This window comes from Podarcis gaigeae (assembly GCF_964106915.1).
Source record: "Podarcis gaigeae genome assembly, chromosome: 4".
NCBI classification, from domain to species: Eukaryota; Metazoa; Chordata; class Lepidosauria; order Squamata; family Lacertidae; genus Podarcis; species Podarcis gaigeae.
The window spans coordinates 97901244-98126425 of NC_139677.1; the positions used below are offsets into that span (position 1 = coordinate 97901244).

At 45.6% G+C, this 225182-nt stretch overlaps 8 protein-coding genes, 1 long non-coding RNA gene and 2 pseudogenes across 20 annotated transcripts; 7 read left to right on the forward strand and 4 right to left on the reverse strand.

Moving 5' to 3' along the window:
* The first annotated feature begins 405 nt into the window (after positions 1 to 405).
* Positions 406 to 6186, forward strand: NDUFC2 (NADH:ubiquinone oxidoreductase subunit C2). The gene is made up of 3 exons (XM_083737580.1): positions 406 to 755; positions 1736 to 1879; positions 5977 to 6186. Exons 1-3 carry the CDS (start codon positions 602 to 604, stop codon positions 6024 to 6026), a joined length of 348 nt encoding a protein of 115 aa, XP_083593706.1. The 5' UTR covers positions 406 to 601; the 3' UTR covers positions 6027 to 6186.
* A 7257-nt stretch (positions 6187 to 13443) lies between these two features.
* On the reverse strand, positions 13444 to 15082 carry LOC310842686 (mid1-interacting protein 1-B pseudogene; annotated as a pseudogene). The gene is made up of 2 exons (XR_014568688.1): positions 14562 to 15082; positions 13444 to 13808 (listed from the first exon to the last, which is right to left on the reverse strand). The product of XR_014568688.1 is annotated as a mid1-interacting protein 1-B pseudogene (transcript).
* A 12257-nt stretch (positions 15083 to 27339) lies between these two features.
* On the forward strand, positions 27340 to 29933 carry LOC310843800 (mid1-interacting protein 1-B pseudogene; annotated as a pseudogene). The gene is made up of 2 exons (XR_014568689.1): positions 27340 to 27854; positions 29607 to 29933. The product of XR_014568689.1 is annotated as a mid1-interacting protein 1-B pseudogene (transcript).
* Positions 29934 to 34856: 4923 nt separating this feature from the next.
* On the forward strand, positions 34857 to 37493 carry LOC310843801 (thyroid hormone-inducible hepatic protein-like). Its single transcript, XM_083737558.1, has one exon. It carries the CDS (start codon positions 35029 to 35031, stop codon positions 35416 to 35418), a length of 390 nt encoding a protein of 129 aa, XP_083593684.1. The 5' UTR covers positions 34857 to 35028; the 3' UTR covers positions 35419 to 37493.
* A 4358-nt stretch (positions 37494 to 41851) lies between these two features.
* On the forward strand, positions 41852 to 47448 carry KCTD14 (potassium channel tetramerization domain containing 14). Of its 2 annotated transcripts, none has more exons than XM_083737412.1 (2): positions 41852 to 42341; positions 45395 to 47448. In XM_083737412.1, exons 1-2 carry the CDS (start codon positions 42282 to 42284, stop codon positions 46067 to 46069), a joined length of 735 nt encoding a protein of 244 aa, XP_083593538.1. In that variant the 5' UTR covers positions 41852 to 42281; the 3' UTR covers positions 46070 to 47448. The 2 variants fall into 2 exon arrangements, with proteins under 2 accessions (XP_083593538.1, XP_083593539.1); XM_083737413.1 differs by having other exon boundaries at positions 45398 to 47448.
* Positions 47449 to 55487: 8039 nt separating this feature from the next.
* On the forward strand, positions 55488 to 93618 carry INTS4 (integrator complex subunit 4). The gene is made up of 23 exons (XM_083736315.1): positions 55488 to 55639; positions 57546 to 57743; positions 58313 to 58430; positions 59451 to 59557; positions 60998 to 61183; positions 63701 to 63751; positions 66892 to 66980; positions 67783 to 67903; positions 69429 to 69500; positions 71302 to 71476; positions 71677 to 71882; positions 73896 to 74038; positions 75139 to 75254; positions 78631 to 78764; positions 80936 to 81093; positions 82841 to 82934; positions 85065 to 85145; positions 85675 to 85805; positions 86725 to 86784; positions 87443 to 87602; positions 89394 to 89537; positions 91192 to 91312; positions 92872 to 93618. Exons 1-23 carry the CDS (start codon positions 55583 to 55585, stop codon positions 93063 to 93065), a joined length of 2916 nt encoding a protein of 971 aa, XP_083592441.1. The 5' UTR covers positions 55488 to 55582; the 3' UTR covers positions 93066 to 93618.
* Positions 93619 to 95750: 2132 nt separating this feature from the next.
* Positions 95751 to 112760, reverse strand: AAMDC (adipogenesis associated Mth938 domain containing). 4 transcript variants are annotated; one of them, XM_083737570.1, is made up of 4 exons: positions 112679 to 112760; positions 102711 to 102863; positions 98552 to 98647; positions 95751 to 96044 (listed from the first exon to the last, which is right to left on the reverse strand). In XM_083737570.1, the coding sequence occupies exons 2-4, from the start codon at positions 102840 to 102842 to the stop codon at positions 95904 to 95906; spliced, it is 369 nt and encodes a 122-aa protein (XP_083593696.1). In that variant the 5' UTR covers positions 102843 to 102863; positions 112679 to 112760; the 3' UTR covers positions 95751 to 95903. The 4 variants fall into 4 exon arrangements, with proteins under 4 accessions (XP_083593696.1, XP_083593695.1, XP_083593694.1 ...); XM_083737569.1 differs by lacking the exon at positions 112679 to 112760 and adding an exon at positions 112499 to 112627; XM_083737568.1 differs by lacking the exon at positions 112679 to 112760 and adding an exon at positions 112455 to 112578.
* AQP11 (aquaporin 11) lies at positions 106609 to 198235 on the reverse strand. 3 transcript variants are annotated; one of them, XM_083737111.1, is made up of 3 exons: positions 196217 to 197985; positions 183898 to 184020; positions 179985 to 181935 (listed from the first exon to the last, which is right to left on the reverse strand). In XM_083737111.1, exons 1-3 carry the CDS (start codon positions 196806 to 196808, stop codon positions 181874 to 181876), a joined length of 777 nt encoding a protein of 258 aa, XP_083593237.1. In that variant the 5' UTR covers positions 196809 to 197985; the 3' UTR covers positions 179985 to 181873. The 3 variants fall into 3 exon arrangements, with proteins under 3 accessions (XP_083593236.1, XP_083593237.1, XP_083593238.1); XM_083737112.1 differs by lacking the exon at positions 196217 to 197985 and adding an exon at positions 187145 to 188038; XM_083737110.1 differs by lacking the exons at positions 179985 to 181935; positions 183898 to 184020 and adding an exon at positions 106609 to 107169 and having other exon boundaries at positions 196149 to 198235.
* Positions 113004 to 165535, forward strand: RSF1 (remodeling and spacing factor 1). Of its 2 annotated transcripts, XM_083736056.1 has the most exons (16): positions 113004 to 113256; positions 129642 to 129733; positions 130657 to 130749; positions 133472 to 133677; positions 135314 to 135465; positions 136157 to 137853; positions 140394 to 140591; positions 141954 to 142058; positions 143543 to 143622; positions 144002 to 144056; positions 144738 to 144847; positions 147698 to 147765; positions 148313 to 148520; positions 149513 to 149742; positions 153707 to 153898; positions 154830 to 165535. In XM_083736056.1, the coding sequence occupies exons 1-16, from the start codon at positions 113037 to 113039 to the stop codon at positions 155393 to 155395; spliced, it is 4272 nt and encodes a 1423-aa protein (XP_083592182.1). In that variant the 5' UTR covers positions 113004 to 113036; the 3' UTR covers positions 155396 to 165535. The 2 variants fall into 2 exon arrangements, with proteins under 2 accessions (XP_083592182.1, XP_083592183.1); XM_083736057.1 differs by lacking the exons at positions 153707 to 153898; positions 154830 to 165535 and adding an exon at positions 149890 to 151730.
* LOC310844005 lies at positions 140164 to 144356 on the reverse strand. Its single transcript, XR_014563873.1, has 2 exons — positions 142574 to 144356; positions 140164 to 142448 (listed from the first exon to the last, which is right to left on the reverse strand). It is a non-coding gene; the product is annotated as an uncharacterized lncRNA (long non-coding RNA).
* On the forward strand, positions 166751 to 176497 carry CLNS1A (chloride nucleotide-sensitive channel 1A). 3 transcript variants are annotated; one of them, XM_083737410.1, is made up of 7 exons: positions 166751 to 166992; positions 169201 to 169337; positions 170819 to 170944; positions 171981 to 172091; positions 172481 to 172654; positions 174248 to 174331; positions 175897 to 176497. In XM_083737410.1, exons 1-6 carry the CDS (start codon positions 166874 to 166876, stop codon positions 174313 to 174315), a joined length of 735 nt encoding a protein of 244 aa, XP_083593536.1. In that variant the 5' UTR covers positions 166751 to 166873; the 3' UTR covers positions 174316 to 174331; positions 175897 to 176497. The 3 variants fall into 3 exon arrangements, with proteins under 3 accessions (XP_083593536.1, XP_083593535.1, XP_083593537.1); XM_083737409.1 differs by having other exon boundaries at positions 166753 to 166992; positions 174248 to 174336; XM_083737411.1 differs by having other exon boundaries at positions 166775 to 166992; positions 170822 to 170944; positions 174248 to 174336.
* Positions 198236 to 225182: the final 26947 nt, after the last annotated feature.

The window sequence follows — 225182 nt, forward strand, 5'->3', positions numbered from 1 at the left end:
ACGGGGATTTGAACCCCCAACCTTCTGATCGGCAAGTCCTAGGCTTTGTGGTTTAACCCACAGCGCCACCCACGTCCTCACTACAATATACTTCTTAATTGTGTTTTGCTGTTAATATACTTCTTAACTGTATTTCAGTCCAGCAATTACTTTGATAAAATACATATTTTGTTATGTGCAAATTGCTTGAGATACCTATGAGGTCCATAAATTACCATAGAGCATATGTTCCGACACAAAAAACAGCGACCATTTGTTACTGACAAAGGACAGCTGGACATATGACGGGCCCTATTACCTTCAGTAGCTTAGGGCCTCATCAAACCGAAATCCGGCCCTGGGAGGGCGGCTAGGAAGCTGGGAACCAAAGAGCTGCGGAACCTCGCGTCGCTGGCCGCGTGCAATGCGGAGCGGGGGAAGACGTCGCTGGCTCCGCGTCGAGGGGCGAGGGAACCAAAGAGCAGCGGAACCTTGGCGTCGCGGGCCGGGAGTCGCGGCGGACGGTGTTGCGGGGCGGACCTCCCCCTGCCCTTGAAGCCAGGCCCTCCTCCAGCGGCGCTGGGTCTGCTGGGTCTGCGCGCCCTTGTCCCCGGCCTGCGCCATGCCGTCGCCGCTGTACCTCCGGCTGCCAGACGAGGCTCGGTCGATCCCGCCCCCGCGGCTCTTCAACAGGGGCTCGGTCTACCTGGGCTTCCTGGGCTGGATCAGCGTCTTGCTGGAGAACGCCATCAGACAGAGGCCCGTCCTGGGAACGGGTGGGTCGAGGCCGGCGGGAAGGAAGGAGGGTTCCTGAGGAAATGCACTCTGTGCATGCTCAGGGGAGGGGTGGTTGGTGCTGGGGAAACCGCTCTGCGCATGCCCGGGTTTGAGGGGATTCTCCCCAGGGGAAGAACTGTCTCCCTGGCCTGTGCAAAAGGGCACTCTGTGCATGGTCAGAGTCAGCGGGACCACCTGCACTAAATATTGGGGCGGGTGCGGGAAGCCCAGGGCCAGATTTAGGTTTGATGAGGCCTTAAACTCCTGAAGGTAACGGGGCCCTTTATATGTGCAGCTGTCCTTTGTCAACAACAAAATGGTCGCTGTTTTTTTTTGTGTTGTATATATGCCAAATGGCAATTTATAGGTATCTCACGGCATTTGCACATGTTGCCATGGAACCCCTCCATGCAGAATGTAGGCACCCTATATATAGAAAGGAGCAAACCAGTGATAATTTAGGAAGCAGGCTAGCTGGCGGGGCCCATTCCTTACATCCTAGGAGCCTACACAACACAAAACACTGTTGCTGTATGTAGGTTTTATTTTATTTGTTTTTTATCTTATATTTTGGAAATGTAAATCCAGTTTTTTTTCCCTTTAAATTTTTGGGGGGTCCCCAAGAGAGTGAGGCCCTAAACTACAGCTTGTTTAGCATATACGTAAATCCGGCACTGGGGGAGCCACACACATACACCCCATTTGAATGGCAGTGACCGTTAACTTTGGCGGCCCCCAGCCCCCCTTAAATATTTAATCATGGGGGGGGGGATGGACAAAGACACCTCAGCCCCTATGGTTCCTATGGTCCGAGTGGAGGTGGGTGCACAGGGGGGGTCTCTGCCCTGCCTTTCGCTCACATCTCAGGGTTTGGTGTGAGGGAAATCGCAACTCTGCGCATGCTTCATGGAGGTTTCCGTTCAGCCTGTTAAACTGCTCTCCCTTATTTCCCCCCTCTTTTTTCTTTGTCCTGTTCCAGGAGTCCATCGCCAAGTCCTGGTCACATCTCTTGGCTTCTATCTAGGTTATTACCTCTGTAAGCGAGCCAATTATGAATATGCTTTAAAGGATCGACAACTTTCAGAATACATAAGGCACCATCCTGAGGACTTTAAGGGAAAAGGTACATTTGTGATAAGCTGTTGGGTATGCTCCTCCGTTGCTCCCATGGATATATGATGTGATGTCAGAACAACGGTAGCAGAGATTTAAACTTCCTTGCCCCCACACAGTTGTAAGACTTTTTTCAGGTCCACTACCAGCAAGTCTTGCTTGCTGTTCAACGATTAAGCAAGTGGATTTTAACATCACCGTTCTACTGCACAAAAACGCCACAAGGGGGTGTAGGAAAGCAGTACTTGCACACATACTGTATATGTTGCATGCGCACCCCTACCCGTGGTTCTCAAAGTGTAGGAAAGGCCTCTCCAGGGAAGTAAAGACAGCCATGCTAGAGTGTTCAAAGCTGATCCACCTCTCCCTGGAAAGTAACCAAACACCCCTCTGGGTGAACCATATATCAGAGTTCAAGCCCTTTTCACTGGTTTGTATGGAGTAAAATGTACCTCCCTATGTTTTCTGTATGGGAATGTGGCAGTGGAAGACCCCAAATCTCAGAGAGAATGTGTTCTGTGAGGCTGCTGTTCAGATATATGTGAAATAAGGCAGCTTTGGTGAAAGAGAGAGAGAGTTCTCTGCTGTCCATCTTCCCAAAAAACCAAGGATGAGTTCATACAACATACGTGTTGAGGGCTGTATTATTTATGCTAAATAAGTTATACTCTGCTTTTCTTCTCCACAATGGTGTAGTAGTAGTAGTAGTAGTAGTAGTAGTAGTAGTAGTACAGTAGTAACAACAGCAACAACAATTATTTATTTATTTATTTATTTATTTTTATAATATTTATTAAGAATTTTTTAATACAATGAATAAAGCCAAACAATAAAACATATTTCTTAACATGATTTCAGCACTTCTTTGGACTTCCTCACATCCCCCGCTCCTACTTCCATTCCAATAAATTTTTTTTAGCAATTTATCAACTTAATTAACCAAATCTTAATGCTTTAAATATTATCTAATAGTTGTTCAAAAAAAAATTTTTAATTCTCCTTAAATAGCTTATCCTCATTACTCCATCTAATTTAGTGGTGCCAAATTCTTTATAGTGATCTAGCATCCTTCTTAACATTCAACCAAATTACAATACTTTTGCAAATAAGTCTTAAATTTCTTCCAGTCTTCTTCCATCCTTTCCTGTCCCAGGTCTCGGATTCTGCCGGTCATCTCAGCCAGTTCCATGTAGCCTATCAGTTGCATCTGCCATTCTTCCAGTGTGGGTAAATCTTGGGTCTTCCAGTATTTAGCAATGAGTATCCTTGCTGCCGTTGTTGCATACAGAAAAAAAGTTCGGTCTTTCTTTGTCACCCTCTGACCGACAATGCCCAAGAGGAATGCCTCTGGTTTCTTAAGAAAGGTATACTTGAATACCTTTTTCAGCTCATTATATATCATTTCCCAGAAGGCCTTCACTTTAGGACAGGTCCACCAGAGGTGAAAGAATGTTCCTTCATTCTCTTTACATTTCCAACATTTATTATCAGACAAATGGTATATTTTTGCAAGTTTGACTGGGGTCATGTACCATCTATATATCATTTTCATAACATTTTCTTTCAAAGCATTACATGCAGTGAAATTCAACCCAGTGGTCCACAACCTTTCCCAGTCCTCAAACATAACATTATGCCCAATATCCTGTGCCCATTTTATCATAGCCGATTTGACCGTTTCATCTTGTGTGTTCCATTTTAACAGCAAGTTATACATTCTTGAAAGTACCTTGGACCTAGGTTCTAACAGTTCTGTTTCCAATTTCGATTTCTCCACCTGGAATCCTATCTTTTTATCATTTTTAAAAACTTCTTTAATCTGAGCGTAGTGTAACCAGTCTCGCACTTTATCCTTCATTTTCTCCAAACTCTGCAGTTTCCAATTGTCTCCGTCTTTTTCTAATATCTCCCAATATTTTGGCCATTTGGCCTCCATATTGAGTCTTTTTTGGGCCTTAGCTTCCAAAGGTGAAAGCCACCTTGGAGTTTTATTTTCCAGTAAGTCTTTATATCTTGTCCAGACATTAAACACTGCTTTTCTGACAATATGGTTCTTAAAGGCCTTATTGATCTTAACCTTGTCATACCATAAATATGCATGCCAACCAAAAGCATTGTTAAAACCTTCTAAATCCAGTACGTCAGTGTCTTCAACAATTTATTATTTATACCCAGCCACTCGGTGTGGCTCCCAACAGAATAATAATAAAAATAAAAATAAACCGACAAAACATCAAGCATTAAAAACTTCCCTAAACAGGGCTGCCTTCAGATGTCTTTTAAAAGTCAGATAGTTGCTTATATCCTTGACATCTGACGGGAGGGCGTTCCACAGGGCAGGCGCCACTACCGAGAAGGTCCTCTGCCTGGTTCCCTGCAGCCTCACATCTCGCAGGGAGGGAACCACCAGAAGTTCCTCGGAGCTGGACCTCAGTGTCCGGGCAGAACAATGGGGGTGGAGATGCTCCTTCAGGTGTTGCTCATAGCGGCTTAAAAATATAAAAAGCAAGCATTGAAACAACAATGATTACCGAACAAAATGACAAATTGATTGACAACAAATTATCAAACAAAAAGGAGCAAGAAACTAGACCCAGCACTCACAATATAGACATTAAGAGCAACATAATGAAAAGCTTTCTATCAAAAATGAATGTTTTTGAGTTGCCTGCAGAACACAAAACGTAGAGAAAGATAACCAAACTCCTTGTCGGCAGGGTGTGGGTGGGTGGGTGACACCGCAGAGAAGGCATGTTGTTTCCCGCTTTGTCCCCAAGTGCAACAGATCTTCCCGGGTACTTCTGCTGCCACTATTGTGACATGCCGTTATTTGATTTTAAAGGATGGGGGGAGGCAGAATAGAGTGACACAGTGACAGCTGCAAGCACAGGCCACAGTTCCACGCAGAGTAAAGTATACTTACTCAGTGAAATCGATGGATTTAAACACATATGTCTGTGTCAGGGTTTTCATAGCTGTGACACCTCATCTTAGAAGGCCAGGAGAGGATAATGCACACTCCATCAGTTCTGTGATATGTGAATGTTTGATGTCATGCAGCCTTAGCGCTGCTGAATACCGCAGAGCCATCTCCTTTGCTGGTTTGGAGCTCAGAGCATCGAGTCAGGCTGTGTGGAATCCTTTCCTTCTTTAAGAAGCGGAGAGAGCGGCTGAGGAATGGGTGGGCTGGAGGAGAAGGAGCAAGAACAAATTTCAATTTGATGGCTTGCCTCGGGGCTCTAACTGTGTGCCCTCTATGTTATGCGTCCCAACTGCATCCCTGACTTCTAGACTTGCATTTGGTTGTGTAGAAGCTGTCCTGAATCTCCTGCTAAGTAATCACATCAGTGGTCAGCAAACTTTTTCAGCTATGGACCTGTCCACCGTCCCTCAGACCCTGTGGTGGGCTGGACTATTTTTTGGGGGGGGGGGTGTGAAATGAACGAATTCCTATGCCCCACAAATAACCCAGAGATGCATTTTAAATAAAAGGGCACATTCTACTCATGTAAAAACACCAGGCAGGCCCCACAAATAACCCAGAGATGCATTTTAAATAAAAGGACACATTCTGCTCATGTAAAAACAAGCTGATTCCCAGACCGTCCACAGGTCGGCTTGAGAAGGCGATTGGGCCGCATCAGGCCCCCTGGCCTTAGTTTGCCTACCCTTGAGTCGCATGATCACTTCAGACCATTGCTTTGGTCAGAGGCGGTGGCCCAGTGGGACCTCCCTGTTCAGAGAGAATATGCCATTAAATGCTAGTTGCTAGAGAGGAAGCAACAATAAGGGAGAGCTGCTGCCTTCATGCCCTGCCTATCCTATGAACTTCTTCCCAGAGGCATTTGATTGGTCTCCAAAAAGAGGGCCAGACAAGATGAACCTTAGGTCTGCTCTAGCAACGCTCTCCCTGTGTAGATCCTGATTGCAGAATTTTGGTTCCTAGCACAGAATTCCTGGTCCGTTTTGCCATTCTGCATGATTTTTGAGGTTTGCATTTGCTTGGGGGAGGATAGTTCTTGCCTTATTTTCACGGAAATATTTTTCTCGTTAATTGTAATGTGAACTGGCTTTTTAAAACAGTGTTTCTTCTTCTTCTTTTTATAGAAAAGAAACGCATGGCAGAAGTTCTGGAGAATTTCCATCCAATTCGCTGAAGACCTTGCAAGCAGTTGGTGTCTCACTCGTTGCTTTGTTATCCCACGAGTAATCTGTCGAGCGTGGGATATGTGCATAACCTATGTCAGTAGTTGAGATGAAATACTTGTTTCAGACACTTGGACCTTTAATCTTATCATTAAAGCTATGACTAAGTAATGTGTGTTTTTATTGTCACAAGGTAGTTTGGAATCAGGTTTAATTAACGAATGGGATTGAATGATATGGCTGCTTTGGGGCCAAGCTAAGATGTGACACTATATTATTTCTAACAATGGCTACGATTCATGAGGGGTATTCCCAGGCTCAGAGGCAGTACTATATATTATTTATTAATACCTTTATATCCCATCTTTCCTCTTAAGAAACTCAATTTGGTGTACATGGTTCTCCCTCTTCCCGTTTTTGTGGGTAGGCTGCCCTGCCCTGCTAGCTTTCAGTGGCATTAAAAAAAAGTTTTTTCATTTTCATTTTCTTCTTCTTCTTTGGCGATCACTCATAGCTGAGTAAGATTGTCTTCCATAAACATAAAAAATTCCTTCCAGTAGCACCTTAAAGACCAACTAAGTCAGTTCTTGGTATGAGCTTTCGTGTGCATGCACACTTCTTCAGATACACTGCATGCACACGAAAGCTCATACCAAGAACTGACTTAGTTGGTCTTTAAGGTGCTACTGGAAGGAATTTTTTTTGTTTTGACTATGGCAGACCAACACGGCTACCTATCTGTTCCATAAACATGTGAGTCTACAAGTGACTGTGGAGACCAGTTCTGGATCCACTCGTCCGTCCACAGTGGGGACATTGATTTCCAGGCAGGAGTCGAGCACGGTGTGGATTTGCCAAGTATGCTTTCCTCTTAGCACATTTCTCCCTTGCGTCCTGAGTTCGAGTGTCTTCAAAGCCTATGACACCTTTGGTAAAGGCTGTTCTCCAACTGGAGCACTCGCAGGCCAGTGTTTCCCAATTGTTGGTGCTTATACTACATTTTTTTAAAAATTGCCTTGAGACAGTCTAAACCTTTTTTGTTGACCACCAACATTACACTCTCCATTTTTAAGCTAGGAATAGAGTAGCTGCTTTGGGAGACGATAACCAGGCATCCACACACAACATGACCAGTCCAACAGAGTTGATGTTGAAGAATCATCGCTTCAACACTGGTGATCTTTGCTTCTTCCAGTACACTGGCATTAGTTCGTCTGTCTTCCCAAGTGCTATGTAAAATTTTTCATATAACCTCAAGAACAGATACCCTACCTGAAGAACTGGACTCTTAAGTTGGGTAGAAATAAAAAATGGTAACATACTTGAGAATACTATAGGGAAATAAAGTGCATCTTTAATCCAATGAGCATATATAATTGTTGAGTTTTTCTCAGTTTTGCCCAAAGTTGTTGAGCTGATTTTCCAAGACATTTTCCCACCTGGACACCACTGCCAAGTGCATTATTCCAAAAATGTCTGGGAAAAGCCAGACATATGGTAACCCTAATATATAATGTTCATTGCACCTGTTCAATCTTGCACTTGTTGTTTAGATTTGGGTGCCATTCCCCCACCCCTGTGCATTTTACACAATGTTCTTGCTGTTTAGTCGTGTCCGACTCTTCGTGACCCCCTGGACCAGAGCACGCCAGGCACTCCTGTCTTCCACTGCCTCCTGCAGTTTGGTCAAACTCATGCTGGTAGCTTCGAGAACACTATCCAACAATCTTGTCCTCTTGTCGTCCCCTTCTCCTTGTTTCCCAACATCAGGGTCTTTTCCAGGGAGTCTTCTCTTCTCATGAGGTGGCCAAAATATTGGAGCCTCAGCTTCACGATCTGTCCTTCCAGTGAGCACTCAGGGCTGATTTCCTTCAGAATGGATAGGTTTGATCTTCTTGCAGTCCATGGGACTCTCAAGAGTCTCCTCCAGCACCATAATTCAAAAGCATCAATTCTTCGGTGATCAGCCTTCTTTATGGCCCAGCTTTCACTTCCATACATCACTACTGGGAAAACCATAGCTTTTACTATACGGACCTTTGTTGGCAAGGTGATGTCTCTGCTTTTTAAGATGCTGTCTAGGTTTGTCATTGCTTTTCTCCCAAGAAGCAGGCATCTTTTAATTTCGTGGCTGCTGTCACCATCTGCAGTGATCATGGAGCCCAAGAAGGTAAAATATCACACTGCCTCCATTTCTTCCCCTTCTATTTGCCAGGAGGTGATGGGACCAGTGGCCATGATCTTCGTTTTTTTGATGTTGAGCTTCAGACCATATTTTGCACTCTCCTCTTTCACCCTCATTAAAAGGTTCTTTAATTCCTCCTCACTTTCTGCCATCAAGGTTGGGCAATATTACGGTATAAATACACAAAAAAGCATACCACAACGACAAACAATATCCCCCTCCATGCCCTAGGTAAAGGTAAAGGTACCCCTGCCCGTACGGGCCAGTCTTGACAGACTCTGGGGTTGTGCACCCATCTCACTTAAGAGGCCAGGGGCCAGCGCTGTCCGGAGACACTTCCGGGTCACGTGGCCAGCGTGACATCGCTGCTCTGGCGAGCCAGAGCCGCACACGGAAACACCGTTTACCTTCCCGCTGGTAAGCGGTCCCTATTTATCTACTTGCACCCGGAGGTGCTTTCGAACTGCTAGGTTGGCAGGCGCTGGGACCGAGCAGCGGGAGCGCACCCCGCCGCAGGGATTCGAACCGCCGACCTTTCGATCGGCAAGTCCTAGGCGCTGAGGCTTTAACCCACAGCGCCACCTGCGTCCCATGCCTCCATGCCCTAGATGGTTTAATTAACCAAAGACCTGGGGAAAGAGGAAGTTTGCATGTCGCACCCAAAGAGATGTAATGAAGGTGTATTATAAGGTCTGAGGTTAAATTCCCCGCAGGTCCAGCTAAAGGCAATGTGTGTGTCTGCTTCACAGACCCAGGTATAGTTGCCCAGTACAGTTAAAAGACCTGAGCTGGAGATGCATATTCACATTTCTGTCCGCGATGAAACTTCAAATTCCATTGTACAACCTGCAGAGCATCATGCCCGTCAGATGTTTTGCACTACAATTCCCATCATCCTTGATCATGAACCGTGTGGGCACCAAGTTGCGGAAGACTCCTCTGGAGCAACTGGGGAGCATATTAGTTGCCTGAACATTGCAGCGTGATATGCATTTGGATATATAGCCAACACAACCAGTCTACACAGACAGTTCATGATGTTTCAGGGGAATCCATATCCTGAAAGCTCCTTATTCAGCCCCCTGTCTTTGCTAGAATAGACGAACCTCTTAAAACATTTCAAAACGGACTAGATTTTATTTACTTAAGGGATTTTGTACCAGCCTTTCACCCCAAGGTCTGGGGGAAAAAATCACTCAATTTTTAGGTGGCCCACAAGCCCTACTCCAACTTTATGGTCTTATGCAATGTTGACCCAGCATTGCATACCACACATCTGCTGAAGCTGCCTATTCAAACAGACCTCCCATATTTGCAGATTTTGACTGCTCTTTGTTTTAGGTGCCACAAGCCTTTTCAAGAAGCAGAGCGGAGTGACCTGGAAGCCTGTTTGTTTAGCTTTTTCAGCAGCCTGTCCTACCTGCTTTCTGTGAGATTATGAAGGTTAAAAAATAAAAAAAAGTTCATACAATCTATTTTATCTTCTAAGGTTAGAAGATGTCAGCAAGGTGATGTCTCTTAAAAAGCAGAGGCATCACCTTGCCAACAAAGTGATGTATAGTTAAAGCTATGGTTTTCCCAGTAGTGATGTATGGAAGTGAAAGCTGGACCATCAAGAAGGCTGATCGCCGAAGAATTGATGCTTTTGAATTCTGGTGCTGGAGGAGTCTCTTGAGAGTTCCATAGACTGCAAGAAGATCAAACCTCTCCAATCTGAAGGAAGTCAGCCCTGAGTGCTCACTGGAAGGACAGATCCTGAAGCTGAGGCTCCAAGACTTTGGCCACCTCGTGAGAAGAGAAGACTCCCTGGAAAAGACCCTGATGTTGGGAAAGATGGAGGGCACAAGGAGAAGGGGGCGCCAGAGGACGAGATGGTGGGACAGTGTTCTCGAAGCTACCAGCATGAGTTTGACCAAACTGCGGGAGGCAGTGGAAGACAGGAGTGCCTGGCGTGTTCTGGTCCATGGGGTCACAAAGAGTCGGACACGACTAAATGACTAAACAACAACAAGGTTAGTACAAAAACAAAACCAGCAGACTAAGAAGCTTTAGGATCCCAGGAATGTGCCGTATGCAGAGTCGAACCATTGATGCACCTGGCTCAGCTGCATGGCTCCAGAATACTGCATTTTTCCTCTCTCCCCCTCTAATGCTGTTCCTTGTTCAGGCAAACAAGGGGGTCCCATATTCCAGACCTGCTGGATTTACAGTGGTACCTCGGGTTACAGACACTTCAGGTTACAGACGCTTCAGGTTACAGACTGTGCTAACCCAGAAATAGTACCTCGGGTTAAGAACTTTGCTTCAGGATGAGAACAGAAATCATGCCCCCGCGGCGCAGCGGGAGGCCCCATTAGTTAAAGTGGTACCTCAGGTAAAGAACAGTTTCAGGTTAAGAACGGACCTCCAGAACCAATTAAGTTCTTAACCCGAGGTACCACTGTACATATAAGCTGAACAAGCTATAGCTTAGGGTCCCACTCTCTTGGGGGCCCACAAAAAACGTAAAGGGGGAAAAACTGCATGTGAATTTCTAAAATATAAGATAAAAAAAACAAATAAAATAAAACCTACATACAGCAAGAGTGTTTTGTTTTGTGTTGTGTAGAATCCTATGATGTAAGTCATGGGCCCCGCCTGCTAGCCTGCTCCCTAAAATATCACTGGTTTGCTCATTTCTATATATAGGGTGCCTACATTCTGCACTGACTGGTTGCAATGCAACATGGGCAAAAGGCCTGAGATACCTGTTAGGTCCATAAATTACCATATAGCATATATTCAGCACAAAAAAACTGGACAATTTGTTGTTGACAAAGGACAGCTGGACATATAAAGGGCCCCATTACTTTCAGTAGCTTAGGGTCTCCTCAAACCTAAATCCAGCCCTGAGACCTGCTGCTAGTTTTGGTAGCTATTTCCTGGCTACAGGACAAGTTTGAGGAAGCATGCGCTCCTTTCAAAGCAAACAAACATATTTTTGTACCATCAGTTCTTGTTTCGGGACATGAGTTGGTGTCACCTGCCCTGGGAGCTCCTGACTGCGTCCAAGCATGTGACTGAAGGTTGATCATTTCTCAGCCAGTGCAGATTTATTAAAAACCAAGGGGGACATAAGGTTGGAGCAGTTTGCTGCAGGATAACAGCAGAATTTGACATCGCTGGATGGAGCTGTTTGGCAGCAGATTCAAGGAGGCAACAGGGAATAATGTTATTTCCCAGAATATGTAACTGATGTATGGGATTTGCTGCCACAAGGCATGGCTATTAAAATTTTTTTCCTGCCGTTTAGGCCCATGGGTGTCTTTGGCAACTAAGGCGAGCATCCATGTTCAAGCAAAGTGTACCTCTGTATACCAGCAATTAACTTATTAATTATGTTTATATCCCACGGATAAGACATACATAGAACAACTCCCCATTTTATCCTCACAGCAATGCAGCAAAGGAGGTTTGGCTGAGTGTGAGTTACTGGACAAATAGGGTGCATCATTTCAGAGTGGGTAAAACTTAATTTTTCCAAATTTATTCAGTGAGGGATCTTCAAAATACATTTTTGGGTGTGCAGAATTCAAATCTGCTGTTACTCTTGTGATTGGACAACATTTAGCTTAGTTTGGTGAAGAAGCACATAAACTGCTTTTGGGGGAGAACCCCCCAAAGAATTTTAATTTTCCTTCTGAAAATGTCAGGTCATGCTAAATAATAATAATGCTAATAGATGAAAAGAATATTAATATGTAACATAACTGGAAATACTTGTCAATCGTTTTTAACCATTTCTATGGAACCTTACACATGTTTCACTTACTGTGCAAAATAAAATTACATTAACTTAACAAAAATGTCTTTTGCATTGAAAAGGTAGTTTGAATTCCACCCCTCATTTTGGGAATTTGAAAGCTGAAAATTGTTAACACACCCTATTGGGCCAAGGTCAACCAGTGAGCTTTGTGGCCAAGCGGGGATTCGAACCCTGGTCTCTCAGGTTCTAGTGTGACACTTTTAACTTCTGTGCCACACTGGTCCTTGGGTTTCTTTGGCTTAGCCACGATATTGTCCATAACTGTATAACATTGACTTTTGCTGGTTTCGCATCATGCTCCGGAGTCCCATGAATTCTTGTGTCTCCTGGAAGGAGCCCAGGTGGCTCAACCTGGAACGTGTTTCAGAGTGCTGGTCACCTTTTTTTTAAAATACTTCCATTATTCTTAAAGGCACACATATCTAAATATATGAAACACGTGTCTGAAATAGTACAGGAGAGCAATCCTGAAGCCATTTTGACTCTCCCAATGAGCTCAAATATTCCTCTGCAGTAAGGGAGGCAAATGGGATTGTCTTTTTGCTTGCAAATCTTGTCTTAAGGGTGTATTTGTGTATGAATAGGGTGAGCCTGTGACCTGGATTCAGGAACTAAAGTATTAACCATCACCAAAGAATGGCCAGGCTGCCCAGGTAATGCAATCAGGGACCATTGTCAGGTATCCTGGCAGACAGGATTTCTGCTGTAGACTCGCCTCCTTCTGTGTTGTATGTATGATGTTTTGGGGAGTGGTCTTGGGCTACAGGGTGGGCAATTTCAAGAGTCTATATAAGGGCTTGCACACCATTGTTCAGGGTTCTCCTCCCTCCTGCGTGTGGTGAGTGGGGACCCTGTTGCAGCAGTTCCTTGAATAAAGACCAGGCTTACTAGCCACTTTGCTTCTCAATATACTCTGGTTGGCCTCTGTTGTTTTCTCCTACCGATAGGGAACCCACTTAAGGACTGTATATGGGCTCTGGAATACTCCGTTAGGGAAAGGGAGAAGTTTTTCTTATAACAAGAGCTTTGGATGATGTGGCGGAAATCCTGGCCAGTTCCAGGTTGGAAGAATCCCTTAGCAAAATACTATAGTGGGGGGTGGGGCCTCCTAGCAGGGACAGCCAATAGCAGCTCTCGCTTGCAGCTGCCATTCTAATGTATGCCCCTATGATGACATCACTCAATGGAAAAGGCAGCCCCTAGACTCAGTAAACCAACACAGAGGGAGAGAGAGAAAGAGAGAAAGTTGAATTGTGGGTCCTGCCAGGGCACTGATGCCCTTCATTTCCTCACAGGTGCCATGTGGTGGCACAGAGCTTATCTCCAGTGAAAATGATTTCACATAGCAAGCATAATAGGCAAAGACTCTGGATAAGAGCCATTACCTGTCAGGGTAGTTGACAACTACAGGACTAGATGAAACAGCGGTCTAGACAGCTTCAAACGATGCAAAGTGCTTTATTAGTCTGAACTAAAAGCAATATTTAAACACCAGAAAGCAATGGAAACCCAAGGCATACATTTGCTCTGGAGTTTATAGATATCCATAAATACTGTATAGATAGCTGTTTTGGTCACAAATATAATATAGATAGCAATTATGTTCACAAATATAATATAGATAGCAATTACGTTCACAAATATCAGTGCTTGGCTTATTCAAGTAAAGTCCATGCTACACAACGTTGTGGGGTAGATGCTGCAGTCAAGGTCTCTAGATTGTCCGTTAAGAGCCTTCTTTGCACAGGCTCAGATAGAGGACCCAAGTTGTACACATGTGCAGGTTCAGAAATTCAGGTTGTCCTGTAAAATGGAAAACGGAAAAGGTGTTAACAAGGTGGGTTGTGTCTTAATTTAAACCAAGGGTCCCTGTGACTCAGCTCCAGAACTTTACTGATAGCCAACTTGGGGCTCTCCTGATGTTCTTGGGGTACTACAACTCCCATATTCCCGGTCAACAGGACCAATGGTCAAGGATGATGGGAGTTCTAGTTCAGCAATATTGGAAAGACATCACATTGGGTACCTGGAGCCTAAAGAAAGATATGTGAGCCCTCAGTGCTAAAACATTGTTAACAGTGTCTCGATAGAACCCCACTGAGAGCCCTACTCTAAGCTTTCTGTAGAATAGTCTGTGTTCCAAAGTTAAGCCATGTAAGATGAGTGAAGCAATAGAAGAGTACCTCTGAGAATATGCAGAGGTCCCAACCCTCACCACTGGGCCTGCCAAATCAAAAATGCCATTCCATCGGCCAGCCTATCCTAACCTGGTGGCCGCCAAATGTTCAGGACTACAACTCCCATCAGTTACAGTCAAGCTGGCTAAGAAATCTCTTCTGTGCAAATGAACCAGGAAGGAAGGAAGAGTTTGCAAGCATATTTTTAAAAGCTCTCTGACTCTGTTAACAGGCAGTGCAGCAACAGGAGACTACAACAGGAGACTACAAACACAGAGGGAAAGGAGAATGTTTGATGTAGAAAACCAAGCTGTTCCCACCAGATCTTATGGACCATGGCTCCCATAGTCATGGTGGCTGGGCTGAGTCAATAACTCACCTTTGGTGTCCTTGGCGTGTGTCTCACCAGCGGAGAGAGATTTCGTTCTGGTTGATCTGCCCCATGATTTCATTATATTTCGAAGTCACGGCGTTGGCCCTCCTCGTCAGCTGGGTGAGGACGCGGTGCAAGCCAGACACGTGGTAATGGAAGAGATCTTCCAGATCAACCTTCTCTTTGGTCTCCTCTTCCTTGAGGCTGGGATTCTGGAAGTCAAGAGGTGCTAAGCCACCCTCTGCCCTCCCCTTGATGGCTTTTAGCAGAGTGTAGTCTTCATACAGGTCTCTCTCGCTGGAGTCTCCGTCGCTCGAGGTGGTCTCGAATGTTTCAGCCTGGTCTTCCAAGGAGACTCCGAGGAGGAGGCTGGGAAACATCACCGTTTGCTCCATCTTGCGGACGGCAGAGACGTATCTTTCCATGGCGATGGGTCGAGAGGGATTCTCCGGATCTGAATTTGACTTCTTTTTCAGGGTCCCAATCCGCGCTGTGCAGGAAAGGTGAGCTGTGTTAGGTTTCAGCCTTGCTGGTGGCAATTTATATAGCAATCTTGGTCACTTCCAGAGAGCCTGAGTGGGGTAGTTCCATGCCAGTTCCAGACCCTCCTTTCCCAGGGAGCCAATCCCAGCTTCCCGTGAATTGCAAGAATTTGGCAGTGACTCGTCTGTGGGTTGCAATGTGATTTTATTTACAGTTTGGATCCTTTCCCAGATTCTTTCCCAAACCCTTTTGCCTCTATCAGCTACTTGCCACCAGGGTCCTTGAACAGATAGTTAAACAGTCAGTCTGTGCACACTTCAAAATGGATGCTGTGAATGCCAAGACCCAGCACGGGTTTTTCAAAAAAAAAAGTCATGTCAGACAAATCTCACTTTTTTCTTTGACAGAGTTACAAACTTGGTGGATCAGGGGGACGCAGTAGACATAATGTACAGTGGTACCTTGGGTTACATACACTTCAGGTTACATATGCTTCAGGTTACAGACTCTACTAACCCAGAAATATTACCTCAGGTTAAGAAATTTGCTTCAGGATGAGAACAGAAATCGTGCAGCGGCGGCGCAGCGTCAGCGGGAGGCCCCATTAGCTAAAGTAGTGCTTCAGGTTAAGAACAGTTTCAGGTTAAGAACAGACCTCCAGAACAAATTAACGTATTTTTTGCACCATAACACTCACTTTTTTCCTCCTAGAAAGTAAGGGGAAATGTCTGTGCGTGTTATGGAGCGAATGCCTACGGATGGCGGGGGGGATCTGCTGCAGTCGTCCATGGTTCCCCTTCCTTCCCTCCTCCATGGTTACAAAGCATGGATCCACATGGATCCTCAGGATTTTTGCATTGGGCTACTCCAAACTCACTGTCAGATCACATGTCTGTGGCCACAGCATGAACCACAAAAATCATATATCCACTATTTCGTTTAGAATTTTTTTTTCTTGTTTTCCTCCTCTAAAAACTACGTGCGTGTTATGGTCTGGTGTGTGTTATAGAGCGAAAAATATGGTAAGTACTTAACCCGAGGCACCACAGTATCTTGATTTCAGTAAGGTCCCCCATGATAACCCAGAGAAGTGGGTAAATTGTGGGCTGGATGAGGTAACTTTTAGGTGGATTTGTAGCTTGTTGACTGACCAAACCCAAAGAGTACTCATTAATGGTTCCTTATCATCCTGGACAGATCGTGAAGCTGAGGCTCCAATACTTTGGCCACCTCATGAGAAGAGAAGACTCCCTGGAAAAGACCCTGATGTTGGGAAAGATGGAGGGCACAAGGAGAAGGGGGCGACAGAGGATGAGATGGTTGGAAGTGTCTTATAAGCTACAAACATGAGTCTGACCAAACTGCGGGAGGCAGTGGAAGACAGAAGTGCCTGGCGTGCTCTGGTCCATGGGGTCACGAAGAGTCGGACACGACTAAACGACTAAACAACAACAACAACAACATCATCCTGGAAATAAGTGACGAGTGTTGTGCCGTGACGAGTGGTTGTTCAACCTCTTTTTAAATGACTTGGACAAAGGAACTGAGGGGATGCTCATCAAATTTGCAGATGATACCAAAATGGGAGGGGTAGCTAATGCTGCAGAAGACTGAATCAGGGTTCAAGATGACCTTAACAGATTGGAGAACTGAGCCAAAACTAACAAAATGAATTTCTACAGGGCCACATGTAAGGCAGGAATAATCAACTGCAGAAATTTATGATGGGGAACATCTGCCTCACAAGCAATACATGTGAAAAGGATCTAGGGGTCTTGGTGGACCACAAGCTTAGCATGAGTCAACAGTGTGATGCAACATCAAAAAGAGCTAATGCTATTCTAGGCTGCATCAAGAGGTCTAGTGTTCCGATCAAGGGAAGTAATAGTCCCACTCTATTCTGCCTTGGTCAGACCACACATGGAGTACTGTGTCCAATTATGGGCACCACAATTTAAGAAGGATGTTGACAAGTTGGAACGGGGGTAGAGGAGGGCAACCAAGATGATCAAGGATCTGGAAACCAAGCTTTATGAGGAACGGTTGAAGGAGCTGTGTATGCTTAGCCTGGAAAAAGAGGAGACTGAGGGGAGATATGACAGCCTTCTTCAAATATCCGAAAGGCTGTCACATGGAAGTTGGAGCAAGCTGGTTTTCTCCTGCTCTGGATGGTGGGACTTGAACCAATGAATTCAGGTTACAAGAACGGAGAGTCCGCTAAACATCAGGAGGAACTTTCTGGTGGTAAGAGCTTGACTAGAAGGTTCCTAAGACAGTGGCGCAGCGTGGGTTGTCAGCACCCGGGGCAAGGCAAGTAATTTGCGCCCCCTAACCCGTGGATTTGATCCCTCTAACCCATGGATTGGCGCCCCCTAACCCTAACCCCCAGATGTTGCACCCGGTGCGGCCGGCCCCCCCTGCACCCCCCACGCTACGCCACTGTCTTAAGGTGCCTTCCAGCTCCACAATTCTGTGATTCTATTAGGGCTTTTGAGAGCTCAGGTGGTCTTTTGACTGACCAATAATCAGAGAGAGGCAGAGAAATCTAAATCAAGCTATCATCTGGGCTTGCACTGAATGGAAATTTCCTAACAACCTTTGGCAAGGCACTTTCCTGGCCTTCAGCAAGCACAGGGAGGGTGCCAGCAGAATGACTGCGTAATTTGGGCTCCGTTTGTGATAGCTGGTTCATACTACCATTTGGCGGGGGTCATGAGAAGCAGAGATTTTGTGGGCAAAGATGTTTGGCAATGGCTTCAGTCTGGAAATCCACCTCCCCTCTGAACACTGATACATGGTCAGGGTCAGGGCAAGGGTTGGAAGATGCAATGGAAGATGCCTTAGCCCCAGATCAAGCAACGTGTTCATCTACCCCAGTTCCATCTATTCTGACTGGCATGTCCATGACCTCTTCAGGGCCTGGGGCAGAGATCACCTGCAACATCTTACCCCTCCCCGAAGATGCCATGGAAACCAGCAGAAGAAAGAAACAGCTATATGCAACCTGAGTATAAGATGGAGGACCTCACAGCAGCACAAAATAGCTTCCTGGTTTTTGAACCCCTCGTGAATGTCTTCTGCTGACTGCTTCGTGGATTTCACCTGCGTGTAATATTCATACAGCTGTTGGCCACTATCAGTAAAGGGACCCCTGACCATTAGGTACAGTCGTGACCGACTCTGAGGTTGCACACTAATCTCGCTCTATAGGCTGAGGGAGCTGGCGTTTGTCCACAGACAGCTTCCAGGTCATGTGGCCAGCATGACTAAGCCGCTTCTGGTGAACCAAAGCAGCACACGGAAACGCCATTTACCTTCCCGCTGGAGCGGTACCTATTTATCTACTTGCACTTTGACATGCTTTTGAACTGCTAGGTTGGCATGAGCAGGGACCGAGCAACGGGAGTTCACCCGCCAACCTTCTGATCGGCAAGTCCTAGGCTCTGTGGTTTAGTCCACAGCGCCACCCACGTCCCTTTTGGCCACCATCAGAATCAGTGTCAAATGTGCCGTCTGGCTCTTCTGAAGGTACTCCATCCTCTGCACAGCAGAGTCGGAACCTCCCATAGCTAGGTGGTGAGATTTTCCCTGGGTCTACAGCAAGGGCATGGGCCAGATCACTCCCGCGGAGATCCTCTGTGGGCCGGGCTGGCACAGTGTGATGCCGGAAATCACGTCTGCGCATACCCAGATGCCGAAAATTGTGCCTGCACAGAAGCGATTTTCGGTGTCTGGCCATAGCGCAGAAGCGATTTCTGGCACCACGGACATGTGCAGATGCAATTTCTGGCGTCTGGGCATGCGCAGAAGCAATTTCCGGAGCCACAGAAGAGAGTCCCCACGCTGCGCTGTGCTGGTTTAGCGCATTGCGCGGGGACTTGCCGAGCATGAGGCTCAGTTTGGGGGTGGCTCGGGGGCCGGTTACACAGCCTCCATGGGCCGCTTCCAGCCCGTGGGCCTTAGGTTGCTAACCCCTGGTCTACAGCTTACAGGTATCTTAAGGTGCCAAATGCAATTCAAGGTGGACTGTAAGTGGTGAGAGTAGTTAAATCTTCCAGTCTTATTGAGGACAATGTACGCAGCAAGACTGGATAGAAGATAGATTTTGAAATGGCACACAAAGGTTGAAAAGGTTAAATCTGTAATGATACACTGGGTGAGGGATTTGGGACATAATATCCAACTCTCATCTTGGGAGAGGTTAAAGAATGCAGATTTGACCTTCTCGGCATGCTGTACGTTGAAAGAAAATTACATGAAAATGATGTACTGTTGGTATTTATGGGACACGGGTGGCGCTGTGGTCTAAACCACTGAGCCTCTTGGGCTTGCCAATCAGTAGGTTGGCGGTTCGAATCCCCACGACGGGGTGAGCTCCCGTTGCTCCTGCCAACATAGCAGTTTGAAAGCACGCCAAAATGTGCAAGTAGATAAATAGGTACCACTCCGGCAGGAAGGTAAACGGCGTTTCCGTGCACTGCTCTGGTTTTGCCAGAAGCAGCTTAGCCATGTTAGCCACATGACCTGGAAAAACAGCCTGCAGACAAACGCTGGCTCCCTCTGCCTGTAAAGCGAGATGAGTGCCGCAACCCCAGAGTCGTTCGCGACTGGACTTAACTGTCAGGGGTCCTTTACTTTTTAAGTTAGCAAAAATGTACAAGACAGGTACAAATATCTGCTGGAAATGTAAAGAGAAAGAAGGCACCTTTTATCCTGTGTGGTGGACGTGTAAGGTAATAAAAACATTCTGGGAAATGATATATTATGAATTGGAAAAAAATAACTTAAAAATTAACTTAAATTAACTTAAAAATAACTTAAAATAACTTTTATTTTAAAAAAACCCAGAGGCTTTTCTATTAGGAATTGTAGGTGCTGAAATTCAAAGGGAGCAGAAAAGACTTCTTATGTATGCGACGACAGCTGCATGCATGCTGTTAGCCCAGAGATGGAAAGAAAATAAAAGTCCCTACCAGAGAAGAATGGCAGATCATGTTGATGGATTATGACAAAATTGATTGGGAAGCTCAGAAACCAGGAAGGCCAAAACTTTAATAAGGAATGGGGGGAAATTATAATTTACTTGGAAGACCACTGTAAGCAGCTGAAAACACTAGCAGGACCGCAATAACACTTGTCATGTACAGTGGTACCTTGGGTTAAGAACTTAATTTGTTCTGGAGGTCTGCTCTTAACCTGAAACTGCTCTTAACCTGAAGACCACTTTAGCTAATGGGGCCTCCCGCCGCTGAGCAATTTCTGTTCACATCCTGAGGTAAAGTTCTTAACCCGAGGCACTATTTCTGTAACCTGAAGTGTCTGTAACCTGAAGCATCTGTAACCCGAGGTACCACTGTAATGAAAACTACGGATATAACACAGTTACTAAAACTTGGTTTATGAGGAAAAGAGGCAGCAGAAAAGGTGTAACAACAGAACCCAAGGAGTGGAAGGTGGGAAATCCAGAGATTCGGAGGAATCTTTTAACTGTGGATTTGATGTGGTATGATTATAATCTTAAATCTGTAGAACCAAATACAGTGGTGCCCCGCAAGACAAATGCCTCGCAAAACGAAAAACGCGCAAGACGAAAGGGTTTTTCGGTTTTTGCATCGCTTCGCTAGACGAATTTCCCTATGGGCTTGCTTCGCAAGACGAAATGTCTTGCGAGTTCTTGCGAGTTTTTTTCCTTATTCTTAAAGCTGCTAAGCCGTTAATAGCCGCTAAGCCGCTAAGCCGTTAATAGCCGCTAAGCCGCTAATAGCCGCTAAACCGCTAATAGCCGCTAAGCCGCTAATAGCCGTGCTTCGCAAGACGAAAAAACCGCAAGACGAAGAGACTCACGGAACGGATTAATTTCGTCTTGCGAGGCACCACTGTAAAAATTATTTTCAAAAAGAAAAAAAGACTGGATGGAGCTCAGTCACCCAACGAGTGATCAGGACGGGTTCAATGCCAAGAAAAAGACACTACTCTAGCACCGTTTTAGGCAATCGCAACCTTTATCCTTGAACATATGAGGCAACTGTTTCCTTTCTTGGCAGCTAACAATGTGGCTTTATTTACAGATCTCCCCAAAATAGAACTGAACTGTGCCTACTGCTTTGACCCTTTCACTGGGACTCAGCAAGGCCACACAATTTTGCAAATGCTGGATAATAGAGAAGAGCTGGGCTGGGCGTTGGGATGAGTGCTGGCAAAATCGTCTGCCACTTTGGAGCAAGAGCCCTCTCCAGAGATGGGGAAATTTGTCTCGACGAGTGAAAAGTTGCTTGGCGCCCATTTCCTTTTGACCCATTCGTTTTGGCCCAAGCAGCGCTCAGCATTGCATGGGCCAAACACTTTGGAAACCCTTCTGCCAGAACATGAAGTGTTCAGCTGTGTCTGCAGTTCTTCATTGCCAACAGACCATAGGGCACTGGAAGAAGGCTGATGCAAGGCGTGGAAACTAAGATGAAGGGAGATTTCATCCCTGCAGGGTTTTTGTTCCTTTTTTAAAACCATTTTTTATTTATTAGAGTTCTTATGTTACCTCGGTAAACATTCTCATATTACATCACAAGGCTTATTATACAATAATTTTCAACATGTATACAAAGTTTATATAAAAACAAGGGCAAACAACTATTCCAAAATCATTTTTGTACCAACACTTTGGACTTCCTGCCTATCCCATTGTATATTCATTTTTTACAAATGAATGTACAGTGGTACCTCGGGTTACATACACTTCAGGTTACATACACTTCAGGTTACATACTCCGCTAACCCAGAAATAGTATCTCGGGTTAAGAACTTTGCTTCAGGATGAGAACAGAAATCGTGCGGCGGCGGCAGCGGGAGGCCCCATTAGCTAAAGTGGTGCTTCAGGTTAAGAACAGTTTCAGGTTAAGAACGGACCTCCAGAATGAATTAAGTACTTAACCCGAGGTACCACTGTACTCTTATTATTGTATATTTCTTTACATTTTATCTAATACATTCCTATATCAATATGTACCCTTGGTCTTATTTCTCGACTCAGTCTCTCTCCAACATCAATCGAATGCTAGCATAGATAGCGAACCTTTACTGTATTTTTTGAACATATATCTTATATCTATCCCACTTTTCCATAAATTTTTGCTTTGAATTGCCTCTCAGGCTATTTGTCAACTGCGCCATTTCAGCAAATTCTTGCAGCTTGTTATGCCAGTCCGTTATTGTTGGGACTTCTTCTTCCTTCCACCCCTTTGCTACCCAAATCAGCTGCAGCTGTTGTATATAAAAATACCTCCCTAAAGGCATTTGGGATGTCCCTCTGCAGGATTTCTGAAGCAAGTCCTGCGTTCATAATGGGAAAATTAGAGGGCTCCTTCTTCCTGTAGATAATATTATTATTATTACTAATATTGTATTATTTTAATTTATATTTAATTTATATCCCACCCTTCCTCCTGAAGGAAACAAGGCGGCAAACATTTCAATAATAAGGATCAATTTAAGAAGGATATTGACAAGCTGGAACGTGTGCAGAGGAAGGCAAATTAGATGATCAAGGGTCTAGAAACCAGGTCTGATGAGGAACGGTTGAAGGAGCTGGGCAGGTGTAGTCTGGAAAATGGAGAGTTAGAGGACGTCCGCTCACCTTCTGCGGTGGGCAGTGTCACGTAATAATAGTAATAGTAATAATAATAATAATAATAATAATAATAATAATAATAATAATAATTTATTTGTATACCACCCATCTGGCTGGGTTTCCCCAGCCACTCTGGGTGGCTTCCAGAGTGGCTAGGATTAAAAATACATCAAAATGTCACACATTAAAAACTTCCCTGAACAGGGCTGCCTTCAGATGTCTTCTGAATGTCAGGTCGTTGTTTATCTCTTTGACATCTGGTGGGAGGGCGTTCCACAGGGCGGGCGCCACTACCAAGAAGGCCCTCTGCCTGGTTCCCTGTAGCTTTGCTTCTCGCAGTGAGGGGACCACCAGAAGGCCCTCGGAGATGGACCTCAGCGTCCAGGCAGAATGATGGGGGTTGAGACGCTCCTTCAGGTATACAGGACCGTGGCCATTTAGGGCTTTAAAGGTCAACACCAAGTATCGTCCCACTGGTCATTACAGGCAAGGTTCTCTTTGGCCTGGTAGCTATTGACTACATGAATTTCTCTAACTCCCTAATAAAACCAGTAAGGCTGTGTAGTCCTTAATTACGCCGGTTCCCTCAGCCTGAAAGTGAGATGAGCGTCGCAACCCCATAGTCGCCTTTGACTGGACTTAACCGTCCAGGGGTCCTTTACCTATCAAGTCTATATTTGATGCCTGAATCTGCTGTTATCCATTCACTAGACAACCCTGAATTCCAGTTCCCAAAAGGCTGGTGTTTGTCTGGTGTAAGAAATGCAACAAAGAACCCTGAACTTTTCCGAAACCTTGTGCTTTCCCTTTGACAATTGGTGTCTGGTTGGGTGATGATCATCCAGCAAACACATGCTCACTCAGTCTGGGGCAAGTGGCACAAACCCTTTGCCCAAGTTATCACCCCACTTGTCAGCCCAGGCTGTTTGGCTAGACAGCCATGTGTGTACCTGGCCTGCCATGAACTGCTCAGGAGACACATCCCAAAACAGAGGACATCCCTTTCTCGCTCTCTCATTCGTCCGTTGAAAGACAACATCAGTGCTCAAAGACTGTTTTGATGGGGTCAAGCATCCAAAAGTATTTACATTATATTCTGGGTCTATGCTAGTCTGCTTGTTGTTTGCTGCTGACCATTAAGAGGCAGCTGGCTAGAACTGATCAGGCATGCATTGTAAATAAACCCACAAAAGTTGAAATACTCAGCAGCAGACCATCTGCTATACGTGCAGAAGATCTCATGTTCAGTCCTCACCACCTCCAGGTAGGGAGGAAAGAGTTTCCCTGCTTGAAACTCTTTCTTAAAAAGAAATTACCATATTTAGTTTTTTAGTCTAAAGTTTTACAGTCAGTTATCAACAACCAACATCAAAACAAGGTTCCAAAGAATCTCCTGACCTTCCCTCTTCCCCTTTGTGGGTCCTTTTGTTGAATATTTCCTCCTGCATCGGCGCTGTGGGTTAAAACACAGACTTGCCGATCAGAAGGTCAGCGGTTCGAATCCCCGTGATGGGGTGAGCTCCCGTTGCTCGGTCCCTGCTCCTGCCCACCTAGCAGTTTGAAAGCATGTCAAAGTACAAGTAGATAAATAGGTAGTGCTCCGGCGGGAAGGTAAACGGCGCTTCTGTGCGCTGCTCTGGTTTGCCAGAAGCGGATTAGTCATGCTGGCCACATGACCCGGAAGCTGTATGCTGGCTCCATTGGCCAGTAAAGCGAGATGAGCGCCGCAACCCCAGAGTCGGTCACGACTGGACCTAATGGTCAGGGGTCCCTTTACCTTACTAATTCTTTTTCATCTCTGTTATATCCAAACTTCAACATTAAACTACCAGTGTTATTCCAAGCCTACTAATGATTTTTAGCCGTTTACAAAGGTTTTTAAGATAAATTATAAATTTCCCCCATTCCTTGCTAAAATTTTGGTCTTCCTGATTTCTGATTCTTCCGGTCAATTTTGCCATTTCAGCATAGTCCATCAAATTAATCTGCCATTCTTCTCTGGCCAGGACTTTGTCTTATTTCCATCTCTGGACCATTAATATCCGAGCAGCTGTGGTCACATACATAAAAAGTCTTTTCTGCTCCATTGGGATTTTGGCACCTAGAATTCCTAAAATAAAGGCTTTGGTTTTTTTTAAAACATTCCCCCCCCAATTCATTATGTATCATTCCCCCCTTTTTTTACTTCCTTACATTCCACCACATATGATAAAAGGTGCCTTCTTTTTCCTTCCATTTCCAGCATATATTTGACCCTGTTTTATACATTTTTTGCTAATTTACTAGGAGTTAAATACCAACATCATTTTCATATAGTTTTCTTTCAAAGTGTAACATGCTGTGAATTTCAAATCCCAGTTCCATAACTTCTCCGATGCTGTAAGTTGTACAGTGGTACCTCGGTTCTCAAACGCCTTGGTTCTCAAACGCTTTGGTTCCCAAACACCAAAAACTCAGAAGTAAGCATTCCGGTTTTTGAACATTTTTCGGAAGCTAAATGTCCGATGTAGCTGTCAGTTATTGTTTCAGGGGCACCTGCACCAATCAGAAGCCGCGCCTTGGTTTTTGAACATTTTGGAAGTCTTACGGACTTCCGTAATGGATTAAGTTTGGCACTTTTGTTTTTGCTATTTATTTTGTTTTTGAGGCTTTTTCAGTTAATTTGTTTTTGTGACTGTGTGGAACCCAGTTCAGCTACCGATTGATTGATTATGTGACTGCGTAAATGGATAAAATACCCCCATCCAAACAATGACTATCATCAGTGCAGGTACGAATTTTTTTTAAAATTTTTTTTATCATTTACAATACTGACTTATTTATTTTATAGTACAGTACGTGGATTACTGCTTTCATTTTATGGATCAATTGTCTCGTTAGAGAGTAAAATTCATGTTAAATTGCTGTTTTAGCCGTTGTTTTTAAAAGTCTGGACTGGATTAATCTGTTTTGCATTACTTTCTATGGGAAAGCGTGCCTTTTGTAACACTTTGGTTTTGGAACGGACTTCTGGAACGGATTAAGTTTGAGAACCAAGGTACCACTGTATATTATACCCAAGGTCTCTCGCCCAGTGACCCTACTTGAAACTCCTGATACCCCTTGCCGATCAGCTTGAGAGCACTTGCCGTGGGAGCTAGATGGACCAATTCAATTACTCTCTATAAGTTAGCTTCCTACATTCCTAAGCAGTTTGTTGGTGTTGACCTTTAAAGCCCTAAACAGCCTCAGTCCAGCATACCTGAAGCAGCGTCTCCACGCCTATCATTCTGCTCGGATGTTGAGGTCCAGTGCCGAGGGCCTTCTGGCAGTTCCCTCACTGCGAGAAGCCAAGTTACAGGGAACCAGGCAGAGGGCCTTCTCGGTAGTGGCACCTACCCTGTGGAACACCCTCCCACCAGATGTCAAAGAGAACAACAACTACATGACATTTAGAAGACATCTGAAGGCAGCCCTGTTCAGGGAAGTTTTTAATGTGTGACATGTTGATGTATTTTTAATCTTTGTTGGAAACTGCCCAGAGTGTCTGGGGAAACCCAGCCAGATGGGCGGGGTACAAATAATAAATTATTGTTGTTGTTTTGTCGTTTAGTCGTGTCTGACTCTTTGTGACCCCCTGGACCAGAACACGCCAGGCACTCCTGTCTTCCACTGCCTCCCGCAGTTTGGTCAGACTCATGCTGGTAGCTTCGAGAACACTGTCCCACCATCTCGTCCTCTGTTGTCCCCTTCTCCTTGTGCCCTCCATCTTTCCCAACATCAGGGTCTTTTCCAGGGAGTCTTCTCTTCTCATGAGGTGGCCAAAGTACTAGAGCCTCAGCTTCAGGATCTGTCCTTCCAGTGAGCACTCAGGGCTGATTTCCTTCAGAATGGATAGCTTTGATCTTCTTGCAGTCCATGGGACTCTCAAGAATCTCCTCCAGCACCATACTTCAAAAGCATCAATTATTCGGCGATCAGCCTTCTTTATGGTCCAGCTCTCACTTCCATACATCACTACTTGGATTAGCCAGTACAGTAAATATTACTTCCAGCTGGCATCTTCATGTTGCGGATGGCAAGACAGACCTCTGCCCAAGAAGTTTAAACAGAGAGGAGACTGGGCTAAAGACTCGTGCCCAGCCCTTGACCCTATATAGACGTTCAGACGGGATGTGGATTCCCAGACTTAGGTCGCTTGCCAAATGTCTTTTTGGCAAGTGACCTAAGTCTGGGAAACAGTCTGTAAGATCTCTGCTTCACGTGCCCCGCAACAAGATGGTGGCATGAACCAGCTATCACAAACTGAGTGCAAATTATGCAATGCCAACCAAGGCAGTCTTTCTGTGGTTTTCCAGCAGTGTGGCTTGCCAAAAGCTGTTTAATTTAGTACCAGTCTTGCTTAATTTAGGTCTCTCTCTCTCTTTCATTATGGGGGGGGGGGGAGAAAAAAGACAACCTGAACACGCAAGTGTCCAACTTTATGCCAAGTCGCTGATATGGGCAAAAGAGTTTGGGATAGAATCCAGATTGTAAATTTAATCACATTGCAACCCACAGACGAGTCACTGCCAAATTCTTGCAATTCACGGGAAGCAGGGATTGGCTCCCTGGGAAAGGAGGGTCTGGAACTGGCATGGAACTGTCCCACTCAGGCTCTCTGGAAGTGACCAAGATTGCTATATAAATTGCCACCAGCAAGGCTGAAACCTAACACACCTTTCCTGCACAGCGCAGATTGGGGCCCTGAAAAAGAAGTCAAATTCAGATCCGGAGACTCCCTCTCGACCCATCGCCATGGAAAGATACGTCTCTGCCGTCCGCAAGATGGAGCAAACGGTGATGTTTCCCAGCCTCCTCCTCGGAGTCTCCTTGGAAGACCAGGCTGAAACATTCGAGACCAACTTGAGCAACGGAGACTCCAGCGAGAGAGACCTGTATGAAGACTACACTCTGCTAAAAGCCATCAAGGGGAGGGCAGAGGGTGGCTTAGCACCTCTTGACTTCCAGAATCCCAGCCTCAAGGAAGAGGAGAGCAAGGAGAAGGCTGATCTGGAAGATCTCTTCCATTACCACATGTCTGGCTTGCACCGTGTCCTCACCCAGCTGACGAGGAGGGCCAACGCCGTGACTTCGAAATATAATGAAATCATGGGGCAGATCAACCAGAACGAAATCTCTCTCCGCTGGTGAGACACACGCCAAGGACACCAAAGGTGAGTTATTGGCTCACTCGGCCTTCTCCCACCTATTGTTCTCCCCTAAGCCCAGCCAATGGGACGCGGGTGGTAGAATCATAGAATCATAGAGTTGGAAGAGACCACAAGGGCCATCGAGTCCAACCCCCTGCCAAGCAGGAAACACCATCAGAGCACTCCTGGCATATGGTTGTCAAGCCTCTGCTTAAAGACCTCCAAAGAAGGAGACTCCACCACACTCCTTGGCAGCAAATTCCACTGTCGAACAGCTCTTACTGTCAGGAAGTTCTTCCTAATGTTTAGGTGGAATCTTCTTTCTTGTAGTTTGGATCCATTGCTCCGTGTCCGCTTCTCTGGAGCAGCAGAAAACAACCTTTCTCCCTCCTCTATGTGACATCCTTTTATATATTTGAACATGGCTATCATATCACCCCTTAACCTCCTCTTCTCCAGGCTAAACATGCCCAGCTCCCTTAGCCGTTCCTCATAAGGCATCGTTTCCAGGCCTTTGACCATTTTGGTTGCCCTCCTCTGGACACGTTCCAGTTTGTCAGTGCCCTTCTTGAACTGTGGCGCCCAGAACTGGACACAGTACTCCAGGTGAAGTCTGACCAGAGCAGAATACAGTGGCACTATTACTTCCCTTGATCTAGATGCTATACTCTTATTGATGCAACCCAGAATTGCATTGGCTTTTTTAGCTGCCGCGTCACACTGTTGGCTCATGTCAAGTTTGTGGTCAACCAAGACTCCTAGATCCTTTTCTAGGATCTAGGAGGTTAAACCACAGAGCCTAGGGCTTGCTGATCAGAAGGTTGGTGGTTCGAATCCCCACGACGGGGTGAGCTCCCATTGCTCGGTCCCTGCTCCTGCCAACCTAGCAGTTCGAAAGCACGTAAAAATGAAAGTAGATAAATAGGTACCGCTCCGGTGGAAAGGTAAACGGCGTTTCCGTGCGATGCTCTGGTTCGCCAGAAGCGGCTTAGTCATGCTGGCCACATGACCCGGAAGCTGTACGCCGGCTCCCTTGGCCAATAAAGCAAGATGAGCGCCGCAACCCCTGAGTCGGCCTTTTTAAAGCCCAGCCAACATGACTATGGGAGCCATGGTTCAAAAGATCTGGCAGGCATAGCTTGTGGAAGGTTCTATCAGCTGGTTTCCTGCATCAAACATTCTGCTTTCTTTCCATGCTTGTATGCATCCATGCTTTTAAACTTTCCACATTGCGACCATCGGCCAACAGAAGTGGATGTGATAAAATGTGATTTTGCACCACTGAACTGTAGTCTCCTGTTGCTGCACTGCCTGTGAACAGAGTCAAAGAGCTTTTAAAAATAGGCTTGCAAACTCTTCCTACCTTCCTGGTTAATTTGGTGGCCATTGTTGGCTGTGGAAGTTGTAGTCACCAGGTCAACACAGGCTGGGCTACAGAATGCCATTTTCTGACTTGGCAGGTCCATCTTTCGGTGGTGAGGGTAATCTTATATTACTTCATTCATATTGCAGGCCTTAGTTTTGAGATCCAGGCTATTTATTCAATGGAAAGCTAAGCCAACATGACGCCTTTCCAATGTTACCAGACTAGAACTCCCATCATTCCTGACCATTGGTCAACTTAACTGGGAATATGGGAGTTGTAGTACCCCAAGAACACCAGGAGAACCCCATGTTGGCCATCAGCAAAGTTCTGGGGCTGAGTCACAGGGACCCTTGGTTTAAATTAAGACACAACCCACCTTGTTAACACCTTTTCCATTTTCTATTTTACAGGACAACCTGAATTTCTGAACCTGCACATGTGTACAATTGGGTCCTCTGTCTGAGGCTGTACAAAAGAGACTCTTAACGGACAATCTAGAGACCTTGACTGCATCTACCCCACAACACTGTGTAGCATGGACTTTACTTGAATAAGCCAAGCACTGATATTTGTGAACGTAATTGCTATCTATATTATATTTGTGACCAAAACAGCTATCTATACAGTATTTATGGATATCTATAAACTCCATGGCAAATGTATGCCTTGGGTTTCCATTGCTTTCTGATGTTTAAATATTGCTATTAGTTCAGACTAATAAAGCACTTTGAATTGTTTGAAGCTGCCTAGACCACTGTTTCATCTAGTCCTGTAATTGTCAACTACCCTGACAGGTAATGGGCCTCATCCGGAGTCTTTGCCTATTATGCTTGCTATCTGAAATCATTTTCACTGGAGACAAGCTCCGTGCCACCACATGACTCCTGTGAGGAAATGAAGGGCATCAGTGCCCTGCCCATAATTCAGCCTTTTTGTGTGTGTGTTGTGTGTGATTAAGGATACATCCACAATTTCCACCGAAAACAGCGTCCGGGCTCAATTTTCAGAAACCCTTTAAGATGTCCTGGAAAATACAGGCGTATTGCAGCCTATATCAGAAGTGGGTTTCTTTGGCAAATTTAAAAAGTAGCTCAAAAACTTTTTTTTAAAAGGATTTGCCAATAAAACTCAACAACTTTGGCCAACAATAGGAAACAAAACAAAACAAAAAAAAGCTTGCCAACTTTGCCAAAAAAAGAGAAAGCTTTTATGTCCAGATTTTCACTTTTTGAAATATTGCTACCCTACCTAGTTTCTAGTCATGGGTCTGAGGGATTTCTCCCCCCCCCCCCCCGCTATTTTTACTGGGAAAATCTGTTTACTGCTGAATTGGAACAAGCATCAAATGGGTTTTCCCTGCTTAAGTGAAAGGACAAAAGCCTCTCAAACCTGTGACTAGAAGAATCCCAGGACAAGGCAAAGAGTGAACGGACGCTAAGCCTTTTTAATTTTCCATGGAGCAACTTCATGTTAGGGGCATAAATCAAAATGGCTTCCTCACAGGAGGACTGCTCCTTGCCTGTCAGGAAAGGTCCCCCAAGAGGGTATTTTGCCAAGGTGCTCTCCAGGATTTCAGACAGGGAGTTCTTCCCAGCCCTGCCTGGAGATACCGTGGTACATCGGGTTAAGTACTTAATTCGTTCCAGAGGTCCGTTCTTAACCTGAAACTGTTCTTAACCTGAAGCACCACTTTAGCTAATGGGGCCTCCCGCTGCCGCCGCGTGATTTCTGTTCTCATCCTGAAGCAAAGTTCTTAACCCGAGGTACTATTTCTGGGTTAGCGGAGTCTGTAACCTGAAGCATCTGTAACCTGAAGTGTCTGTAACCCGAGGTACAACTGTACTGGGCATCAATCCTGGGACCTCCTGAGTGGAAAACACAAGTGATGCCACAGAGCTGTGTGTCTTCCAGAAATGCTAATACACCTTCCCGTAACATCAAACCAAGATTTTTGTTGAGTCTGTCCCTGTTCGGGATTCATGTCCAGGGCCGGATATAGCTTTGTTGAGGCCCTAAGCTACTGAAAGTAATGGGGCCCTTTATATGTCCAGCTATCCTGCAACAAATTGTCACTGTTTTTTGTGCTGAATATATGCTATATGGTAATTTATGGACCTAATAGCTATCTAAATCCATTTGCACATGCAAAATGTAGGCACCCTGTATATAGAAAGGAGCAAACCAGTGATATTTTAGGGAGCAGGCTAGCAGGCGGAACCCATGGCTTACATCACAGGATACTACACAACACAAAACACTGTTGCTGTATGTAGGTTTTATTTTATTTGTTTATCTTATATTTTGGAAATATACATCCAGTGCTTTATTTTCTTTAATTTTTTTTTGGGGGGGGGGCAAGAGAGTATACCTTGTTTAGTTTATATGTAGATCCAGCATTGCTCAAGTCCCTGATTCTAGGATTGCTGCCTTAGCCATGTAGTTGTCCCTGCCTCTTCCAACATTTCACAGTCGGAAATAGCTTGTAACACCCCTGTTTGAACAATAAGCACTGTGCAATGCCCCAATATGCTCTCACTAATTTCTGAAGGCTCCTCTGCTTCATGGGCTACGCTCATTGACTATGGCATAGCCGGATGAACCCTAGTGATCAATGGTGTGACAGATCTTGCAGCCCTCTCACCACTGATTTAGGCTGTGCACACACATATCATTTGAAATAAACAGGGGTCCTTTATCTCCCAGTGCACTTTTGCACATAACAATGTGGGCATGTTTTCAAGCTAGCATGCAGCGGTGTTCTCTATTCCCTTCCTTCCCATTCCACAACTTTAAAAAATAATAATCACAGTCTTTTGAAAGTGAGGAGGTAGAAACTGGTGTGCTGATATTCAGAGGTCCTACAGCACTGCTTCTAAGAAGCGATTGAAAGAGCTGGGTATGTTTAGCTTGGAAAATAGGAGACTGAGAGGTGATAGAATGTTGTTGTTGTTGTTTAGTTGCTTAGTTGTGTCTGACTCTTCGTGACCCCCTGGACCAGAGCACGCCAGGCACTCCTGTCTTCCACTGCCTCCCGCAGTTTGGTCAGACTCATGCTGGTAGCTTCAAGAACACTGTCCAACCATCTCGTCCTCTGTCGTCCCCTTCTCCTTGTGCCCTTCATCTTTCCCAACATCAGGGTCTTTTCCAAGGAGTCTTCTCTTCTCATGAGGTGGCCAAAGCATTGGAGCCTCAGCTTCAGGATCTGTCCTTCCAGTGAGCACTCAGGGCTGATTTCCTTCAGAATGGATAGCTTTGATCTTCTTGCAGTCCATGGGACTCTCAAGAGTCTCCTCCAGCACCAGAATTCAAAAGCATCCATTCTTCGGCGATCAGCCTTCTTTATGGTCCAGCTCTCACTTCCATACATCACTACTGGGAAAACCATAGCTTTAACTATGCGGACCTTTGTTGGCAGGGTGATGTCTCTGCTTTTTAAGAGACATCACCTTGCTGACATCTTCTAACTTTAGAAGATGAAATAGATTGTATTCAACTTTTTTTTATTTTTTAACCATAATCTCACAGAAAGCAGGTAGGACAGGCTGCCGAATAAGCTAAGCAAACTTTATTGGCAATGTGATGTCTCTGCTTTTTAAGATGCTGTCTAGGTTTGTCATTGCTTTTCTCCCAAGAAGCAGGCGTCTTTTAATTTTGTGACTGCTGTCACCATCTGCAGAGGTAGGATAGTCATTTTCAAATATCTGAGGGACTGTCACATGGAGGAGGGAGCAAGCTTGTTTTCTCCCGCTCTGGAGGGTAGGATTTGAGCCTGTCAGGGGTGTGTGCAGGAGCCAGGCCCTGTGACCAATAGGACTTTGCAGGACTGGGGCCTTCCTAAGTTTGTTCTAGAGAGGCAAGACATGGTCACACAGGTGAGGCCAATTGGTAACTCACAGCACCTGGTGGCAAGAGCCGGGAAGGGATATAAGGTCAGCATTTCCCTTCGGTTCTTTGCCACAGCCTTGCTGTGTTTGGCTCCTTGCTTCTTGATCCTCAGACCCTTGACTTTGTGACTCCTTGCTTCGTGATCCTCGGACCCCTGACTTCATGACTCCTTGCTCTCTGACCCTCAGACTCTTGGCTTCCTGACTCCTGGCTTCTAGATCCCCGTTCCTGCTCCCACCCCGCCATCTTGCCCCCGGTCCTGACGTCCCCTGCCGGGACTTTAATCACCCATGAACCGGACCGTGACAGAACCAATGGTTTCAAGCTGCAAGAAAGGAGATTCTGACTAAACATTTGAGAAAACTTTCTGACAGTAAGAATCATAGAATCATAGAGTTGGAAGAGACCACAAGGGCCAACCCCCTGCCAAGCAGGAAACACCATCAGAGCACTCCTGACATATGGTTGTCAAGCCTCTGCTGTTCAGCAGTGGAATGGAGAAGCTGTTTCATGAGAGGTGGTGGACTGCCCTTCCTTGGAGGTTTTTAAACAGAGGTTGGATGGCCATTTGTCATGGATGCTTGACCAGAGATTCCTGCATTGCAGGGGGTTGGACTAGGTGACCCACAGGGTCCCTTCCAACTCTAAGGTTCTATGATTTGGTGAAAGATCAAGCATGGGTTAAGCCAGGCATCCCCAAAGTCGGCCCTCCTGATGTTTTGGGACTACACCTCCCATCATCCCTGACCACTGGTCCTGTTACCTAGGGATGATGGGAGTTGTGGTCCCAAAACATCTAGAGGGCCGAGTTTGGGGGTGCCTGGGTTAAGAACATCCAAGACTTCTCTGTTTGATGGCCTGGGACTTGGGCTCAGACTCAGAGTCTCAGTCTGCACCGGATCCTTTGCCTCGGGCATCATCTGAACCAAGTCTGGGGCCTGGTCCCAGTCTGCCCAGGTTCCCCTGCAACAAACACCAGCTGGGCCGAGTCAGGGGCCTGAGCCTGCCCTGGCTCCAGATGTGGGGATGACCTCGTTGCCTCCAGCCGGGCCATCACTTACAGCTGCTCCACTACCTGTTGGGTCAGGGGAGGCTGAGGCGGCCTCTGGGTCTAGTAACCCACTGACGTCTCCTGAGCTGCAGAGACTAAGGTCTGAGAGAAGGAGAGACCTGAGTACTCGCAGGAGGAGTGCTTGCCTCTGGGCAAAACAGGGAGGTGAGTTGCTGGAGGATCAGGACCGGCCGCTACCCCGACAAAGATAAAAGGCTGTCCGACCCTGCCCTAGGTTGCGGGAGCAACATTACTGTATGCTAGATCCTGCCTGAGATCCTGTACCTGGCCTTGCCTGGTTTCCTGCCTCATGTCCTGCCTTGGCCCTGTCGGACTGACTCCTAGCAGAACCTTCAGATTCTGGACCAGTCCTGGACCGTGTTTCACGGGTTACCCCTGGGCCCAGCACACTCTGCCTTCAGGAGTAGGAATGGCTCCCCATGTAGTTATTGCAAGCCTGTTTTTTTTGTCCTCCAATGATTCTGAAACTCTGGGAATAAACATTGCTTGATTTGGCTTGGCATTTTCCGCTCTGCACATCATGACTTGTCAGTTATTGATCAGCAAGTCCTGGCTTCAACTGGGGTCAATCAGTCCACCTCTAATTTGGGTTCATTCCAACCTGTAAATAAAGTCACATTGCTAACCACATACGAGACAACTGATGAGATGCCAGAGGAGGAGAAATGTGATTGGCTGGGGACACAGGGGTGTTGTCCACCGCTCCAATTGACCTCTTCCTGATCACACGTTCCACTGCTGGTTTCCACCCAGGGTTGCTCATAAATTGCCACCAGCTGGAAGCAAGGAACGCTCACATCTAACGGTCCTCTTTGCAATTCAGCTGAGATCCCCCGAGGCTTTAGGCTCAAAGAAGTCTCTCTCCTCTCACAACCATGGAAGATTACTTCTCTGCGGTCCGCAAGATGGAGCAAACGGTGCTGTTCCCCAGCGTTCTCCAGGGCGTCCCCTTGGAATGGCAGGACAACACGCCTGAGACTGACTCGGGAGGCAAAGATCTGTATGATTATTACACGCTGCTGAAATCCATCAAGCTGGTAGTGGAAGGTGGCCTGATGCCTCTCAATAACCAGAACCCTGATGTTGCCAGCCGTCTGAAAGAACAGGAAGAGAAAGAGAGGCAGAACCCTGAAGGCTATTTCTATTACCACGTGTCCAGCTTGTATCGTGTCCTCGCACAGCTGACAGGGAGAGCCAATGCTGTCACTTCCAAATACAATGAAATTATGGGGCAGATTAACCAGGGTGAAATTCATCTCAGCTGATGAGAAATGCATGGTGCAAAGAGCAAAGGTAAGATGTCTTTCGTTGCTCAAATGGGAATTCCCAGTCTACTGATACCAGGAAGACAGATTTGCGGTACCCTTTCTGGTGCCTGCTTAAAACATTTTTGTTTAGGTGAACCTATCTTCCTTGGAGGGACGCGGGTGGCGCTGTGGGTTGAACCACAGAGCCTAGGACTTGCCGATCAGAAGGTCGGCGGTTCAAATCCCCATTACGGGGTGAGCTCCCGTTGCTCGGTCCCTGCTCCTGCCAAACTAGCAGTTTGAAAGCACGTCAAAGTGCAAGTAGATAAATAGGTACCACTGTGGCAGGAAGGTAAACAGTGTTTCTGTGTGCTGCTCTGGTTGCTTAGTCATGCTGGCCACATGACCCGGAAGCTGTACGCTGGCTCCCTCGGCCAATAAAGCGAGATGAGCACCACAACCCCAGTCGGCCACGACTGGATCTAACGGTCAGGAGTCGCTTTACCTTTATCTTCCTTGGAGGTTTTTAAGCAGAGTTTGAATGACCACCTCTCATAGAGGCATTAGTTGAGATTCCTACATTGCAGGGGGTTGGATTAGATGGTTACATGATTCCCCTTGGGGCTTCTAGGTGCAAGAATGTTTGAATGCCCAGTTTAGGGTTGCCATATTTTGAAGAGCCAAAAAAAGGACAGCCAAACTGTGCCAGCATACCTATTTCCCCAGCTCATTCTGGGAGCGGCTGCAGCATGCAGAGCAGTCCGAGTCTGAACCCCACCCCCGCCAAACCAGACATTTCCTTTTAAATGTAAAAATCCACCTGAATGGGCATGTTGGCCCCCCAAAAGAGGACATGTCTGGGGTTTTCCCGGGCGTATGGCAACCCTAATTAGTTCCAAGTGCAATTGCAATTAGTCCAAGTGCAGTTAGTTCCAAGGGAAATTGTTCAAAGGGTATAGAAAGAGCATTGTTTAGATTTGCTGTTTTATAAAAGGAGATTGAATATTATTTATTTATACATACATACATACATACATACATACATACATACATACACTGCTCATTTATACCACTCTGGGCGGCAGCCAACAGGATATTAAAAACATGATGAAAGATCAAACATTAAAAACTTCCCTAAACAGGGTTGCCTTCAGATGTCTTCTAAAAGTCAGATAGTTGTTCTTCTCTTTGACATCTGGTGGGAGGGCATTCCACAGGGCGGGTGCCACTACCGAGAAGGCCCTCTGCCTGGTTCCCTGTAACTTCACTTCTCACAGTGAGGGAACCACCAGAAGGCCCTCAGAGCTGGACCTCAGTGTCCAGGCTAGACGATGGGGGTGGTGTCACTCCTTCGGGTATACTGGGCAGAGGCTGTTTAGGGCTTTCAAGGTCAGCACCAACACTTTGAATTGTGCTCGGAAATGTACTAGGAGCCAACGTAGATCTTTCAGGACCGGTGTAATAGCAGCTACACCCAGTCACCAGTTTAGCTGCCACATTCTGTGGTAGTTGTGGTTTCCGGGTCACCTTCAAAGGTAGCCTCACGTAGAGCGCATTGCAGTAGTCCAATACAGTGGTAGGGCATTCTGATGAGAAAGCATTCAGAATTACTTTCCAATTAATTCCACAGGTTATTCTGGCACTGTCTCCCAGAGTCCAAATTCATGAAGCGGACATGTCTTGCTGTACGTTCTTCCATAGGACTTTCTGGTGCAACGAGCTCTGTGATGCAGAAAATACTTGACGATTTCAATTCCTGATACCTGAATTGATAGGGTATAAAAAATGGGTGGGAAGCTTAAATTATTTTAATGCATATTTAATATTTTCTGTAATCCGCTTAGAGTGTTTGATGATTGAGTGGCTTATAAATCTTACAAAGTAAACTAAATGCCAAACATGTCTATGGCCCTATATGACTCAAAGAGGATGTTTATGTGTTTTGAAATCGGCTCACGTCCTATTGATTGCATTGTCTCTGCTGGCTAATACTTGCAATCCACTTCTGTAAAGGTAAACTTTATTTTATTGTTTTGTACGTAAGTGAAATTTGAGCGGATGGGCTCACTGTCAATAAAAAGACTTATTCTGAATAGCGCCTCATTTTGTTTCATTAATTTACACACCTGAGAGCCAGGCATGCCCCTGTCACTCAAATATAGTATTTCACACTTACTCCATCACAGTACAAAGGAAAGTATTTAAAGTTCCCTGGTCCCTGAGTCAAGTCAGATACACTCCTTTGTCTTGTCCGGACTTCGTCCCACTGTGGGGTGAGTAGGCGTTGTGATTGAGATGGTTATCCCTTTGCCTGAAAGTGAGATGAGCGCCACAATCCCATAGTCGCCTTTGACTGGACTTAACTGTCCAGAGGTCCTTTACCTTTACTTTTGCCTTACCTTAGCTGTTGCTAGCCTTCTAATTTGTCTTTTTAAAGCCTTCAGAGTTGGTTGCCATCACCCTTCCTCTTATGGGGGGTGAATGCCATGATTTTACACATGAAGAGCAACAGCTGGAGGAGAGGTCAAGTTATGCGTGGGAAACGCTGCCTTAAGGGTGCGGCAGGAGGGCTGCCAAGTTTGCAGAGTTGGGAAAAAATCTCTGTTTGATGTAGGGGAGGAATGAGGTGTGTGCCAAGGCTGCCAGCCTTGTGGGGCTCGTCCTTGGTTTGCCGGCTTACTATAACCTGTACTTACAACGTGTAACATGGTGGTCCCCCTCAGCTTTGTTTGCCAGGGCAGGGCTAAATCTTGCTCACCGTGCGAGGACCAGATCAAGAGGCATTTCTTTTTAAAAAAATCTAATTCAAAATTAAAACAAAGCATATTATCCAAAAACATATCATCCTTATTCCCCCCCCCATTTTTCCTCCCTCCCCCACCCTCCCACACAACCCCACCCCCACCCCCCCAGCTTCCCTCAGTTCCAGTCTTTGGTTTCTCTAAGAATGCTGTTTTTTGCATGTTACACAGTTGTATAGATCCTCAAACTATTTAGCTGATTATTATCAATAAGAAGTTTGTGACTGTTTATTCAAAGCCAGCCAAGGAGTCCAGTTCGCTTTGTTGCTTCTTCAAATACTTTGTAAAGGGTTCCCATTCATCTTTAAAGTCATAGTTATCCTTGTCCTTATATGTCAGTTTTGCCAGTTCTGCATAGTCCATCAATTTTTCTTTCCATGATTCTTTAGTTGGGGTTTCTTCAGTCTTCCATCCTTTTGCTATTAAGACTCTCGCGCTGTTGTCGCATACATGAAGATGTTTTCCAGCTTTTTAGCAGATCTTTCCCAACAATCCTTAACAAAAATGCTTCAGGTTTTTAAACCAATGTTAAATGGAACATTTTCTTCAATTCGTTGTATATCATTTCCCAAATTTTTTAATTGCCTTACAATCCCACCACATATGATAAAATGTCCCCTCCTTTTCCTTACACTTCCAACATATATTTGAACTACTTTTGTACATTTCCCCTAACTGCAATGGTGTTGTGTACCATCTGTACATCAACTTCATGTAATTCTCCTTCAATAGGGAACAATCTGTAAATTTTAAATCAGTTTTCCATAATTTTTCCATCATCGATCAAGAGGCATTTCCACAATGGAAGGAGACCCCCTGGAACCCTGGGGTGGAACTGCAGTAGGACAAGGAAAAATCATGGCCACGCCATGCCCAGTCCCAGAGTCAAGGGAAAGGAATGTGCCACAGTCATCATCGGAGCCAAGCCCATGTTTGCATTCACAAACCAAAAACAGCAATAGGACTTTTATATACAGTGGACGCTCGGGTTGCGAAAGTGATCCGTGTGGGATGCACATTCGCAACCCGCAGCGGCACGTCTGCGCACGCGTAGGTTGCGATTTGATGCTTCTGTGCATGCGCAAAGCGCGATTTAGCGCTTATGTGCATGTGCAAAGCGCGATTTAGCGCTTATGCGCATGCGCGGCCGCCGAAACCTGGAAGTAACCCGTACCGGTACTTCCGGGTTTCGGCAGTCCGTAACCCAAAAAAACGTAACCTGAAGCGTCTGTAATCCGAGGTATGACTGTACGGTGGTACCTCAGGTTAAGTATTTAATTCGTTCCGGAGGTCTGTTCTTAACCTGAAACTGTTCTTAACCTGAAGCACCACTTTAGCTAATGGGGCTTCCTGCTGCCGCCGCGCCGCCGGAGCACGATTTCTGTTCTCATCCTGAAGCAAAGTTCTTAACCTGAGGTAATATTTCTGGGTTAGTGGAGCCTGCAACCTGAAGCGTATGAAACCTGAAGCATATGAAACCTGAGGTATGACTGTACATGAAAGCAGTGTGGTGTAAGCTGTTAAAGAGTGTTGGACGGGAACCACGGAGACCAGGGTTCAAATCCCCACTCAACCATGAAACTCGCTGGGTGGGCCTTACACAAAGCTGACGCAGTGGTTAGATGATGGCCCCCCCATCGAACATACGCAAAATGATTGGTACCCGTATACATTTGAAGCAGTATCGATCCAATTTAAACAGTCGTGCCTTTGCACAAGGAATCCTGGGAGCTGTAGTCTGTTGAGGGTGCTGAGACCCTATTAGGGAGACCTCATAGAACTACGAATCTCAGAGTGGTCCAACGACCAATCCCTTTCCCCACAGAACTCTGGGAACTGTAGCTCTGTGAGGGGAATAGCAACTCTCGGCGCCCTTAACGACCTACAGTTCCCAGGATTCTTGGGAGAATTTTTTGTTTAAAGTGGTGCGATACTGCTTTGAATACATTGTTATGATGCGACCTGTGTCCAGTCTTTCTTGAATGTTTGTTGTTCAATGAATGACTTTATTAATACGGACACAGACCAGCATCAACACACACAATATCACAGATCATTAAAAAATATCAGAAATACAAGGGACAATATGAATATAACAAGGCTTTAAATATAAAAATTAAAATTAATTGTTAGCGTGTTCCCTGTAATTAACATTTAGGGGTTTGAACATTATGGGATACCACTTGCTTCCTGCGATTGATTGCAGACGCACAGAATTTAGCTACATTTAATGTAGTCTTGGGATTCTTGTCCTCTAGCAGTAGTTTTAAACTATGGTATTCCGATTCTTTCCTGGACATTTGCAAAACAGGTGTGATAAAAGTCAAACGTATATCCTCATAAAGACGACAACGTAATAGTACATGTGAAGCAGTTTCAACTTCCAACGAGCCACAAGGACAGACCCGTGCTGTGTATGGTTTACCCTCAAATCTGCCCATTTGTTGTTCAATAAATGAGGGTCTACAACAGTGAGAATCCATCAGGCATTCATCTTGATTTGCTTGTGGGATGTTTATACAGCTTCCCATTGTTATAAGAAAAACTGCTCCCTTTCCCTTATGGGGTATTCCGGAGCCCATATACAGTTCTTAAGTGGGTTCCCTATCAGTAGGAGAAAACAACAGAGGCCAACCAGAGTATATTGAGAAGCAAAGCGGCTAGTAAGCTTGGTCTTTATTCAAGGAACTGTGCAACAGGGTCCCCACTCACCACACGCAGGAGGGAGAACCCTGAACAATGGTGTGCAAGCCCTTATATAGGCTCTTGAAATTGCCCACCCTGTAGCCCAAGACCACTCCCCAAAACATCATACATACAACACAGAAGGAGGTGGTCTACAGCAGAAATCCTGTCTGCCAGGATACCTGACAATGGTCCCTTGATTGCATTACCTGGGCAGTCTGGCCATTCTTTGGTGATGGTTAATACTTTGGTTCCTGAGTCCAGGTCACAGGCTCACCCTATTCATACACAAATACGCCCTTAAGACAGGATTTGCAAGCAAAAAGACAAAGGGAAGGCTTTCCCCATTTGCCTCCCTTACTGCAGAGGAATATTTGAGCTCATTGGGAGAATCAAAATGGCTTCAGGATTGCTCTCCTGTGCTATTTCAGACATGTGGTTCATATCCTTAGATATGTGCGCATATGCGAATATTTATTCTACACTTGAGACCTTAAAATTCTTATAACACCGTTAATCATTCATTCATTCCTGACTTTTTCGGTGCCTCACTTTCATAGCTGTCAACATTTTCCTTTTTTTAAGGGAAATTCTCTTATTCCGAATAGGATTCCTCACAAGAAAAGGGGAAAGTTGACAGCTATGCTCACTTTCCCGCCATATTAACCAAAGCCGGATACTTTAGCTGAGATTCCTGAAATTGCAGAGGGTTGGACTAGATGACTCTCGCGTCCCTTCCAACTCTATGATTCCTGGCCACAGCAGTCACTTGCGCTTCAAGGGGCAAAGGTGAGTCTAGGAGTTGCAAACCGAGCTGCAAACCGGTTCAGAGAGAGTGCAGCCCTGCCTAGAACAGGCAATTGACTGGTCTCCCAAAAGAGCCGCTAAGCTCTGAATGAGCTTCCTGTGCCTTTAAAAGACAGAGCAGTCGCTCAGGATAAGCTGTGGGAGCAGGGTGTGACCAGTTCACAAGAAGGGAGTGTTTCAGGCTACACTAACCTGGACGTGAGACCTGAAGAAAGTGGGAGGGTCTGGTTTGCCCGGCTGGGTGTGTTAGCCAGGGCTTATTACGCAGGTGTCACAGGGAGGAATATATGTAGGCAGTGCTTCTCTCTCTGGGCTGCTCAGCAAAAGTTTGCTGCCAGAAGACAGGCCGGCCGGGAAAAATATTTCCACCTGTGGGTTACCTGCTTTGCACCTGTAACTCACCTGGGAAGCTCTCCAGGGAGCTGTGGCCGCCAAGTGGCAGGCAGGCGGATGTGCCGGAGTCAGCTGCGAGGGGGGAACCTGCAGTGGGAGAGAAAGAGAGAAGAATCAGCACCACATTGGGGTCTTTTTGGGCTGGCTACCCTTCCTGCGGATCTGAAGCCTGCAGGTGTGAGTTGAAGGGGAAAGATGAGCATTTCGTCGGAATCGAATTCCCTTCGGAAACAAATTGGGAGCAACCTGCAAACGGTGAGTGAATCCCGGGGCCCAGGACTTCCTGGAACAGCTAGCTGGGGAGGGGCTGTGCAGCTCCGAGCTTTGCAGAAGGTCGTGGGTTCAATTCCCAGCATCTCAAGGTAACAGAAAGGCGCAGGTAAGTTGGTGACCAGTTAACAATACTGGTCTCAGGGACCAGTGCCAGATTTACGTATAAGCTAAACAAGCTATAGCTTAGGGCCCCCCTCTCTTGGCCCCCCCCAAAAAAAATTAAAGGGGAAAAAACCTGGATCTACATTTCCAAAATATAAGATGAAAAAACAAATAAAAAATAACCTACATACAGCAACAGTGTTTTGTGTTGTGCAGGCTCCTATGATGTAAGACAGGCATGTCCAACAGGTAGATTGCAATCTGCTGGTAGATCACGGGGTGTTCCTGGTAGATCCTGGTTGATCTCTGGCCCCTCAGCGATCTCCTTACAAAATAACCAACTCTGGCTTCCTAAAAAAAGCTCCACAACTTTGGGTCGATCACTGCTGCCAGTCTTTTCACGACAATGGGTAGACCACTGCCAGTTTTTCTATACTGTGAGTAGATCACAGACTATTGGGAGTTGGACGTCCCTGATGCAAGCCCCGTCTGCTCGCCTGCTCCCTAAAATATCACTGTTTCGCTCATTTCTATATATAGGGTGCCTCCATTCTGCATGGACTGATTGCATGGCAACATGTGCAAATGGCTTGAGATACCTATTAGGTCCATAAATTACAATATAGCATATATTCAACACAAAAAACAGTGGCAATTTGTTGTGGGCAAAGGACAGCTGGACATATGAAGGTCCCCATTACCTTCAGGAGCTGAGGGCCTCATCAAAGCTAAATCCGGTCCTGTCAGAGACCATCATCCACACCAACCTTTGCTCTACAGGTATGGGCTTTCCAGAGCTTTCTCGGAGTGTTTCCTCCCCATTTGTTCTGGTGCTTTCCCTGGGGAAACCCACAGTTTCCCACTGAATCTGAGGAAAAAACAATCTGCTGTTCAGCGATAAAAAGTGGGTTTTCCTGCATCTAGAAATGCAGAGCAGGGGTAAATGGGTGAGCCCTCAATGCGACAATGATGTGTCTCAGGGCTCATCTGGTTCTGTTTTATTCATTTATTTCATTTATAAACAGATTTCTGTTTATGCCATGATTTCCAGGCTCAGGTTTGGAACCTCCAAGCTCAGGTACGAGAGGGTGGGGTTTTTTTTTGTCCTGACGCTTTTCCTGGGAAAACCCTCTGTTTACCACTGAATCGGAACAAATATCAATGGGTGTTTCCACGGATATACGTTTGTTCCCATTCAGCAGAGGATTTTCTCAGGGAAAGCGGCGGGACAAACAATTGTGGCACAAATGGAAGTCTGCATGAGTCCTTGTTCTGCCATTATTATATTGTATTTATTCATTGCTTTTCACATGAAAGTGTCTCAAAGCGAGTAGCAATGTAAGAACAGAAATAGCAAAAAACAAACCAACCATAAAAAGCAAGTATAAGAACATGAATAAAGCAGGAACCTTGGCTTCATAGTAACTATGATTAAGCTAACATTATTACAAAAATATACCTATTAACCAGCCTAACAGGTTTATGGGGAAATGAATACAGTATTTCTTTAAAATGCTTTCGAACGTTTCAATGTTAATGCTTTCAACCTGCAACAATATTACGTCATGCTCTTCATCCTTGATTTATTTTGTTTATTAATAAGATATTATTAAAAACAACAACAACCCAAGAACGCAAAATGCTCATCCATAAATATTTAGAAAAAGACAGGTCCACCCTACCAAAAGCAAACCCTCCAAGTGTCCCTGTTTTCCAGGGACAGTCCTGGATTTACAGAAGCTGTCCTGGTTTCTGATTTGATCCCAGAATGTCCCGCATTTCCTTAGGACGTCCCTATTTTCATCGGAGAAACGTTGGAGGCTATAGAGTCATGCGACCCCTGAGCCAAGGAGATAAGTAACTATACAACCTTTAGAAGGCATCTGAAGGCAGTTTTTTTTAATGCTTAATGTTTTATTATGTTTGTATATGTGTTGGAAGCTGCCCAGAGTAGCCGGGGCAATGCCAGTGGAGTATAAATTCATATTCGTAAAACCTTTTATTGGCATCACATACAACATCCAAAACAAAACAAATCAATACAGAATTACCACTTCCCCAGTGGCACAAAACATTTCCTAAAAGAAAGGAGGCAGAGCAGTCTATCGTCACATTTCTAGGTCTCCAGGGAGATCAGACGTCTGCAGTGTATTTCGACGACAAAAAACCAAATAGAGATATTTAGCCACTAACTTGGTGAGCTCCTGATAAATCCCCAGTAATAGAAAAGGTATGACCTCTGACTCTGGTTTCCATTTGGGGATACAGAGTTGATCTAGAAATTGCTGACGGAGATCAGCATATAGTTTACAATTGAGAACCATACGTGTAAGGGTTTCCACCAGGTGGTCTTCACATGGGCAAGTTCTTTCTCCTTCCACCCTGCCTGAGAACCTTCCCAAAAGGAGGTTGGATGGATTTGAATTAAATCTGGCCAGTGAAAATGCCCTTCTTTCTTGAGGGTTAAGCAGAAATTCAAGGTAATTGAGGTGAGTTTCATGTGCCCAAGAAAGTTGAAAATAAAGAGGGGAACATGTTTTCTCTGCTGCTACTGTTAGTTCTTAGTGTTCAATATCCCACAACCTAGTTTTTATTACAGCCTTTGCAGATGGTAGGGACATTGATCGCAAAAGTTCCACTGACAGCCCGAGTTGCTGTACCTTCTTGTTAAACTGTTGTAGCCCTGGGGAAAGAAAGGGGGAGGAGGATAAATAATAAAATTATTATTATTATGGAATAGGACATCCCTATTTTCATCGGAGAAATGTTGGAGGGTTTGCAAAAGCCTACTTGGTTACCCTCCAAAATAAGGGCCAAAAGCCTGTGTTAGTGAACTTAAAGATTGGAAAAATGATAAACAGTGAGAAATCAGATTGGATAGATCCATCCTTCCTTCCCTGGATATCACCTTGTTTCCTTTTCTTTGTTTCCAGCAGTCTCAAATCATAGAGCTCAATGTTGGCGGGGAGATATTCACCACCACCCTAAGCACCTTGAAGAAGCACCCTGGTTCCAAGCTGGCTGAGATGTTTGCCAGTGGGCAGACCAAGCCCCGCACGGACCCCGAGGGAAGATATTTCATAGACCGGCCCGGGACTTACTTCAGGTACGTCTTGGAATACCTGCGCAGCAACCAGGTGCCCACGAACTGCGTCCAGGAGGTGTACAAGGAAGCCCTCTTTTACGACATCGAGCCTTTGGTCAAGCAGCTGGAGGACTCTCCCCAGATCTTTGGGGAGCTGGTGGCCAGGAAACAGTTCCTCGCCCGCGTGCCCAGCTACAACGAGAACATCGAGCTGATGATCCGCATCGCGAGGGCAGAAGCGGTGGCGGCCCGGCAGTCCAGCGTCATGGTGTGCGTGATGAAGACGGACGAGGATGTCGTCAAGTGCCATGACACCCTCAACGGCTTGGACTCCTACAAGAAATCGGTGGTCAAGTTTGGACCCTGGAAAGCCTCTCCCGGCATTTCTGACCTCCTCGACTGCATCAAGATTGATGTGGAGGCCAAAGGGTACAAGATCTCTCTCCAGGGCTACGTTCCAGAAAAGGGCTTCCGTTTCAAATCCAATGACTACTTCTACAAATTTCTCTTCACTTGGTGGTAGCGGAAAGCCAGCGGGAAGGGCCTCGGCCCAGTATACCTGAAGGAGCCTCTCGACCCCCATCGTCCACTGAGGCCCAGCTCTGAGGGCCTTCTGGCGGTTCCCTCACTGCGAGAAGTGAGCTTACAGGGAACCAGGAAGAGGGCCTTCTCGGTGGTGGCGCCCGTCCTGTGGAACCGCCCTCCCATCAGATGTCAAGGAAATAAACAACTACCTGACTTTTAGAAGACATCTGAAGGCAGCTCTGTTTAGGGAACTTTTTAATGTTTGACCTTTCATCATGTTTTTAATACAGTGGTACCTCAGGTTACATACGCTTCAGGTTACAGACTCCGCTAACCCAGAAATAGTGCTTCAGGTTAAGAACTTTGCTTCAGAATGAGAATAGAAATCGTGCTCTGGCGGCATGGCAGCAGCAGGAGGCCCCATTAGCTAAAGTGGTGCTTCAGGTTAAGAACAGTTTCAAGTTAAGAACGGACCTCCGGAATGAATTAAGTACTGAACCCCTGAGGTACCACTGTATTCTGTTAGGAGCTGCCCAGAGTGGCTGGGGAAACCCAGCCAGATGGCTGGGGTATAAATAATAAATTTATTATTATTATCATTGTTGTTATTATAGCTCAGTGGTAGGTCCCACGCCTCACCTGCAAAATCCAGTCCTCGGTGGCATCTCTGGGCAAGACTGGGGATTTCCCCTGTCTGAAACTCCACAAAAACTCCAGTCAGTGTAGACAAATATTGAGCTAGAGGGGCTAGTGGTCTGATTTGGCATAAGGCAGATTCCTATGTTCTTATATCCAATGTTTTGGTGCTTCAAAGTAAGTGGACCTCAGCTGCTGATAATATTGCCTGCTGGAATGGCCTGAGAGCTTTTCTCCTGTTGGCAGCCCGACAAATCCCCAACACATTTGGCGCAAGGGTGGATTTCCCCGTTCCCGACTGGAGTTAATTTGTCCTGATTCAGAGGCATGCATCTTGGCTATATCTATCTCACCTGCTTCTCCTGCAATTTCCACCTGGATTTCTAATGTTGCAAGGAAAATACAGGCAACTCCCAGTTTACACGCACTGAAATGGCATATACCTTGGTTCTCGAACTTAATCCTTGGTTCTCAAATTTAATCCATTCCAGGAGGCCTTTCAACTCCCGAAACGGTTCGAAAACCAAGGCACGGCTTCCGATTGGCTGCAGGGGCTTCCTGCAATCAAGAAGAAGCTGTGTTGGACGTTTGGCTTCTGAAAAACATTCACAAACTGGAACGCTTACTTCCGGGTTTGCAGCGTTCGGGAGCCGATTTGTTCGGCAACTAAGCCGTTTGGGAACCAAGGTTTGACTGTATTTGAAGCACCATTGAAAAAGTCTGCAAACACCCTGTTCTGCCACCCCCTGCAATGTGTATTTGTGCGGTCACACACATATTGAACATGTGTACATGGGGAGTTGCCTTTACTACAGTTCCCAGGGGACAGATTGCCCGTGGTCTTGATTTATGGTGTGCCGTGGTCCGAAGGTTATTTTTTTGTGGGGCTCAGAGCTGATAGACTCCCAGCTCTTTGGCTGTATTGTACCAGGGAGAGGACAAGAGCGCATGGTGCGCAAATAGACTTTGTGACTGTGTACATCAGCATACCACAGAGCCTAGGGCAGGGGTCTGCAACCTTTAAGACAAAAAGAGCCACTTGGACCCGTTTCCGAAGAAAAAACAACAACTGGGAGCCGCAAAACCATTGCGACATTTAAAACAAATATAACACTGCATACATTGTTTCTTAGCCCAATGTTATCCTCGTCATTATAAAAATAACTTTTTTGACACTTTTTAATTATTTTTTGTTTGACCCCTCAGAATTACTCCTCCTCATAGAAATAAACGTTATATTAACAAGTTACCTTTTTTTGAGTGTGTGTTCTTCACTCCCCTTCAAAACAGTAGCTGCAAATTGCAAAGCAATAGCAGCAAATCAGCCAGCGGCTGCCTGTTGGGGCGGCAGCCTGTTGCCCGAAGCACAGGGAGCCCTCCGGAGGGCTCCCCGTGCTTCGGGCGAGTGTCTGCAAGCCTTGCGCGCCCGGCAGGAGCTCCCGTCGGGCGCGCGAGGCTTGGGGCGGCAGCCTGTTGCCCGAAGCACAGGGAGCCCTCCGGAGGGCTCCCCGTGCTTCGGGCGAGTGTCTGCAAGCCTTGCGCGCCCGGCAGGAGCTCCCATCGGGCGCGCGAGGCTTGGGGCGGCAGCCTGCCGCCCGAAGCACGCGGAGCCCTCCGGAGGGCTCCCCGTGCTTCGGGCGAGTGTCTGCAAGCCTTGCGCGCCCGGCAGGAGCTCCCGTCGGGCGCGCGAGGCTTGGGGCGGCAACCTGCCGCCCGAAGCACAGGGAGCCCTCCGGAGGGCTCCCCGTGCTTCGGGCGAGTGTCTGCAAGCCTTGCGCGCCTGGCAGGAGCTCCCGTCGGGCGCGCGAGGCTTGGGGCGGCAGCCTGCCGCCCGAAGCACAGGGAGCCCTCCGGAGGGCTCCCCGTGCTTCGGGCGAGTGTCTGCAAGCCTTGCGCGCCCGGCAGGAGCTCCCGTCGGGCGCGCGAGGCTTGGGGCGGCAACCTGCCGCCCGAAGCACAGGGAGCCCTCCGGAGGGCTCCCCGTGCTTCGGGCGAGTGTCTGCAAGCCTTGCGTGCCTGGCAGGAGCTCCCGTCGGGCGCGCGAGGCTTGGGGCGGCAGCCTGCCGCCCAAAGCACAGGGAGCCCTCCGGAGGGCTCCCCGTGCTTCGGGCGAGTGTCTGCAAGCCTTGCGCGCCCGGCAGGAGCTCCCGTCGGGCGCGCGAGGCTTGGGGCGGGAACAAAGGAAAATGCGCCTCCTCCCCTCGCCTCCACCCCGGAGCCGCGGCAAAGGCGTTAAAGAGCCGCATGCGGCTCCGGAGCCGCAGGTTGCCGACCCCTGGCCTAGGGCTTGCCGATCAGAAGGTCGGCAGTTCGAATCCCCGCGAGGGGGTGAGTTCCTGTTGCTCGGTCCCTGCTCCTTGCCCACCTAGCAGTTCGAAAGCACGTCAAAGTACAAGTAGATAAATAGGTACCGCTCCAGCGGGAAGGTAAACGGCATTTCCGTGCGCTGCTCTGGTTCGCCAGAAGCGGCTTAGTCATGCTGGCCACATGACCCAGAAGCTGTACGCTGGCTCCCTCGGCCAATAAGCGAGATGAGCGCCGCAACCCCAGAGTCGTCCGTGACTGGACCTAATGGTCAGGGGTCCCTTTACCTTTACATCAGCATATAGCACCTGACACAGAGGAACAGCTTTCTGGTTGTTTGAGGAATGTATTCTTTAGGGGCAGTCTGAACATTTATTTCAAGACTGGAGAGCTCTACAGAGCCCTCATATTGGCTGCACCTGCACCTCTGGATTAAATAAGGTAATAAAGCTGTAATCATATGCAAACTCAGTAGGCAAGAAACACATCCCTCTTGGTAAACATGCTTTTGAAGAATGTCAAATTAGGAACTGAGAACGTATTTCCATCTTCTGGTTTCTCCCAGCTAGTGGATGACTCTTGTGGCAATGAGTTCCGAAGAGTGAGTGATTGTGTGAATAGCACTTCTTTCTGGTTGCCTGACCCAACCATCACTTTCACTAGTGGCCCCACTAGCGAAACCCAGAACCAATGGCATAAAATTGTTGGTGGGGCAGGGGGAAGGAAAACAAATATTAGTTAGTTAGTTTGTTTTTTTAAATATTTTTTATTGCTTTTTAGAAATACAGAAAAAAGAATAAAGAGTGGTTATAAGAAAATAGAATAGAAAAATAACAAATTTCCATATTCTTTTTCCATCCAATCTAAAGGACTTCCCCACATCCTCCGAACCCTGCGTTCCCTGTCTTATAAAGCATCAGCAATTTGTTAACTTATTTCAAAACTTATTGTAACTTCCATTTTATCATGTTCCCTAATTTCAATTTTACTGTAACCCAATTCTTATATGCTTTGTATTAAACACAATAAAGTTGTTTCATTATTTTACCTCTAAATTCTTGTGTCTTAATTTTCATTTCATTAACTTACATTTGCTGAAGCTAGAGTTTCCTGAAAGGTGCATTTTTTAACATTCATACAGCTTATAGTGTTTTTTCAAATAGTCCTTAAACTTTTCCCAGTCCTCCTCAATTGTTTCTTCTCCCACGTCTCGAATTCTGCCAGTCATTTCAGCCAATTCCATATAGTCCATCAACTGCGATTGCCATTCCTCCAGCGTGGGTAAATCTTGTGTCTTCCAATATTTTGCGATCAGAATCCTTGCTGCTGTGGTAGCGTACATGAAAAAGGTTCTGTCCTTCTTAAGCACTCTCTGGTCCACCATGCCCAGAAGGAAGGCCTCTGGTTTCTTAGGTAAGGTAAATCTCAATACCTTTTTTAGTTCATTATGGATCATTTCCCAGAAGGCCTTCACTTTCGGGCAGGTCCACCAGAGATGAAAGAATGTCCCTTCCGCCTCTCCACATTTCCAACATTTGTTGTCAGACAGATGATATTTTGGGGTAGGGTTCAGTCACATACTGGCAGCTGCCCCACCACCCATCAAGTAAAACAATAGGAATACTTAACTAACTAACTAATATAAGATATATCAAATATTAGTTAGTTAGTTAAGTATTCCTATTGTTTTACTTGATGGGTGGTGGGGCAGCTGCCAGTATGTGACTGAACCCTACCCCAAAATAGCAATAGTTTGGAAATTCTCTTTGTGGTCTACGAACATCACCCCCCCCCCCATCTGCCACCAGCACTTCTGCTATATTAGCCCTCATGAACACCCTTTGTATTCATTATTGAGATTCAAGGCAGCTTCTCGATTTAGTATCCTTGTTCTTTAGGGATATTTGAACAAATCACATGCGTTGGATTACTTCATGTTTACTTTTAAACTCGAGTGCTGTCTTCCGTCATAGCACTGCATGTCTGTTTCGCTTAACTGGCATTTATTTGTTCTGCAAAAGGCTGTGTATGCACAGTGCATTTAAAGAGTGTTTCGTTCTCCCAAAGATGCCTGGAAACTGTAGTTTGACCCTCACAAAGCTACGATTCCCAGCACCCTTTAGTTAAAGTTCCCAGAATTCCTGGGTGGCCAGCGGGGAGTGCTTTACATAAATGTCTATGCAAAGACTCAGCAGCATGCAGGTTTCTACAGCTGTAAGAGCATAAATACTGCAGAATAGAACACATAAGGACAACAATATATCTAGCAGGTGAGAGGGTGGAATCAGGTGTCTAGGAGCTTTTGAAACTTGAATATGGGTTAGGATGCAATATTATCTGTCAGGCTCAGAGACGAGCAAAGACACGAATATTGAAAAAGCAGTGCGGGGAGCATTTTTATGACTTCCCAGGAAACTTCGTAACTGTCCTTAAGGTGGCTATTCTTGTATGGAGGAACTTGCAACGGAGATTGCAACGTGAAGTCGTGCAGTTTACAACACATCAAGAGGTTCCATGCTATCACTTGTGGATTGAATTCACTGGTGCTTGGATGTCTATGTTACCGCCGCAACTGAGATTTTTGGAATATTAAGTGGTATATAAGTGCAAATAAATAAATAACCTGGCATAATTTTTTTTGCACGTGTGTGTGTGTGTGAGAATGACCACTATTAAATTCATAATGGCCACAGTTCATACTTATCTGCATGACAATTTCTTCTGGGTTCACGGTTGACAATTTGCCCAAGGCCCTCCCCTACCAGGAATACGTGTTTGCTGTTCTGTTTGCACAACAGACTTATACTTGTGCAACGAAACGGGCCCCTCCTTTTCTCTGCAGCTCCCCCCCCCCCAATGTATCCTCAAAACCTGGGGGAGGGCAGAGAGACGAGAGGAAGGTGAAGTCCCATTGCATGATTGTGTAATTCCTCTTGCACAGTGCTGGTTACAACCAATAGCTCTAATTCGTATCGTAAAACCTTTATTGGCATGACATACAACATCGAAAACAAATAGCTCTAATTAAATGTGAAGCCTTCTGTGCTGGACACCGAGCAAGATCTGTTCCTGATCACCTGGTGTCACATTTAATTTGGGTCCAAGTTTGAGCCACTCTGCAAGTTATAGAGAATTATGGGATAGTAGAAGAAGACAGAGTTTATCATTGCAGACAGGTGGAGGTGCGTTTTTCAGTCCTTCAACACATTTTAAAAACACACACAACTTTCTGCAAGTAGAAGACTACCACATCAGGGAGATAGATGTCTGTTCTCAATTTCCCTCTGCCATACCCTTGTTTTCTGCATGTGGGGTCCTTTTTATGTGAAGTACTGTAACAGGGAGTCCTTTGAGCACCCCACAGTTGCCTAACATTGGTATGGTGTAGTGGTTAAGAGCGTTAGACTTGTAATCTGGGGGACCGGGTTCGCGTCTCCGCTCCTCCACATGCAGCTGCTGGGTGACCTTGGGCCAGTCACACTTCTTTGAAGTCTCTCAGCCCCACTCACCTCACAGAGTGTTTGTTGTGGGGGAGGAAGGGAAAGGAGAATGTTAGCCGCTTTGAGACTCCTTAAAAGGGAGTGAAAGGCGGGATATCAAATCCAAAGTCGTCGTCCTCCTCTTCTTCTTCTTCTTCTTCTTCTTCTTCTTCTTCTTCTTCTTCTTCTTCTTCAGCTTGAGGGTCACAAGCAAGAGACTTCAGCCAGGAGATAGAAGCAAAACAGCAGCCAGTAGGCCTGATCTTTATTGTTACAACAAGATTTCCCACTAACACAGAGACGTAGCAGCCAGAAACCCTGAACAATGGTTACATCAGTATTTTAAAGTTTCCCAAAGTTTCCCATAATACATCATCGAGACATCATATATGTCACAGGGAGGACATGGGTGGTGCTGTGGTCTAAATCACTGAGCCTTGTGGGCTTGCTGATCGGAAGGTTGAGGGTTTGAATCCCTGCAGCGGGGTGAGAAAATCGGTGGTTTGAATTCCCGCGACGGGGTGAGCTCCTGTTGCTCTGTCCCAGCTCCTGCCAACCTAGCAGTTTGAAAGCACGCCAGTGCAAGTAGATAAATAGGTACCACTGCAGCAGGAAGGTAAACGCCGTTTCCGTGCACTCTGGTTTCCATCATGGTGTCTCGTTGCACCAGAAGTGGTTTAGTCATGCTGACTGCACAAACCGGAAAGCTGTTTGTGGACAAACGCCGGCTCCCTCGGCCTGAAAGCGAGATGAATGCTGCAATCCTGTGCAGGCGTCCTTTACCTTTTTACCTAGATATGTCACAGAAAAGGTGTGGTCTCAGGCAGAACCTGAGAGCCAGGCATACCCCGTCACTCAAATATAGTATTTCACACTTACTCCATGACAGTACAAAGGAAAGTATTTAAAGTTCCCTGGTCCCTGAGTCAAGTCTTGTCTTGTCCGGACTTCGTCCCACTGTGGGGTGGGTAGGCGTTGTGATTGAGATGGTTATCTGTCTGACACTCTTGGGGCAGGATATCACTAGACATGACTCCTTGGGAGGGTCCTGCAAACTTGACTGTACATCTATGGGATTATGATGGGCTCAGTAGCCCCTCCCCTTATATCAGGGATACAGTGGCGCTGTGGTCTAAACCACTGAGCCTCTTGGGCTTGCCAATTGTAAGGTTGGTGGTTCAAATCCCCATGACGGAGTGAGCTCCTGTTGCTCTGTCCCAGCTCCTGCCAACCTACCAGTTCGAAAGCACGCCAGTGGAAGGTAAATGGCAGTTCCGTGCCCTCTGGCTTCTATCACGGTGTCCCGTTGTGCCAGAAGCGGTTTAGTCATGCTGGCCACATGACCTGGAAAGCTGTCTGTGGACAAACGCCGGCTCTCTTAGCCTGAAAGTGAGATGAGCGCCGCAACCCCATAGTTGCCTTTGACTGGACTTAACCGTCCAGGGGTCCTTTACCTTTTCCTTGCCTTTTGCCCCTTATATCTCACTTCCCTGGGTCCTAATGCCATTGGAACTGAGAAGATTGATGATTTCTTATGAATTTCTAAAGTTTTCCCATAGAATAACATTGAGCCAGTATATAGATACATTTATCAGTGCACTGCTGCATTTGGTATTGACACTTTCCGTGTTTTCCTTTGTTGGAGACCTGGGGCTCCTGAGCTGAGCTTCCCTTGCAGATGCAATACCTTTGCAGATATGTTTCTGTATTTTTTCCCTTGACACTAGAGGATTAGGTTTTTCACAGGTGAAAAGTCAGGGAAAGTGATACAGTCTAGTATTCACTCACTTTAGTTTAACTCTTTATTCTAATTTAAGTCTTTTCAGGTGCTGGATTCAAATCCTAACACCCTGACCTTAAGTGTCACTCTAAATTGGGGGGCTGGGCTAGAAAGCACCACATGCTAGGAAACTAAAATCAAATATAGAGGCAAAACCTCAAAATGGGACTGAAAAAAAGTTTTCTAAAATAGTAAAATGCTGTTATCAGAAGCCCTGGAGAGATTTTTTTCCTGAAGGGGAAAAAAACAGCTGACTTGTGTTGCTGAAGAATGCCTTTACCAAAACATGCTGGCATTTATAACAGCATTTTTTCCCTATTTTATAAAAGTAATTTGTTAATGTTCTCCCTCCACTCAGGTCCTGCTTTTAGGCCTCTAGTTGGGCCACCGTGAGAACAGGTCTAGGTGGGCCACTGACTTGATGAAGGGAAACCCAGCCAGATGGGCGGGGTATAAATAATAAAATTATTATTATTATTATTATTAGGCGGGGCCGTTCTGATAATATTATTATTAGGCAGGGGCCGTTCTTATTTCTGTCTCCCTTTAAAAATTTGATCCCTTAAGTAGCAGGATCTAAAAGCAAGCAAGCAAATAAATCAGTGCCTTTGAGGATGTGCAGAGCGCCCTTACATCACAACCACCTCCATTTCTACCCACGCATAAGGCAGTACAGTATTTCAGGAAAGGCTGGCCCCGCCCCTCTCCGTCCGCCCCGCCCCTTTTTGCGGCTTCCGAGCCTACAGTCTATTTGCCCAACAAGGGGCTACAGTCTTAAGTGACATTTCGTTTATAGAGACTTCCGGGTCCTCATCGCATGCATTAAATCCCTTGCGGGGCAAGAGTGGTGGCTGTTAAATAGGAGCCACTAAGCATATACAAAAACCAAATAGCCAGGCATCCAGAAGGAGCTTAGAGCGCTGCCTGAAACAGTTAAGCAACTGAAGGTTTCTTTGCAAATGATTTTCCAATAATCATGCCCTTCGCCTTAAAAGGTGTGGGCAGAGGCAGATTAATTGGGACGTTCACGTCTTTCCTTGGTGCAACGGCCCCTGCGAGCTTTCAAGCCTTCTCCGGCTTTTCTCGAATTGTTAACATGGATATATAAGAATATTCCCCATTTACTTCCTCCCCTCTTCGCGGAGGAGTCTGATGGCTGCGATTGGAAGCCCGAAGTAGAAGAGCGGAAGGCTTAAGAACCTCATCTCTTTGACTTATACTCGGCGCGGGAGGGAGGGAAGGAAAAGAAAAGGGAGAGGACGGTGGCCGGCGGGGCTCAGCCGGCGCCGGAAAGCGAAATAGCAAGACCATCATGGCGGCGCACCTGAAGAAACGGGTGTACGAAGAGTTCAGCAAAGTGGTCGTCCAGGTAACCGGCGAGGCCTTGGAAGTGGGGTGGGGAGGGAAGGGAAGGGGGATAGGGCGAAACCTGTAAAGCTTCTTCGTCTCCCATCTACGGCAAGGGCAATGTCGCGCAGTGGTTAGAGTGGCGGGCTTAGGGACCTGGGTTCAAATTCTCCCACTCACTGGGTGTGACCTCGGTGCGGGAAGGGAGGTAGCTGCTCTCGCCTCTCATCCTGACCCTACCTCACAGGGTTATTGTAAGGATTAAACTATGGCCTCTTAGAAGTGGGAGGGATATTTTCAGTGCATTTATTTTTCCTCTTGACCTTAATGTTTCTACGCGGGGCCTGTTGTTTGTTTGGTTGTAAGTCGATTTGGGTTACCCTGGGAAGGATGAAAAGTGGCTAACAAATTCATAATAATGATAATAATAATGATAATAATAATAATAATAATAGAATTTATTAATTTCGACCACAGACCAGTTCCAGCTCACATACAATATCAGGTAAGTCATAAAACATGATAGGGATACATTTGAGTTTACAATTGGGTTTACAATTGGGTATAACAGGGGCAATACAGATATAGCAGCAGTTAAAAATACATAAATTTTAATCACTAAAATATACAGGGGTACCTCAGCTTACAGATGCTTCAGGTTACAGACTCCGCTAACCCAGAAATAGTACCTCGGGTTAAGAACTTTGCTTCAGGATGAGAACAGAAATTGCGCGGCGGCAGCGGGAGGCCCCATTTAGCTAAAGTGGTGCTTCAGGTTAAGAACGGACCTCTGGAATGAATTAAGTTCTTAGCCCAAGATACCACTGTAACCCAAAATTGTCATTTAAGGCCTTAGTCATTATGGTAGCACAGCTTGTTCCCTAAGTTTTATGGCAGTCGCACAGAATTTGGCCTATTAATAATAATAATTAAATGAGGGTGATAGAGAACTGTGCATGTAGAGAAAGGCACTCTTGGTAGGTTGCAGGTTCATTACGCTTGCTTACAATTTGCCAGCTGATTTCTTGGGAGTTGTGTGATGAGCAGAAAACCTGCAGGCAAAATGATGCTTTTCTGGTAATCACCTCTGTCTGCATGTTGGGAAAGCTTTATCTGTTGGATTTCTGCCTGGCAAATGATTTGAGAGCTCATTAAGAAGTGAAATCGGATCTCTCCTCCAAGTTTTGGAATGTGACACTGTAACATTTGGCATTCAGGTTTTTTTTAAAAAAACCTCTTGTTTTGAGAACTACCTTTGAAAGGCAGCAGTCCTTCTCTGTGGCAGCTCCCCATTCCCCAATTTATTTACCGTATTTTTTGCTCTATAAGACTCACTTTTCCCCTCCTAAAAAGTAAGGGGAAATGTGTGTGCGTCTTATGGAGCGAATGCAGGCTGCACAGCTATCCCAGAAGCCAGAATAGCAAGAGGGATTGCTGCTTTCACTGCGCCGCGATCCCTCTTGCTGTTCTGGCTTCTGAGATTCAGAATATTTTTTTCTTGTTTTCCTCCTCCAAAAACTAGGTGCGCCTTATGGTCTGGTGCATCTTATAGAGCGAAAAATACGGTGATGCTCTTCCCAGAGGGGTTCACCTGATGCCAGCCTTGTCATTGTTTCAGTACCAGGCAAAGGTAGGGTTAGTGAAAAGTGAAAATTGAGACAGGTGTGTTGTATTTTTATCGTAAGCCACTTTGGGACTCTTAGTGGGCAGTAAAGTACAAATCTAATGAATATAACCCTTTTCCACAGTTCCCCCAATTTGGTAAGCTCCTAAAGGCTCCTAGGATGTTGTAGACAAGTGAAATAGCGTGAAGCTATAATAACAGCAATAAGGAAGTTACTCTGGAACAGCTTATGGAGAACAAGTTAATACTGCCGCTCTTGTTTTTTCATGTGTGACTGCTGCCTAACACAGCGTTCATATTTCAGCAACAGCAGCATGAGGAAATTTCAGCGAAGAAACTCCGACTGACCAAACCAAGTAAGTCGGCCGCACTCCATGTGGATCTGTGCAAGGCAACTTCACCAGCGGACGCTTTGCAGTACCTCCTTCAGTTTGCTCGGAAGCCAGTGGAAGCCGAAAGTGTGGAAGGAGTGGTCAGAATCTTGCTGGAGCATTATTACAAGGTGGGTGGGCCACGTGGCGGTATCTCACGGTATCGCAAGGTGTCTTGGGAGCAAAAATCAGTCGATTTCTTGGGATTTTAAGAACGAAAATATAATGGTAAGAAGTTGAAATTTGGGGAGTATTGTTTGCTACTGCACAGGTGACGGTGGTGTTGGTTTCTGCTTCCTTCACTGAGCAGCGAAGTGCTTGTCACAAGACAATGTTTACATTCCACAGTCAAGTGCTGTTGGGTTTTCTCACGGGAAAGGAGACTGGATGTGACGTACACTGGTTTCCTGTTTTCACTGTGCTTTGCAGTTCTGTGTTGTTCTCTCCGTGCTTTAGAGGAGAGAGGGTGCTTTTCTCTGCTCCGGCAGAGGCAAGATGTTTTTCTGTAATCTACCAGCTTTGAAGTGTAAATAAAGCAATATAGAGTATGTGCACGTACTCCTCATCCTTCCGCTGTGCACGGGACACTGCTCATCACCAAAGTCTACTTTTATGTAAATTCTGTGATGGATACTGCACACCCAGATAGAGTTGGTTTGTGAAGGCTTTAGTCCTCCTTTTTCTCTTATTGTCATCCTAGGAGAACGATCCTTCTGTGAGGTTGAAGGTTGCTTCCTTGCTGGGTTTGCTGACAAAGACTCCAGGCTTTTCTCCTGACTGCATTCTGGACGATGCCATCAACACACTCCAAAATGAGAGTAGGTGATATTTTTCAAACGGAGTCTGGTGAGGTGTACGAATTCTTCCAGATTTCACTTTGTTGGGGGTGAGGGTTGTCGTACGTGCACACTGCTTTCATATCGTTGCATGAAACTGCTTTAGATTGAGTCACATTATAGGTATCTGCCTAGACCAGGGATAACCGGTGGTTATGGCCTCACCATATTAATTGGACAACCTTCCAGCCTCTCCACCCAGGGATGGGGAGAGTTTTAGACAAAAGCATTTGGAGGGCACCTCATTGATTAGCCCTGAATCTTGTTTGAAAAATGGTTTGGTTTGCACATCATTACCAAGGTTTAGTGTGAATGTGTGAGGATGCGGGCTTCAGGAGAGGAGATTGCAGATGCCAGACTGCTCCCTAGTCCTGCTGCTACTGTGCTGAGCTAAGTCATGGCTTGGCATAGTGTTTGGCTGAACCTGGACTCGTGGTTTAGCTCTCTCCAGGCTTGTAGCAAGCTTGCAACCAAGGTTTGCCCTGTCACTTATAAAACTGACCGACTGGTACAGAAAAGTGGCAGGACGTACAATCATACCTCAGGTTGCAAACGCTGCGGGTTGTGCGCTTTTGGGTTACAGACTGCGCTGAACCCGGAAGTACCGGAACGGGTTACTTCCAGGCTTCGGCGCTCGCACATGCGCAGAACCACCAAATCACATCATGTGCATGCGCAGACACAGCGCTGCGAGTTGCGAACATGCCTCCTGCACAGATCACGTTTGCAACCTGAGGTATGACTACCGTAAAAAAGTGTAAGAAACAGAATCGCTGGCGTTTCTCCTTTTGGCAGAGCAGATGGAAAGACTAGAAGATAAAATGCCTGTGTGATATTTCAGAATGATGTTTGGAAATTCAAGTGAAGAGTTAAAATGATTAAATCAGTTGGTTACCTGCTTAGATTCAACGTAGTTGCTGGGCCATGTGCCTCCAGACCCAAGACATGAGTGAATGCAAGACGAAATAATGACTTTCTTTTAAAAAAACTGTTGTTTTTAAGAGTCCCACCAAGTTCTTGCTCAGCTTCTGGATACCTTGTTGGTGATTGGAAAGAAGCTCCAAGAAAGCCCTGCGGTGAGGATGCGCCTGGTGGATGTTGCCTGCAAGGTAATTTGAACTATTAAGTATTGAAATATTTTTAGGTGGAGCGAAGCTTCCTTCAGCCTGAGAGCTGCATTTCCCCTTCGGGGGTGGTGAGCAGGCTAGAGGCAAAAGCTGCACAGAGCACTGGATGCAACTCTTACAGTCGGCTACATTCCAGCCAGGCAAAAGTCAGAGGCTCTACATAGCACCCACCCAACACCCCTTTCCGTCCATGCAGCCAAGAGGCATTATTACAGTTCAAGGACACTTGCAGGCAGGCAAAAAATAGGGCCTAGAGCAATGTAGGGGAGGGAGCATGACCTGAGATGGAAAAGTGGCTTGGGTAGACTTTTTTATTTTTTAAAATAATAATAATAATAATAATAATAATAATAATAATAATAATAATAATAATAATAATATTTTTCTATTCATTTTCTTGCACAGCCATACAACCTCTGGCACACAAAAAATGTTCCAAAGATAACAAAATCTAAGTAAAGCCAACCCACAAACAATAAACCAGACAGTGTATATATAGATTCACAAGTCTGCATCGTTATTCTCCCGAGGGTATGTCCCCTTTGAACAAATGCAACTTAAATGTTGCATAATCCAGATATTTTTAAAGACCATTGGAACAGATTTAACAGTATTTTTTAAAATTGGTCTGCATTATGAAATCTGCCAAAAATATATCTTTTTCCTTCTCCCTATCCCCTGTGACTGAACGTAACCTTTGCATCAATTTCTCAGTTAATGTGATTTCTCAGGCTTCGCTGTGCTATTTTACTATGCTTAACCATTGAAAGATTTTTGCTAGTACAGTGGTGCCTCGCAAGACGAAATTAATCCGTTCCGTGAGGCTCTTCGTATAACGGTTTTTTCGTCTTGCGAAGCAAGCCCATTGACAGCGGATTAGCGGCTTTTAGTGGATCAGCTGATAAGCGGCTTAGCGGTTTAGGAAAAGGGGGGAAAACCCGCAGGAACTCGCAAGACATTTCGTCTTGCGAAGCAAGCCCATAGGGAAATTTGTTTTGCGAAGCGCCTCCAAAACGGAAAACCCTTTCGTCTAGCGGGTTTTCCGTCTTGCGAGGCGTTCGTCTTGCGGGGCACCACTGTATATAGCTGCTGAGATTTATTTATTTTTAATGTAAGATGCCCTCGTTTTCTGCTGGATGTGTATGGAGATTTAATAAAGCCAACCCAGTTGGTTTTTTGACTCACCGCCCCCAATTATTGCTGAGATTTCATTAAAAACCCTCTTCCCTAAATTTGGCAACATGCTTAAAATTCCACTTCTTATAAGCCCTACGTCCCCAAGAGTGTTGCATCCCCAAACAAACAGGTCCATTAAAAAAAAACCCAACAAGAACCTAACCTGAGGTTCCTCCGGTGAAGACAAAATGTCAGGAGAAGTTTGGGCTAATCTTTTCATTCATTTACTTCTTCCTTATTCCTCAGCATCTGACTGATTCCTCCCACGGGGTAAGGACCAAGTGCCTCCTCCTGATTGGCTACCTTGGGACTGTGGAAAAAGGCACCTCGAAAGAAGTCGAAGGCCAGCCTCCCAAAGACGTCCAGAAGATCATCGGGGATCACTTCAGTGACCAGGATCCTCGGGTTAGAACTGCGGCTATAAAAGCAATGGTAAGTGTCAGGAGCGTTGAGTTCCGCTTCCCTTAAATCAAAATCCTCCTTGAGTGTGGGGTGTGCATTGGAGGCTAGCCGGTGTTTCTGGGGTGAATTTAGCCACCATGGGGACTGCGAGTGGCCAGCAGGCATAGCCATGGGATGGCAGTCGTCCCCCTTTCAAGAATTGGCCTGCCTTCCTGTCTCTTACTCCCTTTCTTGGGTAGCCTTCCATGAAAAAGAAGGTGCTGACCAGGAAGTTGTCAGAGGGATTACCGTATTTTTCGCTCCATAAGACGCACTTCCCCCCTCCTAAAAAGTAAGGGGAAATGTGTGTGCGTCTTATGGAGCGAATGCAGGCGGGAGGCTCTGCTCAGCGCTCCCTTTAACGAGCCACGTGGATCGTGGTGTGCTCCGCGTGGCTCTTTAAAGGGAGCGTGGCTCTTGGAGGCTTTTCCCCGAGGAGGGAGAAGGGACTGATGGGCTGCCCTTCTCCCTCCTCGGGGAAAAGCCCCCAAGAGTCACACACACGCTCTGCGCAGCTCTTTAAAGGGAGCGCTGAGCAGAGCCTCCTGCCTGCATTCGCATCTGGGACGCATACAGGCTCTGCTGAGCGCTCCCTTTAACGAGCCACGTGGATCGTGTGTGCGGCTCTTGGGGGCTTTTCCGCGAGGTGGGAGAAGGGACTGACGGGCTGCCCTCTGTCCCTTCCCCCACCTCCCAGAAAAGCCAGCAAGAGCCACTGCCAGGCTCTGCTCAGCGCTCCCTTGTAAGGGCTCCCTTTTGTCCCTCGTCCCGCTTTGCTGGGCAGCCAGCAGAAGAGGCACTGCACAGCTATCACTCTTGCTCTGCTGGCTTTTCAACGAAGCAGGAGGAGGGAAGGAAGGGTTTAAAGCAAGAAAAGCGAGAGCCGCTTGCATGCTCTGCGCAGAATATTTTTTTTCTTGCTTTCCCCCTCTAAAACCTTGTTGTTTAGTTGTTTAGTCGTGTCCGACTCTTCCTGACCCCCTGGAGCAGAGCACGCCAGGCACTCCTGTCTTCCACTGCCTCCCGTAGTTTGGCCAAACTCATGCTGGCAGCTTCGAGAACGCTGTCCAACCATCTCGTCCTCTGTCGTCCCCTTCTCCTTGTGCCCGCCATCTTTCCCAACATCAGGGTCTTTTCCAGGGAGTCTTCTCTTCTCATGAGGTGGCCAAAGTCTTGGAGCCTCAGCTTCAGGATCTGTCCTTCCAGTGAGCCCTCAGGGCTGATTTCCTTCAGAATGGATCGGTTTGATCTTCTTGCAGTCCATGGGACTCTCAAGAGTCTCCTCCAGCACCAGAATTCAAAAGCATCAATTCTTCGGTGATCAGCCTTCTTCATGGTCCAGCTTTCACTTCCATACATCACTACTGGGAAAACCATAGCTTTTACTATATGGAGCTTTGTTGGCAAGGTGATGTCTCTACTTTTTAAGATGCTGTCTGGGTTTGTCATTGCTTTTCTCCCAAGAAGCAGGCGTCTTTAAATTTCATGGCTGCTGTCACCATCTGCAGTGATCATGAAGCCCAAGAAAGTAAAATCTATCACTGCCTCCATTTCTTCCCCTTCCATTTGCCAGGAGGTGATGGGACCAGTGGCCATGATCCTAGTTTGTTTTTTTTGATGTTGAGCTTCAGACCATATTTTGCACTCTCCTCTTTCACCCTCATTAAAAGGTTATTTAATTCCTCCTCACTTTCTGCCATCAAGGTTGTGTCATCTGCATATCTGAGGTTGTTGATATAAAAACTCTAAAAACTAGGTGCGTCTTATGGAGCGAAAAATACGGTATAACAGGGGTCAGCAACCTGCCGCCCATGGGCCACAAGCGGCCCACGGGGGTCATTTAAATGGCCCACAAGCTGCCCCCGAACCAAGCCGCTCGCTCGGCGAGTCCCTGCATGCTGCGCTAAACCGGCAGAGTGGGGACTCACTTCTGCGGCGCCAGAAGTCGCGTCTGCGCAGACGCGATCCAGCCCACGGAGCAATCTCCGCGGAGTGAACTGGCCCAGGCAAGGTAAACCTTGCTGACCCCTGGATTATAATATTAAATTGGTTCTCTTTGAGTGATAAGGAGAAGGTGTGGCCAAATCCTGGTGATGGAGTCCTGACAGTTAACACCCATCCAGTCATCATAGGAAAGGATGACCAAGCAGCAACCTTGCACATGTGGCCTGAGTTCGAGTCCTGCAGTGTTTAATGGGTCTGACTCCCGGGGAAAAGTGGACTTAGGAGTGTAGCCTTAAGCACATAATGGACTCAGTTGCAGGATTTGGATGTTTGAGACAGAGCTCGTAGCAAAGGTGGAAAATAATCTTGTAAGGTTATCTCTGCAACACAATTTATTTATTTTTTATCAGTCTCCGGTGCTGATGCCCTTAATAGCTAAACTCCAGTAGCAAATCCTTTAAGGACCTGCTCCTCTTGTGATCTTTCCCACCCATCCATTTAAAAAAAAATAATGTTTTGTTTTGGGTACTATAATCACATTTTTTTTTTTGTTTTTTCTTACAGTTGCAGCTGCATGAAAGGGGATTAAAGTTGCAGCAAACCATTTATAGCCAGGTAATTACTGTGTTCTATGTGCTTAGTGAGGGGCCCTACCGTTAAGCTGGGCTGTGGAGGATGGCTGTGTTGCAAGTCTCGCTTCAGGATATTTTCGTTTCTTAAATTTTTAAATTGTGGCCAGTGCAGGCCCAGCATGAGCACCCAACGTGTTGGGGCAAATGCCAGGAGCCCTGGAGGGCGCACTGCAATTGAAGTTAACTTCTTCTTCTCCTCCTTCCTTTATTTTTAAACCATTCCCATTCTTTTAATAGCCTTCGGCCTGGGTGCCATGCGTGCTCCTCCAGGATTCTTTCTTATTTATTTATTTATTTATTTATTTATGTTGCAATAAACATATGAAATCTTTACATATACATATACATTTATAATACTTATACAGTGGAACCTCGGCTTGCGAACGTGATCCATGCTGGAAGCACGTTCTCAACCCGCAGCGCTGCGTCTGTGCATGCGTGGGTCACAATTTGGCGCTTCTGCGCATGTGCAAAGCTCAATTTAGTGTTTCTGCACATGCACGAGCGCCGAAACCCAGAAGTAACCCGTTCCGGTACTTCTGGGTTTGGTGCGGTGCACAACCCGGAATCGCGTAACCTGAAGTGTCTGTAACCCGAAGTACCACTGTACATTATACAGTGGTACCTCGGGTTACATACGCTTCAGGTTACAGACTCCGCTAACCCAGGAATAGTACCTCGGGTTAAGAACTTTGCTTCAGGATGAGAACAGAAATCATGCTCCGGCGGCACAGCAGCAGCAGCAGGCCCCAATAGCTAAAGTGGTGCATCAGGTTAAGAACAGTTTCAGGTTAAGTACGGACCTCTGGAACAAATTAAGTACTTAACCCAAGGTACCACTGTATTTGTAAATTCACATTTTCACATTTCATTATGTGCCAACATTTATCCATTTCTTATTTCTTGCCCTGTGTCTTCTCTCCACCCGTGCGTGACTTCCTTGTTATAATAATAACAAGGAAGCTCCTTCAGGATTCTTTATCCAGCGCTTGGGCATCCCTGCTTGTGCGTTTTCTAAAATTAAAGCCGACTGCTGACCCTTTGCAAAAATTACACAATCTGTGCTCTCTAATGACTGCATCAGATTTGCAATCCTCTCCCTGCCACCAAGCAATGGAAAAAAATATTGTGAAATGCAGCGTCCACTGGCTTAGTGCTTGTTTGTTTTGAAACAGGAGAGCTGCTGGGTGTGAGCAAATTGATCATCTTGGGACATCAAGCCCAAAATAGCAAGCTAGCCAACATTATTACCCAGATGATGAAAAGTTTGTCTTCCCCCTGGTGACAAACAAGAATCTAAGTTTTAAGCAGTGCAGGGGGTGGGGCAGCCATTAATAACGATCATTGCATGATCCTTCCATCCCTCTTTCCCTGCTCGGGAGTTTAGCTCAGCATATCTTACGTTTTTACTCCCAACAACCCTGTATGCAAGGCCCTGGCATTATAATTTCGTTTAAAAGTAAGCGGAAAAGATTTTAACCTCCTTTTCTGACTTCCCACCCACAAAGTGAATGGCCATTCTCCTTTTATGCTACTGAATTGCGTATTCAGTAGCATAAAAGCGTATTCAGCTTCCACTCTGAAGAACGCCAAAATTGGTGGGGGGGTTTTCCAGAGTAGTTTGTGGAGACTAAAAAAAATCCTGTACATTGGTACCTCAGGTTAAGGACGTAATTCGTTCCGGAGGTCCGTTCTTAACCTGAAACTGTTCTTCACCTGAGGTACCACTTTAGCTAATGGGGCCTGCTGCTGCTGCACTGCCAGAGCACGATTTCTGTTCTCATCCTGAAGCAAAGTTCTTAACCTGAAGCACTATTTCTGGGTTAGCGGAGTCTGTAACCTGAAGCGTATGTAACCTGAGGTACCACTGTACAGTCTTTAGGCTCCCAGTCCCTGCTATACTGGTTTGGAGTTGAACAGAGTCCTTATTCACGTCACACTTAGTTAAATTATGGAACTCACTCCCATAGAAGGCAGTAATGGCCATCAATTTGGATGGCTTTAAAGAGGATCAGACGAATTCGTGGAGGAAAGGGCTATTGCTGCGTCCAGCTGTGGAGGCAGCAATGCTTCTGATTACCAATTAATAGGAAACAGGAGGGGAGAGTGGTCCTGTGTTCAAATCCTGATCCCTTGTTTCCCACAGGAATCTTGTTGGCCACTGTGAGAACAGGATGCTGGACTAGATGGTCCTTTGGCCTGATCCAGCAGGTTCTAATGAAGTTCCTGTGTTCATCAGGGACTCAGGTTTCTTTTTACAGTGGTACCTTGTTTCTCAAACGTAATCTGTTCCAGAAGTCTGTTCCAAAACCAAAAGTTTTCCCAAACCAAGGCACAATTTCCCATAGAAAGTACAGTGGACGCTTGGGTTTGCAAACGTGATCTGTGCGGGATGCATGTTCACAACCCGCAGCGGTGCGTTTGCGTGCTCGCGGGTTGCAATTCGGTGCTTCTGCGCATGTGCAAAGTGTGATTTAGTGCTTCTGTGCATGTGCGACCGCTGAAACCCGGAAGTAACCCGTTCCGGTACTTCTGGGTTTTGGCAGTCCATAACCCAAAAAAACACAACCTCAAGTGTCTGTAACCCGAGGTATGACTGTAATGCACAATGGATTAATCTGTTTCAGACTTTTATTAAAAAAAAAACCTCAAACAGCAATTTAACATGAATTTTACTATCTAACAAGACCACTGATCCATAAAATGAAAGCAATAAAGAATGTACTGCAGTCACACAATCCATCCATCAGTAGCTGAACTAGGTTCCACACAGTCACAAAAACAAAAATGCAAAATAAATAGCAAAAACAGCCAGACCTCAGCATAACACTCAAAATGGAAGTGTAGCACTCAAATCAGAAGCGTAACACTCAAAACGGAGCATGTTCGGCTTCTGAAAAAGGATTGCAGACCAGAACACTTACTTCTAGGTTTGCAGTGTTTGGGTTCCAAGTTCTTGAGTACCAAGGCGTTTGAAAACCAAGGTACCACTGTACTTTTTAATTTGCTAGTTCCTCCAGTTCGTATCCCACAGATTACAAAACTTCTTAAAAGAAACGAAGGGTAGCATGCAATATAAGTATTGGTGGTTGATAGTAGCTGACTTGAGATCTTCTTTTTCAGGCATGCAAACTCTTAACCGACGACTACGAACAGGTCCGCAGTGCTGCGGTTCAGCTTACTTGGGTCCTCAGTCAGCTTTATCCAGAAAGGTATGCATGGAATACCTGGCAGTCCTAAATGAAGGGCTGGGGTTCAGTAATGACCAGTCTTGTAAAGTTAAAAGGCTGCAAAGTTTTCATTTGCCTGAGTTTCCATGCTGTGTGGGCATGGGTCAGAGAGCGAGAGAGAGAGTTGTCCTGCAGTTAATCAAACAAACCGTGACTTGTTTCTCCAAGGTCGGTTTTGTTTTCCTGCTGCTCTTTGCCTCAAGCTCCTTTTAAGCATTTTCAGTCGGCATCTTGAGTAAGGTAGCAAAACAAACCATGGTTAAGGGAGTGTTCTGGGGTTGCATGTGTTGTCAAACCACAGTTGAAAGAAACCAAGGTTTGTAATCCAGCACCAAACCATAGCAACAGGTTGTGGTTTGTTGGCAGTAAATAAACCATAGTTAAACCACTGGGCAGAATGAGGACGCTCAAATAATGGTTTAATAAACTGTGGCTAAGCATAATGTATAAACCAGGCATATGGTATATGAAGCTTAACTAAATGTTATGAAAACCATGGTTTGTTCAAAAGCTTTATTTAAAAGTACATTGGCTGTGGGGTTTTTTCCAGCTTGGAGTCCTGGTTACTTGGTGTTCACTTAATGAAACATGCCTTTTATTTATGCAAGCTGAATTGGGCGAGTGTGTTGGGTAGGATTCCCCATCCCTCTCTCCATTCACAACATTTGCAGGGAAAGATATAGAAGATTTAACTCTCAGCCAACCCGGCAGGTGAGAACAAGCCTAGATATGATACATTGATACAGCACCTTGTCTCTCTTTCTCTTCCTCCCCACCTCTTCAGCATTGTCCCAATCCCTTCCTCCAACGAAGAAATCCGCCTAGTGGATGATGCATTCGGGAAGATTTGTCACATGGTCAGTGATGGCTCCTGGGTGGTGAGAGTACAAGCTGCTAAACTCTTGGTGAGTGCCTGTGCCCTCGTGTCATCTCCTTACGCTGTTGGAAAAGAGAGCAAGCTGTCCGTCAGAACATGAAATGCTAGTGGTTTGTGAAACCTCTGGAACATAAGAAGAGCCCAGCTTCTGGATCAGGCCAAAGGCCTGCTTGGTCTAGCACCCTATTCTCACAGTTAGGGAAGCCCTCAAGCAAAACCTGACCACAACAGCACACCCTGCCCTCATGAAATTCCTAGCCACTGGTATTCAGAGGCATTCTGTCTCTGATTGTGTAGCAGGATTTCCCCAGCTTGGGTCTCCAGCTGTTTTGGGACTACAACTCCCATCAGCCCTAGCTAGCAGGGCCAGTGGTCAGGGATGATGGGAATTGTAGTCCCAAAACAGCTGGAGACCCAAGCTTGGGAAACTCTGGTGTAGAGCCTAGCCATCGTGACTGCTAGACATTAATAGCTTTATCCTCCATGAATTTGTCTGAATGCCTTTAAGAGAATAAGGAGAGCCTGCAGGATCAGGCCTTCAGAGGCATACTGCCCCCCCAGTGGTAGCAGCCACTGCCAACACGGTGCCCTCCAGACTTTTTGGACTACAACTCCCATCAGCCTGAGGTGGCAGCATGGCTGCACACGGCTGTTTTAAGGCTGTGTTGCCTGGGGCTGGTGGGGGTCTGAAACATCTGGAGGGCACCAGGTTGGGAAATGTTGCCCCAGATTTAGCTTGGGCCTCCTCCTCCTCTTTCTCCTCCTCCTGTAAATGGCTTTATATAGCCTCTCCCTAAAGCTCAGTTGGGTGGAGTCTGCATTGGCTACAACACTCCCCCACCCAAACCTGCCTTGATGAAGGAAAGAGTTCCTGATTCTGGTATAGCTTGAGTGGCAGTTTTTGGGTCATTTTGTGGGGTGGCTAATGCCAGGAAATATATTGGAGTAAAAAAAAGAAAAATTCAAAAAAGTGAAAAGAACCTAGAGATGGGAAGCAGAGAGTTCCCCTTCCCAAAACAACGACAACAATTTATTTCTTATACCCCGCCAGTATGACTGGGTTACCCCAGCCGCTCTGGGTGGCTTCCAACAAAATGCAGAGAGGGAGAAAAGGCGCACAAAACCTTAAAAGCTTCCCGAAACAAGGCTATGTGGGCCTGCCAATCAAATGGCAGTTTTCAACAGGGAATAAGAAAGGGGGGCTGTGTGTCACACAGTCTTTCCTCTGTGCCATGGCTAAAAAGTGAAACTGATTGCCAGTCGACTTGGGATGGACAGGCCGAAAGGACTTTGCGCACAAAGCAGAACAGGCTTAAGGAATTTCTTTGCCACAAGATGTGGTGACAGCCACTGGCTTGGAAGGCGACAAAACAGATTGGAGAAGGAGAAGGAGAGGTCTTTCAACAGCCATTAGCCCGACAGCTAAATAGACCCTCCTTCGGAAGCAGTGTATCTCTTATGCTGAGGACTAACAGCCAGGATTTTTATTTTACCAGTGCTTTGTTCAAAATCACCCTGTTGCTAACTTGCCTCTTTTCCCTCCTTCGTCCCAGGGCTCTATGCAGCAAGTTAGTTCTCACTTCTTAGAACAGACCCTGGACAAGAAGCTGATGTCAGACCTGAGGGTACAGAAACTTCTTTTATTTTATTTTTAATCCTTTCTGCTGTGCATCCTGTGTCCTAACCTCAGCATGCCGGAAAGTTGCACGACAGGTTCCTTTTTGATAGTTTTTGGATCCCTTCTGTGTCGGCAGGAGATCAGAAGCTGGCTTTCTGGCAGGTGGAAGCCAGTGAAATTTGAGCCTCGGCTGCATTTGCTCAGCCTTTGTCAGCTTGCAGTAAATCTCCCCCAGGCCATTCTAGTTTCTTTGGTGAAGGGTGCCCTGCACATCTTAAGTCACAGCAATTTGGCATGCAGAAACTGAACGCTGAACTAATGGCTTTGGATATTTGCAGAACTTTGGCAGCTGTTTCAAATGAGCGGCACAAGAAGGCACTGAAGATTCTGGATGCCTTGTGTGTTACTCTTGCTTCTGCTGTGGAGTTGTGTTGATGGCCTTGGGTGTGGACTTTATGTTACCATTCGTATAACCAACAACAACAAATTTAATTTTTTTGTTCCCTGCCCTCTGATTGGGTTGGCCTGGCCGCTCTGGGCGGCTTCCAGCAGAATATACAGAAACACAACAGAATGTCACACATTAAAAGCTTCCTGATATCTTGGCATTTGAATGTGCTGGCTCTAGTCGGGCATCTAGACAGTTAATGCATATATATATATATATATATATATATATATATATTTGCTTTCGTAGATTTTCACGGGTACAGGAATGCAGGTTTTGGTGTCCTCGGGTGTCTTCCCGTGTAAAAGTTGGGGTGTCTAGGCGACGTCTAGGAACGGTGTCTAGGAACTTCCTCTCTGCCCAGAACATTGGAGGCTAGACACCACACCCCCTCTACAGTATTTATAGGAACTCAAACATTGAGATCCCGCTCTGTTCCAGTAACAAGAAGCCGAAAGCACCAGCCTGAAGATGACGAGTGAGACCTCGTCGAAACGTCGCCTAGACACCCCAACTTTTACACGGGAAGACACCCGAGGACACCAAAACCTGCATATATATATATATATATATATATATAAAAATAATATAATAATGATTTATTATTTATACCCTGCCCATCTGGCTGGGTTTCCTCAGCCACTCTGGGCAACTTCCAACAAAATATTAAAATACAATAGTCTATTAAACATTAAAAGCTTCCCTAAACAGCGAGTGGCGCTGTGGTCTAAACCATCAAGCCTCTTGGGCTTGCTGATCAGAAGGTTGGTGGTTCAAATCCCCACGACGGGGTGAGCTCCATTGCTTTGTCCCAGCTCCTGCTAACCTAGCAGTTCGAAAGCATGCCAGTGCAAGTGGATAAATAGGTACCACTGCGGTGGGAAGGTAAATGGCATCCGTCACGGTGTCCCGTTGTGCCAAAAGCGGTTTAGTCATGCTGGCCACATGAACCGGAAAGCTGTCAGCAGATAAATGCCGGCTCCCTCGGCAGAAAGCAAGATGAGTGCTGCAACCCCATTGTCGCCTTTGACTGGACTTAACCGTCCAGGGGTCCTTTACCTTTATGTTATTGTTGAATGTAATCCATTCCGGAAGACCATTCGCCTTCCAAAATATTCAACAACCGAGGTGCAAGGAGCTTGGCTGCAAGTTCAGTTGAGAAAATTGAAAAACACGCAGCGAAAGCCATTCGACTTCCAAGGCGCGTTCAAAAACGGAAGCAGTTACTTCTGGGTTTTCGGTGTTCGAAAACCAAAATGTTCGGCTTCCGAGGCACTCAAAAACCGAGGTACCGCTGTGTAAGAAATTGTCTCTGCATACCATTTCTGGCATGTGACCTTTACGCTTTTTGCATCTGCAGCGGAAACGCACAGCCCATGAACGAGCCAAAGAGCTTTTCAGCTCCGGGGAGTTCTCAAGCGGCAGAAAATGGGGTGATGACGCTCCCAAAGAAGAAGTAGACACCGGAGCTGTGAACCTAATTGAGTCGGGTGCCTGTGGGGCGTTTGTCCATGGGCTGGAAGACGAGATGTACGGTGCGTGAAGGCTCTGCCGCCAATATCTCCCCTTAAAAAGATCCTTGCTGAATCAAACCGTTAGAAGGGGTGTATGTATGTGTGTATGGACTCCTTAAAGAGGACCTGGTTTCTCTTTCTTCCTTCCCCAGCAAAAATACGTAGGGGCAGCCCACACCGGATGCTCTAACCTTTTCTTTCTCTCGCTCTGCATTTCTCAGAGGTCCGCATTGCCGCAGTCGAGGCCCTCTGCATGCTGGCCCAGTCCTCGCCCTCTTTTGCAGAGAAGTGTCTCGACTTCCTGGTTGACATGTTCAACGACGAGATCGAGGAGGTGAGGCTCCAGTCCATCCATACCATGAGGAAGATCTCCAACAACATCACTCTCCGGGAGGACCAGCTGGACACCGTCCTCGGGGTCTTGGAGGCAAGTGTTCCCCCTCCCTTACCGATAGAGCTTTATTTGGTCCTCTTTTCGAGTTGTTCTCTACCTAGCTGTGGGGTTTTTTCTCCCTCTGTTGCTCCTCGTTCATGTTTTTCCATCACTTGCTGATAGGTTCACAGAGGGGCAGCTATTCTTCCCATAACTGTTGGATGAATTGGGAGCTAGCCATGGGCTTGTGCTCACCCTTCGCTCTTCTCATGCGTCAGTTCTCCCCCCTCTTCACTTATGGGTTGCCCGATTCTGCTGTCCTGCCAAATTGCGGCCAACCCTATCTTCTAAGTGCATGATTCCCAGGGACGTAGAAAGCTGCAAATTAGCTTCTGGGCCCAATTCAAACGGTTGGTTTTGACCTATAAAGTCTGAAATGGCTCAGGGCCACAATAACTCAAGGACCTCCTCTCCCCTAATAATAATAATAATAATTATCTGGGTGGCTTCCAACACAATATTAAAATACAATAACTAACCTATTAAACATTAAAAGCTTCCCTAAACAAGGCTGCCTTCAGATGTCTTCTAAAAGTCTGGTAGTTGTTTATCTCTTTGACATCTGGTGGGAGGGCGTTCCACAGGGCGGGTGCCACTACCGAGAAGGCCCTCTGCCTGGTTCCCTGGGGTAACTTGGCTTCTCGCAGCGAGGGGACAGCCAGAAGGCCCTCGGAGCTGGACCTCAGTGTCCAGGCAGAACGATGGGTGTGGAGACGCTCCTTCAGATATACTGGACCGAGGCCGTTTAGGGTTTTAAAAGGTCAGCGCCAACACTTTGAATTGTGCTCAGAAACGTACTGGGAGCCAGCGTAGGTCTTTCAGGACCGGTGTTATATGGTTTTGGTGGCCAAACCGCACTCTGCATTCATCATCTAAGCCCCTTCTTCATGTGCCTCCTTTGTGTGAGGTCCGGAGGGTCACAATACAAGAACGGGCTTTTTCTGCGGCAGCTCCCTGTTTGTAGAATGCTCTACCCATGGAGGTTCGCCTCGTGCCTTCATTATACTCCTTTAGGCGCCAGGCAAAACATTCCTCTTCAGCCAGGCCTTTTTGGATTCATTGTTTAAAACCTTTTAAATGTGTTTTTTTGGGGGGGAATTGTTTGTTTTGGTTTTAATGATTGCTTGTGTTTTAATCTTTTGTATTATTCTGTGAACCGCCCTGAGATCTTGAATGAAGGGCCGTATATAAAGTTAATAAATAAAATACAGTGGTACCTCTGGTTAAGAACTTAATTTGTTCTGGAGGACCGTTCTTAAGCTGAAACTATTCTTAACCTGATGAACCACTTTAGCTAATGGGGCCTCCCGCTGCCACAAAATTTATGTTCTCATCCTGAAGCAAAGTTCTTAATCTGAGGTACTATTTCTGGGTTAGCGGAGTCTGTAACCTAAAGCGTCTGTAACCTGAAGTGTCTGTAACCCGAGGTAAAAAGGTAAAGGGACCCCTGACCATTAGGTCCAGTCGTGACCGACTCTGGGATTGCGGCGCTCTTCTCGCTTTATTGGCCAAGGGAGCCGGCGTACAGCTTCCGGGTCATGTGGCCAGCACGACTAAGCCGCTTCTGGCGAACCAGAGCAGTGCACGGAAACGCCGTTTACTTTCCCGCCGGAGCGGTACCTATTTATCTACTTGCACTTTGAGGTACTTTCGAACTGCTAGGTTGGCAGAAGCAGGGACCGAGCAACGGGAGCTCACCCCGTCACAGGGATTCGAACCTCTGACCTTCTGATCAGCAAGTCCTAGGCACTGTGGCTTAACCCACAGCGCCACCCGCGTCTGTAACCCGAGGTACCACTATAATAAAAAACAAATCAGGCTTCTGGTCCACCTGGGCTCAGTACTGCCTGCCCAGACACGCAGTAGCTCTCCAGGGTTTTAGCACCTAAGATGCTGCCTTATACTCGCTCAAAGCAGCCCGCCACTCTGGGTGTTATGCACCGAACCTGCAAACAAGTGCCTCCAAGACCATCTGTAATATTCTGAGCCTTTTCGTGCTGCTTTTAGGATTCTTCCCGAGACATCCGGGAGGCTCTCCACGAGTTGCTGTGTTGCACCAATGTCTCAACGAAAGAAGGCATCCATCTTGCCCTGGTGGAGCTCCTGAAAAACCTCACCAAGTATCCTACCGATAGGGATTCCATCTGGAAGTAAGTGCCTCTTCCTTAGACCAGTGAACCCCCCTTCTGGTGTCCACATTCATTCATTCATTGAACTTGCTAGCCACTTTTTTCTTTACAAAAAGGAGCTCAAAGCAACTTAGAAAAAAGAGCACTTGCACGCCGGTCCTGCTCGTTATCCAAAAATTCACTTATCTGAACACAAAGAATTATACCCCAAACTCACAACATGCGTAGCTGATTCAGATATCCAAACAGCTGGAGTTTGCCCACTTTTTTGTTTGTGCTTTGAGTATAGTTAATGCCGTTCATTATTATTTATATGGCGGGTGTGCTGCTTTTGGTTTCTCCCCCATAAATGTTATGTTAGACGACATATTGATCATATGATCCCCCTTTTCCCCCCTTCTCTTATGATGTGTGTGTGTGTGTGTGTGTCGCTCTAAATCACTTGGACACTGTGGCAATCACACAGGGTCTCCGGATGTTTAACGGTCTATTGATCCCTGTGCCACCACTGGGCTCGCTTCCCCGCTGCCACCAACCCGTTACTCTCTGGTAAAACACTGAGTCCAGACAGTTGTTAAAAGTGAACCAAAAAAAAACCACACAAGTTTATTTTACAAACATTAACAAGTTTATGGTTTCTCAGATAATATTCCTGTCAGTATCTTAACTTTAGTTTCTTTACCAGCCTATACCTTCCTAATACTTTCTGACTGATTATCTCAACTTTTTGACTGACTCCTCTTAACAAATTCTCTCCCTCTCTCACACCAGACTAGCCCAACCCACAGACTTATCTTCTCTGTCTCGTCTAACTCCAGACTGTCTTCTCAACCACCCTAACTCTGACTCCTCCCCCAAAAAAACTGTGCTTAAAACCTTATACACAGTTAACTCTGCCCCTTGGGTTTCCCTTGGTTAGTCATTTTACAATTAGTTAACCCTTTCCTTATGAACCCGGTGTGATGTCACACACATAGGAGGGCAAACGCCACAGGCACCTTCTGGTGACAAGTGACTAGTAAGTTTCCTAAAAATTCTCAACCATCTTTGTGTTGGGGCTATTGTGAAAGGGAACCTCTGTATCTTTTAGATGTTCACCAGTTTGAATCTCTGTGTTATAGGTGCTTGAAGTTCCTGGGAGGCAGACATCCTACTTTGGTGCTTCCACTTGTTCCTGAACTTCTAGGGACCCATCCTTTCTTCGACACCCCAGAGCCTGACATGGATGACCCAGCTTGTATCCTCTTTTTTTTTGCTACCCCCCCTCCTTCCCTCTGAATAATGCTTGGCTGACCAGACCACACCAAGCCGTTGTTAAAGAACCATGGTTGTCACTAGACTGACAAACCAGAACTGGAAACCGTGGCTTGAATTAGGCTTGTAAACTATGGGGTTTGTGCTATGTTTAGGTCTGATATCTTAAATTATAGTTTGGGATCTTGTTGTTGTTTTTTTAAATGATATTTATTAGAAGTTTCAAAAATTACAGAGAAAGAAAAAAGAAGAAAGCAACAATAACAAAAGAAGATTTTCAAAGAATATATAACAATACTTTAAAAAGGGAAAAAAGAAAAAAAACATAAAAATCAATACAACAATAAAAACACAATATTCCATATCTTTATCTTTCATTAACTTGTTTCATCGACCTCCTCACACCTCCCTTTTTGTATTCTAGTTTAGTTATTTATTTCAGCAAATTCTTTCCATCCTCAATTATTATTTTTTAAATAGTTTGTCTTAACAGTCTAACCTATTAATTAACTCAACAAATCCTTTCCATCTTTCACTATATTCTGTCATTCAGTTTACCTTAGTTTATTTTAACCTTATCTTCCCAAAAATACCTTAAAACTTAAAACTTAATATTTATTTATACATAATTCCTTATAACATTTCTGCTAAAGCCAAATATTTTCATTCCAACATTTTTCCTAATACTCATTAATTTTACACTAATTCCCAAAATAATTTTTTAAAAGTTTTCTTCCAATCTTCCTCCAGCGTCTCTTCTTCCTGGTCTCGGGTTATGTCAGTCCTTACTGTCCATTCCATCTAGTCCATCAACTTGGTAATCTTATATCCGAGGCTCTTAAGTCTTTTCCATGTCCCTTCTGCAGGTCTTCTTCTTGTTTGTACTTGCACTTTACCTTGTCTTTTGTAGATCTCTTTCTTAATTTCTTTCCTTTCTCATTGAGGAGTAGGTCTCGGGGATGTTCCAACTCAAAAATATCTCCATCTCTCCTCAGCAGATCGGCCCATTCTCCACAGTCCCATTCCCCATAGTCAACAGTGTAATCCAGAAAATATTTAAAAGCATGTTTCAAAGTCCCTCCAAACTTAAGGGCCCCCACAGCTCCAGACCCCCCCTGGCCCACTTCAGATTCAGCCTTCAACAACAATAGCTTATGCTCCTGTAGGGCCTCGGGCCTCTCCATTAGTATTACTTGAGGTTCAACAGCAGCCTCCTCCATTATCTTCTGCGTTTGCAGTTGCTCTACCAAAACAGATTCCTGAGTTGGCTCCTGGATGGTTTCTGTATACATATTCACTGTTTGTCCAAAGTTTCTGACTGCAACAGTCATCAAATCCATCTTCTCATCCATCTGCTCCAACAAAGTGCTTGTCTTGCAAAAAGCAAGCACCAAAACTTCTTCCAAACACATTTTTGTTCAAGGTCACAGTCTGGTCCCACGATCCTAATCTCCACAGCTGTAAAATCCCCAAAATGACTCCAGCAACAATTTAACAAGCTCCCTCTAGAGGAGGCAATTTCTATTTGTATCCATCTTTTAAAAGCAGATCCAACAAAGAAGAATTACTTTCATTTTTCGGATTTTTTGTTTCTTTTAAATGCAAAAGGCAACATTGGAATCAATTTGTTTCTCTTCTTCAACTAACTGTCAGAAGATGTTCCATTCACAGTCAATGAACTTCACCAAAAATCTCCGTCTCTGACACCCCATTCCCAGATCTGAGACGGTGGAAATTTATCTTTCTTTACTCTCTCTCCTGCAGGCTTGAACAATCAAATTTCCCCTCTTTACTCCTGCTTCCAAGAGGGGTTTAGATGATCAAAACAGGAGGAATTAAAACCTTTGTGTACAACTTTCCAGACTTTGGCTTGCACGATTTTTGCTTCAGACTATTTACAAAAGCGGAAGGCGGACTGCCTGTTTAGAACCTTCCCGCTGAGTGCCAAATTAAAGTGTTTCTTAGCCCAATTTGCCGTTCTACTCACGGGTACTTGTTTAGAGTCCAATTGTCCCCAGGAAAAGTCAGCGCTCTCCGGCAACGGCTGTGCGGCTTCACTCCGTAAAAATAGCGGTCGATTCAAAACACCGCGTCGCTCACCCCACGTCGCTTCAGGTCCCCGAAAAAGGGGTTTCCTTGCGTGTAGGGGGGGCGCTCCTGGTGTCAGCCGAATCCCATGTTCCCAGGCTTCCTCTGCCTGGGATTTTAAAGGGTCTTCGCCTTTGCTGCCGTGGCAAGACCCAATTTTCACAGAGCGGGTTCCTCTGGATCAGAGGAATTCTGCCATTGCCGATGGCGCTAACCCGGAAGTCCTATAGTTTGGGATCTTGATTTTGGAGCACGGTATGGTTTGCTGCAAACCAGAAGCAGAAACCTGTTGTCTGCTATCTTCACAGAGAAAGGAAGGAGCATGAAAGTCCAATATTTGATACTGCTCATTCTCACAATGGCAAACCATGGTTAGCCATGACGTCAGAATTTGAATAACTTTTGATTTGGTTTTATAAACAGTGTCAAACAGCGACCTGTAGCTTCAGAACTCTTCAGAAGCTGGAGCACACTCTAATCAGCAGAGTAATTAACTCTTTGTGATGGAAGGGTGGGCAGAGGCATGAGTAAAGCATATTTTCAAGCAGTTTATTCAGCATTGGTAAAGATAAAGGGACCCCTGACCATTAGGTCCAGTTGTGGCTGACTCTGGGGTTGTGGCGCTCATTTCGTTTTATTGGCCGAGGGAGCTGGCGTACAGCTTCCGGGTCATGTGGCCAGCATGACTAAGCCGCTTCTGGTGAACCAGAGCAGCACACAGAAACGTCATTTACCTTCCCGCCGGAGCGGTACCTATTATCTACTTGCACATTGACGTGCTTTTGAACTTCTAGGTTGGCAGGAGCAGGGACCGAGCAACGGGAGTTCATCCCATCGCAGGGATTCGAACCGCTGCTCTTCTGATCGGCAAAGTCCTAGGCTCTGTAGTTTAACCCACAGCGCCACCTGCGTCCCTGATTCAGCATAGATCAAGACAAGGAAAACATGTCTGCTCTCCTTCATGTCTAAGAACAGGAAGCAGCAAGCAAAAGCTATACACAAATGGAAGTTCCCAGCAAACTGTGCTGGAATGTAAACAGACATGTGACATGCAACAATCCACATACCTGTTCCTCTTAGCTGAAACTGAACATCAATATCCTAACACTGGATTGGCGGCTCTGGGCCCCTGCTGCTCGCCGCCCTGTGCTCCTCAACCCTTGCTTCATTACCTGTGAGCGTTCCCTTTGCAGCTTCTCTCCACAGAGTTTCCCCCTGTGCGTCCAGTTGCTTTGGAATCCTGCTTTTCCCTTAACCTCTGGTGCAAACAGACATTGCGGTCCTGGTTCTCATTTTCAACGCTGCGAAATCGTGCCCAACCATGCCGGCGCTGTTTTCGGATCACACCTTTAGGCACTACGCTTACCTTCGTGACAGTCTCTCTCACCTCGTCCCCCCCTTGCGGGTAAGCCAGTCAGTGGTGTTAATGTGTCTCTGTGTTTTGTCTTTTGTTTCTGTTCCGCTTTCAGAGAATTAGCGCTCATAGGAAGATAAAGCAGGCTGCCACTCCAGGTCCAGACAGCTACAATACGCTGTGTAGTAGTAGTAGTAGTAGTAGTAGTAGTAGTAGTAATAATAATAATAATAAATAAATAATAATAAAAAAAACATTTTATTTATACCCCGCCCTCCCCAGCCAAAGCCGGGCTCAGGGCGGCTAACAAGCAATAATAAAAACAAGTTGAATGAATACAACTTAAAAACAAGATTAAAATACAACCTTAAAATATTGAAACATTAAAATATTAAAACGTAGCCTCATCGCAGGAGGAGAAAGGAAAAGAAAAAAGAAAAAGGGGGAGGGAATCAAATTGGCTCCAGCCCAAAGGCCAGGCGGAACAACTCTGTCTTACAGGCCCTGCGGAAAGAAATCAGATCCTGCAGGGCCCTGGTCTCATGAGGCAGAGCGTTCCACCAGGCTGGGGCCAGTGTTGAAAAGGCCCTGGCTCTGGTTGAAGCTAATCTAATTTCCTTAGGGCTCGGGACCACTAAGGTGTTGCTATTTATGGACCTTGAGGGTCTCCGTGGGGCATACCGGGAGAGGCGGTCCCGTAGGTACAAGGCTCCTAGTAGAACACCTTCAAATGTTTTGAACTACAACTCCCACCAGCAGCCATGCTTTGAGCTTGCGATTAGGCCTTGCTCTGGGTTCATAAAGCATTGGCCACCCTGGAGAGACAGGGACTTTTGTGGGGAAGCAGGGACCTTCAGTCTCAGCAAGACCTATCGGAGATGAGTTGCTGTACTCATTCAGCCTGACACTCCCAGGCAGGTCATGTTTTTGCTAATACAGTGGTGCCCCGCAAGACAAATGCCTCGCAAGACGGAAAACTCGCTAGACGAAAGAGTTTTCCGTTTTGGAGGTGCTTCGCAAAACGAATTTCCTATGGGCTTGCTTCGCAAGACGAAAATGTCTTGCGAGTTCCTGCGGGGGTTTTTTCCTCCCCCCCTTTTTCTAAGCCGCTTATCCGCTAAGCTGCTAAAAGCTGCTAAACCGCTAATAGCGCTAATCCGCTAAGCCGTCAATGGGCTTGCTTCGCAAGACGAAAAAACCGCTAAACGAAGAGACTCGCGGAACGGATTCTTTTTGTCTTGCGAGGCACCACTGTAAAGGGTTAGCTCCAAGTGGCTCAGTGTGGTTTGCTGCTGGCTCCCCTCCGACGCCACTATGGGTGAATTGTAAGATGCAACTGTACAGCTGTGAGAGTCGTGAGATGGGGAGTGAACTGTACCACTAGAGGCTGCAGTCACAGAGCGGCATTCAGCTGTGTTTTACTCAGAGACCTGTTGAAGCGAATGAACATGACTGCGTTAGGCCCGTTGATTTCAGTGTGTCTGAGTAAAACATAGCTTAATACCTAGAGCAGTGATGAGAGGGCTTTTGCTTTCCTGGTGAGTTTGGTAAGCACAGTGGGCTACATCATTCTTCTGCCAGTGATTGGGTAGATAGATAGATAAACTTTATTCACATTAGCCAACGGCCATGGCAACATAAAACAAGCAATATATACAAATAAAAAGACAACAATGGGTAAAAAGGGCAATCAAATGACCAAGATTATCGTTCAGATAGTGGCCCTTAATCTCATTGCACCCTCGATAAACCTATCAACCTTTGCTGTTGTCTGATCATTTTGATCTGATAAAAGAAAGAACAATGTGGCCTCAGATGGGCGGCCTGGGATGGTAAGTAAGAGTGGGGTAATGATCTCATTCCTCAGATCTTTATAAAGGGGACAGGACAGGAGAACATGAGCCACTGTTTCCAGATTGGCCAGTGACTGGGTGCCATCCGCTTTCTATAGGTGAGCTTCCACATGTCAGGGCCCGCTTGAAGGGGCAAATTCTACTGCAGGCACTCGTTTTCATGGGTCTTCTGGCTCTTGCTTTGCAGCAGTCCTTTTGGAAAAACAACAGCATGTCTTGAAGGTGGTCTTCATCTCTGATTGCTCCTTGGGAAGCAGTCACTGAAATGCCATCACTGAAGATGGATAGCAAAAGTGCAGAGGGGAGACAGAAGATTCCAAAGTGGAACGTGATCTGCTGAACTTAGCTACTCTTTCTCTCTTTGCTTAGTTGCCTGGGAAAAAGCTGGCGTCCTCACCTGTGTCTGCCGGCGTCGCCCTCCAGGAAGACCCTTCCCAGGAATTCCTACAGCAGAGCCTCGAAAGAGTTTTCAACCTTCAGCACCTAGACCCACAGGGCACCCAGGAGCTGCTTGAATTCACAATTCGGTAATAGTTTCTGAAAAACCAGGAGGCTGCGTTGACCCTTTGCCGATTTGAGGAGCCTTCAGGGATGCTGTGTGTGTGTGCTTTTCAGTTTCTGGGTTCCACAGGTTCCTTAAAATGTTGAACAGCGAACCTGTGCAGATATCCTTAGTCCTCTGGTACAACTCTTTCTCTTTACATTGCATAAATGTTAACTCTGGCGCAGGGTCTGAGAGTGGAATGAAACTTTGGCGGCAGGGAGCCCTCGATTCTGTTGGGTCATCGAGGGCTCTGTTTCCCCAACATGAGCTATGGTATCTATTATTTATTCTACAGTGGTACCTCTGGTTGCGAACGGAATCCATTCTGGAAGCCCGTTCACAACATGAAAAGAGTGCAACCTACAGTGGCGCGTCTGCTCACACGTGGGTTGCGATTCGCCGCTTCTGCGCATGATGTCATTTTGCACTTCTGCGCATGCGCGAGCGGCGAAACCCGGATGTAACCCTTTCTGTTACTTCCGGGTCACCACGGGACGTAACCTGAAAGAACGTAACATGAAGCGGACGTAACATGAGGTATGACTGTACAGTGGTACCTCAGGTTAAGTACTTAATTCGTTCTGGAGGTCCGTTCTTAACCTGAAACTGTTCTTAACCTGAAGCACCACTTTAGCTAATGGGGCCTCCTGCTGACGCCGCGCTGCCGGAGCACAATTTCTGTTCTCATCCTGAAGCAAAGTTCTTAACCTGAAGCACTATTTCTGGGTTAGTGCTGTAACCTGAAGCATATGTAACCTGAAGCGTATGTAACCCGAGGTACCACTGTATTTAAATTTATATCCTGCCCCTCCTCGCAACGGAGCCCAGGGCAGCAAGCAGTAAAAGCATTGAAGCCTTTTAAAAACAATCCCAACGCAGATGCAGGCCTGACCGCTTCAGACTTATTTATTTGGTTGTTGTGTTTATGGGATGCCTCGTCAAATAAATTCTCCGGGCACAGCATGCAGATACAAGCTTGTGACGGTAAAACCATGCTGCAATAAAACCCACAGTGAGCTCAAGAGGCAGTTGCAGGTGCTCGTTTTAAATCCTTTTAAAAATTAAACAATATTATACGGCTGCCCACAGGTATGTTTCAGAAGTAAGCAAAAACCACCGTGTTTGACAGTGGAACAGACTCCCACAAGAGGCGGTGGACTCTCCTTCCTTGGAGGTTTTTAAGCTGAGGTTGGGTGGCCATCTGTTGTGGATGATCTAGTGGAGATTCCTGCATTGAAAGGGGTTGGGCTAGATGACCCTTGGGGCCCCAACTCTACAATTCTGCAGTGTTGGCCACGCCCCGTGACATCCTTGCAGCCCTTGTTGACTCGCTTTTTATTCTCCTCCATTTATTCCTGGGAGCGTATAAGCAAAAGAGATGTCAGAGGTCATTAACTCAGAGCCAGTGTAGTGTAGAGGTTAAGAGCGGTGGGCTTGTAATCTGGTGAACCGGGTTCGCTTCCCCGCTCCTCCACATGCAGCTGCTGGGTGACCTTGGGCCAGTCACACTTCTCTGAAGTCTCTCAGCCCCACTCACCTCACAGAGTGTTTGTTGTGGGGGGAGGAGATTGTTGGCCGCTTTGAGACTCCTTCGGGTAGTGATAAAATGGGATATCAAATCCAAATCCAAACTCTTCACATTGTGTTAACCGCCTCTCAGTAAACAAAACAGGCTCCTCGCCACCCCATTAAACCAAGCATGTTTTTATCCCTCTTCCTCTTTGCTCTAGGGATCTCCAGAGGTTTGGAGAGCTCCAGTCCGACTTGGCTGGGGTGGCCGACTTCTCGGCCACTTACCTTCGATGCCAGCTGCTTCTCATTAAGGTAGGGCTTTCTCTGGAGCAACACCTGGTCCCCTTTCCTGAACTTTTCCAGTATGTTGTGGGGTGATGCCCATGCCGCTTAAAAATCTAGCAGACAGTGAACAACACGCAGGCAGTTCAAAGCCAGTCAAACCCTGTGTGTGTGTGTTCATGTGTTATTTCCTGCCCAAAGCCCAGAGACCCCCTGCTTTGCTCAGTGTGAAATTGCCAATTTGTACCTCCAGAGGAAGTCCAGGAAGTCACGGAAGATGTATTAGGTAAACAGAACTGGGATTCAGCACATTAGCTAGGAGCTGACTCGGCAGACTTTGGAGCTATGGCATTTGCTGGCTTTGCAGGAAAAAAAATTCTAGCTTCCTTCAGCACTCCCCAACCCCCAATCCTGTAAACTGGGTACACGATCTGTTAAGATGCAGAAATAGTTGGTAAGTGGATGGAGACTGCTTGGTGTGAGACGGTCAACATACCCTCCAACATTCCATGATGAAAATAGGAAAATCCTACTGCATAATAGGGGACGTGGGTGGTGCTGTGGGTTAAACCACAGAGCCTAGGACTTGCCGATCAGAAGGTCGGCGGTTCGAATCCCCGCCACGGGGTGAGCTCCCGTTGCTCGGTCCCTGCTCCTGCCAACCTAGCAGTTTGAAAGCACGTCAAAGTGCAAGTAGATAAATAGGTACCACTCCGGCGGGAAGGTAAACGGCATTTCCGTGCGCTGCTCTGGTTTGTCAGAAGCGGCTTAGTCATGCTGGCCACATGACCCAAAAGCTGTACGCCGGCTCCCTCGGCCAATAAAGCGAGATGAGCGCTGCAACCCCAGAGTCGGCCACGACTGGACCTAATGCTCATGGTCCCTTTACCTTTACCTTACTGCATAATAATGATATTTTATTTTATTTTTTGTTTTATTCATTCATTCCCTGCCCATCTGACTGGGTTGCCCCAGCCACTCAGGGCAGCTTCCAACATACATAAAAACCATTATAAGACATTAAGCATTTGAACATTTAAAAACTTCCCTATACAGGACTGCCATCAGATGTTACTTATATCTTTGGCTTGGGGGTCGGGTCGGGTCGCAGAACTCGGTACCTTCTAACATTTCTACAGTGAAAATAGGGATGTCCTAAGGAAAAGTGGGACATTCCGGGATCAAATCAGAAACCAGGATGGCTTTTGTAAATTCAGGACTGTCCCTGGAAAATAGGGACACTTGGAGGGTCTGCTATAGCCAGTGAGTTGTGTGCAGCTGTTTATTGTAGGTGAACTCTCTTCTGTTCAGTAAGCATGAGACAAGCCCCATGGGAAGCTAGAAGCTTACCAAGCTGTAAGCTGAGTTTTGGGCTTAGCTGAATGTCATTTTCTGTGTTTACTTCTTCGTTAAACCTTTCGACCATTCAGAGGATCACAGGGTGGGTGGCAAAAGATTTTAGAAGCAAGCATTTAACACGAAGTGGTCAGCGTTAAAATAACAGCGGCCAAGATTTATAGCCAGCAGCAGACGGATGTTACTGTGCTCTAGATCAGGAGCAAGAACACTTTTTTCACCCCAAGGCCCACATCCCCTTAGTGACAACCTCTTTTTTGGGGGGGGGGGCATGTGCCAGTGTTGGGTAGAGAGAGAGGCAAAAGTGGCTGGAGCAATGAATATCCATTTTGCCTTTTGAGCAGTAGATTTTCTATGCACACTCTCACGCCCCTTGTCTATCCTTCCTCCAGGCAAGCAAGAAGCATTGTCAGAGCTCAAAGACATAGTCCAGCCAGGCAGAAACAGCTCAGGAGGATGCAAAGCAGGGCTAGGGAAGGGTCTGATACCTTGCAAGGGCCTCTATGTTCAGGGCAGTTTACCACTCAATGCCACTTGCTGGACAAGCCAACCACGAGAGAGGGCTGCTGGCGTTCCCTTCTTGCTTGGGAGCTTCCTTCGGGCTCCTGTGGGAAGCGACTTGCTCTCCCTTGAAAGGCCTTTCGACTTGATCCAGCAGGGGGACGCCCTCACAACGTCCTGAGAGGGAAGGCGAAATTGCATCCTTTCCTCCGTTCGCCCTCCAGCCCAAAGAGCCCAGCTTAGGTTTCAACTCCTGGGTTGCACAGGCCAATATCACAGTTAATTCCTGGACGTCTCTTTCAGGCTCTCCAGGAGAAACTGTGGAATGTCGCAGCCCCACTGTATGTGAAGCAGAACGCCCTGGCAGCAACCGCTGCAAAACAGGTAAGGCAGGGTGGAAAAAACAAACACACGTTTCACAGAGGCAGAAATCGCTGAGCATTTGTAGGCTCCTTGTGTGTATGTGTGTGTTTTTACTTAATTATGTGCTATTGGCTTGCAGATTCCAGAGCTTATTTTTAAAAAATAAAAATAAAAATCTAATGCTTATACAGCGGTACCTCGGGTTAAGTACTTAATTCGTTCCGGAGGTCCATTCTTAACCTGAAACTGTTCTTAACCTGAAGCACCACTTTAGCTAATGGGGCCTCCTGCTGCCGCCATGCCACCGCAGCACAATTTTTGTTCTCATCCAGAAGCAAAGTTCTTAACCTGAAGCACTATTTCTGGGTTAGCGGAGTTTGTAACCTGAAGCGTATGTAACCTGAAGCGTATGTAACCCGAGGTACCACTGTAGTAGCACATTTTTGCCTCAGTCTGTCTTGAACTAGTTCTGCAGATTCCCATCTGTCTGTGCCAGCACTCCGGTGGTAAATCTGTCCAGAATTGAGAAAAGTGCTGTTTCCTTGTCTAGATTATGGAAGAAACGTACAAGATGGAGTTCATGTACAGCGGCGTTGAACACAAGCAAGTGGTCATCATCCACCACATGCGGCTGCAGGCGAAAGCCTTGCAGCTGATAGTCACGGTGCGGACTACGAGAGGGTAAGGGAAATCTCTGAGCTTTGGGATGTTCTGGACTTGAACTGCAAGATTTTAATAGCTGGAGGCAAATGCTGTGGTTGGCCGTGGAAGGTCCAGAAAATGTTGGATACTGAGCAGCTAGTGGGGTAAAATAGCAGTGATGTTGGGATTAGGTCCTAGTGCAAAGATAAAGGGACCTCTGACCATTAGGTCCAGTCGTGGACAACTCCGGGATTGCGGTGCTCATCTCGCTTTACTGGCCGAGGGAGCCGGCGTACAGCTTCCGGGTCACGTGGCCAGCATGACTAAGCCGCTTCTGGTGAACCAGAGCAGCGCAGGGAAATGCCGTTTACCTTCCCGCCGGAGTGGTACCTATTTATCTACTTGCACTTTGACGTGCTTTCAAACTTTCAAACTGCTAGGTTGGCAGGAGCAGGGACCGAGCAACGGGAGCTCACCCCGTCGTGGGGATTCGAACCGCCTTAGGCTCTGTGGTTTAACCCACAACGCCACTCGCGTCCCTAGCATGACTCAAATTCACGAAGAACTCTCTGATAGTAAGAGCTGTTCTAACAGTAGAACTGTAGATGCTTTAGTTGAGATGCCCTTCATTGCAAGGGGCAAGATGACCCTTGGAGCCCTTCCAACTCTACAGTTCTATGATGGCATGATTCTAGGATCTCTGCTATGCTATTTGAATGACATAGGGATGCGGGTGGCACTGTGGTCTAAACCACTGAGCCTCTTGAGCTTGCCAATCGGAAGGTCAGCGGTTCAAATCCCTGCGACAGGGTGAGCTTCCGTTGCTCCGTCCCAGCTTCTGCCAACCTTTTTATCTTTTTTTGTGTTTTTAATATTTAGTTGGAAGCTGCCCAGAGTGGCTGGGGCAACCCAATCAGATGGGCGGCATATAAATAATAAAATTGTTGTTCATTTCCAGAGTGGAACCTCTCTTTGGAATGTGCGAGAAGTTTTTGCAGGAGGTGGACTCTTTTCAGAGGTATGTTTCCTTGTTTAGGGGACTCAGGCTCTACAGTGGTACCTCGAGTTAAGTACTTAATTCGTTCTGGAGGTCCGTTCTTAACCTGAAACTGTTCTTAAGCTGAAGCACCACTTTAGCTAAAGGGGCCTCTTACTGCTGCCGCACCACCGGAGCACAATTTATGTTCACATCCTGAAGGAAAGTTCTTAACCCGAGGTACTATTTCTGGGTTAGCAGAGTCTGTAACCTGAAGCGTATGTAACCTGAAGCGTATGTAACCCGAGGTACCACTGTATACCTAGGCTCTATCATGTCAGACTCCAGATGGGAACTCAAAAGGACTCCGTGCTCCTCTATAAAAAATAGATTAAAAGCCCCCTTTCAGCTCCTTATTGGCAACTGCAGAGGCTTCATCCAAACAAGCATGGTTGCTTTTTCCCTGTAGCTGTGCAGCAAGCAATCAAAGGCCAACCTTTTTCACCATGGGCTCTTTCCAAGTTTTTACTTTGAAAGGCCCAGGCACACCGTATCGGATTTTCTTGTGGGTGAGACTAAGGTTGCCCCAGATACGAGACTAAGGATTCCTTGGGTGGGTATCCTCTCTGAGCAGAGGGTAGATCAGCATCTGCTTTCCCTGCACTCCCAAACTTTTCCCCACGCTCTCCCTTTTTCACAGATGCTTCATTTCTGAGCTCCCTCATATGCAAGACAGTTTTGTGGACAAACTCCTGGACTTGATGCCCAGACTAGTGACGTCAAAGCCTTCCGAAGTCGTCAAGATCCTGCAAGCAACGTTGCGGCAGAGTTGCTTCCTTTGCCTTCCTCTCCCTGAGAAGGTGAGTATCTGGTTGGCAGCTGGGCAGCCAACTCTTAATAATAATAATAATAATAATACAGTGGTGCCCCGCAAGACGAACGCCTCGCAAGACGGAAAACCCGCTAGACTAATGTGTTTTCCGTTTTGGAGGCGCTTTGCAAAACGAATTTCCCTATGGGGTTGCTTCGCAAGACGAAAATGTCTTGCGAGTTCCCGCGAGGTTTTTTCGCTTTTTTCGCCCTTTTCCTAAGCCGCTAAGCCGCTTATCAGCTGTTCCGCTGATAAGCCGCTTCTCAGCTGATCGCTAAAAGCCGCTAGACCGCTAATAGCGCTACTCCGCTAAGCTGTCAATGGGCTTGCTTCGCAAGACAAAAAAACCGCTAGACGAAGAGAATCGCGGAACGGATTCTTTTCGTATTGCGAGGCACCACTGTAATAATAATAATAATAATAATAATAATAATAATAATAATAATAATAATTTATTTATACCCTGCTCATCTGGCTGGGTTTCCCCAGCCACTCTGGGTGGCTTCCAACAAAACACTAAAATACAATAACCTGTTAAACATTAAAAGCTTCCCTAAACAACTACTTGAAGTAATTTTAAAAGCAGCTGTTTAATGGTATTTGCATGTTTCTTATATGAATCGCCATATAAACGAACTTTATAAATTTATTCATAATGGATGCGATGGAATGACCCTCGGTTATGTACTTTCTGATGTGCCTTATTTATTTTTATGACTTTTTAATGCTTGTAATTATATAAATCTTTTCATAGTGTAAGCTGCCTTGAGCATTGTTTTAACAATGGATGATCATATGTATTCCTAATACAGCGGTACCTTGGTTCTCAAACTTAATCCATTCCGGAAGTCTGTTCCAAAACCAAAGCGTTCCAAAACCAAGGTGCACTTTCACATAGAAAGTAATGCAAAATGGATTAATCCTTTCCAGGCTTTAAAAAACAACCTGTAAAACAGCAATTTAACATGGATTTTACTATCTAACGAGACCATTGATCCATAAAATGAAAGCAATAAGCAATGTACTGCAGTCACACAATCGATCAGTCAATCAGTAGCTGAACTGGGTTCCACAGTCACAAAAACAAAACAGCAAAATAAATAGCAAAAACAGACAGACCTCAGTGTAACACTCAAAACGGAAGTGTGGCACTCAAAACTGACCATGTTTGGCTTCCGAAAAAAGTTCACAAACCGGAACACTTACTCCCGGGTTTGCAGTGTTTGGGTTCCAAGTTGTTTGAATACCAAGGCATTTAAAAACCAAGGTACCACTGTAAGCCAAAATATGAAAGTGGGGGTGGTGGTTTGCCTGTGCAGAACACCTCTTTTCTCCTCCCTTCCCAACTGAGCAATCAAACTCGGAAGGTTCCAACCATGGTTTCCTACTTCATCCAAACCGGGAAACCATGGTTCCCAGCTACAAAACAAAGCAGGATATTAAGATGTGCTTTGAAGTTGCAAAGAGTAACATTTAGGGAGGAAGGCTTGCTCATATCTCAGTATACTAAGCGGTGGTAATGATTATTCGAACTACATTGTACTACGTTTCTAGAGTCCATTGAAGAAGTTGGAATCGTTTAGGGTCCTGGGCTCCTGCACCTGTTTTGCTTTGGCCAACAGCATGCTCCTTCGTTGCCGCCTCTGTAAACTGACAAACGACTGAATACATTTTTCCAAGCCCAAATAAAAATGTGTGTGTGTGTTGGAAATAACAAACAGGAATTTTGAGAAGTATGTGTGGCAGTGTGTATATATGATTTGGCATCTTCCTTCTGCAGATCCACCGAGCGACTGCCACCATCATTGAGCCGGCAGGAGAATCGGACAACCCCTTGCGCTTCACGTCGGGATTAGTGGTTGCGCTCGACGTCGATGCAACTCTGGAACACGTGCAGGATCCACAAGGCACTGTTAAAGTTCAGGTAAGGGGAATAAAAGCATTAAGGATTGCCCCAATGGTCGGAACCAGCTTTTATCAACCTGGGCACCCTCCAGCTGTTTGGGACTCCAACTCCCATCAGCCCCAGCCATCATTGCCTTTGGTCAGGGATGATGGGAATTGTAGTCCGAAACATCTGGAAGGCAGCAGATTGGGGAAGGCTGCCTTAGTCCTATGCCTGCGCATGGAGTATGATGAAGTAGAGACTGAAGCAGCGCCACGCTTTTAGGTTGGTGGGAATAGGAGAAAAAACTGTGTCTGTCTGCATTTAAAGGCAAACCTGTTTAATTCGCTTTTTCTGAAACAAGAAAGGGACTGAAACATTTGTACTTCTCCAGATTTTGCAATGCAGTTCCGCAGCCAAATAACATGTACTGGGATAAAGCGTGCCTTAAAAATTCAAATACTAGTGAAAAATAACATACGCAAATTCAGTATAATGGAGAAAGCAATAATAATAATGATGATGATGATGATTTATTTATACCCAGCCCATCTGGCTGGGTTTCCCCAGTCACTCTGGGTGGCTTCCAACAGAATATTAAAATACAATAGTCTATTAAACATTAAAAGCTTCCCTAAACAGGGCTGCCTTCAGATGTCTTCTAAAAGTCTGGTAGTTGTTTTTCTCTTTGACATCTGGTGAGAGGGCATTCCACACGGCAGGTGCCACTACTGGGAAGGCCCTCTGCCTGGTTCTCGCATGGAGGGAACCGCCAGAAGGCCCTCGGCACCAGACCTCAGTGTCCAGGCAGAACGATGGGAGTGGAGACGCTCCTTCAGGTATACAGCTTTGCAAAAATGTGTATCTTGGGCAAAATTGCACACAGAAATGTGTTCATTAGCAGAAATGCACCCTGAAATGCTGATTAATTTTCACGAGGACTTTTAAAACAATAATGGAAAACTGATGTAAAAATGTGGAGGAGTGTACTTAAGACGGGAAAAACAAGGAAACGAGAGAAATCGAAATGGACAGATTTGCCCATCGCTAGATGTGTGTGTCGGGTGTGTGTTTGGGGGGAGGGTCTTCTCGCTTCAGCAACTCTTTTTTGCACATTGTTGTGGGTTATACCACAGAGTCTAGGACTTGCTGATCAGAAGGTCGGCGGTTTGAATCCCCGCAACGGGGTGAGCTCCCGTTGCTCGGTCCTTGCTCCTGCCAACCTAGCAGTTCGAAAGCACGTCAAAGTGCAAGTAGATAAATAAGTATCGCTCCGGTGGGAAGGTAAACGGTGTTTCCGTGCGCTGCTCTGGTTCGCCAGAAGCGGCTTAGTCATGCTGGCCACATGACCCGGAAGCTGTACGCCGGCTCCCTCGGCCAATAAAGCGAGATGAGCGCCGCAACCCTGAGTCGGCCACGACTGGACCTAACGGTCAGGGGTCCCTTTACCCTTTACCTTTATCTGCAAAGAAAACCGAATGCAAAAACTCCAGGCAGCCACGAAGAAGCTCATGATGCATTGTTGAAGGAAGAGTCCTTTACCTTGGGGAAGCTGGGCTGAAACTGTGCTGTTGTCCCCCTTTCAGTGTGCTCACAATTATGCCCTACATAATGCGGGTAACGTTTGCATAGGGCCTCCGTGTTCCTGACTCCCTGTGTCTCAGCATTGACAAATCCCTCTCTTCCCTTATAGGTTGTATACCCTGATGGGCAGGCACAGCTCATCCATCCTAAACCAGCAGACTTTCGAAACCCCGCTCCCGGAAGGCACCGGTTAATTACTCAGGTTTACCTCTCTCACACTGCCTGGACAGGTAAGGAGGATGCTGGATCCAGTGGATCCTTGGTTCTGCACGGGGAAGTCTTTACGGTGCAGGTTTCGCTTGAGCACTTCCAGAACCTTAGGGGTTCTGTGGCTTCTTTCTGCTGCTAGCGGCAGGAGGAAACCAATGCAGCAAGTCGCCAGAAAAGGCACAAGATATATGATGGGTTGAATTAACCGCCCGTCTCCTAGAAAATGCCATGCATTCAGTGCTAGAGAAAGATTTCAATGTGGTTCAAGCTACAGTGGTGCCTCGCAAGACGAAAAGAATCCGTTCCGCGAGTCTCTTCGTCTAGCGGTTTTTTCGTCTTGCGAAGCAAGCCCATTAGCGGCTTAGCGCTATGAGCGGCTTAGCGGCTTTTAGCAGATAAGCGGCTTAGCGGCTTAGAAAATGGGGAAAAAAGGGAAAAAACTCACAAGAACTTGCAAGACATTTTTGTCTTGCGAAGCAAGCCCATAGGGAAATCTGTCTTGCGAAGCGCCTCCAAAACGGAAAACCCTTTCGTCTAGTGGGTTTTTCGTCTTGCGGGGCACCACTGTATAGGAGCTCGCTCTTGTTGGCTCAACAGGTTATATAGAACAATAGACAATTGCTTGTTAAAAAACAAACCATACTAGGATAATTTAAAGTTTGTGATGCAGTACTTCATGGATGGAGAAGCTACAGTCTTTCATATATTATTGCACTCCCAATTCCCAGCAGCCTCAGACAGCATGGCCTAAACAGGGATGATGGGAGGTGGACAACAACAATTTATACCCTGCCCATCTGTCTGGGTTCCCCCAGCCACTCTGAGCGGCTCCCAACAGAATATTAAAAACAAGATAAAAGATCAAATATGAAAAACTTCCCTACACAGGCTGCCTTCAGATGTCTTCTAAAAGTCAGGTATAGCGGGGCCTCGGGTTACATACGCTTCAGGTTAAAGACTCCGCTAACCCAGAAATAGTACCTCAGGTTAAGAACTTTGCTTCAGGATGAGAACAGAAATTGTGCGGTGGCGGCACAGCAGCAGCAGCCGGAGGCCCCATTAGCTAAAGTGGTTCTTCAGGTTAAGAACAGTTTCAGGTTAAGAATGGACCTCTGGAACGAATTAAGTATGTAACCAGAGGTACCATTGTAGATGTTTATTTCCTTGACATCTGAAGGGCGGGCGTTCCACAGGGCGGGTGTCAGCACCGAGAAGGCCCTCTGCCTGGTTCCCTGTAACCTCACTTCTTGCAGTGAGGGAACCGCCAAAAGGCCCTCGGAGCTGGACCTCAGTGGAACTGAACGATGGGGGTGGAGACGCTCCTTCATGTCCCACAGGTTCCCCCACCCCTGCCATACTGCTTGTTGCACTCAATTTGTAGTTTAAGACAGGGGTGCCTAACTTTTGTTTTTGACCTTAAGTCTGCCTGCACTGGAGATCAGCTGCCAGAAACCACAGGAGGGGGAGAGCACTGTTGCACCTAGTTAGCCACTATGAAAGCAGGATGCCGGACTAGGTAGTCTAACCTGGCAGGGCTCTACTTAGCTTCTTATAACTGGCTCCCTTTTTACACCCCCAGAGCCCTGTCAGATCGAAGTGCGGCTCCTGCTGGCGTATGGTTCGGATCGAAACAAAACATCTGCGAGGCTCTCGCGTACCACCTGGGGAGACAGTCTGGACCTGCCCCCCCAGGCTGAGAATGGCATCGAGGGAACCATCCCTTTCAGCAAGCCTGTCAAAGTTTACATCATGCCCAAGCCAGCCAGGCGGTGATGGCTGCCTTTGAAGGACCCTTTTTTAATTGATAGGATTCCTGCGGGAGATCTGAGACCCTTCTAAGCTCGGTTGGCATATGCACACGGAAGATCAAGGTGGGACTGCGGTGCAAGGGCGGGAAATCACTCTTAAAATCGAGCGGTTTTGTCTTCGGAATGTTTCCTGGCTGGCAGAAATTGAGACGCCCCCGGATTGAATCAACCACCAAACCGGCTTCCCATCTGACTGATCGTCAGAGTTGTTGCAAATACACAGAAGGCTTTCTGGGTACCCCAGTGCTGCTACGGGGTTCATGAGAAGCATCCTCAGCCATGCCAAGGACATGGCTCTTCCACACTTTCCAAAACTCAGAGACCACAGGCCGGCCTCCAATTGCGGAGGAAACACATGGCTGGCAGGATGTTGTGGGCAGGGGCTCAACAACAGCCAAGGGCTCCTGGCATCCTCCATTGAGAAAAGTCCCGGAGCCGATTATTTCTCTGTGCCTGCTGTATATATATATATATATATTAAATTAGGAAGGGGCATTTCTTTTCCTATGAGCTGATAACTGTCTACAGCAGTCGTCCTTGAGAACAACTCCCTTATCTTAAAAGTGTGGTTCATATGAATGAATGAATTAATTTATTACGGTCATAGACCAGAAAAAAACAACAACGCTAGTTTACAAGGGGAGTAATGGTGTCAATTAAAAATTGTAAAATTATACATAAAAGCAATACACATATGCACATACACACACACACACACGCACACACGCACTACAATGTATGTATAGACTTAAAAAATGAGGGGGCTTGTCCAGGGGTCAAGTCTTTTACTTTTTTACAGCTAATGCCCTCCGCTTGATCGCAGCCGCAGAAAATTTGGCCACTTTCCGTGTTACTTCTGGGTTTTTATCTCCTAGTAGGATTTTCAGCCGCTGAGATTCAGATCGACCTGGAAATTTCTGAACGATAGGGGAAATAAACAGTGACCTGATATCCCCATAGAGGTCGCAGATCGCTTCGGCAGCACATATACTAAAATTGGAACGGTTCATAGTCTCTCCTGCCGTTGGGACCACCATTAATTTATTCAAGGCTCTCTGATTTTTTAACATGTGCCACTGTGCCTCGCAATGTGCCATATTTTCTGCTCTATAGGATGCACCCGACCATAGGATGCACCTTGTTTTAGAGGGGGAGAACAAGAAAAACAAATTCTCCCCCTCTCTGCTCAGAGCCCCTTCAGCGAAGCGGCAGGAGAAATGGACCCCCTTCCATTTCTCCTCCCGCTTGGCTGAAGGGGCGCTGGGCAGCTCTCCCTCTCTGCTGAAGCCAGGAGTCTTGCTCTCCCGGCTTCAGCAAAAGGAACCTGAAGCCTTTGGAGCGCAGCGCAAGTTCCTGCTGCGCTCCAAAGGCTTCAGCGGCTATCCGTGAAGCCTGGAGAGCGAGAGGGGTCAGTGCGCACTGATGGAGTGCTCCCTCTGCGCTTCGGAGGCTTCGCGTTGCTTTCACTGAAGCCAAGGAGCATGCATTCACTCCACAGGATGCACACACATTTTCCCTTAATTTTTGGAGGGGGAAAAGTGCATCCTATAGAGCGAAAAATACGGTAGCTGGTGCCTGCTGCGACCCACATCCCTTTGGTTAGCCATGCAATTTTGGTTATTTTATAAATGCATTTAAGTAATAATAAACATCTGCATCCAGGTATGGAACAGACTAGCAGTTTAAATAGGGGGGGGGGCTCTGGTCATTCATGTTGACCCTGACATCTGAAGGCATAAATGGACTTGTTATTCCCACATCCACAGAGCAGGCTCTACCATTAACTTAAAACAGTGTTTCTCAAACTTGGGTCTCCAGTGGTCGTTGGACTACAACTCCCATCATCCCTGACCACTGGTCTTGCCAGCTAGGGATGATGGGAGTTGGGTCCCCAGCTGTAGTTGGACTACAAATTTGAGACAGACAGACTTAAAACTTCCCCTGCTGGTCAACTGCATGGGTGACTACACTGTGACAAAAAACATGTCCTTAAAACACTTGGAGCGAATGTGTGATGTTGCCTGAAGCCAAATATCCCCGATACTGCAGTCCTGCACAGCTCTGCATTAAAGAAACCTCACAATGGGCGGCCAAAGGCAGCTTGCCTATGGCTTGATTAGCTTCCTGGTCTTGCCTGTCTGCCCAGAGCTGCAAGACTCTAGACCATTTTTCTAACAGGCGGAAATTCAGCAGGTGGGGAGGATGCGGGTCTTTGAAATTAATGTCCATTGCTAATTTAGATCCACAAACTTCATTGGGTGTCCTCTATGAGTTATGACCAGCATTGGAAACAGCCCATTGTAATGGATTGCTTTGAAGTCATTTCTGCACCAGGTAAAGCAAATTTTTGCCCCCCAATCCTCCCCACCTGTCCCTTATTTTGCCTGACCAAAGGTGGCAACGCCACAGCCATCTGGTTGGCCACTGTGAGAATGGGATGCTGGACTAGACGGGCCTTTGGCCTGATCCAGCCGGACTCTTTAATGTTCAGGAATCCTGAACTGAAATTGCAAGGCACTCTTGGCTGTGTGGCTGCACACCTGCTGCCCACTTTTAAACGTTTTGACTCCTAGGGTAGTGAAATTCAGCATTCGTGGTTTGGTTTTGAAAGCTTTCAAGACTTGGCACACACAGACGCATACAGGCTGCCTGCTGACCCAAAAGTGCTCTCTTTTATTCACATGAAGGCACAAGACGGTGGAAAGCAGGCTTTGCCAACCTGGTGCCCGCAGACAGCCTCACAGGGGCTCATGGGAGCTGGAACCCAAATCATCTGGGGGACACCAAGTTGGGGACGTTTGCTCTAGCAGGTGGAATGGAAGACCCCACCCACTTTGGCCCCTTTGCTGGCCAAAGCGTTGTACTCTTTCACGGCTTTTTCCGTCTGCAGAACCAGCACATCGATCCCGTGGCTCTTCAGGTAGTCCACGGTGGATGACGGCACCTTGAGAAATCAGGAAGAGAAAGGCGTCAGGGAGGAATTCCTTCTTGCCCACAAGCTGTAACTTCATTGCTAACATGCATGAAACCCAGTTAGCGGCTCCTTTTCTCTTTTTTATACTTTGAAATACAGGCAGCGACCGTTTTGCGCTCATCCAATTGATTCACTACTGCCGATGCGCAAGTCCTTTTTAGGGCTGGGCAATGTATCAGTATACATTTTTAGTATACCTTTTTAGGGCTGGGCAATGTATCAGTATAAGGGACGCAGGTGGTGCTGTGGGTTAAAGCCTCAGCGCCTAGGACTTGCTGATCGAAAGGTCGGCGGTTCGAATCCCTGCAGCGGGGTGCGCTCCCGCTGCTCGGTCCCAGCGCCTGCCAACCTAGCAGTTCGAAAGCACCTCCGGGACCGCTTACCAGCAGGAAGGTAAACGGCGTTTCCGTGTGCGGCTCTGGCTCGCCAGAGCAGCGATGTCACGCTGGCCACGTGACCCGGAAGTGTCTCCGGACAGCGCTGGCCCCTGGCCTCTTGAGTGAGATGGGCGCACAACCCCAGAGTCTGTCAAGACTGGCCCGTACGGGCAGGGGTACCTTTACCTTTAATGTATCAGTATATTGTCCCAAACCAGCCTGAAGTCCCTATCGTAATATCAGTTTCATAATTTTGGACCTGGCAATCTAATGCGAATCATGATGTGTGTGTGTGTGCTATGCAAAAATCACAATGTGGGAAAAACCATGAACCCAAGCTGATGCTTCTCTCGATTCCTGCAGCCCCTGTGAACTGCCGACTCAGCTCTCCCCTGGCCTCCTGCAGGGAGCACGAATCACAAGAGCAGGTCTTGGCTGAAATCACGATGCAGGAAAAACCATGAAGCCAGCCAATGCCTGCATAGTGCCATCCTTATTTCAAACATCGTGATATACAGTCGTACCTTGGAAGTCAAACAGAATCTGTTCCGGAAGTCCGTTTGACTTCCGAAATGTTAAAAAACCAAAACGCGGCTTCTGATTGGCTGCAGGAAGGTCCTGCAGCCAATCGGAAGCCCTGTTGGATGTTCGGCTTCCGAAAGAACGTTCAAAAACTGGAACACTCACTTCCAGGTTTCGATCGGGAGCTGGAACGTTCAACTCCCAAGGTGTTCACGAGCCAAGGCACGACTGTACGTACAGTGGTACCTCCGGTTGTGAACGGGATCCGTTCCGGAGGCCCGGCTGGATCCTGAGGTTTTCGCAACCTGAGGAGAAGCAGACCGCTTTTGCGCATACGGCGGTAAACCGCTTCTGTGCATGCACGCGCATAGAAACATTTTCGGGTTGTATCAGTATACTGCAATGTTTAGCTGATGATATATTGCAATGCTGAAAACTAGATAGCGTCCCAGTCCCTAGTCCCTTTGGATCTGGAATGGGGCAAAACCATTCCACCGAAATGGTTGCCACCTGTATGCATAAATCACACGTCACATAAATAAATGACTTTCAATCTAATGTTTCCAAAATTTGCAAAAAAAACCCACCACCCAACTTTCAACAGACTTTGTGCCATGAAACATGCCGTTCCTCTTAGGAATCAAATCTGTCCAGTCTCTGTCAGTTTCAGCTAGTTCAAGACATTCCCATAGCCATTTCTATAGTTGGAACCTGGGTAACGTTTTGAACCCAGGCTAGCTTTCAAGAGTGAGCTGCACTGGTATTAAACACCTCCTGAAAACTCTTGGTTTTATTTACCTATAATTTTTTTTATATACCGCTGTATCATAAAAATATATTGCAGTGACTTAAAACAATATTAAAGCATAAGACCATACAATAAAATCATAAATCCTGCTGCCTGGTATTTGTTGACCATCTTAGCTGGTGTTCAAGGAAGAAAGTTCCATGCATGTCTGCTGTGCAAGTCCTGCTGCCCCTCCAGGGTATTCCCAATATATGCGATTTCAGTTACACACAGGGAGACCTGGAACATAATCAGGGCTTCCCTGTATTATTCATGAACAAATCTAGAATAATACATAAAGGTAAAGGGACCCCTGACCATTAGGTCCAGTCGTGGCCAACTGGGTTGCGGCGCTCATCTCGCTTTATTGGCCGAGGGAGCCGGCATACAGCTTCCGAGTCATGTGGCCAGCATGACTAAGCCGCTTCTGGTGAACCAGAGCAGCGCACGGAAACGCCATTTACCTTCCCGCTGGAGTGGTACCTATTTATCTATTTGCACTATGACGTGCTTTTGAACTGCTAGGTTGGCAGGAGCAGGGACCGAGCAACGGGAGTTCACCCTGTTGCGGGGATTTGAACCGCCAACCTTCTGATCAGCAAGTCCTAGACTGTGGTTTAGACCACAGCGCCACCCGTGTCCGTAGAATAATGCTTAGCTACTGTCAATTGGCTGGCAATAGAATGCTATGCAGGACCTACAATAATAGGTGCTGGAATGCCACCAGACCCCCCACTGGATTCTGAATTTTGCAACCAGACTCCCAGTCCCACCAAGCTTAGCAAAAATACCTGCAAGGCTTCACTCATGCCACGGCCGATCACTAACGTCTTGGCGCCCTTCCGAACAACTTCTTCCACATCTGCGGGCTGCACGCCTGGAACATGCTGCGTTTGGAAGTAAGGGGAAGGGTGTAAAATAATAAGGCTCTGCTCCACCTTGGTTACACCCTGCCTGGAGCCCTGTGTCCAGTTCTGGGTGCCACAATTTAAGAAGGATGTTGACAAGCTGGAACATGTGCAGAGAGGGCAACCAAGATGATCCAGGGTCTGGAAACCAAGCCTGATGAGGAACGGTTGAAGGAGTTGTGTATGAAGAGTGGTGCATGCTCTGGTTATCTCTCGCTTGGACTACTGCAATGCGCTCTATGTGGGGCTACCTTTGAAGGTGACCTGGAAACTACAACTAATCCAGAATGCAGCAGCCAAACTGGTGATTGGGAGCGGCCGCTGAGACCACATAACACCGGTCTTGAAAGACCTACACTGGCTCCCAGTACGTTTCCAAGCACAATTCAAAGTGTTGGTGCTGACCTTGAAAGCCCTAAACAGCCTCAGTCCAGTATACCTGAAGGAGAGTCTCCACCTCCATCGTTCAGCCCAGACACTGAGGTCCAGCGCCAAGGGCCTTCTGGCGGTTTCCTCTCTGTGAGAAGCCAAGTTACAGGGAACCAGGCAGAGGGCCTTCTCGGTGGTGGCGCCCGCCCTGTGGTCCATAGGGTCAAAGAGAACAACTACTACCAGACTTTTAGAAGATATCTGAAGGCAGCTCTGTTTAGGGAAACTTTTAATGTTTAATAGATTATTGTATTTTAATATTCTGTTGAAAGCCACCCAGAATGGCTGGGGAAACCCAGCCAGGTGGGCGGGATATTAATAATAATAATAATGTTAATGTTTAGGCCTCTTCAAATATCTAAAGAACTGTCATGTGGAAGATGGAGCAAGCTTATTTTCTGCCCTGGAGGGAAGTTATAAGAAAGATTTTTTTACTCAACATTAAGAACTTTATGAGGGTAAGAGATGTTTTGGTATACTAAGGCAGACATCTGATCACAGCAGATGGTGACAGCAGTCACAAAATTAAAATACGCCTGCTTCTTGGGAGAAAAGCAATGACAAACCTAGACAGCATCTTAAAAAACAGAGACATCACCTTGCCAACAAAGATCCATATAGTTAAAGCTATGGTTTTCCCAGTAGTGATGTATGGAAGTGAGAGCTGGACCATAAAGAAGGCTGATCGCCAAAGAATTGATGCTTTTGAATTATGGTGCTGGAGGAGACTCTTGAGAGTCCCATGGACTGCAAGAAGATCAAACCTCTCCATTCTGAAGGAAATCAGCCCTGAGTGCTCACTGGAAGGACAGATCCTGAAGCTGAGGCTCCAATACTTTGGCCACCTCATGAGAAGAGAAGACTCCTTGGAAAAGACCCTGATGTTGGGAAAGATGGAGGGCACAAGGAGAAGGGGACGACAGAGGACCAGATGGTGGGACAGTGTTCTAGAAGCTACAAACATGAGTTTGACCAAACTGCGGGAGGCAGTGGAAGACAGGAGTGCCTGGCGTGCTCTGGTCCATGGGGTCACGAAGAGTCGGACACGACTAAACGACTAAACAACAACAAAGGCTGACCGACATGTCCTTTTCATTTCAGTTGTTACTTCTGCTAAACTTGATGTTGCAATTCGTAACTTAAATCTGCATAATGAGTGGACGGCTGGCAGCCATCCACGGTCTGTGAAGTTTGCAGACAAGACGTTTGCACACAATGCACAGCTGTTCCAAATAGACTTCTGAGCATTTGCCAGACTATTTTTAGCTTCCGACAGAAGCTTCGCAGCGTTTTTTTGTTTCGTAATTGCCCCGCAGCCTAAGAACTTCTGGCTTCTGTCCAAATGGGCGGTTTCGTTCAAGGTGCAGGTAGGCATCATTGACATTTTACCTGCCTTCCAGATAAGGCCTTTTTGCGGTCAAGCATGTCCCCCTAACCTGCTAAGGCTGGACCGCAGTTGTGAAAGCGGTAAATTCACTTGGTTTAACCCAGCTGGGGACAGATTATCTTTGCAACAGGCAACATGGAATAGGACAGGCATGCAGGATAATTCAAATTGTGATTTGCCTGGCAGACGAAAGGAGGGAGAGAAAGGTTTTTCTTCCCCCTAGTTTTTTTTTTAAAAAAAGCCCAGCCCCAAACACTCTGGAACACTTTTAATGGTGGTCACATGACAACCCCAACAAAAGAAAAAGGAGGTCTGGGTTTACTGTAATTACAATAATTGGCTGGTTGAAAGGTTCTGCTGCCAGCAAGGAGTGCTCTGGAAACAGCAGTGCCGTGAAAGAGGAAGAAAAAGAGGATTTTATTTCCAGGCAGCACAAAAGACCTGATGTTTGTGTGTATGTGGTGCGTGTGTGTGTGTCATGTTTTAGCAAAACAATATTTTTATTTTCTTTTACAGGGAGAAAGGGGCGGGGGGAGAACCCAGATATTAGCCAAAGTCTTTTAGAAAATAGGACCTTGAGGTGAGCTGAAGTGGACACTGATTAGTCTGAAGTGAAGGGGCAGAAGGAGATAACTGGGTTTATGAGAGCTGCAGCAGCTGAGGCTTCTTTTTTAAAAAATTATTTAAAGTAAAAAATAGTAGCTGCTGTGAAAACAGGGAGAAAATTCCCTTCCTCTATAACCCCCACCCCACCGCTGCAAAGGTCTATTCTATTGTTTTAGATGAAACCCACAGCACATTAGGGCGGTTCATAAAAAACTTTTTTTTTTAAAAAAATGCCTGCTCCAAAGGTCTTTTCTTACTAAACTATTATATAGTTATATCTGAAATTTCATGCATATCAGTTAATATCTTGACCCTGCTCCACTGAATGGAAATTTCAGCCTTCATGACATAGGAAAACGGCCAAGTAAACAGCTATTTTCGCCTGGCTTTCAATTTGAACTCAGCCTGATCTTTCATTCCCCTTCCTTCCCTCCCTCTCCTCTTTTTATGAAGATTACCCGCTCTGGGATCCCACAGCTAATTCTCCCCTGGTCTCCTTACTGGCCCAAATAGGACTAATTTAGCCAGCTAGCCCTGGTGATCATTTAATGCTTATTGGATGGATTGGCTTATTCAAAAATTGATTTTTGAATTTGGAATTTATTGTTATTCATGTTTTATACTGTATTTTAAGCTGTTTTTGTTGCATCAATTGTTTTAAATTTATTGTTAGCTGCCCTGAGCCTGGTTTTCTGAACCGGAAAGGGCAGGGTATAACTTTTTTTTTATTATATTATCATTATTTTTGTGGAGGAGGGTCAAGATATTAACTGATATGCATGAAATTTCAGATATAGTTATATAATACCTAGTGTAGTAAGATAAGACTTTTGGAGCAGGCATTTTCGGGGGGGGGGGGGAGTCTTTTTATGAACTGCCCTACAGCACATAGAGCAGATTTCTTCGCTCCCAGCATGAAATATTCAATAGCTATGTAGGTCCCTGAGAATTAGAAAGGAAGATTATTGGGAGGAAGGAAACTGAGGCATGGGAGGCAGGAAATGGAATGAAGTGAGACCGCCCCCCACTACCGAACAGCTCTTAATGTCTGAAAGTCATGAATCTGGTCTAATCTGCTTTTAAAGCCATCCAAGTTTGTGGCCATAGCTGCCTCCTGTGGAAGAGAGTTCCGCAGTCTAACAAGGTGCTGCATAAAGCAGAACTTTCTTTTATCTACCCTGAATCTTCCAACATTCAGCTTCATTGGATATTCACAATTTCTAGCACAAAGAGGGGCAAAACCTTCTCTTCCCACTTTCTCCGTGTCATGTTGCAATTTCATAAATTTCAGCCAGGTCGCCAAATACCTGCCTTTTCTCTAAACTCAAAGGCCCAAATGCCTCAACCTTTTCTCATAGGGAGTCACTCTACCCCCTTCGATCACTTTGGGTGCCCTTTTCTGAAACCTCTTCCAAAGACTTGGCTACATTAGCAAAAATAAAGCGTTATAAACGTGCTACAACACTGCGACACCAGATGGCGCTGTAGAGCTGAAATTGGAACTCTATGAAAACAGGGGTTTTTCCAGAGCGTTTTTTATAGCTGTGTAGATGCAGCCCAAGTCTACAATACCCAAGCGGCCCCCAGATAACTAAGAAGAGGTTGAGCAAAGGCACGTACGTCAGTTCCCGTCTCTCTCCAGTCCCAAGTCCGACTGCCCCCAGGCCAGACTTTACAGTCCTTGTAAGTCGTGGAACAACCTTTGACAGTCATCCGGCCCCAAGAGAGAGACGCAATTTCAGGAGAGGACATCTTCAGATGGATTTTGACTGCCTGAAAGATAAGAGAGTGAACATGAGAACAGCCTAGTGCTCTAACAGTGGTTTTAGGTATGTGTGTGTACAGTGGTACCTTCAGGTTAAGAACTTTGCTTCAGGATGAGAACAGAAATCATGCTTCAGCGGCACGGCAGCAGCGGGAGGCCCCATTAGCTAAAGTGGTGCTTCAGGTTAAGAACAGTTTCAGGTTAAGTACGGACCTCCGTAACGAATTAAGTACTTAACCCAAGGTACCACTGTGTGTGTGTGTGTGTAAAAAAAATTCTGCTTTACAATTTAAAGTATTCATTTTACATCCTCAAGATACAGATATCCTAAGGATATCTTCCCTTCTCGTTCCATGGTTCATTTTACATATCATAAATCCCTGCATATTTTACAAAAACTATACCATTCAGTATTCCATTTATTGTATCCGTCAAAACTTATTTACATCGTTGAATTTATCTTAATGCTGCCAGCATTTTCAGCTGTACACAATTATTTCCCATATATTCAATAAACGTTTCCTAAACTTCTCTGCACGTATGTTCTTCTTGTTCTCTTGTTTTATATGTTAGGTCTGCAAGTTGGGCATATTCTGTCAACTTCAGTTGCCATTCTGCTTTGGTTGGGACCTCGTTCGTTTTCCATTTTGGGCTAACAAAACACGGGCTGCAGTAGCGGCATACATAACCTTTTTCGACACCTGGGAATTTCCGTCTGAATTATCCCCGATCAGAAAGGAGGGGGAGAAAGTACTTCAACATTTTTAAAAAATTCATTATGGATCACTTCCCAACCTCACTGTGGTTTTAAAAGCTATCAAGAAAAGGTAGTAGACTCTTCTGAGGGTGTCTGAGCGAGGGAGCCATTCCCTATTAGAGGAGCCCCATTTTCGGGTAAAGGGTTTCACCCCAAAATCATTATGGGGTATAGTCTAATCTAGGGGTGGTCAACTTCCAAGAGACTGCGATCTACTCACAGTGTTATAAACTGGCAGTGGTTAGCCCCCTTTTGAGGGGTTCAGATCTAAGTTGTTGAGCATGTTTTAGGAAGGAGGAAAGCCCCGTTTTTTGTGAGTTAAAGGCAAAGTTGTTGATCATTTTTTTAGGAAAGAAGGGGAACAGACACTCACCAACAGATCAGTATAATCCGCCTTCCATTCTGCAGATCGTGGAGGGTGGGCCATGGGGGCGGGGCAGGATTCTAATTCAATAATGGAAAGGGACCCAGCGATCAACCGCGATCTACTAAAACCTCCCGGGATCTAACAGTAGATGCACAAAATGTTTAGGGGTATGCACCCCCCTGCGTCCCCCCAGAAAAAAAGCACTGGGTATAGGTAAAGGTAAAAGGTAAAGGACCCCTGGATGGTTATGTCCAGTCAAAGGTGACTATGGAGTGCAGCGCTCATCTTGCTTTCAGGCTGAGGGAGCCGGCGTTTGTCCACAGACAGCTTTCTGGGTCATGTGGCCAGCAGGACTAAATTGCTTCTGGCGCAATGGAACACCGTTGACGGAAACTAGAGTGCACGGAAATGCTGTTTACCTTCCTGCCACAGCAGTACCTATTTATCTACTTGCGCTGTTGTGCTTTTGAACTGCTAGGTTGGCAGGAGCTGGGACAGAGCAACAGGATCTCACCCCGTTGCAGGGATTCGAACCCTCAACCTTCCGATCGGCAAGCCCACAAGGCTCAGTGGTTTAGACCACTGTGCCACCCGTGTCCCTATGATGTGGTTGAACCAATTGTCTAATCTGGTATCCCTCCACTTCCTATGTACCCTCTATATTCCATTGTCTAATAGCTCTTGCTATTAAGCTTTTTTTAGGGAAGAGGAAAGCCCCGTTTTTTGAGGGTGCAAGCTGTAAATGTTGAGCTTCTTTGGGGGGAGACCGTGATCTATCAGTGATCTACCACAGACGTCCAATGATCTACTGATAGATCATGATCTACCTGTTGGACGTGCCTGGTCTAATCAATCCACACCTGTGAAGACGTGGGTGTTCTTATTACGCTAAAGCTGGGATGGGAAGCCTCTGGCTCAAGGACCAAATGCAGCCTCGCCAGTTCTCTCTCTCTGAACTCGGTGGCTCTCCTTAAGCCACATAGCCCCATTGGTCCACCAGAGGAGTGTTTTTGCTGGCTGGACAGTATCCTCAAACTCTGATGAGGCTTCTCACTTGCCAGGAGTGTGTGTACAGAAACTAGCACACTCTGCAAAGGACAGAAGTACAGTGGTGCCTTGCAAGACGAAATTAATCCGTTCCGTGAAGCTCTTCGTATAGCGGTTTTTCGTCTTGCGAAGCAAGCCCATTGACAGATTAGCAGATTAGCGCTATTAGCGGTTTAGCGGCTTTTAGCGGATCAGCTGATAAGCGGCTTAGCGGCTTAGGAAAAGGGGGGGGGAAAGGGGGGGAAACCCGCAGGAACTCGCAAGACATTTCGTCTTACGAAGCAAGCCCATAGGGAAATTCGTTTTGCGAAGTGACTCCAAAACGGAAAACCCTTTCGTCTAGCGGGTTTTCCGTCTTGCGAGGCGTTTGTTTTGCGGGGCACCACCGTATCTGCAAGAGTAAACTGCAAGAGAAAATGAGTGGCGGAAGGGAGACGCTGAGTGTCGAAGCAGTGATTCTTCAGCATCAACTTCATTGACTTGGTCATGTTGTTCGGATACCCAATTATCGCCTTCCAAAGCAACTACTCTATTCCCATCTTAAGAATGGAAAGCGTAATGCCGGTGGACAGCAAAAGAGGTTTAAAGACTCTCTCAAGACAAATCTAAAAAAAATGAAGCATAAACATCGACAGCTGGGACAGTGGCAGAGCTTTATGCCCCGGCAACGGGGGGGGGGGGGGGGCAGGGGCAGAAAGCAGGCGTGGCTGGCGCGTGTCCTGGGGGCGTGACACAACACCTGTGGGGGCGTGGCGCCCAGCGTGGGTGGGTGGGGCAGCCGCGATGGCACCCCACTGCTGGGGGCGCAGCCTCCTCTTCTTCTGCCAGGAAGCTGGGAAACACTGGCCTGCGAGCACTCCAACTGGAGAACAGCCTTTACCAAAAGTGTCATGGGCTTTGAAGATGCTCAAAGTCAGGACGAAAGGGAGAAATGTGCCAAGAGGAAGGCATGCTTGGCAAACCCTCACCATGATCAACTCCCACTCGGAAACCTGTGTCCCCACTGTGGAAGGACGTGTGGATCCAGAATTGGCCTCCACAATCACCTACGGGGACACTGTTTAGACCATGCTCATGGAAGACAATCTTACTGGGCCAAGAGTGATTGCTAAAGAAAGAAGAATCTCACATACTGGAATTTTCTGTTTCTCTCTCACACACCCCTCTCTTGGGGTTGCAGGCCTCTGATCCCCCTTCATTTTGTTCCTCCAAGTCTGACCAATAAGTATCCTACAACCTTAAATAGTCATGGCTTTCCCCAAAGAATTTTGAGAGATGTGGTTTGCTAAGGGGACATGGGTGGCGCTGTAGACTAAGCCACTGAGCCTAGGGCTTGCCGATCAGAAGATTGGTGGTTTGAATCCCCGCGACGGGGTGAGCTCCCATTGCTCAGTCCCAGCTCCTACCAACCTAGCATTTCGAAAGCACGTCAAGTGCAAGTAGATAAATAGGTACCGCTTCGGCAGGAAAGTAAACAGCGTTTCCGTGCGCTGCTCTGGTTCACCAGAAGCGGCTTAGTCCTGCTGGCCACATAACCTGGAAACTGTTTGGGGACAAATGCTGGCTCCAGTTGCCAGTAAAGAGAGATGAGCACTGCAACCCCAGAGTCGTCTGCAACTGGACTTAATGGCCAGGGGTCCCTTTACCTTTAAAGGGTGCTAAGAGACATCACCTTGCCAACAAAGGTCCGTATAGTTAAAGCTATGGTTTTCCCAGTAGTGATGTATGGAAGAGAGAGCTGGACCATAAAGAAGGCTGATCGCCGAAGAATTGATGCTTTTGAATTATGGTGCTGGAGGAGACTCTTGAGAGTCCCAGGGACTGCAAGAAGATCAAACTGATCCATTCTGAAGGAAATCAGCCCTGAGTGCTCACTGGAAGGACAGATCCTGAAGCTGAGGCTCCAATACTTTGGCCACCTCATGAGAAGAGAAGACTCCCTGGAAAAGACCCTGATATTGGGAAAGATGGAGGGCAGAAGGAGAAGGGGACGACAGAGGACGAGATGGTTGGACAGTGTTCTCGAAGCTACCAGCATGAGTTTGACCCAACTGCGGGAGGCAGTGGAAGACAGGAGTGCCTGGCGTGCTCTGGTCCAGGGGGTCACGAAGAGTCGGACACGACTAAACAACAAGAATAAGAGCTACAATTTCCAGAGAAGTTTGGGAAAACAGATTGTTAAACCACTTAGGGAACTGTAGCCCTGTGAGGGGAATAGGGGTCACCTTGGAACTCTCAGCATCCTTAAACTACAGTTCCCAGGATTCTTTGAGGGGAAGCCATGACTTTTAAAGTGGTACGATACTGCTTTAAGTGCAGATGGGGTCCAACTCTTCCAAGCACGGCATAACTGTATGCGTAGAACCTTGCCAATTTCTCTGGAACCGACTTCCGCTGAATGTTAACAGTTGCTCGAAGCATCACCACTTGCTCTTCTGCAATGCTTACATAAATAAAAGCGATTTCTATTCCACGCCAAGTGGCAGGAGCCTCTGACTCCTGGAAAAGCAGCCAAATCCCACTGCTCAAAGCAGCTCAGTGCTCTTGCTTCAGCTAAATCTGGAGTCTCAGTCTTACTACACACCTCTACGGTTCTTTAAATTGTTCAGGTTTTTCTCCCGATAAATCCTTTGCAAGGAGATCACTGCCGCCATTAAAAAAACAACAACTCGCCTCCATCTCTTCCTTCATATATAAGTGAAGTCTTGGATTAACAGATATTTTTTTCCTCTGCAGGAATGCCTGCTGACAGGGGCACCAAGGATCAAATAACGCAAGGCTAACCTTTCAACCTCGCTCCCCGCCTTATCGCCAAGAGAAGACTCCAACACGCTGCTTCAAAATGCCAAGCCAAGAAGAATCAGCGCTAAGGGTCTGGACGCATCAAAGATTGTCTGCCCACGCAGCATGAGAAAGGTGTATTTTCGCTCACTCTTCCCCCCACGCTGCCAAATTAATGAGCAAGAACCATCAGTGCCCCCATTAGGGTGCATGCTTAATCCTGTGGACACAAAAGCAGAATGTAACAATATTTTTTTTTTAAAAAAGACACATGTTTGGTGGCAAAAGAGCAGGGATTACAGCTAAGCTTTGATTCAAAACAACGACAACACTCTTTTTTTTAGTAGAGGTGCAACTGGAAACTATGGTTTAGGACTGGAAAAGGTCTGGAAACTGCTGCTGGTTCAAACTAGGACTGGAAGAGTATTAAAAGTCCATTTCTTGACCCAGTTGAAAGGCCTGCCTCTCAACCAGCCATTTCAGAAGCAAAGCAAAATTTACATTCATTGCACCACCCACTTTAACCTCACTTTAGCCTCTGCAAGGCTGCTCAGAAAGAAATGCAGCCCTCATTGCTGAAGGCTTCCTGTTCACCCTGTAAGGCCTTAAACGGCTCAGGACCAAGTAATCTGAAATGGTTCCTCTTTCTGCTTCTGTCTACCTGAATCTTCAGATCCTCTTTGGAGGAACTGCTCCAAATGTTGCTCCTGTGTAATGAAGTGCGTTGCTATGAAGAAGGGGGCTGTTGGGTTCCAGCTCCGTTGGTGCACTCTTGATCACCTTTCTGGAGCCAGGTAAAGACTTTTAAATTCACGCAGGGTTTTTAAGCTGCTGTTTTAACGTTCTGTTGTGGTTTAGCATAGTAGTTTCCTGCTCTGTGAACAAGTCGTTTCAAGCCTAGGATCATGTGTTCCCCACTGCACAGCAGCAAGGAAGAGATTGAAGGTTTCTGCTTGTGATGTCAAACTAACCACAGTTCCCTGTGACATCCAAACTCAGGAAACTGTGGGTTGTTTACAAACCAAGTCCTGAAAGCACCAATCAAATGTGTTTTGTTCTAACCAAATCCGCTTTATACAAAGCAGTTTCCTGGGTTTGGGTGTCATGGGCAATTTTTAATTTTTTTTAAAGCCAGGCAGCACCCGCGGGTTTCAAACCGCTGGAAGCAATTAGGGGATCCAAGCAATGCTTTGGTCGATGGAATCACTGGGCTGAGCTGGCTCGTCATGGGCAATTGTGATTTGATTAAAACCAGAATAGGGTTTTAATCCGATGTGCAAAAGAAGAGAAGGACAATAAAGGTAAAGGGACCCCTGACCATTAGGTCCAGTCGTGGCCGACTCTGGGGTTGCGGCGCTCATCTTGCTTTATTGCCCAAGGGAGCAGGCGTACAGCTTCCGGGTCATGTGGCCAGCATGACTAAGCCGCTTCTGGCAAACCAGAGCAGCGCACGGAAACGCCGTTTACCTTCCCGCCGGAGCGATACCTATTTATCTACTTGCACTTTGACACGCTTTCGAACTGCTGGGCTGGCAAGAGCAGGGACCGAGCAACGGGAGCTCACCCCATCGTGGGGATGCAAACCACTGACCTGATCGGCAAGTCCTAGGCTCTGTGGTTTAACCCACAGCGCTACCCGCCCAAGGTTCATTGCAGGTCACTCACAAAGTAACAAATTGTCATTTCTTGTAGACTGAGAATGGGAAAACCATATCCATAACAAAGAGATAGGATATGAATTAAAATAAGTAAGGCTGGCAAATAGACCACACCTTTGGCACCACTGCTGCACACCCTTTGCACAGAGTAGCAGAAGCAGTGCAAGAACATTCTACCCTCCTTTTAATCAAACAGACTGAAGGGGCCTTTCTTAAGGACCAGTTCTAGATAGATATTTATTTACATCAGACCTGGGCCTTTGCAACTTGAGCATCAGACACAAACATGCCATAGGAGCCAACTCCAGCCAACTGCTTGGGCACCCAAAATAATATAATTGTGGTAGCCGGGCACCCACAGAGTCAATGAGAAAAGCCAGAGTCAATGAGAAAAGGCGGCAGTAGCACTGCGTCTGAGAGAGAAGCAATTCAGTTCCACCCTCTGCAGCCAGCCAGCGAGTCACCCTTTTCTGGGGTGTGTGGTTCACATGCAGAGGCAGTCTCTCGATGTTGCATATCCGCATTGTGGCAGCGGGCACCTACAACCCTGAGGGTGAGATGGCACCCCTGAAACATGCATAAACACAACTACATGGATAAAACCACCAAATGCAATTAGAATATATACACATTTTGTAGTACAATTGGTACACAAAAAAAGAAGATAAGAACGCCAATATCCCTATTGTTATCATCAATAATTACCCATCCTTCACCCTAAGGTTCCAGGTTGGGTTAAATAACTTACAATCATAAGAATTTATCTTTTATTTTATTTATTTATTAAATTTATATGCTGCCCTATAACCCGTAGAATGAGGCGGGTCTTAAAAATATACACCTCAAGTGTCAAAAACCAGGGTAAAAAGGTGCATCTCAGCATTCTCTGGAAGCTGCATTATGAAGGTGCCAGACACACCTCAATGGGGAGTTCCACAGCCTAGGGGCCACCACAGAGAAGGCCCTCACCCAGACCACCATCCCCCAATGCCTCCGAGGGTAGAGGGACTACCAAGAGGGGCCCCTCTGCTGATTTCAGCACCCATGAGGGACTGTAGGGAAGGACGTGGCCTTTTAATCATTTAGGGCTTGAGTAATTTGGGGCTTTAAACACAAACCTGAGCACCTTAAATTGGGCCCGGAAATGAATTAGCAACCAGTACAGCTGTTTTAAAACTGAGGTTACATGAGATCTAAACAGAACGCCAGCCAGTGATCTGGCTGCTGCATTTTGGACCAACTGAAGTTGCTGTGAGGTTTAGGGAAGGCAGCCCTATTTAGGAAAGTTTTTAACGACTAATGCTTTAATATATTTTTAACCTTCTGTTGGAAGCCACCCAGTGGCTGGGGAAACCCAGCCAGATGGGCAGGGTAGAAATAATAACTAATAATAATAATAATAATAATAATAATATTTAAACAGATAAAATTGCCGGACTCAAATTAGTGTTTTAAAATTATATGAACGAAAGCTCACCTTATTTCAGGTAGTCCAGTTCCATGGGCCGCTGAGATGTGAAAACCTTTTACAGATTAACCATTATGGTGGTAGAAGTTTCGGATGCACAGAGTGCAGTTTACATATATGCACCTATCGAGGATAACGCTTCTATTGAAGTGGACTCTGGCCGGTGAAAGCTTATACCCCACAATAAAATGTGTTAACCTTTAAGAGGTGCCACAAAGCTTACTATGAAGACACATAGCGTAACCCTGAGTATGTTTACCCAGAAGTTCAGTAAGACTTACTCCATGGTTATCTATTTCCTGAAGTGTAGCTTGAAGTTTGTTACAGGTAGGTAGCTGTGCTGGTCTGCCGTAGTCGAAACAAAATAAAAAAATTCCTTCGAGTAGCACCTTAGAGACCAACTAAGTTTGCTATTGGTATGAGCTTTCGTGCGCATGCACGCTTCTTCAGATAATCTGTATTTTATTTTGAAGTTTGTTAGTGATGCAAGCCTCTTTGCCATTTTCTTTTCTGTGTTTAAAAGATGGATTTAAGCAGTTGTGGAGGGGGAAAAGGGCCTTCTCTGTGGTTGCTCCCAGACTTTGGAGCTTCTTTCTTAGCGATAAGACTGGCTTCCTCCTTGCTATACTTCTGCTGGCAGGGGGAGAATTTCTTGTCCCAAAAGGCTTTGGGAAACTGAATGCTTTTAAAGAAAGGGCTTGTGCCATGCTGTCATTGCTGTGACTGTTTATATGGTTTTGATAGGACTAAAACCATATACAGGTATACACATAAAAACCTATCTAGTGATGTGAGGATATTCTCTGCTAGAAAATTCTCCGGAGAATATTCTCCACAAACTGTAAATTCTGTGTCGTCTACACAGCTGCTTTAAATGTACACACCTCATTAACCAAGGATATTCTCAAGAACATTCTCCAAAAGATTATTCTTGAGAATTTAACATCGCTAGTCCTATCAATGTTAAGATTGTTTTTTGCCTACATTTGTAGCATTTCTTATTTTTGTCTGTAAGCTGCCTTGGTTCCCTGTTGTGGGGGGCAGGGAAAGGCAGTGTATAAATATTTATCTACGTTTAAATTTATCTAAACAAATATTTATTTGTTCATTCACAAAATGTATACACCACCTTTAAAAACAATAACTTCAGAGTGGTTTACAAAAGAGAAAGCAGACAAAATCAAGAAAAACTCGCAGAAAAATTCAAGAAAATAATAATAATAATAATAATAGCAGCACTATATAATAACTCTCTTAAGTCTTATTCATGTTTGTCTCTGAGGTGCCACAAAGCACTTTACAAAGAATTAAGCTAAGTTATGAATTGAGAGGTTTCTCCACGCCCCGCCCCCCGCGGGGTCTCAGGTAAATATCCCATTAAATCCTCCCTCCGAACACCAAAGGGGTGCATGGAAATGAGCCGTCCCATTTATCCCCCCGCAGAACTACTCTCACTGCGGCGCCAGCGGTAATTTCACCCCCCGCACACAGTGGTCCAGTCCGCTCCCCTCCAAACCTTACCTGCGCTTACCAACAACCTGCCTTTCCTCCCCTCCCCGCCTTACCCTGGAGGGGCGCGCCCTCTGCTGCCCGTCATTGGACGCAGCCGCTATACCGACACGGCCCGCGCCCACTGACAAGCTTCCTCACGCCCACTTCTTCCCTTCGGCCACGCCCCCCTTTTCTGAGGCGCTACCGCCGCTTTCCTCCCCCCTCCTTTTATTATTATTATGGCCGCCACACACCTTTCCCAAGCCTCCGTCGCGATTGGCCGGGGTGGCATTCTATCCCCGCCCCCGCTCCTCTCAAGCCCGCCCTCCCTCTCCAACCCCGGCAGCCCGCCCCCTCCGCAGCCTCGTTGTGGTTCCTGCGTTCCCTCAGCCACAGGGAAAACAACAAGCGCGGGGTTTCCTAGAAGGGGCCCGGGCCGCTCTTTCCCCCAGCGTCCTCCTTCTCTTTGAGCGCACCGTCTCGTCTCCTCCGCGCGACGCATGCCGGGATGGCGCGCTCCGCCCGCAGCGCCCCCTGCCGGCCTCCTTCGCCCCTCCCCTCTCTCTGCCCCCCCTCCCTTCTCCTTCTCCATCCATCCTCTCAGGTTCCAAGATGGCGGCGGCGGCGGCGGCTCCCCCATCCCCTCCTCCTCCGCCTCCTCCTCCCCCTGCCGCCGCGCCGACGGAGGGCCCGTCCTGCCCCGGCTCGTGGCCCAACTTCGCCGTCGTGTGCTCCTTCCTGGAGAGATACGGAGCCCTCCTCGACCTGCCCGAGCTGCCCTTCCCGGAGCTGGAGCGGGTCCTGCAGGCGCCGCAGGAGCCCGGCGAGCAGGGTGAGGGCCTCCCCTTTCTCCTCAGGGCCGCGCCGCGGGGGGGGGGGGAAGCGCTCGCTGGGAACCTCGGGGGGGGGGCTTCGGGTCCCTGTCCCCCCCCCAACAAACTACCCCGGGAGGCCTTTATTTCCGCCCCCTCCTCTTCCACCACAAAGCAGGGCCCGACCCCGTCCATCCCCACAGCAGGGGGAGGCTTCCCCCCTTCCTTAGGGGACCCTACGAGGGAGCGGCCCCCTACCTTGGGGGGGGGGGGAGAGGCGGCATCTCTCTTCTCCATTAGCCCCCCCCCACTCCTATTCCTAATCAGGCCCCTCCCACTCGCAATGGGAATCTCCCCCTCCTCCTCCCCCAATTTGGGATGTTATTTGGAGGGGTAGGGGGGGAAGGGGGGTAGGAGGGATACGGCCCCCCACCCCAGTCCCCAGGTTTGCGTCATGTGTGTGTTTGCGGTGGGAGAGGGAGGGGCGGCCGCCCTTCTTAGTCCTGCCCCTTTCCTCCCCTCTCGCGCGAGATTCGTTTGTGCAGAGCCGTGCATAAGCAGAAGAAAAAAAACGGGGAGGTCCCTGCCCGCGAGGGGCTTGCAGTTAAGATTCCTGCAGAGGGAATGTGGGGCAGGATGGAAGGGGGTGGGACGGTGAGGAGATGAAAAAGAGGGGGCGTTATTGGATTTGATCTTGTTTTTGTTATCTTTTTGTTATCTCGTATTTTTATGTTGCCCAGAGATCTGCAGGTGAAGGGCGGTATACATAGTAGTGGTAGTAGTAGTGATCATATGTGTGTGCATGAGTGATGTGGGATAGGGTTCGTTTGGTTTGGGAAAAGAGAATAAAGGCCAATTTTCCTTTGGATCTGGGAAGTGTGTTGTCTGATCGTAAAGGGAGCCTTGCATGTTCTGTGCTGACCCTAGATAATTTGCAGAATAACCCCTGAATAACTTGATAGTGACAAGGCTAGGGACAAACTAGTCCTGAAATGGAAGTCACACATCACTACGGGTGAAGCTGTCCAGGAGAACTTATTGTGTGTTAAGTGAGAGAGAGAAATGACCAATTCAGGTAGGGGCAAGTCTTTCAAGCGGAGAGATGTTTTTTGAGAGATACTGGATGTGGCATGTGGGGAACTGTGCCCCCCCCCCCATTTCCTGTCCTCATTATTTCTTCCTGGTTTCTTTGCCATCAGCTCCACCCTTTATCAGCCAGACTTCAGTGGTCTACTAAAAAGTCTTGCTGGCTAGTAAGTTTGTGGACTTGTTTATAGGCTGATTTGCAGGGCACTGCTATTCTCAGCCAAGATTTTGCAGATATGTTCTGCAAGACTGAAAATTCTTAGTGGCCAGTTTCTTTGTCGATAGTGCTTTTGGAATGGGTAATCAAAACAATTCAAATCTTAAAGCAGCTCTTTCCCCCCTGAATAAGTTGTCTGGCACACGGTTCTAATTTCCAGTAGCAGTGTAAATAGCTTTTCATTGCTTTTATAGTCTTCATTACTAGTATTTTCTTATGTGGTTATGTATATTTTTAAAACTGTATGTGTTGTCCATTAGATTTCTATTTAGTAGCTGATTTTTTAAAAAAATTGTACATGCAGTTTTGTGTTAATTGTATAGCATATTTGCTATTTACCTGAACCTTTATTTTGGAAAGGATACTATTTTCTTTCTCTTCTTCCATTTGCACTTTGTTGTGGAGTTAAAAGTATTGTTTATTCCATTTTGCTTTGAAACATTTTTGTCAGGTGTCAGGAACAAATGACTGTGTTACCCTGCTGTCTCTGTCCAAGTGGACATAAGTGATTTTTCTCCAGTATGCTAAGGATGTATTTACAGTACAGACTTTCAGTGGTTTAATAGTCCACTCCTTCCTCTAGAGAATTCTGGAAACTGTAGTTTTGTGAGAGAGGCTAGAGTAGACAGACATATGTAATACAGAACTATGAGTACCTCACCAAACTACAGTTCCCAGGACTCTTTGGAGGAAGTCATTGCAGTTATATAAAAAAATATTAACTTGTCACTTAGGCTGCAGCCCTATGCACACTTCTGAAAAAGTCCTATGGGAATATGTTGGACTGAGTTCATCTAAATGCTGATGGGACTATATATAACCTTCTTGCAGGCATTTTTGTGACAATATCATACCATTTTTTCATTCCTTTATACAAAAAAATTTAAAAAATAATAAGGCTATAAAATTTTGTGGTGTATTAGCATGTTAAACTGAACTCAGTTTTACTTTCGGGAGTAGAAGTGCTACCTATATTCTGTCTTCCAGTGGTGTGTCAAAATCTGAAGTGGAATATCTTTCAAGACACATAGTGGGATCTTTCTCCTTTGGCTGTCATTTAGTGAAGGGTTAGGGTGCTGGAAGGGATTATGTTCTAGAATGCGACCTAGGTGCTTTCCAGTTCAAATCTCATTTTAACTGAACTCCTAAGTACATGTCCACTCAGAGCTTTCCTTTAGAGATTTCAGCCTATCTAATCTGAAAGTATGCAGTTTAGTCTAGTTTATTGCCCTTTACGGATTTGGAAATGGATTGATTATTCTGTAATGAAAAGCAGGTTGCTTCTATAAATCAGGGATAGTGAAACTGGTCCTTTAAATGTTAGACTCCAGTTTCCTTCATCCCCATCAGTTTTGGCCAGTAGTAAGCAAAAATGATTCACCAGAAACATCTGGAAGGGGGGGCGTGATTCCTTAACTCTGAGATAGATGCGTTTTACAAAGGTTGGATGTGCTTCGGTGTTGAGTCTCCAGATGTGGTTGGACTACAACTCTCATCATAAGAACATAAGAAGAGCCTGCTCAATCAGGTCAATGGCCCATCTGGTCCAGCATCCAGTTCTCACAATGAGATGTGTGGAACCAGCAAGTAGGATACAAGCACAAGAGCAACTCTCCGCTCCTGTGGTTTCCAGAAGCTGGCATTCAGAAGCATTGCTGCCTCCGATTGTGGAGGTAGAGCACAGCCGCCATGGCTAGTTGCCACTGATAGCCCTCTCCTCCACGAATTTGTCTAATCCTCTTTTAAAGCCATCCAAGCCAGTGACCATCACTTCCTTCTGTGGGAGCAAGTTCCACAGTCTAACAATGTGCTGCACAAAGAAGTACTTTCTTTTATCTCTTCTGAGTCTTCTGACATTCAGCTTCTTTGAATATTCACAAGTTCTAGTGTAACGGCAGAGGGAGAAAAGCTTTTCTCTGTCTACTTTCTCCATGCTGTGCAGAACTTTATAAGTTTTTCTTACCTTTTCTCTAACCCCCCCCCCCCAAATACTCCAGTCTTTCCTCATAGATTTTTAGAATTGTTCCATCTCTGTGATCATTTTGGTTGCCCTTTTCTGAACCATTCCCAATCCTACAATAACTTTTTTGAGGTGATGTGACCAGCTCTGTAGGCAGTATTCCCATTGTGGTTTCACCATAGATTTGTAAAACAGCATTATTATAATAGCAGATTTAGTTTCAATTCCTTTCCTAATGAGCCATGGCATGGAATTTGTCTTATTTCACAGCTGTCGCACACTGCGTCAACATACTCATCAAGCTACACCCTATGACCCCAAGGTCTCTTTTCTAGTCAGTCACCACCAGTCCAGACCCCATGAGCATGTCTGTGAAATTATGAGTGGGTCTTTTTTTTTTTTTTGCACAGCCATGCATCACTTTATATTTGTTTACATTGAATTGCATTTACCATTTACCACCCATTCACTCAGTTTGGAAATATCCCTTTGGACCTCTCCACAATCTCATTTTGTTTTAACAACCCTGAACAATATTGTCAGCAGTACCTCACTGCTCACTGATAACTCTAGATGGGGGGTCAGCAAACTTTTTCAGCAGGGGGCTGGTCCACTGTCCCTCAGACCTTGTGGGGGGCCGGACAATATTTTTTGGGGGAGAAATGAACGAATTCCTATGCCCCACAAATAACTCAGAGATGCATTTTAAATAAAAGCACACAGTCTACTCATGTAAAAACACCAGACAGGCCCCACAAATAACCTAGAGGGACACATAAAGGGACACATTCTACTGGACCATCCGCGGGCCGGATTTAGAAGGCGATTGGGCTGGATCTGGCCCCCAGGCCTTAGTTTGCTTAGATCATTTATGGATAAGTTGAAAAGCCAACTTTGCCAGTGGTGATAGATTATGGGAGTTGTAGTCCAACCACATCGGGGGTCCAAGATCGAAGAACACTGATCTACATAACATTACACTGTAAACTGCAGAAGTGTGTGAGAATGTGTTAAAAATGATTGCCAGTTATTGCAGTAGTGAATGGCCACTGGACTTGCCATGTAAACATTTTGAGTTTTATATTAAAAGGCCAAAGATATACATATTGCACTTTTGGACATATACATAAGGCCTTTTGGACAAGTGTTTCTTGACAGCTGTGTGTTTCTAAAACTCTACCAATTGTAACCAGTATGTACACATCTGATGAAGTGGACTTTATTTCATGAGAGCATATGCTGTAATACTTTGTCTTTATGGTGTTGTCCCAAGGCATTCTGTGTGTGTGTGTGTTTATGTGTTTTTAAAAAATTCCTTGATAGTCAGATTTATTGCACTTGCGTAGTAGGATTTATTCCAGGCATAGGCAAACTCGGCCCTCCAAATGTTTTAGGACTACAGCTGCCATCATCCCTAGCTAACAGGACCAGTGGTCAGGGATGATGGGAGTTGTAGTCCCAAAACATCTAGAGGGCCAAATTTGCCTATGCCTTGATTATTCTGTAGGATGGCTTTCTAAGCTCTTCACCAATGGAGGAAGTGTTGCAATTTCCCCAAGCCTTTCGTTCCACTGCTTGTGGTAATTCTGATGTGCTCCCCTGAGCAGGAAGAAATCTAGTGGGTGTTCTCTCCCTCGCTCCCCCTTAATAACTTTTGTGTTTTAAGAGCTAGCTAAGCCAGGAATCCAGAATGCAAATCACTGTATACGCCTTGCTTTTACTAAGTCAAGGGTGATAAGCACATCTATTATCTATTAGCCGCTGCACTCCTTTTGTGCGGGGGGGGGGGGGGTTAGCCAATATACTGTTTTTGACCACAGCTCCTATTATCCCTGACCATTGGCCGTGTTGCCTGAGGCTGTTGAGAGTTGTAGTTCAGAACATCTGGGTGGTGCTAGGTTGGCGACAGCTTGCATAGACCAGTGTTTCCCAACCTTGTGCCTCCAGATGTTTTTGGCCTACAACTCCCATCATCCCTAGCTAGCAAGACCAGTGGTCAGGGATGATGGGAATTGTAGTCTCAAAACATCTGGAGGCACAAGGTTGGGAAACACTGGCATAGACAATACTGAGCTAGATGGACCAGTCTCTGTATAGGACAGCTTTCTATGTTCTGTTTTCTAGCCCATTAACACATGCACACCTCCTGAAGTGCACCACTTTGGCTATCCTTTCTTCATGGCTGCTTACTTTTCACTGTTTTTGCTAACAGCATACAAGGTTTACACACACAGAGAGAGAGTATTTGCTGCAAGTGGTCCATGCTGAGTGGATGGATAGTTGCAGCAGAATGGAAAAACTGGTGCCAACTTCGCCATATGCCTCAAAACCCAAAGAGAAGCTGCAATTACACACTCACTTTTATTTTATTAAATTGGTTATCCCACCCTCTCTCCCATGAGCCCTGGGGCATATGTGAATCTCCCCCATTTTATCTTCACAACAAGCCAGTGAAGTGGTTCAAAACAATGGTTTTGTCGCCCCGGGAAGTTTATGACTGAGTGAGCATTGAACTCAGGCCTTTTAGCTCGTCATCTGACATGCCATGCAAATGATTTTGCCATACTGGCCTTTAATTGTTTCCACCAAGAAGGGGTTGCAAATGGTTATTGGGAATTTACCCAGATGATTGCAAATAGGCAGGGATTGGACCATAGTTAACCTGCAGCACTTACACTATGCAGGCCTAGGCTAAGTACATTTTATAAACGGTGGTGTATATATAATTTAAAATTAATAAAAGTATTTTTTTAAAAGCTCTGAGAAGCAAAAGTGTCTAAGTGACATTTTTTGTACCGTGACAGTTTTGTTATTGTTGCTTATATGATTTCATTTGCAAACTATGCATAATACAGTCATACCTCAGGTTGTGAACGTGATCCGTGCAGGAGGCACGTTTGCAACCCGCCGCGTTCGCAGGCTGAAGTGCTGCGTCTGCGCACACGTGTGATGCAATTCAGTGCTTCTGCGCACGCATGTGACACAATTCAGCGCTTCTGCGCATGCGCGTGACGTCATTTTGTGTTTCTGTGCACGCACGAGCGCCAAAACCCGGAAGTAACCCGTTCCAGTACTTCCGGGTTCGGTGCGGTCTGACTGTAGTAAATATTTAATATTTGTTTCTTCAGTCTGTGGATAAGGCAATCTTGATTGTGCTGTGACCTCCTCTAGTGGCACCAACCATGTGGATTGTTCTTTCTGCCGAGATCAGGCGGGAATGAACTATGGGGTATTTGCACCAGCAGTTGAATACACCATTGCTGCTAGTTCCGATTTTTCTTGGTCACTTGATGATATTTTACTCTTGATTTTATTGTTGATTGTTTACATTGGATAGGATATTGTTATGGCTTTTTTTAAATTGTGGGGCATTTCTTTTTGTAACCAAAAAGCTGTTTTAAATCTTTTAAATAAATAAATAAATAAATAAATAAATAAATAAATAAGCCAACCTAAATATATGAAAACGCTCACGTTTGTGAGATTAATATAAATGATGAATGCAATTCCATTGTATTTTTTGGTTTTCACATACAAAAGTTGAAGCTGTGAAGTAAAACCCTATGGGCCCTAACCCCTCGCTGAATAGAAAGTGTGTGTTGTGATAATACTGGCAAACTGTTACAGTGTGTATAGACCTATTCCTCCATCCCTCCCAAAAGGTGATCAGGCCTGTGAGATCAGGCCTTGTTGTGTGGTGGTGTGCCCAGATTGTATACAAGTGGAGCTCACACAGAACATAGCCTCAGAAGTGCTTCTCTTTATATTGGCCCCTGTGCCTCAAGGCCTTCCTTAAAGGGGTGGTTCTGTTTGTTTGTTCTTGGTGCTGTCTGTCTGTCTGTGTTGGTTGTTGAGTGTATAGGCTCTAGGCCAGTCTTTCTCAACCTGTGGGTCCCCAGATGTTGTTGGACAACAATTCCCATCACCCCTAGCTATCAAGGCCAGAGCTCAGGGATGATGGGAGTTGTAGTCCAACAACATCTGGGGACCCACAGGTTGAGAACTGCTGCCTAGGCCATGGGTAGGCAAACTAAGGCCCGGGGGCCGATTCCGGCCCAGTCGCCTTCTAAATCCAGCCCGTGGACGGTCCGGGAATCAGCATGTTTTTACACGAGTAGAATGTGTCCTTTTCTTTAAAATGCATTTCTGGGTTGTTTGTGGGGCCTGCCTGGTGTTTTTACATGAGTAGAATGTGTGCTCTTACAGTGGTACCTCTGGTTGCGAACAGAATCTGTTCCAGAGGCCCCTTCGCAAGATGAAAAGAACGCAACCGCAGCGGCGCGTCTGCCCACGTGCGGGTTGCGATTCGCCGCTTCTGCGCATGCGCATGATGTATTTTGTGTTTCTGCGCATGCACGAGCGGCAAAACCCGGAAGTAACCCTTCCCGGTACTTCCGGGTCGCCGCGGGACGTAACATGAAAGAATGTAACATGAAGCGGACGTAACATGAGGTATGACTGTATTTAAAGTACATCTCTAGGTTATTTGTGGGGCATAGGGATTTGTCCCCCCCCCCCATATAATCCAGCCCCCCACAAGGCCTGAGGGACAGTGGACTGGCCCCCTGCTGAAAAAGTTTGCTGACCTCCTCTAGGCACAACACTTTAGGGAGGGTGTTCCAAAGCCATGGCCCCACCTCTGAAAAAGCTCCCCCCTTTGTAGCTGCACAGTTATACTATGGAACTTGCTCCCATCAAAGGCACCGATGGTCACCAGCTTGGATGGTTTTAAAAGATTATTAGCCAAATTCATGGAGGAGTGGGCTGCTGGAAGCCACAGGAGGGGAGAATAGCTTTGCGCTCGAATCCTGCTTGCTGGTTTCCCAGAGGCAACTGTTCAGCCACTGTGAGAATAGAAAGCTGGACTAGGTGGGCCCATTGGCCTGAACTCTAGCAGGCTGTTCTTAACTTTCTTACATGTGATTCTTCTAATGTGGAAGGCACTTGATGTAGGGCCTTGACAGAAGATCTTAGGACATGGACGGGCTTGAACAGAAAGAGACACTCCTTCAGATTTGTTACTATCTGGCACCTTGAGTGCTGGTAAAGGCAGTGAGGCACCTAATCATAAGCCTGCATTTTTATCAAAGCTTATATATTGCAATCAAGGCTTGTATTTAAAAATGAGCTTAAAAAAGGATTTTCAAATGTTTCATGCCAGGCAGAAAGAACCTTGGCAAGAGGTTTTTCTCCTAAGACAAGGGGGCCCCATTGATTTATAGTAGAAAAACAATTCTCAAAGTCATAAAAAGGGAGAATTACATATGCTGCCCCAAGGCTGAAAAAACACAATTAAGAATGGTAAATAGTAAAATAATACCAATGTGCCTCCCAGTAAAATGAGCCAGATCTTCTTTCTAAGGTTGAAAGGCCAAGAGCAGTGAAAAAGGCAACTGGCTTGGCTAGAAGAAAAGAGAGCATTTTTGGGAAATCTTTTAAAGCTGTTTTTTACTGAGTTCCTTTTTACTTTACAAAGGCTTTATTCTTTTAAAAGGCTACTTATGATAAGTGAATGAAATATATTAGCTTAAATATATTGGCTTAAATGTAATTATGCAAAGGATTTAAGGAATGCTAGATTCTTATTTCATATGGTTGTAAGAGTTGTATTTATCCTGAAATTAAGTCAGCCACCAGTCTAGCCCCCCTGCTAGACAGAAGACGCCATCCAAGCACTCTTGATATATAGTTGTCAGGCATTTGTTTAGAAACCTTAAATGAAGGAAATCTTTCAATGTTGATGTGAACTCAAGATCCTTGACATCTGTTGAACATAAAAATGTAAGATTAAACATTTGTTTTAGAAGGCAATAGGGCAAGGAGGGCAAGAGGTGAGCTGGTAATTAAGATTCCATGTAAGATATATTATTACTTATTTGTCACATATATAGCTCTTTGTCTCCCTTATAAGGGCAAGGAAGTGGGTGTATCTTTTGTGGGTGTATCTTTTGTGATTGGTTCTACCAAACAGCCAATAGGAATTTCAACCAGGCTGATTGGACAGAGGCAGCCACAGGAGGAGCAAAGGGGGCTGGATTAAGGGAATATAAGTGCTGGCCAGGATGGCAAGAGGCCAGGCCAGAGCTTGGTAACCATATACCACTGAGCCTCTCATTTATTTGTCTGACAAATAAATTATTATTTTAATTTCTCTATTGCTGCGTTGAATATTTCATTCCAGCTAAGCGTTAACCACAAGCAGGGTGCTACAGCAGCTCACAATTTTAATAATGATACATTTGTGTTGCTAGTAGCGGAATGCTGTGGAAATTTTCACAATGGCCATATTGTAGGCTCAGCTGGATTTTTATTAATTTACTATTGTATTCTTGATTCACATCATTTGACAATTGTTTAATCTTACTGTATCATTTTCTGATTTGAACAAACCAAGGTGCTCCTGTTGCTGCCACCAGGAGACCTGTTTCCACAAATATCTCTTTTCAGCTGGAGAATGTAACCTTCATTCACTATCAGCCCAATATATTTTGCTGCTTGAGGTCAAGAATAAATGATGTGTTTCCCCCTTGCAGCAAGCACCAACACTTTAAAAAGCCTTGCAGCCCCATTCAGATACTTTATCCCCTGTTTGTGGTGTCATCTGAAATAGATTGCTTCATCCTGCCGCATGGCCAGCCTATCTCTCAGTTCAGTGTTAGAAACTCACATATATAAGCTAATCACCAAATGACTCCTTATACCTGGGTTACAGTCACCATGACAGAATGTCTAGGCACCTTTTTGCGGTGGAATTTATTATCATTATCATTATTATTTATTTCTTTTCTATACCGCTTTATATTTTAAGGGGGGGATCTCAAATGGGTTTAAAGCACATTGATACATCAAATAAAACAATTCAGAATAAAACAAATTCAAGCTCCAAGGAAAATATTTCAGATCCTTCTCTTAAGTGACATTTTGCTTTTCCATTATTTTTTACTTATTTAATTTATATACCTGCTCCATAGCGGAAGTATTCTAGAAAGGCTTTGTGATGTAGTGGTTAGAGTGTTGGACTAGGACCTGGGAGATCAGGGTTCAAATCCCTACTTGGTAAAGAAGCTCACTGGGTGACCTTGGAACAATCACAGCCTCTTAACAGGATCGTTGTAGGCATTAACTGAGGAGGGGGGAGAACCATGTATGTGAGATATAAATGCAATAAATAAGCTCTTCTGCTGACCTGCTTAAGAAACCTGGAGGGGCCAGCCAGATGGAGATGTCGATTGCCAACCTGGCATCCAGAGATCTCCACGTGGTCACAATTGGACCCACGCCAGTAGCAAAACGCGCCTGGCTAATTTCTAACACTGCCTCCATTTGTTCAGTATTTTAGTGTGGTGCACTCACAGTGTGGAAAGCTGTGGGAATTCAACCAAGACGTGCAGATTGAACTGGTTGGACATTCATGTCTCTCTCTCTCTCTCTCTCTCTCTCTCTCTCTCTCACACACACACACACACACACACACACCCTCTTCCAAACAGCAGCCTCACTTTTTGCCTTTGCCAACTCTTTGTGATGTTGTGGGTGGGGCATCTGCTGCAAGGAGGAAAGAAAAGAAACCACTACCCATTGGGTCATGGTGTTGATCTTTCTTTGTTTTGCCCTTTAGCAGAGTGGGGGGAAATCCTGCAGGAATACAGAGGAGCCTCTAAGGTTCCTTCTAGCTCTGTAGTTCTGTGTTAAGTAGAGTTTGGCTCAACTCTTGCTGTAGTAGTAAACTGATGACTTACACTGAGCTGCTTCGGGTAATCTCATTGGATTATTTGCTTTTCCATACCTCAAAGTGTAGTCCTTTTGGAGAATAGCATGCTGGTGAAAAGCACAGACTAATGATCTTTTTGTGGTCCTCAAATTTTGTGGAGGATTTGTACAGGCACAAATTCAGTTAGAGAAGCCCCTTATAATTTTTTTCCACACTATGGTGAGAATAAAGCATATGATGTTTAGTAGGGTGTATTTTTTTTTTTACTCCAGATGCAATGAAGGTAGATGATTTAGTGATGTTACCATGTCATGCATTTTTCTGGTTTTATATTGTAAACCACCCCGTGATCCTCGAATGAAGTGGCGGCATAGGAATTCAATAAATAAATAAATTTAATTCTTAAAAGTTAAATTTAAATTTAAAAATCTTTACCTCTCACAGATGATTCATTAGTCACTGATATCTAAGGCAAAAAGGGTAGATTGGATAGTCAATTGTTGCATTTTTATATTATGTGGTTAGTGTTTTGGAGCCAATTTTATGTGTGAAAAAATGGGAGTGCAACTATTAAGCAATGGCAACAATTACGCAGTGAAATACAGTACGTTAGGGGAAACTATGCATGGAAAGGTGTTGTAAATTGTTTAGAGATTTTATTACAATCACATCGTGTATAAATTTTGTTAAATAAATAAAATAAAGATGTTTGTGAAAGTAACATGCACAATGCATTACATTCACTTGCCAAAATGGGTGTCTAGTAGGCTTAATTGCATACAAAACTGTGTATATTAGGGAAATGCACACTAAAATGGTGATACATTTTCATGAGGATAGATGAAATGTATGAACAGATGTAAGAATAGGTTAAATTAAAACTTAAGGTTGGTGAAATGAGAAACCAACATTGAGAGATTTGCCCCTCCCTCTTAGTACCTTGGTAGCCCCGTGGACAAAGGAGATTTTTGAGCAGGCTGTTAAAAGGTTTGCAGTATTTTGGGTTCCCCAGCAATCATTATGTCTTGGGTTTAAAATTTCCTAGAAAACTATATTCATTCACTGTGCAGGCTTTATAGAAAAATGTCAGGCACAAAGTGAGGGACTGTGGGTAATTTGCAAAAGCAATACTGTGCGGAGTTTGACCTTGTGATTGCATGCCTCACATGTGTACATCCTCGCAGCAGGTCCTCCATTTGCAGCATGGGGGCAGCACACTGTAAGGAAGAACTCACATGTAATCTCTACCTAAAGTATCATGTTTTTTGGAAGACAACACAACCAAACAAACACTGTCTCTCTTGTGTTTTGCCAGTAGCTTCCCAGTTGCTATTAATGTTAGTTAAGTGCCGACTCTCCCTCCTGAATGAAGATATTTGTAGTGTGATCCAATTTTGCACATGACTCTGTAAATGACCCACTTGTGTGCCAGGCTGCATGGGCTGAAAGTAGTTCTGAAGCAAATTGTAAGGAGCATGGAAGTTCCTTCTCCTTATGTATACCAGCCATGTAAGCCCTTTTTAGTGCAGCTGTGCTGTTTTTCATTTGGTTTCTTTCTTTTCATTTGTAGATGAGCAGTGTTGATGTTTTATTTCTGTTTTGTAAACTACCTGATAATTTTTGCAGTGGTAAGTGGCATCAAGATACATTTAAATAAAATAAATAAATATTTTCCATCTGTCTAGGGGAAACTGAGACGGTTGTGGGAAATTTTAAGAGCCTCAGTGATTTGGTCAATAACCCGTTGTAGGATATTTTAGAACTGGAAAAGAGGCCATGAAAGGCAACCAAAATGACCAAGAGTCATAAGAAACGCACATAAGTACACCAATAAACAATTGTAAACAGTGGATTGAAAAGGCTGTGAAATTCTAGATGTAGTTGATGTTTCTTATGCAGAGCACAGAGGTATAGAATTGAGTTGTGTGTTTACAATAGTAATAAATGAGAATTACATCATTCTACCTTACCTCATTTTATTTGGATGAGTGTATATTTGCAATAAATTTTGTCGTATATTTGTGTTCTGAGTTTACTGTGTTATGCCATTCACCTGCTTCTGAAGCGCCAGCACAATTCTGACTTTCTTAGCAGATGCCCGCTCGGCTTCCCTGTAACTGTCACCAGCACTTGACAACTCTTTGATTTGTAGTATTCCACTTCACTTCTTCTGTGCTCTGATTTTACCAGTAGTTTCATCTTTGGAAAACAGACTGTAACACTTCAGAGAACATTACCTATTGTATGTTGCTCTCAAGTCATTTTAAATATGGAAACTCAGGCCCGCTAAAGAGCTATCATTTCCCACTCTCTTCACTACATACAAGAGATGAGGAGTTTGTGGTGAGCACACTTGTTTCCTCCCTTTGCTCTAGGGGTAGGGGACCTCTGGCCCGCAGACAAAGTGTTCACCTGCCGGGTAGTTCAATTTTGGCCTCAAGTTCATTTCTTCAAAACCACACCCAACTGTCAGCTGCTGCCACTGACGGATGGGCAGTGGAAGGTTCAGTCCTGCTGGGATTTGCCTTCCCAGTGTTCCCATGTGGGGTGCACTGATGAAGTAGATCCCTGCAAAGACCAAAATTCAGTCCTCCACTCATCAGCTGGTGAGCATAGGGATTAATCCTACTGTGCCAGCTTGTCCAATTGGCCTGTCAGATGTTGAGGGGCGATGAAGATCCAGCCCATCGGGCTGAAAAGTTTCCCTACTTTTGCTTTGCTCTCTTTCACCGGCATACCCCCCCCCCCCCGTTTTCAGCATTGATTCTGCCAGCACCAGTTGGTTGCAAATTGAAGATAAAGACAACCGTGGTGTTAACCTTGGTGTGATGAACACTGAAAAAGGAAAAGAGAATTTGTTCAGAAGGGGTGTTTGAGGCTGCCTTGTGCTCCTTATTTTGACTGTGGATAAGAAGGCCACTGAGACTGCATATTTAAAATGATTCTATCTTATCTTATCTGGACAGCCATTGTTGATTATTCGTCCCAGTTGGTTTTGGTCCAACCTGAAATCTGTTTTGCACCTAGCAGACCAGACTATTAAGCCTCCCTTAATTCTTCCTTCTCTCCATTTTAAGACTGACAAATTGCTTACTTTGGGACTTTCATTCCAGCCTCCATTTTCTCACCTGCCCCCTTTTCTGTTTTGCTTCACATCTCACCTGTAGAACAGTTCTGTAACTTTCTTACTACTTTTCGACGTGGGCATAACCCTAGTGAGGCTTTTGCATTCTGCATTGTCTTCAGTGTTGGTGTGCCATGGAAAAATAATAATAATGGATGAGCAAGCTTTGAATGTTGCCTCTGCTGCTTTGTTGCTATTTACCCCTCATTTCTCCTCCCTGGCTTTCCTTCTTTGGGATCTGTGCCAGGCACTTGTACTGTCTCTTCTAGTCTTGTTTCCTTTCTTTTTAATTCCTTCCAATTATCGTCTTAAATAGGGCTCCCTAAACATAGTGAACCCAATAGCCCCCCCTCACCTATTTGGTTTTTCTCTCTCCATTTTTCTTGCTCTTATTATTCTATGAAGCCAGCTATTTGACCACTTTCCCCAAATGCCTCCCTTTCTTCCCCCCTCCCAGTTGTCTAACTGGCTGTTGTTACCTGCATTCCCACCCTCTCTGACAAGTAAATACAAGATCAACTAAACCACTAGCTTACTGAAACACCAGCAAAGTATGTATTTTGACTAGTGTGCAGCATTCCAGGCTGTTCTTTGGTTGGCTTTCTAAGCAAAGACTTCCAAGCTAATAATAATAATAATAATTTATTTATTTATTTATTTATTTATTTATACCCCGCCCATCTGGCTGGGTTTCCCCAGCCACTCTGGGCGGCTTCCAACAAAATATTAAAAACAATACAGTGTCAGACCTTAAAAACATCCCTAAACAGTTGTCTTTTAAAAGTAAAATAGTTGTTTATTGCCTTGACATCTGCTGGGAGGGCATTCCACAGGACAGGCGCCGCTACCGAGAAGGCCCTCTGCCTGGTTCCCTGTAACCTCACTTCTTGCAGTGAGGGAACCGCCAGAAGGCCCTTGGGGCTGGACCTCAGTGTCCGGGCTGGATAATGGGGGTGGAGACGCTCTTTCAGGTATACAGGACCCAAGGCCGTTTAGGGATTTAAAGGTCAGCACCAACACTCTGAATTGTGCTCGGAAACGTACTGGGAGCCAGTAAAGATCTTTCAGGACCAGTGTTATATGGCCTCGGCGGCCGCTCCCAGTCACCAGTCTAGTTGCCGCATTCTGGATTAATTACAGTTTCTGAGTCACCTTCAAAGGTAGCCCCACATAGAGCGTATTGCAGTAGTCCAAAGAATTTTGTTTGCTCCAGCACAAATTTCATGGAGCAATGTGTGAACCTCTTTAAGATTATAGAATCTTAGAGTTGGAAGGGACCCAAGGGAGTCCAGCCCCCTGCAGTGCAGGAATTACAGCTAAAGCATCCATGACAGATGGCCATCCAACCTCTGCTTAAAAACTTCCAAGGAAGGAGAGTCCACCACTTCTCATGTCAGTCTGTTCTACTGCTGAACAACTCTTATTATCAGAAAGTTTTGCTGAATGTTTAGTCGGAATCTCCTTTCTTGTAACTTGAAGCCATTGCCTCGAGTCCTGTGCAAGGCTGGTTTCCCAAAGGATAGGGCAGCTGTGATATTTTTCCAGGTCTGTATCAAGCTGTCCATCTCAGCACCTTTTCAGATCTGCCTGTGTGGGTATTGCTCCGTTCTGCCACTAGGTGCCACTGTAGTTTGCTCCTGGTTCATATGCGAATTGAGTGAGAGAGAGAGAGAGAGAGAGAGAGAGAGAGAGAGAGAGAGAGAGACTATGGACAAAGGAAAAGATGTTAAGTTCTTTTGTAAATCCTTAATAATCAACCCCACCTAAGGTGTAAAATCAAAATTTAGCATATGTCTGATTTTAGTGCTGGAAGGTTGAGCTACCTAGATTCCAAGGTAGATGAGAACCTGTGCAATCTTCTTTTTCTAGAATCTACCTAGTCCAGCAGTGCAAAAGGAGGAATAGTAAAATAGCCTCTTAAAAGTTATGACATAAGTAATCTTTGTTAAGCTTTTCTAAGTAAGAATATAACAAGCACCTTGATAAAAAGTGCCCTGATGCAACAGCTCACCTTGTTTCACATTCTTTGTAAGAATCCTAGCCACCCTGCAGGTGCAAGGTGGTTGACAGGAAATTGGTTGGTAGTCCACTGTTGGGATTATAGTATGCCTTTTGTTACACCTTGATCTGTTACGATGTTCAGACCATCAGTTTTTACTGTGTGTATGAGCATACTATTTTAATATTTTGGCTCTGTGGATTAGTTAACATTTAACGTTTGTCTTTCTCTTGAATTTGTGTTTATGTCTAGTATTTAGAACCTAGTTGTTTATTTGTTTTTAAACTTCCTCCCCTTCTTGTTTGTAGTTCCCAGAGAGCTGGTAGAACTTCACCTGAAACTGATGAGGAAGATCGGAAAATCCGTCACAGCAGATCGCTGGGAAAAATACTTGATCAAGGTAAGTTGTTTTTACATTGGATGCTTTGAAACTCTACTATTGGGCGATATATGATGTTGGGAACCCCCAATACCATGGCCAGAAATAGGAGGTGTCTGTGCCAATTTTTGTTTTTGTATTGTTTAATATTAGATATAGTGTGCAGATGTAATCACTACCATCCAGAAATAATTTTAAGGAATTTCCAGAGCACACAAAAATCAACGTCCTTAAAATACAATTCATTTAAATGATTGTTATGAAAGACTTCTGTGTATTCCAGTTTTTCATATTTGGTCTCTGGGGCGGTGTGTTTATGTTCCCACCCCTGCCAGTGTCTGGTGGTGAAGCCTATCAGGCGGATGGGAACCTTTAATAGGGCCTTCTCAGTGGTGGTGCCGCAATTATGGTAGTCAGTTCTTTCTAAGGTTGGGCAGGTCTCATCCATCACATCCTTTAAATGGGACTAAACACTGGTTGGATGACCATCTGTCAGGGATTCTTTAGTTGTGTTCCAGCATTGCAGTGGGTTGGACTCGGTGAGCTTTACAGGACACTGATTCTATGATTGTTATTTTCTCTGATGAATAGGGCTCTTGCTGTCTGTATCCGGCTGAATTTTATTGTTTCTGTTTCATCTCTGTACTGGTGTTTAGTATTGTTTCTGAATGGATTCTAAAGTGTTTTTTGTGTTTGAATTTGTATTTTTATATGTGTTGTGAACTGCTTTGTAGCGCGTGTTCTCAAAAAGCAGACTAGGTCAAATAAATAAATACCCATCCTAGGTCCCCATATTGTTAGTTTAACAGCAATTCACATCCCTCTTCTTTTTCCACTTCCTGTTTTATTCCTACAAAAACTGAAACTTTAGGTAACACTTCATTGAGTATGGGTGCCATGATGGGAGATCACTTCGTACTTAATTTAAACCATTTTCCTTTCAGATGTGTCAAGAATTCAACAGCACCTGGGCATGGGAAATGGAGAAAAAAGGATACTTTGAAATGAGCATGGAATGCAAGTTGGGAATATTGAAGGTACTATTGTCTTCAACTCACATGATAGTTTTCTGGAATACCTGTGATGATACCTGATAATCCTCCAAACACCATTTATACCATTATGAGTTTATCATGGGCTTATGCATCCCCACCCTTCACAGTTCCCTCGCATTTTCCAATTTCCTGCACTGTTTCTGGGTTGACCTAGCTCCAAACCATGGTTTGAGTGGGTGCAAACTATGGTTTTGAGGTTAACGCTAGTCATAGTTTGGAAGATAGTCCAAACTGAGCCTTTATATAAATACTTACCATGCAAAAATTATGAGAGGCTCTAGAAATATTGTTATTCAGCACTTTGTTTGATATATTTCAGTTTCTGTATATGCACTGATAACAGAAAATCATTTCCGAATTCTATCTGAGCAAATTGAGTGCAGATTCTCAGTAGATTTTATTTTTGTGGACTGTTGGGTGTTCCAGCTCTCCTATACTTCGCATTTAATTAAAAGAAACAACTACAAGGAAAGATTATATATATATATTTATTGTTTACTGGTATATTGAAAAGCTAGTGGATCATTTAATGTATGCAGTGCTTGAGAGTAGAGTGCTTCATAAACATAATCTCAATAATCCTTACACAACAACCCTGTGAGTTAGAACCTTGGTTTAGTGAATTCAATTTAATGTATTTAAAATGTTTTAAGGCTGCCTTTAAGGGCAAAAGCCCTCTCGAGGCAGCTTTCAAGATGAAAATGTACAACGAAACACAATAAATACAGCCACAATAAATAAACAAAAGAACAACAAAAACATTAAATGGAACCAAAACTGATAGTAGCTCAATAAGAACAGCTCAGAGGAGAACATATATGCCTTCCAAAAGACATAAACCAACAGCACCTGCCAGACTCCAGACTTTTTCAGCAAGGAGCCGGTCTACTGTCCCTCAGACCTTGTGGAGGGCTGGACTATATGGGGGGGGGGGATGAATGAATTCCTATGTCCCACAAATAACCCAGAGATGCATTTTAAATAAAAGCACATATTCTACTCATGTAAAAACACCAGGCATGCCCCACAAATAACCCAGAGATGCATTTTAAATGAAAGCACACATTCTTTTTTTTACCTGTTAAGAGATAATACATAATGTTTGTATAGATATGCAGATCTTTTAATCAATAAAGAATTGATAGTTCAAGGGAAAAGAAAAGAAGGCACACATTCTACTCATGTAAAAACACCAGGCAGGCCCCACAAATAACCCAGAGATGCATTTCGAATAAAAGGACACATTCTACTCATGTAAAAACACGCAGATTCCCAGACGGTCCACAAGTCGGATTTAGAAGGTGATTGGGCCGGATCTGGCCCCCGGGCCTTAGTTTGCCTACCCATGCCCCAGATGATAAAGCATCCCAGCAATGTGGGACGCAGCAATTAAAGGCCTCATTGGTTTCCACCAGTCTTAACTGCAGGCACTTGAGAATGACCTTCATTGTTTATGTTAAAGTATAAGGAGGTCTGGTATGGTTGTAGGTAGAATGCTGTGGGACTTGGCAGTGGCGTAGCGTGGGGGGTGCAGGGGGGGCCGGCCGCACCAGGGGCAACATCTGGGGGGGGCACGCTCGCACTCGCAGCTCTCTGCCCCTACCTGGCTCTCTCACTCACTCACTCACTCACTCTCACTTCTGTGCTGGCTGTGCGAATCCGATCCGAGCCGCCAGGTCGCCGCCCACTGTGGAGGGGGGGGGGTGCCAGGCGTGTGGGTTAGGGGGAGCAAATTACTTGCCTTGCCCCGGGTGCTAACCCACGTTACGCCACTGGGACGCTACGCCACTGGGACTTGGTCCCCAACCATTTTGGGCTTGAAAATGCCCTGGTGACCCCTGTGAGAGAGGGCTGTCACAATAACGGGTTGTCTTTCTCCCACCACTGCACAGGTGGCTACATGGTGGGTGGGTATCATTCATTTTAAAAGCTACCTTTATACGCTACTCAAGAACTACAGAAAATGCAGTGGTGGATTCAAAATGTCCCTTTTAAAAAGAGATGGTGAGGCGGAACCATTGAAGACTGCTTGCTTTGGTAAAGGTAAAGGTACCCCTGCCCGTACGGGCCAGTCTTGACAGACTCTAGGGTTGTGTGCTCATCTCACTCTAGAGGCCGGGAGCCAGTGCTGTCCGCAGACACTTCCGGGTCACGTGGCCAGCGTGACAAGCTGCATCTGGTTAGCCAGCCCAGCACACGGAACGCCGTTTACCTTCCCGCTATAAAGCGGTACCTATTTATCTACTTGCGCTTTAAGGGTGCTTTCGAACTGCTAGGTGGGCAGGAGCTGGGACCGAACGACGGGAGCTCACCCCGCCGCGGGGATTCGAACTGCCAGCCATGCGATCGGCAAGTCCTAGGCGCTGAGGTTTTACCCACAGCGCCACCCGCGTCCCGCTTGCTTTGGTACCTACTTATAATTACCTCTGCTTCGTATCAGCTCTCCAAAGTCTCAAGCACAAGCCTTTCTCAGCCCTCTCTCATTTATAGCAATGCTAGAGATTAAATCTGAGTCCTTCTTAATACAGAGCAAGGGCCCTGCCATTTGAGCTGTGGCCCCTCCCCAACAATTTCTTAAATCAAGCCCTTCAATTACTGTTTTTGCAAATTAGTCTCTTGCTGGTGCATCAGCAGAGAGTGTTCCTTTGGTGTTTCCAACATTAGTTTGATGTGCTCTTTCTCTCCCCCCTTCCCTTTTCTTTAGTACCTTTGTGAGTGCCAGTTTGATGACAATCTGAAATTTAAGAATATCATTAATGAGGAAGATGCAGATGCTATGCGCCTTCAGCCGATTGGCAGAGACAAAGATGGGCTGACCTACTGGTACCAGCTGGATCAAGACCATAATGTTAGGGTGTATGTTGAAGAGCAAGATGATCAAGATGGGTCTTCATGGAAGTGCATTGTCAGGTATTGTTCTTTTTACCCAGACACAACACCGTTACGTTGACTTTAGAAGAAACGCCTCTCTCAGGTTCATTTATTAGATAGGATATTTTAAATGTTCTCTCTGACGCACTGTGCATAAGGAAATATTTACAGCTACACGTACATCTTTGCGATGGTTTAGTGCTGCACCTGAAACAAAGCCAAACGCTTACAAAGTGGTGGTTCAGAAAAGGGCCGCCAAAATGATCCAAGAGATTGGAACAATTTCCCTATGAAGAAAAGTTGCAGTACTTGGGACTTTTAGTTTAGAGAAAAAGCTGGAGCTTATTATGATCATATTATAATATTTTGGCAGTGGACAGAGTTGTATGACTTTTTTAATATTCTGTTTGAAATATATTGCTATGACTTGTTTTAATTAATAAAAAGGGGGGAGAAGAGGCGAGTAAGATGTAATATTATAAAGGTAAAGAGGCCCCTGACCATTAGGTCCAGTTGTGGCCGACTCTGGGGTTGCGGCGCTCATCTTGCTTTATTGGCCGAGGGAGCCAGCATACAGCTTCCGGGTCATGTGGCCAGCATGACTAAGCCGCTTCTGGCGAACCAGAGCAGCGCACGGAAACGCCATTTACCTTCCCACTGGAGCGGTACCTATTTATCTACTTGCACTTTGATGTGCTTTTGAACTGCTAGGTTGGCAGGAGCAGGGACCGAGCAACGGGAGCTCACCCCGTTGCGGGGATTCGAAGTGCCAACCTTCTGATCGGCAAGCCTTAGGCTCTGTGGTTTAACCCACAGCGCCACCTGCGTCCCTTATGTAACATTATAAAAGTTTATAAAATTATGTATGGCATAACATAACAGTAGAGCTCTCTCATAACATTGGGACTCATGGGCACCCAGTGAAGATGAATGTTAGGACAGATAAAATACTTATTCACGCAGCACGATGTCAAACCATAAAACTGCTCCCCCAGGAGGCAGCGATGGCCATCAACTTGGGAGACTTTAAAAAAAGGATTAGGAAATTGACGGCTGCCAGCCAAGATGGCTATGCTCTACTTCCACAGGCAGTAATGCTAATACAAGTTGCTGGAAACTACTAGAGCGGCGAGGGCTCTTGTGTTCGTGTTTTTGTTCCCTGGTTTCCCGCAGGCATCTGGTTAGCCACTGTGAGAACAGGATGCTGGACTCAGTGGCCTGATCTAGCAGACTATTCTTAGGTCTGGAGATCTGGCCCTGAATATGGGCTGTGGTGAATATGTGCTGCAGTGCTGGCCATTGCCCCTTTTTGTATGCCTATGTTCCTTTTGTTCCAGGCTTGCTATGTGTGGCTATTCCTTGGTTCTGCTATGCTTGCAGGTAGGTGTGAGAGGAGGGTGGGAACTGGTGTACTGACTGCTGAGAGTACAAAAGTGCAAGTGGTTCCCTATAGCAGTGATAGGTGTCTGTGAAATTCCTTAGGGGGAAGGGGCAGTTGCGGGGGCTGCACCCATGGTTTTCCAGACATGGTCCTGTACCGTTTACTTACTCTTCATTTTCCTGCTGATGCTGGCAAAGCAGAATGTTTGCAGTCTGGTTTGCACAAGTGTGGGATATTACACAAGGTTGGCAAGGTTATGGAGCTTGATGCATTTTTTGTTTTTTGTTTATCCAGAAGCCGAAATGAGCTGGCTGAAACTCTGGAACTCCTCAAAGCACAAATTGATCCCGAACTATTAAAAAAACAGCAGCAGGATAATTCGTCACGGGAGAGCCCTAGTATTGAAGGTGAAGAGGCCAAAAAGGGCGAAGAAACGTCAACCCAAGGTTTTGCTGCTATTCTTACCCTGCATGGAATCTTTTGCATTAATCATGCTCAGTGTTGACTATTTTGAGGGATTTATGTGCTGCAAATGTGGGCGTGATTCAAAATTGGAAGCCATTTAACCTAAAAAAAACTTGAGAAGATTTTTTAAAAAGTATTGCTGCTATTAAAGTGACATTAGGATGGGTACCAGGCAAGCCTCTCTGGGGAAAGCATTCTTCTAAGGAGGTGCCACCATTGGACTTGCAAGCCTTTTGGCCCTTCCTAGCTCTCTTCTGCAGACTTCAAAGAGTAAAGCAATCATTCACTCTTCCTGGAGGGCCTTGAGAATTGTAATTCCATACAGGGGATGTGAGCTAGTAATGGAGATTTCTCAGAATAGCACAAAACTATAGTTTTCAGGGTTTTCTTGAGGGGATAGCCAGGACAGTTAAATTGGAATGAAACCAGGTTATATTTGTTACATAGATTTGCCCAGTTATTTTTTGCTGTACCGAAACGTTCACTCAGAGTAAAGTACCATTGGAGCCATTTTTGTTTCGACATGAGCTGATATTTAGCATTCATGTGTTCAGTGCCTGGAAAAACTAAATGCTTCAAAAGTTGTGTAGTACTGAGGGTGGGGAGAATCATTTGGCTTACGATGATTGTAACATTGCTTTACTTTGCTCTTTTTTCTTTTAAATGAAACAGAAAGTGACTTGAAGGTCAAAGAAGAAAAAGAAGAGATAAAAGAGGAGCTGCCAAAGCAGTTGGAAAGCCTTCCACCTCCAGCAGTTTCAGAAGAGGAAAACAAGATAAAATTAGAAAAAGTGCAAGAGAGAGAAATCATAAAGCTGCCAGTTATAGTGAAGTTAGACAAACCTTTGGAAAACAATGGGGAAATGCAGATTACCAAAGAAGAAAGGGACTCTTTTAAAGAAAACGTTAAGCCCGTTAAAGTGGAGGTGAAGGAAAATAAGCTAGAGCCAAAAGACTTGAAAGATGTAAATAGCAATGCAGAGGTAACTGTTCACGAGCCCGAGAGGATAGAGTTCTGTGTCAATGTCAAAGCTCCCCAGGAAGTGGTGGAGCGAAGTGTGGAAGAAAGCGAGAAACTAAAAAACGACCAGCAGGCAAAGATTCCACTGAAAAAGCGAGAGATTAAGCTGACTGATGATTACGACAGCCCATTAAAAGGGTCCTTGCGAAAATGTATTACCCCAACGAAGGATGTCTTGAAGGAGGAAGGGAAACAAGAGGAAGAGACGTTTAAGAGAGTCCCTACAATTACCGATGGGAAATGTCTGGTTAATGGGGAGGTTAGTAGCGAGAAAATCATGCCAAATAACAAGTTGGAACGTTCCCCAGGCACAAAGGAAGACTCCTCCAGCCTGCCTAAGGAGGAAAATGGTGTAAGCAGCGAGAAAATACTGGAGACCGTTAGCACGATAGTAAGAACAGCTGATGTCGAAAGAAATATTTTGCATACAGGGAAGGAGGTAGCTAGTGTGGTAGCTGAGGTTTCCTATCAGAAAGTGCCTTTAAAGGAGGAGACCAGCCCGAAAGGAAAAGAAAGCTTGCTTGACAGTAAGGTTTCAGAGTCTGTCGTAGAAGCACCTTCAAAAACGGATGATTGTCTCAAGAAGTCAGTGGAACCTGTGAAAGCAAAAGATGGCCTGGCACCTCCCAAGGAAGGTCCAGATAAATCTTTAACTGCATCTTCCCCAAAGGAGCAGGCAACTCCAGCAGTTGATGAGGATCTGAAAAATAAAGGTCAACCCGGGGAGAAGGCAGAGTCGCTAAGAGCGGCTGTGACTCCACCGCCTGCTCCAGCCCTTCCCTCGGAGAAATCGGTTGCTGAGAAGGAGGAATCTGTCTCTAAAAGCACACTTCCTGATAAATGCAAAGTACAGGCAGGGCAGGATTCTAAGCTGCAGAAGGACACTGAAGTTGAAGGGAAAGAAACGCCCAAATTAGGCAATGCCCAAAGTTCTGCCGAGGAACCTCCTGAGGCTAAAAAAGAGCCTGTGAAAAGCAAGTGTAAATACAAGCGGATTTCTGAAGACGAAAGTTCGCTAACGGAGAATAGGGAAATCACCTCCGAGAGGCAGAAAGATGGCATCAAGCTCACAATCAGGATCTCGAGTAGAAAGAAAACCGACCCTCCTCCCAAGACTCAGAATGCAGGCTCTGAAAAGGAGGAGGAGGCGGCTGTTGGTGTCGGTCGCATTTTAAGGAGGTCTCCCCGGATATCTAAGCCCACTCCCAAAATAGCGGAGACCCGAGATCAGAAGCCCGAGAAAAAACGGAGTGAGGAGGAGGAAGAAAAACCAGCTGCGGTGCAAAAGCCGGAGAAGAAAGAGGACTCAAAAAAGCAAGAGAAGGAAATAAATTCTAAGGCTAGCAAGGTAAAATAGTCACATGAGAGCTGTGCGCCTTGAGTCTTTTGAGTTTCGCTGGCCACTAATGTTGTTTAGAAACCCAAATCTATGCTAAGACATTTTGGTTTCTGCCCATCCACCCCCACCCCACCCCCATTATACTAATCTGTACAGTTTGGAAGAGTTTTGCTCAATTGGCAGGCCTTGCTCTGTACCCAGTATTCTAATTTTTACTCTATTTTGACATTTTTAGCACAAGGCATTATGCCTGGAAGCAGGAGTGATAGAACACAGTATAGAGAGCTTCTGCTTGCCTGTCAGGGTCCCACTAAAGCAGTGGAACTGTTCCCTTTTCCCTTCTCCCCTGTGCACCCTCAAAATCTGCACCAGAGACTTGAGGGATTCTCTGGAGTAGATTTTTGGGGGCACACAAGAGGAGAGGAAGCAGGAGTCCCAATTGTGTGAGCATTGGATAGAGCTCCCTGTCTCCTGAAAAATGATGGCTGCAGAGAAGGTGTGATCATGTGATCCCCACAGTTACTAGCTGGCTCAGAAGTTGGGTGTAGATAGTTCAATAGCTTTGCAAAAAATAAAATGATGCAGGAAACTGTTTATGTTATGTTACACTGATGTAGCAGAAGCTATTGGTGAATGGAAGAAAGCTTGATGTAAGGCTTCAGCATTTAGATGTTTAATTGATTCAGTGAATCAGTTGAAAAGTTTTTGGTAGGCTAAAACGATATCTCGTGCCATAGCAGTTATTACTAGCTAGTGTTTTCTACACTGGCTATACAGTTTGCATTTAGTTGCAGTGATTATTGCATGGGAAACGTTTGCCCTTCTGCAAAGTTGGAGTAGTTGAGGGTCACGTGTTTGATGATACCTGGAAACGGTACAGAAAATGAGTCTAGAATATATTTTTGCGTGTGAAAGAAATGGAATAGGAAGTTGCAGAGTTAATACAAGAGTCATTAGGGATGCCAGTAAGACAACTGGAAGGAGCACTTGAGTTTGAGAATGGCAAGAATAATGTTCTGGCTGCTACGTCATCACAAGGTCAAAATCTATGGTTTACTGTGAGTGGGGAACACCTGGTGAGGGCTGGAAGCTTCAGGAAAAGAGGAAGATTTTGAGACAGGCAGTGTCTTTGTCCTCCTTCAGCTAAGACTTGGTTGGGTTACATGTCCTCTGGCTGGGAATTCTCAGTGGATTCCTGGTGGTGGTGCCCTCATTTGCCTCATTATCCCCATTTGATTTGAAAGCAGAGAGTCATACAGAGGTACTGCTTTCTACTTTGATGTTTCCCTATGTGTGGTTTTAGGATTGTGCCAGAGAGATACTGTCCTTGCTCTGCACAATTTAGTGGTCCAGTCCTGTGTGAGCAATCTGTCCACAAGGTGCAAAATTGTTTTCAGAAGAGAGCCCAGCCTCCAGCTAAATCTGAGGTATCTCACTGTGAAAACCAAGTCTTTCTCCTGTCTCCATGAGAATTCCCACTTTGGTCTCATCAGCTGCGTCAATCCGGCTGAGGGAAGGTTTTCCCTTGTTTGAAGGCCAGACTGAAAAAGAAAGATTTCATATGCAAGGACAGAACTTGTTCTCTTTCTCTTCAAATGCAGTGTTTATATCATTAGATCCTAATTTGCAGCAGCAGGCCATATGATCAGATTTCAGCTCATTTGTGTGTGGAACAGATGATGGGTGCTGGTATAAAGTAGTGTAACTTCAGAAGGGAAGGGAATAAATGAGTTGGGGTTTTTGTTTTTTTTAAAGAGTGATATTGGCCTTGTTCAGAAATAACACTAAATCATTGGTTGACATTATGACAACAAGCATTGGTGACCCTTGGACTCATGTGCTCCTCTTTGTCCTCCGGTATAGGCTTAAGGAGAAGTTTGGAAGCTTTCCCTACAATTTTGGATTATGGAACTTGTTGTGACATCTAAATCTAGACAAATTGGATAATCTTAACCAGGGGTCAGCAAGGTTTATCTAGCCTGGGCCAGATCGGTCCTACAGAGATCCCTCCGTGGGCCCAATCACGCACATGATTTTCGGTGTCTGCATCTGCGCATATGTGCCGGTTTAGCACAGCGCGAGAGCGGATATCTCGGTTCGCAGGTGGCTCATGGCCCGGTCAAGCAACCTCCGCAGGCCGCTTTTGGCTCATGGGCCTTAGGTTGCTGACCCCTGATCTTAACTATGGTTAATCTTAACAATGGTTTGTTTCTTTAAAAAAAGAACATAGTCAAGATCAAGCACTGTTCAGGGTTATGGGGGCATGGTAAACAGTGACTAATCTAAAATAGAAGCAACAGTTTCCTTGCAGCTGCACTGGAGGAGAGGGGGGAGTTTGAACCTGAGGCTCCCTGCAGCTTGTTCTTATACTGCTAAACCATTTAGCATTGAATCCCAGTACAACTGTTGTCATGTCCAGAAGGCATTGTATAATCTGCGCATGGCTGTTTTTTATTTGATGCAATGTAAACTGGGGGAATGTATGATTCAGCATGGAACTGTAACAAGGTGCCGAGACAATGAGGTTTCCCTTGTCACTGGGTTTCTAGGCGTCACAGCGAAGCAAAGTTCGGTGGGCTGGTACTCGAACTCGTGGTAGGTGGAGATATTCAAGCAATGATGAGAGCGATGATTCAGAGAGTGAAGAAGACTCTGAGGATCAAGAGGAAGAGGAAGAGGAAGAACCTGCGCCTGCTGATGACGACGAGCCGTGCAAGAAATGCGGCCTCCCCAATCACCCAGAGCTAGTAGGTTCTTGTCTTCAAGAGCAGTGAAACTTAGAAAAGCCATTCTTAAGCATTCTACAGATATACTGGCTCAATTCAGACATCATACCAAACCTATGGTTAAAGGAAGTTTAGGTATGACTTGGCATGTTGTCTGAATTGGCAATGCATGGTTCGTGTTTCACCAGTAAAACAGGTTTGGGTGTGCAAATCATGTTTTGGTGTGATGTCTGAATTGACCAGCCACTTCTGCAGGCTGTTGCACCTTGAAGGCAGAATGAATTTAAGGGGGGGGGTGTGCTTCGAAGATGGGAAATGAAAGCAGACAAGCAATTCTAAGTCATGTTGTGCATTTGGAAGTTCAGACCTGGGAGCGGATTCCAAACTATTATGTGTTACATAAATATGGGGCAATAACACTGACAAAAAATAGGTACCTTAAATTATTCTTGTGCATGTATGTGTGTTCTTTTAAAAAGAATCACTCTGCTTGCATTGTCCCTTTTCTGTGGACACAGCTTTGCCGCAAAATTCAGTTGGTTTAATTGCAGTGGCTTTTGTCCCAGGAACACTTGCAATCTGTAGTTTGGCGGGAAGGCTGGGTACTCAACAGAAACCTTGGAGTCCTTTCAAAACCACAGGGCTGTTTGGAGAAGCAGTGACAACCAAAGGCCCATTTGGTCTTTTCTATCTTCTCTCCCTAGTAGGATTTAACAGAAAAATTCTCCTCTCTGAGGATCATATACATTTATGAACTGGAATGTTTTCATGTCAAAATAGGCTGTGTTGCAGTGTAGTCTTAACATAGCCAGTTCCCTTAAGAATTGCCCATATTGTGTTTAAAGAGAATAAGAACTTCCCATTTCAGTCTACAACTGCATGAGGAAAGAAGAGACGGAACATGTTTTTGCCTCTACTTTATGACAACAGCGAATTCAGGTTTAATCTAGGAATGTTAGTATACCTGGAGCCTGATCTGGTTAACCCCTTTAATATCCTATCCATGTCAGTGAGAGAATTAATACCTTCCATTGAAGTCAGTGGGACTTGAAAGAGTTTAACTTTAATGAATATTGCCCCTGGGCTTTCCAGCAAAAGCAACAGTTTATCTGCATATGGATCTATTGGCCACTCCAATTTCAGAATGTTTACGCCAGCCTTCCTCAATCTGGCCCCCCTCCGAATACCGTCGGACAACAGCTCACATCATCCCTGACCATTGGCCATGGTGGCTGGAACCGGTGGGAGTTGTAGTCCACAACGTCTGGAGTTGTACTGGTTGGTGAAGGCTGATTCATGCAAACATAGGAAAGCAAGGTGTGCCTTGATGTGCTTCACAGTGCAAGTGCAAGGTCCGACTGACTCCTTGGTTCATTTCCACAGATTCTCTTGTGCGACTCTTGTGACAGCGGCTACCATACGGCCTGCCTTCGACCCCCGCTGATGATCATTCCTGATGGAGAATGGTTCTGCCCACCTTGCCAACACGTAGGCTTTGTCTTCTTTGCCTTTGTTTTGTTTTGTGCTTCCTCGCATGCAAATCCTGAGTTCCAGTCTGGCTATGGAAAGGAGCCCTTCCATGGTTCCCTCCATTCCTTTTGGGACTGTTCACTTTGCCTTTGGCACCCATTATTGTAACAAGAACTGTAAGGTGTGGTAATAGGTGGGTGTGAATGTGTAACAAGGGTATTACGTAGTCCCATGAGAATAGCATTCAGTGCACTGCAAACAAATTGCACCATAAAGATATTTGTTTGCAGTCACATGTCATTTGCTTTCTGCAACTTGCCGTAAATGAACAAATTAGTTCATAATTGTAAATGAAATGCAAACCACCCATTATTTGTTTCCATCATCTGATAATATACTTGAGGTAATCTGATAATATACTTGTATATTATCTGATAATAATACTTGTAATAATATATTATCTGATAATATATTATATATTATATATATTACATATTATCTGATAATAATACTTGTAATAATATACTTGTAACATCATTCTTATTTTCCACAATTCCTTTTAACGTTTCTATTATGCGCAGCTATATATTCTCCTAGTACTATTTGGGGTTTGGGTATTCTAGCATTTGCACAAAAAACAATGCATGTGCTTCTTCTGTACACACAATTCAACATTTATAAGGGACCTAAAGTTTTCTGTACTATACCTACATTTGTCTCTTTTTGTGTGGCATTTGCCATTTTCACATCAAATAGGCCCTGTGCAGATGTAATATTCTCGATTGCTTACTCGTCTTGAAGCAAATGGGGGAAATTGCTGGCATTTTCTCAGCATCCCTCCATTCTGGAGTTCAAGTTTCTTCCACAGAAGCATTGATCGTTGCTCAAGATATACTTAATTCCCTTCTAAACCAGAGGTCCAGTCTGGTTTAAAGTCTATTGTTGCTGAAAACACGTTATCTTAGTTAAGAGTATGAGGAATTTGCTCTGCTGAAAATGTTTTGGGAGAAGGGGAAGATGAATTAAAGCCTTTATATTGTTAAGCATTAGCAGGCAAGTTCAGGTGGAGCCCTTGATGCAGGCTTCTTCCACCCCTCCCCCAAAAAACCCCAATCCCCCGTGACTTAGTGACATTCTCATCCATGTATTGTGAATTGTTTGGTTCTGCCTGTCTACTTTGCCTTGCCCATGGACTAAGTGGCATTTCTGTGTGCTTCAACTGCAAGAGCAGATTTAGGAATAAATTTGAACTCCATTCAGTGGAAAGATTGAAATGTAGTCTTGAGATTGTCACCCACCGTTTCCAAAGTAATTTGCTTTTCCTTATCTTGTCTGGAAATCCTTCTCTTACCGCCTGATGTTTGGACCACTGTTAGGTACTCGCTGGCGGTGACGGCGTTCACACCGACAAGGAATGCTTGGGAAGGGGCCTGTTAAGAAATTAGCTGCATGGAGATGTTTGTGGAGCAGGGTAACGATTTGTTTTTTGTTTATTCCCATAGAAATTGCTCTGTGAGAAGTTGGAAGAACAACTGCAGGACCTGGATGTTGTCTTGAAAAAGAAAGAGCGTGCAGAACGAAGGTACCGAAACATTGACCAATGGCTTAGCAACCCCTGTAACCCCACATAACAAATCACACACAGCAAGTGAGTCAGTACTTTACTCTAGCCTTCCCCAGCCTCCTACCCTCTAGCTTGACTACAGTGCCCCCATCGGCCTCAGCCAGTACAATCCCCAGTAGCCACCACTTGTTCTGGTGTTTTTATTAACCAGGTTTAGTACCACGCCAGCATGCAAAACCGCTTATGACTGTGACTGCAAATTGAAGTTTGGAGCTGGCTGTGGTTGAGCTAGGTAAAGGTCTGGCATTAATGCAAACAGGTGAAATACTGTATAGGACAAATTTAAGCAGTTGCTGTGAAGAAATGTCAGCTTTTTGTTTTGTTTTTTCTCCCTAAGGAAAGAGCGCCTTGTGTATGTGGGCATTAGTATTGAGAATATCATTCCTCCACGAGTAAGTGAAATGAACCCCTTGATATCTCCTTTTCTTTCTTTTGGCATAGAGTCAGACCTGTGTGTTCTTTGCGCTGTAAACACTAAAAATTCTGCCTTAAGAAAAGCTGAGTCGGCAATAACCACAGATTGCCTTAATCAGGCAAATTTGCATGCATCTCCTCATTTTGCCTGATAAATTCTGCTCCTGCTGCTGATGGAGTCAAGGAGCTATGCAGGGCACTAAACATGGATCCTGGACCGCTAGAAACCCAATGCACTCCCTGTGTCTTCTTTCTCTACTGCCTGTGGCACATGCATATTACAGCCATGTGGTCTAGAAACTTGCCATTGTTTGAATCTCCATCTTGGCACGTACTGTTAGATCACTCCCATCCTGTCATTTGAAAACTTAGGAGGTATGCATGGTTTAATAATTGCTACGGGTTGTAGCCAATGCTGGTGTTATTCTGAGTTGACTCATTGAAGTTAATGAACATGGCTGACATGTGTTTATGAATCCTCTCAGAGTAGAACTTAGTTGGAAACAACCCTAGGTACTCTGAACAAGAGGAACTGTGTGGCTGTTTGTGCAGCAGATTGTTTCTCATGGAAAAGGTGACAAATTAAGGTTGAGTTTGTACACCCTCTATGATTGGCTGCAGCTATTTCTGTGCTTAATGATTGTCTGCCTTTAAACCAGGAGCCTGAAATACCTGAAGTTGTCAATGAAAAGAAGAAAGATTCCAAAAAATCAAAGGCGAAGCTGCTTGAAAGGAGGTCGACTAGGCAACGGAAGTGCATCAGCTATAGGCAAGCAACTTCTTTGCTCCTTTTTGAATGGATGTAATAAAAGAAGCTGTGTTTCCAGTTCACAGTGGAAACATGCAAAAAAAATAAAAATGAGAAGGGAGGGCTGTCTGAGCAATGGGGAAAGGGGGTGGTAGAATTGACGGCAACTTACTCTGACTTGTTTGCAAGTCGTTTCGAGGGCAAAATTGCTTGCACCCACTGGGATCTTGACTCTGCTGTTACAGCAGATGACGCTCAAGGGGTGTCTAGAGCACTGTCTTAATCCTGTTGCGTTGGATGAGTTTCAACTAGTAAGGTTTGAGGGTGTAGACAAAGTGCTTGGATCGGTCAGGGCAACCGCCTGGACCCTTTTGGCTGATAAAAACGAGCAGGGAGGGGACAGCTGTCTGGGCCAGGGAGGTGGTCAATGCCTCCTTGTGAGAAGGGTCCATGCCTGCTTGAGGGAAGCAGTGGTAAAACCACTCCTCAAGATTTTGAAAAATCTTAAGTAGCTAACCACCCAGTTGCCAATCTTTCCTTCTTGGGCAGACCAGTTGCAGACCAGATCCTGGTGCTCTAGGAGGAAACTGATTGTGTAGACCCTAAACCGGGTTCAGGCCCAGTTTTGATAGTATACCTTTTATTTTTATTTTATTTCGTTCAATTAAACTGTTCTTTTAAAATAATGATAATGACGTCAACAACAACAGCAACATAGCAAGTGAGCATTTAAATTTCCTCTTACATTGACTGGCTGTGCATTACATGCCAAAACACAGAACAAAGCTTCAGGGTTGTCTCTTCAACAATGGCATAGTTAAACATTCTCTACTACAGGATTGGTGGTAGGCAACCAACTTGGAAGGCTTTAAATGGAGGGTGGACAAAATCATGGAGGGCAAGGCTGTCAGTGGCTACTGGCCATGTTTGCTATGTACTTCTTCTTTGGCGATTACTTCTAGCCGAGTAAGATTGTCTTCCATAAACATAGTTTTAACAGTGAGTCTGTAAGTGACTGTGGAGGCCAATTCTGGATCCACACGTCCTTCCACCGTGGGGACATTGGTTTCCACGGTGATCACGGTGTGGATTTGCCAAGCGTGCCTTCCTCTTAGCACGTTTCTCCCTTTCATTCTGAGTTTGAACTTCTTCATAGCCCGTGACACCTTTGGTAAAGGATGTTCTCCAGCTGGAGCGCTCGCAGACCAGTGTTTCCCAGTTGTCAATGTTTATACTACATTTTTTAAAAATTTGCCTTGAGAGAGTGTTTAAACCTCTTGTGTACTATCTCTATGTTGTAGACAGCATGCTGGGAATCACGAGTGGGGAGAGTGCTTTGGGGCTCATGTCCTCCTTGTTGGCGCTCCATAGGCATCTAGATCCTAGATGAGCTAGATGCCGGACTAGATGAGCCTTTGGTTGCATCCTGAGGGGTCGTCTTATGATATTAAAAAACAGGTTCCTGGGGCCGTGATTCCCAGCAGAGGAGGCGCAGTGCTCACCCTCATAAGTTGCACCATCTAGAACCCTGGGTGGGGTGAAGGGTGCTTGTGGGTGCAGCTCTGATTGTAAAAAGCCGTCATTGGTGAAAGGGTTAAGTGTGCTTCTCTTTCACGCAGAATCACTGGCTCCTTAGGCTGCCTTTCATTAAAAAGGGAGCCGTGGGGTTTCCTCTCATATATTTGTATGCACCGTTGCAGTGGCTGTTGTCTACAATCGATAAAAATCTGGCCCAACTGTATGATACTGCAATGTGCCTCTCAGTCTCCTGGGCTGCTTTAATAATTGCGTCTTAAGGGCCCACTCAAACATCCTACTGGTGATGTGTATGCCAGTGCCCCGCACATCAAATCCAAGTCAAAGCAAACCCAGGCTGTTTCTACGATGCTACACGGGACCGTCATTAACTCCAGACACCGCAGCTAGAAAGACATTGAGCTAGAAAGCCCCACCCCGTGTGGTTAGTAAGAAGGAGGCAGGCTGTATTCTGGGCTTCCTAGATGGAATTGTCACATCCCTGACAGATGAGGCAAACTGATGACCCAGCAGAATCCCCCCTCCCTCGCCCCAGGTTATCCGACTGTCCTCCAGGGGGATTAAGCCGTTCTGCAAGCATAGCAGTTTGAGCAGGTCATCGCTCGTCAGTGAAAATTGCACTCGAAATGTATTATGCTCAACAGCAGGACTGTGAAATGCACTGCCTTTGCAGCTTCTGCCTTTGTGCTCCTGCCTAGTTGGTTTCGGCTGCTTCTAAGTGAAGAAGATTGAGCTATAAAGCTTGCAAGACCCTTGATCTTTCCCTCCACCCCCTCAACTATAATCCCCCCCCCCCATTTTTGCATTGCTTTAGAGACTGCAGATTGCTGCTGCAGCATCCGAAAAGCAGTAACAGCTGGTTTTCCTTTTGCAAATGGTAAAGGGAGGAGGGAACATCTTGGTTTAACTATGTAGTAACATTTCAGATACTTTTGCATAAAACCACTTACAAAAACTCATGCAAAGTTAAGAGGAAAACAAGAGTTCCTGATGTTACACTTAACTTTCTATGAAGAAGGTCAGAATGCTTGTGTGTATTATAAACTGTTCAGACATTTGGAGCCAGATATTGAATTTCAGGAAGGACCACTACAGGGTGTATATATATATATCTTAAATATGTAGGGTTCAGTGTTTGAAGAAAGTCTAAGAACTTTAATTAGGGATTTATTTGTCCGTTCTGTGGGCAGCCTCTCCAAGAGAGTGAGACACGTACAAATTAATCTCCTTTCCCCCTCACATATTTGGACTCTTCAGTTACTGCAAACTTGCCAGTTTATTCCTTAAAATATAATTGAGCTCCGCTCTGAAACCAGCACGTTTTGTCTTCTCTAGGTTTGATGAGTTTGACGAAGCCATTGATGAAGCCATAGAGGATGACATAAAGGAGGCTGATGGAGGAGGTGTGTCTTATTGGACAATGTTAACGGGGAGGAACATATGGATGACTTCAGTAGTGGATGGCAATCCTGGTTTTTGGTACAGCAAGCACTAAATTTATACCGAGGGACTTGGGTGCTTTCCTGCCACTTCTTGCAAGTGCATGAAAACCACATCTGCTACAAAGAACAGAAATCTTTTTCCCTCTTGTCAGACTTCTCAGCTGGCTGGGATGTGTCCAAAGACTATTTGGACGTAGATCGTTGCTTGTGCTATTCACTATCACTCAGCCTGACCTTCCTCACAGGGTTGTTGTGGATAAAAGGTGGTGGTGGAGGGGCCCATGTATGCTCTTGGAGGGGGAAGGTAAAATCAATAAATGTCTAGTTCTTGTATCCCCAGCCTTGTTTAAGCTTTCAGCTTTTCCACAGGGGAGATAAGACATGATCCTCCCTCACCTCATCTGTCTGCAAACATGGGGATTTTCAGTCCTGGCTTGGGTGCTTTTTATGGAGGGAAGGTTGAATAAGTGGATTCACAGTCACCGTGGTCCTGGTCTCCCGACTGTAGGTGGTGGAAGAGGGAAAGACATGTCTAACATCACGGGGCATCGTGGCAAGGATATTTCCACCATCCTGGAGGAAGAAAGGAAGGAAACCAAGCGACCTCCGAGGGCTGTTGCAGTTCGCCGGAAGAAACGGCGGCGACTGAATGACCTGGACAGTGACAGCAACCTGGATGAAGAAGAAAGTGAGGATGAGTTCAGAATCAGTGACGGGTAAGGCCTGCTCCAAATTTGGGGTGTGCTCTGTCCCAAGTTGAGCACTCTTATTTCAGCAGATTTCAATTTGAGCTAAGCACGTACAGTGGTATCTCTGGTTAAGTACTTAACTCGTTCCGGAGTTCCGTTCTTAACCTGAAACTATTCTTAACCTGAAGCACCACTTTAGCTAATGGGGCCTGCCACTGCAGCCGCCACTGCACAATTTCTGTTGTCATCCTGAAGCAAAGTTCTTAACCCGAGGTACTATTTCTGGGTTAGCGGCGTCTGTAACCTGAAGTGTATGTAACCCGAGGTACCACTGTACTAGCCTCAGATTGAAAGTGTGGGGCAGTAAAATTAGCCGCTAATAGCGCTAATCCGATAAGCCGCTAATGGCCGTGCTTTGCAAGACGAAAAAACCACTAGACGAAGAGACTCGTGGAACGAATTATTTTCGTCTTGCGAGGCACCACTGTACTGTTTCGGTCCTGTAAAATGCAGGTGGTGGGGAACCTTAACAGCATTTCAAGATGCTGTTAAGACTTCCATCAGCCCCAGGCAGCATAGCTGATGGTCATGGACAATGGAATTAGTAGTCCAACAATATCTGGAGGGCCACAGGTTCCCCACCTCTGGCTTTTAAAGGATGCTGTCAGCAGCCTTTCTGGTGGGTAAGCTCTGTCTGTGAGGTGCGAGCTTCTCGCAGAGAAAGTTTCAATCAGGCCAGGCCCCAGATGAAATTTTGAGGTTAGAGTTGTGTAAGGACTTACTGCATCAGAAATAGCATATTTGAATTGACCTTAAGGGCCTGTCGCTTGAACACATAACCATTTGAGCAGAGAGATTGAATTGTTTTCCACTGGAGCAATGAAACCCACCTTAGCTAAACCTTTCTTACGTCTACAGTTTCTCAGTTAAAATGCAGGTCTCAAAGTCGAGCGGGCTTTATTCCTTTGGCATCGTTTCAAAGATCTTTCCAGCTAATCTCTCTCCCCCTCCCCCTTTAGATCTCAGGATGAGTTCGTTGTCTCGGACGAGAACTTAGACGAAAGCGAAGAGGATCAGCCATCGAATGACGACAGCGATGCGGAGTTTTCGAAGCGCAGGTCCAGGCGGCACCACTCCAGGCCGATGAGGCAAAGCAGGCGGCTACGGAGAAAAATAGCCAAGAAAAGATACTCTGAAGATGACGAAGATGAAGATGAGGACTCTGAGGAGAACGTAAGCGGTGAATCTGGTAAGTTGGACTCTTTCACTCTTCGTAGCTTGGCGGTTGGCTCAAAGGACTGAGTGTTGGGAAACTAGGCCAGCAACCGGTTTTCCTGGAGGGTCGACCTTCCTGAGAACTGGATGAGCCGGCTTTCCTCACCTTGGTCTCCTGTAGTGGTGTGCCAGGAAGTCCCGTTGCCACGGAAGCCATCATTTTCTTCTTAGCTGGCAGCTGAAGAGCCAGCGGCACTCCTCCGGGCTGGATTTGCCCTGTGAAACACACACACACGCATCCAGCTGCTTCGCCTCCGATCTAAATTGAACGCCGATCCAACAACGACCTCCTCATTTGGCGTTTCCTTTTGGATTGCGTTACACGTAAACGGCTTTCCCACTAACAACTGTTTGGAAGCTTCGGCTGCTACGGAAATGCCCCAGCTGGATTGTGGACTGAGATTGGGCACCCAGGCTATATCTTGAATATAATACACTGGCTTCTTGTCCACTTCTGAGTACAATTCAAAGTGCTGCTTTTGATATCTATGCGCTAAATGGCTTGGGACTAATGCACCTCAACAGCCACCAGCTCCCGGACCATTGGATCTTAAGAGGCCTTTCTCCACCCACCACCCACTGTCTTTGGTGGCCAGAGATAGGGCATTCTCTTTGGCAGTACCCCGTCGTTGGAATTTGCTTATCAGTGAGACTTGCACAGCACCGGGTTTGTTGTCATGTTAGCGCTGTCCTTTCTATTCTCCCCAGGCTTTTCGGTTGTTAAATGGTGTGGTATCGCAACAAAGTGCTTCCACTTGCGCAAGAGCTTTGGCTGCGCAGTAGAACTTCCCCACAGCCCCTTTTTGCTTGTGCGACCCCTAAATCTGTCCCCCATCGCTCAGCAGGGGGAGCTGTGTGCAGGGAGAGGAGAGGGAGGAGAAATTCCATTGTTGCAAGTGGGAATCCTTGCGCTAGTCAGATCCAACTAAGTTGGATATTGCCTTTTGCCTGTTTTGTGTGTTACTCTCCTGCCTCTTGGTTTATGTGTCTTGTTAAGGACTTTCTCTGCTTTAAATCTTCCATTGTTTTATATTTTAATATTGATGACTGTCTTTTTAATTGTTAAGAGAACCCTTTTGGGGCTGAAAGGGGAGGGTGCATGTTAATTAAATATACATTCAGTTTTTGTGTCTGCAATAAAACAAAGCTAATGTCTGTAGTTACAATTTCTAAATACATATATATATATATTTCCTGAACAAGCATGAGCAACAACCAGTTGCTGTAGCAGTTAAAATGTACTGCTTTGCAACTAAATTTAAATTATGGTAAGCCTCTCTTAAGAAATAAAAGAGCAAATAAAATTGAACTGTTTTAAAAGGAAATCTGAGTTTAATACAGACATAGGGACCAAAGTCCACACTTACTAAAACTGAATTATAATCCCCAAACCTTGAGTTTGATGGTCATAATTCAACACTTTTATTTATGCAAGAATGAGAACAGTGTGGAAAGAGTGCGCCCCCTGCTGCCCAAAAAGAACTTCGCAACAGAGTGAGGACCGACCGGCCTAGTCCCATCTATCAGCCAGGAAGGAGCAGCTGCAGGGAAATTTTCTTTGCCACCAGAAAGAACAAACAACTCCCAACCGCTGGTTGCCCTAGGGCTGCAAAGGTGAAGGCAAGCATGCTCTGGCCTGTGCCAGGAAGCAAAGAGCCGCTTGGAGGTTGCATCCCCTACCTTCTAGGAATGACGACATGGCAAGACAAGGAGAAGACCTTTCTGGCCCCATCCATCAGCCTGCGAAAGAGCAGCTGCAGCAGAGAGCTCACTTCTCCCTTCCCTGCTGGAAAGAATTCTCAGCTCTGCTTGCCTTGAGATATCCCTTGGCCCAAGGGAGGCTGCTGGGTTTTGTGTATGCGTGTGTATTATTTGTTTGCATTATTGCAGTGTGCTGTAAATGACCTTGAAGATAATTTCACTTCAAGGAGGAATATAAATCATAATAAATGAATAAACAGATCTGGACTCCCAAAGGTTCCTGTTATTTCATAACTTTCTTCTAAGGCATGCTCGGCACCAGCTACCATAGGTGGCACAAGGGCAAGGGGGCGAGTGCCCCTTTAAGACAGCACACCCACCCACCAACCCCAATATCTCTGTATTCCTTTGAGAAATCTAGCATGTTGTTCACATACTTCATGAAAAGGTGTACATCAGAACAGGACTGCTCAGACTAGACTGGACTGCTCTAGTGGAACAGTGAGGGTTTGGGTGTGGTTTGTTAGAGTCTGCAATTTCAGTCTGCCCTCAGCCCCCACCTGCATGCCTCTTTACTTACAAGGGAGTGGCGGTTGCTGTTGCCTTCCTCCTCTTCCTCCTGGTTGCTTTCAAAGAACTCAACAAGGGAGGAAACTAGGATGAGCTGGCTCTGCCTGCCATTGCTTTGGCGCCACCTGCTGTTTGGCTCCCTGCCCTTCCACCGTCCACGTCTCATGTGCACTTACCACCTCTGCACAAGATTTTTTTTTTTTTTTAATACCCCGCCCATCTGGCTGGGTTTCCGCAGCCACTCTGGGCAGCTTCCAACAAAATATTAAAAACTCAATAAAGCACCAGACATAAAACCTTCCCTAAACAGGGCTGCCTTCAGATGTCTTCTCAATGTCAGATAGTTGTTTATTTCCTTGACATCTGGTGGGAGGGCGTTCCACAGGGCGGGCGCCACCACAATAAGGCCCTCTGCCTGGTTCCCTGTAACTTGGCTTCTCGCAGGTAGGGAACCACCAGAAGGCCCTCGGAGCTGGACCTCAGTGTCCGGGCTGAACAATGGGGGTGGAGACACTCCTTCAGGTATACTGGGGTGAGGCCGTTTAGGGCTTTAAAGGTCAGCACCAACACTTTTGAATTGTGCTTGGAAATGTACTGGGAGCCAGTGTAGGTCTTTCAGGACCGGTGTTATATGGTCTTGGCAGCCACTCCCAGTCACCAGTCCAGCTGCCATATTCTGGATTAGTTGCAGTTTCCAGGTCACCTTCAAAGGTAGCCCCATGTAGAGCACATTGCAGTAGTCCAAGCGGGAGATAACTAGAACATGCAACACTGTGGAAGCGGCTGGAAATGCCTTGTGGATCATTTAGTTCGGACCTGTTGAACCTCTGGGTGGGATGCAGCACGAGGCTTGTTCTACAACCTTCCAGAATACTCTTGCAGCTCTACCTGTTTCACATGGACATTCAGTCCTCTCTGTTTGGTGTTACACTTGGAGCCATAAAATCAGATTGCAAAGGAGAGACCTGTTAGGTGGGTACTACTAGAGACAAAGCAACATATATATGGATTCATACCCTGTTTCCCCTCCTGCCAACCTAGCAGTTCGAAAGCATGTCAAAATGCAAGTAGATAAATAGATACCGCTCCAGCGGGAAGGTAAACGGCGTTTCCGTGTGCTGCTCTGGTATCGCCAGAAGCGGCTTAGTCATGCTGACCACATGACCCGGAAGCTCTACGCCGGCTCCCTCGGTCAGTAAAGCGAGATGAGCGCCGCAACCCCAGAGTCAGTCACGACTGGACCTGATGGTCAGGGGTCCCTTTACCTTTTACCCTGTTATCCAGCATGACACCCCAAATGTCAACCTGTCAGTCTGAAGAAGGTTGCCCTCAGCAAGCCCTTCTGACATCCATGGGAATGATGCAGAAACTAAATTTCCCTGGGAATAATAATAATAATAATAATAATAATAATAATAATAATAATAATCCTGGAATGCAGCTCCTGTTTGCCAAATTGAGTCACCTGCCTGCCGGTTGCTGTTGCCTATTGGAAAGTTTCTTAAAGAGCGTTTTAAGATGGGAATCCAATGGGAAGGCTGGAGCTGTCCTGAAACATTTCACTTTCTGGGAAAACCGGACGTGTTGTGAATATGAATATGCAGTTCGCAGACTAAATTTGCACGGTTCGTTCTCTCCTTCAACCCCATGCCCTCTCCCTTGCACAGAAACAGAGGCTTCTTCAGAATACAGCGACGAAGACTACCTGGAAACGAGGCGGAGAAGATCTCGGCGCAATCAGAAGAGGCAAGTCAATTACAAAGAGGATTCTGAAAGCGACGGCTCTCAGAAGACCTTCCGATACGGGAAAGAGCTCAGGAGGATCCAGAAGCGCAGGCTTTCCAGCTCCGACAGCGAAGGTAAAATAAAAGGGTTGCCTTGTAGTGCAAATTTAGTAGAGCTTTTTACCCCCGCAGAGAGGGAGAGAGCTGGGCCCAAAGGCCAGGTTGAAGAGGGACGTTTTCGCCAGGTGCCTAAAGGTGTATAATGAAGGTGCCAGGTCAACATCCCTGGGAGAGCATTCCAGAGACAGGGAGCCACTGCAGAGAAGGCCCCGTTCTTGTGTTGCCAACCCAGACCTCTCATGGAGGAGGCACACAAAGAAGGGCCTCAGAAAGTGATCTCAGGGTCTGGGTTGGTTCCTATGGGGAGAAACAGTGCTTGGGGTATTCTTCAGAAGGGCTTCCTTCTGAATAAGCAAGCTTAGGATTGTGTTTTCATGTGGACTTAGTAGCCAAAATATTGATCCAGGGCCCTTCAGAAGTGTAAAGATGAGGAAAGAGCTTAAGAGTTTTGAACTTCCGAGTATAGCAAAGATTCAGATCTAGTAAAGTCTCTAGCCGATGTTTTGGGCTACAACTTCCATCAGCTGCAGCCAGCACTGAAACCATGCAATGGTCGATCCTACGTATTCAAACCAAACACCGCCTTTGTAAATAACAAATGTATTGAGTCTCATTTTTTTAAAGGAGATTTGAGAGAGCTACAGAAGGGAGATTTGGGGGCAGGTTTTAAGGGAAAGGGGCATGGGATGATGTATGATAAAAGTACCAGCGCTCCCCCATCAAATGGATGCCATGGAAACACATGGAGGGTGGTTTAACTATCATACTGCACCATTGATAAGAGCCCACCAGACTTCTGTGTTGCAGTTTTTATTTTCTGGTGGAACCCTGCTTCTGGTTCAAGCAGCTTGCATGCGGAGCGTTCTGTGTAAACACAGGAGAACAGTGATAGCTGTTGCATGCCTTCAGATTTTGCTAACGGCTTTAAGTCTGATGCTTGTTCCAGAGAGCTACGTGTCTAAGAACTCTGAAGACGATAAACCCACCCAGGTGTCAAAGAGATCCCTTCGGAAGCGCAGCCACAGCACGGACGAGTACTCGGAGGACGAGGACGGGGACAAGGAGGAGCGGCCCGTCCGGAAGCGGCTGAATCGCATCGAGACAGACGACGACGACAACTGCAGCAGCGCCAGCGAGGAGGCAAGCAAGCCTGCTCCTGCCGCCAGGCCTTCGGCAACCCACGGCCCGCAAGACGTCACCAAGAAACCCTACCGGATAGAAAGCGACGACGAGGATGACTTTGATAACGTCGGGAAGGTCGAAAGCCCGTTGGACTACAGCCTGGTGGACTTGCCGTCCACCAACGGACAGAGTCCTGGGAAAACCATCGAGAACTTGATTGGCAAGCCCAGCGAGAAAGCTCCCGCCCCCAAGGACAGCACAGCCAATGCCAGCTTGGCACCCAACGGGACGAGTGGTGGCCAGGAGGCAGGAGGACCAGAAGAAGACGAGGATGAACTTTTGCGAGTGACTGACCTTGTTGATTACGTCTGTAACAGTGAACAGTTATAAGACTTCCATTTTTTGTGCTAATTTATTCCACGGTAGCTCATACCAGTGGGCCAGTTATTAAAAGGTGTTTTATTTTTCCTAGAAAACTCTCCACTACAGTATCACTTTTTAGCAGTCAAAAATTTCACCAGTCCTGCAGTTCGGGGTTATTTTTTCTCTCCCCATCCCACCCCCTTCAACCCCCGGTGAATTGACCAGTCGTCGTTTTCTCGGAACTCTCTCTCCCCCTTTTTTTGTGGTAAAAATGATAATTACTATAATTTCCCTATTCTGATTTGTTGCCTCCTCCACCTTTCCCCCACACCCGCAGTCCAGGTTAACTTCATCCACATGCAGACCTTGTAGTAAATGAGAGATTTGTATATTTTTGACTTTATATTTACTGAGTGCACACAGATTGGGGTGGGCGGGGAGGCTGAAAGAAAGCATTCCAAGTTGGTCAGGGCCCAAAATCTGAACTGTGGTGGGATGGAGGGGGGGGGATCCGGGGGGGAATGTCGGGGGTACAGAAGCACTTGTACTCAAACTTTTTCATAGGAGATATATATTCTATTTAAATGTTCACAACTTAGATTACAATTTAACATGCAGTTTTAAGGGGGAGGGGGGGAATCTTTACTGTTGCATTTTGTGACTTGTGGGTTAATTTGCCATAGTTCCTTTTAGTAAATCACTTTCCCGAAAAGCAACCTTGGTTAGAGAGAGAGAGAGAGAGAGAGAGAGAGAGAGAGAGAGAGGTCGAGGAAGAAAAAGCTCTCACATAAAATCATTTGATTCAAAGCTTCCCCAACCCATCATAATTTAACTTTTTAAAGTGTTTTGTACAGTAAAAAGTGTAAAGCTATATAATGAGCTTTTGACAATTTGGAGCCATGCTAGCAGTGAGTTGATAACGAGGCTCTTCTTTTTAATGTGTTAAATCTGACTGATGGTCTCCGCGTAGGATAACCTCTTGGGAGGAGATGACGGGGCTCGTGTAAAGAGATAACTGGCCGCTTTTAAAAACCCTTTCTGTGCTCTTAGTATCTACTTCAAATTGAAGTACGCAAATGAAGCAGTTTTCCTTCTGGGAGGCTGTGTGTGTGTGTGTGTAAGATTAATTTTACTTATCAGTCTGGATGTTCTAGCAGATTTTGACAGTAGTTAACTGGCCTATAGGCTCCTTCGTGTTTTTAATATGCATTTTAATAGTTGCCGCGTGACCAACTGATTTCTAAAGCAGGACCTTTCTGGGGGAAATGCATGACCCCCCCCCTTCCCTGCAAGAAACTCCTGCTGTTGGAACTTGGGCAACATAACTCTGGGTGTGAGTGCCTGCTCTCTACTTCAAGAAAAGGTTTATCTGCCCATTTTATAGCCAGTCAAACAAGAATACGACTGGCCATGGTGTTTGCCACTTCATTCTTTCAGGTGTGTTTCAGGCTCTGTTACGTTCTCTTGTCTTGTGTTTCTTTTTCTTTCTACACGATTTTTCACACAGATGGTTGGAAGAATACTCTGCAAAGCTTTGAAATCCAAAACGGCCATTTTACTCTGGTTTTCTTTTCCTCCTTCCCCTCAAAACAGGGTTTTGTACTTTATTCTGGTGCTGGGACCATTGCTGGCAATGGCTGCACCAGTCTTGCTGTGGGCATTGAGTTGACAGCTCTGTTTCCCTTGCCTGTCTTGATTTTTTTTTTTTTTTTTAGGCGTTCGTCTGTAGCTGAGCACTTCCGTGTTGTTTGTTTGTCTGTTCCATTGTGATTTTAACCGTGGCATTAGGCCTGTATAAAATACCTCGCACGAAAACCTTGGCTTCCCCAATTTTATTTTTTTTATGGCCTTTAATCCATCTTTGGTTCTCTCTTTTCTCTCCCCTCCCCCCTGCTCCTGATATCCGCTCTCTGTACATGATAGCCACTCCACCAATTGTATTCTAGCAATGTGTATCTTCCACCTTTAGAAATCTAGAGCCCTTGGACCTTAAAAGAAAAATACTAGCTTCCCCAAGCGGTGTTTTATGTAGTTAACAAAGCAAAGCCTCCCAGGTTGTATCGCATTACTTTGTTAGCAGCCATCTATTTGAATAAGAGAATAAAGTTAAAAAGCCGCACAAACGCTGAAATCGTTCTTTAAACTGGTCCGTTGTTGTTTCCTTCTGCTTGAGCACAGCACCTTTTCGCTCTCTGGGTTGGCAGCAGAGCAGCCCACGGTCGTTAAAATTCCTCAGCTAATGCAATTTCATGTATTATTATTTTTTAAAATAATTTTAGAAGATGCAGGACCTTGAAAACGTCTTCTCTTTCCCAAGAAGCAAGCAAATAGTCTGCACCTGCGCTCAGAAAAAGCAAAATGTACATTCCCAGTTCTGGTTGGCGATTAAATTTTTAGATGCCATATCTTGGAACTCTGGATGAGGCTGGAAGGATCACCAGCATTTAACTGCCCGTTGGCTGGCTCACACATGACTCAAGATACAGGCAGAGGGTAGCTTGAACCTCCTTTTTCACTAGTGTGAACTGGCTATGTGAGATCTCTCCTCACTCCCAATTGCCTGATGTTTGCCTTGCTATTAGGAGTGAGGACATTATGTAAGGAGACGTCTCTGGAAGAGCATTTGTAACTGTTCACACTGAGGAGTGGGAAAGAGAATATTGGATCCCCTTTTTTTGCAGCATAAAACTTCTGAGGTGCGCAAGGGTACTTGACCCCGGGGCCATCTCAGAAGTCTGTGGGGGCAGGATGAAGCCCTGGCCTACCCATTCCCAATTGCACATGTGTCTTTTCTCAGAAAAGGACGTCTGCTATCCTTCCTACCTTGCAATTTTCACTGACCTTTAAGAGTGTCGTGTGTGTGTACCTTCAACTTCTTGAAAACAGAAACCTCCTCAAGGAGCTCCTTCATCTTATACTTGCACTGTGGTTCTCTAGTTCTCGTCTAACCAAGCCAGAGACATCTTTTGGGTGCTTGGCACGATCACCTCTCCAGCCCTGGTGGGTATTAAGTGCTTGGCTAGTAATGTGTAATGGACATTTGTGGCATAGAGGCAACTTTGAGCTGTTTAGTAGTCACATAGGATGAAGGGAACTAGCTGAAAGCTTGGCTTGTGATGGCTTTGCCAAATGGACTTCAGGAGTTGTGTTTGAGAGAATTGTTCAGAACTCCACCAGGAACCCCTGGAAACAAGGGCGTTGGTTATTGATTTAAGTTTGCAGTGTTAGTGCTTCTGATGTTGGCAATAGTTGGAGGTATCAAACTAGAAAGGCATGCAGAGGGCTTGCAAGTAGGACAGTAGAATTGCCCTGGAAGAAAGGAGAGTGTTGGATATGTACTGTTTGTGTTGTATAAGGCACATTTGATGCCTCATGCACAAATAAATTCTGGTAGAGTCTCTTGAAAAGGACTTCTGCTTGTTGGCTATTAATTTAGGAAGTTATTCTAGTGCTAGAGCTAATCTTGGTGATCGCATTGACTTGCGTCTGATGCCCTCCAGTGAAAATCAGGACCAAGTAGACTTGGTCTTCTTTGAGCCAATCAGAGCATAGACTTGTTCCCTCTTCTGTTTCTATTTTTCAGATGCTTGCCAAAAGCAAAGTGACAACTCCCCTCCCCATCTGTCTCGTTTTAGGGAACAGCTCTTGGCTGGAGTCATAGGATGGTAGTCAGTTGAGTTTTACTTGGAGTAGACTCGTTGAAATGAGTGAACATGACTGACTTGGGCCCATAAGTTTCGATAGGTCTGCTGGTTGAATGCCATCCATAGTCTGGCCTCGTCTGGTTGTCAGAACGTACTCATGGCTTTTGAGTAGAAGACGGCCTCTCTCTTTCCATGCAGCTGTGCTGCTGGAAGACTTGATCAGCCCTCTTGAGGCAAGCAGTGAATTGAGAATGAATGACGCCCCATGGACATAGATTGAACCGTAGAAAGGCAGCAGAATTTGAAGAGAGGAAGCCAACGAGAAACTGGTGAAAAGGGCTTCTTCTCAAGGCGGGTTTCCACCGTTCTGCAGCATTGTGAGTTTTTAGTAAGAGGGCCAGAGAGCAAGCCCCATGCATCTTTGTGTAGCAAAGAGGGTACAGTAAAATACTCATTTGACCTCCACACCAACAAAGGTAAACATTTTTATAGTGACTAATGTGGCTGGCAAATGGTGCGTGGCTGCAGGTTTGTGTTCCCTAAGATGCTAGGAAGGTCACCTTCTTGTGCTTTTTGTAATTTTATCTCGACTACGTTTCGTTTCTTGGGCTGCCATTGGTGGACGAATGGTTATCCAATTTATCTCTCCAACTTAGTGTGAAAAGCCGAAATACAGATCTTAAAGGCATATTTGTCCAAAGTCTGGTTCATTATTTTTTTTAAAGAATTAATCATTGAAGTAACAATGGTCACTGGAAGGCCAGTAATTTGAAAGGCAAGTCCTGCTACTTTTTTAAGGAGATACTTTGTGTTACTCCGTTGTATTAACACTATTCACTATGCACAGATGCGTGTGTTACTGTGTTAACAGTAATGTTAACACCCTTTGTATGTTTTGCTAATTCTTTAGGAAGTGGTTCATTCTAGTTGAATTTGGAAAAAGCAGTCCTAGTAGTGTCGCCCCACACCCAATCTGAAGATCAGAAATATTTCCTCACAAATAAATTCACTTCGAATTGACAGGGATGCACATATCCTGTATGTGTGCATGTTTTCTTGGAAGCGAGACCCACTGAGTTAAAGTGGGACTTAATCACAAATCAGTGTGCATAGGATTGCAAAATAATCAACTGGTAAATAATCATTATCGATTTAAGATCTGTTTCATTTACCTTTTCAACAGGACCTGCAAAGCAAGAATGGGAACTTTCTCCCAATATATTGATTGAAACCCTTCTTAAACTCCTAAACTTATGCTTCCCTTTGGGAAGAGACCAGAAGATTCAAAATGTTTGGAAAGCTCTTCAGAGTTTACATTTTGCCACACCTCACAGCTGATGCATTAAGTTCTGTAGCTTGTTGAGCAGATTTTGATGGTCTCCCTTTAAGGTTTGCCTTTTCGTCCGGCCGTTTGTGGGCTCGTTTTTACGTTTGGGTGGACGTACCTCCCTCCCAAATTAGTGTGCAATCTCACTTCCTCCGTAGAGACGTGCAGGGGGATGTTCAGCACCACAAGCTCTCTCTATTCTGCACTTGCAGTTTCCATCCCAGTTTTATCCCTTCTCCTTGAATAGACTGAACCTGTAGTACATAAGTACCGGGGGGGGGGGGCGAATAGAGAATGGTAGGGAGCCCCAATTCCAGCCCCTTAAACCTGTTGCCCCCAGATCATTGCTTGCTGAACCAGTATCCCAAGTCCTGTTTGATCTAATGCACAATGTAAATGATGGAGACATTCCCACTTGTAATCATGGAACCATAAATACGTTTTGTTTTGCAAACGTAAGCAAGGCAGCGGAAGGAGGAAGCAGAGGTTTGCAAAGGCCAGGGAACTTGGTGTGTGTGTCTCAGCGTTGAATCGCTGCCGATTGAATGCTGGCCCATTGAATGCTGCTATATCCATTGACTGGGATTTGATTGGGGATGCCTGGCAGAAATAATATTCTAGCCTTGTTATGGTGGCGGACTTGTTGCAAGGCTCTGGGTACTGTGCATTCAAATACATGGTGTGCAGGTGTTCAGCTTGGAAAATGCTTCCGGGCCTTTAAAATGGGGATGACTCTATGCTTGGGGGTATGTGTGTGTTTATATAGATATATATACACACATACAGATGTGTGCACACTCACAAAGGGCATCAGACACACAGTCCCGATTAAACAGAAGTCACTGATCCAGATGTTAAAGGGCTTTTCCCTGCCTCCCAGCTAAAAATATGAATGTTACCAAACAATAGGCATATTGCTACTCTGCGTAAAGTGTTGCCCTGCAAACCGTATTGTTAAACTGAATATGAGAAATCTGTAGTGTGTGTGATTTCTCAGGTACTATATGTGTGTCTTTTAAATTGTTGTACGCCTGTGTCACAGTTTTAATATCTGTGTGTGGGCAAATTTGACTGAATAACATGTTCAGGTGTCAGTGAGGTTTCAATGCTTAGCCATGGTTTCTTGGAAAAACCTAGAAATGGATATTTTGATTCCCCCTCCCCTTTAAAAATCATGTCTGGGGTACAGCTTTGCTACTATGAAGCAAGCAGAATTTAATCAGTCACCTTTAAACATGCACATTGAAGGAAGCTACCCAAAGAATTGTGGCTTGGGTCCGTCCCTAAAGTGATGCAGAAGGAGGTGACAGAAACCGGGACTTGTACCACTTGAGAGATGGCATGCAAGCGAGATGATTTTTAAAGGTTTTCCTACATAACAAGCACCCTCTGCAGAGTAAATGTGCATCCCTGCACTTTTTTGTTTTTAGGATGAAGGAACACTCAGAACTCTTACCCATCGCATGCAGTCTGAAGTGGTGCAGTCCAGAATTCTGCCAGCTTAATTCTGCATAATTTCAGAACATCTCTTGGCTTCTTCCAAATCTACGCGGTCGGTTAAAAAACCTTTTAAAGGATCTGAGTCTCCCCTCCACCAGTCCTCAATGTGTTAAAGGCATCCTAACAATTGGATGCCTTTAATAAACTAATTTAGTATTGTGTGGTGGGAAAATGTCTGCCTTAGTAGGAGTAATAATCTTTCTTTCTTTCTTTCCTTCCTTCCTTCCTTCCTTCCTTCCTTCCTTCCTTCCTTCTCCCACCTTAAAACTTTGTGACCTATCCAGCATAAATGGCATACTCTATCCTCTTTTGATTACAACAGGGGACATTGAACTTTCGCTTGGCTTGATTATGTCAGCCCTCCAAACAAAATAGCCAGTAAACAGCTGCCTTTAGTCTAAACTTAAAATAGCACTGTTTGGAATGTTTCATAAATTGCATACAATTGAAACAGGGCTTTGGGTGGTGTGAAGCAGAGCAGCCGAAGATTGGGATTTCTGCAATGCCGTGTGTATGTGAAAGATTTAAAGGCCTAATTAAAGCTATGCAACAAGAGAATATCTTAGCAGTTCGTTGATTTGCGAAATCCAAGCTAGCAATTCTGGGGAATTTTCTTACTTGTTAGATGGAAATTTCTCTCTTTTGAGCAACTGCTGTTGGGATAATGGGTTTTGTTCATGTGCTGTGGCGAGGGGGCCTTTAGGAACACTACCATTGCCCTATATTAAACAGCAAACCTGCATTTCCTAGCCAGAAACTTGTTGTTTTGTCTGCTGTATATTTGCACCTGTTGTTGATGCAGTCAGAACAGAAAGGTCAAGCATTTAAGTGTGTGTCTCTTTCTCTCCCACCCGCAATGCCCAGCATTGTGAACAAGAGTTAATTTTCATATCCCTTATAGTTACAGCCAGAGAAATATTACCCCATGCTTGCGTAGGTGTTGCCCAGATTTGTGCACTTGCCCAATGTTCCCATTCTTCCTCCTGTTCCTAGAACTTAAGTTCACTTTAAAAAAATAATAAATCACCATCTTGTCTGGAATTAGGTTCTATCTTTACAGTCAAGATCTGCTGAAATATTATTTGGTCAGTCCATAACCCTTACATCAAATTTCGTGATCCTGCACTCTTCCTGTGCGCAGTCTCCCTCTCCTTCTCTCCTCTCCTCACCCAGCCCAATTTAATCAACTAGTGGCCCCTTTCATTTAAGTCAGTTGACAGTCAGGGTAGGGGAGCCTGTGCTGTTTTGTCGGCTCCTCCAGGGACTTCAGCAGCGGTGACGAAATGCAAAATTCCCGAGAGAGCTCAAGCTAGGAACAAAGGTAACACACACCTGCAAGGATACCTCGTGCTTGGCTCCCATGGTGTATTCAGGTATATACCGTGAGCTGGGTTCTCAAATGGCAGTGTCCCCATCTGTAGCTTAACATTTCATTCTCTGTTACCATAAGACAATTGCATGCATTTTTGTGGATCGTCCGTCCCCAGCAAGATTATTGGGTACATATTCTGGCCGAAAGGGCAGTGAGGCAGCATTGGTGGGGCCTCACTCTGGCACACTTTGGCAGACTAACTTCACCACTAATGTGTTCTAAGGGAGCGAAGTTTCTCCCTTAGACAGGGGACAGTAAGCCTTTGTTGTTGGCTTGTGTTGTAGCAGTGAGAGGCAGATACTTGTCTTCCTAACCGGGACTAAAGTTTTGACATGATAGCAAAGCCAAGCCCCCATAGAAATGCTCTGCCCTTTTTGTTTCCCCTTTTTTCTACTGTACACAAACTTTGCAAATCTTGCCCGGCATGTAATGCAACACGAATTAAAGCTTTACATCTTTCCCTTGCATAGATATGACTTTCGTTTCAGGGGGTGGGCAGTGAGCCCTCGGCCAGTTTCTTAGCTCTGCTCTACAGAAATTTTCTGCTTTGTTCCACGAGGAAAAGCCACGTCAGGCAAAAGGTGGCTGGTTGGTGGCATAGCTTTCGCCTGCTGCTCATTGTCTTGTACACAGTTCAGTAGTAGAACTTGTGCAAATATCTGCTAGACCAGGGGTGGAGAACATCTCGTTGGACACAAATTCCCATCTTTGTTTTTCAGCCAGCATGGCCAGTGGTCAAGGATTATGGGAGCTGTAGTCTAATTGTCTCTGCAGGGCCACCGGTTCCCCATTATTGCGCTAGTGAACTGTTGTTTCAATACTCTTTATTTTTTGGGGGGAAATAAAATTAAAAACTAGGTGATGTTTTTCAGAGAAGTCTTGCAAACTACTCTATATTATTTGTGCTCTGTCTGTACCCCAGGGGACAGCGTCTCATACTTCCCATCCCTGCACCTTTTCCTTGTGGAGAAAGGAGTGTGTTCCTTTGTACAGTGGAGGAGGTTCAATTTATGCAGTCCCTTGTCTTCTTCTGCAAATGTTACAAGGTGTGTGTGGTGGTGCAGCTCACAGGTCTGGCTTGGAGCCATGTGTGCACTGATCAGCCTGGCAAAGTAATTTTCTAGCGCAGGGCCGTTTCATTGTATTTTAAAATTGGAGCTTTCTAAATCTTGACCTTCGCCATTGAATCGGAGCCTCTTTCTTCTTTGCAACCGCCCAGCCCAAATGCTTACATCTTGGGTTAAATGCAATCTGCCAAGGCTCCTCTTTGATGTCTCCCTTAATTTAGCAGAGCTGCACTGAAGCTGAGCAATGGAGACAGCATGCTTTGGGAGCAGAGAGCAACTCTAGCACTACTGCATGACCAGAATTTTTTCACCTTTCACCTTTTCCCTTCCCATACCCCATTCAATATAAAAGTAATATTGGTAAATCGGGGGGGGGGGGGGGGAACCTGCTTTTGCCAGTCTCTGCTAAAACAAATTATTGTACACGGTGTTTAGTAAAAAAGAAAAATCATGAATTGCTTGCATTTTGAAAGGATAGTGGGGTTTTTTCTGTGTGGCCTGTGCATTTTAAGGCTGCTTCATGACAAGCTTGCATAGTTCCTGCAGAAATTGATGCCTCTTTGTTTGGTCTGAGAAGACAGATCAGGAAACACATTTTCCAGCCCAGTGCATTATTGGCAGAATCTGCATTGCGCTTGAGAAGTGATGGTGCACATGTATTTTCCCTTGCGAAGATCATTTCCATGCTTTTTGTTCCTTTAAAGAATGTTGCATTTGAAGTGGCCATTTAGAGGGGGAAGTGAATACCTTGGAGAAAGAACTGGAAGTGTCTTCATTGTTGTACATAAATCCTGGGTTGCACTTTCTCTTTCCTCTTTCCGTTTCCAACTCTCCCCCCCCCAAAAAAAAACCCCCAGTAAACTCACTTGCATGGAAAACTTAACTTGAAATGGAGAGTCCCCCCATGCCCTCAACGCTCAAAAGTGGTTAACTGCAGTTGACTAACAGCTGGTGTTTTTAGCTTTGCAGTACATGACTGTTTAAATACTGTATTCCTTGTAAATGAAGTTTAAAAAAAAATGTTACGGCTGGTGCCAATATTTTTGTTATTGAAATGTTCAATGTCGTCTCACTACGGTCTGGTCAGAGCTCTTTGTGTATAAGCCGGGCCTGCAGCCTTTTTCTAGCTCGGAGGCCTAATTGTGTAACTTTTTTTCCCTTTCATAATGTTTTTGTTTTGTTTATAATATCTACTGTCATTTCTTTCATATAAATATGACATGTAAATTGTCATAATAAAAAAAAACATTTAAATAAGTTGGCGTACAGAGAAAGTGTCATGGCATCGTGGAAGATGGCAGGTACCACGAGAATAACCGTTAAATCAGTAATTTTACTCCAGACGGACAGATTGATCAATGGCTTTTGAAAATCAAAATAGCTGAACAGAGATCAACAGAAAGACGTCGAAAAAGGGAAATGTAAAGAATGTAATGTGTTGGTAAGAACTAAAATGTGGAGAGATCCAGGTGAGGGGTTGGGGGATTCCAATGGATTTTAAAGTTATATAAACCAGTGTTCGTTTATTGAAGGCAACCCTGCAGAGGGAAGTTTTTTTTTAATGTTTTATTATGTTTTCATATATGTTTTATTATTATTATCATTGACCATTTGTAAGCCAGGTGGAGGTACAGCAGTTTTACCCAATTTTAATTTAGCTGCAGTAGGAAGTGTGAGAACCTGAAATGAATACTATTTTCTTTAAAAAGAGAGAGAACTGGTAATGTAGGAGAGGTCTAGATTAAGTCCCGAGGAGTGTTGGCAGGAATGTCTATTTCATTTTTCACTTATTATTTTTATAAGTGAAGATCGGTTTGCAGCAGGCAGCACATGCGCCCTTCCAGCGAAATAACTCAACCCCACACAATTCGGCCTCCACGATTCCCAGTGGCCATGACCCTTCAGGCCAGGAATCCCCAAACTCTGCCCTCCAGATGTTTTGAGACTACCAGTCCCATCATCATTGACCACTGGTCCTGTTAGCTAGGGGTGATGGGAGCTGTAGTCCCAAAACATCTGGAGAACCGTTTGGGGATGCCTGCTTCAAGCACGGCGGGACTACAGTTCCCGTCATCCCTGGCGGCCGGCTGCATTCGCTGAGGATGACGGGAGTCAAGAGTCCAACGCCGCTCCCGGGAGGCCCCGCCCAGGTGCGGCCTTCCCTCAGTTCTCAGCCTGGGAGGGCGGCCAGTCCCTTAAGCATCGACGGCAGGCTAATGGGGACAGGCCTTCCCTCCCCCTTCGTCACCGTGTGGTTTATTTATCCTCTTTCCCCACCGCCTTCGCGCCTTTTTAAAAATATATTTCCTGAGGTGTTTATTGGATTCCAACATGGCGCCCGCCGCCTCCTCCCCGCGTGAGGCGAGCGGGGACGGTCACGTGACGGCAACCATACAGACGCGGAGGCGGCGCTTCGCGTCTCTATGGTGACGCGACGGTTGAGAGTGGAGAGCACTTCCGGGTCGATTCGGGGGCAGCTGCGCGCGCGCTTCCGGTTTCGTTGCTTTTCCCCCCCTCCCCCTTCGCTTTCCAGGCGCGGTAAGCGCGAAGAGGCGCCGGGAGGATCTCCGCCCTGACGCCGCCGCCGCCGTTGCCATGAGCTTCCTGCAGCCTCTCGCGGCGCCTACCGAGGGGGTCCGGCTTCGGCAGCCCGACACGGAGGCCGTGCTCGGAGGACGAGGCCTGGGCACCGGGAGCCTCTACATCGCCGAGAGGTGAGAGAGAGAGAGAGAGAGAGAGGCCTCTGCGAGGAGGCTTCAGGGGCTTCGCCTGCGGAACTCCCTGCCACAGGGCGCGGGGGTAACAGAGAAAAGCGGCTGGAGAAATTCACGGGGGCGGAAGAGAGAGGCCCGTTATTCTTGAGGCTCCCCGCTCAGAAACAGTCTACCTTCGAGGCCCTGCCGTGACGGGCAAGCCATGGGAGAGCTTTCATGCTCCGGGGTTGCTGGTTTTTTTTTGGCGGGGGAGCCTTCCTGGATTTAGCTGGCCAGGGAACGTGGACCAAGTGCACTCTTGGGGCTCTTGATTACGCCGAGGGCGCTTGCTTACATGTAGGAATATCGTTGTGATTAATGCATGTGGTTCTTATTTATACCCCGCCTTTTTCCCTGACGGGGAGTCAGTGCTGCTTACAGACGAAAATAAGAACAGCTAAAAAAGGGGGGGGGAGCAACAGTAATAATGCCACAAGCAGTTAGAAATCAATAGAAATAGAATTATATATAAATACAACATATTTATTACAATGGTTTTTGGAAACACACCATGTGGGGGGGGGAGGTTCAAAATAGCTGGACAATATATACCAGAAAATGAGACACAAACAATAAAAGATGAGTGCCCTTCACGCCCTGGTTTTGAATCTCCTAGTTCCCCACCTAGACTTTTGGTTTGGTCCAGTAGGGCTCATCCTTCAGTAATGGTGCAGAGTTAAAAATATGCTGATCCCCATGCCTAGGATTTGGCAGGTCCAAGGAGGCTGGTAGGGGAATACTGGATGCTAGATCACAGGGCATACATGGTCTGGGGTACTCGATGCAGCATCCTTGGCGGACACAAAATTAGTTTGTTCCTGTTGGGGTTTGGGTGGTCAGTGGCCTTGGAACCTAATGAGTACTGCTATTTTCATCTTAACCAACCTGGTGGCCTTCAGAAGTTTTAGACCACAGCTCCCATCAGCCCCAGCCAGTGCAGCTGAGATATTACCAGTGTTAGAGACAGCAGCTAGGGGTGTGCAACAGAATGTTTTCCCCATCCTATCCTCCTTAAACCTTTACCTGTTGTGCTCTTTTGGGATGGCGGTGGGTGTTATCTCTGAACCTGAGTGTTCATTGCTAGTGTATGGGAGAGGGAATACAGTGGTGCCCCGCAAGACGAATGCCTCGCACGACGAAAAACTCTCTAGACGAAAGAGTTTTCCGTTTTTTGAGGTGCTTCGCAAGACGAATTTCCCTATGGGCTTGCTTTGCAAGATGAAACGTCTTGCGAGTTTGTTTCCTTTTTCTTAAAGCCGCTAAGCCGCTAATAGCCGCTAAGCCGCTAATAGCCGTGCTTCGCAAGACGAAAAAACCGCAAGACGAAGAGACTCGCGGAACGGATTAATTTCGTCTTGCGAGGCACCACTGTAGTATGGGATAGGTTTATTAACCAGCATACAGTCATACCTCAGGTTAATTGGGCTTCAGGTTGATCGTTTTCAGGTTATGCTCCACGGCGACCCGGAAGTAACAGAGCATGTTACTTCCAGGTTTCGCCGCTCGCGAATGTGCAGACGCTCAATTTGACGTCACGTACATGCGCGGAAGCAGCAAATCGCAACGCGCAGACATGGGTTGCGCTTGCTTCAGGATGCGAATGGGGCTCCGGAACGGATCCTGTTCGCATCCAGAGGTACCACTGTACCATAAACTGTCAGATATGTGCTGTGACCTTTTTCCTTCACTAACACTTTCAACATTTTATAGTTTGGCTGCCCCCAGTCTGCAGTAGACTGAATTTCAGGACTTTAACCATCTGTCTGACTTCTGATTCCTTAAGTTTAAGCCCTCCCTTCTGCACCCAGGTGGGAACTGCTTGTATAGGACAATGGAGAAATCCAGGATTTTAGGACAGCTGTGATTGGGCAGCAATGATATCTTACACATCCCTTTGTCCTCCACCCTGACAAGGAATAGACCTTATCAGTATTCACAGCAAGAAGTCCTGGGTGGCAAAGCGGAGGGGATGTGGGCTGGGGAGAGCTCCAAGGGCCAGAGAGAAAGATGATTTGGCCCTCGTAGCTGAGGTTTCCCACCCCTGCTTAATTCCTCATTCTCCTAGGACACTGGTAGTCCATAGTAGGGACCTGGCTTGGAAGAAGGATGGGGCTCCTCTGTGACATAACTAAAACTACTTTCGTTTTCTTTGGGTTTCTCCCCCACCAGCCGCCTGTCATGGATAGAGACTTCAGGCCTCGGGTTCTCGTTGGACTATCCCATCATAAGCTTGCATGCCATCTCCAGGGATCTGAATGCCTATCCGTGGGAGCATTTGTACGTCATGGTAAATGCAAAGTTTGAAGGTACGGAAGAGAGAGACAGTCTAGTGAAGTGGCCGAGGCATTGGGTTCAAATCTCTGCTGCATCATGAAGTTCGCTGGGTGGCCGTGGGCAAGCCATGAGGTTTCAGCCCAGCTTACCTTGCAAGGTTGTTGTGAGAGTAAAATGGCACCATGTCTTCCTTTCATGGAACCAGCTTGATGGCAGATAAATATAACTAAAAGGAAGGAAAGTAAGGAGCATAGGCCTTAACATTTATTAGTTTATTATCAAAATCTATATACCACTTGACCGTAGTAAAACCGCTAAGCTGTTTACAAGCGCCCAGCTATTCCAGGCTTTTCTTATCTTGGTGTTAAAAGGTCTTCATCTTTTTTTAAAGCAGCTCTGGACACTTGAGGAAATAACCCATGAAAAACAACACCCCCTTCCCCTTGTGAGTGTTCAATAGTATCTCTTCTGGTGCTTATGACAACTCATAGAAAAATCACTCACTTCCCATCCTGCAGCTCAGAAGTAGAGGATGCTTAGCATGGAGTGTGGCATTTGCTTCAGAATTCAGTTTCCTGGGGTGAATTAGTTTCTATTTAAAAAACAAAACAAGCAAGTTTCTATTTTTTTTTTAAACAATATTTATTAAAATTTTACATAATAAAACAAATATCACAATCAGAAAAAAAACAAAAGAAAAAGACAATCAAAGACAACACAGTTCAAAAGTGAAAAAAAGAAGAGATAATCAGAAGAGAGAAACAAAAAACAAAGAAAAAAATATTTCTTGCTTGCTATCTTTATAACCCTCTTTCCTGACTTCCTCACATCTCCCTTTTCTGTGTTCCCCTTTACACAAACAAATTCAGCAATTCCCTATTCTCTTTCCAATCTTATTCCATATTGTACATTTCCCCCTATTATGCCTTTGGTTTCCTTTCCTTTTAAAACCATTTATCACATGTTCTTTATAACTTAAACCTTTATATCATTTGTTTAGTCTCGGCATAATAAAAGTCTGGTCTCCCTTCTTTTCTTCAAAACCTTTTTACATATTTCTTTTTACTATGTCACTAATGCCCTATTCTCTTTATATCCAACATCGTTTTAACATTCAAACATTTTACAGTGTTTTTGGAGATATTCTTTGAACTTCTTCCAGTCCTCTTCCACCGACTCTTCTCCCAGGTCTCGAATTCTGCCAGTCATTTCTGCCAGCAAAACAAGCAAGTTTCTAGACCTCATAGTTCTTGTCACGTTCGCAGTGCCTGTGAAATCTCACAAGCCCAGGGCAGCTAAATCATGTTTCCAGTGTTCTTGGTCAAGAACTTCATAGTTCCATGTTCTTCATGGTAACCAGCAGAAAGAAGCAGGCTGTGCAAATTTCCAGGCCTGCGCAGCTGATCTTTATACTCTGATAAACTGCTTTCAAATGTTTAAAATGATATGGATCATTTTTCAGTTAGCATTATTTCAGATAACGTTATAACACAACTATGTTTGAATTCCTTAGCAGAAGAATCAAAAGAAGATGGCATGGGAGAAAAAGAAGAGGAGGAGGAGGAGGAGGAGGATGGCAGCAATGATGATCTTGAGCCCATTTCAGAATTCAGATTCGTACCCAGCGACAAATCAGCCTGTGAGTAGGAAGAACAGCACAGCTTCCATGGCTAGAATAATGGTGCCCAGGTTGCTGTTGTGAAGTGGGCTTGCCTCTGCACTCAAGATGGTGGAGCAGGACCTGGGATTACCAATTTACTTCCAGAGGAAACCTTGCTCTGCACAGCAAGCGTTGGAATGTGGCACCGGTGGATATGAGCACCATCCCTTATTCCAGCATAACTTGCTCCTATCAGGAGTATCTCAACAGATGCTTGGTCCAGAACCAGAGGGCTACGTACAACATCTGTCGTTGACTTGTGGCTGCGGCCAGCTGAACGAATCTCGAGTAGTTCTTTCAGATTGTTTGCTAGCTGTTCTGTTTTGTTTGTGCTTGCAAGGTTCTGCTTACGAGCTTCCCATTGAGGCATGTGGTTGGCCACTGTGAGAACAGGATGCTGGACAGAATAATAATAATAATAATAGTAGTAGTAGTAATAAAAATTTTATTTATACAACGCCCTCCGCAGCCAAGACCAGGCTCAGGGCGGCTAACAAGCAATAATAAAAACATGTTGATTAAAATACAATTTAAAAAAACAAGATTAAAATACAACATTATAACATTAGGATGCAGCCTCTTCACAGGAGGAGAAAGGAAAAGGAAAGAGGGGGAGGGAATCAAACTGATTCTAAGCCAAAGGCCAGGTGGAACAACTCTGTCTCACAGGCCCTGCGGAAAGAAATCAGATCCTGCAGGGCCCTGGTCTCATGAGACAGAGCATTCCACCAGGCCGGAGCCAGAGTTGAAAAGGCCCTGGCTCCGGTTGAGGCTAATCAGACTTCCTTAGCGCCTGGGACCTCTAGGGTGTTGCTATTTATGGACCTTGAGGCTCTCCGTGGGGCATACCAGGAGAGGCGGTCCCGTAGGTATGAGGGTCCTAGGCTGTGACGGGCTTTAAAGGTGGGCCATTGGTCTGATCCAGCAGGGCTCTTATGTTCTTATTCGTCCATGTCCATTTTATTTGATTGCCAGTGAACAAATTGTGCATTTCTCTCTGTGTGTTTTTCCCCAGTGGAAGCCATGTTCTCTGCCATGTGTGAATGCCAAGCCCTGCATCCTGATCCCGAAGACGAAGACTCTGACAACGATTACGAGGGTGAGGAATACGACGTGGAAGCCCACGGTAAGAGGGCTGTGGTGGGTTCCCTTAATTTTCAGAGAACGTCCAAATGGCATAGAACAGGCCACAATTTTGGTCAGCTTTGTGTGCCTCCAAAGATGAAAAATTAGGCAAAACTAGCTTTGAATCAGTAGACTTACATGCTGCTGGACTCCCTACAGCACAAAGTGGTTATAACAGTTGCAGAACTAATTAAGCATGGGGAATGGGAATTTCAGTAAATATGCATACATAATGCAAACAGTTGGACATTTGACACTTAGCATTAATTATAATACTGAAGTAGCTGTTGGGAAGATTTTTTCTCCAAGATAAATTAATGGCAGCTATATCTTATGGACCTATCTGCTCTAGTGTTAGCTAGCAATTTGGGTTTTATTTGTTTGTTGCAGAAATTGGCCAAGGTGACATCCCATCCTTCTACACTTATGAAGAAGGTCTGTCGCGTTTAACTGCTGAGGGTCAGGCTACCCTGGAGAGGCTGGAGGGCATGTTGGCACAATCTATAAGCACTCAGTACCACATGGCTGGGGTACGGACAGAAGATTCCATCAGAGACTTCGAAGGTGAGTTTTAATCGTCCGCTGCTCTGTGAACGCTCAGTTGGATGTGCAGCTTATTCCTCTCTCTGCAGCCTGATATTATTACAAGGTAAAGTAAGCTCCTTATAACCACATTGGAGCCAGTGGGTTGGATTTTGCCATATTTTGCCTCGGTCCAGCACCGAGGGCCTTCTGGTGGTTCCGTCACTGTGAGAAGTGAGTTAGAAGGAACCAGGCAGAGGCCTTCTTGGTGGTGGCGCCTGCCCTGTGGAATGCCCTCCCATCAGATGTCAAGGAAATAAACAACTACAGTATCTAACTTTTAGAAGAAGGCAGCCGGGTTTAGGGAAGTTTTTTTAATGTTTAATGCTGTATTGTGTTTTTAATATTCAGTTGGAAGCTGCCCAGAGTGGCTGGGGAAACCCAGCCAGATGGGCGAGGTATAAATAATTTATTTTATTATTATTATTATTCCATCGGGCATGTCATCTTATACTGCCCATTATATCAAAACTCAAGAAAAGAGCTGATCAAACCGATTCTGAGGAAAATACCTTGTAGTACAGATGGCACCTATATCAGACACCTCTTAGCTGACAAAGAGCCCGAAATTAACAGGCCTGTGGCAAAGTACTGTTACATTGCAACAAGAATAAGACGAGCAATGATGTCAACAACGGAGTTCAAATTGTAAACATCGAAGGAACGATAATAAATAGTAGTGACACCTGAATTGAATTCTTAAAACCTTAAAAGCCGAAACCTGGTCATAAATATAAGCACCAATTCAGTGAACTGGCCATATTTCCACTGTTATTTGTAGCACAATACTACTTATAATGTCATATTTTTTACAAATTGCTTTCTGGTCATTGACCATATTAAATATATTTGATTTGATATTATTATTATTATTATTATTATTATTATTATTATTATTATTAAGGAGCTTGTTGAGGCTTGAGCTCAGAGTTGGCTAAGCTATCCGTGCACCATGGCTGTGTAGAGGGGCTGTTGCCTGTATTGGCTCCAGTTAAAGGACTGGCTGCCTTCAGGTTTTGCTGCATCCCAAGCTGCCTCTGCTAGCATTTTTAAAAGCACAGAGTCTGAATCCCACCTGTTCATCCTTCATCCTCCCGCACACAGACTTATTTGGAAAAACACTCTTAGGTAAATCAGTCAAGACCGGACATGACAATAGTGTGTGAGATTTATGGTGTATTACAAAGAATCTCCTTATTTTAATGACATGGAGCACTTTCTTTATCCAATTGGGTATGTTCGCTTGTTTGTAGTATTTTTGTCAGTTTTTAAAATAAACAAATGGTTACTTTGAGCTCCTGGGGACTGGATCCGATCATGCTTTAGAGGAGTGAAGTCTCTTATGTAGGTACTTTATAGCTTCTCCTCTCTCTTGCTTTTATTGATTGTTTTGATCTGTGGTCAGGTTTTGTGCCAAGGTGGTGGAGGGCAGGCTTGGACAATATCCTTTCCGGTTCTTCCTTCGATTTTATGATGCTCAAGCCAGCCTTGTCTTTGCAGCAGAGGACACTAGTTTCTTTGTAGTCTCCCTTCATGTCTCCAAAGGTTTCAATCCGTTTCTTCCTTTGATTCTAGATGGAATGGAGGTGGATGCATCCCCAGCAGTTGCTGGGCAGTTTGAAGACGCAGATGTTGATCACTGAGAGGGTGTGGGCTCCTGTAAGGTTTGCCGTCTTAATTTCCTCTCCCTTCCGTATAAGGCAGTTTGGTTTTCCTGATCCTTCTAATTCATTAACTTGTTGAAAAATACCCAGCTTGCTTAGATTTCGCCCCACCAGTTCACCCTATGCTCAAACAGCATATAAAGCAGACTTGATTTTATAAAAACCTCCTTTTAACTAATAAAAGTTTTCATGTGTTAAATACCACGTTATAAGGGCATGGTGACTTTTGAGCTAATTCTCTCTGTGCGATATCTGAGATAGCCGGTCTCAGAATTTAGATCCCTGAGGGTGGTTTGTTGGTTTTATCTAGGTGATGTGTACCCCACATTATCACAAAACTATCCCAGGTTACAGTGCAAAAGTAAAAACCATAATAAAGCAAAAATGTGCCATACAGCTCACCAGGTGACCTTGGCCTGGTTGTTGTCTTTCTGCCTTGCCTATCTCACGGGGAGGTTCACAACAGATGTATGAGGACAAAACAAGAAAGGTGAAACTTTTAAACACACTGTACCGTGTTTCACCACGTAATCGTCACAGATTTTATGGCAGATGCACTTTTCCAAAAAGTGGGGTGTGACTGTTATGTGAAGCCTGCGGCAGAGCGCCAGCTTTCCAAGAGGGGTTTGGGGACCGCGTGAGCAGCTCAGCCTCCTGTCCTGTTGAAGCCCCTACCCCAGGCCACGTGCCCTCTGCTGGGGCCGAGATGGAGGAGGGGGCCACTGCCTCCATTAACTTGGCTGAGCCAGGGCTGCCTGTTGCTGCCGCCGAGTGCTGAGAGCGGAGGGACTGACTTCTGCTTCCAGCATCTGGCAGCAACATCAGGCAGCCGCAGCTCCACAAGGTGCACAGTGCAAGCCACCCCATTTTTGCAAAGTGGGGCTACCTGGTGCTGCTGCAGAGCACTGGGTTCGGCAGCAGCATCAGGCAGCCTTGACACTGCTCCGTGCCTGTTGGCAATGGCGGACCGTTCGCTGCGAGTTGGCCAAGCCCAGGGAAGAGGCTGAGACAGCCTGGGAGCTGATGGCCAAGTTTGCGAGGGGAGCAGGAGTGCCTATGACTGGAAGAGGAAAGGAAGGGGGGCCTGAGTCCTAGCAGAGCCTCAAAATGTTCCATGTGACAATTATGCGATGAAAGATAATTTTTGGGTGCGACTACTATGCGATGGCGATGATTGTGTGGTGAAAGACGTTAACACCAACTCATAAAATATCATTTATGGCATTGTTTCTCCCACTCCGGCTGTGTTCCATTGTCTTCCCCGCCCTGTGCTACACCCATATACCTTTGTTACTGCTTTTTGTCCTCCTGCTACTCCCTGCCAAGTCTATAAAGCCAGTTAAAATAAACACTGGCCATCACATAGCCTAGTATTTAAGTTCTCTTTGTACATAATTGTGGGTTTTCCGCTGCTCACCAGAACAGCTCTGGCTCAAAACCATGCCAAGAGGTCCCTGGTGCGTTGTAGCAGCTTTGCTTTCTGCCCTATGCTTGCTTCTTTCTGTAAACCAAAACGAAGTCCCCACTGCTGAACTCATCCATGTCTTGTCTGTTTTCCAGATTCTTCTCTCAGCATTTTCAGAACAGGCTCTCCAAGCTTGAAGATGTTATATCAGGAATTGCCCTTTCGGTATTATTGACCTAAATATGGGTATTTAGGTCTGTAAATGCTTTTATAGATGTGCTGATATAAAACAGGATTTGACACCGTGGGGCTGGCTTTTTAAAAAAACACAAGAACTTGAGAAAAGTATAATACCTTGGGTTTGAAAGGAGGGATTAATCATGGGTTATTACTGGAAAGCCTTTACAGAAATGATAGCGATTAAAGAATAAAGTTGTACTTAGAACAGAATTCTAGATTGTCCTAGAATTTCCCCCATATTTTTGTGCCTGTTTATCCACAGCTGACGATGTCTGACATGAGCGTTACTTTGGTTTAGCTAAAGAGGCAAGAGGCACAGTGGGGCCGCAGAGACAAACAAATTGTAAAAACCCTTCAAGGGATTGGCTCATTCCATTGGACGCTCTTGCTTTCTCATGGTTTTAGTGGCCCGGTTTGGCGTCGGGATGGCATCTGTATTGCCCCCAGATGGTAAACTTCTTACGTTTTTGTTATAAATAAAATGGTTCAATAAATATAATTTTTGTATCTTACAAACTACCTTTTTGTACATTCTTTCTGTGTCACAGGAAACTTTTTCTTTCATATTCAAGGTTTGGCTAATTCTCCTTTCTAGTGCTTCATGTGTCTTCCTGGGCTCAAGGATTCCGTTCTGTTACAGAAGATGACAAGCAGACGCGATATAGGTATATAAAATGATGCAGTGTGGAGAATTTGGGGCCAGCCGATGAAGCTGAATGTTTGAAGATGCAGCACAGACAAAAGGAAGTACTGCTTCACACAGCACATAGCTGAATTGTCGAATTTGCTTCCACAAGGTGTAGTGGTAGATTATTATTAGTATTTTTTATATAATATTTTATTAAGTTTTACACAAATAAAAAACATATAAAAAACAGACATAACATAAGAATAAAAGAAAAAAGATACACAAATAAAAAAAGAAAAAGCAAATTTTAACATTTAAAAAACAACTCACATTCCAATTATAATATTCAAAACCTTATTTTCCTTCCTTCCGCCCGCCTCCCGATCCTGTATTCTATGTAATAATTAGTTCAGCAAGATCATTCTTATTAATTTTTGTCCTTCGTCCCTCCCTTTGTACTCTTATTTAACTTAATCACTAGAACCCCTTCTTTTCCTTTTCAATGTCCTCAACATTCAAAAATTTTACAGTGTTTTTGTAAATAAAGTTTAAACTTCTTCCAGTTCTCTTCCACCTGCTCTTCTCCTTGATCTCGAATTCTGCCGGTCATTTCAGCCAGTTCCATATAGTCTATTACTTGCATCTGGTGTAGTGGTAGATTAGACTAATTCCTAGAAGATGACACTTGGTTCTGCTTCCATTGGCAGTCGCTGTGTCTCTAAATGCCAGCTGCTGCAAATCACAAATAAGGAGTGTTCTTGTACTCGGATCCTGAATACCGGTTTCCCATTGGGGCATCTCGTTGGCCACTGCAAGAACAGAATGCTGGACTAGATGGGCCTTTGCACTGATCTAGCAAGGCTCCTCTTACGTTGTACTTGGCCCTCCTGATGAACACATCTGCCTGGGGGTTTGCAAACATGGAGCTCTATTTGCGTAATTTATACTTCTTGAATTGCGTGGCGTACAGTTCACACATATTGGACTCTATCCGAGTTATCCTATATGCAAATGTGAAGTTCCTCATACTGAATGACAGGCAGGCATGGGGAAGGGCAGTTTTAATTCCCTAACACACTAGTCTTCAATTGGAGGATCGGGATCCACTAGCAGCAGTTCTCAACCTGTGGCTCCCCAGATGTTGTTGGACTACAACTCCCATCATCCCTGAGCTCTGGCCTTGGTAGCTAGGGGTGATGGGAGTTGTAGTTCAACAACATCTGGGGAGCCACAGGTTGAGAAACATCGCAACCTGATCCCAAGTGGGTAGCAACAGGAGCACCACCACCAGGCCTATACCGTATTTTTCGTTCTATAACACGCACCCGACCATAACACGCACATAGTTTTTAGAGGAGGAAAACAAGAAAAAAAATATTCTAAACGAAACAGTGGATGTATGATTTTTGTGGTTCATGCTGTGGCCACAGACATGTGATCTGACGGTGAGTTTGGGGTAGTCCAATGCAAAAATCCTGAGGATCCATGTGGATCCATGCTTTGTAACCACGTTTTTGCACCACTACGGCCCCAGGCAACAGTGAGTGTGATTTTTTTGGTGCAAGCTGTAGCCATGGACATGCTATGTGATCTGATGGTGAATTTGGGCACTCAAGGGACAAGGAACACGTGTGGGGTGGGTGGAGAAGGATGCTGTTAATGATGCAGAAGAGGGGTATAAGAGGAGAAGGCTCCTCTCCTCTCCTGCTTTGCTCCTTTAAAGGCTCTGCTTCTCTCCCTCCTCCCCAGCTCGCTGGAAAACTTTGCTGCTATTTAGCCAGCTGAGTGGGGAGGAGAGAGGGACAGAGAGCCTGCTTGCGAAAAACTTTGCTGCTATTTAGTGAACTGTTCTCTCCCTCCTCCCCGGCTCCCTGAAAAAAACAGCTCCAAAATTGTGTAAGCCGCTCCTCTCCTCTCCCGCTTTGCTCCTTTAAAGCAAGCAGGCTCTCTGTCCCTCTCTCCTCCCCACTCAGCGGCTCTTCTCCTGCTTTGCTGTTTCAAATCAAGCCACGAAGGAGGGAAGGAAGGGGAACCATGGATCCTCTGCTCACGACTGCAGCCGATCCCCCCTGCTACCCGTAGGCATTCGCTCCATAACACGCACAGACATTTCCCCTTACTTTTTAGGAGGAAAAAAGTGAGTGTTATGGTGCAAAAAATACGGTATATGGTAAAAGATTAAGAACTGGGTTCCCAAATGCATGTTTGGGTTAAAAGTGAAAAAGGTGAAAATACCTGCATGAGAATTTGAATGTCAGCACAGGGCTTTTGGTTATTAATGTCCCCTTGGTTTCTGACAGCTTACTTGTATTTCATACTGGCTCTGTCTCTCCTCATGATTTGACACTGAGTTTCAAGAACTAGAGCAGTTTCTTCATTTTTTAAAAAAAAGTTTCACTTCGCTATAATGATGGTTGAGTGTCAGAGCCACCCGAGGTCCCAGCTCACAAGAGACCAAAGTCCAGTCCAAGTTATATACAAAAGGTTTTATTGAAGAACATTGTTGTCGTTACATCCAAGTTCCGTGGCTCAGCATCTGTTACCCTTAGAGGTTTGAAGTCCCCTCTGAGTCAGTCCCGCCCCTGCACCAGCTTAAGAGGCTTGTACTGCTCCACCTTTTCCTCTCTTTCCTTTTCCGCAGGGTCTTCCTGCCCCCCTGTGCTCCCTCCCTCCGGGACTCCCCCGAGGCTGAGTCTTCTGACGCCTGCTCCCCCCTCCTTCGTGCTTTGGGACCAGGCTCCTCCTCAGGGCTCTCCTCATTTCCGCGCGCCTCCACATTTGAACTTGGCGCGCGTACGTTGCCTCTGACCTTCCTTTCGACCGTTACGCTACTCTCGGTACTACACTCCTCCCCTTCCGGCAGGACGTTCTGCTCCGAACTCCTTCCCCTCTCTGCTCCCTGTTCTGCTCTTTCTGACACACTGGCAACTCCACCCCCTTCACTCCGTTCCGACGGAGAGGCCGGTCCCGATCTCCAACCCCCACTGGGGATTCCCTCTTCGTTCCCCTGCTTCTGACTGCTTCCCTCTCTACTGCCCCTTGGCCTGACCAGGGGGGCTCCCTTTTGGGAATCCTCGGATTCACTTGACGGACTCACTGACAACCTCGGGTCATCGTCGTCCTCTTCCTCGTCGCCCTGGGACCCCTCCCCCTCGCTCTCTGTCCCTGAAACCCTGACATTGAGCTTCTCAACTTCAGAGCAATCCTTTTTGAACTGCATAGAAAATGTTTCTTAGCTCTGTTTCTCCTGGAGGAGTAGTTAGAAATGCCTTCTAAATAAGATTCACTTTTGATTTGGAAACAAGGAAAATAGGATTATGAAGTTTGCTCTAAATTATGGAATTAAAGACTCAGAAAAACAAACATACAGCAGGAGAAAGAATAAAAGGCTTTTCTTTTATTGTGAGAAAATATACCCATTTCCTACAATTTCAAAAAGACGTCAACATTTTGTCCTTAAGTAGCAGCTACTTAATTAGGCTCCAGTTATTTTCCAGGCAGCATTTCCACGGTGCCCAAATTCCATTCAATACGGTTGTGTAACTCAGTTGAGTTCAGTGGACTGAGATTCAGGGTCACAGGTTCTGAGCCAACTAATGTAGGGCTTAGAACTGAAGACACTGAGATCTTTTGTGTTTCTTTTGCCACAGAGGCAACTTGGTACCTTATTTCCACAGTTTGTTTCTACAGCACAGCTGTTAAACAGTGTCAGTTTCACAAGTTATTGCAGAACAGGGAGGTTTAATACTTTACAGGAAAAACTGATAAATACCAAATCTGTAAAGGTTTGACACATGAACTCTGCCATTCTTCCTAAGGCTTCCCCTTACATCATCGTTTGAGATTAGAGATCAGCTAAGAACAAAATTCATTTCAACATAAAAGTGGACCCTCCAGAATAACAGTCCCTCCCACCAAACATAGTTACTCTTAATTTTTTAAAAGGGTATTCCTCACAGCTGTCATTTCAGATGAGTTTGGGATTTTTAGAGCATGCTTCTGTGAGCTGGGAATAGGTCAGTACTGTAGTGTTTATTGACATAAGTCCTTCAAGATTCCTAAATGTGAGCACCGACTTAAGAACCGGATGGTGGGGAGAGGCTGTCATGGGTAAGGGGAAACATGGATCTTGATTGTTGGCAAAACAGCAGCATGCAGCAAAGGTTGGCTGCTGAAATGATTTTTTAAAAAACGTTGGATGTGAATTAATATAGCAGATTTGTGTTGCTAATCAAAAACCTAGTGTTCGCTACCTTCAGTTCTGTTCCAGAATTTTTATGCAAATTCCTCATTAAAGGTTTTTATTGAAGCGCAAAATCCTGGCTACATTTGTGAAACCAATTAACCGATAAAATGTCTGAATGTCTTTTGTGATGCATAGCCACCTTCAGAGATGCACTACATTAATTTCCAAATAACTTCATTCTTAAAAAATGGAAATATAGAGAGATTACCAAGAGACGTAAACTTTCTGCCCTCGGCCTGCTTTCTGCGTTTTTGGTCCTTTCCTGCTGAGTCTGTGCCATTAGAACAATTAATTCTGTTACCGTGGCACACGAGATGCCTTAAACGTATGGTGCTCTAAATGGCTTTTGTAAACGGGTATCAGTGAATGTTGGCTAGGGTTAGCATTGCTTGCTTCCTAACAGACATCTTAAAATTGTAGCAACTTAAATTATTTGTCTGGCACATACAGGAATTTCCCTGTTACAGATCCAGAACTACTTGACATGAGCCTTAGTAAAACATTTTGTACTGTGTCCACCTCTCGCTTTGCACACTTGCCTTGCCTTAATATTGAAAGTGTGTCAAGTTTTGGATACTGTTTTCCCCCTCCTTCCCTTAAAGTGCACTTCTGTGGCTGTAGATGCAGGCTTGAATTGGAATGGAGGCTGGATAATAAAAGGTGCAGGGTAAGTCACTTGAGGCAGGTTCAAGTGAGGTGAATTTTTGTAAAAGAAGCTTGCCTAAATTACACAAGTAGAAGTGAAGCAGGCATCCGGTTACCAGAAGTGTCCTCTATTTTTCTTAACTATTTTGATGCAGAAGACTTTTTTAAAAAACAACAACATACGTTAACAAATTCTTCCAGTTTTGAAATACATGGCTCTGCTTTTGACAATTCAGATAAATACTGTGTTGTAGAGTCCTGTAATGATACTCCCCAAAGAATCACGTGAAAGTTGCCAAAGTGATTCTAATGTCCAGTCTCTTCACATCCATTTTTAACAGAATCTTTTGAACATCACCTTGCTTTACCATTTTTACCGTTGTCGGTGTAGCAAAGGAAGGATTTCATCCCACACCAAAAACACCAACACGGACCCTGAAATGATGAAAACATAAACATGCTTTAAGGTAGTGTCTGAAAACTGCATAAGGGAAGAGGGCAAACTGGAAAGCATGCAGTGGAGAGTGGTGTCAGGCTATCAACCTTCCTCTTTTGTGTAAAAATATATTATTGAACCTCAGAAGTGTCTGTGCATACGGCCATGACGACAATAGCCTTTCTGGAAGTAAAATGTTGCTGGCATTTTGGAGCACTTGCATAACAGTTTGAAGGGTGTGTTGGAAATAGCTGGTGGTTATGTTTAATTTTTTACATGAACTCACATGCTGGAAACCAAGCTAATCTCCTCACATATGTCTGCCCATGAGGGGGAATTGTGTAATGTTTAAATAGTCTTATGTGAACACAGTTTACCACTTATGTACACAATCCACAACTGTCTTGGCAACAACAGAGCTGATTACCGTAGTTTTCGCTCCAAAACACGCACTTTTTTGCTCCTAGAAAGTAAGGGAAAATGCCTGTGCGTGTTAAGGAGCGAATGCACGGATCGGAGCCATGGCTGCCGTCAGTCAAGCAGAGCGGAGCCGCTTACACACTCTACGAGGCTTTCTCGCTTTGCTTGCTTTAAAGCGACCTGGAGCCAGGGAGGAGGGAGGGAAGGAGAGCCATGGCAGCAAAGCGGGCAGCAGCCGCTTACACGGGAGGAGGGACAGACGCTAGCAAAGGTCCGTGCGCTCTCTAAACAGAGCAATGAGGCTGCAGAGGGACGGCAGGAAAGCAAAATAAAACCAACCTCGAGCTCTGAGCCACGCAGTGAAAACCAGGAAGTTAAAGAAAAAAGGCTGGGGATGAGGGAGAGGGGAAAACTTTGCGTCTCAGCTGATCCGCTGGGAGGGAGCAGCTTGTTTTCAGGCAGGATAGATTCGAGCATTGTCTGGGTCCTAGTGCCCCTATCACTTTTTTGTGCTCCATTCTATTGCTGCTGGTGGCTGCTTATCACTCAGGCTGCAAGGAGGAGCGCTTTTACACAGCTAATGGTGAATCCCCTGCAATCCAAGTCCTCCTCACTTGCTCAAATCTATTCTGCCTCAAAACAAGGAGCGGAAGGAAAAGGCTGCAAACTGTTAAATGGAAAAAAACCCAGGCACAGGGCAAGTACCTTAAGTATACCTTTAAAGCAACAGTGCTCTTTCCCTCCCTCCTCCCCGCTCAGCTCACCGAAAAGCTCCTTCTCCACGCGTGCTCCTTGTCCCTTGAGTGCTTTTCCTTCCCTCCCCACTTAAAACGTGGTTACAAAGCACGGATCCACATGGATCCTCAGGATTTTTGCATTGGGCTACCCCAAACTCACCATCAGATCACATGTCTGTGGCCGCAGCATGAACCATAAAAATCATGCACCCACTGTTTTGTTCAGAATATTTTTTTCTTGTTTTCCTCCTCTAAAAACTACGTGCGTGTTATGGTCAGATGCGTGTTATAGAGCGAAAAATACGGTAAATTGCTCATCACACACTTAAAAGGCAAACGCCACTGTGCCCTAATTTAAAAGATGGTAGCCCCAAACAATACATATGGCCAACTATTTCTAAGGGCTCCCGGGGAAGAGTAGGATCATTGACCAGCCTTTCTCTAACACCAAACATGCTGTTAATCATTTATTAACAACAGATCACTGATGTGCCTATAGGACTTCCTAAAGCAAGGGTTGGGAAGCTGTTTTTTCAGGCAGCAGACAGAAAAAGTATAAGAGGCTGCCATACTTAACCAAAGCTGTATTCTAGTGAAGGCCATATCAGGCATAGGCAAACTCAGCCCTCCAGATGTTTTGGGACTACAACTCCCATGATCCCTAGCTAACAGGACCAGTGGTCAGGGATGATGGGAATTGTAGTCTGAAAAACATCTGGAGGGCTGAGTTTGAATATGCCTGCTCTATTTCCCTAGTTAGGAGTACTAGTTCATCCTAATAAAATAAAATATAAAGATACTTACCTATGCACGGTGCAACCCAGTATACCAATAAATAATTCCAAAATTTCTCAGGCTCAGCGAAACAACTTATGTGCAAAGAAAAAGCCAGAGCTGGGTTAAATATGGCTCCTGTGAGATGTCCTCCTGTGAAAGAAAAAGCAGAAAGCTATTTCCTTCCTGTAAAGATTTGTTTCCTGTAACTTTTAGTGTCTAGTGTTAGAATTGAGAGTAAGGGATATCTTTGTACTCATAACGTCAGATAGAATTAAATTCCTGATAGCTACTGTTAATAGTACTAATATTCATCATTACAGTGGTGCCTCGCAAGACGAAAATAATCTGTTCCGCGAGTCTCTTCGTCTAGCTTTTTTTTTGTCTTGTGAAGCACGGCCATTAGCGGATTAGCGCTATTAGCGGCTATTAGCGGCTTAGAAAAAGGGGGGGAAAGGGGAAAAAAGTCGGAAAAACTCGCAAGACGTTTTCGTCTTGCGAAGCAAGCCCATAGGGAAATTCATCTTGCGAAGCACCTCCAAAACGGAAAACCCTTTCGTCTAGCGAGTTTTTCGTCTTGCGAAGCATTCGTCTTGCGGGGCACCACTGTACTCAATATCTGGTCCAAACAATCATTTATTCCAGCCCAGTATTATGGTGTCTCTCCAGCCTTGTTTATCTTAACTGGATGAACTGTGAGTTGAACCTAGGACCTTCCATGGATGGTAGAAGTATTTCAATGTTCAGTGGCCTAAACTAAACTGATGCTGCAAAACCAGATCAGTATCTCAAGATCAGGACAATTGTTCTTGCATACATTAGCTACCACGAGGTTTCTGAACCATCTCCTGAAAGAAGCAGAGCCTCTGAAATTCCAAAGGTTGGCTTTTTGTTTTGCTAACAATATCCTCAGTAACGTTTGCTTTTTTTTTTTTTTTTTACTTCTGAACTTTGTATGGGGAAGGTTAATAATAAATGAGAATACTTCTATGCTGTACAAATCCTCTCATTAACCCTTAGATAGTATCTGTGTGAGATATGGAGTTGCTTAACCTGTACAGTGGTACCTCGGGTTAAGAACTTCATTCATTCTGGAGGTCTGTTCTTAACCTGAAACTGTTCTTATCCTGAAGCACCATTTTAGCTAATGAGGCCTCCTGCTGCCGCTGTGCCGCTGCTGCACAATTTCTGTTCTCATCCTGAAGCAAAGTTCTTAACCCGAGGTAATATTTCTGGGTTAGCGGAGTCTGTAACTTGAAGCGTATGTAACATGACGTGTATGTAACCTGAGGTACCACTGTATTATAAATGGGAAATTGACCTTAGAAACTACCTTAATAAGGGCCACTCAGTGAATATGGGATTTGACCTATGGTTCCCAGGTCCAAAGCCAACACTCCAAAGAATGAAGCTAGACAGTTACTGGTCCAAATTTTGTTTTAGTTGGGAATGCCTAAGGCAAACCTCTATCGCTCAGACTCAGCTTTAACCCACTCCACTTTAACCCACTTCCTGCTTGGCAGGGGGTTGGACTCGATGGCCCTTGTGGTCTCTTCCAACTCTATGATTCTATGATTCTATTCCATGCTGCTAATATACATGCATGCAACATGAGACTGATATACTGGCCTTTCTCACAAGACTGTTGCAAGAGCTACTGAGATAATGGATGTTAAACACTTGTAAGTGCTCAGTAAGAAAATTTCAAAGCCGGTAATGAAACTAGAATATTGCTCTCTCATGATATTGGCCCCAATCCAGGGAAGATCTGGAGTCATTTTTGTTATATAAAATCTGTAGCCACCTTTATTTCTGATCTCTAGTACATCACAAAAATGTTTCCAGCTGCTCCTGAGTCAGCTGTGTAGTGCATAGATCATTACTTCTATCATTTTGCCATATTCATTGCATAACAGAGAGCAAAAGGCTGTAAGGTTACTACCAGTCAGTCTATTCAGTAGACAAAGCTGGACTAGATGAAACAAATTGTACCCCAATACTATAAACTATTCTTAATGAAATGTTGTATTTATAAATAAAATTGGAATCTTGGTGAAATAGATTAAATTTAGATTCCCATTAAAGTAACTTTAACAGGAAAGTCTCAACCAAAGCCAAAACTCCATTCTCCTGTTAGGGAAGAGGCTGCTAGCCAATAACAGAACCTGAAACCAAATAATAATGCTAAAGCAACCAAAGAGAATGTACTGTCTGCTTCATGCAAGGAAATAATAGCATGAAAGCAAGGAGAAAGAGCAAAATGTACAGTTACCTTGGAAGCATTACAGTCATAGGCTAAACTCCATTCTCCTAGGTAAGAGATCTCTGTCCTTATTTTAGGGGAAATGTGCAAGCACACAGGAAGCATTGCAGCGAAACACCTGGCCTCTCGGCATACAACTGTCTACTTGAATAAAATATGTGGGGCTTACCTGCCCCACATAATCAATTACATGATGCAGCACAACACACACCATTTGAATGGCAATGCCCATCAACTTTGGGAGGCCCACCCCCCTCAAATATGTTACGGGGGGGGGGGGGCAAGAGTCATTGGCCCCTAGGAATTGGCTCTTGTGACTCTAGTTAGTAGCCCTTCAGTCTTTCAAGTGAACACTGTAGATTTTGAAGTACATTCCTAGCAACTCTGGATTCATATGAAAGATAAAAGTTTACATGCACACTGTACCTTTAAAACACATTTGAAGCACATTTCTCTTCCAAAGAACTGTGGGCACTGTAGTTTAAGGGTTGCTGGGAGTTGTAACTCTGAAGGGTAAAACTACAGTGCTCAGAATTCTTCAAGGAAAAGAATGTGCTTTAAACATATTAAATGACAGTATTAGTAATGGCAGGCAAACTGACCAGAAAGACAGCTTGTGCACCACTACTGAACCTTCCATGCACTGTTCAGGGAAGTCCTCTATGTGTTTTGCATCATAAGCTCAGTTCACACTTAGCACCCATGAAGCCCAACAGGCTTAACTAGCACCCTGGTATATAGTAAGAATGCATTCCAAGAATACCCTTCTGGTTCTATGCAATGTGCAGACATTCTGTGGTTCAATTTAGACAACATTCCCACAAGGGAGACAAAAGTTTTTAAATTAGATATAGAACAACTTTAGGTGGGCATAAAGCCTTAGTAGAGATTATTAGAGGAAATAAAGTCTAATGTAGATAAGCAGTATAAAACCAATTGTGTAAGGCAATACTTAACATTCACAGTCTATTTACAGCCTGAGATAATAACAAAAGAGGGAAGAGGATAACAAACCTTCATATACCATAATGGTAATCAGCATGGCGATTAGATGGACCTTTGTCTTGGGATTCATTGATTCAAAGGTCTGTAAGGTCAGATGCAGCAATAAAGAGAATAGGAGTTCTAGGACAAAAGCTTTTGCTAAGGTAGTTTGAATTGGGGTACTACAATTCTCCGCTGCTGTCTTTAAGTGCACTGATGTCATCCCCAACATCCAGATTAATTTGATGTAAAGATGAGCCAATACTGCTCCAGTGAACTGAGCTGAAGTCTGTAGCCACCAAGTCTTGGCCGTGATCCTACCCTTGCAGAAAAGTTGAAAGCTGCTGGAGGGGTTGTTGATGCTGCCAGGCAAAGTCAAACCATGAAGAGCAGTGATAACGTAAGTGAGGGCAAGTGCCACATGAGGTTTGGGTGGCAAATCAGCCAGTAAACAAATCTCATGGGTACAGGCACAGATCTGGAAGATGCCGGTTAACTCAAGGAAGAAGCAGAGGATATTTGACTTATGAGACTGCCTGACCAGTCGCCTGCAGCCAGCCGTGACCATCATTGTAACTGCCATCACAAACAGTGAGATGCAGGCTTCACTGACATCCATGATAAAAAGATCTGAAGTTCCTGCAGCAGAAATCAATAAAGTCACTTCTCCCTGTTCTGTTCCACCTCCTTAGGGACAACCACAGCTTTCTGTCCTACTCAACTCTCCTCACTTCAACTCCCTTTTGCGCTCTGAGGACTTGACAGTGCCTCCTGCCTCCTCAGCCCTGTTGGGGTTTAAATTCCCCTGCAGATATCCATACAATGTCAGCAGATACCAGTGCTCCACTTTGCCTGTCCCCACAGCAGGGTCAACTTTCTCCTAGCCCTGCCAAGATTTCTCCATTGATTGCCCAGTCTTGCTGTTGCCAAAGCCCTTTCCGAGCCTGCAGAGGAGAGGGTGTTGCGGGCAGGACCCTCCCACATTCGCGGGGGCTTGAGCGGTTTTGGTTGTTGCAGCTGTAGGTTTTTTCATTATTTTTGTTTGTTTGCTTGTTTTATTTGCCGAGCAGTCTTATTCTAGCGTGCCTGTTCGCAGCTTAGTTAGGTGAGGACCTGCATTGTTTTCCTTCCCTGTTGGCCAGGCGCCTGCGCAGTTTACCCAAAATCGCTGCCGGTGGCCGGGGTGAGGAAACTCAGGGGTCTAAAATAAAAGGAGCTTACCTGGTTCATAGCAGCGGATTCGGCGCAAGCACAACGTCCAGCAGAAGGATCGTGGGGCAGACGCTGGGATTGGCAGAGGTCTGGGATCGGTGCCGCCAAGAAAAGGGGTAACGTTTACGCAAAAAGCGTGCGCTTTTTCCCGGGGGTTCTGCCGTCGGCGGCTGGTCCTCTCCGCCTAGAGCTCTCCTTAGCCCTTCCCCCCCTTCACCCTTTCCTGCACAATCCTGCCTGTTACGCTGGTTTGCTTTCAGCCGTTATCCCAGTATTTTTCTTTGTTGCTTCCTGCATCCTTTCCCTCCCAGCCTTTCCTTCTCGGTCCTCCTGTTGTGCCGGCGTTAATTCCAATTGTAATCCCAGCATACCGCTTGCAGCCCGTCTGTTGTGCCTTGGGGGAGGGTCTCTTTCCATTGCCGGTTGCTAGAGAAGCCACCGGGCGTCTCTGTTGCGACGCCACATGGTGAAGGCAGGGAGGCCATTTTGAGTAAGGGCAGAGTAGTGTTCCTTGTTCCCCTGCCAGTCGCCATCTTGGGAGGCCACATGTGAGGCTAGGGCAGCCATTTTGTTTAAGGGAAAGGGGCCTGGCAACCGCATTTAAAAACTTTTAAATATTCTTGCCTTTGTTTTGTTTTGAGTTATTTTATATTTCCCGTGGTTCTAGGTTTTTATATACTTGGGTCTCATAACTGCGCGCCTCTAAGCCCCCAGCAGGGGAGCCCCTGCCAGCGCGGTTAGCTGGGACTTGTGCAGCCTTATACTTACGCTCCTAACTGCTAATTAGTATTAATCTAGTAGACAATTCAAATTACATCGCTTCTGCATTTGGCAGCTACTGTTTATTTAGCGTTTGGTGAGCATCAAATTTTTAATTTTAAGTTACGTTGTTTGATCTAGGCTCCCCTTTTCTGCAGCGGGTTTTAGTGAACTCCTGGCGAACACTGCCATCTAGCGGCAAGTAATATAATTGCAGCGCTTTTGTGTAGTGCATTTTAGATCCCTTATTTTCAGCAGCAGCCAGTGATCGCTGGCAGATGTGTTTGCCTAATTCCCATTGCGGTTGCCTGATTACATAATATATAATTACCAGGTATTATGTATTAAATTATGTATTAAATTAACGTATAAATAAAATAATAATAATAAAAAATATAAATACATCATAATAATAAAATTCTAATTTTAATTGAATATATAAACAAGTAGATAAGCAATAAATAAATAAATAAATAAATATTTGAATACATATATAACTATATAACTAAATTCATTTTAAAATAATAAATAAATAAATATTATAAAATAAATAAAATAAAACAAATTTAAATAAGTAAAATAATAAATAAAAATAAAGGAAAAGCGTATTCACCGTCAGTGTAGCCCATACTGAACTGTCCTTGTGCCGTGGGTTTTTGCCTTGGATTTAAGAATGGCTTCAGGCGGTGACCAGCAGCCATCATCCAATAGCTCTGGGGGTGCACAGTTACCAGCCATGCCATGCGACCCTCAGGCTTTCGCCCAGTTTTTTATGGCGTTTGAAACCTTTTACGGACAATGCAGGTTGAGGGGTGCGCTAGCGCTTCCAGCACCCGAGCCATCGCAAGACGTGATTCCTGATACGCCCCCGAATATCCAAGGGCAGCAGGGCGCTGAGGCAAATCTGGGGGACAGCGCGCATCCCGGGCCCTCAGTAGCAAGCCGCCCTAATACTCGTGCCCAGGCAGCTATTGCTAGGAAGGCAAGCCATTGCACAGGTAGAGCGAAGGCACCAGCGAGGGGTCCCAGTAAGGGGAAGGCGCCTACCAAGAGAACCAGCGGTAACACCCTCTCACAGGCTACAGACCTCCCTAGTGTATTTCAGGAACAGCAACCTCATCACAGCTCAACAGAGGACAGTGCGTGTTCCGGCTCGGAGGGGGAGCAGCCTGATCCGCCAAGTGCTCAGCCGGTGGCCAGTGGGAGCACGCCAGCCAGTGACGCACAAGGGGGTAAGAGGAAAGCTAAGAAGAAACATACGTCGGCAAAGAGGAAGCGGAACAAGCAGTCAGAAACGGAGGATGACTCAGGTACGTCTTCTTCAGGGTCAGATTCTGAGGATCAGATGGATGGGTACTGGGGTTTAGGCGAGAGCAATCATGGGATCCTGCTCTGGGCACATGAAAGGAGGGCCAACTCCCACTGCAAAACTTTCAATGGAGTGCTGGAATGGAGGGATGGGGCGTTGATCGAGGATGTTAAAGTCTCCACCAACCAGGCAACTGATTTCATATTGGGGAATCATCTGTCCCAGAGGAAGAGGAATAAGATCCTCAACGGGGACTATGTCGATATCTTCACCCTTCTCCCCCCAGCCAAGTTAATGGGAAAAGGCAAAAAGAGGCGCTCCTAAAAACGGAGGGCCCAGGCACTTCCCTGGTTTACTTAGGCATTGAATTGGACACAGTGGCGCAAACATCTCGACTGCCTGAGGAGAAGCTGTCCGCCCTTAGAGCGGTGATCCAGCAGCTTCTGCCCCATAAGAAGATCACCCTTAGACAAATCCAATCTCTGCTTGGCCATCTAAACTTTGCCGGTAGAGTTGTTGCGCCAGGTCGCCCCTTTTGCATACGCCTGGCTAGATTGGCTGCAGGACTTAGGGCTCCCCAGCATAGAGTCCGTCTTTCCAAGGAAGTCAAAGCGGATTTGGGCATGTGGCTCCAATTCCTCGACAGGTTCAACGGCATATCCTTATGGCAGGACTCACTGTCTCTAAAGGCCGACTTCCAAGTACAGTTGGACGCTGCTGGATCGCTGGGCTTCGGGGTTTACTTCCGGGGACAGTGGTGCGCCCAAAGGTGGCCTCCAGAGTGGCAGGGCCAGCCCATCACCCAGGATCTCACATTCCTGGAATTCCTCCCTATCGTAGTAGCAGTACATCTTTGGGCGGAGCAGTTCCGCAATCATAGGGTTTGCTTCAACACGGATAATCAAGCTGTAGTTGCAGTTCTATCTAGACAATCTGTGCGTTCCAACAGGGTCGGGAATCGCCTGCGGTCATTTGTCCTTCTGTGTTTAGAGCATAATACATACTTTTCAGCCAAATTCGTACCTGGCATTAACAATGACATCGCGGATGCTTTATCTCGCTTTCAGATGGAGCGCTTCCGCTTGTTAGCGCCAGACGCGGAGCAATCATCAATGCCTTTCCCGGAGCAACTCTGGAGTATTGGGAGCAAGAAGTGATGGAAGGGTTGTTCGGTGCCGTGGCCCCTTCCACATTGAGATCATACAAGAAGGCCTGGGCCGACTTCTTAAAATTTCGCAGCAGCAGGCCCAACGCAGGGCTGTATTCCATTCCCTCAACGAGGGAGGTTCTCTGCTACTTGGCCCACCTGAGGGAGTTGGGCAGGGCCCCAAAAACACTCAACATTCAGTCTGCAGGGATTGCATATTTTTGTAAAGCCTTTTTCAACACGGACCCATGTCTCCCCGAGAAGGAGGGGCAACAGGTGGCCCGGGCCCGTCTGCGCTCGTAGCTTTCCCCATATAGGGACGACGCGTCGCGGAATCCTCCGGGCGGAGGAGCCGGGCTGTGCTTCCTCTGATCCCTCGGAGTGAACACCTTGTGCGATCTAATACAATTAACCTGCATAGGCTAACACAGAAAAAGGCAAGGCCGACTAGAAGCTTAGTTTAGTACATAAATCCCAGAGGGGAAGCCTTGTTAGTCTGTTGCAGCAGAAACACGAGAGTATATTGCGCTTGTTTTAGAAACATCGGAAATGCGCCTCTGTGGAGCAGGCGTTAAAATTTCACCTCTTATTTTCCTTTCCTGCTCCTCCTTACTTCAGAACAGCACTGCCCTATAAATCCTAGATTATGTCCCTTTTTCAGATAGCAAAACGAAATTTCTGTTATATTATGTTTCCCTTTATCCAGATGTTACATATGACAAGGCTGGATGACATCAGAGGTGTTCTATGATCTGAGCAAACGCTCAGGGCTAGTTTTGCACTCCTGGGCATAGTGCCAGGGCTGGTTCTTTGCCCTGGTTGGGCCACAGAGTGGTAGCACTCACATTCTCCCTCTGCCACCTGGTTGCTGGATATGCTTCAGCCGTGGCACTTTGGAATGGGAGGTTTAATAATAATAATAATAATAATAATAATAATAATAATAGAATTTATATACCCGGAGGTCTCAGCACAGTTCACATAACAAAATCAAAATATAAAACTACAAAATATATAATCAAAATAAAAACAACAACTCAATAACCCCCCCCAACCCCCACATTTTAAAAGGGTATAGGATGCCAATCAGGTCAACCAAAGGTCAAGTTAAAAAGGAATGTTTTTGCCTGGCACCCAAGAGTGTATAATGAAGACGCCAGGCAAACTTTCCTGGGGAGAGTATTCCACAGATGGGGAGCCACTGCAGAGAAGGCCCGTTCTTGTGTTGCCACCCTCCAGACCTCTCAAGGAGGAGGCACACGAAGAAGGGCATCAGAAGATTATCTCAGGGTCCGGGGAGGTTCATATTAAAAGAGGCAGTCCTTGAGGTATTGTGGTCCTGAGCCGTTTAAGGCGTTATAGGTCAAAACCAGCACTTTGAATTGGGCCCAGAAACGCCTGGCTCCTATCTATAGTGGTCAGTGACCACTGGTCACCTGCCATCTTACTGGGAACCAGGTGTGGGCATAGCCATGATTTATTTTAAGGGGGCAAGCTTTCAGGAGACAGAACCGAGTTATCTACAATGCAATTGGTCACTTAGTTAAGTATTTTTATTTATTTACTTGATTGGGGGAGCAGCTGCCCCCCCCCCGCCTCCCCATAGCTACCCCCAATGGTGCCTGGGCATGGCATTTTGGATAACTTAAATTGGTGGACAGACACTGCAGATGGAAACAGCATCCCCACCAACAGCAGAGGGTCAACTGCAAAGCAGGCAAAACTTTTGTTGCCATCTTTTTGCTTTGTTGCTCCTTTCCCCTAGAGGGAGAGGGGAGATGCTGGACCATCCCTGGGGGACAATGGACCCACTCACCATGAATTTGTAACAGCTGGAGGTTAAATGGGGTGGGGAATGTTGCTTCAATGTGAATGCTTTTTGGAGAAGGGGGAGGTTAAAATTTTATTTATTTGCTAATCAGTGGGTTAGAGTATTGTTTTATTATTTGAGTATTGGTAATGTTGTTCACCTCTATACGGCTGGTGGTGTGGTCCCCCCCCCCAAGATGTTATATGAAATACTAAGGTATTATATGAGCCTCACCCCTGGTTTTCCCCTATGTTATTATGTATTGCATATCTTTTTTATGCTGTGAGGCACTTGGAGACCACTTTTGGGTGACAAGCGACTAATAAGTGTAATAAATGAAAATAAATGAAATGAAACTGGACTTGGCTCCCATTCAAAAGTGGTGTCACTGAAAAGCATTGGACGCCTGGCAGAAAAGGTGGTGAAAGGCAGTGTGGTTGGTTCAGGACAGTGAGAGACCCTTCCGAGTCCCTGGGGCACTTGGCCAGTGCCTGAACTGGCTGGCTGCTGGCATAGGGCTTCGTCCCATTGAGTTAAATGGAGCTTACTGCCCATTAAGCAGGTATAAGATTGCGGCCTCAGTCCCTAATAAATCAACCAGCTTTGTAGTTCCTTCCCCACCCCATTAAAATTAACAATAATTGTGGTGTAAGTTTTTTCATACAACTTCTGACCATTTGAGATTCACCCATTTCACTATTTACAGGATTTTCCATCAAAGTGACAGAGACTTCATATTTTCATGATACATTTTTGATGATGAGAGGTCTCCACCATCACTGGGTATTCAATTCATACATCAAAAAAAAAAAGGTAAAGGTAAAGGACCCAACAGTTAAGTTCAGTCGTGGATGACTCTGGGGTTGCGGCACTCATCTTGCTTACTGGCCGAGGGAGCCAGCGTTTGTCCGCAGTTTTTCCGGGTCATGTGGTTAGCATGACTAAGCCGCTTCTGAAACCAGAGCAGCACACGGAAACATTGTTTACCTTCCCGCCAGAGCGGTAACTATCTACTTGCACTTTTTTCTTTTCTTTTTTTGGTGTGCTTTCGAACTGCTAGGTTGGCAGGAGCTGTGACTGAGCAATGGGCGCTCACCCTATCGTGGGGATTTGAACAGCTGACCTTTTCATCAGCAAGCCCAAGAGGCTCAGTGGTTTAGACCATGTATGAACTAGCAATCACAGATATGGACAATTCCCTTAATTATAGTGGCTAGGAGAAATGTCTCAGTGACAATAATTTTTCTGAACATATTAATGATTGCCCAGTTCATTCATTAAATTGTGTCATGATCTTGAAGACAATTAAGATTGTTCACACCAACAGAAAATATGTGGTATGAATTGGTCCCTTAATTTAAACTAATAGCAGTATGTTTCTATCAGCCTTCTGACCTGTTAAAAGAAATTAGATTCTTCAAGAACCATGATAAAAACATTTGTAGCTCTTGCTACAAATACAAAGTTGCAAAAAGTTACAATATGTCAGTTTTTTTCAACATTCAAAATACATTTAAAAAGCTAAATGAAGCCAAGCCACTTTGAGTGTGTGTGGGGTTTCCCATCCCTATACTACATATGATTTTCCATGCCTAGCTAGATTCATTCTGCTTTGGCGATCCCACTATCTATGACACTTTCCCAGAGACATGTGCAAACCACTATGGAAACAGGAGAACATGGAAAAACATGTAGGAAAGAGCCACTCAAATTATCATGAGGCTGCCGGAACAGCTCCCCTATGATAAAAGGTTACAACATTTGGGTCTTTTTAGTTTAGTAAAAAAGGACTAAATGGTCCCTTGATAAGATTATACATGGCATGGAGAAAGTGGATAGAAAAATTGTTTCTCATGCTCTCATAATGCTAGAACTCAGGAACATCCAACCAAGTTGAATGCTGGAAGATTCGGGAGAAAGGAATACTTCTTCATACAGGACAAACTATGAAATTCACTTCCATAAGATGTAGTGATGGGTGGGTAACTTTAAAGTGGGATTCAGTTTTATCAGATGACCACAGGTTCCAATATTATGAGAGGGAGAAAAGCATCTCTGTCCACCTTTTCCACACCTTGCATCATTATTTACATGTCTATCATGTCTGCACTTAGTTGCCTCCCCCAGAGCCCTAAATGTTGTAACTTTTCTCCATAGGCCAATTGCTTCAACCCCATGATCATGTGAGCATATAGAGGTGAACAACAAACACACAACAGAGTGGCTGTATGGGACTAGGGTTGGACTAGATGACCCTTGGTCCCTTCCAACTCTAAGATTCTATGACTTGAGGAAGCAGGGACAGAGACAATAAGCAGGGGACATGTGAAAGAAGATTGGGGTAGCACTTGCCACAGGCCATCTTTTTATGGTGATTGTTCAGACATATTCCCACCATAACAACTCATTTGTTGGTAAGTGGCCAAAGTATTGGAGTCTCAGCTTCAGGATCTGTCCTTCCAGTGAGCACTCAGGGCTGATTTCTTCCAAACCTCACCATTCATAAGGAAATCAGCCCTGAGTGCTCACTGGAAGGACAGATCCTGAAGCTGAGACTCCAATACTTTAGCCACCTCATGAGAAGACTCCCTGGAAAAGACCCTGATGTTGGGAAAGGTGGAGGGCACAAGGGGAAGGGGACGACAGAGGACGAGATGGTTGGACAGTGTCCTCGAAGCTACCAGCATGAGTTTGACCAAACTGCGGGAGGCAGTGGAAGACAGGAGTGTCTGACGTGCTCTGGTCCAGGGGGTCACGAAGAGTCGGACATGACTAAATGACTAAACATTAACAACACTGTATATGTTTCACACATATAACCTTGGCAGCCGTTTTTGCAGACAAGAGACAGAAGGGGCAACAGACCTGCATACACCAGCGAGGTGATGGCGAGGGAAAGCACATTAGCTCTGACACGGATCTCTTGTGATTGCGACTCCAGCACAGTAAACTGGAATGTGATGGAGGTTACAAGTTCAGTGCAAAGGGCCTTTAAAAAATATGTCTTGAGAGGATTGCTACATTCCTGGGGATGAGGGAATAAATTGCTGATCCCTACAAACCAGACAGCGTTTTGGTACAGTTTGGCTAGAAAGGCCCCAATGAACTGGGCCACAATCTTCAGCCCACCTTGCTTCATTGAGATGCCCTTCTGCAAGATGTCTAGCAGGATGCAGGTGGGATTGCTTACGCTCTCACTTAAGGTCAAGAGGAAATGCATAGTGAGGAAAGAATAAAGGTGGCCAAGATAGAGCTGGGCATGGTTCTCCATCTGAGCCAGAGGATGCAGCATACCAAAGCAAGCGCACAGCTGGAAAGTGGCCAACATCTCCAGCAGGAAGAGCTGCAGCTCCAGATGGCTCACAAGGTTGCGAGTCACTGCCCTGACCTCCGTTGCCAGCAACAAGGTGCCACCTCCCATAATCAAAAACAGCATGGTGGTGTGGTCATTCTCCATGATGAAACACCACTGTCTCCAGGGAGTATCGTATATTCACTTAGGCCCTCTTTTAATGCTGGGCTTCTCTTGTGGCCAGATTCCCTCTTTATTATCCTTTGCTTCTCATGTAGTCATATTAGTCCCAGTTATCATGGGGTTTTTTACTGCTCTCTCCCTCTTGGCATGGGTTGGGTCAAATGGCCTATCCATCTGTATCTGTGGCGCTCTTTCATCAGGAGTCGTTTTGTGCTGTTCTTGGTCATGTGTGTCCGTGGCCAAACTTTTCCCTATGAACTCCACTCTTATAAAAGGACCACAGCTGCATCTTCATGTCGTGGAACCCATAATCTGTGCTCGCCCTCTCATCACAGAAAACTACATCCTATTCTAATAAATGGGTCACAGCTTTTATTCCCGTCTTGATATGGGGTTCAGAGTATTTCTTGTGTGGGGTGTGCGTTCAATGGCTCTCCGCTTTAACTCTTGCTTTATCTTCTGGATATTACCATCCAAACTTCTGTCCAGGGCCCCTCTTCCTTTGGGGATGTGACCAGAAAATGAAGTATCCTTTCCCTCAGGCTTCTTTCTTTCTTTTTCTTTCTTTCTTTCTTTCTTTCTTTCTTTCTTTCTTTCTTTCTTTCTTTCTTTCTTTCTTTCTTTCTTTCCCTTCCTTCCTTCCTTCCTTCCTTCCTTCCTTCCTTTCAGGAGGGCTCAGCAAATTATTCTAGCGCAACCCACCCACATCCCTTTGTGTCAATGAGTCGCTTCTTAAACAGAGAGTTAATCATCCCTCTCTCCTTCTCTTGATGGGATAAGCAGGTTGGTTAATTTCTTCTTCTCATTGTCAGTAAAACAAAAAAGCTGCTTTTTGTGTTAGGAAGGGGTCAAAAGCACCCCTGGTATTTTGAAGGGGGACCTAAAGCACCCCTTTTCTATCAGAAGTCGACCCCCCAACTTCCTCAGGCCTCTACGAGGGTACGAAGCCCTGCTGTGGCTGCCCCTCGCCCCAAAATTCCTCCACGCACTTTCCCCGCCTCAGACCCAAATCACAAAAGAAAGCCCCCCAAATAAAGGAGGCTGTGAAAAAATCAGTTTCTGGTGGTGACTGAGGCAAAGCCAAGGACGCGCAGGCGCAGTCCACCTCTGTCCTCGCGCCCCGAGTTCAAACATTTAAAAGAGGGACGGTTTCTTCCCGAGCGTTCCGAGCGCGCGCACACGCCGCCAGCCGGAGACCGTTGGAAAGCCAGTCACGTGGTAGGGAGCTGAGAGGAGCCGCCGAAGCCCTTTTCAAATAGGGAGAAGTTGCCGGCATCTCTTTCTCCCTCCCCCCCGTTCCCCGTTCAGCGTTCTCATGGAAGCGTCCACTGCTGTGTCCTTCTCAGAGCAGAGACGTTACCATTAGAAAAATAGGGGGGAGTACCGTCGCTGTCTGGCTTCCCCTCCTTTTTTTTTTTAAACCACACCTGAACTTGCCAGTCGTTTCCCTTAAAAAAAAATACTGGATGGAAACATTTTTGAATCACGTGTTGTACAAAACACAGCATTTAAAAAAAGAAAAGAAAGCAAATCAATCATAAGATAAATAGAATATATAGAACATATAGCAATATATAAATGTTATGAAATAAATGAAATAGATGCTGCTGTGCTTTTTATAAGTTGCCTGATATGCAGCAGTTTGGCAGGAATTTTGTTTTTTTTTTTCTGAGGTGGAGAAAATGCTGTGGTGGAGCAAGCTTCACCTGTTGCATTTCTGCCTGTCCTATAGGCTAGTAAAGGCCCAGCGAGCGGCCTGTCATGGGGTGGCAGTTGCTCAAATGCATTAGTCCCAGACCAGGGTCCATGAGGCAAAATGGCTCCGCCAGCAGGATCCACAGGGGCAGTAGATCCCAATCCAGATTTCTATTCCACCTTTCCTCGTGATTTAGATCTTCCCAGGCGGGTGACCGGGGTGGGGGGCACCATTTTGTGTTTCGCCTCAGGCGCCGCAATGTCTTGCTCTGGCCCCTGGTTAGTGCAATTTCTGGCAAGACTCCTAATGAAACCTTAATAGCATCAGGAGGAGTGGAAATCCAACAGGTGATTCTCTACCACAGAATTGCCCTGCTGGAGAAAGCTACGTTTGCTGAACGCCTTCTTTCTGCCCAGCTTCCTAAAAGCATAATGCAGAGGTAAAAATGACAAATGGATCATCCTGATTTGCTTGCACAAAGCTTATGCAGAGGTTAGATCCAGTCTTTGCTGAGCATTCTTTTTGATCTGTTTACAGGGCAATTAATAGACAACTATCATTAATCCTGATTTACTTGCAGGATGTTTATTCCTGTTAATCAGCCCACACTTCTGAATGCAAACCATAAGAAAAACAAAACAAAATCCACCTTTAGTTGTTTTTTTTTTTAAAGTGTGCTAAGAACACAGAATGCTTTAACCCACTTTTAATGGCATAAACCTAAAGTTTCTGTATTTTGAAGGCCGCCCCCCCCCCCCAAATACTGACAGTCTGGAGGAACACTTAGCATGTTTAGCAGGAAAAACATTTTCTTTCCACCCACAAAGAAGAGCAAAGAAAGGAGAAACTTTGGACTACAATTCGCATCATCTCTGGTCCTGCTAGCTAGGGATGATGGGATTTGTAGTAAAAAAACCCCCGAGCTGTAGACCCAACTGTGGGAAACCCTGGTTTAGATGGTGTCATCACTCACACAGAAGAAGATGGACAAACTCCAAGGAGCTTGCAAGATATACATAATTCTACACATGTTGATTGCTAGCTAATGCCATGCAAATACTTTTCCACAAGAGGGTGCTAAAGATTCAAGAATGTTGATGGATGTTTCTTTATGTTTCTGACTGCCTTGTCCAAACCTGAAGAATAACCTTTTCTGCCTGCTAAGGATAGAATCATAGCAGAAACAACAGTCATGTCAAAGATGTGAATATGTCAGCATGAGAAATGACGACTTTATGTTTTCAGCAGAATCAAGTGGTAAAAGTCTTCTAAGACTGTACCACTTCAAGCTGCTGGGTTGGTTTTTGCACATTTGAATGCTTTGCCATACCAGAACAAAAACAAAAAACCCAACCCCAAAATAAAATATCCTGGACATGGGAAAGTAGCACACTAGGAGAAATATGCTCCTTACATAATCATAGAGCTGGAACAGGCCTGGAAAGCCATCTGGTCTAACCTGCTGTTCGATGCAGGAAATTCAGAGTTAGATATCTCCTGGCATATGGCTATCAAGCAACTTTGTTTGAAGATCTCCAAAAAGTAAAAGACCACGCTATGGCAGGACTGTAGCTCAGTGGTAGAGCATCTTCTCTGCATGCTGAAGGTCAGTCCCTGGCATCACCCTGAGCTGCTGCCAGTCAGTGTAGACAATGGTGATATAGGCAGTGCTTTTTTTCTATATATATATAAAATGTTTAGGAGTACTTTCATTTTCTTACTCATATTGAAATACTGCCCCTCAATGAGGCCAAACTTAGATGCACAAAATGTTTAGGGGTATGTGTCCCCCTTCGCCCCCCCCAGAAAAAAAGCACTGGATATAGGTAAAAGTAAAAGGTAAAGGACCCCTGGATGGTTACGTTCAGTCAAAGACGACTATGGGGTGCGGCGCTCATCTCACTTTCAGTCCGAGGGAGCCGGCATATGTCCACAGACAGCTTTCTGGGTCATGTGGCCAGCAGGACTAAACCGCTTCTGGCATAACGGAACACCATGACGGAAACCAGAGTGCACGGAAACACCGTTTACCATCCCACTGCAGTGGTACCTATTTATCTACTTGCACTGGTGTGCTTTCAAACTGCTAGGTTGGCAGGACCTGGGACAGAGCAACAGGAGCTAACCCCGTTGCAGGGATTCGAACCCTCAACCTTCCGATCGGCAAGCCCAAGAGGCTCAGTGGCTTCCAGCCAAGAGAGTACAAAGGAACTGTCTCCTTATGAGATAGTTTCCAGGTGTGTGTTACTTTTCTAAACTAAGTCTGCCTTCTGGGATCCAGTTGTGAACAGAATCTGAGTGAGTAAACTCTTTTTATACTTTTATAGAAGACTGTGTCGTGTCTTATCTTTTATGAGGGAATAAGGGGGAAATACCAGCACAGTTATTATAGATGCTTTAGCGAGCCTGAGCAAATGCATCTGCTGTGAGTTTAAAAAGGGGACTGTTACTCTGCTAAATTGTGGAATTTGTTAACACAAGTTGGAAAGGCTATAATCAAACAGTATATCCTCTCCTGCATCCCTGAACATTCCCACAATATGTACTTTGTGGTCACATATAAGCTTCTTGATAACCTCTTCATTGAAGACCAGTTGCTGGAAACGGCAGGAGAGGAAGTGGAGTCATAGTGCTCTGATTCTGCTTCTGGGCTTCCCACAGGTACCTCACCTGGTTGCCCACAAGGAGATTAGGATGCTGGGCAAGATGGTGGGCCATTGGCCTGATTCGGAAGGGCTCTTGTTTTGTTCTTTTATCCCATGGAGGTGGTCATTGGCTGGCCTGTCCATCATTTGGTAGGTTCAAAGGTGGCAACTGTGTGTGTCTGAGGGCTGTTCACACACGTGTGTCAATGTGGGAGTCAATTCTTGCCGCTTGATAACTCACAGATGGATGTGGAAAGACAGCAGTGACACAGCCAGGTAATTCTAGATTGTGGAGTTAATGCTTTTATGGGAACCCTCTTTGCATGCTAACATGTTTTCTTTCGCTTCAACGTGGGGTAAGCATTACCCCCCCCCAAAGGAGGGTGCAAGCCCTGGTGGACGCTGTCATTTCGGGCAACGCGGGGCCCCGAGCCACCGCGTCACTCCCAGGAGAGACGTGTGGCTTGGGTGCACTGCAGGTCGGCCCCATGGTAAGTGCCGCCTCCCGCAGTGTGCCCTTTTGTCACCCCCTCAAGTATGACACCTGGGGTGGACCGCACCCCTGCACCCCTCATCCAATGCTCCTGCTCCCTTATTCTGCTGAATTGGGACCCTGTACTTCAAGATCTGCCCTGGCAGCACCACTGGCAAACTGACTCAGTGTGGGATTTCAGATGACTGATTCACACGCTGACATAACCACTTACTGATACAGGCATGAAGCAATGAACAGTTCTGTGTGAACCAGCCCATGTGTCTTCCTCCTACTTTGCACTGTAAATTGAAATATGATAAAAAAAAATTGTGCAAAGGTATCTGTGGGCAAAATATCTGGAAACACTTTAAAAACTCTGAACATGTCAATGTACCAGCCTCCAGAATATCCATCACTTCAGACTATTTAAGTAACAGAGGTCTACATCACACAATGGTTTTGGTTCCAGCAATATTCCCCCATGGTTCAGTAGAAAATAATATTCATTGCTCTTTTCTGTGCCTGTGGGGTTTCTGGCTGATAGAAAATAACAAGCAACATGTCAAAGCGGAAGAGAAAAAAATTGTCTTGTACTTTCTCAGGAAGAATGGAGCATATGAATTGAACTTGGGCTCTGAATAGAAATTACATTTCCCTTAAACTCTGTGTAATAAACAACAGTGAAGTAGGACTTGACTCTTCCAGAATAATTTAGGGAGAAACCTTACGCACATGAAGCTGACATAAAGCAAACTCCTGTAAATTAAGCTGCTGTAATGTTACACCACAAGGGACGCGGGTGGTGCTGTGGGTTAAACCACAGAGCCTAGGACTTGCCAATTAGAAGGCTGGCGGTTCGAATCCCTGCAACGGGGTGAGCTCCCATTGCTCGGTCCCAGCTCCTACATACCTAGCAGTTTGAAAGCGCATCAAAGTGCAAGTAGATAAATAGGTACAGCTCCAGCCGGAAGGTAAACGGCGTTTCTGTGTGCTGCTCTGGTTTCGCCAGAAGCGGCTTAGTCATGCTGGCCACATGACCCGGAAGCTGTACACCTGCTCCCTCGGCCAATAAAGCAAGATGAGCGCCGCAACCCCAGAGTCGGTCACGACTGGACCTAATGGTCAGGGGTCCCTTTACCTTTAATGTTACACCAGATTCAAACCCCATCCAGCAGCAGGGCTGCTACTGCTGCTCTGCATATGCAGAGGGAAAATGAGCCTTTAAAATATTGTTCTGAGGTGGGTCGCCAGGTCCACTGACAAAGCAGAATGCACTTAGGATCCAACATAAGTCCTTTCCCTCTCGCCCCAACCCCAGAATGCCCCTTTAGGGGGAATTACACCAGCTTTGGCTCAGCCAGTTGAGCCTGAGCAAGTTATGCCAGCGTACTTTCAGCTGTGCCAGGGTTGGCATCATAATGCTGGCTGCGCCAGGAATCAGTTGGAAATCTGTTGCATCCTAAACTGCCCACCCCAGCAGATCTTACCTTAGAACTGCCCCCTTAGTCAGTCAAAGGGTTGTTTATTTACCGGTATTTGTTGCTTTCTGTACTGCTTTGCATTTCCAGAAAAAGCTTTAAGCTATTTACAACCTTTCTTAAAACATAAAATAGAACATTACAAAACAGCAAAATAAAACATTACAGATGGAACTCCAATATAAAGCACAACAAGGACCCATATTTATGGAAGCGTAATTAACAGAAAAACAAAATATTCTCTCTCCCCCTATATATATATATAGCAAAAAAAGTTCTACATACAAAGCATCATTAGCAACTGAAAAAAGAACTGACAGAAGCTTCACCCACACTTCTCTACCATCGCACTAACATCTCCCAAACCCATCCTTAATAATCTATGTACAAACCTCAGTCTCAATCTTTCCCACCAACCAAACCGGGTAACCATTTGTTGCAAAGCAAATTCTGAGGTATTAAAAAAAACAACACTTGGCATCAAATAACCAGCTTATTCACCCAGTTCCATCAAGGGCAACACAGCAACATAACTGTAATTGGGGTGGAATCTACACATACATAAAAAAACCGTTCTGAAAATGCTTTTTTTTAAAAAGTTTTAAAAAATACATTGAATTTTCCATAAGGCTCAGCATCGCCATCTAGTGTCACATTTTACATTGCACTTAAAACACACTTCAGACATTTTATTTGCAGCTGTATAGCTGAGTCCTGGGTTGCAAGAGAAAATTCAGGGTTCCCAGAAGTATGGCATACCAAGTTTTTGAACACAAGGTGTGGTGAACTTATTTGTGTTACTACCCTCTTGCCTTGCAGGAATGTCAGGTTCGTAGACACACACTCCATACGGGTGGGTGAGTCTGTTCCCATCTACGGAGGTGGTGCCTTGAATTCTCACCCCCTGTTCCCCCTTCTGCTACCTCCTAATCCTTCTGTCAAGCCATGCCCAGACCTGATGGGGCTGCAGGGCTCATGACATCACCCCCGGTTCTAAAATCTGTGAAGCGAAAGGAAAGTCCAATGCTGTAAAGAAAAAGATTGCATAGGAACCTGGAATGTAAGAACCATGAACCTGGGTAGGTTGGATGTGGTCAAAAATGAGATGGCAAGAATAAATATTGACATCCTGGGCATCAAGGAACTAACATGCACGGGAATGGGCGAATTCAGTTCGGATGACCATCATATCTACTACTGCGGGCAAGAATCCCGTAAAAGAAATACGCCTGTTTCTTGGGAGAAAAGCAATGACAAACCAAGACAGCATCTTAAAAAGCAGAAACATCACCTTGCCAACAACGGTCCAAATAGTTAAAGCTATGGTTTGCCCAGTAGTGATGTATGGAAGTGAGAGTTGGACCATAAAGAAGGCTGATCGCTGAAGAATTGATGCTTTTGAATTATGGTGCTGGAGGGGAGACTCTTGAGAGTCCCATGGACTGCAAGAAGATCAAGCCTCTCCATTCTTAAGGAAATCAGCCCTGAGTGCTCACTGGAAGGACAGATCCTGAAGCTGACGCTCCAGTACTTTGGCCACCTCATGAGAAGAGAAGACTCCCTGGAAAAGACCCTGATGTTGGGAAAGATGGAGGGCACAAGGAGAAGGGGACGACAGAGGACGAGATGGTTCTCGAAGCTACCAGTGTTCTCGAAGCTACCAGCATGAGTTTGACCAAACTGTGGGAGGCAGTGGAAGACAGGAGTGCCTGGCATGCTCTGGTCCAGGGGGTCAGGAAGAGTCGGACACGACTAAACAACAACAAAAATTGATATTATTTATTGTGTCCTAAAAAGTGATACAGATGTCTTTTAAGTACATTTTTAAAAGGGATCTTTTGAACTTACACATTTCTCCCCAAAAAACAATCTTTTTTTAAAAAAAAACCCAACCCATGTATTTTTAATATTTTAGGGGATGTGTTATTAAAGACAACCCCCAGGACTTATTGCCGACATGGCCAGCCGCCAGCCTGGTCCCAAAGCAATATTCTCCGGTCACTGGTGATCACTCCATAGAGACCAGTAGTGACCCAAAAAAAGCAAAGCAAAGAAGAAGGAATGTCTTCCACTGTGACCTTAACCAATGGCTGTGGCAGCTGGTCACGTAAACCCTTCTTGCAGTAGTTTAATTTTAAAAAAGAAAGCACCTGCAGATCAACGACATTATAGCTGCTGTCAGGCAAGAGTCACACGCCTGAGACCTATCAATTGCTCAGAGAGAAACTTTTCTGCTGTAAATGAAGAGACAAATCACGTTCCCTCTCACTCACAGACAAACTAATTCCCCCCAGTCTGCCCACTCACTCTGCACTTCATATAACACTTCACATCACAGCTTTGTTATGTAAGGCCCCGTGTGAGCAGCTGACAATTTCTGAAGGGAGGAAGGCCATGAGAAATTCTTCCACCTCATATAAAAATAGCGGGCTGAGCAAACAAAGTGCTTCTTTCACAACCACAGTGTTAAATCACACTTTGGATGACTCACTGCTGAGTCAAGCTCCCGCAAGGAGAGCTTGGCAAACAAGGAGGCTGGCTTGCTTAGGAGCAAAGCTGCAACAAAGGTAAATGGGCGGCGGGGGGGACCCACCCCCATTTTAAAAAACAGCATAGATACAGATGGATGTAGGAATCCTATACTTGCATAGTCCTGGAAGTGGGAGGGTACACTGCAGTGCCGGGTTTACGTATAAGCTAAACAAGCTATAGGGATGTGGGTGGCGCTGTGGGTTAAACCACAGAGCCTAGGACTTGCTGATCAGAAGGTCGGTGGTTCGAATCCCCACGACGGGGTGAGCTCCTGTTGCTCGGTCCCTGCTCCTGCCAACCTAGCAGTTCGAAAGCACGTCAAAAGTGCAAGTAGATAAATAGGTATCGCTCCGGCGGGAAGGTAAACGGCATTTCCGTGTGCTGCTCTGGTTCACCAGAAGCGGCTTAGTCATGCTGGCCACATGACCCGGAAGCTGTACGCCGGCTCCCTCGGCCAATAAAGAGAGATGAGCGCCGCAACCCCAGAGTCGGTCACAACTGGACCTAATGGCCAGGGGTCCCTTTACCTTTAAACAAGCTATAGCTTAGGGCCCCACTCTCTTGGTGGCCCCCCAAAAAAATTAATGAATTTTTTAAAATATACATTTCCAAAATATAAGATATAAAACAAAACCTACATACAGCAACAGTGTTTTGTGTTGTGTAGGCTCCTATGATGTAAGTCATGGGCCCCACCTGCTAGCCTGCTCCCTAAAATATCACTGGTTTGCTCATTTCTATATATAGGGTGCCTACATTCCGCACGTGCAAATGGCATGAAATAGCTGTTAGGTCCATAAATTACCATATAGCATATATTCAACACAAAAAACAGTGGCAATTTGTTGTTGACAAAGGTCAGCTGGACATATGAAGGGCCCCATTAACTTCAGTAGCTTACTGCCTCATCAAACCAATCACTCAGGAAGAGAAGAAGAAGAGTTTGGATTTGATATCCCGCTTTATCACTACCCTAAGGAGTCTCAAAACGGCTAACATTCTTCTTTCCCTTCCTCCCCCACAACAAACACCCTGTGAGGTGAGTGGGGCTGAGAGACTTCAGAGAAGTGTGACTGGCCCAAGGTCACCCAGCAGCTGCATGTGGAGGAGCGGGGAAGCGAACCCAGTTCACCAGATTACGAGACTACAGCTCTTAACCACTACACCATACTGGCTCTCTCAGGAATATTTAATGAAGCTGAATGAACAGGGGTCAGCAACCTTTTTTAGCCATGGGCTGGTCCACCGTCCCTCAGACCATGTGGTGGGCTGGACTATATTTTTTGGGGGTGGTGGGGGTGGTGAAATGAATGAATTCCTATGCCCCACAAATAACCCAGAGATGCATTTTAAATAAAAGCACACATTCTACTCATGTAAAAACACCAGGCAGGCCCCACAAATAACCCAGAGATGTGTTTTAAATAAAAGCACACATTCTACTCATGTAAAAACACCAGGCAGGTCCCACAAATAACCCAGAGATGCATTTTAAATAAAAGGACACATTCCACTCATGTAAAAACATGCTGATTCCTGGACCGTCTGCAGGCCAGATTGAGAAGGCGATTGGGCCGCATCCGACCCCCGGGCCTTAGGGTGCCTACGCCTGTAATGGAAGAAGATTCAGAAGGCATTCAATGACACAACAGCTCATAGTTAAACTACAGAGTGGCTTTAAAAGAGGATTAGACAAATCCATGGAAGATAAGGCTAACAATGACTACTGACCAGGGCGGCTAAGTTTTACCTCCACTGTTGGAGGCAGTATGCCTCCAAGTCTGAGTCGCTGGGAATCTCAGCTGGGGAAAACGCTGCCCACTGGTATATGTCTGCCCACTGTGACAGCAGGATGCTGATCTCGATGGGTCTCTTGCCTCACCCAGCAGGGTAGCAAAACGACTTACACGTCAGGGTGGGGTGCCCTTTTCAGCACTGAAGTGCTGCCTTCCTCTGTGGGAAACCATGTGAGGGTGGAGACATGTCAGCAATCAGTGGGGCCCATGCCCAATACCACTGAGTCTCTTGGGCTTGCCGATCAGAAGGGCGGCGGTTCGAATCCCCGCGATGGGGTGAGCTCCCTCTGCTCTGTCCCAGCTCCTGCCAACCTAATAGTTCAAAAGCACACCAGTGAAAGTAGATAAATAGGTACCGCTGTGGCGGGAAGGTAAATGGCATTTCCGTGCGCTCTGGCTTCCGTCATGGTGTTCCGTTGTGCCAGAAGCAGTTTAGTCCTGCTGGCCACATGACCCGGAAAGCTGTCTGTGGACAAACGCCGGCTCCCTTGGCCTGAAAGCGAGATGAGTGCCGCAACCCCATAGTCGCCTTTGACTGGACTTAACCATCCAGGGGTCCTTTACCTTTTTAACCTTTTTATCAATGAACACCCCATTCCTACCCATCTATGCACCTCCTTACCCTGGCTTTAGACAACTGACATGTGCTTCCAGGAACACACACACACAAACACACAAGCCAATTCCTGTGACTAACTTGCTTTAACTAGCCATGCTTATGCTCTAAATACCAGCAGTGCTTCCAGATAACAGTTGCTGAAAATTGCAGAAGGGAAGAGGGCTCTTGTGCTCAAATCCTATGTGCTGATTTCCCAGAGACTATTGTTCAAATATATCTAAAGGCCTGGCACACGGAAGATGGAGCAAGATTCTTTTCTGCTATTCCGGAGGCTAGGACCTGAACCAATGGCTAGCAGCTACAAGAAAGGAGATTGAGGCTAAACATCAGGAAGAACTTTCTGATGATAAGAGCTGTCCAACAGTGGAATGGTCTCCTTCAGGAAGTGGTGGGCTCTTCTTCCTTGGAGGTATTTAAGCAGAGATTGGATGATCTGCATGTATGATCTCATAGAATCATAGAATCATAGAGTTGGAAGAGACCACAATGACCATCGAGTCCAACCCCCTGCCAAGCAGGAAACACCATCAGAGCACTCCTGACATATGGTTGTCAAGCCTCTGTTTAAAGACCTCCAAAGAAGGAGACTCCACCACACTCCTTGGCAGCAAATTCCACTGTCGAACAGCTCTTACTGTCAGGAAGTTCTTCCTAATGTTCAGGTGGAATCTTCTTTCTTGTAGTTTGGAACCATTGCTCCGTGTCCGCTTCTCTGGAGCAGCAGAAAACAACCTTTCTCCCTCCTCTATGTGACATCCTTTTATATATTTGAACATGGCTATCATATCACCCCTTAACCTCCTCTTCTCCAGGCTAAACATGCCCAGCTCCCTTAGCCGTTCCTCATAAGGCATCGTTTCCAGGCCTTTGACCATTTTGGTTGCCCTCCTCTGGACACGTTCCAGTTTCTCAGTGTCCTTCTTGAACTGTGGTGCCCAGAACTGGACACAGTACTCCAGGTGAGGTCTGACCAGAGCAGAATACAGCGGGACTATTACTTCCCTTGATCTAGATGCTATACTCCTATGGATGCAGCCCAGAATTGCATTGGCTTTTTTAGCTGCCGCGTCACACTGTTGGCTCATGTCAAGTTTGTGATCAACCAAGACTCCTAGATCCTTTTCACATGTACTGCTCTCAAGCCAGGTGTCACCCATCTTGTATTTGTGCCTCTCATTTTTTTTGCCCAAGTGCAAAAAAAGTTGAGATTCCTGCATTGCAGGGGTTTGGACTAGATGACACAGGGTCCCTTCCAACTTTACAATTCTATGATTCTGTGTTATGCTCAGGCCAGGAAAACACAGCATTGAGAACATATTTTGTCTGAAGACAGACTCAGAAACAGATTTAACTGGGGAGTCAATTTGCCAGAGCCCTTTAGTGTTCAGTTACATCAAATCCTTTTGGTTACCCCATGCTGATCCTTAATATATTGACATTCATATTACTCCTGGTCTGCATCCTACAGTTCTCATGCTAGGAACTCTTAATGGCATTGCTTTCCTTTCTGCAAGCAAGGATTCTGCTACCCTACTTCTAGCCTTTGGCTGTTTGTCTCACCCCCAGATCCCAGAAGATGCTTCTGTCGCAATGGACTCCTGCCTACTAGAAGCTCATTCTGCAATAAATCCATTGGTCTTCAAGATGTCAAGGACCCATTGTCCTCTGTTAGAGTCAGCTTTAGGTAGGCTTGGCCTTCGTTTTTAATGCTTATCTTCACAACAACAAGGACATCAAACAAAGCTGGAACTCTTGGAAACCTGTACGATTTACTGAATCCAGTGGAAAGAGCTGGACATTAAATGGTTGGCCTACTTTTTGATTTCCTTGAGCTGGAGGTTTTCTGCAGGATAGGAAAAGAGCTAAAGCAGAAGGTGGCATCAATTTTATCTTTCTCTAGGCAGCTGTTACCATGGTATTTTTAGGAGCACTTGGAGAAGTGCTAATGGATGCAAGCACAGAGGCTGCAGATTTTGGGGACTAAGAGAAAAGGTAATTGAGCCGCACCCCATTGGGAAGAACCAGTGATTCTCACAACCTTCGAGTCGTCTTCTTTGGCGATCACTCATAACCGAGTAAGATTGTCTTCCATAAACATGGTTTTAACAGTGAGTCCATAAGTGATTGTGGAGGCCAATTCTGGATCCACGCGTCCTTCCACAGTGGGGACATAGGTTTCTGGGCGGGAGTTGATCACGCTGAGGGTTTGTCAAGTGTGCCTTCCTCTTAGCCCGTTTCTCCCTTTCATCCTGTTCGAAGTCCAGGACGCCTTTGGTAAAGGCTGTTCTCCAACTGGAGCGCTCGCAGGCCAGTGTTTCCCAATTGTCGGTGTTTATACTACATTTTTTAAAATTTGCCTTGAGAGAATCTTTAAACCTCTTTTGCTGACCACCAGCATTACGCTTTCCATTTTTAAGTTCGGAATAGAGTAGTTGCTCTGGAAGACGATAATCAGGCATCCGCACAACATGACCAGTTCATCGAAGTTGATGCTGGAGAATCATTGCTTCGACACTGGTGATCTTTGCTTCTTCCAGTACACTGGCATTAGTTCGTCTGTCTTCCCAAGCGACGTGTCAAATTTTTCGGAGACACTGTTATTCTATAAGGATTCTAAAGCAGCAAGTGACAATTTGAGCCCAATTTGAAATTACACATATCCCTAAAAACTCAGACAAGAAAGATAAAGAAATTATTTGCACTGGTCTTTTCTGCAGAGGGTTTCTGAGAGAGACCTTCACCTCAACCATCGTTCCCAGGGAGTGAAGGTTAAGAATTTGAAGGCTGCCCTTGAACATGATTTGTAAACTTCTACTTGCTGAGAATTCTGTGGCTTTGCTTTTAATGAGAGTCTATCAGACCAAGGGTTTCCAAATAACTATGTGAAGTTAAGCATGACCAGTGTCCCACCTACTTTATCCTATAATCCCGCCATGTGGTGGTGGATGAGTGTTCAGACCCCTGGGCTCTCACTTGTGGGGTGCCTCAGGGTTCTGTCCTCTCCCCCATGCTTTTCAACATTTACATGCAGCCGCTGGGAGAGATCATCAGGAGGTTTGGGCTGGGTGTTCATCAGTATGCGGATGATACCCAGCTCTACCTCTCTTTTAAATCAGAACCAGTGAGGGCGGGGAAGGTCCTGTGTGAGTGTCTGGAGGTGGTTGGAGGATGGATGGCGGCTAACAGATTGAGGTTGAATCCTGACAAGACAGAAGTACTGTTTTTGGGGACAGGAGGCGGGCAGGTGTGGAGGATTCCCTGGTCCTGAATGGGGTAACTGTGCCACTGAAGGACCAGGTGCGCAGCCTGGGAGTCATTTTGGACTCACAGCTGTCCATGGAAGCACAGGTCAAATCTGTGTCCAGGGCAGCTGTTTACCAGCTCCATCTGGTACGTAGGCTGAGACCCTATCTGCCTGCGGACTGTCTCGCCAGAGTGGTGCATGCTCTGGTTATCTCCCGCTTGGACTACTGCAATGCACTCTACGTGGGGCTGCCTTTGAAGGTGACTCGGAAACTACAACTAATCCAGAATGCGGCAGCTAGACTGGTGATTGGGAGCGGCCGCCGAGACCATATAACACCGGTCTTGAAAGACCTACATTGGCTCCCAGTATGTTTCCGAGCACAATTCAAAGTGTTGGTGCTGACCTTTAAAGCCCTAAACGGCCTCGGTCCAGTATACCTGAAGGAGTGTCTCCACCCCCATCATTCTGCCTGGACGCTGAGGTCCAGCGCCGAGGGCCTTCTGGCGGTTCCCTCATTGCGAGAATCAAAGCTACAGGGAACCAGGCAGAGAGCCTTCTCGGTAGTGGCACCCACCCTGTGGAACGCCCTTCCAGCAGATGTCAAAGCGATAAACAACTACCTGACATTCTGAAGACATCTTAAGGCAGCCCTGTTCAGGGAAGTTTTTAACGTGTGATATTTTACTGTATTTTTGGTTTTTATGGAAGCCGCCCAGAGTGGCTGGGGAGGCCCAGCCAGATGGGCGGGGTATAAATAATAAATTATTATTATTATTATTATTATTATTATTATTATTATTATTTGGCCTTCAAGCTGACCAACGTTTCCCACCCCTGTGCTAGGGGAAGGGGCAGTGCAGGGTCTTCTCAGTGGTGGTGCCCATAGTTCAGAATGCCCTAGAGGAATGGCAATGGTGTGGAAGAAACCATGCTAGCCACATCCACCTGATCATCCCAAATCTGACATTACTGGATCCGTACGAGAAGAAACCACATGAAAGTAGTGCCCACATCAATGAAGAAAAATGAGAGCATGGGCCACAGGCAGTGTTCTCTGTAGATTTCTCAGGCCTTAATCATCTCTGTATTTCATTGCACAAAACCTCCAATGGTTTCAATGTGGCTTACTCTCAGGTAAGCGCATGCGCAGGACTCCAGTCTCCGTTTCCCCTCTGCTCTCCTTTCCCCACTGACCCCCTGTAGGCTTGATTGAGGAAGTGTATTACTTAATTTGAAATGTAGCCTATTAATTATTTCCCCAACCCCCACCCTGCTCCCCCTCCCCCACAAGGCTTCCAGGCTACTTGGCAAAAACGAAAGAAGCATCTATTTGCATCTCTTAATATTCTGCTTGTCTGGACTTCGCTATTCATAGTGGCTGATCCCCTGAAAAGCCTTTCCCTCTGGCTGTCTGATGCCTTCATGGGAATCCATTTTGCCACTTTAAGGATTATAACTGCATTGTCCTGGAATTCCAGCCTGCCCTTTGTTAGATGCAAAAAAGACAACAGCAACCCAACAACAACCCCGGGGGGGGAGGCTCACCCCACCCCCTCCATTTTCTTTTTTCCTATAATATTTGGCAAAATGCCTAGCACTGAGAATGCGGAAGGATAACTTCTTCAGACACTCACACCATGGCTAAGAACCCCTTTAGACAAGGGTAGCCAGCAAAGTGCCGCCAGATGCTGTTGCTGGACATAAACTCCCATCAGTCCCACCAGCCAGCACTGTCACTTCTCAAGGATGATGTTACCATAGCCACCTGGAAGGTCTTTTCCACCAGTGACTTCTCAACTCCCTTGTCCCTGGGAGAGCTAATTGTGAGATACTTGGAAGAATAACTTAACAACGGCACATTAGTGACAAGAAGAAGAACACCTAACAACACCTGGGGCACACACATATACAGATCTGCCTCACAAGAAAAGCTCAAATATAGCACATGGCCTCCCAAACCCATCTCGGTTTTCACCCTTGGTGAGGTCAACCAAAGATATGGCACCCAGTGGAAAAGCAACTGGTTCGAACTATTCCAAACTAGGACAATGGAACTGGTGCTGAAGGGGAGCTTGTAGTCATCTGTCTCTACCCCTTGCACCATAGAGGGAATCCAGAACTAGAGCTTGCCAAAGAGATGGCTATCTGCTTGGCCTCTGCTTGAAGGCCTCCAACAAGGGAGAAGCTACCCCTCTCCTAAGTCCCATTGCTTGATCTGCTCTTGGGATCAAGATAAGAGAGGAGAGGAGGTCATGTCAAAATGACCCAGCTGTTTGGGAGGAGACCAAACATATCGCTTTTGGAGGGAGACCATTATGGTTCATTGATACAGCAGGTAATGGAAAGCACCTCCCTGTCACTCTGCAGAGCTGCTGTTGTTCTGAGTAGATGGTACTAGGCTAGATGGATTAAGCCTGAGAAAAATATCATTCAGGTTTATCTATACAGCCATACCTTGGCTCACAAACACCTTGGGAGTCGAACATTCCGGCTCATGAACAATCAAAAACCAGAAGTGAGTGTTCTGGTTTTTGAATGGTCTTTTGGAAGCTGAACGTCCGACGGGGCTTCCGCGGTTTCCGATTGGCTGCAGAAGCTTCCTGCAGCCAATCGGAAGCTGCGCTTTGGGAGTCGAGCGTTTCTGAAGTCGAATGGACTTCCAGAATAGATTCCGTTCGACTTCCAAGGTATGACTGTATATCCATAGGACTAGAAACACTAATTGTCACGCTAATTAGAGATGCACTACAAATCCTGAGTTTCAGATTTTCAGGTCCCTTCTGTTTAACAAGGATACCTTCGGCAAGTTACCATACTTTTTGCTCTATAAGACGCACCAGACCACAAGACGCAAACAAAAAAAATATTCTGAATCTCAGAAGCCAGAACAGCAAGAGGACTCGCTGCACAGTGATAGCAGCGATCCCTCTTGCTGTTCTGGCTTCTGGGATAGCTGCACAGCCTGCATTCGTCCATAAGACGCACACACATTTCCCCTTACTTTTTAGGAGGGAAAAAGTGAGTCTTATAGAGCAAAAAATACAGTAGGTACTTCCAGGCATTTGGAATATCTCTTCCCTGAGTGTGTTGTTTGTGGATTCTTAACAGCAAACCTCACATGGTTCTGCTGGCACTTAGGAGCTTCTGGCGCAGCATTTTAAAAACAGAAGAGTCCTGTTTGAGGCGGCTACCTTTCCCACCAGGAGGATTCGGTTTAACGCAACAGCTTTGCAACTGGATACCCCTGAGAACAGAAGATCTGAAGGGAGGGGGACTAACTAGCTCAGCGTGCTGTAAAAATCTAAATGCTTCAGGGGTGTTTTGTTCCCTTGAAGGTGAAGGGGAGTTACTTTGTACCTTGCCAAAACCAGACGTTAATTTGCCTGCATTTCATTTCTGTGACGCAATCTATGCTTTAGCCACGAGCTCCAAACAGATACAAGCACAACAGAATCTTGTTGACGGAAAAGCAATACCTCTCCAGAGGTCATCAGGTAAAATTGCCAGAGGCTGGAGACAGTATTTTTTCTCTGAGTGAGAGTGAGAGAGAGGAAAGTGTTGTGACAAACGTTATTGTCACAAATTCTCTCATCAAACAGGCTTTGCAGATTTTGAAGTGTTAGAAAACCCAGTGATGATGGCAGAATGAGCATGAGCACCATACAATGTGCCTATCATATTTCTGACTCTCTGGAGGAAACACAATCACCTATGGACTTATGGCAGATTTTGGTTGACCATTGGGCAAAATGCCTTGATTGACCTTCCCCAGCCAGCTGCTGTGTTGAGCTTCAAGCCCTGTCACCTACACCAAACATGGCCTCTTGGAAACCACCAGGTTGAGGTCTTATTGTTGGAGATAAGCAGTGTCCAGTGCACAGCGGAATGATGAAAAGTACGTGCCAACATGCTCTATATTACTTTATTTACACTTCAAAGCTGGTAATTTACAGAAAAACATCTTCCCTCTGCCGGAGCAGAGAAAGGCATCCTCTCTCCTCTAAAGCACGGAGAGAATCACACACTGAACTGCAAAGAACAGTGAAAAACAGGAAACCAGTGTACGTCACATCCAGTCTCCTTTCCCGTGAGAAAACCCAACAGCATTTGACTGTGGAATGTAAACATTGTCTTGTGACAAGCACTTCGCTGCTCAGTGAAGGAAGCAGAAACCAACATCCTCCCCCTTTCTGTGAACATCACTGGGCAGCGTGTTCGTACAATATCAGCACAAACCCAACTTCTGCACATAGGTACAGTGTTGATCCCTTGATACAATCTTGGACAATACATCAGCAGGAATTTCATTACCTGGCATATAGGACACCGTTACGAGTCCCTTTTGAATACGTTCCCTAGCATGTTGCAACTTTAATTGCAAGTGCTTCGTGCTTTGCTTACAACCTTCAGAATTCAGCAAAGCCAAACATGCTTTGTTGTCCTGGTAAACCTGGATTGGACATTTGACAGGAATTTTCATGTCTTTGCACAATTGTAACAACCATTCACAATCCTTAAGTGAATAAGACAGTGCATTCAGTTCAGCTTCACAAGTACTTAAGCTAACTGTTGTTTGCTTCTTGCATGACCAATCAAATAGACCCTGATTGTACTTATAGCAAACTCCAGACGTACTTTTCCTGTCTGTAGTGTCACTTCCAAAACTTGCATCTGCAAATATCTCAAGACCACCAGACTTTTGATTGTTAAATCTCAGTCTGTAATGCATAGTGCCTTTCAAATACCGCGCTATGCGTTTCAGAGCTTTCCAATCCTTAACAGTAGGATTGTTGACTTGTCTGCTTAGCAAATTACAGCTAACAGCAATGTCTGGTCTTGAACATCTGGCAATGAAGTTTAGCTTGCCTAGCACACTTCTGTACAGTGTAGTGTCAGAAAATGCTTCTCCAGTGTCATCTACCTGATAACCTGTTGTCATCGGTGTGTCTACAGGGTTAGCATCCATCAGGTTTAGTTTGCTTAACACATCAGCAATTTTACGTGACTGGTGTACTAGAATGTTACCATCTTGATCTCTCTCTATTTCCAGAGATAGGTAGTTGTTTACCTCACCAAGATCTTTCATGTCAAAGTGCTCTTTCAATTGAGCTAGGGCATTATTGTACATTGTGACATCCTTCCAAAAGAATAAAAGATCATCAACATAAAACAAACAATACAGTTTCTTTTGCCCCTCCTCTTTGACAAATACACATGGATCAGCTTTCCCTTGCTTAAAACCTAGAGAAAACAATACTTCAGTGAGTTTTGTGTGCCAACACCGTGCACTTTGTTTGAGACCATAAAGGGACTTCTTCAGAGCACAAACAAATCCCTGTTTTACCTGTACGCCATCAGGTGGAAGCATATAAAGTGATTCATCTAGAGATCCGTACAGAAAAGCTGTATTCACATCATGGTGACTAATGTGTAGATTTTCTTCTGCAGCTAGCTTGAGCATAAGCCTAATGCTCTCATACCTCACGGTGGGTGAGTAGGTCTCGTGATAGTCTTCACCTGGTACCTGTGCAAAACCTCTGGCTACCAATCTGGCTTTGTGTCTGACTATCTTGCCATTTTGATCTGTCTTCGCTTTGAAGACCCATTTGCTTCCAAGCAGTTTCATTCCTGGAACTACTGGAACAAGATCCCATGTTTTGTTCCTTTCCAAGGAATCAAGCTCAGCCTTCATGGCATTTAACCATGGCTCAGCTTCCTTTGAATCCAAATCCTGGATTTCTTGGAAACTTGAAGGTTCAAACACCTTCTTGGAGCTTTTAACAGCTGTTACTGCTATCTTGGCAAACTCATCAGCAAATCTCTTTGGAGGTCTGCCTTTTGTTGCTCTCTGTGACCTGCGAATTAGCCTTAAGTCTTCAACACTCTCCTCTTCCTTCTTAGGAGAAAAGTGACCTATTGTGAACAATGGTTCCTCCAATTCTTGATCAGAGCTTTCAGAGGGTCGCATAGAGGCTTTCGCACTCTTGAAATCCTCTGAACCACCCGATTCAGTTTCAGACTCAGAATCAGAACCTTCATCAGTGGGTGTGGGTTGTTGCGGTTGCTTTTGACTATCCTCAGTTTCATCACTGTCATCAGGATAACATTGGAAAATTCCCACATTCTCCCCCCACTTGGCATTGTACTCAACACTTCTTGTGAGCTTAATTTCCTTAGAGTCAGTCATCATTATTCTGTAAGACCCTTTCTGATAACCTAGAAAGATACCATGCAATCCACGCTTGTCTAACTTGGAGCTTTGTGGTGAGTGAACCCACATGTCAGAACCAAAAATTTTCATGTGTTTGATGTATGGCTTCTTGCCAAACATCTTCTCATAGGGGGTACAACCAATCGCTGAAGATAACCTGCGATTATAACTGTAAGTGAAACATGAGAGAGCTTCGGCCCAATAACTCTCTGGAAGATTGGCATCATGCAGCAAGGTTTTTAACCCTTGAAGCAATGTCTGATTTGCTCGTTCCGCAAGTCCATTCTGCCATGGCGAGCGAGGACTAGACAAATCGTGTTGAATTCCTTTCTCAGTCAGAAAAGCTTCAAACTGCTGAGAAGTGAATTCTCCCCCGCGATCACTGAAAAGAGTCTTTACCTTCTTACCATGCACATTTCCCAACCAAGCACAGAATTCCTTGAACCTAGGAAAAGCCTCTGATTTCTGCTTGAGATTGTACACATAAATATACCTGGAAAATGCATCAATGAGAACCATGAAGTACCTGTTTCCACCCAAAGAGGGCGCTAGTGGTCCAACTAAATCAGCATGAACAACCTGGTATGGTTCTGTAGCTTGCCTACTAGACACCTTACCTTTCGCAGCCATTTTTACTTTGTTTGCTGCGCATGCCTTGCACTTCATGTGGTACCTGCAGGGTTTAATAGTCATACCTTCAACCAAGGCAGGCATTTTAGATACTGCCTCAAAATGCAAATGACCAAATTTACGATGAAAATCGTGAATACATTCTGCATGCAAACTTTTGTTAGAACCTGCAATGCAACAAGTGTCATCCTGCACAACATCATCAAAATACAAAACATACAAACGATCAACATATTCAGCATGCAATACATAATCATTTTTCTTTGTGATGATGCACCTTTTGTTCTTAAAGGAAACGTCAATTTTCCGCTCATTCAGCTGTCCAACGCTGAGCAGATTATGCTTGGCATCTGGCACATAAAGCACATCCTGTATCGATAAGTCCAAACTGTGAAGAACAACAGTTCCGTAGCCTTTACTGGGAATTGTGTGGTCATCCGCCTGGTGAATCGCACCTTCCTGCGGTGTAAAAGACACGAACAGTCGCTTATCGTTGCACATGTGGTGGGTCGCCGCTGAATCAACAACGAAGAAAGATCTAGATGTCTTCTGGACCTCTGCAACCTTTGGAGTGAAGCGTGAGACCATTGCCTTGTGCTGCGTTGTCCTGGACACCGGACCTTTGCCTTTGCCTCGGCCTTTTCCACGCGATGAGCTTTCGCTGCGCTGCTCTGTCTTGGCCCTGGGATATCTGCATTCCCTCTTCATATGGCCTAGACGTCCACACGAGTAGCATTTCACTGCCTTCAAAGCTTTGGCGCCATCTGGTGGTTCCACTGCACTATGGGATGACGTCTGTGAAGTCTCCCCCTTGTTGATGCAGCTAGCACCCCGGCGATCCGCTTCATTCAATATCACGGCAGTAACATAGTCCACTGTTAGCTGAGCAGTTGGCTGTACAGCAATCTGAGTCGCAACAGACTCCCAACCTGAACCCAAAGATTGTAGTATCATAAAGGAATACACTTCTTCTGGAAAGTTGAGTCCTCTCTGTTGCAGCTCATGTCTCAGATTCTGCATCTCCATCAGATGTATACGCACATCTCCACCTTCAGCAAGAGCCATATTATGCAGCTTGTTAAAGTAAAACATTGTGGACCCAGCTTCTGTCCTCAAGTGAGCCTCTCTCAAAGCGTCCCAAATTTCTCTGGCTGAGGTCTTATCACGCAACAGACAGAGCTCTTCTGGGGATACTATCAACGTAAGAGTTCCCCTTGCCTTGGAATCCATAGCTTTCCATTCATCTGTAACTGGAGCTGGGGGGGTCTCTGTAATAACTTTAAACAGACCCTCTTTCCGCAGAATAGCCTCTGCATAGAGAACCCAGTCCGCATAGTTCTTCCTATTGAGCTTAGGAATCCCACAAGCATCCTGAAGGGCCATCATGACTTTGGCATTAGCCTTTAGCGTCATCTTTGCTGCTTTAAATCAGGCTGCTTTATACATGCTGCGTCTGTGTACAGCTGCTTCAATCCAAAAGCAAATTCAAAACAGCCTCTGCCTGTGAACCTGTGCCTTTCTGCTTAACTGCTTTGCTTATCTGCAGCTGCTTCAAACCGCATTCCAAAGGCAAGTTCAAAAGTGAAAGTTCTCTCTGCTGTCTTAAATTCATGCTGCGACACTGCTGCAGCTGCTTTACTTTCGATTTCCCCCAGCATAGGAAAAATTTATCCTTCTAGCCTTTTGCCTGTGCCACGGCAAAACCGGCTATAAAAGTTCAAAGTCCAGCCATAAAGCCATTAATTAGAAGCTGGCAGGCTGCCCGGAGCTGTAGCACATACCTCATCAAATCATCTTGACGCGCAGAGATTCCGATCCTTTGCCGGCACTCCAATTCTTTGCTCCTTTGTTCCTTTGCCAGGAGCCCGACTTCTGGAGTCCATTCTCAAAACACTGCGTTTTTCTGGGCCCATAACCAAATGTTGGAGATAAGCAGTGTCCAGTGCACAGCGGAATGATGAAAAGTACGTGCCAACATGCTCTATATTACTTTATTTACACTTCAAAGCTGGTAATTTACAGAAAAACATCTTCCCTCTGCCGGAGCAGAGAAAGGCATCCTCTCTCCTCTAAAGCACGGAGAGAATCACACACTGAACTGCAAAGAACAGTGAAAAACAGGAAACCAGTGTACGTCACATCCAGTCTCCTTTCCCGTGAGAAAACCCAACAGCATTTGACTGTGGAATGTAAACATTGTCTTGTGACAAGCACTTCGCTGCTCAGTGAAGGAAGCAGAAACCAAGAGCGGATCAAGCAATGGGACTTGGGAGAGTGGTAGCTTCTCCCTTGTTGGAGGCCTTCAAACAGAGGCCAAGCTCTAGTTCTGGATTCCCTCTATGGTGCAAGGGGTAGAGACAGATGACTACAAGCTCCCCTTCAGCACCAGTTCCATTGTCCTAGTTTGGAATAGTTCGAACCAGTTGCTTTTCCACTGGGTGCCATATCTTTGGTTGACCTCACCAAGGGTGAAAACCGAGATGGGTTTGGGAAGCCATGTGCTATATTTGAGCTTTTCTTGTGAGACAGATCTGTATATGTGTGTGTCCCAGGTGTTGTTAGGTGTTCTTCCTCGTCACTAATGTGCGCGTTGTTAAGTTATTCTTCCAAGTATCTAACGATTAGCTCTCCCAGGGACGTGGGAGTTGAGAAGTGGCTGCATAATATGATTTGTTTTCATGGCACAAATATATAAGTTTGCCAGCTTGAAAACAACAACAACAGGTGCCGGGACAGCACAGGAATATCAAAGTCTGTGAGCATCTGCAAATATCAACGATATTAGGAGAATGAATACCTTATTGTTTTCATTTTTTAAAACTTCCTTGGAATCATAGGAGCGAACTCCTAGGGCCTGTGAGGACCTCAGCAATAAAATAAAATATTTGAGGGGGCTGGGCCCCCACAAAGTTGATGGGCATTTGTGTGTGCATTACATCTTGTGACCGATTATTCAGGGCAGGGCTTACGTGGGCCCCCACAATATTTTATTCAAGTTGGCATCCCTGCTTGGAACAAAATATTGCCCATTAGACTTGGTAAATCCAGGATTGTATATAGCCATTCACAGGGCTTCTTTTCAGCCAAAATTCGCCAGAACTCAGTTCTGGCACCTCTCACGTCTGTAGGTGAGGGCCTCCTGCAAACACCATCTTATCAGGAAGCTTGTTCTGCACAATACAGTGGAACCTTCGTTTAAGAACAGCTTAGTTTATGAATAACTTGCATTAAGAACGCTGCAAACCCAGAAGTAGGTATTTTGGTTTGTGAACTTTGCCTTGGAAGCGGAACATGTTCCGCTTCCTGTTGAGTGTAAATTGAGGCCCCCGATGCTATGGGAAAGTATGCCTTGGTTTAAGTACGCTTTGGTTTAAGAACGGACTTCCGGAATGGATTAAGTTCGTAAACCAAGGCACCACTGTATAAGGGGGAAACACTTACTAGAGCTATCGTGCAAGAGTTTAACAAACCAGCTGAGCCACTGGCCAAGACATCTTGTGTGTGTGTGTGTGCTGGTCCCGGGGGCTAACTGAGAGGTGAGGTCAGAGTCCAGTCTGAGATCGATGGTGATTTGCACTGTAGAAGTCTGTAGAAGTCGAAGCTGGGTGCAGGGCAGGGTGTCGGGTGAGGTCAGGAGCTCTGGCAGGGAAGCAGGTCAGGGATCAGGCTGGAACCGACAAACAAAGATGTTGCTCCTGCAATTTGGGACTGGGGCTGGCTGGCTTTTATCTGCCCAAGGCATAGGGCGGCCCCGGTCCACAGGTGACTCACCTCTCCTGGCCTGGAGGCGAGCACTCCTCCTGCGGGAACTTAGTTCCCTCCGCCTCTCTGCCCTGAGCCTCTGCAGCTCAGGAGAGGCTGGAGGGTTACCGGACCCAGAGGCAACCTCAGCTTCCTCTGTGAGGGCTGAGAGTAGAGCACCTGCAGGCAATGGGTCCTCCATCACCTCAGGAGCCAGAGCAGACTCAGCTGGTGCCTGCACCTGAGGATCCGGCACAGGTGAGGACCCTTCAGGCTCAAGCCCCAGCCCCGGCTCAGCTGGTTCTGAAGGCGGGGAATCCTGTGCAGGCTGGGATCCCACAGGTTCAGCATCTGAGTCCGAATCCCAGGCCATCACAGTGTGTTCCACATGCTCATTTTGTCCTGTGAAATGAACACCCGCATAGGCTTGCCACTCCCCTCCCCCCAGTTAAATTATTGAACTCTGAGCAACGGTTTCAAAAGAAGGGTGGCAGGTGGGACTTCTGCCAGCAATTTTCTAAACATCACCTGCTAAGTCTCTTTACGAAGGTGCTGCTAAAAGGAGAGCTGGGAAGCTTGAGGCTCAGGGTCCAAATGCGGCCTTCTAGTTCTCTTTAGCTGGCCTCTGAGACTCTCCCAGTCCACTCCTAGCAAGTATAAAGCGAAAGGTAGGGGTGGCTCCAGTTTGGAGAGCAAAACCTGCCTATATAAACGCCCAACTTTTAAATATCAGATTTATGCCTGTGTGTTCTGTTATTCAGAATGTGAACACCCCGAGTGGTTCACATAATATTCAAAAGGACACGGTTGGCAGATGATGGGCACCGGTGCCATTTTGGAATCCAGAGGAAGTCTAACCCCATCATAGCTGTCTTCCAATTAATTAGAAAGAGGTATATCGGTGTATATTCGATAGGGTTGCAGCTTTGTGGTAGGGGATCTGCTAACACGTAGGAGGTCTTCGGTTCAATCCCTGGCATCTCCAGGTAGAATTTAGAAAGGTGCTTCCCTCTAACACATTAGTGTCAAAAATTCTGAGCCAGTACCTATTCCCTCTAGCACTTAAGATTTTCCTTCTTAAGATTTTCCCCAGGCACCATCAGCTTACCCTCTTGCTGCTCCTAAAAGGTCAAGTTACATAACATCCAAGGCTGTTCAAAACATCTCAGAAGCATTTCTCTACCTCCTTGGCAATAAACGTTGCTGGAACGACTCCTGGGTTGGGGCAACTGGCTAAAATGTTTTGCTGTTGTTGTTTAGTCATTTAGTCATGTCCGACTCTTCATGACCCCACGGGCCAGAGCACGTCAGGCACTCCTGTCTTCCACTACCTCCCGCAGTTTGGTCAAACTCATGCTGGTAGCTTCGAGAACACTGTCCAACCATCTCGCCCTCTGTCGTACCCTTCTCCTTGTGCCCTCCATCTTTCCCAACATCAGGGTCTTTTCCAGGGAGTCTTCTCTTCTCATGAGGTGGCCAAAGTCTTGGAGCCTCAGCTTCACAATCTGTCCTTCCAGGCAGCACTCAGGATTGATTTCCTTAAGAATGGATAGGTTTGATCTTCTTGCAGTCCATGGGACTCTCAAGAGTCTCCTCCAGCACCATAATTCAAAAGCATCCATTCTTCAGCGATCAGCCTTCTTTATGGTCCAACTCTCACTTCCATACATCATTACTGGGAAAACCATATCTTTAACTATACGGACCTTTGTTTTAAATGTTTTAAACGGTTTTAATTTTGGTTCCTCTGTTATATTTTTGTTGGGTAGGGGTTGGATAAATGTTTAGTTGGGGCTGGTGGTTATTTTAATTTGGCCATAACTTTAAACTTCTTCTTCTTCTTTATTCATTTATTGGTTTATTTAATGTCTGTATAAGATCCAGTCATACCTCGGGTTGCGAACATGATCCGTGCAAGAGGCACGATCACAACTCGCAGCGCTGCGTCTGCGCACGCATGTGACGCGATTCGGTGCTTCTGCACATGCGCGTGACATCATCTTGTGATTCTACGCATGCGCAAGTGCCGAAACCTGGAAGTAGCCCATTCTGGGTCTGCAACCTGAAAACACGCAACCTGCAGCGTTCGCAACCCGAGGTATGACTGTATTCTGTTTTTTTAATGTCTGATGTTTTATTATGTTTTTATATATGCTGTCAGCCACCCAGAGGACTGGGGAAACCTAGCCAGATGGGCGGGAGATAAACATAATAAACATAAAAATAATAATAAATATTATATTATTAAACACGCACCATTTAATTAATCAACTAATGCACAATTTGCTACTTTTTTGAGACAGCCAGCTCTGCTGCCTGAGGCAGCTGTCATACTCTGCCTAATGCCTGGGCCAGCCCTCCATTCACTTGCAGAATGAATAAGCCATGCATACAGTTTACTAGAAGAGAATTTCTGAAAACCAGCTGATGTAGCTGCGGATCCCAGTGTGTGCTTTATGACTTGGAAAGCAACAAAGGAATTGCAAACAAGGGGAGGGGCGTTCTGTCTCTATGTGGCATGCTAGCCCCGCTACTTCTCTAAGACAGCCTTTGGTGCGGATCTCCAGGTGTTCCACCCAAGACAAAAAGCTGTTAATGAAACCCCAAGCACTCCTTTGGAATCTCAATGGGGCAAGCATTCCAAGGAAGCCAGCCGGTTTCTTCCATAACCCAACCAAGGTGAAAAACAGCTATTTAGGAAACAATGCAATGACCCCTGGAGGCATATTAGCAAGGAAAGCTGTCAGAAGCAGTGGACTGCTGTGCTTAGGTGATGAATCAACACTCTCAGCAGGCCTGCGGCCTCCACCTTCCTCAAGCCTGGGGGGTGATTTAGAGGTTGTCACAAAAGGTTTGCTTCCAAGTAGTAGCCAAAGAAGGGGATGGGGTGGATATTTGAGGTCAGTAAGCAGCAGCAGGGAACCGCATGCCTCACTGAAGCCCCCCACATCACAAAGGAAGTCCTCTCTCCCTTCCACTTTAGAAAAGAGACAAACTCTTGTACTTTTCCAGAAGACCACTTTGCTGATGTGCAGAAAGAAAAAGCTATAGAAAGGGAGGACAATTTCAGAGGGAGCGGGGGTGTGATAACCTGCTGTTGCAGCAACACACACACTTGTGAGGCTAGCAGTACCTTAGAGATTGATCACTTCTCCTACCTGGGCAGTTATCTTTCCACAAGGGCCAACATTGATGCCGAAATCCAGTATCGCCTGAGCTCTGCGAGTGCGGCTTTCTCCCGATTGAAGTGCGGAGTGTTTAAGGACTGGGACATTCGCAGGGAAAC

Excerpts from the sequence above, each read along its gene's own strand:
- NDUFC2 (XM_083737580.1), top strand. The coding sequence starts at position 602 with ATGCCGTCGCCGCTGTACCTCCGGCTGCCAGACGAGGCTCGGTCGATC. Across the intron at positions 756-1,735 it reads GAGGCCCGTCCTGGGAACGG|GAGTCCATCGCCAAGTCCTG; the intron begins GTGGGTCGAGGC and ends GTCCTGTTCCAG. Across the intron at positions 1,880-5,976 it reads TGAGGACTTTAAGGGAAAAG|AAAAGAAACGCATGGCAGAA; the intron begins GTACATTTGTGA and ends TTCTTTTTATAG.
- LOC310843801 (XM_083737558.1), top strand. The coding sequence starts at position 35,029 with ATGGAAGATTACTTCTCTGCGGTCCGCAAGATGGAGCAAACGGTGCTG.
- KCTD14 (XM_083737412.1), top strand. The coding sequence starts at position 42,282 with ATGAGCATTTCGTCGGAATCGAATTCCCTTCGGAAACAAATTGGGAGC. Across the intron at positions 42,342-45,394 it reads TTGGGAGCAACCTGCAAACG|CAGTCTCAAATCATAGAGCT; the intron begins GTGAGTGAATCC and ends CTTTGTTTCCAG.
- INTS4 (XM_083736315.1), top strand. The coding sequence starts at position 55,583 with ATGGCGGCGCACCTGAAGAAACGGGTGTACGAAGAGTTCAGCAAAGTG. Across the intron at positions 81,094-82,840 it reads CTGCTTGAATTCACAATTCG|GGATCTCCAGAGGTTTGGAG; the intron begins GTAATAGTTTCT and ends TCTTTGCTCTAG. Across the intron at positions 89,538-91,191 it reads AAGGCACTGTTAAAGTTCAG|GTTGTATACCCTGATGGGCA; the intron begins GTAAGGGGAATA and ends CTTCCCTTATAG.
- AAMDC (XM_083737570.1), bottom strand. The coding sequence starts at position 102,842 with ATGTCCTCTCCTGAAATTGCGTCTCTCTCTTGGGGCCGGATGACTGTC. Across the intron at positions 98,648-102,710 it reads GGAGAGAGACGGGAACTGAC|CATGTTCCAGGCGTGCAGCC; the intron begins GTACGTGCCTTT and ends TTCCAAACGCAG. Across the intron at positions 96,045-98,551 it reads GCATGAGTGAAGCCTTGCAG|GTGCCGTCATCCACCGTGGA; the intron begins GTATTTTTGCTA and ends TGATTTCTCAAG.
- RSF1 (XM_083736056.1), top strand. The coding sequence starts at position 113,037 with ATGGCGGCGGCGGCGGCGGCTCCCCCATCCCCTCCTCCTCCGCCTCCT. Across the intron at positions 130,750-133,471 it reads GCAAGTTGGGAATATTGAAG|TACCTTTGTGAGTGCCAGTT; the intron begins GTACTATTGTCT and ends CCTTTTCTTTAG. Across the intron at positions 148,521-149,512 it reads GAGTTCAGAATCAGTGACGG|ATCTCAGGATGAGTTCGTTG; the intron begins GTAAGGCCTGCT and ends CTCCCCCTTTAG.
- CLNS1A (XM_083737410.1), top strand. The coding sequence starts at position 166,874 with ATGAGCTTCCTGCAGCCTCTCGCGGCGCCTACCGAGGGGGTCCGGCTT. Across the intron at positions 169,338-170,818 it reads GGTAAATGCAAAGTTTGAAG|CAGAAGAATCAAAAGAAGAT; the intron begins GTACGGAAGAGA and ends TGAATTCCTTAG. Across the intron at positions 172,655-174,247 it reads TTCCATCAGAGACTTCGAAG|ATGGAATGGAGGTGGATGCA; the intron begins GTGAGTTTTAAT and ends CTTTGATTCTAG.
- AQP11 (XM_083737110.1), bottom strand. The coding sequence starts at position 196,808 with ATGGAGAATGACCACACCACCATGCTGTTTTTGATTATGGGAGGTGGC. Across the intron at positions 107,170-196,148 it reads ATATGTGTGAAACATATACA|CTCTTATTCTTGTTGTTTAG; the intron begins GTGTTGTTAATG and ends TGGAAATTGTAG.